Genomic DNA, 287,483 nt, shown 5'->3' on the forward strand with positions numbered 1-287,483 from the left:
ACAGTTTACAAATGCCATTGCAACATCAGGAAGTTACTCTATATGGTCTAAAAAGGGGAGGCATGAATAATCCTACCCTTGTTTGGCATATCGTCAAGAAATAACCATAAAAATGGGCAACCAGTCCATTTTGGAGTATCCATTCTTTTATTCCTTTAGAGTGGGCGTTCTTTTATTACTATAGAGTAGCCATTCTTCTAATCCTTTACTTTCCTAATAAATTTGCTTTCACTTTACGGACTTGCCTTGAATTCTTTCTTGTGAGAGATCCAAGAACCCTCTCTTGGCGTTTGGATCAGCACCTCTTTCTGATAACAGAAACAGGAAGTCTCATGCTTTGTTCGTAGGGATGAAAATTGATAAAATGTATATGGAAGGCAATTTAGCAAAATTTGAGCTCAGCCCTTGCACTTCTAGGAACCCAACAGGTATATTTCCACCCATGCAATATGTACCAGGCTATCATTACTGTACAACAAATCCCACACCAGTGGGCATAATTAACCAAATGTGGGACACTGGGCCAAGTTACTTACCTTCTCTGGGGCTCAGTTTCCTCATCTACAAAATGGAAATAACAACAGAACCTACTTCAGAGATTGTTTTGTCATATATGTATGTGAAGCTCTTAGAATAGTGGCCTGGTGTGTAGTAAATGTTTGACAAGTGTTACTGTTCATATCATTGTTATGATTAATCTTATTTTCTGGGACCCAACCAGAGACTGACCCTGACCATGTGAGCAAGGAGTTTGGGAACAGCCAAATCACTCATCATCCTCCTTTAAGGAGGAACCTCCCTGCAGCAAGACGAGATTGCAACTGTAACTGAGCAAGTAGAAACTTGCCATTGCATTGTGCCTGATGTCTACAGATATTTGGTCAGCAATGGAAACAGAAAGAATGGCTTTCCCAGAAGCAAATCTTGACAGTGCCTATCCTAGCTCTCTTATCCTGGAAGAGAGCATTTTGGCTACGGAGATTGGACTGTTCCTCCTTTCAGATCTACTCAAGTGATGAGTGAAAGCCCTGCTTAATTAAGATCTTGCTTAATTGCTACTAATAATCACAGTAAAAGCTAATATTTTATGATGTGTTTTCTAACTGTCATCCAGCATTAAGCACTTGATATACCACAGTTCATTTTACCCAACAACAGCCCTATCAGGCAGGTATCATTTTTCTTCCCATTTCACAGAAGAGAAGACTGAGGCTCCAACTTACAGAAATTTGCACAACAGGTAAGAGGCAAAGCCCATATTTAGACCTGTATCTCTGCTGTGCTACCTGGCAAGGTGGGCATTCCATCCACCTGGCAGTGACATTTCTCTGTATAAACCACAGAGTAGCCTTCTGGCTTGTGTGCATCTGCTTCTTATAGGTCTCTGTCAATGTGAATTGGCCTCAAAGGCAGGACCTATTGAATGTAAGGACAAAATTTGGTTTCTGAGCCTAGCAAGTCATGGGCCAGGTCATGGGACCCAGTCAGCCCATGTGAGGCATGCATTTCTGTCCTTACCCTATTTTGAGAGAGAGAAACAGAGGCTTCATGTGGCCCACCCAGCAATAGCAGAACCAAAGCTGCCTGTGTCCTTCCTACTGTGTCTCCCCAGGCACCTCAATGCCTAGGAAACCTCAGCAAAGGCTGTGATGGCAGGGAGGGATTTAGGAGAAGCTGTGACCCCGGGTGAAGTTGGTCTTCCTGCATGCTCCTACAATGACAAGGGGTTCCCAAGCAGAATCAGAATTCCCTTCAAGCCATTGAGCCTCATCTCCTCCCACACAGGGCAGACACATGTGGACTGCAGCTGTCCCAGCTAATTACTTAATCCCAAATAAAGGAGGGGTCTGCACTGGTGGGAGGGTGGGTAGTCAGTGCTTGACTTCCCGGAATCCTTGCAGTCCCTTTAACACAAGATAAATTGTTGCCTCTGATTCCATTTCTTCCTCCCTCTCCCCCACCCTGCTCAGTTTCCTAAAACAATAAGAAAACACATTTCTCATGCTGCATTTCATCCTTCAGACCGGGAGCGGGAGCTACACATCTGGTTCCCAGCATAAAATGAGGAGGGAGGGAGCTGGCCAGCCAGGGGCAGTGGGTGGGCCAGTGGACTCTAGGGAGGAGCTTGGAAGGGAAGGCATCTTGAGAAAAAATTCTTGGAAGACTAGGTCTCAGCTTGCTTTACTACGTCCTTAGTGAGTTAATTATTCTTTCACTAAACTAGTATCCATTGAGGCAGGCCTGCTGTACATCAGGGAGACAGAAATGAGAAAGCTACAGTCCAAGGTTCCCCATGCAGTGGGGGAGCCGTGCCTATAAACCACTAGCTGGATTACAGCATCACACAAACTCTCGAGGGAGTGTTCTGGGTTCCGAGGGAACGAGGATGTGGGAAGGCTTCGCTCTGGCTATGAAAGGTTTTGCAGTAGATTAGGCATTTGTGCTAACCCTCAGAAATCTGTCAGGCAGAAAACCTGGGGAGGAAAAATGTCATTTTAATAATGGCATTCTAACACTGCAATGGTCCTTAACAGTGAACATGTGTACAGAGCTTTACCATTTGCAAAATGCTGTTGCACACTTCATTTACACTCACGTCACCCTAATAAAGCGGGGGTTGTTCTGTCGTACCCATTCTGCAGATGAGGAAACAGAAGCCCAGGAGGTGAAATGGCTTGCCTAGGTCTCCCCAGCCAGGCAACGGCAGAGCTGGAATTCAAACACAGGTTTGTCTGGCTCCAACATCTGTGCTCCTTCTATGCCTCTAGAGATGCCAGTGTGATCCCCAGGAGAAGGGTGCTGCAGGGGAGGCAGTGAGGGTTGAGTGGGCGCAAGGTGGGGTGAAGGAGAGATGATGGACAGATGGTGCTGGCTCCCTAAAGCCAGCCAGCTGCCACCCCCGGAGACCCCATCCAACCTACACACATTGCCAGCATGATGTTCTCACCCAGCCAGCAGTCATGGTGGGTAGTGTATGTGGGTAGTTTTCTAAAAAAAGGGATGTCTGGTCTGTTGGCTTGGATTGGTCCTATAATTATGGAAGTACAGATATGTAAACAAACAGTCCTTTATTTACAATTTTTCTACTTTACGATCATGTGAAAGCAATACCCATTCAGTAGAAACCCACTTTGAATTTTGAATTTTGATCTTTTCCCAGGCTAGCAATACGCAGTACAACATTCTCCAGCACTGCTGGGAACCATTCTGTTTTTCACTTTCAGTATAGTATTCAATAAGTTACATGAGATATCTGACACTTTATTATAAAATAAGCTTTGTGTTAGATGATTGTGCTCAACTGTAGGCTACAGTAAGTGCTCTGAACATGTTTAAGGCAGGCTAAGCTCAGCTATGATGTTAGGTAGGTTAGGTGTATTAAACGCATTTCAACTTAGGACATCTTCCATTTATGATAGGTTTATCAGAGCACAGCCCCATCAAAGTTGAGGAGCCATCTGTCTATGTGTGTGTGCGTGTGTGTGCATGCATGTGCATGTGTGTGTGTAATCCACTGCTATGTTGAAAATGGATTGAAGGGAAAAGAATATGACTTTTTGCAGCACTTACAAAGTGTCAGAGGCCATGCTATGTCATCCATCTCATCAGTTGCTCTTGACAACCTGTCCAGGGATATACTAACATACTACAGTCTCCACCATACAGACAAGGAAACTGAGTCTCAGAGAGGAAAAGCTACTCGTTCAAAGTCTCTGACCTGCCCCTGAGCCAATGCTCTTTCCTCTGCACCATAAATGTCAGAAAAAACGCAACCAAAGATTCTCAGGACCCAAGGAGTCTGAGGGCCACTGTGTAGCATCCTCCTTTGTCCCCAGGGGCCTCCAGAGAGTCCCCTTCCCTTCATTTTAAGATGATCAGTGTCAACAATGGTAATTATTAGAGCTAACATTTATTTATCAGAGCATGTCCCATGTCCCTAGGAATGGTGACCACAAAGTTAAACCAAACCCCAAGGGAGAACCAGATTTCCAAAGGCTGCCATCTCTTTGTCTTGGTAAGTGTGACTCTAAAAAATAGAAAGAATATAAACAGAATTGTAGTATGCCCTCAGAGTCGACGTTTTTTGGAGCCTGGAAACAGAAGGATATTCAAATATCCCAAGAAGCCAACAAATGCAAAATCCAGTCATGTGCTCTGGTAGCCTAGGAGGGGGCTGCCAATCTCTGAGAACTGAGAATATTGGGACGTGGACTGTGTGTGAACACCACCTTTTTTAATTTATGGAGCCCCTGACAAAGAGCATCTAAAAAAGGAGCTTAGTGGGTTCCATAAATGCCACTGATAAGAATACAGCTGACATTGTGGCTGATAATTCTGATTACTATGCAATCTCAATTGTCTGAGAAGGTGACCCCCAAAACTACTTGGGAAGGTATAATTATCTCCTTAGTGGTAAGGCTCTTTCATCCTTAAATATAGAAATATTGGAGATTCTCAAACCCACAGGATGAATATTTTTAGATGTGAAAGAGTCTGAGTGTATTTGGTACCTTAAGTGTGTGTAATGTTTGAGAATTTGGCCTATTTGAATATTGGTCAGCCTTTAATTCCAGTCTAAAATATAATTTAACAATTGAGTTAGATTTGTGATTTTAAGTTAAAAAAATCATATTGACTTTATACATGCTTAAGTTTCTCTTAGATTTATAAGAATTACTTGGAAAAAAGTAGTCAGTTGGGTTAGTATAGCATTTAAAAATGAAATATATTAAATTTATAAAATGATATTTTAAATATGTGAAGGTATTTTATTAAGTTTGTAAATGGAACAGATAGCATCCAAAAGCCCCTTTAAAATTACTGCTAAAATTTGGTTAATCTTTTTTTTCTTTTTCAACAAGGTCGCACTTTGTCACCCAGGCTGGAGCACTGTAGCACGATCACGGCTCACTGCAGCCTCGCCCTCCAGGACTCAAGTGATCCTCCCATACCAGCCTTCCGAGTAGCTGGGATCACAGGTACACACTACCATGTCTGGCTAATTTCTGCATCTTTTGTACAGATGAGGCCTCACTATGTTGCCCAGGCTGATCTTGAACTCCTGGGCTCAAGCAATCCACCAGCCTCGGCCCCCCAAAGTGCTGGGATTACAACCATAAGCCATTGCACCCAGCCCAAATTTGGTAAATCATACTAGGTAAGGAAAAACTAGACTTTAATAAATTAGACATTCCTTACAAAAACCAAAGCATCTTCTGAAATTTTTTTTTTGTGCTTTAAAACTGTCTTTGAGGACTTCCTACATGCTCAGAGCCAATGCTTTAAATGAATGATCTCATTTAATCCTTACATCAACTCTAAAAGTCGGTATTGCTATTATCTCCATCTTCTGGGGACGGAACGCTGGAGCCAACGTTCTGAACTGAGACAGTAGGAATTTTAGAGGCATCTGTCTTAATCCCTGGTACTCCATGTAAGTGCTCTCGATGGGGCTGGCTTAGAACATTATTGAAACAGCCTGGTGGCTGGCCTCTTCTTCCCGTGTTCATTAGTGTTTGGGCCACAGCTCTTGTCCCCATCTCTGGACTTATCTCCACAGCTTTGCTACTCACTGTGTGGTCCAAGAACTCACCACATGGGTGTCACCTGGGAGTTTATTAGAAATGCAGAGTCTGCCAGGAATGATGGCTCACGTCTGTAATCCCAGCACTTTGGGAGGCTGAGATGGGCAGATCACTTGAGGTCAGGAGTCCGAGATGAGCTTGGCCAACATGGTGAAACCCCATCTCTATTAAAAATGCAAACATTATCCGGGTGTGGTAGTGCACACCTGTAATCCCAGCTACTCAGGAGGCTGAGGCAAGAGAATCGATTGAACCCGGAAGGCAGAGGTTGCAGTGAGCTGAGGTCACACCATTGCACTCCAGCCTGAGTGACAGAGCAAGACTGTCTCAAAACAAAAAACAAACAAAAAAAGAAACGCAGAGGCCAGGCGCAGTGGCTCACGCCTGTAATCCCAGTGCTTTGGGAGGTCGAGGTGGGTGGATCGCCTGAGGTCAGGAGTTCGAGACCGGCCTGGTCAACATGGTGAAACCCCATTTCTACTAAAAACACAAAACTTAGCCAGGTCTGGTGGCTCACTCCTGTAGTCTCAGCTACTCAGGAGAATTGCTTGAACCTGGGAGGCAGAGGTTGCAGTGAGCCAAGATTGCTCCACTGCACTCTGGCCTGGATGACAGAGTGAGACTCCATCTCAAAAAAAAAAAAAAAAATGAAATGCAGAGTCTTGGCCCTACCCCGGCCTTTCTGAATGAGAATCTGCATTCACAGGAGGCCCAAGTGATGTGGCTTCCAGCAGAGAGTGAGAAGCCCTGCTCCGCAGTGCTACTTTGGATCAATCTCACCTGACCAGGCAAAACAAGTTGCTGAACTGCTGCTCCAATGTCTTGCCTCCCAGAAGACCCTCGGCCTCCTGGGAGCAAACAGTGTCAATAAGAGGGGTGGCAGAGAACCACCTGGCCTAGCTCTTAGTGAGTATGAGGCTCTTCTACAATGAAGTTTTTCCAAAATCAGCTACTGAGAAAGGTAAATTTTGTTGAACTGCCCAAGGCCACACTAATCTTTAATTATCCCGTTAATGTCTGTCTCCCCCCAGGTAGCCATTACACAGGCAGTTACCGCGATGCCCTGGCTTTAAACAGCTTGCAGATTTCCTGACAGTATTAATGGAAGTTTTGCAAATTGATTTGGGGAGATTAGATGGAGAGAGGCTGCTGTGACTTGACGTGAAGCCCATTCTAATCGGCTCAGATCCTCCTGTCCTTGATCCCTGCCCAGGGCAAGAGGAAAGAACAGGAGTTGGGGAACCCAGGTTCCAGGCCTGGCTCTCCTGAAGGGAACTTGCGACCTTGGGCCTGCCACTTCTCACCGTGCCTCTTCCTTAAAACGACTGGGATGGACTAATGTAGATTCATTAAGTGGTCTCTCCTTTCATGATTTCTCTGATTTCTATGAATTAGAGGCTGGCAGAATGGCTCACCTCAGAGAGAACTAGCTTCCTTCCTTCTTTCCTTCACCCATTTATTCACTCACTTCTTCACTTAATACACATGATTGACGATCTATATGAGGCTCTGCAGGAGGCACCGGAAACAGAGATGAATTAGCTGCTTCTGGCTGGCAATAAAGACACGCTCAGGAAAATCAAAGGCAAGCAGTGCCCACCATGGACTGGGCTAGGTTGGCATTCTGGGTTCAGGGTATACTGTCCCTGCCTCTACCACCACCTCTTCTCCAAAAAGATCCAAAGGAGGGGAGAACCAGAAGAGGAGTGTGATGGGAGAATTGGCCTTAGTGTCAGAGGCCCGCATGCTGGAACCAACTCTAACTGAATTGCTGTGTGTTCTTGAGCCACCTTCTGTTTCTAACCATCAGTTTCCTTCCCTGGAAATGGGGAAGTGGGGATGATAATTCTTATTCTGCCTCACTGCAGGGTAGTCAAAAAGAATGTAATTAGTGACCCCCAGGGCCTTTTGTGTATGGACTAGGGGAGAAGGGCTACCATCTTTTCCATTGCCAGGGAGCTGCCCTGTCTCCAAGGAATCCAGCCACGAGACAGAGTATCCACAGGCCAGGCCCTGGGCTGAAATTTCCACCACACCCAGCCCCCGTCTCATAAGTGACAATGACCTCAAAACTTTTAAAATATTCCCAGGGAGACAGGCAGAACAAGAACAATGGGGAATGGACCTAGAGCTGAGGAAAGCAGAGTGACAGCCAGGAGAAAAGCCCCGGGTCTGTCCTGCTCCCCACAGAGGGCCCTCGGTGGGGGGACCAGACCCTTGAGCGCATCCCCATCACTAAATCATCCCATTGCTGAGAGCCAGGGGCCCATCTAGACTCTAGTATCCCAGGGAGGCGAAGTAGCTCACTTGGGGAAGTGCCCCTGGTCCCACGCCCAGTGCAGGCAGAGTTAGGATTCTGAGTTAGGGGCCCTCTGGCTCCCCCCACGCCCAAGGTGTGCTCTTCTAAGCTGGGCCCCTCTGTGTCTCTGTCCTTGTCTTTCTAGCAGCCAGCATCTACATCGCAGCTTCTCTCTCCCGCTATCCGCTGGAGGCTGGAGTGTCTTCATTCTAGCAAGCTGGCAAAAGCACATGCCTCCTGAATTCTGCCAACACCACGGTTGCCGACTCCAGAGCTTCTGCCGACTCTGGGCTCATCAGACTCACCTCTCCACCATCACCGCCAACAGCACCAAGAAGGGTTTTTGGGGCTGGGTTTTATTCTAAAAATACGTTTTCAATTAAACTTGAGAAGTATGAGAGAATGCTGCCTCGGGCAGGCAGCCCCTCTCTGAGGCTTCCTTAAACAGATGGTTTGTAGCATTTTTAATTAATGAGAGGTGGTGCAGATGGGGGCCCCTAATAGCCTGCAGCAAAATGTGGAGGCTGGGGAGGGGAGGGAGGTGGCACAAAGCAGGCTCTGGGCCAGGGAGGGAGCCCTGCCCTTCAGCCCTGTCTCCTCCACACTGGCTGTCCTGGCACACAGCACCTGGGCCGTCCTGGCGGCCTTGAGAAGACCGCGCACCCTAGATTCTCTCCCCTGCACCTGCATGCGAGAAACGAGGGAGTTGGAAACATGCCACTGTGCACAAATCAAACGGTCCTGAAGAGTCTTTGCAGACCTTGCTTTAGGTATCTCACACTCCTCTCTCCCCAGATCTCTACCTTGAGCAAGTCTCTGGGCCTTGGTATCCTCATGAGCAAGAGAGGACTGGGGAATCCTAAACCTCCAGGCTTGAAAGGATTACAAAGTCCATGTAATTCAACCCAGGTACTTGGATGGCTACCAAAACTCTCCTGCCAAGAGGTGGCTTGGCCTCCGAGGCCAGGGTCCTCATTACTTCCCAGAGTCACTCCAAAGCCTGTGGTCAACTCTTGTTAGAAAATTCATCCTTAGAATAAGGGGAACTCTGCCTCCCTGAGTTATTATATTTGTGAAGATCAAGAGAAGACAGAGTATATGGAGTTGCTTTGAACACTGATTGAAGCTATTTTTAACTGTTGCAGCAGAGGATCTGGAGCCAAGAGAGAAGAATGTAGGGGTCCGCTACGACAGGGGCTCCACACAGCCTCCCAACCTTGGCTATGGAAGCCCATCACAACCAGCCTCCCCCACCCTATCCCACCCTAGAGTCCATCTCCACCTCCTGGAGTATTTGCTCATCCCTCAAAAAGAAAGCATGGCCAGAGATGGAGTACCTAGGTCAGCCTTAACCATTTACTCAACCAGTAAAAGCCCCCAGACGTGCCAGGGACTGCTCTAGGCAGGGAGAAACCCACTAGGAACAGAGAGCATCTTCCAATTTGATTTGGGGGGAGACGAACAATGAACAAAACCAACATTTTATTTAATCTCAGATAGTGATGACTGTTCCAAAGAAAATAAAGCAGAAGATACAGAACATGGCAGGAGATGGAGCTGTTTTTTTTTTTAAAAAGAAAGGGTAACCAAGTTGAGATGGGGGTGTAAGCCCTGTAAGAGTCTGGGGAAACAGTGTTCTTGGCTATGAGAATATCTGGCTGGGCGTGGTGGCTCATGCCTGTAATTCCAGCATTTTGGGAGGTCGAGATGGGAGGATCACCTGAGGTCAGGAGTTCAAGATCAGCCTGGCCAACACGGTAAAACCCCATCTCTACCAAAAATTTAAAAATTAGCTGGGCATGGTGGTGTGCACCTGTAATCCCAGCTACTCAGGAGGCTGAGGTAGGAGAATTGCTTGAACCCCAGAGGCAGAGGTTGCAGTGTGCTGAGATGGCACCACTGCGCTCCAGCCTGGGCGACAAGAGTGAAACTCCGCCTCGGAAAAAAGAAAAAAAAAAAGGGAAAGTTCCCAAGACAGAAATAAGCTTGACAGGGGGAACAGCAGAAGGGCCAGTGTGGCTGGAGAGAGTTGGGAGGGTAAGAGATGACGAGGCTGGAGAGGCAGGTGCGGGGTCTCTTAGGCCATTGTAATGGGTGCGGATGGGGATACGGGAGACCCTTCCTGGCAGGAGCCTTCCTCCCATTCCCTGCCACAGAAACACCCACCTCCCAAGCCCATGCTCTGCTGCTGCTTAAGGTTTGGTGAGGACATGGAGGTGACAAATATTTGTCATCCACTGAAGCACCCCTAACTAAAGACTACATTTTAAAGCCTCTATTGCAATTAGGTGTAGCCATAGGTCTAAGTTCTGGCTAATGAAATGTCAGAGTAAGTCATTGTGTGGGACTTCTAGAAAAGCTTCTTAAAAGGAAGTGAATGCCAGGTGTGGTGGCTCACGCCTGTAATCCCAGCACTTTGGGAGGCCGAGGTGAGCCAGATCACCTGAAGTCAGGAGTTCGAGACCAGCCTGATCAACATGGTGAAACCCTGTCTCTTCTAAAAATACAAAAATTAGCCAAGTGTGGTGGAGCGCACCTGTAATCTCAGGTAATCAGGAGGCTGAGGCAGGAGAATCGCTTTGAACCTGGGAGGCGGAGGTTGCAGTGAGCCAAGATCACGCCACTGCACTCCAGCCTGGGTAACAAAGCAAGATTCTGTTCCCCCAGAAAAAAAAAAAAAAAGAAAGTGAGACTGCTGAGGTGGGCCCTTTCTATTCAGTTACAATGGCTGAAGGTCCAAAAGGCATTGTTGATCATAAAGGCAACTCTGAGGATAACAATTATGTGCCCAGAAGAGTGGAACAAAAAAATTAGAAGCCTGGGCCTCAGATAATAGTGAGAAACCACTATATATAAATCCTGATTTTTTTTTAATTTTTTTTTTATTTCTTTTTGAGACAGAGTCTTGTTCTGGTCGCCCAGGCTGGAGTGCAGTGGCACGATCTCAGCTCATTGCAACCTCTGCCTCCCAGGTTCAAGCAATTCTTGTGCCTCAGCCTCCTGAGTAGCTGGGATTACAGGCACACACCACTATGCCTGGGTAATTTTTTATTACCCAGAGACAGGGTTTCACCATGTTGGCCAGACTGGTCTCAAACTCCTGACCTCAAGGGATCTGCCCGCCTTGGCCTCCCAAAGTGCTGGGATTACAGGCATAAGTCACCATGCCTGGCCTGAGAAAAATAAACTTCTATGTTGCTTAAGTTAATATCATTCCTGATCTCAACTTCAGGCAGCCAAATGCATGTCTTGACTTATACAGTAGCTTTACCATCATCCCCATTTGGAAACAGGCTGACAGGTTGCCCAAACTCCAACAGCTAAGAAGTGTGATTCAAACTTGAATCTTTCTGGTTCCAAAAGCTACACTCCTCCAGTCCTTTTGGTAACAGCCCTTTGGAAAACTCACTCTCATTAACTCGTGAGAAGGCACAAACACTACAGTATGGTTTAGAACAGCTGACAACCTTTACATCCCCTGCTCTTGTCTTAGAGGTGCATATCAGAGCAGATTGTCTTACACCTTAACTATGTACTCTAGTAGGTAAGTTAACCACATGCCAGACAGAAGGAAGATTTTTAATTTCCCAGTTAACATTTCCTCTGCCTCCAAATTCCAAGTTGCCAGACTCTTTAGGGATCCCATAGAAAATCCTATAAACTCACTCTCACGCAAACTTGATAACATGCTCTTTTCTCAGGAATGCTTATATTTATGAATTCCTTAGAATTTTCTAGATACTGGATCATGTTGTCTGAAAATAATTTTCCTTTCTTGCCTAATGGCACTAGCTAAAACCTCTAGTACTACGCTGAATAAGTAAGAGTGGGCAGCCTTGCTTTGTTCCTGATCTTACGTAGAATGCATTCAGGCTTTCACCCTGAAGTATGATGTTTTCTGTAGGTTTTTTGTAGATGCCTTTTATCAGGTTAAGGAAGTTTCCTTTACTCTAAGTTTGAGTTTTTATCATAGACTTTGTAAACAATTTTTGTGTGTATATTGAGATAATTGTATAGTTTTGTCCTTTATTCTACTAATATGGTATATTATATTAATTGATTTTGGGATATTAAACCAACCTTGCATCCCTGGGATAAATCCCACTTGGTCATATTATATAATCTTTTTTATATGATGCTGGATTTAGTTTGCTCAAATTTCATTGAAGAATTTTGCTCAGATATTGTTCTGTAGTGTTCTTTTCTTTGATGTCAGGAATACTTGCTGTGTCAGAGGCCCACAAGATGACTTCTGGGTTCAATGGATCAGAACTCAGCATGTAGTTACACTCATGGCTATACTTTATTACAGAGAAGTGATACAAAGCAAAATCAGCAAATCATTCCATCTGGCACATGGGATGAGTTCAGAGGAAAGTTAAGTGCAAATTTCCAAGGTCCTCTCTCAGTGGAGTCAGGCAAGATGTTCTTAATTTTTTCAGCAACAAATTGACAATGTGTAAAATATTGCCAACCAGGAAAGCATATTAGAAACTCAGAGTCCAGGATCTTTATTAGAGGCTGATTATATAGGAAGGAACTACATGCCTACATATCCAAATATACCCAAAATTCCAGACTCCCGAAAGGAAAGCAGGTATTCAGCATAAATCACACTGACAGTCTGAACATAGGGTAGTGAAAACACTCCCAAATCCAAATTCCCAGATATCAACCAAGGACCAACCTTGAAAGCAGGCCTTTCAAAGGATAAAACCTGGGCCTGCTATAACTCTTTTCTACGTACTTGCTTTTAAAACAAAAACCCAGATCAAACAAAAAAAATACTAATGTTGGAATTTTAGCCACAGAAGGTAGGGAGTTTGAATGTTGGGACATTCTTGGTACCTTCAAACTATACTCCCTTAGCTTACCCACATATAGGTGTAAAGTTAAGCCTGTATCTCTAGAAAGTTTAATGTGATAATAATAAAGTAACAGAAAAGGGCTCTCACTTCATGTCATGCAGTGCTTAGGCAGAAATATTTTCCCTGCACTGTAGGAAAAATGGCTTTATAGGCCTTGTGGCCTTTCAGCAACATTAGGCCCCCTCAAACTGCACATCTCATCAGTCACAGTTCTGGGGCAGAGATTGAGAGAATGCCAAGGGGGAAAACAGGAAAGCACACATGTATTTGGCAAACCCCTATGGCACACTCACCAATCTGCCTCCAAGCAGCAGGATCTTGGTCTCACAGCCAAAGCAGTGTTGACACTTCTCCACTGCTAGAGGCAAAAGTTTGCAGAGTTCTTGTCATTAATTGATTTTGCTCTATTTATGTAACAAACTACATGCCCAACGCATACTGATGCATAACTATTGATGATAATAAAAAAAATAGTAGCTAAGCAGTTGTTAAGCACAAAGTATGGCTCAAGCACTGTATATAGCAATCAACACATACTGACTTATCCTCACAACAATCCTGTAAAATTTTACCTGTCTTACAGGATTCAAGCAATTCTTGTGTCTCAGCCTCCCGAGTAGCTGGGATTACAGGCACACACCACCACACCTGGGTAATTTTTTATTACCCAGAGACGGGGTTTCACCATGTTGGCCAGACTGGTCTCAAACTCCTAACCTCAAGGGATCTGCCCGCCTTGGCCTCCCAAAGTGCCGGGATTACAGGCGTGAGTCACCATGCCCGGCCTGAGAAAAATAAACTTCTATGTTGCTTAAGTTAATGTCATTCCTGATCTCAACTTCAGGCAGCCAAATGCATGTCATATAATCCATTTATAGATGAGAAAACTGAGGTTAAGTGACTAGCCCCACGTCAAACAGCTGATAGATGGTAGAGGTGGAATATGGTTCCACACACTATGGCTCCAGAGCTAACATTCTTCTTTTTAGTTGTTTTGTTTTGTTCTTGTTTTATAGACAGGGTATTGCTCTATCACCTAGGCTGGAGTGCAGTGGCAAAATCAAAGCTCAGTATGACCTTGAACTCTTGGGCTTAAGCGATCCTCCCACCTCAGCTCCCCAAGTAGCTGGAACTATAGTTGCATGCCACCATGCATGGCTAATTTTTTTTTCTAGAGATGAGGTCTTGCCATGTTACCCGGGCTGGTCTTGAACTCCTAGGCTCAAGCAATCCTCCTGCCTCAGCTTCCCAAAGTGCTGGGATTGCAGGCATGAGACACCAAGTCCAGTCCCAACATTTTTAATTGCCAACATAACCCTGTTTCACAAATACAACTGCATGACAGAAGGGTTTCCAACATCGACCTCCCCACAGGATAGTCTACCACATTCTCCAACCTAGATTGGGGCATAGGGTAGAAAAGAGTACTTTTGAGACTAAGGTTTAGTGAAGACAAAAAACCAAGTAACCAAAACGATATACTAGTAGGTAGACTCCTGAACAGTTAAAGTTTCCTTCAGTGGTACCGTCTTCCTGAGCACATCTGGAAGCACAGAGGTATTTCTGGCTGTCACAGAGAATGGAGGGTGCTACTGGCCTTTAGTGCCTGGATTCCAGGGGTGTGAAACATCCTACAATCTTTAGAAAGTTCTACAGTTGATAGAACAGTCAAACACAATGAATGGTGTGCCCCCACTAATACTGCATGACCAACTGGCCCTTATATACAGTCCAGGACTACAGAAGAAAGAGACAATAGGAAAAATCATTTTAAGCTCACTGCTCTCAAAGCCTTTCCCTATGCATTTTGAGCTTTTGTGAAGCTCCCACCAGGCAAGCATATGGCGTAGACCCGTTTCTCAACCTCTGCATCTAAATTTATCTCCAAGTTAAGGGCAGAAGCCAGATACGGGCCCACAGGATATTTGTCCAACAAGGCGCTTGGCTTCATCCTGGCCCAGGCAGCAAACAGACACAGGGATATGTCAGGTGATTCTTAGACTAAGCAACTGAGAAATGTTGAGAAAGTCTCAGAAGTCATTGTTCATTGTGACCATCATTAGCTCAATTCTTTAATGCCAAGAACTCTGCCAAGCATGGAGAAGATGGCAAGTCAGGCCCATGGGAAAACCATTCTTACCATCTGTGGGCTCTAGGGAAATACCTGCACCCTGGCACTTCCCTTTTCTCTCTGTCCTCAAACATAATATCCCTCAGTAAAGGCCCAACTCGGGGCCCCAAGTGTCCTCTTTAAAGAAGGGCTAATATTTATGAAGTAGCTAAGGAGCAGGGTACTCAGGAATCCACAATTAATTCAATACTAAAAGGCTGTCTTTATGAAATGCTTAGAGCATGTTTTTGTTTTTTTCACTAAAGCCAACCAAAACACTGATATTCCAGGTTCCCATCTCTGTCCCTTTCCTATTAGCCTAAACATCAGGCCAGAAAAAGTATGATTGAAGATTAAATCTAATTCTGGGGCACTTGATTTCCTCATTAAAGAGTTTAATCTAGAATAGAATAAGGAAAGCAAGACTATTTACAGAGTCACTGGGGATCTCCTTAATGATTATATCCTTGTTCCCCTAGATCTCTTTGACAATTATACAGGCAGCTGTAAAGAAAGAGTGAATGGATTGTTACAAGGCCTTAATACCTAGAGACATTAAACTGAATTATGTTCAAGAGCCAAAACCCTGGGATGGCAGTGGTATTGTGGGAGGCTGGGAGGGTAGTAATGTATGACTATGAGACACGATCAAAACATAAAGCAATAGTGATGGCACCAATAAAGTGATCGCAAAGAAATAGTTATTGTTACAGAAAGGACTGTAAAAAAAGATAGGTTAGAAACAAGCAGTTAGGAGAATGGCAGACGGGGGATAACGATTCTTGGCTCATGATACTTTAACTGTAGCTGGGAGATTTATGAAACAATCTTAGGATAAAGTATTTTTTATTTTTAAGGGAACTGTCATGAATTTTTTATGTACTTAAAAGTTGGATATTCTCCAACGGACAGAAAAATTAGTTAAGTAATTTGCATTGATATGGTTTGGCTGTGCCCCCACCCAATCTCAACTTGAATTTTATTTCCCAGAATTCACAAGTTTTGTGGGAGGGACCCAATGGGAGGTAACTGAATCACGGGGGTCTGTCTTTCCCCTGCTATTCTCGTGATAGTAAGCCTTACAAGATCTGAAGGGTTTATTGAGGTTTCTGCTTTTCCTTCTTCCTCATTTTTCTCTTGCTACCACCATGTAAGAAGTGCTTTATGCCTCCCACCATGATTCTGAGGCCTCCCCAACCATATGGAACTATAAGTCCAATTAAATCTCTTTTTCTTCCCAGTCTTGGGTATGTCTTTATTAGCAGTGTGAAAATGGATTAATACAGTAGATTGGTACCAGTAGGGTGGGGCATTGCTGAAAAGATACCCAAAAATGTGGAAGCAACTTTGGAACTGGGTAACAGGCAGAGTTTGGAACAGTTTGGAGGGCTCAGAAGAAGACAGTTTGGAGGGCTCAGAAGTAACAGGCAGAGGTTGGAACAGTTTGGAAGGCTCAGAAGTGGGAAAGTTTGGAACATCCTAGAGACTTGTTGAATGGCTTTGACCAAAATGCTGATAATAATATGAACAATAAGGTCCAGGCTGAGGTGGTCTCAGATTGAGATGAGGAACTTTTTGGGAACTGGATCAAAGGTGACTCTTGTTATGTTTTAGCAAAGAGACTGCCAGCATTTTGCCCTGCCCTAGAGATTTGTGGAACTCTGAACTTGAGATAGATGATTTAGGCTATCTGGCGGAAGAAATTTCTAAGCAGCAAAGTATTCAAGAGGTGACCTGGGCACTGTTAAAAGCATTCAGCTTTAAATAGGAAACACAGCATAAAAGTTCATAAAATTTGCAGCCTGGCTATGTGATAGAAAAGAAAAAAACCATTTTCTGGGGAGAAATTCAAGCTGGCTACAGAAATTTGCCTAAGTAGCAAGGAGTCTAATGTTAATCCCCAAGACCATGGGGAAAATGTCCCCAGGCCATGTCAGAGCACAGCAGCCCCTCCCATCACAGACCCAGAAGCCCAGGAGGAAAAAGTGGTTTCGTGGGCCAGGCCCAGGGTCCCCATGTTGTGTGCAGTCTAGGGACTTGGTGCCTTGTGTCCCAGCTGCTCCAGACTTGGGTCAAAGGGGCCAACATAGAGCTCAGGTTGTGGTGTTAGAGGGTGGAAGCCCCAAGGCTTGGGAGCTTCCATGAAGCATTGAGCCTACAGGTACACAGAAGTCAAGAATTGAGGTTTGGGAACCTCCACCTAGATTTCAGAAGATGTATGGAAATGCCTGGATGCCCAGGCAAAAGTTTGCTGCAGGGACAGGGCCCTCTTGGAGAACCTCTGCTAGGGCGGTGTGGAAGGGAAATGTGGGGTTGGAGCCCCCACACAGAGTCCCTAACTAGGGCACTGCCTAGTGGAGCTATGAGAAGAGCGCCACTGTCCTCTAGACCCCAGAATGGTAGAGCCACCAACAGCTTGCATAATGCACCTGCAAGAGCTGCAGACACTCAACACCAGCCCATGAAAGCAGCCAGGAGGGAGGCTGTACCCTGCAAAGTCACAGGGGTGGAGCTGCCCAAGACCATGGGAACCCACCTCTTGCATCAGCATAACCTGGATATGAGACCTGAAGTCAAAGGAGATCATTTTGGAGCTTTAAAATTTGACTGTCCCACTGGATTTCAGACTTGCATGGGCCATGTAACCCCTTCGTTTTGGCAAATTTCTCCCATTTGGAATGGCTATATTTACCCAATACCTGTATACCCATTGTATCTAGGAAGTAACTAGCTTGTTTTTGATTTTACAGGCTCATAGGTGGAAGGGACTTGCCTTGTCTCAGATGAGACTCTGGACTGTGGACTTTTGAGTTAATGCTGAAATGAGTTAAGACTTTGGGGAACTGTTGGGAAGGCATGATTGGTTTTAAAATGTGAGGACATGAAATTTGGGAGGGGCCGGGGGCAGAATGATATGGTTTGGCTGTGCCCCCACCCAAATCTCAACTTGAATTGTATTTCCCAGAATTCCTATATTTTGTGGGAGGCACCTAGTGAGAGGTAATTGAATCTTGGGGGCTGGTCTTTCCCACGCTATTCTTGTGATAGTGCGTAAGTCTCACAAGATCTGATGGGTTTATCAGGGGTTTCTGCTTTTCCTTCTTCCTCATTTTTCTCTTGCCACTGCCATGTAAGAAGTGCCTTTTGCCTCCCACCATAATTCTGAGGCATCCCCAAACATGCAGAACTGTAAGTCCAATTAAACCTCTTTTTCTTCCCAGTCTCAGGTATGTCTTTATCAGTAGTGTGAAAATGGACTAACACATGCATTAAAAATAGATGGATCTAGCAGTTCTAGCACATAGCAGTCTTAGCTAATGTGGACCACCCTCCATCTCACCCCTAATTTACAAACATAAAAATGCTAGAGGAAATGTATGGCTCGCAATCAGATACCACTTCATACCCATTAGGATGGCTGTTATCAAAAAATAACAAATACTGGTGAAGACATAAATTAGTACCCTTGTGTACTGCTGGTGAGTATAAAAATGTAAAGAAATTCCTCAAGAAATTAAAAATAGAATTACCATGTGATCCAGCAATTCCACTTCTTGGTATATATTCAAAAGAACTGAAAGTAGAGACAAACATATTTGCACACCCATGTTCATAGCAGCATTATACATAATAACCAAAAGGTAGAAATAACCCAAGTGCCCATCAATGGATGAATAAATAAATAAAATGTGGTAGGTACATATAATGGAATATTATTCAGCCTTAGAAAGAAATTCTAGCACACACTACAATATTAATGAACCTAGACAACATTATGCTAAGTGAAATAAGCCAATCACCAAAAGACCGTATGATCCCATTCACATGAGGTACATAGAGTAGTCAAATTCATAGAGACAGAAAGTAGAATGTGATTAACAGGGGCCAGGGGGAGGGGAAAATGGGGAGTTATTGTTTAATGGGTACAGAGTTTCAGGTTTGCAAGGAAAAGAAGTACTAGAGATGGATGGTGGTGATGGTTGCACAACAATACACATGTACTTAATGCCACTGAACTATACCCTTAAAAGTGGTTAAAATGGTAAATTTCATGTTATGTATATTTTACCATTAAAATAAATAAGTAAAGAGCATACAAAACAAAAACAAAAACTATATGGTTGAGCTTAAAAAAGAGAAAGGGAAATTTTCTTCCAAAGGAAGTCAAAACAGAGTGACAAACTCTGAAGGTGAACTACAGAAGCCAGAGAAAATAAGAAACTAGATTAAGATCTAGTCTAGATGTCAGGCTTTTAACACCCACACAGAAACAGGGCCACATTTGAAGGAAGGAGTTGAAGCTAAGGCCCCTAAATGAAAAAAGAGGCTTTAAAAGGCATACTTACGGAGGCCAATACAGAGGCTGGACGCACTCCACCCACCTGCCAAGTGAAGTAATGGGAAAACTTGCTCTGCTCAGGATACCTATAAGAAACTGAAGCTCTAGGCCTACACCATGCTCAGGTGTGGATTGTGAAATTATACCACTTGAGGGTTTCAAAAAAAAGGTAAAAATGGTCCCATGTTTATAACTTGCCACTGAGAGTGCAAATTGGTATAAACCCTATGGAAGGGAACTTGGAAATACGTGTCATAATGACAAAGCCTGTACAATAGCAGAAAACCATGAGATAATATTTTCAAGGTGCTGAGAGAAAACAATGGGTAACTTAGTAAATTATCATTCAATAGTAAGGAGCAATAAAGACCTTTTGAGGGAAGAAAAACTAAGAGAGTATTACTATCTGGTTTACACTAGAAGGAGAAAGAATATATAGTAGTAAGAAAGAAAGTGAATCCAGATGGAAGAAGACAGTTGCAAGAAAGAGTGGTGACCAAAGAAATGAATAAACATATGGAAAGTCTAAACATCAATTGACTTTATAAAATAATAGTGATTCTCAGCCTGACCAACATGGTGAAACCCCGTCTCTACTAAAAATACAAAAATCAGCCGGGCGTGGTGGCGCACGCCTGTAATCCCAGTTACTTGGGAGGCTGAAACAGAAGAATTGTTTGGATCTGGGAGGCAGAGGTTGTGGTGAGCTGAGATTGCATCACTGCCCTCCAGCCTGGGTGACAAAGCAAGACTCCAACTCAAAAAAAAAAAAAAAAAAGTGATTATTACTATAACTAATTTAAGAGATTTAAAAACAAGAAGGAACAAGAAGAGATTTAAAAACAAGAAGATTTAAAAACACGTTTAAACACAGGATGAATTACTGTATTTAAAATGCTTTAAGGACTTTGTATTGTTAGGGAGGGGCAGAGTTACTATGTTAAGTATGCAAGTTAAAATTTTTAAATTAACCCTACAGTAATAAAGATAGAATATATCATTTCCAAACCATCAGAGAGAAAAAATGGGGAGTAGACAAAATTGAATCAATCTAATTGAAGGTAGTAAAAAGAGAAAGTATTTTTTAAAAAGAAGGGTAAACAAAAAGTATCAAAATTATATGGTAGAAATAAATCTATCACTAATCATCAACAATAACTAAACTCACCAGTTAAAAGATACTGCCCAAGTGAATTTTTTAAAGTAATAAAACTGGCCGGATGCAGAGGCTTACTCCTGTAATCTCAGCACTTTGGGAGGCCAAGGCAGGAGGATTGGTCCAGCTCAGGAGTTCCAGACCAGAATAGGCAACATAGTGAAATCCCATCTCCACTAAAAATAAAATAAAAAATAAATGAGCTGGCTGTGGTGGTGCACACCTGTAGTCTCAACTACTTGAGAGGCTAAGGCAGAAGAATCCCTTGAGCCTAGGAGATTGAGGTTGCAGTGAGTTATTAAATTAATAAAATCTAGCAATGATGTGTTTTTAGAGACACACTTAATACCTGAAAACAGAAATTTCATAAAAGGATGCGAAAACATACTAGAAAAATAGTATCATTTCCCCATTCCCTGCACCAAAATAGAGTTGGCATTGCTAGATGAATATAAAACAAAATAAGTCTTTAAGGGAAAAAGTATCATTTTATAAAGCATTTCTATAAAAATATAAAGTATCAAAACAGCCTCGAAAGGAAATAGAAAACATGAAACCTAAAATAATAAAGAATATTGAATCAGTAGTCAAAAATCTATCCCACCCATTTAAAAAAACTACTAGGCTCAGACCAAACTGTCAAGAAATAGATAACCCTCCATTTTATCGACTCAAACTTCCACAGAAAACAAAGAGTAATAATTCCTCAACTCATTTTATGAGGCTAATATGTCACTGATCTGAAAATTAGAAAAGGAAAGTAGAACAAGTAAAATTATAGGCCAACAGTGCTTATGAACAGATGTAAAAACCTAAATAAATATTAGCATTGAGTCCAGCAGTGTATAAATAGTATCATATTTCCTTGAATCTAAAATGTCACTCATAAGATGCACCCATTACTTCACAGACTAAAAGAAAATGCTATCACTTCAACTATGACATAATACTTTGTCATTCATACATTTTTTATATTTACTGTAAGAGCTTTTTAAACTTATACATACAACTTTTTATCATATCATTCCTATGCATTAATAACAAAATAAATAAGGTAAGATACTCTTAAGACTTCATAATCAAGAGTCCAACTCTTCTAAATCACTTTTCAACTTAGAGTCTCTGACACTCATTGTCACCATCAAGAAGTGGTAATGCAACATTTCATGGAAAAGTCTCTACGACTATCTCTGGTATTTTCTTCTAAGCCATTGACACATATTCTGAAAGTTTTGATATTGAAGATTTTTTTCTTTAACTTACTGGAACATGACATTGTAGTACAGAAACATGCTGAAGGCCAGGTGGGGCGGCCTCCACCTGTAATCTCAACACTTGGGGAGGCTAAGATGGGAGGATCACTTGAGGCCAGGTACCTGTTCAAGACCAGCCTGGGCAACACAGTGAGGCCCTGTCTCTACATATATACATACATACATACATACACACACACATATATACATACAAACAAGAAATATACTTGAATATGTCCTGCTTAGATTTTATAAGTATAAGCATAGATTGCAAATCCCACTTGTTGTAAACAAAACTTTTAAAATACATTATATATATATATCACTTATTATATCAGTCCAGATTCAGAAACTTGTGGTAAGGCAGTTCCAGATAGTTTCATTTCACCTGTAAACTGTGTCACTTTGACTGATATTGTAATTTTCAAATATATAATATGTTTACAGATGTGCCCTGCATTAATGTTCCTATTTGGATTTTTGTTGAGTCTCCTGTCTGCTTGCCAAAACCTAGGATGCTTCAGGCCCATGTACAATCAAAAGCAGAGGCATCCTTGAGCGTTAAAGCATTGAACTAAGTGGAAAATGCAATATAGCACATAACTGAAGTGAAAAAAGGCTGTATTTTTGTGGTTTTTTTTTAAGTAAAAGTTTGTGTAACTTTTTTTGAAAAAAAGAAATACACTGGAATACTCCAAAACTGCTAAAATGAATGAATAGATAAATCTCAAAACTATTAAGTGCGAAATAAAAGCACAAAAGTATATCTACAGAGCGATACAATTTATACATTTTAAAAACCCAAGAAAAGGCTGGTTACTCACACCTGTAATCCCACCACTTTGAGAGGCCGAGGCAGGGGGACTGCTTGAGGCCAGGAGTTCAAGAACAGCCTAGGCAACATAACAGACCCCATCTCCACAAAAATAAATAAATAAATAAATAAATAAATAAATAAATAAATAAAAAGAAAGGAAAAAAAGAAAAAAAGAAAAATTCACCAGTTAGCTAGGTGTGGTGTCATGTGCTTATAGTCTTAGCTACTCAGGAGGCTGAGGTGAGAGGATTGCTTGAGCCCAGAAGTTTGAGGCTGCAGTGAGCTGATTATGCCACTGCATTCCAGCCTGGGTGACAGAGTGATGCCCTGTCTCTAAATAAATTAAATAAATAAATACCACAAACGAATTTTTTATGTTGTCACAGGTATGCAAAAGAATAAAGAATGGCCAGGCACAGTGGCTCACTCCTGCAATCCCAGCACTTTGGGAGGCCGAGGTGGGTGGATCATCTGAGGTCAGGAGTTCAAGACCAATCTGGCAAACATGGTGAAACTCTGTCTCTACTAAAAATACAAAAGATTAGCCAGGCGTGGTGGCAGGCACCTGTAATCCCAGCTACTCGGGAGCCTGAAGCTGGAGAATCGCTTGAACCTGGGAGGTGGAGGTTGCAATGAGCCGCGATTGTACCACTGTACTCCAGTCTGAGCAGCGAAACTGTCTCAAAAAAAAAAAATTAAAAAAAAAAAAAAAAGAGTGGGAAAAATAAAAGTACATAGGCAATAAAGATCACCCCTAAGGAGGAAGGGTGGAAAAAGCATGATGGGGAGTGGGTGGGGAAAGCGGCATCTTAACATTTTGTACTTTGGTATTTCTTTAAAGAAAATCTGGCTGGGTACAGTAGCTCAGGCCTGTAATCCCAAAACTTTGGGAGGCCGAGGCAGGCAGATCACTTAAGGTCAGGAGTTTGAGATCAGCCTGGCCAACATGGCAAAACCCCATCTCTGCCAAAAATGTAAAATTAGCCAGGCATGGTGGCGGGCTCCTGTAATCCCACCTACTCGGGAGGCTGAGGTAGGAGAATCGCTTGAATCCGGAAGGTGGAGGTTGCAGTGAGTCGAGATGGTGCCACTGCACTCCAGCCTGGGTGGCAGGAGGGAGACTCTGCCTCAAAAAAAAAAAAAAAAAAGAAAAGAAAAGAAAAGAAAATCTGAAACAAATATGGCAAAATGTTACTATTTGTTAAAGCTAGGTGGAGGGTACAAATGTGTTTATTATATTACTTTCTGTCTTTTTTGGTATATTTTAAATATTTCAAAATTTAAACAATATTACACAGAAAAGATATGGCCATATGCATGGCATGCCCATTTTAAAAGGCCTATTCTATAGGATAAAGACAAGTTTAAAAAGGAGATCTTTCTTTATAACAGCAAAAAAAATTGAAAACAGAATTGGTAAAATAAATTGTGGTATAACCATACAATGCAATGCCGTGTAAACATACATAGTGATGGTTCAGAAGTCTGAATACTGGACCAGGTGTGCTGGCTCATGCCTGTAATCCAAGTACTTTGGGAGGCTGAGGCAGGCATACTGCCAAAGCTCAGGAGTTCGAGACCTGCCTAGTCAACATGGTGAAACCCCTTCTCTACTAAAAATACAAAAATTAGTCAGGTGTGGTAGTGTGCACCTGTAATCTCAGCTACTAAGGAGGCTAAGGCAGGAGAGTCACTTGAGCCTAGGAGGCAAGAGTTGCAATGAGCCAAGATCATGCCACTGCACTCCAGCCTGGGTGACAGAGTAAGACTCCATCTCAAAAAAGAAGAAGAAGAAGAAGAAGTCTGAATACTGACTTAGAAAGATGTTGATAGCATATTAAGTGGAAAAAAACAGGCTATAAAATCATAGGTTCTCAACTAGGGCATTAAATGGTTAAAGGAACCTTCTCCTACATGCACAAACAGGCCAAAGTTCCATTAATGCACCTGCCATATTTTAGTCTCTTATCAACTAACATCCATGGAAAGAAGTTAACCACAAGAACTCTAATAACAATAAAAAGCATAATAGATTAATTCTAGAGTTTCAAACAAGAAAGATATTGCTATAATATCCACACTGAACAGTTGTATTATGAGCCAAAAACAATTATTTCCCACTGCTGGTGTCAACAATTCTCCTCTTTCCAGATGAAACCTGTTCTACCTCACCATCTAGTCAGAGAGCTACCAGAGCTAGCACAGTAGCATAAATTGTTGATCATATATACAAAAAAAAAGCCAGGTAAAATATAAGAAATGATATCCAAAATAAATTGAGTCAGACATTATAAACAATGTAACCCAAAGCTACATGCCATATTTACAAGAGGAAAGAGTGGCAGCAAGACGTCACTGAAAGAATTTTGAGAGAAAATGAAACATTTTGTCCTACTACATTTATACCCTCTGATAAACTGGAAATTTACTTGGGTATACTAAAACCTCTATTTTGTTAATTAAAACTTGCCAAAAGGTCTAAGAATCATAAAGATCCTATGCTATAACAACTGCAGTAGCATACAACAAAGGGTGGGGAGTTAGGACTCCTGGGGAAATATTTCAATTATTATTCCTTTACTGTAAAAGTATTTCTTGTGTTCTTTATACCTTGATGAAATATTTTTTGAGACTGTTAAGATCCAAAAGATATAAACTGCATTTATTGTGTAGAAATTCAGAATGGCTCAGGCTACACAATAGTAGTCAGATGTAAAGTGTACTAAATTTCATCTTCTAGAAGGGTTGATTTTGAATTCAATCATCCTTTGAGAGAAGACATCCCAGCTCGCATAATTTCATCAACCAGGAGAATGTTGGTGGCAATCACTGTGCTAAGAAAAAAGATGAGAGGGTGAGTAAAGCCTACTAACCCACTCTTAGCTTTTTTCTCCAGCAATCTTTACCTATGTGGGGTACTTTAATGATGTTTGTATGATATTTTATGAGACAAGGCTGTTATAAATACAAATACAAATGTCATCGTTTTTTGGTTTTTTTTTTTTCCAAGATGGAGTTTCACTCTTGTTGCCCAGGCTGGAGTTCAATGGCGAGACCTCAGCTCACTGCAACTTCTGACTCCCACGTTCAAGCAATTCTCCCACCTCAGCCTCCCGAGTAGCTGAGATTACAGGTACCTGCCGCCATGCCTGGCTAATTTTTGTATTTTTAGTAGAGATGGGGTTTCACCATGTTGGCCAGGCTGGTCTTGAACTCCTGACCTCAGGTGATTCACCTGCCTCAGCCTCCCAAAGTGCTGAGATTACGGGTGTGAGCCACTGCACTGGCCCAAATGTCACCCTTTGTATTATAATTTAAACTCCTTTGCTGATAAGGTGCATTCCTGATTTATATTCCAGCAAAATTGAGCTCATTTTTACAATATCATTTGATTTTCTCCATCATGCATGTGCTACTATTTCAGTAAATTTCCCCTTTTCTTTCCCCCTCAAATAGTAAGATTAATTTTTCTTATAACTTAACACTGCTAGACTTAAAATATAAAAGGGACTACGGACTATAAAATGACAGAAGCTAGTCCTAATAACAATACCATACCTTTCAAACACTTGACAATTTTTCCACTGTACAATGACAAAAATAATAGAAACATTTTCATCTTAATATTATCAGTTATAACTCTACAGGTCTTTCACTTTATGTTCACATGAACTTACCAAGAGTGAAGAAGTTGTTTTTTTACACAATAATTATCCCAAACTCCTGCATCTGCTGCTACCATTGGCTCACCTGAAAAGTAAAAACAATTTTAATACCAAAATCTTACTATTTTCTATTAATATTAATTGATATCTTCTAAAAATATTTAATACACTACACCAAAACTACTTTTGTCAAGGTCATCAATGACCTCCATATTATTAAATCCAATGGTTGATTCTCAGGCCTCATCTATCAGTATTTAACACAGTTGATCACACTCTCCGGCCTACTCTTTGTTATCTTCCAGGATACCACACTCCTCTGGTTTTCTTCTTTTGCACTAGTGGCTCCTTTTCTGATTACTTTGCTGGTTCTTCCTCTTCCTCTCTCACCTCTTAATGTTGGAGTACCCAAAAGTTCAGTCCTAGCCTCTTTTCTCTCTACCCTTAATCCCTAGGTGATCTCATCCAGACTTTTAGATTTAAACCATACATATCTGATGACTCTCAAGGTTTTTTGGGTGTTTTTGTTTTTTGTTTTCTTTTTTCTTTTTTTTTTTGGTGTTTTGTTTTTGTTTTTGAGACAGAGATCTTGCTCGGTCACTCAGGCTGGAGTGCAGTGGTGTAATCTTGGCTCCCTGCAACATCTGCCTCCTGGGTTCAGGCAATTCTCCTGCCTCAGCCTCCCAAGTAGCTGGGATTTCAGGTGCCTGCCATCATCCCTGGCTAATTTTTGCATTTTTAGTAGAGATGGAGTTTCACCATGTTGGCCAGCCTGGTCTTGAACTCCTGACCTTAAGTGATCCACCCACCTTGGCCTCCCAGAGTGCTGGAATTACAAGCGTGAGCCATTGCACCCAGCCTGACTCTCAAGTTTTAATCTCCAACCCAGATCTCTTCCTTGAATTCCAGACCCATATATCCAACTTTTTTAATTAAAAGATTACAGATGCTTCAACCTTGACTCTGCCAAACCTGAATGTTAATATCCTCTCACCCACAACCTGCTCCAGCCAGTCTTCTCCACCACAGTTGATTGCAACTCCAACCTTCTACTTATTCAGCTGACTTCTCTACAGAGTGGAGAGTGGCCAGAGTGATTCTCTTAAAACAGAATTAGGCCATGTGCCTGGCCAACATGGTGAAACCCTGTCTCCACTAAAAATACAAAAATTAGCCAGGCGTGGCAGCAGACACCTATATTCCCAGCTACTCCGGAGGCTGAGGGAGAATTGCTTGAACCCGGGAGGCAGAGGTTGCAGTGAACCGAGATCGCGCCACTGCACTCCACAGCATGGGAGACAGAATGAGACTGCCTCATAAATTAATTAATTAGGCCATGTCACACCTCTGCTCAAAATTGCTCCCTGCTCCTCTAAAGTAAAAGCCAAAGTTCTGAGCTGGGCCAAATGCCCCTGCATGATCTGATCTTCTGTCACCTCTCTCACCTCCTTCCTCAAAAACATCAGACACTGGCTTTTCCACTGGCTGTTCTCTTTCTCTAGAACACTTAACTCCAGTTGCCTACATGGCTGATTTCCTCATTTCCTTCCACTTTTTTTCAACAGACATCTTGATGATGCCTACCATGACCAACCTCTTTAAGCTGCCGTTCTCTTTCCACCCTCCTGTACTAGTGTTCATGATCATTGGTAAACCACTCTTTTTTTCATATAATTCATTTCTTTCTAAGATGCTGAAGGAGTTTATTTATTAAAGTTATTATTTACTGCCTACCTTCTCCCACTACAACATAAGCTCCCAGGGGCAGATTTTTTGTCTGTTTTGTTCTGTGTGAAGCCCAAGAGGAAAACAAGCACTCAATAACTATTTCTCAAACAAATGAACATTTTTTAAGAAGCTCAAAAATAAACTAAAGGCATCCAAAATTTAAATATTAAAGTTACCCAAATCTCTACTTCTTTACTATAAGATCTGGGTAACTAAAGAATAGCCTCTTTCTTTATTAAGCAGCTAATTTTCCTTCCCTTTCTTACCTGTATTCAAATCTATGCCCACAAGTTGTTTTGACTCGACATGCTCAGCCTGAACTTTTACTAGTGTTTCCTGTGGGTCATAACCAGCATTCTGAGCAAGAACCTTTAGGAATAAAAATAATAATAAATATATATGCATAATACCTTCACATATCTCAAATATCAAAATACTCTTTACTCTTGTAAAAACACATCTATAACATGGCAATCATCTCCTTTTGAAAAATTCCACTTTCAATCTAAATCAAATTATTATTTCATCTATCTAGTATTTTTTATATTTAAACATTGCCCCTATGCACATCACAGTAAATTCTGAGGACATCAGAGTTCCCCCATTTCCACTCTACTACATTAATTTCCCTCCTTGCAAAAGATGTTTGTGTTTTTTTTTTAGTGTGGAAGGAAGTAGAATGATATTGTTGTTTCCTCTAGTGCTGCTAGTCACATGCCCTCCAATTCTTCATAGGCACTTGCTAAGGAAACCAGAATATTTGCAGCACCTTTGTGCCCCTCATCTTCACGACCCACATGTGGTAACAGGGTTGGAGATACCCGCACTCCAAACCAGGCTCATTTCCAAGTGGTCCCAAATCACCAGCTGATGAGGAAAAAGGTACCACCAGTGTACACTGGGGTTACCACTTTCTGTCAACAACAAGATCATACTGACTTTGCTACTCTGGGGAAAGAAAAAATAGAAATCTAATTCACAAAGATTTCACAAATTATGAAAAATTCTAATAAAAATTAGCAAAGAGATTTTGCTGGCATTGTTAATAATGTTTTAATTCACGGTAATAGCATCTTTGAAGTAATTTTACTATATTTCTAAGGTGGTTTGAAACCAATTAAGGCAAGGAGAAAGGAATGGTTGCTTTCTGTTCTTAGGTTGCCACATGGAAAAATTCTGTTTTCTCTTTTTCTAGGAATTAAAATGATGATGACAAATGTAAGGTTGTATCTAGGAATGCTAAATAGCCTCAAGCCCTCACTCTCCACAATTTAAATTGATTACATTTGGATACCACTAACAAAACAAAGATGTACCATAAAATCTAACTAAATTTTAAATTCTAAACTTTTTCATTATGATTAATCATGAGTCATTTCTGAAAGAAATATTTGGAGCTGCTTTAATTTTTGGAACTGAGAGAAAGAAGCAAGGGGGTAAGTTGGCTATTTCATGAGATTGTGCAAGGATTCTGGGCTGTTATCCCAAAAGTTTCCCTGCTTTAGTTGTGAAATATCTAAGAGAAAACTGTGTAAGGAAATGAATATAAATACCTGTCTACTCCATTAACTATCAGATAATATGGGCAATTTGTAATTAAACACCTTTATGTCTAACCAGTTGTTATTTGGCCGAAAGGGTAGTTGTACCTTGGGAATAATGAGTAAGGCATCAGCAAAAGCCTGGACTCCAAGACGAGCTCTTCCTTTTATACTGTTCTTATATGTAACGAGAGCTTCAGCCATTGCCACTTCAATTGCACCAGCTCCAGGAACCATACAACCTATTGGAGAGAAAAAATATGATTGGCAAGACATGCCATAAAGACCAAAAAAGAGAGAGAGAGAGACAGAGAGAGAGAGAGAGAGAGAGAGAGAGAAAAGCAATTCACTATTTAAGTGTGTTGTATTATCTACAAAAACCAAATAAATTGCACGGCTTAGTAATTACTCAGTTATCTTATGAAACATCCTGAAGTTATATGTCATTAAATAAATAGGCATAGTACAGATAACTGGCTGCAAATAGCTTATTTCGCTGCTTATCCTCTGGTAAACAAGAATAATTTATTTTTACCTTCATCTTACTCTTTTATAACTACTTTTTTTTTTTTTTCTGAGATGGAGTTTTACTCTGTCACCTAGGTTGGAGGTGTAGTGGCACGATCTCGGCTCACTCCAACCTCTGCCTCCCAGGTTCAAGCGATCCTCCTACCTCAGCCTTCTAAGTAGCTGGAATTACAGGCGTGCACCACCACACCCAGCTAATTTTTGTATTTTTAATAGATACCGGGGGGGGGGGGGCATCATGTTGGCCAGGCTGGTCTTGAACTCCTGACCTCAAGTGATCCACCCACCTCCGTCTCCCAAAATGCTGGGATTACAGGCGTAAGCCACCACACCCGGCTTTATGACTACTTTTAAGAGGTAGTTATTTATAATTTATATTGACAGGTAACTGATTACAATATCTGACATGAAAATTTTTTAGGCCAAGATAATTTGTCCCTAGTTTTTGGTAGGGAATTCTTGGAACTCAATGAAGTATTTGTTTTTGGTGCTGGAGCATAACTTAAACTGCTATCTAAGAAAAAAATTAAGTGGTATTATTATTCTAAAGCAAGAGTTTTGGTTAAACACATCAAATTTCACATCAGTATATGACTTTTATATCTGCTACTTGTATGGTTTCATAAAGTTTATGACTCTTATTTAAATCAGCAAACTTGCTTTAAAACAAAACAATACGAAAACAATCTCCCCTTTTATCTCACATCATTTTAAAATTACTACCCCCTTTCTCGGCTTCACTTCACAATGTAACTGCTCAGAGCTGTTTACCCACCAGATTATTACATCATTACCTCCCATTCACATTTTTTAAAAGTTCCTTGTTAAATACAGAATATACTCAAAAGAATATTTATATGTGTAAGATATAAAGAATAAATGTACAAATAAACAAATATATCCATGTACCTACCACCCAGCTTAAGAAAGAGATTACTAGAACCTTTGAAAATTTCCCTTGGGCCGGGCGCGGTGGCTCAAGCCTGTAATCCCAGCACTTTGGGAGGCTGAGACGGGCGGATCACGAGGTCAGGAGATCGAGACCATCCTGGCGAACACGGTGAAACCCCGTCTCTACTAAAAAAAATACAAAAAACTAGCCGGGCGAGGTGGCGGGCGCCTGTAATCCCAGCTACAAGGGAGGCTGAGGCAGGAGAATGGCGTAAACCCGGGAGGCAGAGCTTGCAGTGAGCTGAGATCCGGCCACAGCACTCCAGCCTGGGCGACAGAGCGAGACTCCGTCTCAAAAAAAAAAAAAAAAAAAGAAAATTTCCCTGATCCCATTCCCTGTGAAAACACAACATATCAAAATTTTAGCATCCCTAAAGCAGTACTTAAAGAGAAATTTATATCACGAAACACCTATATTAGGAATGGAGAAAGTTCTCAAATGAATGACCCCAGCTTCCACCTTAAGAAACTAGAAAAGGGCAGGGTCTGGTGGCTCATTCCTATAATCCCAGCACTTTGGGAGGCCAAGGCAGATAGATCACTTGAGCCCAGAAATTCAATACCAGCCTGGGCAACACAGTGAGACTCCATCTCTATAAAAAACACAACAATTAGCCAGGTGTGGTGGCACACACCTGTAATCCCAGCTACTTAGCAGTCTAAGGTGGGAGGACTGCCTGAGCCTGGGAAGTCAAGGCTGCAGTGAGCCGTGACCATGCCACTGTACTCCAGCCTAGGCGACAGATCGAGACTCTGTTTCAAAAAGAAAAAAAAAAAAACTAGAAAAGGAAGCACAAATGAAACCTAACATAAGTAAAAGAAAGGAAATAATTAGAATGAAAGTGGAAATTAATCAAATGATAAATGTCAGAAATGAGAAAAGTTACATCACTACAGATTCTACAGATATTAAAAAGAGTAATAAATGAATATGATGATCGACTTTATGACAATGAAGTTGAAACTGTAGATCAGAAGTTAGTACTTTCTGCAAAAGGTCAGTTAATATTTTTTAGGCCATACCATTTCTTTTGCAACTATTCAACTCTGCCACTGTAACACAAAAATAGCCATAGATAATACATAGACAAATGAGTATGGCCACATTCCAATAAAACTTTATTTACCAAAATAGGCAGCAAACCAGATTTAGCTCATAGATAGTAGTTGATGATCTTAACTTAGATGAAGTGGACAAATTCTTGAAAGACTACAAACCACTAAAGCTCACTCAAAAAAAACAAAACCCTTTATAGCCCTATGTCTATTAAAAAAAATTGAATGTGTCATTAAAAGCTTTCCCACAAAGAAAACTCCAAGGATCAGATGGCTTTATTGACAGTCTACCAAACATTTAAGAAAGAAATAATACAAATAATACCAATTCTCCACAACAACTTAACATTTTCAGAAATTTGAACAAGAAAAACTTTCCAATTCACTCTATGAGTACAGCATTGTTCTAACACCAAAAAAGATAAAAGCATTACAAGAAAAAATATACACAGACCAATACTCCTTATGAATACAGATGTAAAAATTCTTAAAAAAATGTTAGCCAATTAAATCAAATAATACATTAAAAGGAGAATACACATAGTAGCATTATTCACAATAGTCAAAAGGTAAATGGAACACGTTTCCAATAACAAATAAAATGTGATATATACATACAATAGAATATTATTCAATGGTAAAAAGGAAAGAAATTCTGGCACATGCTACAACATGAATGAACTTTGATGACACTATGCAAAGTGAAATAAGCCAGACAAAGGACAAAAACTGCATGATTCCAATTATATGAGATACATAGAGTAAACTCACAGAGACAGAAAGTAGAATGTTGGTTACCCAGGGCTGGGGAGGTGGGTAGGGAATGAAGAGTTATTGTTTAATGGGTACAGAGTTTCAGTTTTGCAAGGGAAAAAAGTTCTGGAGATGGGTGGTGATAATGGTTACACAACAATGTGAATGCACTTACTAACACTGAACTGTACACTTAAAAATTGTTAAACTGCAAATTTTATGTTATGTATATTTACCACAGTTTAAAAAATAATTTTAAAAAATGTAATTCATTAATTTTTTAAAAAGTAAAATGCATTATAACTAAGTATGGTTTATCCCAAGAATGTAAGGTTTGACATTTGAACCAATCAATGTAATTTACTGCATTAAAAAACTAAATGAGGGCTGGGTGCAGTGGCTCACACTTGTAATCCCAGAACTTTGGGAGGCCAAGGCAAGCAGATCACCTGAGGTCAGGAGTTCATGACCAGCCAGGCCAACATGGTGAAACTCCATTTCTACTAAAACATACAAAAATTACCTTGGCATGGTGGTGCGTGCCTGTAATTCCACCTACTCAGGAGGCTGACACAGGAGAATCGCTTGAACCTGGGAAGCAGAGGTTGCAGTGAGCCAGGATTGCGCCATGGCACTCCAGCCTAGGCAACAAAGTGAGACTCCATCTCAAAAAAAAAAAAAAAAAAAACTGAGAAAAATCATATGATCATCTCAATAGATGCACAAAAAGCATTTGGCATTTATTCTCGTGTGTGTGTGTGTGTGTGTGTGTGTGTGTTGACAAAAAAAAAAAAAAAAAAAAAAAAAAAACAAGAAGTTTCACTCTTGTCGCCCAGACTGAAGTCCAGTGGCGTGATCTTGGCTCACTACAACCTCTGCCTCCCAGGTTCAAGCAATTCTCCTGCCTCAGCCTCACGAGACACTGAGATTGCAGGTGCCTGCCACCATGCCCAGCTAATGTTTGTATTTTTAGTAGAGACAGAGTTTCACCATGTTGGCCAAGCTGGTCTCAAACTCCTGACCTCAGGTGATCCACCCGCGTCGGCCTCCCATAGTGCTGAAATTACAGGCGTGAGCCACCGCGCCCAGCCTGGCATTTATTCTTGATTAAAAACTGTCAGCAAACTAGGTGCAGAAGGGAGAACTTCCTCAACCTAGTAAAAACCTACAGCTAACATCATACGTAATGGAGAAAGATTGAATGTTTTCCCCCTAAGATGAGGAATGAGGTAAGGATGTCCATTTTCATTATTTCTAGTCAACATTATACTGGAGGTTCTGGCCCATGAAATAAGGGAGAAAATTTTTAAATATCCATATTGGAAAGAAAAAAGTAACTGTATTAGCAGACAACGTAATCACTTATATAAACAATTCAATGAAGCCTATAAGAAAGCTAATTGTGATTTAGCAAGGTTGCAGAATTCAAGATCAATGTACAAAAATAAAATATATTTCTATATATTAGCAAACAACAATCAGAAATTGAAATTTTAAAAATAACATACACAATAGCAACAAAATAAATGAAATACATAGAGATAAATATGGAAAAAAGTGTGTGAGGCTCATATACTAAGAACTATGAAATACTGCTGAGATAAATTCAAGAAGAGTCAAATAAATAGATAAGATGACATTCATGAGTTAGAAGGCTCATTATTAAAATATCAACTATCCCCAAATCGATCTACAGATTTAATAAATTCCATTCAAGCGGGGTGTAGTGGCTCACACCTGTAATCCCAGCACTTTGGGAGGCCAAGGCAGGAGGATCGCTTGAGCCCAGGAGTTTGAGACCAGTCTGGGCAACAACATAATGAGACGTTGTCTCTACAGAAAATAAAAAATAAAAAAAAAATTAACCAGGCATGGTAGTGCATGCTTGTGGTTCCAGCTACTTGGGAAGCTAAGGTGGGAGAGTCACTTGAACTCAGTAGGTCGAGTCTGCAGTGAGCCATGATCACGCCACTGCACTCCAGCCTGAGTGACAGAGTAAGATCCTTTCGAAAAAAAAAAGTTCTGATCAAAATCCCAGCAGCAGTCTTTTTGGTAGAAACTGACAAGCTGATTCTAAAATTCATATGGAAGTCATATGGAAATGCCAAAGACTTAGAATGACCAAAATGACTTTTAAAAAAATGAGAGTTAACAATACTGATTTCAAGATTTATTATAAAGCTACAGTTGTCAGGACAATATCATATTAACATTAAAATAGACAAATGCATCAGTAGAACAGAAAAAAGAGCACAGAGATAGAACTACACAAATATGAAAAACTGATTTTTTATACATGAGAAAAGGCAATTCAGAGGTGAAAGTCTTTTCAGCAAATAAGACTAAAATAATCTGATACCTTTATATGAAAAAATGAACTTGTATCCATATTTGTACCATATACAAAAATTAACTTAAAATGAATCACAGACCTAAATGTAAAACATAAGACTACAACACTTTTAGAGAAAAATATTTCTGACCCTAGGTTAGGTAAAGATTTTTTAGATACCACACCAAAAGCATAATCCATGAGAGAATAAAAATAATAAATTAGACTTCATCAAAATTAAGAATTCCTCTTTGAAAGGCACTGTTAATAATAAAATAAGCCATAGAGGAGAAAAATTTGCCAAACATATATCTGAAAAAGCACTTGTACCCAAAATATACACAAAGAACTCTCAAACTCAACAACAGAAAACTAACACAATTTTTTTTTCTTTCCTTTTTTTTTTTTTTTTTTCTGGAAACAGGGTCTCGCTCTGTCGCACAGGCTGGAGTGCAGTGGTGTGATCATAGCTTACATTACTGTAACCTCAAACTCTTGGGGCTCAAGTGATATTCCTGCCTCAGCCTCCTAAGTAGCTGGAACTATAGGTACAGACCACCATGCCTGGCTATTTGTGTGTGTGTGTAGAGTCATGGCCTTGCTATGTTGCCCAGGCTGGTTTCTAACTCCTGGGCTCAAGCAATCCTCCCACCTTGGCCTCTCAAAGTGCTGGAATTATAGGTGGGAGACACTGTGCTTGGCCAACAATCCAATTTTTTAAAAGGGCAAAAGATTTAAACAGAAAATTCACCAAAGATATATGGAGGGCGAATAAACACATTAAAAGATGCTCAACATGGGCTGAATGTGGTGGCTCATGCCTACAAATCCCAGCACTCTGGGAGGCTGAGAGGGGAAACCTGCTTGAGGCCAGGAGTTCAAGACCAGCCTGGGCAACATAGAGGGATCTCATCTCTACAAAAAAAATTCAAAAATTAGCCAGGTGTGGTGGCATGCACCTATCGTCCAGCTGAGGTGGGAGGATCACTTGAGCACAGGAGTTTGAGGCTGCAGTGAGCCATGATTGCGCCACTGTACTCTAGCCTGGGTGACAGAGCAAGACCCTGTCTTGAGGGAAAAAAAAAAAAAAAATATATATATATATATATATATATATATATATATATGGTTTGCAGCCAGGTGCAGTGGCTCATGCCAGTAATCCCAGCACTCTGGGAGGCCAAGGCAAGTGGATTCCTTGAGCCCAGGAGTTCAGGACCAACCTTGGCAACATGGTGAAACCTCATCTCTGCCAAAAATACAAAAATTAGCCAGTTCCAAAACCTGGTCTCAAAATAAATAAATAGATTAAAATTTAAAAATAAAATTAAAAAAAAATTAAAGGCCAGGCATGGTGGCTCATACCTGTAATTTCAGCACTTTGGGAGGCCAAGGAAGGTAAACCACTTGAGCCCAGGAGTTCTAGATCAGCCTGGCCAACATGGAGGAAACCCTATCTCTACTAAAAATACAAAAAATTAGCCAGGTGTGGTGGTGCACACCTGTAATCCCAGCTACTTGGGAGGCTGAGGCAGAAGAATTGCTTGAACTTGGGAGGTGGAGGTTGCAGTGGGCTGAGATCACACCACTGCACTAAAGCCTGAGCAACAGAGGGAGACTCTGTCTAAAAATATATGTATACATACATAGGGGTGTGTGTGTGTGTGTATATATACATATATACACACATATATGTGAGGTTCATATCAATCACAAGAAAGAGCTTACCATCTTCAATGGCATTTTTGATAGCACGAAGTCCATCTCTTATGGCATCCTTGATTTGTGTGAGAGTATGCTTATTTGGTCCTCTAACCAACAAGGTAACAGAGTGAGGGTTAACACACTCCTCGATAAAAGTGAACTTTTCTTCACCCTAATGGGTGGCACAAAAATACAGAACTTTAATATTTAATGTCATTATAAAACCAACAATTTATACTAGAATACAATCTTCATTCGAATTTTTCTTATCAAGCATAACTAAAGATATGTTTAAAGGGAGTTAAGTTATATCTGAACTCTTACCAAACATTTAGGTAAATAAACTGTAAAATCTGTTCTGTGAATTAGATCTTAAAACACAAAACATGAAATAAAAGGTCAAGTAGTATCTTTCTTTTAAAAAAGGGGGCTTAGTATTCACTTTACAACCACTATTCACAGAAATACTCACTAACGTATACTCATACACAAGACCAGCATGTCCCAAGCAATCTACAGTGAGATCTTCAAAAGAATTCACAGCCATTCCACCACAAGCAAGAGAGAGTCTGAAATTACACATATGTCACCATAGCTTGATTATGGAAAATATAAATACTAATTTCTTAGAGGAAAAAAGATATTTAATGCAGAAGACTGCATTGTTACTGTATTGTATTGTTTTGGGTTTTTAATTGACAATAAAATTGTCTATATTCATCGAGTTCAACATGATGATGTTTTTAAATATGTATACACTGTGGAATGGCTAAATCAAGCTAATAAACATACTCATTGCCTATGTGAGGCTTGATTTAGCCATTTTTTGTGATAAGAACACTTAAAATCTACTCTGCATTTTTCAAGAATCCAACACATTGTGCATTCTTGGGTGGGTTTGCAAAAGATTTTTAAAAAGAACAATATATTGTTATTAACAATAGTTGCCATGTTGAACAATAGATCTCTTGAATTTATTCTTCCTAACTAACTGAAATTTTGTATCCTTCGACCCACATATCCCCAGTGCCCCTCCCCTCCCACTGCCCCAGCCCCTGGTAACTGCCATTCTACTATCTACTTCTATGAGTTCAACTTTTTTAGATTCCATATATAAAAGTGAGATCATGCTATATTATGTTGTATTGTTTTGTTTTTAAAATCTGTTTTAAAAAGATAAAAACTTTCCTTATACTTCAACAAAGTTCTGCAGTAGGTTAACAACCTTGCTTTTTGACAGTTCAATTATTTACTGAAACTAAAAACAAAATTTGGATTTTTTTATGCCACTGTTTTGTTCAACAACATTTACACATAAGCTAAAAGGAAAACACATGGGATAGTTTCCATTTACTCTGTTAAAAACTTAGGATATATAATTACCTGCAAGCTTACCTTTCCATATTTCTTCTTTTTGCTCTGCGAAGAGCTACTATTCCATGTTTTGCAAGAGTATCTAAGGAAAATGGATCAATTCCCTATAATCAAATTAACATAAAAATTATAAACAAGTTTTAAACCAGTATTTCTCAAACCTTTTGGTCTCAGCACTACTTTATTCTCTTAAAAATTATTAAGTACCCAAAGAGCTTTTGCTTATGTAAGCTCTATCTATAATATTTATCATATTACAAAAACTGATAAACTTGTAAAATATTTATTAATTCATTTAAATAATAAGCCCATTTCATGTTAATATACATAACATTTTAACTGAAAATTTACTACACTTTTGAAAACAAAAATATATATAGTGAGCTAGCAGTGGCATTACTTTACATTTTTGCAAATCTCTTCAATGTTTTTCATAGAAAACAACTGGATTCTCATATCTGATTCAGTATTCAGTTTGGAATGATATGTTATTTTGGTTTAAGTTTATGAAGAAAATCTGGCCCCACACAGATAAATATTGTAAAGGGAATAATATTTTAATAGCCTTTTCAGATAACTATGGAAATTCTTCTTTGATACTATACCAAAACTCAACAAGTAATAGTTTCTCAAAGGTTAGTTTCACTATGGAACCACAGCAACGAACTTTTCATACTATCTCACATTAAAACACGTTAGTGTAACTTGCACACTGAATGGATTATTCATCCAGGTATGATTTTATAAAAATCATGCATTTTTAGTCGAGTAGATAGATAGCATTAGTTCACTGAGTTAGGCAAAGTTTCCACATGTTGACACATTTCATGTATAACATGTTATGTTATACATGTAGAAACTGTGTCACGTTATACATGTGGAAACTTTGCCTAACTCAGTGAACAAAAACTCACTTTTGTTAATATCACCAATATTATCAGGAAAGTCTTTTAAGTATTGGAAAGCTGTCAAGTTCACATGGCAGATACAAGTTTTCCGAAATTCTAATTTTTGTTTAAAAGTTCAAATGTTATTGGCAACAAATACTGTCAGTTGTTTTAAGTCACAGAATTTCTTCATTCATTTTTGAGAGAAATCTACCAAATAGCCATATCTAGATAACGACAGTTTTTCTGTCAGTCATTCTTCCAGGTAAAAGTGGCATTCCATGAAAAAGTGTTTAGTTTACCTTGCAATTCAAACAATTACACAAGTGCTTTCCTTCAAGACAACCATCACATTTTGGTATGCAACAGAAGAGCTTTGTAGTTCCTAGCCCCATAATCCCAACACTTTAGGAGGCCAAGCCAAGAGGATCACTTGAGACCAGCCTGCACAACATGGCAACACCCAGTCTCTACGAAAAAACTTAAAAATTAGCCAGGCATGGTGATGCACATCTGTAGTCCTGGCTACTTGGGAAGCTGAGGCAGAAAGATCACTTGAGCCCAGAAGGTCAAGGCTGTAGTGAGCTGTAAGTGTGCCACTGCACTCCAGCTGGATGACAGAACAAGACCCTGTCTCAAAAAAAAAAAAAAAAAAAAAAAAAAAAAAAAAAGAGTGCTTTGTGCATACTTCATATTTTGTCACACATAATAATAAAAGGATGAATATTTAAGATAAAATTTAATAAAATTAATAAGTTTTACCATTTCATCAAGACATTCTTAAATGATACTGCCTTTTCTTTTTCACTGCAAGTGTGTGGTGGTATGGCAATAAAGAATGCAATGACTACTAATATAGCTTGGTGCTACTGCTTCGATTTGTGCTAAAGTGCCAGCAGTTTTACAGATTGCTTTTGCAGCATCATTGCAAATGTCAACACAATGTAAAAGGTGTGTTTATTATTATGAAAATAGTTTTTGACCTCACAGACTCTCTGAAAAAGTCTTAGGGATTCTTAGGGGTCCACAGACCACACTTCAAGAAATGCTTAAGAACTTTTACAAATAACTAAAATCTAAACTTTCTTTCTCACCTTTTGATTAATGATGACAAATCCTTTATTGGACTGAGCACAGACTTTGTCTTTCAGGTCTATTATTTTTTGTACTCTATCTTCAATAAATTTTCTTTCAGCTTTTACCAATTTCTCTTTCTCTTCTGCAGTCTTATAAAAGAAACCAGAGCTCACCTCTCTAAAAGATTAATAAAAACCAGCTAGTAAAGGCAGGAGAAAAAAGGAAAAAAGGTAGAAATAGTCTACACCAAATATCTGGAAGGAAAGAAAGATTTTAAAACACCTTTAGAAAAAAAATTTCAAAAGTTATAAAGAGAAAGTAACACGTACGTTTTTTCATATTCTAGTGAAACGTTGCAAATAAGGATAAATGCATCTTCTACTCGCTTCTTCATATCTGGATGACGGGCACCATGATCCAAAACTAATCCTTGGATCAACCTATTAAAAATATTAATGTTTCTTACTTTTAATATATACTCTAAAATTTGGTATAAAATTATCATTATAGTATTAAAGTTATACCAATACTTCCAGGACACACATTGTTTCCTTGTACCAATTTTAACAGTTTTTGATGTTTTTGTTTTTTGTTTTCAGAGATGAGGGTCTCGTTATGATGTCCAGGCTTGCCTCAACATCCAATCCTCCTGCCTCAGCCTCCCAAGTAGCTGGGACTAAAGGAGTGTGCCACCTCACCCACCTCCATGCATTGACTTTAAACCTAACATATAATTAGTAAAATTAGGAAAGAGAATCTACTTTAACACAGTGTGACTATAAAGTCACAATAAAATGTCAAGCCAGAATGATTTTCTAAGTTATGTGATTAAAAAATATGACACAGCTTATCAAGTAATGAAAGGTAGGTATACAATGAGTTTCTTAGGAACATTTATTCAAAATGATTATATGGAACAACTAAAAACTGTTAACCTAAATGTCCAACAATAGGGTATTATTCAGCAAATAATGACCCAACTGTTTGATGGTTATAAAAAGTATGTAATAACATGGAAAAATATGTATAGGGCTAGCTGATAAGCATAGAATGACAAATTGCATATGAAGCATGACTATAACTGTTCTTTTTAAAAACAAACAACTTGGCATTAAAAAGAAAAACAATGGGAGGGACCTAAGAGTAGGGGTTATGCATAGGTAGTAGGAATATAGATGATTTGGAAAGGAGGTGTTTCTTCCTGTTTTCCAAATAATCTTTCAAGAGTCAATATTTTTATAACTTTATAAAATTCATTTACAAAACATTTAGGGGACGGAATTTCTACTCATGAATCCTTTATAACGAATTTTTGTTATATATTTTAAAAATATTTTGTAGTAGTTCAACATAATTATAAGGAAGTCTTCAAAATTTTACTTTAACTAGATTACTCCACCTCTTAACAGAATGTAAACATATCTAGGAAGAAACAAAAACACTATGTTCAACATTCCTCACTTTTCAAGCCTTCTTCACTTTCCTCCCTCCCTACTGTCAGGAAATGACATTGTTTCTTTGAGAAAATAGAAACATTGTCCCATTACTACTTCTACCAATCCACTTGCACTTGAACCTGAACCTCCTTCTACTATGAATGAGCTGTCCATGTTCCTCTCTATGGGTAACCTCTCTACTTGTGTACTGGACTCCATTTCCTTCTCTGTTCTTGCACTGGCCCCTAATCCCCCATATCAATTCTTCTCACCTAAAGGACCATTCTTACCAGCATACAAACTTGCAGTAACAATTCCTGTCATTAATACAAAAAATCCTCCCTCAGCCCCATTCCCATATTCCCTTCTAGCTACTGCCCCATTTCTCTGTTCTCCTTTGTAGCTATACTTCTCTCAGTAACCATTCTCTCTTGAGCCCACCTTCAGTCTGACTTTTATTTCCACCTCTTTATTCAATCAGTTCTCATTAAAGCCACTAAAAAAGTAAATGTTTTCCAAATATAACAATCAACTCTCAACTCTCAGTAACAGCAATGTACTCAAACTTTCAGTAGCATATGACACAGCTGATTATTGTCTCCTTGCAATACTTTCTTCTTTTGACTTCTGGGGCACCACTCTCCCTTGGCTTTAATGCCTCATTGACTGCCCCCTTCTCAATCCCTTTTGCTGAATCCACCTCATATTCTCAAACTCTAAACATCCAACTTCCCAGGGATCATGCTTTAAACTTCCTTTACTATATTCACTTCCCAGATGGTCTCATTAACTCATGGCTTTAAGTCATTTATACACTAATGATTCTCAAATACATACTTCTAGGGCAGACCTCTATTCTGAACTCCAGACATCTCTCCAAATTCCTACTCAACATCTCCACATGGATGCCTAACAGGCATCTCAAACATAACATTCTCAAACTGAACTCTGGATTTATCTCCCCAAATCTGCTCCTCCTAGTCTTCTCCATCCCAAGAAACAGCACCTCCACTTTTCCTGCTGATCATGAAAAGGCCTAAGAGATATCCCTGACTGCTCTGTTTCTGTCATGTCCTATGTTGAACCCTCAACAAATCCTATTGCCCTTTCCTTCTAAGTACACCCTAATCCAAACCATTTTCATTTCTCACTTGTACTATACCAACATTCCTAATTGGTCTCTGGTTTCTGCCCTTGGCCCTCTTTTACCTCCCAATCAGCCATTTTGTATGTATTCCCCACACAAAATCCACAGATAACCTTCTGAAATATAAATCAAGAACTTGTTATCCTTAGCAATAGTAGGCTAACTGAGATCAATCCTACTATCAAAAACAACTAAACATGCTGGCTTAAAAGCAAAAAAACCTTAGCAACATTGAAGAGCTATGAGATAGTATATAATTACTAGGCCAAAACTGAAATAAAACAGAAACTCCAAAAGGTAAGCAGAGAACTGCAGGAACAGTAGGTTCTTTTATCTTAAAGTCATTTGACAATCCAGGCAAATCTGAAGTTTGGTTTCAATGTCTTCACAATGAGAAGAAAAAAAGCCCAGAGCTCATCCAAGGTGGAATGTCTTACAGGAGACCCTCTTCACATTAAGTTGGAACCACAAAGGCTACATACTCATGATTATCCAGAAGGAAGCCAGAAATAATCAGCCCTCACATGGACTTACGGTTGGAATTCAAGTCAAATGGATATTCCCAAAAACCTCAAACTGTGAATTTAATTTAAAGTAGTCCCTAGCTCCTTGAGGCAGCAAATGCAAATCCTCTCTGCAGAAAGGCAGCTTCATTCTAGGTCTCAAATTATTTCTACAATACCTTTTTCAAGCACAATGAATGGCACATATGAAAACAAAGCATGATGAGTGAGAACCAGTAAAATACAATAAACACCAGAAAGGGACAAGTCAAAACTTTAGATATTATAATTATCAAACATTAACTATATGTTTAAAGAAAGAAAAAAGGGCAAGTTTGGAAAGATTTGCAAGGAATAGAACACCATAAAAGTAACATGGCAGATTTAAGAAACAAATAGAACTTCTATAAATAGTAAATAAGGATATCCACACATATACACACAGATATAAAAAATTCAAGAAAACAACAGACATATATCCATATGTCTAATAAAAGAATATTGCAATTTTTATAGCAGCACTATTAATAATGGGCAAAAATTGCAAAGTACCTAAATGCCAATCAATAGCAGAATGAATAAACTGTGGTATATTAACACAAAAAAATACTAAATAGCAAAGAGAATGACCAATCTACTAATCACACAGAAATACAAATGAGTCTCACAAACAATGCTAAATGAAAAAGGTCAGAAACAAAGAATACCTACCTTATGATTCCTTATACAAGTACGAAACATATAACAATCTATGTGGTAGAAATTCAGATTACTCTAGAAGAAATATGGCTGAAAGGGAGCAAAAGAGGGGCTTTTAAGGTACTAGTAGTTCTGTTTCTTGTAAGAGTGCTGATTACACAGATATATTCAGAAAATTAATCAAGCCATGTTGTTATGATACTTGCATTTTTAGTGTGTATTACACTTCATTAGAAAGTTTATTTTTAAATCAAGGGATTTTAAAGTAGAAAAAATCAAGGGTTTTAAAGTAGAGTAGACATCGTTTAAGAGAAAATTGGGAAACAACAAAATATATCACTAGAAATTATCCAGAATGCAACACAAAAGACAACAAGACAAAAAGTACATAAAAAACTAAATTAAGAACATCAAGCATACATTTAGTTGGAGAAGGAGAAGGGATGAACAAAACAAATGCTTAAACAGATAATAGATGGAAATTTTCCAGAATCAGATAAAAACAATAACACTCAAAAACCCAGAAAATGTCAACCAGAATAAACAAAAACAAATCCATACCTAGCTACATCATAGTAAAGGTATACAATACCAAAGACAAATATCTTAAAATCACCTAGGTAAATAAAGGACTCATGGCTAATATCTGTACAGCAATAATGAAAGCTAGAAAACAATAGAACAATATCTTCAATCAGCTGAAAGAAACTAACTGCCAACCTAGTAAACACACAATGAAAGTATCAAAGAATAAAGCTAAAGGCATTTTCAGGCAAAGAAAAACTGAAAGTATACCTCCAACAAACTATCACTAAGGAAAATCTATAGGATGAACTTTAGGCAGAAGAAAAGCAATCCCAAATGGAAGGCTGAGATGCAAAAAGCTACACAGATGGTTGGGCATGGTGGCTCACACCTGTAATCCCAGCACTTTGGGAGGCCGAGGCAGGTGGATTGCTTGAAGTCAGGAGTTCAAGACCAGCCTGGCCAACATGGTGAAACCCCATCTCTACTAAAATACAAAAAATTAGCTAGGCGTGGTGGTGCATGTCTGTTGTCCCAGCCACTTGGGAGGCTGAGGGAATCACTTGAACCTGGGAGGCAGAAGTTGCAGTGAGCCAAGATCAAGCCACTGCACTCCAGCCTGGTGACAGAGTGACACTCTGTCTCAAAAAAGAAAAAAATAAATAAATAAGTAAGGATAAGTAGAAAGTATAAAACAAGATGGCAAACTTTTTAATTTGCTTTTTTAAAAATTTTAATAGCTTTTTGGGGAACACGTGGTGTTTGGTTACATAAAATAAGTTCTTTAGTGGTGATTTCTGAGATTTTGGTGCACCCATCACCCGAGCAGTGTACACTGTACCCAAAGTCAAGTCTTTTATCCCTCATCATCCTCCCACCCTTTCCCCCGGGTCCCCAAAGTCCACTGTTAAGATGGTAAATTTTAAATCAAATATATCCATAACTGTATTAAACATAAAGGATTAAATGCTCCTGTTAATAAAGATTATCAGATTTAATATTTTAATCTACCTATATGACACAAAAATCATGTAAAGAGAGAAACAGTGAAAGTAAAAACACACAAAGATATGACAGGCAAATACTAATTAAAAGAAAACTGGGCTGGGCACAGTGGCTCATGCCTATAATCCCAGCACTTTGGGAGGCCGAGGAGGGTGGATCACTTGAGGTCAAGAGTTTGAGACCAGCCTGACCAACATGGTGAAACCCCATCTCTGATAAAAATACAAAATTAGCTGAGTGTGGTGGCACATGCCTGTAATACCAGTTACTTGGGAGGCTAAGGCAGGAGAATCACTTGAACCCAGAGGAGGCAGAGATTGCAGTGAGCCAAGATCGCACCACTGCACTCCAGCCTGGGTAACAAGAGCAAAACTTCAACTCAAAAAAAAAAAAAAAAAAAAACCCAGATGGACCTGGCATGGTGGCTCATGCTGTAATCACAGCACTATGGGAGGCCGAGGCAGGTGGTGGATCCCTTGAGTTCAGGAGTTTGAGACCAGCCTGGGCAACATGGCATAATCCTGTCTTGACACAAAATACAAAAATTAGCCAGACATGGTGGCATATATCTGTGGTCCCAGCTACTCAAGAGGCTAAGATGGGAGGATCACTGGAGCCCAGGTGGTCAAGGCTGCAGTGAGCCATAATTGTGCCACTGCCCTCCAGCCTGGGTGACAGAGTAAGACCCTGTATCAGAAAAAAAAAAAGGAAAGGGAAGGAAAGGCCAAAGGCAAAAGGCAAAAGGCAAAAGGCAAAAAGGCAAAAGGCAAGGCAAAGCAAAGCAAAGCCAGGCACGGTGGCTCACGCCCACAATCCCAGCACTTTGGGAGGCAGAGGTGGGTGGATCACCTGAGGTCGGGAGTTCAAGACCAGCTGGACCAACATGGAGAAACCCCGTCTCCACTAAAAAAAAAAAAAAAAAAAATACAAAATTAGCTGGGCATGGTGGCACATGCCTATAATCCCAGCTACTTGGGAGGCTGGGGCAGAAGAATCGCTTGAACCCAGGAGGCAGAGGTTGCGGTGAGCCAAGATCACACCGTTGTACTCCAGCCTAGGCAACAAGAGCGAAACATTATCTCAAAAAAAAAGAAAGGAAAGAAAGGAAAGGGAGGGAGGGAGGGAGGAAGAGAGGGAGGGAGGGAGGAAGAAAGGAAAGAGAGAGAGAAAGGAAGGAAGGAAGGAGGGAAGGAAGGAAGGAGGGAAGGAAGGAAGGAGGGAAGGAAGGAGGGAAGGAAGGCAGGCAGGCAGGCAGGCAAGCTGGTACAACAGCTTTTAACATGTAAAGATTTTTTAAATATAATTATCAATATCAGATACATTATACTTTTAAAGATATTACTAGAAAAAAGTTGCTTCGTATCAGTACAAAAGTTCAATGCCCCAGGAAATATGTAATAGTTTAAAAACTATGCATCTAAAAAGATTGTCTCAAGATATATAAAGCAAAACTCTCAAAACTAATTTTTATTCAGTTTTATTCAGTTTACTCAAAACTAAAGTAAAATATAAACAGGTGCACAATAATATTGAAAGATATTAATACATTTCACTCGGTAATTGACAGAATAAGCAGTCAAAACATCAATAAGGATATAGAAGTTCTGAACAACAGGATTAACAGGATACCTTGATCTTAATGGACATGTATATAAAATTGTACCTACCAACTGCAGCATACATTCCTTTCAAGTACACGAAACATTAACATAACAAAAGCTGACTATACACTGAGCCATAAAGCAAGTGTCAACAAATTTCAAAGAAGCAAAAATCTCATAGAGCATATTCTCTGACCATAACGTAATTAAGCTAGGTATCAGTAATAACTAAAATTTCCCCATGTTAAGAAGCACACTTCTAGTTGAAATTAGAAAATATTTTAAACTGAATAAAAATTATGATTACATATCAAAACTTGAAGGATGCAGCTGAATAATACTTTGAGAAAAATGTAAGGTTTTAAGTACTGTATTCAAAAGCAGGAGACTGAAAATTAATAACCTAAGTAGCTATCACAATAAAACAGAAGCAGCAAAAAAGTCCCCACAAAATTCCAAAAAAGCAAATTAATAATAAAGAGAAAGACACTGTGAAACAAAAACAAACCTCTGGGAAAAAATTATCAAAAAAAGGAAAGGAAGGCATAAATAACACCAGAAATAAATGGTGATACCACTATAGATCCTGCAAACAGGATCCTTATAAAAATTGTATGCCTATAAGGATATTTATGAACATTTTATACCAAAAATTTCAGAGTTAAACAAAATGGACACATTTCTTAGAAAACGTTACTTACCAAAATGATTCAAAAAATAAGTAGAAAACCTAACTAGTCCTATAGCCATTAAGAAAATTGCATGAGTGGGGCCATGAGCGGTGGCTCACACCTGTAATCCTAGCACTTTGGACCGCAGAGGCAGGTGGATCACGAGGTCAGGAGTTCGAGACCAGCCGGACCAACATGGTGAAACCTGTCTCTACTAAAATATAAAAACATAGCCGGGTGTGGTGCCACGTACCTGTAGTCCCAGCTACTCAGGAGGCTGAGGCAGGGAAATCACTTGAACCCAATAGGTGGAGGCTGCAGTGAGCTGAGATCACGCCATTGCACTCCAGCCTGGGGGACAGAGTGAGACTCCATCTCAAAAAAAAAAATAAGAGAAGAAAAAAAGAAAATTGCATGAGTAATCAAAAATCTTTCCTTTTCCAAAATAATTATCAAGGTGAAAAACAATGAGAGAAAGAACGAACCTACAAATTAACAGAGACTTAAAAAGAGGTATCACCTAAGTGCAGTATACAGACTGTGTGTAGATCTTAATCCAAACAAAACTGAAAAAAATCTGAGACAACTCTTAGACAAATTAGACTATAAACTGGAAATGTGGTGGTATTAATGAGTTATTAATTTTTAACGTGTTATCATGTTTTGTGGATGTATTAGGTAAAAGCAGGGGGTTTATGTTTTATGAATTACATGATATTTAGAGGTGGTATATGATGTCTGAATTTGCTTCAAAATAATCCAGGGTGGCAGGGGGAAAGAGGGAGGGGTATGGTTGAAATAAGATTGCTTCATATATTGGAAATTGATAAAGATAGCTAACAGGTATGTAGAAGTTCCCTATTCTGTTCTCTCTATATATGTTCACAATTTTCTATAATACGAAGTTTTAAAACAGTAAATCCAAAATCAACAAGGTACTCCAGAATCTGGCCCCTTTTGCCTCACCTCCTCTCCCTGTGCTCCAGGCACACTGTAACAACCCAGTCACACTTCTGCCTCAGGACCTCTTCAGAGGTCATTCCTTCTGCTTAGAACCCTCCTGCTCCAGATGTGCACATGGCTAGCTGCCTTGTTTCTTCAGAGACCTCTTAGCTCTTTAGGTTCTTATCAGAGTGGCCTTCCCTGTCCACTATAAAATAACACACATGATTTTTTTTTTCTATTTAAATTAGAAACATAAGCTTCTTTGGGAAAGAAATTCTGTTCTGTTTACTCTTCATTCCCATCACCCAGAGCAGTGACTTAATATATGTTGAATGAATATATTTATGTTGAATAAAAGTAAGTAATAAATTTAACAAAAGAATATCTTTAAAAAATTCTAGAACCCATATGTTGTCAAAGCTTATGTAATTTACTTTGTATCTGTTCCTAATTTATGCTTCATCTCCATGATTTCTACCATGAAGAGATCAATAGGGTAACCTGGTCTTCTAACAGCCAAAACAGAATCCACCACAGCCTGAAAGAGAAGTGAATGAGAACAGTAAGTTATTTGGACTACTAAAATAAACCAATGGCCCAAACAATCTATCACCAGACTAAGGAGATAAAAGCCTTCAGGATTCAAAACATAGGGCAAGACCAGTATGTGCCACTTTATTATGGACACTAATAATAATCAATGCCAACAGACACTTTAGAGTCTAAAGAAACTTCAGAGATCTTTAGGTCAAAACCTTTTATTTTATACACAAGGCAACTGAGATAAGACCTTAAGAAGTTACAGTTTGTAAATAAGATCTAACAGCTAGTAACAGGGCCAGGACTAGAATTCAGGGCTCCTTAACTGCCAAGTGACTACTCTTTCTATCATACCAAGACTATCCAAACTTTTCCACCAAAGGGCACCTTAATGGAAAAGAAGGAAATATAATCTAAAGTAATAGTTCCAATTTGCTGGCTATAATAACAGGAAATTTTAAAGTATCATGTTTGATCATGAAGTTTCCATGTCATCCCATAATATGTTTATCTCAATGTAAAAATAATGTTTTCCCCAAAAATTGTAAAGTAAAATTGACACTTCAAAAAGATACATCTCATTTATTCTGACACATATGACCAGGGATATACAATTTAAGAAGCATAGCACAACACACCTTATTGCTTAGCTCAGAAAATGATATAAAAATAATAAATAACTGCAGAAATTAAGAGGTCAAGTTATAACTACCCTAAAATATACATAAAGCAGAAAAAAATGGTATATTAGAACACTTTGCCTAATATTTTAGGCAAATTTAGGTAACATAATATTTTATTTTAGAGGCAAATAACAAATAAGACAAAGGCCATTGGATAGTGAGAATATCGGTGTTTCTGTAACTCTAAAACAGAATGGGTGCCCTAGCAGCATGAAGATTTTGGGCCATTTAAGTACTCTAACAGCAAAAAACACAGCAGAGCCTTTCTTCTGACTCTGCTCATCAAGAAATTGTCTGATCTTAATCTGATTTCCCAAGTTGGTTTTTTTAATGGTAAGGAGAATCGACCAGAAACAACTCAGGTATTCCAGTACATTTGGCATTTGTAGTTCTCAAAGTAAATTATTAAGATAATATTCTGCTTTGTATGTCAATGTCTTATGAATTTGTTTCCTAAGAATTTATCATTCCTGGTAAACAAATACATTCAAGTTTCAGAAACTACAAAGCTGAGAAACAATAAGGATATCAAATCATTGCCACCTGATAAAAGCCTTCCCAAAATATACAGCCAATCTTATCTTTATATAAAATACATTTTTTTTTTGGTATTCTTTTTTTTTTTTGAGACAAAGTTTCACTCTGTCACCCAGGCTAGAGTGCAGTGGCATAATCTCGGCTCACTGCAAACTCCCCCTCCCTCCCGGAGTGAGTCTCCTGCTTTAGCCTCCCAAGTAGCTGGGATTACAGATGCCTGCTACCATGCCCAGCTAATTTATGTATTTTGAGTAGAGACAGGATTTTACCATGCTGGCCAGGTTGGTCTCAAACTCCTGACCTCAGGTGGTCTCCCCACCTTGGCCTCCTAAATTGCTGGGATTACAAGCGTGAGCCACCATGCCCGGCCTATATGGTATATATTCTATCTTTAGAAATAAACAAAACACTGGCCAGATGTGGTGGCCCATGCCTGTAATCCCAGCACTTTGGAAGCCCCAGGTGGGTGGATCATTTGAGGTCAGGAGTTCAAGACAAGCTTTGGTAACATAGTGAGACCCCCATCTCTACTAAAAATACAGAAATTAGCTGGGTGTGGTGGTACGTGCCTGTAATCCCAGCTACTTGGGAGCCTGAGGTAGGACAATCACTTGAACCTGGGAGACGGGGGTTGCAATGAGCCAAGATCATGCCACCGCACTCCGGCCTGGGTGACAGAGTAAGACTCTGTCTCAAAAAAATTAGTAAGTAAAAGAAATAAACTACACAAATATACATTTCCAAGATGTGAATATTAATATATTAATATATCACATCACTCACATTCCATTATATTGGTAACCTTATCTACAAGGTACACTGCTAAAAATACTATCTCATGCGTCACCTCACATAATAAAATATGGACCTCTAGGTTTAAAAAGACCAGTATACTATTCAAGAGCTTCCACAGGAGATCATCTGCAGGCAGCGAAACCTCTCCCAACTATCAAGTCACATTTAAAAAAAAAAAAAAAAGACCTAGTATGAGGCCGGGCGCGGTGGCTCACACCTGTAATCCCAGCACTTTGGGAGGCCAAGGTGGGCAGATCACTTGAGGTCAGGAGTTGGAGACCAGCCTGACCAACATGGTGAAACCCGCTCTCTACTAAAAATACAAACATTAGTTGGGCATGGTGGCACATGCCTGTAATCCCAGCTACAGGCATTAGCTGGGAGGCTGAGGCAGGAGAATCGCTGGAACCTGGGAGGTGGAGATTGCAGTAAGCCAAGATCATGCCACTGCACTCCAGCCTCGGCAACAGAGTGAGACTCTGTCACACACACACAAAAAAAAGGCCTAGTATGATACTTCTGAAAATTACAAATACTGTTCTCACCAGTCAAATCTAATCTACAGTTAGGCCTATACAGTAACTGTCTGTCTTCCGTATTTTATGTCCAAAAAACCACATGCAATCCTTGATTATCTTACAGAAAAAATAAAAATATCACCATGCGCTAGGCTATATTTATTCTGAATGCAAAAGTTTAATAACATACCTCTGTTAACACATCAGCCAGTTCAGCATGAACTTTAGTTCGTAATGATGTTCTAGCTACATCTAAGAGGACTTTTCTTTTCATCTCCTTTGTCACTTTAACTTCCTCCAAAACTTCAAGTGCTTTTATCTTTGCAGCTTCAAATCCTTCAGTTATTATTCTAGGGTGCAGGCCCTGTTACATCAACGTAAAATTATAAATTATAAAATAAGTCATCCAATGTAAAAGTAACCAACCTGTCTGATTAATATATTATGCCCAAAAATAGTTACTCACATTATTGCCATGATATATAAGTGTACATAATCCATAAGTCATTTTAGTGCTTCATACTTGAAATAATCTCAAACTTACAGTAAAGCTTCAAGTCTAGTACAAAAAATTACAAAAGTCCTTTTTATTTCCAAAAATTTTGACTACATTGTTGGCATGTGGTGCCCTTCTGAATGGGCACACACAAAAATATTCTTTTCAATGCAGAGGAAAAGAACCACCACTGAATTGGGGAAAAGTGGCAGACAGAACACTGTGGTGTCTACCACTTCACCAAGAGATCAAAGTTAACATCACAGTAATGAGAGAGACAGGCATTACATGCCTGCTGATATGATGCATTCAGCAGAACACAACACTTCTGTGGTATTCCTGCCAACAATCTATAACCTAAGTTTAATTGAGGAAATAGGCAAATCCACATTGAGGGACTTTCTACAAAATAACTGGCTGGTACTCCTTAAAAGTAGCAATATCATGAAGCATAAAAGGCACCTCAGGAACTAGTCTAGCTTAAAGGATACTAAAGGAACACAACAACTGAATGCAATGCATGAACTTAGATCTTTTTTTTCTATAAAGAACACTATTAATACAAATGGTGAAATTTGAATAGAATGCAGATTAGATAATACTAATGTATCAATGTGTTACTGTTATTAATTTCCTGGTTTTTATAACTATACTGCAATTATATAATTCCCTGGTTTTAAGAAACATACACTAAAATATTTAGATCACGTCTGCAACATAGAGTTTAAAAAGAATATGTACACTGATACTAAGGAAGAGAACAGGGCAGGCAGAGAATGAGAGAAAAGAAAATAAGAATCTGTGTAAAAAGTACACAGGAATTCTTTGTAGTGTGCTTGCAACTTTTCTATAGGTCTAAAATTATGACAAAATATTTTTAATAGTATTTTTTGTTCCATAAAATAATACACAAACTTGTAAAAGCTAGCACTTGGTCTAATTCATTCCCTTACTTCTTTTCTTTACATCAATCCTATAATAATCTTTAAAAGTTGACATTGAGTATTTGTGCTGGACATGACTAAGACTTTTACACGAGTTATTTAATTCTCTAGCCACACTATGAAGTGGGTATTATTATTTTTCCTGTTTCACAGATAAGAAGACCGAGGCTTAAAGGGATAATGTAATTTGCCTTAGATGACCAAGATAATAAGAAGTGAAACCAGGTTGTTTAAACCCATGAGACGTGACTCTAGAGGCTATGTTATTAACCATTTTCATAAACGTCTTCAAGCTAGGACCCCACAATCTTTCATCCAGATTACTATGAAAACCTCTGGTCTAGACTCCCTTAAAACCATCCCCCAAATATTTAAAATGCCAATCTGACCGTATCAGTCATTAGTATGTTTCTATGTTTGGTATGTAATACCACTGGATGAAGTCTAAGCTTGTTGGTTAGCATACTATATGCCCTCTGTGATCTGGCTCCCACTTCCCTCTCCAGCCTCTTCTCCACTACTGTTCACATCCCTTGAAATTCCAGCAACATCAAAATGCCTGTAGCTTCATACAACACCATGTTGTTTGTCTTCTCTGTGACTTTGCTTATGTTGTTCCTTCTGCCTGCAAAGCCATTCTCCTCAACCCTCGCTTTTTTGTCTGGTTCACTTCTCCTCATCCTGAAGATTTAGGCCAGGTCTTACTTCCTCCAGAGAGTTCTTCCTGACTGCTTCAGGCTGGTTTAGGATGTCCCTCCAGCCTCAGTGATTCTATCACATACTGTGCCCAGCTCTATCACTGTACGGTCACAGAGTTTCATAATGTCTGTTAGCATCTCACCCTTGCCAAACTCCTTTCTTCCTAACCCAACCCTAATTTGGTTTGGGTTTCCCTCTCCCACTTGTGCTTTGGAGAAAGCTGATCTTATCCCCAGCTCAAGGAGTAGATCCTGATTAGTCTAAGTCAATTCCCATAAAAACTGTTACTGGCTTGGGATGGACATAATACTAAAGTTGGCCCAATCATACCAAAGAAAAGCCTCCTGAATGGCTTTATCTTGCCCTCTGCCTACTTTCCTCTGACAGTCTTTCTTCTCTCTCCTCTGTCCTGTCCTCTCTCTTCTCTCTCTCTCTCTTTTAGAGACTGAGTCTCACTCTGTCACCCAGGCTGGAGTACACTGGTACGATCATGGCTTACTGCGGCCTGCACCTCCTGGGTTCAGGCAGTCCTCTTGCCTCAGCTCCCCAAGTAGCTAGGACCACATGCGGAATGCCATCAAGCCTAATTTTTTTTATTATTTCTAAAGACGGGGTCTCACTATGTTGCCCAGACTGGTCTCAAATTCCTGGGCTCAAGTGATCCTCCTGTCTCAGCCTCCCAAAGTGCTGGGATTACAAGCATGAGCCATTGTGCCCAGCCAGTCTTACCTTTTTTTTTTTTTTTTTTTTGAGATGGAGTTTCACTCTTATTGCCCAGGTTAGAGTGCAATGGCACAATCTCGGCTTACTGCAACCTCCGCCTGCTGGGTTCAAGCAATTTTCCTGCCTCAGCCTCCTGAGTAGCTGGGATTACAGGCATGCGCCACGACACCCGGCTAATTTTGTATTTTTAGTAGAGATGAGGTTTCTCCATGTTGGTCAGGCTGGTCTCAAACTCCTGACCTCAGGTGATCCACCCACCTCAGCCTCCAAAAGTGCTGGGATTACAGGCTTGAGCCACCGCGCCCGGCCTCTTACTTTCCAGATGGAAATACTCTTAGGATGAAACAACACTGTGAGTGGAAGAGCTAAGAGACAAAGAATCTGTGTACTTGAAGACTGAATTTTATGACCAGACAGTCTGCCTCATCTCTCCATTTTCTATTATGGGAGATAATCATTTCCTTATTGTTCAAGTGAGTTTCAGTCAAGTTGTTTACAGCCAAAAGCATCCTAAGTTGCAAGTACTGAATTAATAGAAAATTCCCAATACTAAACGAAACACAGAGAATCATTTCTGACAAGGTTATGCTTTGCTGAAATGGTCCCTGAAAGACAGAAAAAGTTCAGATACGGAGAAAAGAGATACTTAATTAGAGAAAGGTAGAAACGTACATGATATTTTCAGAGGCCAGTGAATGGTGGACTCTGGCTGAAGTAGATTATTTATAAAGAAAAATGAAACTAGAAAGGAAGGTAAATTCACAATAAAGAAAACCTTCAATAATTTTTCTCCAGTTGTTTTACAAGGGTGCATAATTTGGTTTCAACTTTATCTATGGTGTTTTACTTTCTTAATTACCCATGGATACATGGGTAATTTTTTACTTTTTTTATGTCTCTTAAATATTTCATTTTTAAAAGAGATATATAATTCCAATAAAAGGCAGTATTTTGGCCAACAAAGTTCATTATTATTTCCATTTATAATTGTCCAAGAATATCTTAATTAAAATTAACTGTCTAGGCCAGGCGTGATGGCTTATGTCTGTAATCCCAGCACTCTGGGAAGCCAAGGCTGGTGGATCACCTGAGGTCAGGAGCTCGAGACCAGGCTGGCCATGATAGTGAAACCCTGTCTCTAATAAAAAAACAAAAATTAGCCGGGCATGGTGGCTTGTAATCTCAGCTACTCGGGAAGCTGAAGCACGAGAATCGATTGAATCTGGGAGGCGCAGGTTGCAATGAGTCGAGATCCTGTCACCGCACTCTAGCCTGGGTGACACAGTGAGACTCCGTCTCAAAATAAATAGTTAATTAATTAAATAAAACAAAAATAACATCTAAAATGCAATCATTTTACTAGTTAAAAAAATAACTTGCCATTCAAAATAACATATAAACTCTGTGAAATTCTAATACCTCAGAAATGTACAGATCAGCTTGTTTTAATAACTCTCCAATAATTAGAACATTTGAAGTAGTACCATCTCCTGTGACGTCATCCTGAGCTGTTGCTACTTTTGCTATCAAGGAAGCTGTTGGATGTTGAATTTGCTGGAAAAAGCAAGCAACAGATTTAAAAAGAGAGGATGAGATAAGAAAGTAGGTCACCAAAAACAAGATAACCTAGGGGTCAGCAGTAAAATTAAAAAATGAAATAAGCTTCATTCTACAAGTTTACAAGTTTTGTAATATCAATACCTAAATGTCAAGTCCAAAATTTTAAAAGTGACAGGTAATGAGGTCTGAAGATTTCATAAGTCTTTGCTTCAGAATGCAATGACATTTCTAAAATAAGATTAAATCCTTCAATCTCAAAATGAATACATTTATTAAACTTGCAAAGGATATTTTTATTTTTCCATAATTACAAAGAACATAAGGCAGTACCCCAAAAGATATTATTAATTTATAAGTATGTCTAAGTATACAACATATGTATAAGTATACAAAGACTTGGAAAGAGCCAGAAAAAAAAACTCTTTTTTTTTTTTTTTTGAGACAGTGTTTCACTCTGTCACCCAGGCTGGAGTGCAGTGGCACGATCTCAAGTTCACTGCAGCCTTGGCCTCCTGGGCTCAAGTGATCCTCTTACCTCAGCCTCCTGAGTAGCTGGGACTACAGGCACATGCTACAACACTGAGCAAATTTCTTTTTTTTTTTTTTTTGTAGAGACGGGTTTCACCAAGCCTGGTCTTGAACTCCTGGGCTCAAGCAATTTGGCCACCTCAGCCTCCCAAAGTGTTGGGATTACAGGAGTGAGTTACCACACCCGGCCAAAAAAAATTTTTTTATTGAAGTCTAATTCAACAAGCATATCTCAAGACTCAAGACTGCAGTATTTAGCTGACAGCCTTGGCTTACAGATACACAAGTTCTACTATGCTCCTAATTAAGGCTTATTAAGGTTTATTAAAGTCAGCAGCATCAGCTCACCATCTCTTGGAGCAGCACATTGCCATCTTTGGTGAGTTTGATGTCACCTGCACCAGAAACAAGCCTGTTCAGAGAACAACGATATTAACTTCATGTGGTAGGAAGACACTCCCAGTGCTTGCCATCCCATTATCCTCAACAGAGGGAACTGGGCTTGGAAAACTACTGTACCATGGGAATATGCCATGGTAATTACCACCATTTGCAGCTCACAGAATCATTTCTCCCCAGATGGACAGCTTATGGCGATTTCATTCCAAATGGACCATTTACAGATTTAAAGATAAAAGCAGTTGATGAGTTATGAAAAGTGGTTTGGTCAAAGAATACTTGAAAGTCTACAAAGCACAAATCTGCAAATTTCCTGCAGGTTTTTATTTTGGTGAACGTTTTCATTCAGTCAGTCACTCTAGTTTCCCTCATCCCTGCATTTATTAGATCACCAAGTTCTATCAATTCTACTACCTAAATATCTCTTGAATCTGCCCCCTTCTCTCCATCTCCACTGTTATCATCTCTACCTTGGATAGCATCCAGTTATCTCCAAACTAAAATACACCCTCCACACATTTTTCTTTCTAAAAGGCAACGTGATTCAGTCAGTTCCCTGATCAAAAGTCCTCCAATGATTTTTATGTTTTTCATCATTTTCAAGTTAAAATCCAAACACAGCAGACACTTGACCTTTCTCAATCTGGTTTATGTCTCTCTTCCCTGACTCATCTACTTTCCCACAAGCAAATCTTCTGGTTCCCTTAATACACCATGTTTTGTTTTTTCTATTGGATTTGCACCATTGGTCTTTCTTATTCCTGAAATTACTCTGCCCAGAAGGCCTTTACTCCCTCTTCCAACCCAAGACTCTGATCAAACATCATTTAAGATGCTTGTCCTTCTGCCATCAGTAATTATTCCCTTTCCTCAGCATAATCATATGCATCTATATATAATTAGCACATCCTACTCTACCACATCCGTCTCTACCACATCTCCTTAAGAACAGAAACTGTATCTTGATCATTTCTGTGTCCCAGCAACTAGTACCTAAGTGACTTATTTTACCATTAATATTAATTTATTTTGTTCATTACTATGAGGATGTGTCTCTCCTCTTATACCCTTTTTTCCTCACTGGTCTCTTTTCCTCACTCTTGTCTAGAGAAAACGGTGCTTAATATATACTGAAAAGATGAATAGATATGAAGAACCACAGACACAGGGTATTAAGTAGAAATTGGATTTGACCTCATGCCCTCCTGGCTCCAAAGCCTGTGCCCTCTCCACTACAATACATTGCCACACAAAATACAAAACTAACTACTTGTTGAATTTATGGACTAAAGGTATACAGTCTTAAAGAGCAGAGAAGTTAAATGCTTTATGTTTCCAATAAGACACTAAATTAACTGACTTTCTAACTGCATATGAACCTTGACGAAAAGTAGGGTGTCGGGGGAGCGTCACAATTTCACTCCTGGGGCCTTCTAGGGGAGGCTTTTCTCCTCCACCTGCACCAGGCGAGAAATACCCTCAGGACAGGGATGAGAATGAGGGAAATCAAGCTCGCAAGAACATCCACAGCGCTCCACGGACGCCTGCCTCAGAGGGCTCCAGGACACCCAACAAGCCCCCGGCCGCCTAACGGCCGCTCCAACCGCCGTCTCACATTTTCATGGTGCCTTTAGGACCCAAGTTGGTCCGCAGCACATCCTGCAACCCTCGGGCGGCGCATATATTGACAGACAAAGCTGCCTGGGCCCGCGCCACCTCAGCCTTGGAGTTTACGGCCTTTATCGCAGCCATAGCCTAATCGTTCACAGGAAAAAAAAAAAAAGCCTTAGTCGCGCTTCTGAGCAAAAACGCCAACGCTACGCCACGCTCTCTTGAACCTCGGCCAATCATCGCCCTTACAGGAAGTGACATTATCAAGCCTCGCCGGACGGAAACCAGAATCGCTTTGGGTCTGGTCGCCAAGATGGCGTCCTCCGCCTCCGCCAGGACTCCGGCCGGGAAGCGAGTGGTAAATCAGGAAGAATTGCGGCGGTTAATGAAGGAGAAGCAGCGTCTGAGCACCAATCGGAAACGGATAGAATCTCCATTCGCGAAGTACAACCGTTTGGGGCAGCTGAGTTGTGCCCTGTGTAACACCCCGGTTAAGAGCGAGCTCCTGTGGCAGACTCACGTCCTGGGAAAGCAGCACCGAGAGAAAGTGGCCGAGCTGAAAGGCGCGAAGGAAGCCAGCCAGGGTTCGTCCGCCAGCTCAGCGCCTCAGACCGTCAAGAGGAAAGCGCCGGACGCAGACGGCCAAGACGCCAAGAGAGCGAAGGCCACCTTGGTGCCTCAGGTACAGCCCTCCACATCTGCGTTGCCCACCAACTTTGACAAAATAGGAAAGGAGTTCATTAGAACGACTTCCAGTAAGCCTTCAGGACTCAGTTTACTCCCCGATTATGAAGATGAGGAGGAGGAGGAAGAGGAGGAGGAAGGAGATGGAGAAAGAAAAAGGGGGGACGCCAGCAAGCCGCTGTCCGACGCACAGGGCAAGGAGCACTCAGTTTCTTCTTCGCGGGAGGTAACAAGTAGTGTGCTGCCAGACGATTTCTTTAGTACTAATCCTCCCAAGGCCCCCATAATTCCTCATTCAGGGTCAATTGAGAAAGCAGAAATACATGAAAAAGTGGTGGAAAGGAGAGAAAACACCGCGGAAGCGTTACCGGAAGGTTTTTTTGACGACCCTGAGGTAGATGCAAGGGTGCGAAAGGTTGATGCCCCAAAAGATCAGATGGACAAAGAGTGGGACGAATTCCAAAAAGCCATGAGGCAGGTCAACACTATTTCCGAAGCCATAGTTGCCGAAGAGGATGAGGAGGGACGGTTGGACCGCCAGATTGGGGAGATCGATGAGCAGATAGAGTGTTATCGACGGGTGGAAAAGCTACGGAATCGCCAGGATGAAATAAAAAATAAACTTAAAGAAATCCTGACCATAAAAGAACTGCAGAAAAAGGAAGAAGAGAATGCTGACAGCGATGATGAGGGGGAACTACAGGATTTGTTGTCTCAGGATTGGAGAGTGAAAGGGGCATTGTTATAAGGTTTTAAAGACCCAAGGTTTCTAACAGCCTCTGCTATTGTATAAAAGTGCTGTCTCTCAGTAGTATATCGGTTACTTCATGCCTAGAGATTTGGGTACCTGGATTGCTAAACTGGATTGTTAAGATAAAATGAGCCAGTGAGCTACAGCACTTTGGAAAATTTGTGTAAAATGTTTTTGAGGTAAAGTTGTTTTTGAAATTTCTGAAGTGTTATATACCAAAATGCCAACTGTTCCACAACAGACTTAACTGTATACTTTCGTTGTAAATATTGTACATAGTTAAATCTATATTAAGTAATTCTGTTTTGAATTTTTTTAAATTAATAGACCAACCGGCAAACTTTTAGATGAATGCTCACTGTGGTATTTGTAATGTATTTATCTTCTGAACCCTACATCAAGTTGAAAAGGTTTGTTTTCTTGTTTCTTTGGTTTTTTAAGAACACTTCATGAACACATAAGTCATTATAGGTTAATCAGTTCTCTTAGTATGCTTCATTTTAAAAACAGAAAAATATATGCCAAACACGATCAGCCTCCCTAAACCAGTTTCCCTGGACTAGACCAATGCTGCTCAGATGTGGTTGCACGTGAGAATCACCTATGAAGTATTAAAATAAATTCAAGTGTCTGAGGCCTTCCCCTTCAATAAATCTGGGATGAGGTCCAGGCAACTGTGTTTTTTAAAGCTCCCAGGTTATTCCAATATATGCCAGGATTTAAAGAGTAACTGCCCTAAATCCAGAACCCATTTATGTTTTTCTTTAAATAACATTCCATAAATTTGCTGTTTCTTGAATGAAGGAAATATTATCTTTTATTTATTTCATCCAGCCTTAAATTTTGTTATTTGGTGGTAAATTAGAGTTCCTTGTTTGCAGGTCCTATCTATTGTAGAAAGAATATTTAAGTTGTCTTTCCAGCAGTAACAGTTGGCTCTTGCTGGTCATTGATAGTTTAAATCACTCCTTCCTTTAGAGATTGAGGTACTCAAATAGGAAAAGGGACTTAGCAGTGTTCTGGAGTAGAAATGCATACAGCATATTCAAATAAAAGTGAGCAATAATAATAATAGCTAAGACCTATATAGTTCTTAGTATGGGCCAGGTATGGTTGTAAGTGCTTTACATATATTAACTCAATCTAGTTTCCCTAAATTCCTTTTTTATGGAGAGGAGTACCAAGAGATAAGGTTTGAAAAGCTTTGAATGCTAAGTGAAAACTTTTTATGAAGTTCATATGAAAATGGAGGTTTTGAGCGAAGAATGACATCTGCAAAGAAATATCATGGAACATTAACAGTATATAGAATGGAATGAACACAGGGTAGAAGGAAACTAGGAGCTATTTGAAAACTATATTTTCAAAAGCGAGGTGACAAGACTGATTAGCTGTGGATTGGGAGAAAAGGAATAGAAGTGAAAGATTTTCAAAGGAATAGCTAAATTTTAGTGACTAGAAGTGGAAGAAGAAAAACAGGAGGGATAAGTACAGAATTCAAGATTTTGTATTTAGTGTCACTGCCTAAAAGGATTTATCTAACACTTATTGAACAGTTGCTGTGTACCACAAATTATTATTAATAATTGTCCTGCTGCCTTTGGCAGTCTTCTTCCTTGAGCTGCTAGCTGATCAGTGATAGCAGCTTCCATTTGATGAGACATGGCTTGCTTGCCTCAAATGTGTGAACCCACTGTTACTCAGAATTTTCCCTTCATTCATCACTATTACGCCAGGAAGAAAGTACAAATATAGGTTTGAATGGTGGGCCCAGTATTGCCTTGGCTAACAATCTAGTGGAGTACTGTCCACTAAAGATATAATGCCGCTGGGTGTGGTGGCTCATGCCTATAATCCTAGCACTTTGGGAATCCGAGGCGGGTGGATCACTTGACCTCAGAAGTTCAAGACCAGCCTGGGCAACATGGCAAAACCCCATCTCTACAAAAAATACAAAAAAAAAAAAATTATCTGGGTGTGGTGGCATGCACCTGTAGTCCCAGCTACTTGGGATGCTGAGGTGGGAGGATCACCTGTGCCAGGGGAGGTGGAGGCTGCAGTGAACTGTGATTGTGCCACTGCACTCCCGCATGGGTAACAGTATGACCCTGTCTCAGAAAGTCAAAAAATATAATGCAAGCCATAAATTTTACATTTTCTAGTAGCCAAAGTAAAAAGAAGTAAAAGTAGTTTTAATGTGTTTTATGCCCAGAATATTAATGTTCCAATATGTAGTTAATATTTAAAATCAATTATTTTTACTACATTTTTGAAATCTAGGTGTATCTAACAGCACATCTCAGTTTAGACTGGCCACACTTCAAGTACTGAATAGCCATATGTGACTAGTGACTACTATAAAAAACAGCATAGATCTAAAGAGTAAGGTATCCAGGTGAAAAGATAAACATGCTCAGGAGGTAGCCAGCATCCAATTTAACTAGAGCAGAGGGTTCACTCCTGGCAACAGTGGGAATTATGATTGAAAATACAGATTAGGAACATGTGGAGGACCTTAAATACCAAGCTCTAAGGAATGTGAACTTTCTAAGTTAACAATTTACCCTTGTAGATTGAGTCCTTAATTGTAACACTGCTTAATAAGTGCCAGGTGTGTGTTACTAATGTGAACCCCCCCATTGGGCTTTTAGGAAGCCCTCAAAATCTGATTCTCAAAGCTCCATTCCAGAGCAGTAGAAATGGGGCCCTGACCATAATCAGTGCCCAATGAGTCCTTGTTGAATTTGAGGTCAGTGTAAACAGCTACAGGAGCTAGTGCATCTTTCCTGATCCACTTATACATTGGAAAGCTCCATTATTATACCTTCTCTGAGCTAAGTCAAACAGGTTTTGGCATTTGACTGAATACCATCATTGTTCCTAAATTGTAAGAATTGTTCCCAAGGACTCCTTCCAGTCACTTCTCATTTTAGAAAGCCCCCTAATTCAGCCATCATCACAATATAGAAGTGTAAATGCTATAAAGGTATCCTCTCACCCAGCTTCACTTACCAATTTAAATCAATACACCTAACTTGGAAGAAGGAAAAAATGCTGATCCAACTAGCCTTCAAATGTATATGTGTCCAGTGCCTTAAAATTTGCTATTTAATGATGGAAGTAATTACTGCTTTTTACACACCAGGGGACAAAATAGGCTATGGAATTAAAATTGCAGGAGAAAATGTAATTTAGGCCTAAAATCTTTAATAGTAACAATCACTAGATTAGTGTGTAGTAATGGAAAGAACCATGGAATTGGAACAGAAGACCTGCATTCAAGTTTCCACTCTACTTTTTAATGGTTAATGAGCTTGGCCAAGTCACGTCTCTGAGCCTTAATTTGCTCCACTATAACATGAAGATATGTAATTCCTCACAGGGGTATGGTGAGAGTCCAGCAAGACATGGACTCATTCTGATGAACACAGAATGGAAGATCTTAATGGAAATAGTGTGTTTCCTGTCAAGTACCAATTGGCTAGCTGTTTGGCTAGATGTTGTGCCGGGGGTTTGAGTAAATATTCATAGGAATGATGACTAGATAGATAACCTTAGATTGCTTTTTCAAACTAATAGTCTTAGCCTATATAATACCAGGAGTATAGAAGATTTAAATTTGAACAAGGGCCGGGCTGTGTGGCTCACACCTATAATCCCAGCACTTTGGGAGACCGAGGCAGGCAGATCACCTGAGGTCAGGAGTTTGAGACCAGCCTGGCCAACATATAGTGAAACCCCATCTCTACTAAAAAATAAATAAATAAACACAAAAATTAGCTGGGCCTGGCAGTGCATGCCTGTAATCCCAGCTACTTGGGAAGCCAAGGTGGGAGAATCACTTGAACCCGGGAGGCAGAGGTTGCAGTGAGCTGAGATCGCACCAGTGCACCCCAGCCTGGGTGACAAAGCAAGACTCCATCTCTCAAAAAAAAAAAAAAAAAAAAAAAGTTTGAACAGGGGGAAAAAAAAATGCCAAAACTCCCCACATTCAGTTTTACATCTACATTTCCTCCCTCAGTGATCTCATCCATTCCTATGGGTTTAAATATCACCTATGTATTGAAGATTCCCACTTTATATCTCCAACCTTGTCCTTCCTCCTAAGCTTCTGGCTTGGCTAAGTACCTACCTAACATTCCACTTCAAGATTTAATAGGTGTTCAAAATAGAATAACTCTCAAACAGAGCTTTGATTTTCTTCTCAAACCTGTTCTCAGGTTTACTGAGAACTTGTCTCAATAAATTTTACTGAGTAAATTTTACTGAGACTTGTCTCAGTAAATGGCACCACTACCCACCCAGATGCTCAAGGCAAACCCTGGGGGCCATCATTCATTGTCATTCCTTTCCCTCAAATCTAATGCACTAGTTAAGTCCTGTCCATTCTACCTCTAAAATATGCCTAAAATCTGTCCACTTCTTTCTCACTGGCCCTAGCCACCAACATCTCATTCATTGTTGCCTATCCCCTCACCCTCATCACAATCTATTCTCACAGAGTAGTCAGAATGATCTTAAAATTTTAGATTAAGACACTTCATCATTTAAAACCATTATATGCTTCCATCACACTGGGGGGTGGTGGGGGTAAGAAATCCAAGCCCTTATTAAGTCCACATGGTATTCAGGGGTTGCTAATTCAAATGTCTACTACTTACAAACTGATGACACTAAGCCCCATTAAAGTGGTGTGGAAGGGGACAGGAGAGCATAACTGTTCTACGTTGAATGCAACTGTTATTCAGGAATAACGGCCTGGCATAGTGGCATGGACAATTTGTTTTTTGGTTTTGGTGGTTTTTTTTTTTTTTTGGTTTTTGGTTTTTGTTTTTGAGACGGAGTGTCGCTCTGTCGTGCAGTGGCGCAATCTCGGCTCACTGCAACCTCTGCCTCCCAGGTTCACGCCATTCTGCCTCAGCCTTCTGAGTAGCTGGGACTACAGGTGCCCGCCACCATGCCTGGCTAATTTTTTTGTATTTTTAGTAGAGACGGAGTTTCACCATGTTAACTGGGATGGTCTCGATCTCCTGACCTTGTGATCCGCTTGCCTTGGCCTCCCAAAGTGCTTGGATTACAGGCACGAGCCACCACACCCGGCCCAAATTTTTTTTTTTTGACTTAAGATAAATTGCAAGTCAGGATTGTTTTTCAGTGAAATATCAAAAACACTGTGGGCTGAGTGTGATCTGTGGACCCGCACCTTGTGACATACCTCTCTGACTTCATCTGCTACACATTTCCCCTTAATTCTCTATTTCCCAGTTCACTAGCTAGCTTTCTAGCCCTCGGATGTGACATCTTAGGGCTCACACCCTTGTGGTTTTCTCTGCTTGGAATGTGACTTCAGATAGCATGGCAGTCTTCTCAATCATTCAGTTCTCAGCTCTAAAGTCCCTTTCTCAGATGGCATAAACAGCCACCTGTCACTCAAAACACTTTATGAATTCACTAAACATCACTATCTTAAGTTAGCTTGTTTATTTGTATCTAACTCTCCCCACTAAAATGTAAACTCCATGAGAGCAGGGATCTTGTCTGTCTTAGCTGCAACCTAAAATAATGTCAGACACATAATAGGACTCGATAAACACCTGTTGAATGAATATCCCCCACATAGCTGGAAGTTGCTTGGGAAAGTGGCAGAAAGATCAAGCTGACTACAGAAATCAGAACCAGAGTAAGTCAGTCAGCAGCTTGGACTCAGTGGCTGAGGTACTTTTTTCCTACTATGCGTCTTCCTTACTTCTCTGGCACACGAAGCCCTTACCTATTCTGAGCACACAACAGGGCAAGGAGGTATACACAACAGCCTCTAGGGTGCAATGGGCCACCTTCACAGTTAGCCAACAGGAATTCCTCATAGCACCAAATAGGCAAAGAGGGACCTCCACATGTCAGCGGGAGCTCTTGGGCAACCTTGATACCAGGAGGAAGAAAGTGGCAGGGCAAGATCACAGAGCCAGCAAGCACTCACTATTCCCCAGCCACGCTCACCCCTTGTCTCTTGGCAGTCAAAGCCTTTCAGAGTGCATCTATGCACTTAGCCATCCTTCACTGTAAGTACCCCCAGTCTCTCAGAGGAGGAAACCAGCTCCATCTGGCTGCACCTCCATTTTGCTAGCAGCATTTGGTGAGCTTCAAGCACACTGGGAAGCCAAGAGTCATCTTTAGGGGAATGAGGAGGACCACACGAAGCGGTTGATGATGTGGTGTTCGTTGTTTTCATTGTTGTGTATTGTTTGTTTGCTTGTTGTTTTGCCAAGTGTAGTTACAAGGTGGTATCAATCAAGCCAGCTGATCAGGTTATTAATAATAGCTACTATTGACTGGATACCTACCATATGGGTGGCCCTATGCTAGGGCTTGGTATACACCACATCACATCCTCACAACCCTGTGAAGTATATGAAATCTTCATTTTACAGATGAGGAAGCTGAGGTTCTGAAGTGAAACAACTGACTCAAGGCAACAATCCCAAAGCCCTTGTTCATTATTATTTAATATTAATATATACTTGCATAGAGTATTTTTTACTCACCAACTGATATGGTTTGGCCGTGTCCCCACCGAAATCTCATCTTGAATTCCCACGTGTTGTGGGAGGGACTCAGTGGGAGGTAACTGAATCATGGGGACAAGTCTTTCCTGTGCTGTTCTCATGATACTGAGTCAGTCTCAGGAGATCTGATGGTTTTAAAGAGAGGAGTTCCTCTACACAAGTTCTCTCTTTGCCTGCTGCCATTTATGTAAGACGTGACTTGCTCCTCTTTGTCTTCCACCATGATTGCCAGGCCTCCCCAGCCATGTGGAACTGTAAGTCCATTAAACCTCTTTCTTTTGTAAATTGCCCAGTCTCAGGTATGGTTTTATCAGCACCATGAGAACAGACTAATACACCAACTTTTACATCGGTTTTCTTCATCTCACCACCCCCCACCAAGAGTGAAACAACTATTATCACTCCATTTTAGATGTTTAATGACTCGTCCAAGGTCACTCAGTAAGTTAATCACTAAGACCAGATGTAACTTGATTTCCCAGTCCAATATATTTTCTATATTTAATAATAAAATGTGCAAAACATGACAGGATCCCCAAAATAGCAATAATTTAAGATGAGGGAAGTTTGCTGTCAAGGTTAAAGCAGTTCAGTGCTTTTCACAATCCCTTGCTAGGCTGGGAAGTCCTCTTTGTTGCAGGGCGTTATCCTCAGATTTTCTCCACACACTCCCAAATGCTCTGCCTTACCTCATTTCGCCAGCAATAAAGTGTGTACTCCTTAGTGGTCTCTGATGGGAGGAAGAACGATGATTTCAGTTCTCAGAAATCCTAATGGGAAACAACAGCTACAAAGTACCCTGTGATCCACCGCTTTTTGACAAGGTGACCTTGGGCGAGTTACTTCACTTAGTTTCCTCAACCATTAATATAATCCAAGGAGAGTAATAGTTCCTGTCTCCTAAGATTAAATGAGTTAAACGCATGTCAATGTTTTTAATATAGCATCTGAGCCATATAGTAAGCACTCACTAAATGTTGCCTGTTATTACTGTACTGTATGGTTTCTGTATTCTAGGAGACTGCCCTCCTCCACATGACCATCCACAGAGGGTATCTGAGGGAAAATGCTTTTGCTCTTTTTGGGATAATTTAGAAGTAGAAGAGGCACTAGATTAAGTACAGTTATTTCCCAAGGTGGCTTAGACCCACTTGCTTCCATTCATTCCCTCTCATTTGTATATTTGACATTTATTAAGAACCTACTCTATGAGAGTTCCTAGGGATTCAAAGATGAATAAAATGTAGCCCTGAACAAATGGATCTCAGTCTAGATCAGAGCTTTTCAACCCCATCGCTATTTTTGTTTGTTTGGTTGGTTGGTTGGTTGTTTTTCTGAGATAAGGTCTCGCTCTGACGCCCAGGCTGGAGTGCAGTGGTGTGATCATAGCTCACCTCAGCCCTGAACTCCCAGGCTCAAGTGATCCTCCTGCTTTAGCTTCCTGAGTAGCTAGGGCTACAGGCACGAGCCACCATACTCATCTATTTTTCCCCCTTTTTTTGGTAGGGACAGTGTCTCCCTGTTACCAAGGCTGGTCTTGAGCTTCTGTACTCAAGTGATCCTCCTGTCTCAGCCTCCCAAAGTGCTGGGATTGCAGGCATAAGCCACCACACCAGGCTTCCCTCTACACTATTGACATTTGGGACTGGATAATTCTTTGGGCTGGGGGTCTGTCCTTTGCATCGTAGGATGTTTGGCAGTATCCCTGACCTCTGCCCACTAAATGTCAGTGGCACCGTCACAACCCCCCACCTCATCGTGTTAGCTAAGAGTAGCCCCCAGTTGAGATCTACTGGTCTGTTTACAACTAACTATAATATAATATGATAAAATATGTTTGTGCAAAGTGTTGAGTGGGCAGTGTGTTGGAGGAGCAACTGACTGCGGGGAGGAGGGCTCAGAAAGCTTCTGAGGAGGGAAAATTTGCACTCAGCATTGAAGGACGAGAAAGACTGTGCCAAGCAGTGAAGGAGGGAATGAGTATTGTGGACTAAGGTAATAGTGGCACAGAGACATGGAAAGTATGCAGTGCAGGGGAAACTGTCACCTCAAGTACATGGAAGGATGTGGTGGAAATAGGACAGGAAGTCCACTGGGACTAGATTTACAAAGAACCTTGCGTGTGACCCTAAGCAATTTAGACTCCAGCCCAAAGGCAGAAATCCAGCATGGGAAGGAAGAGAAAAAAGCACATTCATTTCTTGGAAAGACTTAACATCCTCAACTGGGAAAAGACAGAGAAGATGGACAAAAATGACTAATTCCTTCTTTTAATCTGGATTTTCTTTCCAGTTATGGATTGGCTCTTCAGCCCACAGCCTCTACACTCCTCCAAATGAGAAGGAAGAAAAACTAGAGAAGCCCTCCTATTTTAGAACACAAGATTCACTCGAGAAAAAGACTCAATTTTACTCCTCCAAATAGTCCTTGAAGCTACTTGAAAACCTCTCATAGTAGAAACTGATATATTCCTTTGGTTGATGTCTTTTTATTTTAATTTTCAAAAAGTTTAGGAAATAGAAGCACACGGGGAAGTACAGAAAATAATATAACAAACATCTTGTACCCATTATCCAAAAATTCCTTTGAGAAATAGAAAAGTACAGAACACAGCTAAAACCCAAGTTAAAGAGAGTTTAGGTTTTAGATAGATGCTTGGGCAGGAGGAACCTGGCTAACATTCACAGCATCAGACATCAGTGTGCAGCTTCTGGATGAAGGGCTGTCTCACCTAGTCTGTGCAAATGGGCCCATTTCAAAGACAATGGTTCCCTAACCCAACTATATCCAATGCCCTATGCTGACCTACTCAAGGAGATTCTAGGTCAGTTTAACATTGGAAACAGCATGTTAAACAAGTTCTTCACGTAGTTCTGCAGTGGCAAAAACCAATGCTTAAAGCAATAACGTAACCTGTTGACCTATTCATCTGTTGATAACAGATCCTGCCTCACAAGTTTACTCTGACGATTAAATACATACACACATGTTGCTTAGCACTGGCATATAAGAAGCACTCAATAATACTTATTAACAATAATCAGTGTTCACTGAGTACTTCTTTAGTGTACACTATGGTACAAGGGTCTGCAAGGAATTCAAAGGTATATATCAACCTCTTCCTAAAGGCAGAGTCTGAGTTTATCTTATTCACTCAATGCCCTGCACAAAGCAGACACTCAAATAATACTTATTGAATAAATGAGTGAAAAAGTGGCCCTGACCTTCAAGGAAATTACAATCTGGTTGTATTATAAATAGTATATAAGAAACTGGGCAGGGGCCAGGTGCGGTGGTTCAAGCCTGTAATATCAGCACTTTGGGAGGCTGAGGTGGGAGAATCACTTGAAGCCAGGAGGTCAAGACCAGCCTGGGCAACATGGCGAGATGCCATCTCTACATAAAAATTAGCTGGGAGTGGTGCAATCCCAGCACTTTGAGAGGCCGAGGCAGATGGATCACCTGAGCTCAGGAGTTCCAGACTAGCCTGGGCAATATGGTGAAACTGTGTCTCTACGGAAAATACAAAAAATTAGCCAGTTTTGGTGGCGTGCACCTGTGGGTCTCAGGTACTTGGGAGGCTGAGGTGGCAGGATTGCTTGAGCCTGGGAAGTGGAGGTTGCAGTAAGTCAAGATTGCACCACTGCACTCCAGCAAGACTGCATCTCTGAAAAAAAAAAAAAAAAAGGAAATTGGGCAGGACCAAAATATTAAACTACTGGTTATATGCAGTGTAAAGAGGGCTAATCAAAAGTCTAGGGTCTGAGTCCCACTTTGCCGCCCATTAGCTGTGATATTTACCTGGTCAGTTTACTCCCTGAGCCTTAGTTTTATCCTCTTGGAGTATTAGGCTATGTCTGGGTACTAAGGACCCTCCCAAGAGGATCTATCACCAAGACCAAGATAGGAGCTGCAGGCAGGGGAGGTGGCAGCATGGGTGGTCAGGAATGCTTCAAGAGGGCCAAAGTGGCACTTCCCAGAGAAGGAAAGAAAAGGGGTAGAGGCTCTCCCAATGTACAGGAATGGCAGGAGGAACAAGAGAGGTAAAGTGTTCAGCTCAGTCTTCAACCTCTGCCACTGCACCAAAGCTAAAAAACCAGCTATCATCAAAACTACCTTAGCAACCAGCCCCAGAGCCCTGTAAAGGAAAACTTAGGTCTACCTCTCAAATAGGCTTATCTCTTCAAAAAACATATTTCCCTCTGAAAATTATTAACTTGTCTCCTGAAAAACATAACCACCAGGACTTCACGCTAGAAAACCCAACCCAGGAGTTCAAGGAAGATGGTGGCAACTTTTGAGTTTTCCTCACACCACATCTGTGACCTCATCTTCTTAACCCCGTCCCATAACCTCATCCCAGAACCTCTCTGTCATGGATCAGCTACTCCCAAAGGCAAGTATGACTCCTCTCAGCTCTGCCCTTCCTCAACCTGACAGCCGTAGCACAACATATTCAAAGGAGAGGCCAAGAAACCCCCCTGGTTAAGAACCAACCTCCGCAGCCTTTATTGAGAATGAAGAACAATGAGCTGATGTGAATTATTATATCTTTCTACAGCTGTTCCCTTTTAAATATTTATCCTGGCAAATACCACCACCGTTTTTTACAACTTATTTTAATTGTGTGACTATTAAGCAAACCAACCCATAAAATCAGCTCTTGCTGCTGGGATTTATGTGATTCATAGACCACAGCTTATTAAAAAAGGGAATCCACCGAGAACAGACTAGCCTTACAAGTGCCCCTCACTGTCTCTAGGAAGGTGTCAAGCCTTTTCCCAATTCTTGCCTGTGGCTCCCAAGCTACCAGTTAGTAGCATAGAACGTGAACAGAATCTACCCATTTCCTTACGGCTCTTTTTCTTCGTAACAATCCTGATGAGTCTTAACTGGAAGTCAGGGATAGAACAGTCTTAAAGGAGGTAGTTGAAACTTTTAAGAGGCTCACAAACAGGATAGATGCCCTAGAGGATTTACAGTCAAGGTCTGTGGAAAGAACTTAATTGAGGACTTTGAATAGCTAGGAACAAGCATGAGGTATCTGGATTATTCACCACCAACTTAGTTCTTGTTTGGATCATAAAACTGCTTTGAGACTCCATAAAAGCTCTTCACCAAAACTGCGCATGCACACAAATGTTTATATAACATTTCAGGAAATTCAAGGACACCCCTGAGCCCATCCACAGTTCCCCTAGGGGTCTATACGCCTCAGTTATTTCTTACTATCATTGTTACCACCCAAGCTGCCTTCATCTCTCCCCTAGATTATTACCATAGCTACCTGACTCATCTCCCAACTTTTCTACACAACAACCAGAGTGATAGTGATCCTGTTAAAGCCTAAGTTAGATGACACGATTTCCCTGCTCAGTACAATCCACTAGCTTCCCTCCTCACCTGGAATAAAAGCCAATGTCTTTGCAATGTCTTACAAGACCCTACAGGATCTGTCTCCTTGCTTTTCTCAACCTTAACTCCAGCTGCTCTACCACATGGATCTCCTTGCTATCGTCCCAAATGACAGTCACATTTTTGGCCTCCATGCCTTTATCTAATGCTCCCTCTATCCTCAATCTGCATGGGGCTGACTCATTTCTTCAAATCTTTTCTGTTGTTACTTGTCAGTGAGGCCTTCCTGACCTCTATTTAAAACTGCCGCCCTGCCCCTGCTCTGCATGTTCCACCCTCCTCTGCTTTCTTCTTCTCCATGGCACCCACTCACTTCTTACACCTTATGCATTTTACTTCCCTGTTTGTAATTTATCTCCCACACTAGTTTGCTCCATGAGGGCTGGATTTTTGTCTGCTTTGTTTCGCTACTGTATTACACTCCTGGAATTGTGCCTGACACAGAGTAGGCACTCAATAAATACTTGACTGACCAATCAATGACTGAGTGATTACACTCTGTAGTGGTATGAATGAATCCAGGTTGGATAGTGCAGGAGAATGTACATTTATTGAAATGCCTCTAAGTGCCAAGCAGTTTGCAAGCTGATATCAGTCATCTCATTAATTGGTACCCACAATCCCAAGAGTTATTTTTATCCTCATTTCACCACCACCCCAAAAATGAAATACTTAAGCATAAATCTAATACAATATGTACAAGAAGTGTATGAGGAAAACTACAAAGCCCTAATAAAAGAAATCAAAGACAAACTAATCAATAAATATTCCATGTTCATGGATACAAATACTCAATATTGTCAAGATGTCAGTTCTTTCCAATGTGATCTGTATATTCGATACAATCCCAATCAAAATTCCAGTAAGTTAGTTTGTGGATATTGGCTTTAGAAACTGATTCTAAAGTTTATGCGAAAAAGCAAAAGATTCAGAATAGCCAACACAATATTGGAGGAAGAGAACAAAGTTGGAGGACTGACATTATCTAAGTTAAGACTTGCTATAAAGCTACAGGAATCAAGACAGTGTGGTACTGGTCAAAGAACACACAAATAGACCAATGGACCGAATACACAGCCCACAGACAGACTCACATAGTCAGTGATCTTTGACAAATGACCAAAAGCAATACAAATAAGAAAACAGTCTTTTCAAAAATGGTGTTAGATCAACAAGGGATCCACATGGCAATCATTGAATCTAGACAGATCTTACACCCTTCACAGAAATAAACTCAAAATGGATCACAGACCTAAATGTAAAACTATCCCCATTTCATGGTGAAAACTGAGACCCAGAAAGTTAAGAAAATAGATAAAAGTTACAGACAGCTGGTAGTGGAACATAATTCAAACCTGTCTGTGCAAATCCAAAGCCCTGCTCTTCCCACCACACTTTGCCTCATTCTCCTTGGTACAGCAGTTCCCACTTTTCTTTTTTCTGAGACAGAGTCTCGCTCTGTCTCCCAGACTGGAGTGCAGTGGCGCGATCTCAGCTCATTGCAACCTCCACCTCCCAGGTACAAGTCATTCTTCTGCCTCAGCCTCCTGAGTAGCTGGGATTACAGGCGCATGCCACCATGCCTGGCTAATTTTTGTATTTTTAGTAGAGATGGGCTTTCACCATGTTGGTCAGACTGGTGTCGAACTCCTGACCTTATGATCCACCCACCTCGGCTTCCCAAAGTGCTGGGATTACAGGCATGAGCCACCACACCCAGCCAGTTCCCACTTTTCTAAAGAAATGCAACTGCCAGCTTTTGTACCTAGTTCCATTTCTTTTGTACCTAGTTCCATTTCACAGCAGGGGACCTGAATCAGAGATAATCAGGGGGTCCAGGGAGCTCTCGTCAAGCAAAAATCAACATTTAGAGCCTGAGTCTTTGCAAGTTTATATCAAATATTGTTACGATATAATAAACATCCTTCTAGGGGATCTTATCACTTCCAGAGTTTTATTCATTCATTCCATTCACTCATGAGTTTCATTCATTATTCACAAATATTTGTTGAGTATCTACTGTGTGCCCAGCACTGTTCTAGGCACTGAGCATATGGCACAGATGCCGCCCTCCACATGTAGGTTTGAAATCTAAGGCACTGCACTCTAACAGAAATATAGTGTAAGCCAAACATGCAGTTTTATATTTTCTAGTCGCCACATTTTCAAAAAAGTAAAAATAAACAGGTGAGATGATCTTTAATAATATATTTTATTTAACACAACATATCCAAAAAATCACTTCAATAAATAATTAACATAAAGATAGGACAGTCTTGAGTCATTTAACAACAGGATACGTTCTGCGAAATGCATTGGAAAGTGATTTGGTAATGGGAATATCGTAGAGTGTACTTACAAAACCTAGATGGTATGGCCAACTACATACCTAAGCTATATGGTATAGCCTATTGCTCCTAGGTTATAAACCCATACAGCATGCTACTATACTGAATACTGTAGGCAACTGTAACACAATGGTAAGTATTTGTGTCTCTAAACATAGGCAAAGTACAGCACACACACACACACACACACACACACAAAGGTATAAAAGAAAATGGTCCAAGGTGGGTGGATCACCTGAGGTTGGGAGTTTGAGACCAGCCTGACCAACATGGAGAACCCCGTCTCTACTAAAAATACAAAATTAGCCGGCCGTGGTGGTGCATGTCTGTAATCCCAGCTACTCGGGAGGCTGAGGCAGGAGAATCGCTTGAACCTGGGAAGCGGAGGTTGCAGTGAGCTGTGATCACGTCATTGCACTCCAGCCTGGGCAAGAAGAGTGAAACTCCATCTCGAAAAAAAAAGAAAAAAAAAAAAGAGTGCACCACATAGGGCACTTACCATGAACGAAGCTTACAGGACTAGAAGTTGCTCTGGGTGGGTCAGTGAGTGAGTGGTGTGGGAATATGAAGGCCTAGCACATTATTCTGCCTTACTCTGGACTTTATAAACTGTATACTTAGGCAACACTAAATTTACTTTAAAACTGTCTTCTTTTTTCAATAATAAATTAACCTTAGCTTACTGTTAACTTTTTTACTTTATAAGCTTTTTAATTTTTCTTTCTTTCTTTTTTTTTTTTTTTTTTTTTTTTGAGATAGTCTCACTCTGTTGCCCAGGCTGCAGTGCAGTGGCACAATCTCAGCTCACTGCAACCTCTGCCTCCCAGGTTCAAGAGATTCTCCTGCCTCAGCCTCCCAAGTAGCTAGGATTACAGGTGCATGCCACCATGCCCGACTAATTTTTGTATTTTTAGTAGAGATGGGGTTTCGCCATGTTGGCCAAAGTGTCTTCCAAAGTGCTGGGATTACAGGTGTGAGCCACCGCGATGGGCCCTGTTTGTGTTTTAAACTAAGAGTTATTACAAAAGAATCAAGTATTTTAAAATTAAAATAGCTTAGCTGGGCACAGTGGCTCACGCCTGTAATCCCAGCACTTTGGGAGGTTGAGGCGGGCAGATCACCTGAGGTCAGGAGTTCGAGACCAGCCTGGCCAACAAGGCGAAACCCATCTCTACTAACAATATAAAAAAATTATCCAGGTGTGGTGGTGGGCACCTGTCATCCCAGCTACTTGGGAGGCTGAGGCAGGAGAATCTCTTGAACCTGAGAGGCAGAGGATGCAGTGGACTGAGATCGTGCCATTGCACTCCAGCCTGGGTGACAAGAGCAAAACCCTATGTCAAACACACACACAGACACATACTCACAAACAGCACAGTCGTATAAAAATATTTTTCTTTTTTAAATAAATTTTTTTCTTATAAATATGTTGCCCAGGCTGGTTTTGAACTCCTCCTGCCTCAGCCTCCTAAAGTGCTAGGATTAGAGATGTGAGCCACTGTGCCCAGCCAATATTTTTGCTTTATATCCTTATACTATAAGCTTTTTCCTATTAAAAAAAAAATCCTTTTACTTTTAAAACTTTTTTGTTAACAATTAAGACACAAACACACACATTAGCCTAGTAAGCCTACACAGGGTCAGAATCATCAATATCACCATCCTCCACCTCTATATCTTGTCCTACTGGAAGGCCTTCAGGGGCAATATCATGCATGGAGCTGTCATCTCCTACGGTAACAATGTCTTCTTCTGGAATACCTCCTAAAGGACCTACCTGATGCTGTTTTACAGTTAGCTATTTTTTTAAGTAAGTAGTAGTATACTCTAAAATAACAATAAGGCTGGGCATGGTGGCTCATGCCTGTCATCCCAGCACTTTGAGAGGCTGAGGCAGGCAGATCACTTGAGGTCAGGAGTTCGAGACCAGCCTGGTCAACATTGTGAAACCCCGTCTCTACTAAAAATACAAAAATTAGCCGGGCGTGGTGGCGGGTGCCTGTAATTCCAGCTACTCAGGAGGCTGAGAGAGGAGAATTGCTTGAACCTAGGAGGCAGAGGTTGCAATGAGCCGAAATCCTGCCATTGCACTCCAGCCTGGGAGACAAGAACAAAACTCTGTCGCGCAAAAAAAAAAAAAAAAAAAAAAAAAAAATTATTAGCCCATCGCGGTGGCAAGTGCCTGTAGTCCCAGCTACTCGGGAGGCTGAGGCAGGAGAATCACTTGAACCTGGGAGGCGGAGGTTGCAGTCAGCTGGGATCGCGCCACCACACTCCAGCCTGATCAACACAGCAAGACTGTCTCAAAAATTAATTAATTAATTTAATGACAATAAAAGGTATAGTATACTAAATATATAAACCAGCAACATTGTCCCTTATTATCAAGTATTATATACTGTACATAATTGTGTGTATTATGCTTTTATACAACTGGCAATGCAGTAGGTTCATTTCCACCAGCATCTCCACAAACACATGAGTAATGTGCTGTCACTATATGACAGGGATTTTTCAGTTCCATTATAATCTTATGGGACCACCCTATTATATTTGGTCCATTGTCGGCCTAAATGTCATTATGTGGTACATATTATTAATGAGATATTTTACTTTTTTTAGTATGAATTTTTTGGTTTGTATTTTCTTCACTTATAGCACATCTCAATTCCATGCAACATTCAAGTGCTCAATAGTCACCTGTGGCTGTGATTACAGCACTGGAAAAAGACAGATACCATTGAGGAAACTTAAAAAAAATGTAGCAAATGTAGAGATGTGCTCAAGATCACTCAATTATCATAGCTAGGACGTAAGTCTCCAGTGACCTTCCAATTCCAAAGCCCTGGTTCATTCTGCTGCGCATTAAAAACAGGTTTTACTCCCCTCCGAACATTAGAATCGCAGTTAAACTTACTCAACCAAACTTAATGTATCCAATACAAAACTCATCCTTCTGCCCCTAACACCTCCTCTGCCTCTCTATTTTCTATTTCAGTTGATGGTACCCTTATCTTTCTGCTCACTCAGATTATTATTATTTTATCCATAAATGAGCACTTTATTTAGATCATTTAAATTCTAAATGATCTTCAAAACCACACTTTACTCTCCACCCCAACTAGCTGAATTTCATCTCCCACATGGGTCACTATGAGAACCTTCTGATTTGTTCCCTTGCCTCAGTCTCTCCCCACCCAGCTTCAACAGTATTCCCTAAGACTCTTCATGGCTCTCCACCCTCTACAGAGTAAAGACGAAACTCTTCATCACACAGCACAGAATTCTCTCGGGAATCTGTTCCTTGCTTACCTAACAAGGCCCAAATGTTTGCTGTTCCTAGACTCTGAAGAGGTCCTTTACCCTCAGGCTGCTACACTTGTAAAAATCGCCATCCCCAACTCTCATGGAGCTGGCTTCAGATTTAAGATAATACACTTTGAACGATATACAATCAAGGAGTTTCTCCTCCATCACTCCTTTACATTTTATATCTACCTGCTATTTAGTGCCTCGTCTCAATTCCATGAAAGTTACTGACTACTATTTACTAGGCAGTCTGCAGGACACAAAGAGAGGGATTATATTTAAAAAATAGATTGACGCAATCTTTGCCTTCCCCGACCTCATTACAGTATCTTTAAAAACTAGATCCTCTCTAACAGTATGAGAAAATCAAGGGGATCCTCGGAAGTTCAGGCCAGGCTGCGTTCCGAGGAGCCACCACGTCCCCTCACCTCCGCTTCCCGGGCGGCGATTGCAGGTTGAAAACTACTTCCAAACATCACAGGGCAGGCAGACTGTGACTATGACCCACGTGGCAGACGGGGGCGGGGACAGGTAGCGCGGCCGCGGCCTCGGTTCTTGCGCCTGCGTGCTGCCTCCAGCTCAAGGACCCGGATTTAAAGAGACAGGAACTCCAACCGTCGTGGGCTGCCGGCGGCCTGTAGTGAGCTAGTCCCGAGGCCTGCGGTGAGCGCCGGAGCTGGAGAGGCAGGTGAGGAGCGGCGCGGCGGGGCCCGGCATGGGGAAGGCAGCGGGCCGGGGCGGGGAGCTCGGCGCGGCCGAGGAGCCAACCCCCCGGCTCCTCCCCCGCCCGCCTGCAGAGCCCCGGGGCACACCCTCCGTGACGTGGCGGCCCTCCCGGGAGCCCATGGGGAGGCTCGCGGCTCCCCGGGACCCCCACGGTGCCGCGTGAGGCGGGGAAGCCGGCGCCTGGCTGTGCGCCCTGGGGAACCCACGGGGCCTTCTCGTATCCCGGCCCGGCGTGCGTCCTCCTGCGCTGAAGCGGGCGCGCTCGGGTGGGGCTCTGGGAGCCTTGATCACTTCCCGCCTGCGTCCCGGACCCGGTGGAGGAGCGATCTTTTCTACCTCGCCGGGGGTCGCGGCCTACTCCGCCCGCCCCACTGTCCCCGCCATTCTCCGAGAGCGGCGCGGGAAGCCCTTCGAGAAAAGCGGCGGCGGCCAGGCCTCAGCGATTTCCCTCTCTGGCCCCTGGGCTGCGGCCGTTGTGAGGGTGCGGAACGAGGGACAGACGGGTTTCCTCAAAGCTGCATTGTGCCTCCTCGTGGCCCAGCGCCTCCCGAGCCTCCCTCAAGTCCACTCCTTTCATAATTGGGGCCCTAGAGGTTGCTCTGCAAATTGATCTTCCAGGGAAAGTGTTGAAACTCACTTGTTCTGACCTCCTTTTATGGGTCTGCCGTACTTCCACCCACCTCACCTCTGTGGTTCTTAAACTTTGAGCGTTATATAGCCCTTTGTGAATGTCACGAAAGTGATAGACCTCCAAAAATCCGTGCATTTTCGAATGTGCATTTTGTATACATTTTTAGAGAGTTCAGAACCGCCTCCCTCCCCCACAACCAGCGCATTCATGGATTCCTTGTAATTTTCCCAACTACCCTGTGATGTAGGTATTTTTTACCCTATTTTAGAAATAAGAAAACAGATGCAGATAAATTAAGTTTTCTCCGAGGTAACAGTCGGTAAACTGTACCGTCAGACTTGCACTCCCATCCCTTATTCCAGGTCCACCAGCTTTCCTTCACACCATGTTGCACTACAGTAAGCAAAGCCTGCTTTTTAACATGATAGCAATTTTGCTTCACAGCTTCTTCAGACAACATAATTCCAGTATACTTAAAACTAGGACTATAAAATGCTTTAGAAAACATGAATATAAGAAGATGCTGATATAATCTGTTTCCATTTGGATTGATTTATGAGTTCCTGTGAGTCTTGCTGCCCAGTTACTTCAGCACTCTCTGATTCAAGTTGCTGAATTATAAACAGGTTAATTGCACATCGGGAGCCTCTTCTTGAAACATAACGACTTCACCGATCATGATAGGAGCTGACGTTAATCAGTGAGAGCTCTTGCTGTGTGCCCAGCTGTTTTAAGGGTTTTACTCTTAGAATAGCTATTTGAGTTAGGTCCCATAATTAGTCACATTTTACAGATGGGGAAGCTCAGAAACAGAGGTAAGTAACCCATCAAAGTTATACAGCTGGTACGTGGCGGAGTTAGGATTTGAACTCAGGCAGTCTGATTCCAGGCTCTGCTTAGTTGTCTCTCAATGTAGGGATTCTAACTCAATTCCAAATCTGTATAGTGGCTTGATTTCTGAGGATGGTGTATGTGTTAAACTTCACAATAAAAACTTTATGAACATAATGTAATTTTTACTGGTGATTAAAAAGAAACTTCAGGACCGGGCGCAGTGGCTCATGCCTGTAATCCCAGCACTTTGGGAGGCCAAGGCAGGCGGATCACCTGAGATCAGGAGTTGTAGACCAGCCTGACCAACATGGAGAAACCCCGTCTCTACTAAAAATACAAAAAAAATTAGCTGGGCATGGTGATGCATGCCTGTAATCCCAACTATCTGGGAGGCTGGGGCAGGAGTATCATCTGAACCCTGGAGGAGGAGGTTGCGGTAAGCTGAGATTGCCCCATTGTACTCCAGCCTGGGCAACAAGAGTGAAACTCCACCTCAAAAAAAAAAAAAGAAACTTCAGGATCTTGTAATACTTAAAGGTCATCATCTATTATGAGTATCATATGTTGCTGATGACCTAAAAAGAGCTTTTATGTTATTTGGATTTTCTTCATTGTGATTTACTAGATGTACATGTGTGCATTAGATAATTGAACACCCTTTTGTGAGCTGGCTTTTCCTGTATCAGAACTCTTTCATGCTGTAGAGTAGACAATAAATGTAATACTTTGGAAAGTGTTTGATTAGTCGTCATGGATTATATAAGAGGCTGGCCTTTGGAAAATTGGAAGCCTATCTCCTTATTTATATCTTTTTTTTTTTTTTGGCCTCCTACCCTTTCATGCAGCTATATGTCTTTGGCTTTCAAGATCCCCTTTCCACAAACCCTCCGTGCACTCAGCCGAAAAGAACTGTACCTATTCCGAGAACATCACAGGCCTGATGTAAGACAATTCAGCCAGTGGTCAGAAACAGATCTGCTTCATGGACACCCTGTCTTCCTGAGAAGAAAGCCTGTTCTGTCATTCCAGGGAAGCCATCTAAGATCACGTGCCACCTGCCTTGTTTTCTTGCCAGGGTTGCATGTGGGACTCTGCAGTGGCCCCTGTGAGATGGCTGAGCAACGGTTCTGTGTGGACTATGCCAAGCGTGGCACAGCTGGCTGCAAAAAATGCAAGGAAAAGATTGTGAAGGGCATATGCCGAATTGGCAAAGTGGTGCCCAATCCCTTCTCAGAGTCTGGGGGTGATATGAAAGAGTGGTACCACATTAAATGCATGTTTGAGAAACTAGAGCGGGCCCGGGCCACCACAAAAAAAATCGAGGACCTCACAGAGCTGGAAGGCTGGGAAGAGCTGGAAGATAATGAGAAGGAACAGATAACCCAGCACATTGCAGGTAAGGTAGAGAACACTGCTTTCCCATCTTACTGGTGCTGACAGAAAGAGGGATAAGGAGTTCAATTGCTTGCTTTCTCTTTTTTTTAACTTTGTTAAAGAAATGGGGTCTCACTCTGTTGCCCAGGCCAGTATGTAATGTCGCAGTCATAGCTCACTGCAGTCTTGCACTACCAGACTCAGGTCATCCTGACTCAGCTTCCCAAGCAGTTGGGATTACAGGCACAAGCCACCATGCCCGGCCTTTAACGTTTTATTTGGAAATAATTTTAAACTCACTGAAGTGTTGCAAGATTAAAAAGAGTACAAAGAACGTTCATATTCCTTTTACCCATATTTACCAATTAACATTTTACTCTATTTGCTTTATCATATTTGTTCATGTGCTCTCTCTCTTTACACACACACACACACCTGCGTGCACTCACTTTAAACCATTTAAGAATAAGTTGCATACATCATGGCCCTTTAAAATTCTTTAGTGTATATACCTTGAGAATAGGATATATGACCATTATGTGACTATAATACAGCTATCATCTTCAGAAAATTTGTCCTTGATACAATACTTTACCATCTGTATACTGTTTTGTCAATGGATTGAGTCATACCTTCAATAGCTTTTTTTCCTGCAGTTTAGAATCCCAGTTTAGGATCATATCGGATATTGCATTTAGTTGTATTTCTTTGGCATCCTTTAATCTGAAAAATTTCCATAGTCTCTCTTTTAGACATTGATATTTTGGAAGAATAGAGTACTGATTACTATCCTTTTACCTTTTTTCCTGTAGCATATAATTCATTACTGTACTTAACTAATTTGATACTTAATTGTCTCATATTTGGCCAATTAGGAACCCCTTTACACTGTCCTCTGTGTCCTGTATACCCTCATTACTTTTTTAAATATACTTCTTTACTTTGGGTATAGCAGGATGCTTTTAGTCTTATCCTATGTGCATCCTTCCCCAGCCCTGAAATTCACAATTTCTCTGGGCAGTACAGATTTCTGTTAGTGGGAAATGGTATTAAAGAATAAAACCTGGATGCTATGTGTCCACATTGTCATGGGCTATCTGTTTCTTTCTTTTTTTATTTTTTTTTTGAGACAGAGTCTCACTCTGTGGCCCAGACTGGAGTGCAGTGGCACTATCTTACTGCAACCTCTGCCTTCCAGGTTCAAGTGATTCTCCTGTCTCAGCCTCCCAAGTAGCTGGGACTACAGGCACATAACACCACACCCGGCTAATTTTTGTGTTTTTAGTAGAGACAGGGTTTTACCATGTTGGTCCGGCTGATCTTGAACTCCTGACCTCAAATGATCCGCCCACCTTGGCCTCCCAAAGTGCTGGGATTACAGGCGTGAGCACCCAGCCATGGCGTGTCTGTTTCTAAGCCCTTTCAGCAGACAGAGCTAGAAAATATATGCATGTAAAATTCATACCTATATATGGCTATATAACATGTTTGCATGTACACGCATATTTACATATGTATATTTTAGAATTTATGCCAATACCTCCAAATCCAATTAGTCCTCTTTGACCTTCAGCGTCTGTAAAATAATGTTCATATCTTCAATTTTGTTCTGGTCACTATAGGAAGACAGTTAACAATGGCGCTAAAAATGGGTATCTGTCCTTGTTCTTTGAAAGGAAAAAAGACTTCCAGGAAGGAAAACTTTACTTCCCATATCCTTTATTCTCAGGGTCCCCATCCCACCTTGCACTGCCTTAGCTATTGGCCTCAGCCTTTGTTACTTCTTGACCCATCTTTCATTTGGAGGAAGAGAAATACAGGTAGAGCTCATGACTCAGATAATTAAGCAGCTGGAAATTTTCCTTCCTATGCTAGATTGACATGCTCCGTGATCCTCATTTACTTTTTGTTCATCTCTAAATTGAAGCTAATTCTGTGGGGTTGGCGTTCCCTAAGTTTCATCCATCAAACTATGATTTCTGATTTCCCCAAATTGTTATTTCTGGAGACTTATGTATGGGATAAGAAGTGGAGAATGTTGATGAAAATTTAAGTTACTAATAGAGGTAAATCGTAACTGGATCTTTTGTCTCCAGAATATCCTTCCCTCCTCTCCCCGTAATACCCTATTACCTATTACCCCCACTCAAAAACTACCAGCCACCAGCCAGCCTTGGGCTAGTGCTAGGGTAGTGACTTAACAGGCAAGGCTCTAGAAGCCGTTGATAGATTCTTTGGATGTTTTCTCAGAGATCTTTCACTGAAGGATATTTTATCTTCTTTTGTGATCCTACAGATCTGTCTTCTAAGGCAGCAAGTACACCAAAGAAGAAAGCTGTTGTCCAAGCTAAGTTGACAACCACTGGCCAGGTGACTTCTCCAGTGAAAAGCGCCTCATTTGTCACCAATAACAATCCCCGGAAATTTTCTGGCTTTTCAGGTAAGATAGGTTAGGGCTACTTTAGCTGTTATAGTGCTGCTTTTATTTTGTATTCTACTTAGGATTCTGGCTAAGAGTGAAAATTCTGTGCTATCTCATCTCATAAATAATTTGCTTCTGTCTGAGCAGAAACAGGTAATGGCTAATGCTAAGCCTTCTACTTGATTTTTATGTTTGTTTGTTGGTTGGTTTTTGGGTTTTTTTGAGATGAAGTCTTGCTCTGTCATCCAAGCTGGAGTGCAGTGGTACATTCTCGGCTCACTGCAACCTCCACCTCCTGGGTTCAAGCGATTCTCCCACCTCAGCCTCCCAAGTAGCTGAGATTACAGGCACCTGCCACCATGCCTGGCTAATTTTTGTATTTTTAGTAGAGATGGGGTTTCACCACGTTGGCCAGCTTGGTCTCGAACTCCTGACCTCAGGTGATCCACCTGCCCTAGCTTCCCAAAGTGCTGGGATTGCAGGCGTGAGCTACTGTGCCTGGCCAGCATTCCACTTGTATAGCGTTTCTTTCTGTACTTTAACCTCTATTGCAGCAGAAAGATTTGTTTTGTCAAGACTTTTTCCCCTTGAAATAGTTACCTGGGTCAGACAGAGATTATTAGAACCTGTCTTTTACTTCCTTGTGTTTTGATAATGAAGGAATTTTGAGAAATTGTACCCCTGAATATGCCTAGAGATGAAAATATGGAAGAAGGGAGATGTCATGCATGGATCTCCCTTCTTGATTCTTACAACTGTTTGTTCAAAACACTGGAACTTTATGGAACACAAAGGAAGGAAAAAAAGATCTGAAGGATATTGCTGTTTGTTGGGAGGCAGTACAGCCTAGGGATGAAGCTTGCAGACTTTGGAATCAGTGAGCTCTGGGTTCAAATCCCATCTCCTAAAGGGGAGGACTGTGGCTATTATTTGTATATTCTTTGTAGGACAGATGAACAATAAAGTGTTGTTTCCTTTTCTCTTCACTATAATACACACATGCACACACGTGTATACACACATATATAGTTTCTTTTATATAAAATATGGAATTGCTGTTTCATAGACAGGGATTCAGGAAGACTTTGCTGGGGCATGTGGTGTAGATGGGAGTTGAGAAGGTCAGGATCATTTATTGGCCTTACGTAAACAGCGTTGGACTAGGGGCTTTTACATGTGTAGTTTCATTTGTTCTTCAGTTAACCCTAGACAGTACTTTTATTTAGGAAGTACTTTTTATTAGGCCTTTTTTATGACTGAGAAAGTTGAAGTTCAGGGTTATCATGGAGTTAGTATTTGCACTGAAGTCTGACTCCAGTATCTGTGCTCTTTTATACTACACTGTGTTGCTACGTTTATTGTTTGGAGACATTCTTGTGATTGACTCAGTTGAAGAAAATAAATGAAGCCAAACCACCTGGCCTTATTTTAGAAGTCATTTGGAGATTGAAAGACATTTTATGTGATTGAAAGAAGCCTAGACCTGAGGTCAGAAGACTTGGGTTCTGATCCTTGACAGCTCAGATCCCTGAGCATGTCCTTACTTCTCTTCAGCCTCTGTCTGTGAAGCAGCAGTGGCCTCTCCTACCATAGTGTTATGTACAGGGTGCTATGGGAGCATAGGCAGCAATATATAAATTACTTTCCCCTCTGCTTCCTTGAGGTTGTGTATTTATTTGTTTAAGCTTCATCATATCTCCGTGCCTCATCTACCCCATAGTGTTCTCATGAGGACTATAAGAGATAACGTTGCAAAAACGGTGCCTGGCTCTATAGGATTTTTATTATTTTAAAATTCTGAGGTTGGTTTGTTTGTTGTTTGCTGGTAGGCCAAAGATAGAGAAGAGTCCAGGTGATGAGAAGGACGGCATGTTTCTGGAAGGGCTCCGGTGTTGGGGATGGAATTTGAGAGGAGTTGAGAGAAACAGTATTTTAGTTCTTGCAACCTGGTTGAACATTGACACTTTGGAGATTTTGTCCCTTAAAATCGTATTTAGATTCCGTATCAGAGATGAGGATGGATTTATAATTTACAAAGCCCAGACAAGAAGCAGCGTACAACAGCAGTTAGCTTAGTAATGGCTCTGCCACAAGCTTGGGAATAAAATTTGGTTTGTAAATGGTCACGAAGTGATCGATGAGTGGCGCATAGTTATTTTTAAGCGTCTGGAGGAAAGCCCTGCCCCTTGACCACCTTTTGTAAAAATGTATTTTTTTTTTATAACTGCTCCTTGGGGAGCAGGGTTTTATTTTGACAATAAGAAAAGAAAGGTTGAAGTGGCAAGGGGTGGGGATGTTGAGTGTACTAGTGGGATCTGACTTTCTTAGTAGTGTCTTTGTCCTGGCTCTTTCAACAAGGAAGTGGGCCAGGAAGTCATTTGCTCTTGTCAGACCTCAATCGCCTTATCAGTAAGAGACCATTGAACTAGATAATCTTTAAGGCTTCTTCCAGCTCTGACAACCTGTGATAGCAGTAATTTCACATTGACTAACATGTGCCTTGATTTCTTACTCCTTTTTCATGCCAACTTTTCTGGGGTCAGCTTTACAATTGCTCTGAGAATCTTCTGACCGCTTTATTTATTTATTTATTTATTTATTTATTTATTTATTTATTTTTTAGAGACAGAATCTTCCTATGTTGCCCAGGCTGGTCTCAAACTCCTGGGGTCAAGCGGTCCTCCCACGCTGGCCTCCCATAGTGTTAGGGTTACAGGTGTGAGCCACGGTGCCCAGCCAGTCCTGATCATTCTTGGCATGACTTCGGTCTTTATTCTTTTGTGAAGTGCTCACATAAAGAGATGCACATCAGTCTGATGTTTTGCTTGGTCTAAGGAGGCCATTGCTCCTTTACCATTAATTAATAGCTGTAAGATTTGAGAAAATTACTTGGCCTCCATTTCTTTATCTGTAAGATGGGTGTAATGACATCTACCCCAAAGGTCTATTCGGGGAGAGTAAATAAAGCTAAAGTACCAGCAGAATATCTGTTAACTTCCTTCCTTCCCTTTCTTTCTTCTCAGAAAGGCAGAATGAATTCATCTCTGTTGTTTCTCCAACAGCCAAGCCCAACAACTCTGGGGAAGCCCCCTCAAGCCCCACCCCTAAGAGAAGTCTGTCTTCAAGCAAATGTGACCCCAAGCATAAGGACTGTCTGCTACGGGAGTTTCGAAAGTTATGCGCCATGGTGGCCGATAATCCTAGCTACAACACGAAGACGCAGATCATCCAGGACTTCCTGCGGAAAGGCTCAGCAGGAGGTGTGGCATGAGCATCCTGAATAGGCCTTTCCTCCAGAGAGCTCAAGGCCATGACTGCCTTCCAGGGCATGTGAGCTGTGTAGTTGCCCAGGGTCCCATGTTTGGTTTAATGCTTTACTGTAGTCTGTCTTGAAATTCTTAATAATTTTGAACAAAGGGCCTCGCATTTGCATTTTGCACTGTACTCCTCAAATTATGTAACCAGTTTTTTTCAGAGCACTTTGGCATCTTTCTTCCTCTCCCATTATTCTGCTCCTAGGAGGCCAGAAGAACCCATCCTATTTGACTAGTTAGAAAATTTACTGTCCTACATATTTAATTAGGTTTTTGTGAACCATATACACAGCTTGGAATAGAATCTTCCAACTCTGTTTCTTTAATTTATCTAACAAATTGTCAATGAGCATCTGTAATGCCCTTGTCACTGGGCACCTGAAGTGAAAGTAACCACTCTGTCCAACGAGAGTTCATCTGTAGGCTAAAGGCAAGGCAGTCACACAGTCCACCAGCCTCTGAACTCCATGCTGCTCCTACTGTAGCAATATGCACAGGGCACTATAGGAGCGTGGGCAGTGATATATAGATATGTTTTGGGCTCTGCTTCTTTGAGTTGTTTGTTTATTTATTGAGACAAAAAAATGTGGCTGTGTTGCCCAGGCTGGAGTGCACTGGTGCAATCTCAGTTCACTGCAACCTCCACCTCTTGGGCTCAAACAGTCCTCCTGCCTCAGCCTCCCAAAGTGCTGAGATTACAGGTGTGAGCCACCTTGCCCAGTCTTCTTTGGGTTTATATATTTATGTGTTTAAGCTCTATTTCTCAAGAAGGGTTCCTTTCTTCTATCTCCAGATGGTTTCCACGGTGATGTGTACCTAACGGTGAAGCTGCTGCTGCCAGGAGTCGTTAAGACTGTTTACAACTTGAATGATAAGCAGATTGTGAAGCTTTTCAGTCGCATTTTTAACTGCAACCCAGATGATATGGCACGGGACCTAGAGCAGGTCAGAGGAAGGGGAGGGAGGGTAGGCTACATTCCAGGTAGGGTTTTGCCAAGCCAGGCACCTGCAGCCTCTTTTTTTTTTTTTCTGGTTGGGACACATACTGTTTTAGGAAACTGAAACCCATTTGAGCAAGCCTTTATTACTGGGGGAGCTGAATGTGAGGCTATAGCTGTTAATTTCGTAAGTTTCTGAGGGCGGAAACCATACCACTGCTGAACCACAGAGGCCTGGTTCTCAAAAGTCAGGATTTCAGACTTGCCCCCTCTGTCTCTCCTGGGGCTCTTATTCTGTACTCTTTTTTCTCGCTTGTTTTCTCCTGTAACTTGGGTTTACCAAGCTTTGGTTTGTTCGTGACTCTTATCCCCGGTACCATGGCAAGTTTCCATCCCCTTCTAGGAATTGTGGATGGGCTAGTGTCTCTAAGAAGTAGGCTAGATATGTTGAGTTGGGATAGGAGCTATGATTGAAATTTCTTGATTCATGTTCAGTCCTGGGTCTTGGGGGATACACGTGGCCACCCTAGGGTTGCAGCAGTGGCATTTTGGTTTTTGGAGACAGGGTGACGTGTCAGAGACAATCAGAGTCTTCTTTGAGCAGAGCAAGTCTTTCCCCCCAGCTGCCAAGAGCCTCCTTACCATCCAGGAGGTGGATGAGTTCCTTCTGCGGCTGTCCAGGCTCACCAAGGAAGATGAGCAGCAACAGGCCCTGCAGGACATTGCCTCCAGGTGGGGGAGCTGCCTCCGTCAAACCATGCCCAATGGGGATTGGGCATAAAGAGATGAACTCTCTTGGGAAGGGAAGGTTCCCTTGGGGTTCCAGAGCTCTTCAAGACCAAGTTAAATGTGCCTCATTCCTCTAGGTGTACAGCCAATGATCTTAAATGCATCATCAGGTTGATCAAACATGATCTGAAGATGAACTCAGGTGCAAAACATGTGTAAGTAGCAGCTCCTCTGACAGCCCGAGCTGTCATTTTTTAGCTTCATTTGTTCCCAACTGGTATCAGGACTTCTGAGTCCCAATCAGGATCTGAATCCCCATTCAACTTTCTTTCTTTCTGTGGGACCCTGATCTGTCACTTGACCTGTCTCTGCCTCCGTTTTCTCCTATATAAAATGGAGATAACAGTACCTTTCTCACAGAGTTGTTACAGTTGAAGTGTGGAATCCATTCATGAGTCTCTTGCCTACTCCAGCCCCTTGCTAAGGCATCATGCACACAGGCACAGTATCTCAAAAGAGCTGAATTTTCCAAGAGTTTTCTCTCCTCTTGTAAAAATCTTTAGACAGTAGAACACAACCCCTTCACTACAGATGAGGATTTCTCCTGTGAGGACAGATTGCTGTCCAAAGCCATGGAGTCAAACAAAGGCAGTGGTTTTGTTTCCTTGTTCCTGTACCCCTCGGCAGGTTAGACGCCCTTGACCCCAATGCCTATGAAGCCTTCAAAGCCTCGCGCAACCTGCAGGATGTGGTGGAACGGGTCCTTCACAATGCGCAGGAGGTGGAGAAGGAGCCGGGCCAGAGACGAGCTCTGAGCGTCCAGGCCTCGCTGATGACACCCGTGCAGCCCATGCTGGTGAGGAGTGCTGCCCTGCCTCTGCTCTCCAGCCTCTCCAAGCTCCACATCCTTCGGGCTGAGATCCGATAGGGTATGAGTGTTGAGAGTGCTTGCAAATTGACTGGAGGAGTTTGGGGAAGGAAGAGGGAGGTGCAAGAGGGTATTTCTCAGTAGGAAGCGAAGGCAAAGGAGAACACAGAAGATCTAGTGGAAAGACCTGAGCCGTAGGCCCAGCTGTGCCATCAAGAAGCTGTAGAATCTTAGATGAGTGATTTCGTTTCTCTTGTCCTTCAGTCTCCTGTGTGGATGACGTCTGAGACTGCCTGAGGCATCTCCCTAGAATGGTTTATCTGTTATCTTACCTGAAGACAGATGGATGTATTAAGTAACCCCTGAGATTCTGTGACCTACTGCAAAGTAGATCTGAGAGTTGGTGGCAGAGCCAGGCTTCCTGTGACAGGGTGACTTGGGAAGAGGGAGGACGCATAAGGAATGAAGGCTGATTTTGGCAGACATCATCTTGGGCCTCTGCTCATTTCATAAGAAATGGGGTTTCCTTTCCAGCATCAGTTTTCCTGTGTGACAGGGCCCACCACATATGGTGCCATGCCTACTGTGAGATTCTTTGGATTTTTGAGTGATGTACAGTGCTTTTTTTGAAACTGTCTTGTGTGTCATGCTAACGCCTTGGTTTAGGGTTTTATGTTTGAGATAAGGAAGTGTTCTCTCTCTGCTAGGAATGTGGGATAGCCAGCATCAAAACAGTGAGATCTCCATCCCAGAGATGGGACTATGGCCACCTGCAGTAGTGGCCTTTCTGACTTTTATAAAAATGCCTCCTGGCGTCTGTTCTTTAGTTTGTCATTTAAAGACTGGCATGGATTATATAGCTTAGTGGTTAACCACACAGGTTTTATAGGTGGGCCTAGATTCAAATCTCATTCTTGCCATTCGTTAGTGTAACTTAAGCAAGCACCTAATCTCTCTAACCTTCAGTTTTGTTATCCAAAGATGAAAACAATATTTGTCACATAGGATGTCACAGCAGGGATGAAATGAGATTATGTGTGTGAAGTACTCCCAAAATGGTAGCTATTGTTGTTGGAGTTAGGCTAGCACAGGTAGGCATGTAAGTAAGCGCTCCAGTATCTGGAAACCCTGTTGTAGGGACCCCCGATCACTCACCCTGCCAGCCTCACTGTCACCGGCACTCTTTAACCTTAGCTTCACATAGACCTTTTTTTTTTTTTTTTTTTGAGACGGAGTCTCGCTCTGTCGCCCAGGCTGGAGTGCAATGGCGCAATCTCGGCTCACTGCAAGCTCCGCTTCCCGGGTTCACGCCATTCTCCGGCCTCAGCCTCCCGAGTAGCTGGGACTACAGGTGCCCGCCACTGCGCCCGGCTAATTTTTTTTCTATTTTTAGTAGAGACGGGGTTTCACCATGGTCTCAATCTCCTGACCTTGTGATCCGCCCGCCTCGGCCTTCCAAAGTGCTGGGATTACAGGCGTGAGCTACCACGCCCGGCCACATAGACCTTTTTTACTGGGAGAACTGATGTGTTTAGTAAGAAGCCAGAGGCCCTGCAAGAGCCTGAATTATTGAGAAAAAAATTAAATCTTGTTTCACTGGGCTTTTGCTTGTTGTACAATGAATAGCGTTCATATTCCTCAAAAGGCGAGCTCCTGTGTCAGCTCTGGTGATTATTTTATAGGCAGAATACAACATTGTCCAGCCCTTTCCGTTCCCATCACCTCTTCAACAGCCTTCCCTGAGCATTAATTATGGGCAGTCAGTCCCCAAGACCCAGGTCCTGCCCTCACTAACCCAATTACAAGGTCTTTGGCTGTTGCTGCTTAGCAGCCCCTCATTGAAAGTCTCCAGGCTTTGCTTTCCACACCCCAAGGCGGAGGCCTGCAAGTCCATTGAGTACGCAATGAAGAAATGTCCCAATGGCATGTTCTCTGAGATCAAGTACGATGGAGAGCGAGTCCAAGTGCATAAGAATGGAGACCACTTCAGCTACTTCAGCCGCAGTCTCAAGCCCGTCCTGCCTCACAAGGTATGAGTCCCTTCCTTTCCGCCAGGACCGTCTTTCCCCTTTGTGCCTCTAACAAGTTCAGGCCCAGAGTCCCATAGCCATTCCAGCTGTGGTACACAATAAGGGTTTCTTTTTTATTTGTTGAATGAATTAATTGATTTATTCATTTTTGGAGTCTTCCAGTAACGAAGGGCTGCTCAGCAGGGAGAGCCAAAGAGCCCTGACTTGGGTTAGTGAGGATAGAGCTCCCTGGAACAGTGATACTTCTTTTGCCCACAGTGATGTTGGTTGGGACAGTGAGCTCACTTGGTGAGTTGCTGTGTATCTTTTGTGTTTCCATGTCCCAGATGCTTCCCGTGAGCTAGACTAAGGCTTATATACCACAGGCTATTGGGCTGTCATTCATTAATTTGTTCAAGAATTATTTATCAGATGCTTCCCCATTGTTATAGCTAGTGGGGATATAGCAGTGGGAAAACTGGACAAAAGTTCTGGCCATCATGAAGTTTACATTCTGATATAAACACAGTCTTATGGGGACATCTGAGAGCCAAATTCCTGCTCTAATCGGGGTGGCATTTGGAACCTTACTCCTTAGCCCTTCTCCACTCCCAAGGCTACTGTGAACCTTTGGGGGTGTCTTCAGGAAAAAGCAGCTGGAACATCTGGCTCCGGTAGCTTGTGAGCAGATGGAATTCCTATCCTTGCTATCCTTTTCTTTCCTAGCCCAGATTCAGTTTTTCAGAGCCCCAGGGGGTTCAGGGGAACGTGTTGTGTGGCCCCTATGCTTACCTCAGCCTTGCCTTCCTGCTGGAGCACTGGGAACAAAGCAGGCCATTTGTTTCATATGTTCAAGAGGAGGGCTAAGCAGTGGCCTCATTGTGGAGCTTTAGTGCAGGTTCACATGTTCTGTGAAGCACTGTAAATCACTGAGGAGCTGCTTCTGGTGAGGTTGGTGTTAAATAGACACCATCTGTGACCCAGGAAGAAGTCTAAGCACACTTTTCCAGATTTAGTCCTTTCCTTAATTTTCCCTTACCCAGTGTTCACTCATCCTTTGCCTCTCCTGTGATTTGGGTTCTTAAAGGGCTAGGTTAGGGATTGAAGGGGAATGGCATGGATGTGCTGGCCTTTCCTGTTCCTGCTCTAAGCATCCTGGGTAGTGATGGCTGTGGGTTCAGGGCTCCCGCTCAGAGAAGACACTGCTCAAGTTTCCTTGTTGCACCTGAGGGGGTTCATTTCTACCTTTCTGTTTTCAAGCAGTCTGTTCTCCCCTAATCCAATCCCCAGCCTGACAGTCACACATGTTCCACAGTAGGCACTAATCTCTGCCCACCCACCCTCCTCCTCCTCCCCCAACAGGTTTAATCTCTCTGTTTCTTCCATTTGCCTCAAAAATTGTACCTTCTCTACAGCCCATAGAAAGTGACTCAGCATGGGCTGACCTCTTCCTGGGGCTGGACAGAAGTACTGAAACAGATGGCCTCTCCCTCTTGTCCAGGTGGCTCGCAAGGCCTAGCTATATGTTTTGCGCATTAGCTGGGCCTTCCACATGTTGTTCTGTATCCCATCTGGGGCCCAGGCTTTGCCCTATATGGCATGGTTTGGGGTCCCTGCTGCCATGTCATCCCTCACCAAAGCTCCCCTTCTGCTTTCAGGTAGCCCACTTTAAGGACTACATCCCCCAGGCTTTTCCTGGGGGACACAGCATGATCTTGGATTCTGAGGTGCTTCTGATTGACAACAAGACAGGCAGACCACTGCCCTTTGGGACTCTGGGAGTGCACAAGGTACTGCCTCAGGGCTATATGTGCACGAATGAATGAGTATGTACATGTGGATGCACGCTGCAGTCTGAAAAGGAAGGAAATATCACTTAGTGTGGGCCTTATTCTTCGCTTCTGACCTGTTTCTGGTTTGGTTTTTTGTCTTTTGCTTTTCTCCTCAAAAGGGACTGGTATTGGGAGCCAAGTTATAATTGGGTTGGTTTCCATTTAGCACTATCTGCTCAGTGCCCTTATGGCCCAGGGGCTTCAGAGCAGAAATAGGACTTTTTCATTCGGTGCCTTAGGGGGCCTCCAGAAGTGGACTGGTACTCCTTATTTTGTCATGCTCTGTGACTTTTGTTCTTTGTATACCTACTACCTCATTTTCCCTTACAGAAAGCAGCCTTCCAGGATGCTAATGTCTGCCTGTTTGTTTTTGATTGTATCTACTTTAATGATGTCAGCTTGATGGACAGGTGAGTTGGCTAGCATCTTTAAACCCAGAAACTGCCAGGAATCTGTTTTCATTTCCTCGATGAGGAAGATGGGGGCTTCAGGTTGGAAAGGAGGGTATGGGGAACCAGCTGGCACATACGTTTGCACTCAGGAGCTTGCCAAAGGCAATGGCAAGAGGGAGCTGAGAGGAAGCACAATTGCTACATGGTCCGCTCCCCGTTCAGTGTAAGAAAGAGCCCACATGTTGACTCCATCTCGTCTCTGAGAGCTTAAGTCACAGAAGAAACCCAAACCCCCAAAGAAGTTTCTCTACTAAAGCAAAATGGACTATTGCAGAGAAATAGACTGTGAGCATATGGGGTTTCAGTTTATTTCTCCAATGACACCCCTGGGGGCATAAGGCAGATGGTTTTCAGCTCAAACGTTTTGATTTCAGAAGAGACTGACAACAGGAAGCTCCTGATTATAGGGGAGGCTATGGGTGGGACCATCTTGGAGAGAATGAGCAGTCTTGACTTAGCTGCATCCATATGCTTGTGCCTGAGAAACCAATATCAGCCCTTTCCTCACTTAGAAATGTATCTCTACCCTGTTCCTCCTGCAGCAGCCACATCCTTGATCGGGGAAGGAGAAAGAAGTAGAGAGGGAAGGAATTGGTGGGGGTAGGATTTGGGGTTTGGGTCCCGAGGCTTGTCTCAGCCTGCCTACCCAGGGGTTGGCCTTGGGCCTGGGGCAAAGCAGGGTGCGGGGGATAAAAAATGAGAGTTGGAGTCACTTTTCAAGTGGTACCAGAATTTATACAATCTGGGCTAGAGGCCAGTTCTCCCTTGGCTCGCTTGATGAAGTAGAAATAGGAACTACAACTATGAACTGGCTCTATGCCACAGCTCACAATTGTCCATCTTCGGTCACGATGGAGCCCTTGCAGCCCTTGACAGCAGAGCTGTTACACATGAGGTCTTTGATCCATGGCAAACCCTTTCTTAAAGTAGCAGCTTTATCCTTGTGGCCCTTCCTTCCTCAGAATTCCTAATAAGGGTGGGAGGATCCCGGCCTAACCTCAGCTCTCCTGTTCTCCTCAGGCCTCTGTGTGAGCGGCGGAAGTTTCTTCATGACAACATGGTTGAAATTCCAAACCGGATCATGTTCTCAGAAATGAAGCGAGTCACAGTAAGTGAAGACCCTACGCTAGGCAGTGTCCTAGAAGTTTGAAAGCAGGGCAGAGAACTCCTTGGGTCAACTGCAACTGGAAGAATAAATCTTAATGTCTTATGCAGCCTCCTGATAATGTTTGCATTTGACTGTTGTATATGTTGTCTGCTAGTCTTCACCCAGAAGGGTAGGGCATGGAAATCCTTCCTAGGTAAGCCCCCTGTGTTTCAAAGCCACAGCAGCCCTCTCGTTGGAATGAGAAGCAACCTGCTTTCTAACCCTTTGTCCCTTATATTCAAGTAAGGGTGTTTCCATTGGGCACTTAAGTAGTGTTTGAAAAGGAACAACCCCCTCACCACCTTCTCCACTCTCACACCAACTTCAGCATCTCTCTTGTCCCTCAGAAAGCTTCGGACTTGGCTGACATGATAACCCGGGTGATCCGGGAGGGATTGGAGGGGCTGGTGCTGAAGGATGTGAAGGTAAGGTGGCCCTGCTTGCTTTCTCCTGTCGACTCACTCACAGCCCTCTCCCCTGAGCCTTTCCAGCCCTGACCAGGAGATGGCGGTGGCAGCCTGCAGTGGTTGGGGTGGCTGCTGGGGAAGCCTTTCCAGGGTGTGGGCAGATATGTCCTGGATCTGGAGGGCTGGTTTGTGTGTCTCCTGTAGTGCCTGGAGCCTGAGGGCTCTTCCCCTGAGGGAGGGGCACTGGGCTAGATCTGGTGTGTAGCAGTGAAGGGGTGAACCCATCCTCATGGAGTTGCCTTTCTACTCTGTGGTCTCTCTTTTGCTTCACCTCAGGGTACATATGAGCCTGGGAAGCGGCACTGGCTGAAAGTGAAGAAGGACTATTTGAATGAGGGGGCCATGGCCGACACAGCTGACCTGGTGGTCCTTGGGGCCTTCTATGGGCAAGGGAGCAAAGGTCAGGGTGGCTTCTGCCCACTGGGGTGGTACTGTTTTAGAAGGCATCGCTTGAGGTACAGGCTGGCCTTGTTACTGGCTTGATCTGCCAGCATGGCCAGTCATGACTTCCGAAGTCCTAGGATCTGGGGCCCCAAGCTGGCCTGTTTACTTGGTTAGGGAGAAGTCACTGAGTACCCTATGCTAGCCTAGCAGAAGGACGCTTACCACCAATTATTTTGTCAGGACCTGACAGCTTTCTCCTCAGGGAAAATCTCTTTCCTGACTGGAGAGGAAGCTGGAGTCTGAGGAACTAATACTTCTAAACAATCTGTCATGTGTCCAACACAATTCAACGCCCCACAGCCCAACACGCTGGGTGTGATTATCCCTAATTTACAAAAGAGGAAATCGGGGCTTACAAAGGTTAAAATTACGCAGCCAGTAAGAGGTAGCTCCAAGAGGTAAACTCTGGCACTCTGACGGCTGGGACCCAGGTCTTCTCCCTGGCCCCGGGCTCCCTCTCCTGGGCTCTTGGGGCTGGCAGAGATGGCTCCTCCAACCCACACTCATCTCACACTCCCCTCCCAGGTGGCATGATGTCAATCTTCCTCATGGGCTGCTACGACCCTGGGAGCCAGAAGTGGTGCACAGTCACCAAGTGTGCAGGAGGCCATGATGACGCCACGCTTGCCCGCCTGCAGAATGAACTAGACATGGTGAAGATCAGCAAGGTGAGGAAGGGACTTGGTTGACCCTGGCCTCTGGACTGGCCATGATCACTGAGACAGAGGCTGTGCTTTGGGGATTACGGGTATTGTTTATCTGTCTCCCCAGAAAGAAGGGTTGCAGCTTGCTCAGGGGAGCAGGATTAGGCCTTAAAATCTCTGAATGCCGCCTTGTGGAAAATGGCTTGCATGCCTCTAGGTCGTACCCACTCTGGCCTGGGAGGATCACATTGCTCAAGAGTCAGCTGTTTAAGTGGCTTCTTATAATCTCATTACCAGGAGAAGGGATTTAAGCCTTGATCCAGGTTGGGAACAGCCCAAAATACCATCTTTTCTCCTGTAGGACCCCAGCAAAATACCTAGCTGGCTGAAAGTCAACAAGATCTACTATCCTGACTTCATCGTCCCAGACCCAAAGGTATCAACCCAATGGCTTGGGGTCCTCCAGCCCATAGAATTAGCTTGCAGGTTCTCTAGTGCCATAGAGAATCCATCTCACCTTGCTGAAAGTCCACCCAGGGGTGGGGATCTGGATTTCCAGCCAAGTGATAGGCACAGGGACAGCCGGACAACTCTGAGGAATTTTGAATAGAATTCTTTCTGCAATACAATTGCTTTTTAAAAAGAGAGAGAGAAGAAGAAGAGAGTACCTATCCACTCAGCGCGAAGGGTGTGTTCTAGAAGTAATCTGGCCCAATCCCTTCTTGTACTGACCAAGAAAGAGACCTAGAGAACAAACAGGACTTCCCTAAGGTTATTCAGCAGCAGCAGCAGAACTGGGACCCAAGTTTCCCAGCTGCTAGCCAAAGCCTTCTTTGGTTTTTTGTTTGTTTGTTTTGTTTTTTGTTTTGTTTTGAGACGGAGTTTCACTCTTGTTGCCCAGGCTGGAGTGCAATAGCACGATCTTGGCTCACAACAACCTCCATCTCCCGGGTTCAAGCGATTCTCCTGCTTCAGCCTCCCAAGTAGCTGGGATTACAGGCATGTGCCACCACGGCCAACTAATTTTGTATTTTTAGTGGAGACGTGGTTTCTCCATGTTGGTCAGGCTGGTCTTGAACTCTTGACCTCAGGTGACCTGCCCGCCTCAGCCTCCCAAAGTGCTGGGATTACAGGCGTGAGCCACTGCACACGGCCACCTTTGTGGTTTTAACTGTTCTGTATTGCTTCTAGCTGGTTGGGAGATCTTTTTGTTTTGTTTTGTTTTGTTTTGTTTTTTTGAGACAGGGTCTCACTCTGTTGTCCAGGCTGGAGTGCAGTGGCAAGATCTCTGCTCACTGCAGCCTCCGCCTCCCAGGTTCAAGCAGTTCTCCCACCTCAGTCTCCCAAGTAGCTGGGATTACAGGGGCGCGCCACCATGCCCAGCTAATTTTTGCATTTTTAGTAGAGATAGGGTTTTACCATGTTGGCCAGGCTGGTCTCAAACTTCTGACCTCAGGTGATCCACCCGCCTCGGCCTCCCAAAGTGCTGGGATTACAGGCATGAGCCACCACGCCCGGCCACTGATACTATCTTCTTAACCAGTGATGACCTGCTGACTTACTCCTGACAGAAAGCTGCCGTGTGGGAGATCACAGGGGCTGAATTCTCCAAATCGGAGGCTCACACAGCTGATGGGATCTCCATCCGATTCCCTCGCTGCACCCGAATCCGAGATGATAAGGACTGGAAATCTGCCACTAACCTTCCCCAACTCAAGGTAGCAGCTCTTAGGCTGTATGTGTATTCTCCACCCCACTGTCCAGGCCTTGGAGCCTTGGGCATCTGGACCATTGACATGTCCTCTGTCTTCTCTTTTCCCCCATTCTCCTGTGGCAGAGCAAGGAGGGCAATTAGAGAGGGAAACAAACTGCTGCTGGGCCAGGGGCACAGCACTAGACCTCCTTCTCCCTCCATCTCTGAGCAGAGAACCTTGCATTTGCGAGGCCCCACTGAGCAGCCCTTGGTCTGGGGAGTAAGAGTTTGCTCCTGTTGCCCCAGCCTTCAGTCCCTGCTTTGCTGTACCGAGAACAATGATTTGTACCCTGATTACTCAGGCTATAGGGCCACACTTTGGAATGGTACCAAGGAAGCCAACTCCTTTTCCTTGCTCTTTATCTTTCTCACATCTTTGTTCTCACATGCGCCTAAAACACACCACACACATCACCTCTGAGGCCAGTCTGGGAAGGCAATGAAACCCTCTGACATTGTCCCTCCCCGCCTCAGGAACTGTACCAGTTGTCCAAGGAGAAGGCAGACTTCACTGTAGTGGCTGGAGATGAGGGGAGCTCCACTACAGGGGGTAGCAGTGAAGAGAATAAGGGTCCCTCAGGGTCTGCTGTGTCCCGCAAGGCCCCCAGCAAGCCCTCTGCCAGTACCAAGAAAGCAGAAGGGAAGCTGAGTAACTCCAACAGCAAAGGCGGTAAGGATAGGGAGGGGCTGGGATGGTGAAGAGGGTGGTGTGAGGGGCGGAGATTCGAGGGCAGGGACGCAGTCTCACATTCCAGCCCTGAGATCTCATGATTATCTATGTCCACTGCAGTGGACATGGACTGCATTCCTGGTGTGTGTCCAGCCATGGGCCAGAGACCCTTCTGCTGGGCACCCTGTATCTGCTCAGCAAACCTGAATGGAGCAGTACCCTGGCGACAGCCAGTCTGACCAGGGAATAAGCTACCTTTGAGCTAAAGGGCTTAGCTGATAACTCTTCACTCCCCTCTCACCTGTGCGCATAGCAGAGAAAGGCCCTGGTCCTTCCCCTTACTGCCCCTGACTGCAGGGAGCATTATCAGCAATCCCTACCCTCTTAGTTCTTTTGTATCTTATGTTTTTTTAGAGACAGGGTCTCACTCTGTCATCCAGGCTGGAGTGCAGTGGCACGACCATAGCTCACTGCAGCCTCGAACTCCTGGGTTCAATTGATCCTCCCGAGTAGCTGGGACTGTAGGTGTGCACCACCACGCCCAACTTCCTCTCTGTCCTTCAGGCAACATGCTGACTGCAAAGCCTTCTGCTGTGAAGGTGGGAGAGAAGCTGGCCATGAAGTCTTCTCCAGTGAAAGTAGGGGAGAAGCGGAAAGCTGCTGATGAGACCCTGTGCCAAACAAAGGTGAGGGTAAAAACAGCAACACACCACGTGGGCCAGTTTAGCCCAGGTTGTGTTCCTAACCCTCTGCACAAGAAGTTTGAAAGAGGATGAGCAAAGGTGTTTGGGGAACATTGGCTAAACCTCTTCCCTGCCTGCCGCCGCTCCTGTCGTGGGCAGGGTCAGCAGTGCTGCTGCTCACCCTGTGTCCTCTTGTTGCCTTGCAGAGGCGGCGAGCCAGTGAGCAGAGAGGAAGGAGAACTGTGCCAGCAGGCAGGAGATAGAACAGCCCGGCCTAGCCAGGAGAGACTGCAGGGACTCACTCAGCTGCTGGCCCCAAGTCAAAATTTACATTAAATGGGAAAGCCCAGTCTGGGTGTGGGAATGCAGCATTGTGAGTTTGTGGTCAGGCTGGAAGCAGGTCCAGCGAGCAATAAGAAGGGGAGAGGGCACTGGCTTGGTGACTCTCCTCCCACCTGAGGAACCTTTTCCCTTTTACACTCACTTGTCAGTCTTGGGTTTGGCAACATCTCCTGAGCACTTTTTTTTTTTTCCCCCTCAAGTCTGGCTCTGTCTGACAGGCTGGAGTGAAGTGGTGCAATCTCAGCTCACTGCAACCTCCACCTCCCAGGTTCAAGCGATTCTTCTGCTTCAGCCTCCCGAGTAGCTGGGAGTATAGGCAAGTGCCACCATGCCCAGCTAATTTTTGTATTTTTAGTAGAGACGGGGTTTCACCATGTTGGTCAGGCTGGTCTCGAAGTCCTGACCTCAAGTGATCCGCCTGCCTCGGCCTCCCAGAGTGCTGGGATTACAGGCATAAGCCACCGCACCTGGCCTCTTTTGAGCACTTTCTGATGCCAAGAACTAGGTTTAGTACTGGCTCAACTCTGGGGGAGCTGATGGCTCAAAGGACAGATAGAGAAGTAAACATAATTTACACCCATGTCATTGCACCCCCACTCTCCCCACCGCCATCCAGGAGTAAGCATAGAAGTCTGACAACTCAGGTCCTGAACTCGGTCCCCAACAGACCTGTAGAAACCTTTCCCCTCTCTCTTCCCAGCCTGAAGTCCTTGAACCCATTGAGAGTAGTAAGCAGGACTCCTGACCCTTCAGTCTAGCAGGTTGTACAGAGTAGACTGCTTGGTCTCAGGGGACATCACTGAATCTGGGGGCACTGAGTCAGAGCCAGCTCTGCCTGCCCACCATGACTGAGTGGCTCTTACACACATATGCTCTTCCCATCTCCAGGTCCCAGATGTCAAGGCCCATCTCCTCTCCTTTTCCCCTAGGCAGGGATGGAGGGGCATGTCAGTCTTGTATAACTTGGAGTGACTGGAGGGCTGGGGTTATTGATGCATAGTATTCCAGTAAACTCCTCTGCTTGTGTCCTAACTCTAGGCTCCCTCATTCTGTCCTGGGCTTATCTGGGTGAAGACCCATCTGTACCCAGTGTAGGTCTGACCCCACCGTGACCTCTCTGCATTTGCAGGTTCTGTTGGACATCTTCACTGGAGTGCGGCTTTACTTGCCACCCTCCACACCAGACTTCAGCCGTCTCAGACGCTACTTTGTGGCATTCGACGGGGACCTGGTACAGGAATTTGATATGACCTCAGCCACGCACGTGCTGGGTAGCAGGGACAAGAACCCTGCGGCCCAGCAGGTCTCCCCAGAGTGGATTTGGGCATGTATCCGGAAACGGAGACTGGTAGCTCCCTGCTAGGTTTGCTGTCTTCCCTCTCCCTCAGGCCATACTCTCCTTTACCATACTACTGGACTGGACTCAGGCTGGAGGCAGGTAGACACAGTATAGGGGGAATGGGCTTGCTTCTCCCAAACCCACCAGTTCTCCACGGTCTCTTCTGGACCAGGAATGAGTTGCTGTGGGTGCCACAACTGAAGTCAGTTTCTCTTGCTGGGTTTAAATAGATCTTTCAGATCTGGGTGCTGGGTTTACCATCTTTTTGTTTTCTTTGAAAAGCAGCTTAGTTACCTTTTTTATAAATAAAATATCTTGCAGTTGTCTTTGTCCTTTCCCCACCTACACCCCTAATAATTTCCCTAGAGATTAAGGAGTAAAGGCTGGGTTATGGCAGCTCTGTCCGCAAAGCCTTCTCTCCCGTCCTTGCCTGTTCCTTTGTACTTCCAGGCTCATTTTAAAGTCGTATTTAAAGGACTGCCCTCAGAAATGCTTCCATTTAGCAGAACTTGTGTTCGGCCGGACACCCTTTGCCAGCAACAAAGCCTCATGTGAAAGAAAACAAAATGAACTTTTTTGACTTTCTTCTCTGTGTTCTCCTATTACAGAGTGAGGATTCCCAGTTTGAAGGGAGGGGACTAGGGTCAGGTAGGACAATGGGGCCTTTATGAAGAAAGGGAAGTTACTTGGGTCACTCCTCTGGAGGGATAGAGGGCTCCAGGAAGATCTGCCTCCCCAAAACCTGGAAACAAGACTGTTCTTTAAGAATAAAAATCCACGTGGGGCTTGAGGCCAAGAACAGCCCTTGTTGCCACCAACGTGGAGACTTTGTACCGTGTCCCGTTCTTAGTGCTTGAGTGTCCCAACCTGAAGCTAAGTCACCCTGGCTGCACCTGCCAGCAGCCATGACTGTGTATGCTCTGGTGGTGGTGTCTTCCTCATGACTGGAGGAATAATTCTGTGATATTGTTGACCCCCCAAGTATTGGCTGATGAACGTGGGCATCAAAGGCCAGTAGCTTTCTTGGCCTACAGAGTAAATGGACAGTATATTATGGAAGGACTTGCATCCAGCTTCCTGTTCACAATGGGAGGTTTAGGTTTCATAATCCTGGACCAATCGAACGCACCAAATATCCCAAAACTCAATCGATTTTTTTTCTTCTATTCATTGGATTCGTCTGTGTCCTACTGAGTTTTCTCATGGCTGGAGTATTCATGTGAATGAAACTGCCGGGCTATCTGATGGGTTAGAGTGCCTTTGAGAAGACATCAGTGCATACTGGATTTGTTCCTGTCAATGAAGTTTTACAGGCTGTACCAATCCTCCAATATGAAATGTGGGAAAGAATGAAGAGCGGCAGTAAAAGAAATACCTAGCGAAAAACACAGGAAGCATATTGAAGCTTGGACTAGAATTTCTTCTTGGTATCAGAGAGACAAGTTTATCACAGTATTTTTTTTTCCCTGCTGACCTATTGATAATACCAACAATGTTGAGTGGCATTTTTTTCTTAGTTTTTAATTTCTTAAAGAAAATATACTCCATATCTTCAAGAAAAAAAAAAAAAAGAATAAAAATCCACACCTGAAAACAGATCCATACAACCTGCTTACAAAGAACAGCTCCTGTGCTACCTGAGGCTGATTTATTTGAAGAACAAAAGGAAGACAATTTAGTGTAAACAAGTGCTATTCAATGGAACTTTTTGCAGCAGTGGCAATATCCATAAATCTGCACTGTCCAACCAAACTAGCCACAGATAGCTGCTGAGCAATTGAAATGAAGCTAGCACAACTAAGGAACTGAAGTTCTTAGTTTAATTCAACTTCAGATGGTCACATGTCACTAGTGACTACCACACTGGACAGTGCAGGTATAGATGGAGCTCAAATCAGAGTCTTGAAACTTAATGGCTCTAACTTTAGGCAAGTTATGTAACATCTAAGCCTCAATCCCTCCAAGTAGAATGGGGATAGCCACTGCACCTAAATCATAGGGTTGTCCTATTGTCCCGAGCAACATTATGTAAAGCACTTAGCCCACAGCCTACCACATAGTTATCTAGAGTTGGGAACGTCACCGCTGGTTTGCATGTCCAGACCCTACCTGGGAGAAGGGCCTAGCCTATGATTTTAGAACCCTCAGTTGCAGGTTTGCATGTTTCAGCTAACACTCCACTCTGAGTGCAGGCTCAACAGGACACCATACGGTTGTAAATTGGCTTCCATGTCCCAGTCCTGGCTTTTGAGGGTCAGTTCTCTCCTTATGAACAAATTAGCAGGCTCTGGGCTTGTAAGATCAAGGAGTACTGCACGACCGCCCCCGCCCCCGCCCGGCCCAGATTTGATCTGATTGACTTTGGCTTCCACCTACTGTTTAAAATGTGTATGTTGGAGTAGGGACAGCACAGGGGAGGGGGTTACTTTCCTGACTGTAGCCCAGGACATTTGGTGTTTTTGAATAGGCACCGTTCAGCCTGGCTTCAGTATTAGGAATAAGGTACTCTCTTTATTCCATCCTCTATAGAGACAAAAAGCTGCTCCTCTTTTGAGTACTGACCTACATAGATTTCCATTTCTTCAGCCTCGGGCCAAACAACTGGACAGGGCAGCAGAACAAGACTGTCTCCTCAGGATCCTGCCAAAGGCACTGTCCTCTCCAACCTGGACCCAGCCCCACTTGCCCTTACTGGTTGCTTACACCCAGAGTGCACACTCACAGGAAAGGGGCTCTGCTGGCTGCAGGTGATCATCTTGTCCCTTCTCTGCCTTAGTGTGTGTTATTGCCATTTCAATGTCAGTGGTTTTTTATGTATTTTCTTCCAGTCTTTGCTGCTGAGATCTGACTGTATATACTATTTTGTATCCTTTCATGTATTTCTTTCATATATTTCAATGCAACCCTCAACATCATCATCATAAATCTCTCCAGCAAAATGCTGGAGGCCTCCCTCTTCTGAACCTTTACATGCTGCTGGCTGGCATCAAGCAGAGGTCATCACTGGGCGCTGAACAGGTCACCTCCCTAGGGCAATGTGAGCAAAGTGTTGGGGCTCATCCTTGATCCTTTATGCCCTTTTGGCAAGATTCCTTTCTCAGTCACAGAGCAGATGGACACATAATCTTGTTCTCCCAGGGGCTGCATTCTTGGGAGTCTTTTCCCTGCGCCTTGGGCGCCTGGTCAGGGAGGTTTGTACAAGCCTGTGCACAACACAGCAGTCTGTCACGAGGCTGGGCCAACCTTTTTTTTTTTTTTTTTAACAGACTCTTGCTCTGTCATTCAGGCTGGAGTGCAGTGGTGCAATCTCAGCTCACTGCAACCTCTGCTTCCTGGGTTCACAAGCAATTCTCATGCCTCAGCCTCCCGAGTGGCTGAGACTTAACAGGCACACACCATCACTCCCAGCTAAGTTTTTGTATTTTTAGTAGAGACCGCGTTTCGCCACGTTATCCCGACTGGTCTCAAACTCCTGGCCTCAAGTCATCCACCCACCCCAGCCACTCAAAGTGTTGGGATTACAGGCATGAGCCATGGCGCCCAGCCTGAGCCAACCTTTTCTGAGCCACAGTCCAACTGTACTACAGCTGTATCCAAAAGGTACCATGTATCTCCCAGGGTAACCTGAAGACCTAACTGGGCACACTAGCTCCATTTCAGATCTTTAAGGCCCATCTCTTCTAGATCAGTGTAAATACCTGAACTTGGTGCTTCAACCCAATTGGTCTTGGGATTCATCCTTTTCCTACCCAGCTCTCATTCTCTTCTAGGCTATTCCATGGCCTCTTCCACATATTACATTTGTGGTCCTGGGCAAGTTACAACAACACTGAGCATCTTGTCACTTCACCCAACCACAGGCTAATCCCAGGCCATGTGCACATCCCAGGATTAGCTTGTGGTTTATCAGTTATTTTGTCAATTTTTTGTTTGTTTGTTTGTTTAATACAGGGTCTCACTCTGTTGCCCCGGCTGGAGTGTGGTGGCAATCAGAGCTCACTGCAGCTTCAATCTCCTGGCTCAAGCGATCCTCCCACCTCAGCCTTCCAAGTAGTTGGGACTACCCACATGCACCACCATGCATGGCTAATTTTTTGTTTTTTTGGCTTTTGTGTTTTTTTAAGTAGACACGAGGTCTGACTACATTGCCCAGACTGGTCTCAAACTCCAAGCAGTCTTCCCACCTTGGCTTCCTCAAGTGTTGAAATTATAGCGTGAACCACTGTCAGGCTCTTTTGTCAGTGCTATCAACCTCTAACATCCTCACACCAGACAAGACAGGTGTCTGTATTACAACTTTATTACAAAATTATAAAGCAGAGCTCTGTAACAAAATAATACACATTTGGGTTTGCTTTAACCTCCAAGTAAGTCTGAGAAAATCTTAATGTAAGCCACTTGAAGTAACAATTCACATCCAAGAAATTTCCACAAATTTATACAATGTATATTGAGCACTAGTTCCTGTACAGCTTACTCTTATTAGTTTGGATCCAACTATTCCAATGTATTATGAACCAGTCAGCTATCTGTCTTTTGAAACAAGTCTTAACTGAAATTTCAGAGCAATCAGCAAAAGCTACGGAATAACTGTAAGAATTAGATGTTTCCATGATAATTAAAACCAAGGATCCATGAGGGGCAGGAGGGAAGATTCAAAGATTTTAAAAAATTAAATTTTAGATCTTGGTTAAATATGAACTGGAATGGGAACCTGGAACTCCCAACTTTTATTTGGTGTAATAAAAATGATGCAAAAAAAAAAAATCAGGGTTGTTTGACACCTTTTTTCCTAAAGGGAAACTTTCACCAAAAGGGGATAAAAGACTTAAAAGGCAAAATGAGTAAACGACCTCAGTTTTAATTCTTACTGAGGTTACTAACCAGCTATCAGTGTATTATTTTCGGGTTGGAGGAAGAGGTAAGGCTTCAGCAGAGAAAGCAGGTTGTAAGTAGAGGGCCAGCTTCTGCCCTTAAGTTACTGCTAGATCTTAACTGAATTGCACATACATAGATCTGTTTTACAGAGGAACTGAGCAGCTGAATGAATGATCCTTTGCTAAATTGGTAGGCATTGTAAACGATAGTATTTACTGCCCATGAGAAAAGCGGAAAGGGATGTCTTCATGAGCAAATCTGATTCCCCCAACTCCTGCAAAGGCTGTGGTTCAGAATCAAATCATCCAGGACTTTGTATAATGTTGAGGTAAGTGGCCCAGTGTTCAGCTGACAACTACTTTATGCAGTTATTTCATTCCTCCAAAGGGGTTTAGTGGTTGGTGATGGAAGGAAAGCATAAATATGTCTGTACCAATGTAATAAGTCCCTTTAGAGGTTTCCCTCTGCCATCCAGTGTCATGATTGGCTCTAGTCTCAGATTTTTCAGCTGCATGGGAGGGATAAGGGGTGGGAGTTGTCTGCCAAGGCATTTAGGGTTTGCATAGTTTATCCATTGGTAATGGGAAAACACTGCTCTCCTGATAATGTGTTTTGTGCTTGGCCACGCTTCTCCAGCAAACTCTTAAGCCCTCCAGCTCCTCTAGGGGTGTAAAGACTGTGAGGGCTCAAAAAAATCACTTACTCATTGTATGGTCCTTCCTAAAGAGCCTAGAATAAATGCTTTCTCCTCCTGGGTGTGGTGGCTCACGCTTGTAATCCCAGCACTTTGGGAAGCCAAGGTGGGCAGATCACAAGGTCAGGAGTTGGAGATCAGCCTGGTCAACATGGTGAAACCCCATCTCTACTAAAAATACAAAAATTAACCAGGCGTGGTGGCGGGCACCTATAATCCCAGCTACTCCGGAGGCTAGGCTTGAACCTGGGAGATGGAGGTTGCAGTAAGCCAAGACTGCACCACTGCACTCCAACCTGGGCAACAGAGACTCTCAAAAAAAAAAGAAAATGCTTTCTCCCTGACCTGCCCCCAAAAATCAGTAGGCTAGGAAAGGAAATGAAAGTAGGGTCTCCTTACTCCCCACCAACCTGGGAAATAAAGACTTGAACTGTCGGCTCACAACAGAATCCAGTCTCATTCAGTACCTCCTGAAAGCTCTTAAGTGCTGTCTTAACGTTTGCTCTCCAGGAACTTTAAGAGAAGTCTGGCCAGAGAAGAGCACAGGCTCTTTGCCTAAATCTATTTCTTCAATGAGACCAAATTTAAAACTACCATGGATTAGGGAGGGATTTCATTCTCAGGGGAAAATAGCTTAAGACTCCTTCGAGTTAGGAAAAGGATCAGAAGCCAAGTCAATATTAAGCAGAAGGCCACTGCCTCCACCCATTGCATCCCCTTTCCACATAAACTAAGGATGGTGCAAATCAGGTCCCAAGAGAAGCAGCAGCAGGGATTATGCACGCACTCTCCCTTGCAGACAGAAACAAATTTCCCAGCAGTTTGGGAGCCTGATGTTTTGTTGGCTCCCAGAGTTGGGTCAGGAGACCAACAGCTTCCAATCCCAGCATTTAAGGAAGCAACTCCAAATAACTTTGAAATTTTTCTATAGCATTTGTGTTTCATTTCTCACAAAAGATAAGTTTACTGGTCTAAAATCTGTCCTAAGGACCACTATCGGTCTGGTAAACTAACATTTTTGGTCCAAAGAAATAAATGGATTTAGGCAGTGTAGCAAGAGACTTTAGCAAAGAGTTAAAGCACAGAAAGCTGGAGACCAGAAATTTAAATCCAAATGTGCTGGGCAGGAGGACTTCTGATTGATGAAACACATGGGCAAGCATTTCCCATGTGGGGAGGGGATGGGCTGGGTACAGGAGAGGGGGTGAAACTGTGTCTAGGTTCAGGGAGAAAGACAGGACCCAAGTTCTGGAAAGTTCTCTGTTCATCAGTTACCATCATCACTCCAAGATCACTGAACCAAGAACATACCCATGTGATTTATACAAGTTCCCACTGGCCTTGGGCTTTGTCAGCCAAGAGGTACACCCCTGTGGCAAGACAGGCATGCTCAGGGGTGACATGCATCTTGCTTGCCCTGGTCTTGGGAACACTGCAGTATTTCTACTAGCTTGCTCTTCTGCAAGCTGGCCAACCCTGAGCCCAGACACCCCAGGCTATTTCCCTGTAAGGCACTGAAGAAACCGATGCAAGCTCTCAGGACCGGAAGACATGCACAGCTCGGATTACATACTGCCGGCAGATGGGACATTCATTCATGCGCTTGCCACACTTGGTACAGGTTACCATGTGGCCACACTCCAGCAGAACACAGTCAATGGGTGAGTCCATGCAGATCTTACACAGGTTCTCCTCCAAGCCTGATGGTACTGCTCCCCCTGTACAAACACACAGGGCAGAAAAAAAGGGGCAGAGGAGTAAGTGAGGAGACTGTCTTAAGTATATAGGAGTAACTGGGGGAGGGAGGTGGGAGATAACAGGTACACTGTGAACAAACTCCCAATGCACAGGCTTCCCTCAAATACAGCTCCTCCAAGGAAGCATTTCCTCAGTAACCAACTCGGGTTACTTGTTTGATCCACACTTCCTCCCCTCCAACAGGTATAGATTTGAAAAGTACAGTACTTGTGGATCAGATACATCCCAGAACATGAGAACTAAGACAAAGTTCTCAAAGCTTAAAAGAAATAATTTTCAGACAGCTAAGGCTATAATACAGTGAGTGTGTGAGTGGCACTTAGGGACTCATTATCCCCTGAGGCAGAACAGGCTAAAAAGATAAAACTGGTTCAGAAAAGTTTAGATAGAAATGGAACTGTGGTGAATGGTTCATTAAGGATCACATGGCTTATCTATAAACATATCCTCCATGTAATAAAGTCAAGGTTCATGGGGGACCCCTCTGCTATCTCACGAACTACTCCCAGGCTTCCTAAGGAAACTTCCTGGTGGAGAAGCCTGGCAGAGATTATTGCTCCCTCTTTCTACCCCCACAAAACTTTTTTATACCCCCATGACTGTTTATCACATTGGATTAAAATTTTGAGTTTACCTACTTACTGCCCCAGTAGACTGTGAGCTCTTTAATTCTACATATTCAATCAATTTTTACAATTATATGCTTAGCATTTATTCCATGCTCCGAGGTTAGATACTCGTCTTTGAAGCCCCCAGTGCCAGTCATATGGTAGGTACTCTAAATGTCTGATGAATGAACATCTTCCCAAGGGAATGACAACATCCCACATTTACTGAATGCTTACCGTGTGCTAGGCAGGGTCCTGAAAGCTTTGCATGTATTAACTCACTGAAACCTCACAAAAACTATGAAGTAGGACCTCTTGTTATTTTCATTTTATAGATGAGGCCAACCGGGGCAAAAAAATAAGTGGCTTACCCAAGGGCACACAGCTGCTAAGTCGAGGAGCCAGGATGCAAACCCAGGCAGGCTGGCCCCACAGCTCCTGCTCTAGAATGGCCTTCTGCCTAACTGCCCTAAGAGTATAAACTATCCACAGAGATCAACTGCCAAGTGCACAGAGTTCTCAATAAATGCTAACTGGCCTGTGTCACTAGCAGAATATAGTGGGCATGACTAGTATCCTAGTAGAGCTGACCCAAACAGAAAACAGTCATGTTCAAAAGCCCAGCCATCTCCAACATGTCTTAAATTGTAGCCTGAAGTAGGTACCCATAAAAAGGAACTGATCTCACACAAGTCACCTCTACCATCTGGGGGTTGGCCACCCCATAGAGGAATTCTCCCTTATTGCATCTATACTTTCTCTTTTCTGGACTATTCAAAAGTTAAAAAATACTTCCCCTTAGCAGGTAGGCTGGATGTGAAAGGGAGTGAAACCTATTTGCCTCTTTTGAGGTGCTGTTGGCCCTAACAGAAGTTTAGAGACTACAAATACCTAAGATGAGTGGGAATAATTTATAATTTTCAATTACTCATTCTCTGAGGAGTAACAACAAACGCATTAACTCAGCTGTCAGCATTCTCCCAGGGAATCAGACAAAGAAAGGAAGCACCAAGTAGATCAGCCTGATCTTGGTAGCAGGTGATGCTGGGGGGCGGGATGGTGGGGGTAGGTCTAGAACTCCAAATGGTTTTGGGGAATTGAGAAAAGCTCAGCTGTTTTTTATGTCTGATGCCCATTCTGAGCAAAAGGCCATTTTACTAAATAAATTTGGGAAGTCTTCTGAAATAGTTTTAAAATGCTTGCAGGCTAGTCCAAGACTACTCTAAGAACGTTCTCTCTTGGGAGGGAGTTCACAACCACATACCCTTGAGGCTTTTTGAAAACACATAGCAGATTTCAGAATGTCCCCACAGATGGTCAGGAGTTCTGCAGTGTGTTCTGGGAGTACCTGAGGGCCCAGCGTGGTCTTTAAGTGAATGGCAGCTGAGCTGAGATATATAGCTTATGCCCAGAGAGTAGCACATGTGTTAGCTCCAGAGTAGCTCTAACCATTACCGGCCCTGTACAAACAGGGCTGTCTTAGGTCACCACCCTTTCTTTTTGGTTAGTACCAGAAGCTGCCAAACACCCTGATTCCCCAGAAGGTGCACACAGAGACCCTCCCTACTCAGACCAGAACTGAACACACCAGGATTTTTTAAAAATGAGCTGAGTGTGATACATGCCACCCCTTCTCTGTTTTAGTGGAGACATACACATCAGTCAGGCTACCCCTGATATGCTCCATGCTGCTTCCTACACAGGGAGCACAGAGAACTTCTTTTTTTTTTTTTTTTTGAGACGGAACCTCACTCTGTCGCCCAGGCTGGAGTGCAGTGGCGCGATCTCGGTTCTCCGCAAGCTCTGCCTCCCGGGTTCACGCCATTCTCCTGTCTCAGCCTCCAGAGTAGCTGGGACTACAGGCACCCACCACCACGCCTGGCTAATTTTTTTGTATTTTCAGTAGAAACGGGGTTTCACCGTGTTAGCCAGGATGGTCTCAATCTCCTGACCTTGTGATCCACCCACCTCAGCCTCCCAAAGTGCTGAGATTACAGGCGTGAGCCACCACGGCTGGCCTCAGAGAGAATTTCTAAAGATGGTGAGAGGCCCCCTGGGTCTCTGTGAGTTTCCAACACACCCTCTCTCTGGAGGCTGAAATGCTCAGAATTCTTAAGACTACTAAAGGGATTGGGGTTGAAGAGGACAAAAGAGCCTAAACCCATTCCCAAACAGAAACAACTACATACCGTTTTGGTCTTCAGCACCACTGACTGAAAAGGAAAGAGAAGGAAGTCTGAATAGGTGATGGCATGATGGTACAAACAAAGTCTCTTACTGCCCTGACATCGTTTCTGAACTCTTACCACTCCCTGCTGGGAACCAGGCCTGCCAAGAGCCTAAATGGACATCAGCCCTCTTTACTCACTATACATGCTCAGAACTCACACAAAGCATCTGATTTTTTTTTTTTTTTTTTTTTTTTTTTTTTTTTTTTTTGAGATGGAGCCTCACTCTGTTGCCTAGGCTGGAGTGCAGTGGCATGATCTTGGCTCACTGCAACCTCTTTCTCCTGGGTTCAAGTGATTCTCCTGCCTCGGCCTCCCAAGTACCTGGGGACTACAGGCACATGCCACCACTCCCAGCTAATTTTTTGTTTTTGGTGGAGACGGGGTTTCACCATGTTACCTAGGCTAGTCTTGAACTCCTGATCTCAAGTGATCCACCTGCCTCAGCTTCCCAGAGTGCTGGGATTACAGGCATGAGCCATTGCACCCTGGTCTACTCTTAGAAAAATGTATTCCATCAGTTTGCACAAACTGCCAAGTAGAAGGATACTTTATATGCGCAATATGCTTTTCTATTTTGAAGCCAGCAATAAAGTCAAGAAAGAATGAACTATCTAGCTGTTTCAGTCAGTCAGGGAATCTGGATAAAATTCCCACGTGGAGTCATCTGTTCTGTTCCCCAGGTCCTGACAACTCAAGAGAAGACTCTTGAAACAATCCCAAAGGGAAAACAGACAGTAGTCCTCAGTCTGTAATCAGGTGAAGAGTCAGTCAGATGTCCCCTAACACTGATAAATTTGAGCTACTGGTAGAAGACAGCCTGAAATCTGACTTCGACCACTCTTACCAAGTAAGGAATCAGTATGTTGCTCTGTAGGAACTGAATCAATTGGGGATGGGAGGAAAGGAGAAGATTCTGTGGTGAAATAATTTCAGGAAATGCTAAGTTCAAAAGAGCCAAAACACATTTCTCTTCTGCAGGACTTCACTGCCTTTAATATAAAAATCTACCATAAATCAGTAATGAAGATACAGTATGAGGTATTTTTCCCCAAACTCATTTAACCACAGACCCAGATATTTTCCTGGGCATCTGCTAAATGATACAGTGTAAAATGCCCTGGGAAATGAACAAAAGGAAAAGCCCAAGTGCGGACAGAACATATACCTTCTCCTACTATGTATGTAGATTCATTTTCTACCTCCCAAATCTTCAGAACAAGCATTCTTATGCTAAGGTAAGAAAACTTACAAGGTGGTGGTGAGTAGGGAGGGGATAGCATATGGTGAGAAAGGCTATGGACTTAGACCAGAAAATTCTCAGTTAAAACTGGGCTCTATGGTAAAAGGGTGATGCTAATAATGTCTATTTCATAGGTTGCTCTAAGGAATAAATATATGCAATGCCTAATCTAGTTTTGACACTCAACCACAAATGACAGCTATTATTAGATGGTGCAGATATGTAAGGTGTCTCCTTCCATGGCTAAAAGTGTGGAAATTGAGTCAAGTCAGTGCCATCAGGCTTTGGAGTGACAGCAAACACTTCTGAGCTCTGTATAGCTACCATGCAGATAGCCCCTCACCCAGGTGCTGGAGTCCTTTCTGATCCTTGTATAGCCGAGTCACTCTCTCCATCAGCTCCCACTTCTCACAGCAGCCCTTGTAGTTGACAAAGTTGCGAGCCAAGATCTCTTTCAGCTGCCGCACTGTCAGGCCTTCAATGTCCTCCAGGTCAGTCAGGTCAGACAGAGAGGCCCTTCGGCCTGGGACGAAGCTGTCCTCTGAGTCAATAGACTGCAATGGCAAAGAAGAGATCAGTGTGCTCAGCTCTTACCTCCTCAAGCTGTTTCTCCAAGGACCCCAAAGCACTCACCACATCATAATTTTGGTGACTGACCTCATGAAAGGTAGGAACAGAGACAGGATGAGTACCTGGCATGGGGCTCTGCACTGCAAAATTTACTAGAATCTCTTCCTGACCCGTGATTCTGTGCTTAGGAGCAAACAGACACAGACCAACCAATCAGTGTGACACAGTACTAGATAGAAGTATGGTAGAAGGAGCACTGGTTTGAGTCATATGACCCTAATTTTGAATCTTGACTGCTCTGCTGGTTAATGCTAAATAATATCCAGCAAGTTGCTTACCACTCTGAGCCTGTTTGCCCCTCCATAAAGGGGAGAGAGCAGTCATACCCCACAGGGTCCTGTAGAGGTTAAATATGGCTGCACATGAAACCCAGCATGGTGCTGGCCCTTCTCCCCTGGAGACTTCTACTTGCCCACAAGAGGCACATTTCCCTGGCAAGTACTCCTCTGTACACAATCTTGGCCACAGCTCCCTGGTCTGTGCTCTGGACTGGCCCTGCCTGGTTAATTGTCTGACCTCCTTCCCTTGACAATGGCTACAGTGTGCTAGAAGCAGGAGAAAAGAACAAGATTTTCACAGCAGCAGCACAAGCCTGCCCTCTGGCAGCTCTTGGAAAGTCAAGAGACTGGAAATATAATTGGCCATGAGGCTTCTCAGTCTCCACTAATGACCTCACAACTCCTTATAAACACACTGACAGCTTCACAAGTTAACCTGGAACACTAACACTAAACCCTATCCCAAAAATATAATTTCGGAAGCACTATCATCACACATTTATTCTCTCTCCACCCGAAGAGGTTCCTAAGACCACCAGTGAAAGAGCAAAGGTGAAGACACAGACCCGAGCAGAGGCCCCACCTGGGTCTCATCCTCAGCAGGTGCTCTGGCCACGCTCTCCAGGTAGACGGGTTCCTCTTGATCCTGAGACACATGGCCATTGGCCTGTGGGAAGAGAAAAGTAACATCACATCTAGAGATGTCCCAGAGATCTGCATAGCATGGGCCTCTTTTCAACTCACACAATGTCCACAATGTATTCCCATCACGCCCAGAAATCCGGAGCCTCTTAGAGCATCATTACAAAAGCCTGCTCTCTCATACCAACTTTGTCAAGCAGAGAAACAACACAAATACATTTCAATAGACAAAGCTGCCCTCTAGAACAAAATTGCATTAATTCTACACACACCAGGATGGCAGTAGCCACCACTCACCATCAATTTAATCTCAGCTTGAGCAACACAGGTGAAGGGAAGGTCACTGTGTCCATTCCGCTGCTGGACTGCTCTCTATCTGGCATCAAGGTTTTTCTTGACACTGATCCAAAATTGCCATCCCTATCCCTGGTTCTGCTCCTCAAACCATAGTCTGCTGGGTTTTGTTTTGTTTTGTTTTTTCCCCAAACTGTTTATACCATGTTTTCCCCTCCTTCACACTAAATCTCCCTGGCTTCCTTATCTGACAGTGATGGGACAAAGTTTCCAGACCATCACCACCCTAGTCTCTTTTCTGCCTAGTAACTACTCTCACATTCTGGAAATGTGTTTCCATGTTGAGCACACTATTATTAAGTGCTATGTCTAGACCTAGTCAAAGAATATTTTAATGTATCTAAGAATCTATTAGCCTAATACTATAAAACACTGCCTATGCTTATGGAATTTCATTATGCTTAGAATTTTCACTTCTCAAAAGGTTCCTCCTGAGTACTCCTTTAGGAGGTTTGGCCAAAGAGTAGGCAGAACTGTAAGCCTCCTAATTCCATCACCATTTAAGCTACAAACCCCTCAAGTAGATCCTCCTCACCCACTACTCCCTGCATGCAAAGGGCCTGCTGTGAGCTCAGAGCAAAGAGGTGTCTGAGCTCACAGGCCTTTTCCACCAGATTCTGGGGATGCCAGTGAAGGGACAATCTGGGAAACCAAAGTCACCCACTGACCCCAGCCACTCATCCCACACTAGGATGCATAATATGGAGCTAATCAAGAGGAGGCAACCAACTGCAATGGAAATGAAAAGTAGAAATAACAAAATGCCAAGTGAAGGCAAGATCAAATGCATAGTACACATGTATAGGGATGGATCCAAATCAGTGTCTTCATCAACAATGTTTTCTCTTAGCTTACTGTAGGTCCTCACTAGTCTCTCAGGCAGTGTCACCTTGGAATTACCCTGGAATCCTTCAGAGCCTAACCTGTTCCTAAGTAGATATCTTTCAGATGTCCTGTTTCCTAGAAAGAGAAACGACCTCATGCTGCAAAGCATGCTCTTGTCTTTCCAGTTTGCCCACTGGTTAAATAAAAATCCGAAACTAGTATCTGTCCACAGTTGTGCTTATTGTATACCTTCCTTGCCTAGCAACTATTGATTGCTAGAGCACTAAAGGTAGAAGAAAGAACTCTGGTTGAGCAAGTATTATAAGGAAATTTACATTCTAGGTGCAGCTCACTTGTGAACTTGTCAGACAGCACTACATAAGTTACTTAATTCTTCCATGCCTGTTTTTCCTGCTTGCAAAGTGCAGCTCTCACCAGAACAGGGGATGTAAGCAGACATTAAGGTGTCCTGAAAATCTCAGAGGAAAAGTACCCACTTAGATCTTGTATGTAGGGTCACCTTTAGGTGCAATCTGGAAATTTCTGGTTAATGACAGGAAGCTTATAATCTTTCACTGAAAAATCTACCTGAAGGTTTGGTTGGTTTTTTGTTTTTGTTTTCTGAGACAGGATCTCACTCTGTTGCCCAAGCTGAAGTGTGGTGGCACGATCACAGCTCACTGCAGCCTCGACCTCCCAGGCTTAAATGATCCTCCCACCTGAGCCTCTTGAGTAGCTACAGGTGCTCACCACCACGCCCAGCTAATTTTTGTATTTTTTTGTAGAGACAGGGTTTTGCCATGTTGCCAGGCTAGTCTCAAATTCCTAGGCTCAAACGATCCGCCTGCCTCAGCTTCCCAAAGTGCTGGGATTACAGGCATGAACCACCATGCCCAGCCAAGGTTCTTTACAGAAAAAGAATTCCTCAAGTTCTTTTCCTAGCTCCTTATACACAGAGTGCTCACAAAACACACACACACACACACACACACACACACACACACGCAAAGGGAAGAATGTATAGCAGGAGTTAAAATCTGTCTAGCAGACCAAGAGTCAGAGCTTAGGAAAGAGTTAAAGTACAGCTGTGGAGAAAAACATGCTCAGGCCAAAAAGGGAGTTAAATGATTTTACTGCAGTTAAATTATGCTATCACATTGGCCTTTATGCCTCAGTGCTTGTCCAGAGCTGAATCAGGGGGCCCAGTCCTGGCAAAGGAAGTGATCATAAACAAGCAGCAGCAGCCATCCACATCATGTGTAGGAACTAACAGCACTAGCACTATACCAGCTGTAAGTAGCTCAGAGCTCTTTCAGACATGGTATCACACATTCAGGTCTCTCAAGATCCTGGCAAGATCAAAAGTGGTCTGTGATTACTAACCCCATTTCATTGTTGTAGGCTCAACGTTTGCCCAAGGGGACAAAGAAGTCAGTGACAAAAGGGGATGTGGAAATTAGATCTCGTAGTTCCTAATTCCCCCATATTGCCCAAGCCCTATATCAAGGGTCCCCAACCCCTGGGCCACAGACTGGTACTGGTCCATGGCTTGTTAGGAACCCAGATGCACAGCAGGAGGTGAGTGGCTGGCAAGTGAGCATTACTGCTTGAGCTTCGCCTCCTGTCAGATAAGTGGTGGCATTAGATTGTCCTAGGAGTGTGAACCCTGTTGTGAACTGCGCATGCGAGGGATCTAGGATGCATGCTCCTTATGAAAATCTAACTAATGCCTGATGATCTGGGTGGAACAGTTTCATCCTGAAACCAACGCACCCCAGTCTGTGGAAAAATGGTCTTCCAAAACCAGTCCTTGGTGCTAAAAAGGTTAGGGACTGCTGCTATAAATAACAGAGTCACTAAGGCACTTCTGCAACATCACCACTTCTTATACAACAGTTATGTCCACTGGCCTCACTCTAATCCAGGAGTTAGCTGGTCTACGTGTCCACCTTCCCTCTTCTGGGGGCTTTTTGAGAGAGTATATTACTCATTTCTGTACTCCCCAGGCCTGGGTCATGATTCAGTTGATGTGCTGCTCTTAGCTTCCAAGCCCCCCGGGATAATGAAGCAGCAGCATACAAGTACAGCATGCCAGCTACTCCTGCTTCCAGTCAGTGACTGGTAAGAGAAGCAGTGTCTTTGTCTGTTTCCCCACCCTTCCTTGCCTCCATATAGCCCTTTGCTTTCCTATATTCCTTGTGATGGTTACTAAGGAACTAAGTTCCCAATCCAGCCAATGAAGACCAGAACAAAGGAATTAAGTTGGAAGACAAATTGGACCAGAACTAAATCTGATGGCTTAATGGTTATTTTTCTCAAAATATTTCTGGAATGATGAACTTTAAAAAAATGTCTAACTAGGATATGTGTGTATTAAAAACAAAAAGCAAACAAAAAAATTTGGTACTGTGCATATCATCTCTGAAGAAAGCCAAAACAGGAGTCTGATACCCAGAAAACAGTTGGTGCACCAGTAGTCAGAAAGGCTTCACATAATCAAGACACTTAGCCTTATACCCCATTCTCACAACACAGGCAGGAGAGGAAAATGAAAATGAGCCCTCAAACTGGCACGGACTGGCAAAGACTACAAATGGGCCCTTACCTGCTGATTCTCCTGAACCTGGGCTGGGGGAACAGAGGTGGCTTGTGCAGATGAAGAGGAGAGGCTGGGTGAGGTAGGTGGAACCATGCTGGAGTGAGGCTGGGTCAGGAAGGCCTGCTGCTCAGGAAAGTCTGGGGACAAGGTGGAGGCATGAGTCCTGCCCTCCTGGGAGATTATAGGCTGCTGGCCAAGGACCAAGAGCACCAGCTCTTCTTTCTCCCGGCACATTTCGGTAGAGATGTCATGGAGGCTGAGATAGTCCCTCAAGTCCTTCACCTTCATCTTCATGAGCTCCTCTCGCTGAAAGGCTGTAGCTCGAAACCGTTGGCAGAGAAGGCAGAGGCGGGGCCCATTCCCCACTTGGCTCGAACAGGTCATGCAGAAATGTTTCTTACAGTCCAAGCAGGTCTGCTGCTTAGAGGAAGAGACACAGGAAACCATGTCAGATTGAGAGAACAAGACAGAGAGTGAGATGGGAGCTTCAGAGCTGCCAAGCCCAGCAGGATCTCCTCCAGTCATTCTTACTTTTACTAAGCTCTCTCACATAACTAAGGGTGCAAGCCACTTTCAGATTTTAGATTAAAAGCCACCCAGGGGTGGCAGACCTCCAGTGTGTATTGTGTATATCCATGTACAGGACACTTCACGTTTATTATTTAATTTGAGGATTACTTTATTTATTCACGAAGCACCTGAGGTATTAATCAAGACTACCAGCTTTAGAATCAAAAAGTTCTGCATTTTTATTAAGCCTCCCTCCCTTATTTCTTGCAATGTCACCTTGGGTGTGTAATTTAGCCTCTCTGGTGCTCAGTTTCCACATCTGTGAAATGGGGTTGATAACAGTATCTACCTCATGGGGTGGTTGTGAAGATTAAGAGAGAATTCATTTAGCATATCTAACACAAAATGAGTCCTCAACAAGTGTTAGCTGTTTTATTATAGCTAGGAAATATTAGCTAACGGTGAGAGCCAGGATTCAAATCCTAAACTATAATTATTTCTGCATGAAGGTTATGGTGGTTGTTACAATTAATATTAATTTACTGAAGTGCTTCTATATGCTAGCTTGTCATTTAATTCTCAAAGCTACGCTGCAAAGTAGGTATTAGTGTTCTTCCCTGATCCACAGACAAAGCAACCGAGGCTTAGGGAGATCAACTACTGTATTCAAGGTCAGGCAGTAAACAGGAGAGCTGGGATTCACACTCAAGGTCTGTCGGAGGCTAATGCTCATGATCACATTCTTCCCACCAGGCCATGCTGCAGAGCTTAGTTCCGTTCAAGCACGGAACAGTTCTGAGTCAAGGGCCTGGCTTCCCATCTCCAAATTCCCCACCCACTGCCCCATCGACATAGGCTCCCCACTCCAGGAAGGTCCACTCAGAGTGCTGGGAACCCAGTGGTGCTTACGACCATATCCAAGACAAATATTTAGATAGCAACGGGAGACCGTCTGGACATCAGGGTACTCTCATTACTGAAAGCACAGAGTGTCTCAGTTAGGCTACGGGCGCCTGATGGGCAAGCTGGTACTGCCTGGCAGCAGCTACTCTGGCAGTCACTGACAACACACGAAGGCTTACTCAGCCCACAGGAAGCAATCCTCAGCCTCTCACCCCACAGGCTGAGCAAGCACAGTGACATCTGGCTGAGCTCTGTTCTGGCCAAGAGCATGTCACACCCCCAAAAAGAGAGGTAATTCCTGAGCACAATGGGATTGGCCTCGAGGGCACCCTCACTAATCCTTTAAAGAAGTTAAAAACTTTTCATCCTGTGTTGACTTAAGTAGTAACTTAAATATTTCTGGTCCATCTTTTCAAAATATAGAAAGCTGTTCAAGCTAAAAAAATGCTTAAGAGACAAGATTCTCATAGTCAAGATCACAGGCACTCTGGACTGAAGTAAATGTCTGCATAGTTAAGATAGTTATATGTTTTGTCTAAGTATCATTCATATAGTAAAAGGAAAAGAAAATAATATTTACCACCCAGTTTTGGCTATTAAGACTTAGAAGGCATTGCAAAGGGACATATATCAAGCTCCCTAATTCTCCACACAGTTATAACCAAACAATACACTGTTCAGAGACAGACTTAAAAGGATGCATGGCTGCACTAGCAGTGTAACGGTGTTGGCACCAGTAGCCACGCAGGCAGAAAATGGATGTTTTCAGGTATTTGGGGTTCATTCACATCTAAAGCTTTTCTCTTGGGAAATGAAGTGTGCTTAGGATGACTGAGACTGAAACAAACAGGCTTCAATGTCATAAACCTGTGGGCCTGACATGGAATATTACTTAAGTCAATGCAGTTTGACAAGACCTAGCTTGACACAATTATAAAGCCTGCATTGCTCAATCAGCCGATCCAAACAACTCTCTATTCTTTCTTCAAATGTGTGTGGCTTGTTGGATGCAAGATCAGAATGCAGACAGCAACCTAGCTTCTATACACCCACTGGCTCACAGGGGACTCTGAAATAAGCTGGCATCTGAAACACACCCTACAGGAACAGGATAGGGCTTGAGGCTAAAACCCCAGTTTGCAGTGGAAGGAGAGAACAAGAGGAAAGGAAAAAAGGGCTGTCAACAAATGCAGGCAGAATGAGCAAAGGACACGCTTATGTATAAATTCTACCAAATGGTTCAAAACAACTGAGTAACCAGGTAGTATGAAAGATGAATTAGTGGAGGCAACCAACGTGCCTGCAGAAATGCCCAGAGTGCACTGAGATATCCAGCATCACAGAACTGGCCATGGCACCTCAGGTGGGCACCATCCTTCAAGGATGCTGTGTGCAGGGCTCTGCTGGCTCCCGTTTGCCAACTGCCCTTCCCTTGCTCCTACTCCCTCCCACCCCTATTCCCTGGAATATGGGAAATATTACATGAGAGAATGTATATAAAACCTTAGCACAAGGTAGATGCTCCAGAAAAGGTAAAACAGTCACCTTTAATTTCTTTTCCCCTTACCGGCACCTAAGACCCAGTCCTCTCTTAACACTCTGAGATCTGAGTATCACTTCCATGGCTCCAAGCATAACCTCCTCCTCCAACTGGTCCAACTAAAGAGGCTGGGTGCCAGACTCCCTCCAAAACTGTCGGTCACAGCTAAACCACAGAGAGGTATTACCAATAGAGGTGGGGTATTTGGCTTGTGGCAAAATTACAGTCTGCCATTTCTCTTTAGGACTGAAAACTCAGGGAATGCAAGGGCCACATCTTCCTTATGTTCTCTCTATAAAGTCCTGAATGTTATCTGTGCTTTGCACCCAGAAAGCAATCAGAAAATACTGACCATAATGAAGAAAAAGGAAAAGAAAAAGACAGTAGGATCCATGTAATCATTTCAATTCAAGCACTTCTAGAAAAAGACATTTTGAAAGCCCCTGGCTGTTAAATGCCAAACCCTTAAGATAAGAATGCTGATCCACTTAAGCATGAAATTACAAATGAAAAATTCTCATAGATGAAAACACCCTTAATATTCACAAAATTCACTGTAAATTGCACAAAATTAATTCATACTTTTGTGGCAAGAAAATATTGTACCAATAATCATCTTTTACCATCCAAACTGGAATTTTTCTTCCCCTCACAGAAGCTCTTCTTGTTACACACACTTTTCTTTTGTCACATTGTATGGTGTGCACTGTCCTCACCTCCCTGTGCGACTGCAAGCTCCCTGTTAAGCAGGAATGACCTTCATCTCTGCCTCCCTAGCCCAGGCAATTCCTGATACACAGTAGATATTCAGTAATTCATTTTCCAATAAATAAGAAAAAAAGCACCTTATTTTAATCATTGCCTTGCTTCTGTAGGCACCCAGGCCTATAACTGTCATCTTCTACTCGACATGCCGAACGTCTTCTGGAGGGGGCTTTGGAATCAAGGACCTGGGTTTGAATCTCGGCTCTGTCATTTAATAACTATGTGATCTTGAGCGCTACTGAAGTCAAGGGAAAAGAATGAGTATTTTAATATCTCTCATGCTATTTGTCAGGAATTTAACACATTCAATGTTCTTCTTAAATTTTAAACCCTGAGCCCTAGTTTCTCATATGTAAAATGGGATTTGGGAGATTCTAAAATGTATATCATAGCTATTGTGCGGATTAAATGAAATAAAAAAAATTTAAATTCCTTAAACAGTCCTTTGCACATAGCAGATGGTTTAAAAGTATGATTTCCTCTCAAATTTCGCATGATCACCATTTTAACATCATATCCTATCACTTATTCTGGGCTGCAAACTTCCCATTCTGCAGAAAAATGCAGAATGCAGGAGTTCTTTATCCAGGTGAGGGTTTACCTTCTGCCCTAGTCCTGCTTGATCACAGATAACTCACTGTCTCTGGAAGAGGGAGGGTGCACACCTAGACGCCATAATCCAGCCAGTAATTTTACTTCCAGTTCACTCATTTGGGAAGCATGGCTCCCAAGCATTTCAAATGAAATCTGCTACAGTAAATAAGCTCCAGTCTTTGTTATGGTCCTAATGTATCTGAGGCATCCTTAACATTGTTTTTGATAAAAAGAACAAGTTAATCTGCAATCAGGTCTTTTGTGATGGTGGCTAATGAAGTAAATAACATCAAGTGCCTACGACATTCTAAGCATCGTGCTAGGCACCCTTCATGGCTTTCTTGTCTCACTTTATTCCCACAACACTGAAAGATGAGGACAACAATCATCCCATTTTATGACAGGGAAACTGAATCTCAAGAGAGGTTAAATCATATAGCTAGTAAGCAGCAAAGCTGATAACTGAATTCAGGTCTACTGACTCCAAATCTATGCTGACATGCTTTGCTTTTGCTTTTACTTGGTTAGTTCTTCTTGAACATTTTTGTGACAGGGACAGGTCTCGGTCACCAGCATTACACAGGGAAAGGCAAGGTTGCAGGCACTCAGAGGGGTCAGCAGTGCTTGCCCATGGTCCATAGGCTGCAGTGGCAGAGCAGGCCAAGAAGTCAGCACTCACCTTCCTGGCTGTGCTTGCAAAGTGAGCCCCACAGGACTTGCAGCTTGGTTCCAGGCCTGTTGGGGAAGGGAAGGAGCTGTACCCAGGATTGGAATAGGCCTGCATCCTGGCTCCCTGGGGTGGTGGGACCTCTTCAGGCTGTCCATCCAGGCAGAACCAGTTGCAACAGGTTGCCCACATGATAAAATCTGGTGCAAGGGAGGAAAGGGGAAAAGGTCAGAGTTAAGATACACCTCTACTGTCCTTTTGATGTCCGAGAGCACAGGTGAGCAGTGATACTCAATCCACACATGCCACCAAGGTAGAGGGGTGGATGTGTTTTCAAGGATCACAGATTTCTTTTTTTTTTTTTTTCCTCCCGAGACAGAGTTTCGCTCTTGTTGCCCAGGCTGGAGTGCAGTGGTGTGATCTTGGCTCACCGCAACCTCTGTCTCCTGGGTTCAAGCAATTCTCCAGCCTCAGCCTCCCGAACAGCTTGGATTACAGGTGCCCGCCACCATGCCTGGCTAAATTTTTTGTATTTTTAATAGAGACAGGGTTTCACCACATTGGCCAGGCTGGTCTCAAACTCCTGATGTTGTGATGGGCCCACTTTGGCTTCCCAAAGTGCTAGGATTAAGGCGTGAGCCATGGCACTGGGCTGGGGAAGACTATTGTTAATTGCTTTATATAAACAATGCAACCCAGACTCAAAGAAATAAAATATATAGCTAATATATAGAGAGTTAATATACAGAGTTGAGATTCTACAAACCCAGGTTTTCTGACTCCAAACCTAACATCCTTTTCCCCATACTATGTTGTCCATTCATTGATTTCTCCTCCTGCCAGCCAGTAAAACTACTCTTACATTTGTACCCCCAATCCTAGATAAACTTCTATCACAGCACCTATTATACTTTCTTGCCCAGGTATATCTTGCTCTTTATTTTCTATTACTAAGCCATAAATTCCTCCAAGGGCAGGGAATATTCTTTCATTATGTACCGTACTGTTCCCTAGCACTATTGTCCACGTAGCAGAAGCTCAACAAATATTTGCTTCCTTCCTGAATCAGAGCCTCTGTAGGTTTATTAAGAAGTGTTCAGAGCCAGGTGTGGTGGCTCACGCCTGTTAATCTCAGCACTTTGGGAGACTGAGGCGAGCGGATAACCTGAGGTCAGGAGTTTGAGACCAGCCTGACCAACATGGAGAAACTCCATCTCTACTAAAAATACAAAATTAGCCAGGTGTGGTGGCACATGTCTGAAATCCCGGTTACTCAGAAGGCTGAGGGAGGAGAATGGCTTGAACCCAGGAGGCGGAGGTTGCAGTGACGGGAGATTACGCCACTGCACTCCAGCCTGGGTGACAAGAGTGAAACTCCATCTCAAAAAAAAAAAAAAAGAAGTGTTGGCCAGGTATGGTGGCTTACGCCTATAATCCCAGCACTTTGAGAAGCCAAGGTGGGAGGATCGCTCGATCTCAGGAGTTCAAGACCAGTCTGGCCAACATGGCAAAATCCCATCTCTACAAAAAAATACAAAAATTAGCCAGGGGTAGTGGCACACACCTGTAATCCAGCAACTCAGGAGGCTGAGATATGAGGATCACTTAAGCCTGAGAGGCGGAGGTGGCAGTGAGCTGAGATTGTGCCACTGCACCACTACACTCCAGCCTGGGTGACAAAGTGAGACCCTGTCTCAAAAAAAAAAAAAAGAAGTGTTGGTTTATTACTCCCATTTTACATATCAAATGCAGGTACTGGGGACAAAGGGGTGATGATTTCTATGATCAGAAAACAAAGAAGATCTGGATTGAATCCCTCAAATGTCAGAATAACCCAACAATTGTAAGAGGGCCCACTGAAATGCCAAGCATTGATGTGAGATATGAGTGTTTTTCTCAGTCGACTAAAGCAGCCAATGTAGACACATTGAGCCTGAACTCTTTGCTTACAGAGATAATAAACGAAACATTTAGTGTTATTATTCGATAATCAGTTCACACAATAGAATGCTCTGCTGCCTCCTGACTCATTGTTTTAACAAAGGCACTTTCATAAAGTGGAAGGAACTAAGAAGCCAACTGATTCAACCTGGGTCATTTTATAGAGGAAAAAAGAATGAGAACCAGCAAGGGGAAGTAACTTCCTAGGTCAAATAGCTCATAACCTTAGACCTCTTCACTTCTCTAGGTCCTTTTTAGCTTTCCAACACTGCCTCCACTGCACCTGTGATATAATTCTCTCCCCTGCAGGGGTCCCTGGTTAACACCTGTCTCCCCAACTTGCCTCTGACCCCGACCACAACAGGGATTGTGATAGTCTAACAGTGCCCAGTTAGACAGGTAGCTCAACAAGAACCAGCAAATGAATGAATCATATCCAATATCTAAGTCTTAACTAATCACACATTTGTTCAGTCTTCAGCACATCAAGAACATTTCTCTCTTGACTCGATATAACCTGTTTGAGGGTTCTAAGTTCCCAGAAGAGGAACTTAGTTCCCAGGAACTTAAGTTCCCAGAAGAAGAATTGCAAGTAATCTGGTCTTTACTTGCAATTAACAGTTCACATGGAATAATGAAGTAAAGAGTTCTTCACAGAGTGTGTGTATGATAAAGTAAATGAGCTCTTTGTTGGCAAGAGAATGGAGATAACAGAGGAGGAATAGCCCTCTGAAATAGATATTTTGTAATTTTTTTTTTTTTTTTTTTTTTTTTTTTTTTTTTTTTGAGACAGGGGTCTCACTCAGTCACCCAGGCTGGAGTGGAGTGGTATGATCTCAGCTCACTGCAACTGCCGCCTCCCAGGTTCAAGTGATACTCCTGCCTCAGCTTCCTGAATAGCTGGGATTACAGGCGTGTGTCATCATGCCCAGCTAATTTTTTTTTTTTTTTTTGAGATGGAGTCTTGCTCTGTCGCCCAGCCTTCAGTGCAGTGGTGCAATCTCGGCTCACTGCAAGCTCCACCTCCCGGGTTCACATCATTCTCCTGCCTCAGCCTCCCAAGTAGCTGGGACTACAGGCGCCCGCCACCATGCCTGGCTAATTTTTTGTATTTTTAGTAGAGATGGGGGTTTCACCATGTTAGCCAGGATGGTCTCGATCTCCTGACCTCATGATCCACCCAACTTGGCCTCCTAAAGTGCTGGGATTACAGTTGTGAGCCACCGCACCTGGCCAATTTTTGTATTTTTAGTAGAGACTGGGTTTTGTCATACTGCCCAGGCTGGTCTCAAGCTCCTGACCTCAAGTGATCCACCTGCCTCGGCCTCCCAAAGTGCTGGCATTACAGGTGTGAGTCACCATGCCCGGCCAAATTTTGTAATTCTTTAAATCACATGTTGATAGACAAATCTGAGACAGTGTGTAATAATAAAAAGAATATAGAATCTGGAATAAGAAGGCCTCAGTCCTAAGTCCTGCTCTACTACTTAAAGGCTGTGTTATCTACCTCTAACAAGTAATAGACTTTCTGTACTTCATTTTTCTCATCTGGACAGTCTGTATGCTATAAAGCACTATATAAACATTAGTTGTTGTTATCTGCATTATAACAATGCTTTTAACTACAATTTTTCTGGGAAGGCAAAGGTACAAAATAAACCTAATAAACCTACAGATTTCACAACAATTACCATCTGGCTTTCCAGGCTTGTCCCCTGCAAAGAGGACAAGGTTGTAGACAATTCACTAACTTTTTTTTGGGATGGCGTCTCATTCTGTCGCCCAGGCTGGAGTGCAGAGGCGGGAGCTCAGCTCACTGTAACCTCTGCCTCCCAGGTTCAAGTGATTCTCCTGCCTCAGCCTCCCGAGTAGCTGGGATTACAGGCGCCTGCTACCATGCCTGGCTAATTTTTGTATTTAGCCAGGGGTAAATACAATACATGTTTGGGCTGAAGATAAAGGTTTGGGAACACGTGGCCCACCCGAAGTACGTAAAGCCAGAGTGGGGCCGGAGACTGATTAGATGGTCTGGGTCAGAAGAGAAGAAGGCACGGGAAAACCACATCTACAAGGCAGCAGGGGAAAGCCCACAGCAGCACAGAGGAAAAAAGAATGCTCAGAGAAGGTGGAACTGGAGAGTGTTTTTAGTTTCAAGAAGAAATTATCAACGCTGTCAAATGTCTCAGAGAACAGAATACAAGGAAGAATGCAAAATGCCCAATGGACTAAGGTTTAGGAAAGTGTCCATATGTGTTCTCTGCCTAAGCAGTTTAGGAAGAAAGAAGCTGATAATCATAGGTTGGAAAGTGAGAGTAAGAATTCACACAATTCCAAGGATAAATTATTATTTCAAGAAACTTGACTATAAAGTGAAAGGAAAAGAGAAGGCAATTGCTAAAGAAGATCCAGTGTCACCAGGATAAATGTAGACATATTCACAAACTGCTGAGAAGTCCCCAAAAGATTAAGAGACTGTAGAGGAAGTGAAGCTGGCAATAAATGGGAGTAGGAGTAAAGGCTGGAGTAGAAAAAGAAGTGATCCGGCTGGGCGCGGTGGCTCATGCCTGTAATCCCAGCACTTTGGGAGGCCGAGGTGGGCAGATCACCTGAGGTCAGGAGTTCGAGACCAGCCTGGCCAGCATGGTGAAACCCCATCTCCACTAAAAATACAAAATTACCCGGGTGTGGTGGCACGCACCTGTAATCCAAGCTACTCAGGAAGCTGAGACAGGAGAATCACTTGAACCCGGGAGGTGAAGTTGCAGTGAGCCACTGCACTTCAGCCTGGGCATTTTGAGCAAAATGCCGTCTCAAAAATAAATAAATAAATAGGAAAAAGAAGTCATCATGTGATCAGGATTAGGGGGTAGGTCTATTCCCAGGCAGGATAAAAGTCACTTCATTCACCAGACAGTGGGACAGAGGTGAAGGCAGGTGTAACCAAATATACGTTTATAGTATTAGCAATAGAAAAGTGGAAGTACGAAATAAACAGGAAAGGGGCTAGGCACAGTGGCTCACATCTATAATCCCAGCATGTTGGGAGGCCAAGGCAGGAGGATCGCTTGAGGCCAGGAATTCATGATCAACCTGGGCAAGACACTGAGACTCCATCTCTATAAAAAACAATAATAATAGGCCGGCCGTGGTGGCTCACACCTGTAATCCCAGCACTTTGGGAGGCCAAGGCGGGCGGATCATGAAGTCAGGAGATAGAGACCATCCTGGCTAACACAGTGAAACCCCGTCTCTACTAAAAAAATACAAAAAATTAGCCGGGTGTGGTGGCGGGCACCTGTAGTCCTAACTACTCAGGAGGCTGAGGCAGGAGAATGGCGTGAACCCAGGAAGCAGAGCTTGCAGTGAGCCGAGATCATGTCACTGCACTGCAGCCTGGGTGACAGAGCAAGATTCTGTCTCAAAAAAATAAAAAATAATAATAAAAATTAGCTGGGCATGGTGGCACGCACCTGTAGTCCCAGCTATGTGAGAGGACAGAGGATCACTTGAGTCCAGGAGGATGTAGTGAGCTATGATTGTGCCATAGCACACTCCAGTCTAGGCACCACAGTCTAGGCAAGTTTCTGTCTCAAAAATTAAAAAAATTAAAAAGGAAAGGGGAGATAGATTTAGCCACAAGAAAAAAGTAAACTTTTGTTCCACACAAGGAATCTACAGGTTGTAAATTTTTCCTACAAGGACTTTGCACAAAATGGGCAGACCCACCTGGTAAGGCACAATCAGTAGGAAAAACTAGAAAGTTGTATATTGTTTAAATCCATGTACTTTTTTTTTCTTTCTTTTTTTTCTTGAGACAGAGTTTCACTCTGTCACCCAGGCTGGAGTGCAATGGCACGATCTTGGCTCACTGCAACCGCCACCTCCCATGTTGAAGTGATTCTCCTGCCTCAGCCTCCCGAGTAGCTGGGACAACAGGGAGCTACCACACCCAGCTAATTTTTGTATTTTTAGTAGAGATGGGGTTTCGCCATGTTGGCCAGCCTTATCTCGCACTCCTGACTTCAGGTGATCCACCTGCCTTGGCCTCCCAAAGTGCTGAGATTACAAGCGTGAGCCACCATGCCCGGCAAAAATCCATGTACTTTAACAAGCGCTTAGGAAGCACCAGCTATATTGTGGATACTGGAAACACCAAAAGTGATTTCGACTAGGTCCTTGTCCCGAGGGGATCTGGGGCCTTGAAAGGCATATAACTCAACCTGAACATCTTGATACAAGACAGAAGAAAACTCTTCTTTAGCTGGAGTCAAGAGAACCCATCTTCCTCCATACTATTTTTATTCTCTTAACTTTGGTTCTAACCTTAAGTGCCTCTTCTGAACATCTCTGAAAGAAGAGCTATCAGCCTATTCAAGTATTTGGCTAATTTTAAAAAGGAGGCTGGCTGGTGTGGTGGCTCAGGCCTGTAATCTCAGCACTTTGTGAGGCCAAGGTGGGCGAATCACATGGTCAGGAGAGCAAGACCAATCCCGGCTAACATGGTGAAACCTCGTCTCTACTAAAAATACAAAAATTAGAGGCTGGGCGTGGTGGCTCAAGCCTGTAATCCCAGCACTTTGGGAGGCCGAGACGGGCAGATCACGAGGTCAGGAGATCGAGACCATCCTGGCTAACACAGTGAAACCCTGTCTCTACTAAAAAATACAAAAAAAAAACTAGCCGGGTGAGGTGGCGGGCGCCTATAGTCCCAGCTACTCAGGAGGCTGAGGCAGGAGAATGGTGTAAACCCGGGAGGCGGAGCTTGCAGTGAGCTGAGACCCAGCCACTGCACTCCAGCCTGGGCGACAGAGCGAGACTCCGTCTCAAAAAAAAAAAAAATTAACTGGGCGTGGTGGCGGGCGCCTGTAGTCCCGCTACTTAGGAGGCTGAGGCAGGAGAATCACTTGAACCCGACAGGCGGAGGTTGCAGTGAGCCAAGATTGCACCACTGCACTCCAGCCTGGGCAACAGAGCGAGACTCCATCTCAAAAAAAAAAAAAAAAAAAAAGTTGCCATTCTGTTATCCCATAGTCTCCAAGTTTAGATGGAGAATGAAGTCTTATGCTAGGAATATACATATGTGGGGAAGGGGGTTATTACAGGAAAGAGCAGGTAGTGGCAAAATTCTCCAATGCTAACATACCTTAGACCTGCTCAGTCTAACAGAACAGGTTTGCCAAAGTCAGCCGACTAGGCTTTTACTCTCTCTCTCTCTCTCTCTCTCTCTCTCTCTCTCTCTCTATATATATATATATATATATATATATAATTACTTTTTTCTTTTTTATTATTATTTTTTTTTGAGATGGAGTTTCACTCTTATCACCCAGGCTAGTGTTGGGACTACAGGTGTGCATCACTACACCTGGCTAATTTTGTATTTTTAGTAGAGATGCGGTTTCACCATGTTGGCCAGGCTGGTCTCGAACTCCTGACCTCAGGTGAGATATGCCTGCCTCAGCCTCCCGAAGTGCTGGAATTATAGGCATAAGCCACCACGCCTGGCCACTCTGACAGGTATTGAAACAAACAAACAAAAAAAAACATGTCCTAATGTGGTCAGTTAGAAGTACTCTCCTGCCAAACTGGAAAGCCCTAACCCTAAATAACAACTACGTTCAGGGTTATATCAGAGGGTGGAAGGAAAGAGTTTGTAACAACGCTATACAAGCTAAAATACTTTTCTCTTGGGAATACATTTTTCATTCCTCATCCCTAAATAGATAGATATACATACATGGCATTTGATATTGCTATTAAAGGACTGAAAGTGGAACTAATTGTGAGGTGTAGAAAGAATTCTCCCTAAGGTGAAAACTGAAAAAAATTCTCTCTTATCTACAAACCTCCTTCTGATGTTGAAAGAAAATGATCAGATCTTCACTCAGGGCTTGAACATTCCTTCCCAAACTCCCCTCACCCTCTTCTTAAAAGACAGACTTGGCAATTTAATCCTCAAAAACAGTGTCTAACTGCTGTCCTACAGAGCTTGCTTGAAGCCTACTAGGGTCTCCTCTTCCACTTTCCCTAAAGGGGAGAAAAATGGGAGATGTAGGGCCAGTAGTGAGTAAGAACATTTACTATTCCCTGTGGAAGAACCCTGTGATATGAGGCAAGAATGGCTAGCTAGCATGTAGGATTTTGTCAGCTTGATAGGTATGCTAGTATTTCTTGGGAGACTTAGCCCTGCTGAACAGGAAAATAACAGTGTTAATAACAGAATAAAACAAATTACCTATTCCAGGTAGGCTTGGTACAGTCATAGTTAGAGGCAAGAGAGTAGATAATGTGATTTCAACCTACAAAGTCCTAGATTCCTAAGTAATTTTAAAACACTTCTCCGCTTGTTCACCTGCCCAAGGCAAATAATTTAAAGTAGATCAGTGGTTGTCATGAGTCTTCCCAAGAAGGGGAGAGAGGAGTAAAAGGGCCATGCTGGTTTGCAATGTAACTCCAAAACCAGCAAAAAACTAAGGCAGTAAAAAAATCCCCAAGGTTCTCATCCAATCTATTCTGATTTTAATTAACTGCTCTGTGCACCAAGGTAGTTCTGCAACAACAGGCTTTACACAAAAGCACAGACAGCTACATCTTGGAATCAACACACTTATGGTGCACCCATTGTATAACAGTTTACAAAAATCCTTTTAAAATACCTAAATAAAATGCCCCCAAACCTTAAAGAAATGCCTTTCTGACATGGCAAATCAGAAAAGGGCTGGAAAGCAAGCCTTACAGAATCATGTCCGGTTTGTTGAGGGTGGTACATCTACTGTCACTAACATATTTCTGGAATGGTTAAAAGCATCTATCTATGTTGTTAGTGCATAAAGAAAAGTATCCCACGTTACAAATCATTAGTACAGAATGGACTTAGCTTCATCTTGTATATTATCATTAAAAAGCAATTAAAGTACAATTGCAATGGTTTTGAAAGGAAATTCTGTGAAAAGCCTATCATTAGGGCTTAGGCTAAGTCTCTAAAATAACTGATAAGTAATTACATATTTTGAGAAGTAAAGAAGAAAGTAGCTACTCTCTGCTGGAAGAATGTTTATTTGCCAGGCACCGAGACAGGTACTTTTACCTAGTGTTATCGCATGTGATCCTCATAGTTCTGGCAAGGTAGATTAGTTCTTCCCATTTTCAGGTGAGAAAAAAGGGTTCGGAGAAGTAAAGTAACTTGTTAAAGGTCACAGCTAGAGGATAGCAAAGCCAAGATTTGAACCTTGGTCACTTAGACCTTGAAGCCCACCCTCTTGAAATGTAGTCCCGATTTAATTTAAAAAATCAATCTGTCTACCCTGTGGCCCATCCCCTCTGGCTTTTGCTTTCCATCTCTACAGGAACTTTCCTATCATCATACAGGTATGCTCCAGAATCTCCCAGATGTTAAAAACTCTTGTCATAATGGAAGTACAAATTACGACCACCAAGTGTTACCACCACTGGAATAGCTAAAATGGAAAAGAGATACTAGCAAATGTTGTAAAGAGCAACTGGAGCAGCCGGGCGCGGTGGCTCACACCTGTAATCCCAGGCAGGCAGATCACCTAAGGTCGGGAGTTCGAGACCAGCCTGGACAACATGGTGAAACCCCGTCTCTACTAAAAATACAAAAACTTAGCCAGGCGTGGTGGCACACGCCTGTAATCCCAGCTATTCAGGAAGCTGAGGCAGGACAATCACTTGAACTTGGGAGGCAGAGGTTGCAGTGAGCCCAGATCGTACCATCGCACTCCTGCCTAGATGACAGAGCGAAACTCTGTCTCAAAAAAAAAAAAAAGGAAAAAGAGCAACTGGAACTCTAATATTGGTGGTGGAAGTGTAAATCACTGCAACCAATTTGGAAATTGTGTGTGTGTGTGTGTGTATGTGTGTACATGCACACACACATCTCTTTCCACGGCTTTGCAATTCTACATCTAGGCATATACCCAAGAGAAATTTATATTCACCGAAACAGTTTACAGGAATATCCATGGAAGCCCTACTGTAATAGCCTCAAGCTGAAAACAACTGAAGTGTCCATCAACAGTAGAATTATGATATGTTTACAGAGCAATGAGAAAAAACAAACAACTGATACATGCAATAGTACAGACGAATCTTAAGTTGAACAAAAGAAGCAGGCACAAATGAATACATGGGAAATGATTTGTTTTACATAAAATTCAAAAACAGGCAAACTATGGTGTTCAAAATCAGGATAGTGGTCATCCTGTGAGGCAGGATTATAGATGGAAGGCAGCCCAAGGGGCTTCTGATAACATTCTGTTTCCTAATCTGAATGCTGATTATGTAGATATGTTGGCTTTGTAAAAATTCATCGAACTGTATACTTATAATTTGTATGCTTCTCTAGTTACACTTGAATTAAAAGTTTTTATGTTTTTGTTTTTTTTTTTGTTTTTTTGAGACAGGGTCTCTCACTCTGTTGCTCAGGCTGGACTACAGTGATGCGACCATGGCTCACTGTAGCCTGGACCTCCCAGGCTTACCTGATCCTCCTGCCACAGCATGCCGAGTCACTGGGACTACAGGCGTTCGCACCACCACACCTAATTTTTTGTATTTTTTTGTCGAGACAGGGTTTCATCAAGCTGCCCAGGCTGATCTCGAACTCCTGGGCTCAAGCAATTCACCCACCTCAGCCTCCCAAAGTGCTAGGATTACAGGCGTCGGCCCCTGCACCTGGTCTATATGACAGATTTTTTCTTTTTTTTTTTTCTTTTTTTGAGACGCAGTCTCGCTCCATCACCAGGCTGGAGTGCAGTGGCGTGATCTTGGCTCACTGCAAACTCCGCCTGCTGGGTTCAAGCAGTTCTCGTGCCTTAGCCTCCTGAGTAGCTGGGATTACAGGCACGCACCACCACGCCCAGCTAATTTTTGTATTTTTAGTAGAGATGGGGTTTCACCATGTTGGGCAGGATGGTCTCGATCTCCTGACCTCGTGATCCACCCACTTCGGCCTCCCAAAGTGCTGGAATTACAGGCGCGAGCCACCGCGCCCAGCCAATGACAGATTTTTTTAAAGCACCTAGTCAAATATTTGTAATTTGTAAAAAAAAAACCCAAAAAATTTAAAAAAAACCATTTTGACCACGCATTCTCTCCCTCCCCAGTAAAGCTCTTTTTCTGTGATCTCCTCTAAAATCAAATTCCTCCAAATATTTGACTCCACTTTTTTTTTTTTTTTTTTTTTGAGACGGAGTTTCACTCTTGTTGCCCAGGCTGGAGTGCAATGGCACGATCTCGGCTCACCAAAACTTCTGCCTCCCGGGTTCAAGCAATTCTCCTGCCTCAGCCTCCCGAGTCGCTGGGATTACAGGCATACACCACCATGCCCGGCTAATTTTGCATTTTTAGTAGAGAGGGGGTTTCTCCATGTTGGTCAGACTGGTCTCAAACTCTCGACCTCAGGTGATCCGCCCACCTCGGCCTCCCAAAGTGCTGGGATTATAGGTGTGAGCCACCACGCCCGGCCGACTCCACTTTCTTAACCTCTAATTCACTCTTAAACTTTCTCCAATCTATCTTGAGCCAACCACTATTCCTAATCTCTTCAAGATCACCAAGGAATTCCAAGTGGCCAGATCTAATTGACACTTCTCTATCCTCATCTTAATCTTTCAGCAATGCTGGACACAAGCGACTCTCCCCCTTTAAACATCTCTTAGCTTCCAGCACTCTGCACCCGTGGCTTTCCTCCTACCTCAAAGCCTTTTTGCTGCTTCTTAACCCTCCCTTTGTTCTTAAATGTTGTGAGTGTCCAGGCTGTCTTGGGCCTCCCTCTCCACCCATACCTCAGGTTGCTTTAAATACCTTTCTTGGCGGGGCGCAGTGGCTCAGGCCTGTAATCCCAGCACTTTGGGAGGCCAAGGCGGGTGGATCACTTGAGGTCAGGAATTCAAGACCAGCCTAGCCAACATGGTGAAACCCCATCTCTACTAAAAATACAAAAAATTTGCCAGGCATGGTGACAGGCACCTGTAGTCCCAGCTACTTGGGAGGCTGAGATAGGAGAATCACTTGAACCTGGAATGCAGAGGTTGCAGTGAGCTGAGATCATGCCACTGCACTCCAGCCTGGGTGACAGAGCAAGACTCTCTCTCAAAAACAAAAGCAAAAAAAAAAAAATTAAAAACACTTTTCTTAAATCAAAGATTCACAAATTCCTACCTTCATCTTCCCTGCCCCTGCTGATGGGCTAAATCATCGTCTTTCATATATTAATCACATTTCCCTCCTTAGGCCTTTTAGATTTGTTGTTTGTTCCTTCTGCCTGGACTGGTCTCCCTAGAACTTCCTATGTTTAGCTCCTTCTTGTCATCCAAACGTCAGCTTTAATGTAATTTTCTTTTTTCTTTTTTCTTTTTTTTTTTGGTGAGAGATAGGGTCTCTTTCCACACTGGAGTGCAGTGGTTTGATCACAGCTCACTGTAAGCTCGAACTCCTGGACTCTTAAGGATCCTCCTGCCTCAGCCTCCCAAAGCTCTGGGATTACAGGCGTAAGCTACCAGACCCAGCCTTTTAATGTCATTTTCTAATTTCACCATAACATTTGGTATTAGCTGACATTATTTGCTTACTTATTAACTGCTTTACCTAACTGGAATAGAAATCCCATGACGGCAGGGACTTTGTGCTCCACTGAATTTCCAGAGTCTAGAATGGCTTCTTGGGTAAAAGAACAGCCTCTTAACAGGTTTCCTAGCTTTAATTCTTGCCTCTATCCAACTATTTCTCCACAAGGCATCACCCACTCCCCTCCTCCCCTCAAAACACACACTTAAAGCTCTTTAACGTTGCTTGTCCCTAGAAGTGATCTTCCTTGGATGGATTATCCAAGGCATCTACCCACTGAAAGAAACCATGTTAACTCTTTGTACATAAAAATGTTTAAAAACTCTTCAAAAAAAAAAAGTTCTTTCATGGACTCTTATTGCATTTTAGAATAAAAATAATCACTTCTTACATGGTTAAAGACCCTGACCACTTCTCCAATTCATACCGTGCTACTTTTCTCACTTGCTAACTTCAAGCCATAGTGGGCTGGTGTGTGAAGAACCGAAAGGTCACTACCTGATACCTGAGATGAGACCTGAAGGCTGAGAAAGGATTCTCTTTTACTGCACCCAGCTAAAAAGTATAATTCTAAAATGATGGCTGGGGATGGTGGCTCACTCCTACAATCCCAGCACTCTGGGAAGCCAAGGCAGGCGGATCACGTGAGGTCAGGAGTTCAAGACCAGCCTAGACAACATGGTGAAACCCCGTCTCTACTAAAAACACAAAAATTAGTGGTGTGGTGGCCAGCACCTGTGGTCCCAGCTACTCGGGAGGCTGAGGGAGAAGTATCGCTTGAACCCGCGAGGCAGAGGTTGCAGTGAGCCAAGATCGCGCCACTGCACTCCAGCCTGGGCAAAAGAGCGATACTCCCTCTCAAAAAAATAAATAAAATAAAATGCCAATGACCTACATGTTTCATAGGCCCTGCTGGCTGGAAAGCCCAAGGTCTCTCTCCTCTCTCTGGTCACCCAAAGCTTGGGTTTCTTACCATCCAAGGCCCTTGGTGGGACAGGCCCTGACACAGCTGATGTATACCAACAACATAATTTTAAAAATCACAATGTCCTGAGAACTCACCTGAAATTTAAAATCATCTCTTAGCTTGGAAGGCTGCTTACTTTTAAAATAAATTAGTCTGGCAAGCAACTTGAAATCCTTTGAAACTGTTTACTGGAATTTTGCAGTAAACCTGCCTGAGGTATCCAGCTTGACTTGTAAAGATTTAAAATGCTGGTGACAACACAATGAGCATAAAATAGGGCAACTGTTGCATTTGTAAGTAAGCAGCCTGCTGAGTAAACCATACTACTAACTGGTCTCATGTGCTGGGGGTAGGACAATGAAGCATGTTCTCTGTGATAGTGAGATTATTTCTGAGATATTTATTTTAAAATAAATAATTCAGTGGACAGGTGCAGTGGCTCACACCTGTAATCCCAGCACTTTGGGAGGCCAAGGTGGGCGGATCACCTGAGACCAGGAGTTCGAGACCAGTCTGACCAACATGGTGAAACCCCATCTCTATTAAAAATACAAAAAATTAGCTGGGTGTAGTGGTGTGCACCCATAGTCCCAGCTACTCAGGAGGCTAAGGCAGGATAACTGCTTGAACCCAGGAGGCAGAGGTTGCAGTGAGCCAAGATCACATCACTGTACTCCAGCCTGGTGACACGACGAGACTCCATCTCAAAAGAAAAAAAAAGAAAAGAAAAAAGAATTCAGAATACCTAAGTCACAGAGAAGACATGTATATGGTAGAACTTTAGAACCCAAGGTCTGAATTAGGAAAAACAGCCCTGCTGAAATGGTACATGGGCTGGACATAAACAAGGAATATTTCACAGGCCAGAACTCAGGGGAGGAAAACACTTCCAGAGCTTTAAATACTAACAGACATTTTCTATCCTCCAAGGCAGTCCTTTGGATATGGGTAATGGATACATGCATATTTCCTAGGTAAGAATTTTATTTTAGGGCTAAAGTTTAAGAAGACAGAACAGTTGGAGAGAAAGGTGGGGGGGAAAAGGCTGTTCCCAAATATGTTTTACTCTGGCTTTAAAATCAGTCAGACCAACCTTAAATCCTGGCTCTAACATTGAATAAATGAATGAGCTTGAGTAAGTTGCCACTATGAGCTTCAGAGTAACAGGAACAAATTTCCTACACCTCACAGGCTGGACATAGAGGTGATGCTCAGTATAAAGGGGGATCATAACTTCACTGGACTTTTCAATCTTACATCAAGAGCAGAGGGCAGTAATAGACATTCAGTAAATAGCCATCATTATAATAAGGCACGGGTTCATGAGGATTAAATGTTTGCCTTTGCCTCTCTCCAAACCAGCTTCCAGAGCCTCCATTCACACTGAGATGTCAGTAACATCAAAGACAACAAGCACTGGAGTCTCCTCTTTCCTTCAGTCCCCAAGTCATACTTTAATAAAGGATTGAAGCTTTAGACATGACATAATCTTCTGTGCTATTATTTCAGATGGCAGACAAGGGGAAAATTGGGGGAGTTATTCAGAACTTGGGGTTCCTGAAGTCCTTTCTCAGAAGATAACAAAGTATAAACATTACAAGACACCTAAAATGTGCCAAGTTAGTTGTTATGTTTGCATCTGTTGTCTTATTTAACACAATAATCCTACAAAACTCAGAATTAAAATGGTCTGATTTTTGCAGGATTCAAAAGTACCTTAAGCACCTTGTACAAAGTATAATACATAGAAAAGCCATTCCTGGGACTATAGAACTTTAATTTATACATCCCATAAATCATCTGCATTTCTGGTTTCTACAAGTTCAGGGTACCAGTGATATAGACCCCCAACTTTCTAAAGATAAAGCCTTTGATATTTAAGGTATATTTCAGTTTCTCTTCTTACTCACCTTTGCTCCAGTTGAGGAGGGGTTTCTGACTTGTCTCAACTGCAACTAATGCTCTATTTCAGTCATTCATTTATTGAGACAAGTCTCTGTCACCCAGCCTGGAGTGCAGTGGCACCATCATAGCAAACCAGCATTGAGCGATCGTCCCACCTCAGCATCCTGAGTAGCTAGGACTATAAGTGCCCACCACCTTGCCCAGCTAATTTTTTTTTTTTTTTTTTTTTGGTAGAGACAGGATCTCACTATGTTACCCAGACTGGTCTTTGAACTCCTAGCCTCAAGCAATCCTCCTACCTGGGCCTCCCAAAGTGCTGGGATTACAGGCAATGAGCCAGTGCACCTGGCCTACCTTCCTTTTAATAAGTGTTGTCAGCCGGGTGTGGTGGCTCATGCCTTTAATCCCAGTGAAACCTCGTCACCACTAAAAAGACAAAAATTAGCCAGGCATGGTGATGGGTGCGGGGCTGAGGCAGGAGAATTGCTTGAACCTGGGAGGCGGAGGTTGCAGTGACCCGAGATCGCACCACTGCACTCCAGCCTGAGAGACAGAGTGAGACTCCATCTCAAAAAAAAATAAAATAAGTATTGTCACTGGGTAACTAGTAAATAATAATGAAAGCAAATCCTTAGTGCTCAGGGCCTTACTCCTTACTCTACCCTATTCTTTCAGTTCTTCCAATGCCAAGGTTATTTTGGCTTTAGGAATCTCTCTCCCTCAAGCTATTCAGCTATTCAGCTATTCTCTCAGCGTGGAGCACTCTTGCCACCTCACCTCCCTTACCTATCATTTATTTACATCATTTATTTCCTCAGGGAAACCTTTCCTGATCCTGTCTGTGCTCTCATATCTTTTTTTTTTTTTTTTTTTTTTGAGACAGGTCTCACTCTGTCACCCAGGCTGGTGACATAGTGGTGCGATCACAGCTCACTGCAGCCTCAATCTCCCAGGCTCAAGTGATCCTCCCACCTCAGCCTCCCAAAGGATTGGAATTATAGGTGTGAGCCACCATGCCTTGCTTCATAGAATCTTATACACTTCCTTATAACCAGAATTGATTTATCAGACTATTTAGCATGAATCTCCAGTACCTCTGGGGAACGTAAGAGGAACAACAGGCAAGGTCCTTGAATCTCATGATGATTACATTCTGGGGGAAAGAGCATTCTAGCAGCACTGTATCTAATCAACTGGCTAACAATTTGTATAATTCTTTTTTTTTTTCTTTTTTTGAGACAGAGTCTCGCTCTGTCGCCCAGGTTGAAGTACAGTAGCACGATCTCAGCTCACTGCAACCTCCACCTCCCAAGTTCAAGCAATTCTCATGCTTCAGCCTCCTGAGTAGCTGGGATTATAGGCACGTGCCACCATGCCTGGCTAATTTTTTGTATTTTTAGTAGAGATGGGGTTTTACTATGTTGGCCAAGCTGGTCTTGAACTCCTGACCTCAAGTGATCTGCCCGCCTCAGCCTCCCAAAGTCCTAGGATTACAGGCATAAGCCACCATGCCCAGCCTGTATAATTCTTTTTAAACTATTTTTCTTCTATATTTAGGGTGTGGAAAGTGAAACAGGAAACAAGAGTGAGTCTATTTCACAGCTTTATTCTCAGCCTTAATGCCAGGTAATCAACACATACTTGTTGAATTATTAACTAATAATAACAGCAATAGAGTGCTTTTTTAAAAAAATAGGACAGAAATTCATGCTTAAAATCGCACAATTGGCAAGGCATGGTGGCTCACGCCTGTAATCGCTGAGCCTGTAAACGCCTGTAATGCACTTTGGGAGGCTGAGGCCAGCGGATCACCTGAGGTCAGGAGTTTGAGACCAGCCTGGCCAACATGGCGAAACCCCATCTCTACTACAAATACAAAAAATTAGCTGGATGTGGTGGTGCACGCCTGTAGTCCCAGCTACTCGGGAGGCTGAAGCAGGAGTATCGCTTGAACCCGCGAGGTCGAGGTTGCGGTGAGCCAATATTGTACCACGGCACTCCACCCTGGGTGACAGAGTGAGACTCTGTCTCAAAAAAAAAAAAAAAAAAAAAGCCAGAAACTGCACAATTATGATTCCAGGATGATCAGTAAATTAAGGATTTTAAACACATATAACCACAGCAATACCTTGAAGGGAAGACCGAAGAGAATTATTTGTCTGCTGAGATTACTTGAAAAACAAAAGAAAATAAAAATGGTTTAAATTGTTATTATAGAAGGACAAAACCAGAAAAGGAGAGCCTGGAAGAGGAATAAGACTGTCACTTCCATCTCTTACTAAAAAGACACAGAAGGCTTCAATGCCTTGACTGTTGTTTTGGATTGGAATGGTGCTGCAATGCGAACTGTAAATACAAATAAACATGAAAACAACAAATGCAGACGTAAAATAAAGACACGCTAGAAATCAAAGAAACCGACCTCTACCAGACACACCCAGGTCTGGGTGTACCTTTGCCTGCTGTTCCTGACTTACATAGCCCAAGCAAGGTAGAAGGAGAAACATAACAAAATGATAACAGGAAACGAGAGAGCAGAGGGTCTTGGAACATAAACTGTTAAAATAATAATATGAATAAGGGGGAAAGGAGAGAGATTTCACTTCCTAATAGCAATAAGTGAGCTCTTTTTCTTAAGCGGTAACTGTTAACAACTGAAAAACATACATAATAATCACAAGTTATAAATGTTCTCAGAAACTCCCTGGTTTCAACTATTCTATGACAAATATCTGCAGAGGGACCTCAGCATCTGCTATGAAGTTCAGGGAAAAGTAATTCTAACCAACGGAGCTGTGCCAAAATATCACCCCCGGGGTCTGACCAATTAAATGGCTGCTTCTTAGTGTGGAGTTTAGGAGAGATGACAGATTGAACACTGCAGCAGAGAAACCTACACTTTCATTTCAACCCAGGCATTCTGCCCCAAAGGGCGAGTCAATCAGGAAACAAAGCAGTTCAGAGTAAAGTCTTCTAACAACGCCGAAAACAGAATAAATGGACCTGCAGTTTAATTACAGCAGGATCCTTCTTCCATCGAAACTGATGACAAAGCTCATCAAGAATAAAGAGACTCTGATCCCCCTACTACTCTGGTGCAGGAAACAGGATTTACCAGATAAGCTCTTCTGTACCTTCTACTGAAGAAGCTGCTTTCACAAGATATTATCACAATGACTGACTAATGGGTAACCAGGATTTTATTTATTTATTTTTTTTTTTTTTTTTGAGACGGAGTCTCATGCTGTTGCCCAGGCTGGAGTGCAGTGGCACGATCTCGGCTCACTGCAAGCTCCGCCTCCCGGGTTCCCGCCATTCTCCTGCCTCAGCCTCCTGAGTAGCTGGGACTACAGGCGCCCGCCACCGCGCCCGGCTAATTTTTTTGTATTTTTAGTAGAGACGGGGTTTCACTGTGGTCTCGATCTCCTGACCTTGTGATCCGCCCGCCTCGGCCTCCCAAAGTGCTGGGATTACATAGGTGAAGGGGTTTCTGGCACTCCAATGCACTGAGAAAATACAGCACTTCAGGACAGGAATTCTGTCTAGGCTCAAAATTATGCAATTTATCTTTCCAAAGTGGACTGCAGAAAAATAGCTGCAGCCAAATGTACCATGGTATAGAATGAATTCTGGTGTTAACTCCTTTAATTTCCTCAAAACAATAAAACCTGCTACATTGAAAAGATCATTGAAAGGATTAAAATAATGCACGTCAAAGCATTTACCCCAGAGCCCAGCAAACAATGGGTGTTCAACAGAAATTGGCTGTAAATAATTTAAACAAAGTATTTTTTAAGGTTATTTTTGTTGTTGTTGTTGTTGTTGTTGTTTTAACACAGAAAGGCCCAGTAAGGTTCCCAACTTTTTTATTTATTTTTGAGACAGGGTCTCCCTCTGTCACCCAGACTGGAGTGCAGTGACATGGTCTCACTCACTGCAACTTCTGCCTCCTGGGCTCAAGTGCTCTCCAACCTCAGCCTGCTGGGTAGCTGGGATTACAGGCACAAACCACCATGCCCAGCTTTTTTTTTTTTTTTTTTAAAGACAGTCTCACTCTGTCACCCAGGCTGGAAAGCAGTGGCGTGATCTTGGCTCACTGCAGCCTCTGCCTCCCAGGCTCAAGCGATTCTCATGCCTCAGCCTTCCAAGTAGCTGGGATTACAGGCGCTCACCATCACGCCTGGCTAATTTTTGTGGTTTTAGTAGAGACGGGGTTTCACCACATTGCCCAGGCTGGTCTCAAACTCCCGACCTCAAGCAATCCACTACCTTGGCCTTCCACAGTGCTGGGATTATAGGGGTGAACCACTGCGCCCAGTCCATTAAGTTTCTTTAAAAAGACAATGTTTATCAGCTCTATTCCTCTATCTGCTTTTTAAAAATTTAGGGGCCAGGCACTGTGGCTCATACCTGTAATCCCAGCACTTTGGGAGGCTGAGGCAGGTGGATCACAAGGTCAGGAGATTGAGACCATCCTGGCTAACATGGTGAAACCCCATCTCTACTAAAGATACAAAAAATTAGCCAGGCGTGGCAGCATGCACCTGTAGTCCCAGCTATTCGGGAGGCTGAAGCAGGAGAATGGCATGAACCCAGGAGACAGAGCTTGCAGTGAGCCGAGATGGCGCCACTGCACTCCAGCCTGGGTGACAGAGCGAGAATCCGTCTCAAAAATTAATTAATTAATTAAGCAGGTATGCCAATACCTCTAATCAGGCTCAATTTAGTTTTTAAACCACTCCTCTAAGAATTAAATGACTATACTTCTTCCACCAGTTCTTAATTATATAATCCCCTGAAAAACTTCTCAGAGGTGGTCAGAGTGGTTTATCCTCTTTGCAGCCCCAGGCTGTTAAATCTCTTCCCAATTCCACCCCATTGCTAATGAGTTTGTTACTACCCACAACTCTGCAGTCCAGCCAGTTTAGAATTTCTCCCTTAGCTCCTCAACCCTTCTCTGCCAAATTCAAAGAATGAACATACACCTCTGGTCTCCACGTGGTGCACTGTAATTGCTTGCACTGCACTGAAGTCAGATAGGATTTGGTGATAAATCCGGGATGAATTAAGACTAAGCACCCCCTTCTTCCCACAGACCTTTAGCTTGGTTTGATGTTTGATCTCAATCTGAAAATTATGCTGACTTTCTGAAATGTTTTCTGCTCCTGCCAGGAGGATGTGATCTACCCGGTATCTATGCCAAGCAGCATAAATGAATAGACATTTCTAGTTTTCCTGGTGTCATAAAAACCTTTGTATCGTCTCCAAATTCTCTCCTTGCCAGGAACACCTGTGCTCAACCTGATCTTCAGGTTTTACTATTGGCCTATATCCCACAACAAAGTGCAAAATGCCTCATCTTCGCCACTCTTTGATAGAGTCAAGAAAAAAGACACCTGAGCTGATAGCAGAAAGGAATGTTGTTCTCACTGCTTTCACACACAGTCACTACAACATCCACATTGAGATATGCTGCTACTTTACCCTTTTGCTCCTGGAATTACAAAGTGGAAAGACAGACGATTTTCTTTGCAATATGGCAAGAGTACAGAATGCACACACACACACACACACACACACACCCCACATTATCAAAACCTTCATCTGTCCCATTATAGTATCAGACCAGCAGAATGGACCTGGTTCAAGTGGTTGTGATGATCCACAAAGATCCCCAGATGACTTGAGCAGATGGTTATCCTATAACCAATCCAGTCCTCTAATGAACGTAATAAAGCACATTTCACAGTAGGAAGCAATGGGAAATGGGAGGTGGGTTCAGAAAATAGGGGCTGCTGAGATTGTTTACCAGCTGAGTGACCCCAAGCAAATTACTTACTTAATCTCTTCTCCAGAGACTTGTCAAGGGGTGAAGCAATTCAGCAGCTAGCATTAGATGCAGCCTCCATTACTCAAGGAAAGTTTGAATTCAAAGACTTAAAAAAAGTTCACAAACACCCGGTAGTCATTTGTAAACCACGCTCAGAAAACACTCAAAAGTTAGGCTAAAAATTCTGGAAACCAACAAAAGCAAACTGTTATTTAAAAGAATGGGCCAGGTGTGGTGGCTCACGCCTATAATCCCAGCACTTTCGGAGGCCGAGGTGGACTGATCACTTGAGGTCAGGAGTTCAAGACCAGCCTGGCCAACATGGCGAAACGCTGTCTCTACTAAAAATACAAAAATTAGCCAGGGCTGGTAGTGGGCACCTATAATCTCAGCTACTCAGGAGGCTGAGGCAGGAGAATCGCTTGAGCCATGGAGGCGGAGGTTGCATAGAGCTGAGATCGCACCATTGCACTCCAGCCTAGGTGACAGAGTGAGATTCCATCTCCAAAAAAAAAACAACAACAACAACAACAAAAAAACAATGGGCCTGTTGTAGTGGCTCACACTCGTAATCCCAGCTACTAGGTGGCTGAGGTGGGAGGATCACTTGAGCCCGGGAGACCAAGGCTGCAGTGAACTGTGATCGCACCACTGCACTCCAGCCACTGTACTCTAGCCTGGGTGACAGAGGGAGCCTCAGTCTCAAAAAATAAAAATTAAAAAATAGAAGGCGGTAGCCAGATGTGGTAGCTCACACCTGTAATCCCAGCACTGTGGGAGGCCAAGGAAGGAGAATCACCTGAGGCCAGGACTTTGAGACCAGCTCGCAGCCTGGGCAACACAGCAAGACCTCACTCTGGTGCCAAGGCTGGATGTGATGTACTCTTGGTCACTGCTGCCTTGACCTGGGCTCAGGTGATCCACCCACTTCAACCTCCTGAATAGCTGGGACTATATGCACATGCCACCATACTCAGCTATTTTTATTTTTGTAGAGACAGGTGTCTCACTATATTGCCCAGACTGGTCTCAAACTCCAGGGCTTAAGCAATCCTCCCGCCTCAGCTTCCCAAACTGTTGGGATTACAGGCATGAGCCACTCCCCAGGCTCTACCAAAAAAAAAATATATATATATATATGTGTGTGTGTGTGTGTGTGTGTGTGTGTGTGTGTGTGTGTGTGTATAAATAAAAGGATGGAGGCCAGGCACAATGGCTCATGTCTGTAATCCCAGCACTTTGGGAGGCCAAGGCAGGTAGATCACCTGAGGTCCGGAGGTCGAGACCAGCCTGATCAACATGGAGAAACCCCATCTGTACTAAAAATACAAAATTAGCCAGGTGTGGTGGCACATACCTATAATCCCAGCTACTCTGGAGGCTGAGGCAGGAGAATCGTTTCAATCTGGGAGGCGGAAGTTGTGGTGAGCTGAGATCACGCCATTGCACTCCAGCCTGGGCAACAAGAGTGAAACTCTGTCTCAAAACAATAAAAAATAAATAAAAAATAAAAGGATGGTGAATTATAGGCTAAAATTTCCCACTGTTATTTTAAAAAATAGCCAAACACAGACTGAATCCCATATCTACCAAAAGTAACATCAGCAGTCAATTCAGTGGCTTCATTTTATAAATCATATGGATGCAGTATGTTATAAACTAGGAAAAACAACCATGCCCAGGAAGAAAGAATGGTCCCTAGAAGAAAGACATGCATATGGATAAAGGCAAGGGCTGTAAAGACTAGTTATGTTAGCTTCTTTTCAAACCCAAAATGGAGACTTCTTCAGCCAAGCTCAAATATTAGAAGTCTTAACTTTTTAACAGCACCAAGTTTCAAAACACAGGCATACAAGTTACAGTAGACAAACACATCCTGTTTGCACTTGACTTCCCGTTTTGGGCTATCTGATCTCTTTCCATTGCTGTACCCTAGACCTTCAACAAATAGGTAACCTTTCATATCTGCCACCAACTGGTTCACTAGACAGTATTTCAGTGACAATAAAGTACATTATTGTATGAGTCAGGTAAAAGATCCACCTAACAAGCACCAAAAACCAATCATGAGTGTCTAAGACACTTTCTGGATTTCCCATGCTTTGTACTGACATCTGACTTAAGCAATAAAAACTTAACACAAATAGTGCTGAGATAAAGAAATTAACCCTGAAACAAAACTTGGAATATGAGGGCTGGAAAAAAGAGCAAGAAAAATTGAAAATGTCTTAATAATTTAATGTTAGCCCCCTTTTCAAATGCAGAATGAACGGATTCCAAGAAGGGAGTGACTGAGACAGCTAAACCGCCCTTTGGTGAAAACTGCCTCAAATCCAACCGGCTACCAACTGGACAGTCTACTTTTCAGCATTGCAAAAGCCTTCAATTTTAGACACCTAAAGCCTCCATTTCAAGTGCAACTTTCCACTACTTTCAAAGATTTGGTGGTTTCCTAGGCCACATTCAGTTCTAGAAGTAAACACTGGGCAACAAATACCCCAGTTTAATGAACAAGTCATTTAGCCTCTTTGGGTCTGTTTTCTCATCTGGAAAACAGGAAGGTTGAACTACACTCATCTCTAATGTTTTCTCCAGCTATAGAAAAAAATTGAGGATTCAATATTAACGGTTAGCAGAAGTTTCTATGGCTTCCTGCATTATTTCTTAGGTCAAATAAGATGCCTCTAACATCCCACATCCCACACTGTGAATAAAATGCCCTGATCTACCTCCCCAGTACCCAAAGATTTTTTTTCCCTTTCCCTTTCACTTGAAACATGCATCGGAAAATTCCCCTCTTGAAAGCAATACACTGACAAATTTTAAGTCCTGTTCTTTATACAAGGTCTTTTATTAAGATCTTAATGTAATCACCAGTCAATTCTTATGCTGCTCATCCGATTCATGAAGGAACTTGAGCCACAAAAGGATGGAGAAAATCCGACCAGCAGCATATGGCACACCCACACAGTAACTGCTAATGGGGAAAGAATGAGGCAAAATCTGGGTAAAAAAAAAAGGAGTGGTAAAGAGAAGTTCAGTGAGTCAGTGCAAGGGAAAACACAGGTTAATAGAAAAGAAAGAAAAGGAAATGTGAAAGGAAGAAGAAAAGCAAAAAGGGAGGGAATCTATAAACCATGATCAGAAACTTAAAAATCTGAAATTCTGTTCAGTTTTTCATTCATTCACCCAATAGATATCGAATGCCCACTATGTGAAGGAACTGAACTAGACACTAGGGGAAAGACAAAGGTCAACCAGACAGATCTGCTCAGTGAGGCCATGGTCTAGTAGGAGATAGGTACGTACACAAACAACTATAATAGATGGCAGAAAGTGTAATGTGCCACAAATGAGACATAAAAGAGAATTCTCTGCTATGAGACTCAGGAAGAAGTGATTACTCCCAGTGAGGGATCAGACTAGGGAGCCTTCATGAGAAGAATGCCATTCCAAGCCAAAAGCACAACAGAAACAAGGATACTCAAGTAGGAAATCAAGGACATACAGGAGCAGTGAGTAACTGGCAATAGCTAGTGATCCAGAGAGCCATGTCTAAATTGGATAGCTGGACTGGAGCCAGACTGAGTATTCAGAAACTAGCTTTAGTATCTGAATTTAAGTCTAGTGGAAGAGGAAGGGGACAGGGAGGAGTTGATAGACTAGGAGCCAGAGGAAACTCAAAAACTTAACCCATAAAATTAAGATAATAAAATCAACACAAAATCAGTGAGAACAGATATGTAAAGTTCCTCCAAAGAGAGAATATCTTCCAAACCAAAAGGAAGAAGAGAACAAAAAGGCTTGGATGACTATATGAATACACAGGTATTTAAACAAAGAATGTGACCACATCTAAGATAGATTAGCAAAGAAATCTGGAAAAATCTAGAAAAAACAAGGAGGGGCATTTTGACTCCAGAACTGCCCAAGGCCGAGAAATACTAGAGGGAGGTGACACAACATCTCCGCAGTGGAACAAGGTGGTTATTTCATGAAGCTTAGATGGGAACAGCATATAAAGTAGCACATAGGGGTATGGGCTCTTAGAGGCAGAGGGACTTGGTTCAAATCTCAGTTCAGCATCTTATCAGCTTAAAGAGAGTCTTGGTTTCCTCATTTGTAAATTGAAGATAATTGTGGCTACTTTGCAGGAGGATCACTGGGAGAATAAAATGCCCTACTGTATGCAAAGTACTTAATATAATACCAGGTATTATGGGAAACAATCAATAATCTTTTTTGTAACTGTATTCTGCCCTAAAAGCCATTCTATCTTATAAATCCATGCTCACCAAGCAAGCTTGATATTATTAAATTTGATTGCCAGATCTCTTGACACTGAAAAGCAATTATCCTAACAAATTCCAGAATCCTCTTAACAGAAAAGGAATCCTTCATTCTAAAATAATAAATTGGCATTCCATTCTGAGCTCAATCACTCAAGTCTGAATACAATCCTGTCTTCAAGACTAATTATTTCCAGGTTCTCAACAAAATACATTTTCTGACCCAAGACTAGACTGACGACACAGTGACCAAAATCCTGAGGGGTCATCCTGAGAAGCTAGATTGGCATCACCCTGGCCAGCCCTACCTAACTTGTATAATACTTTCCCATACTTCTCCTCCACCTTCCTCTCATACCCTTCAATCACGCACTATAGTGAAGCACTTTACCTTCCTCTCTAACCGTATAGAGGTCCAATATCCCATCTTATCCATTTTTGCATTTTCCTCCATATCCCAATATAACTTGCATCAAAAGAACCACAATAAATATTTACTGTAAAACACAATTTTGCTTAACAACATAAGCCATTGCATTCCACCATTCCCACAAGCTGAGGCCTCTTTCTGATTTATTTTTCCCACATCAGATGGGTAATGCACTGACTTTGTAGTAACAAAGCTTGAGGGAGGCATATCTCATACATGTGCATGAAAATCCAGTCATTACACTTATGAACAACAAAATAATCCCCTTTCTAATTTACCGAACTCTTATTCTATCCTTTTCTTCCCCCCTTCCTTCCCCTCCCCCACCTCTCCATTCCTAAACTGCCAGATTATTATAGAAAAATAAGAAGACTTTATTTAACTGGGTTGCTAACAAATTCATACAGCTGGAGCTAAGCCATCACTGGGCTCTAAAAACCTTTCATTTATCTCTAGCTGATGTCCTGATAGGACTTTCCAAAAAAACAGTGTCATGCAAGGTTTAGGAGCATGGGGCCTGGGTCAGACAGAACTCATAGTCTTCTTTCTGTGTGACCTGTCAAGGTGATTAATTCCCTAAGCATCATTTTTCTCATCTGTAAAATGAAGTACCTAAATGAGGTCATTCACACAAATCCTTAACACTAGAACAGTGACCGGCTTAGAGTAGGTGCTTAGTAAATACCGATACAACAGCTTTTAAAATCTTGCCTTTACACACATGCTCCTCTATGGAAGTTTGTACAAGGCAAACTCTTTGTGATCTTCCTTTTTCTTCAATTCCCAACTTCCCTAAGAAAGTAGCTGGTACTCTGCCTTCACTTCTCCATCACATACTCATTCATAAACTCAATTTCATTCTGCAGAAAGCCCTTTCTCCATGGTCACCAATGATCTACTAATGGATAAATGTGTGGCTCTTTCCTACATCCTCAACCTTCATGATCTCCCTGCAGCCCCATACACCCACAACCTACCCATATTCTTCCTTATGAAGCTGTCCTCAGAGGGTTACCAAGAATTATGGACAGAAATATAACTTTAATTAAGCATTAGGTCAGGTGCAGTGGCTCACCTGTAATCCCAGCACTTTGGGAGGCTGAGGTGGGTGGATCACCTGAGGTCAGGAGTTCAAGACCAGCCTGGCCAAAACGATAAAAACCCATCTCTACTAAAAATACAAAATTAGCTGAGTGTGGTGGCACACACCTGTAGTCCCAGCTACTCAGGAGGCTGAGGCAGGAGAATCACTTGAACCCGGGAGGCGGAAGTTGCAGTGAGCCAAGATCATGCCATTGCCCTCCAGCCTGGGCCACAGAGCAAAACTCCATCTCAAAGCAAAACAAAACAAATCAAAAAACACATTAATCAGGCTGGATTTTGACGCATTTCCTTGTAATGGTAAGTCACACAGCACTAGATACTGACCATTTGCATCCCTACTGTTTCTAAAGATAGGATCTCTGACTTTAGAAGCATAAGGCTTTTTTTTAAGAATTGCTTGACATATTTTTCAGATCCCGAATTCTGGTAAAACAGCTTATGTCAACCAGTTTGAAGACCCTCAGAGAGAAACGAAATCAGCATAATACAGTTTTTTCATCTCCTGGTCCCATTACGTCACCTTTCTCTCTCTGGTCAACCAACAATCACCACACTCCAGCCCACTCCAAAATCCTTAAAAACCCTAGCTTCAAACTCCTCAGGGGGATGTATTTGCAGTTCTCTCTCATCTCCTCATTCTGCAGCCCTACAATTAAACCCCACCCCCATGTCTTGGGTATTGACTTACCACACATCAGGCAGCACACTTACTCCCAATACACTTGAATTCTCCTTATAGGCTCCTTTTCCCACATTGGCTCCCACTGCAGGCGCAGTAGCTTGACTCACCTTTGACATCAATGACCACTCTTGCTCCCTTATTTTCCTTCCCTGGTTCCTCCTTGTGCCCCCTACATAGGCCCCAGGGCTCTGTACTCCTTACTCTTCCCTCTTCCTTTCCTTCTCTAGTGAATTTTACTTCCACTTTTTTTTCTTTTTTTTTGAGACGAAGTTTTGCCTGTTGCCCAGGCTGGAGTGCAGTGGCACGATCTCGGCTCACCACAACCTTCGCCTCCCAGGTTCAAGTGATTCTCCTGCCTCAGCCTCCCCAGTAGCTGGGATTACAGGCATGTACCACCACACCCAGCTAATTTTGTATTTTTAGTAGAGACAGGGTTTCTCCGTGTTGGTCAGGCTGGTCTCGAACTCCCAACCTCAGGTGATCTGTCCGCTTCAGCCTCCTAAAATGCTGGGGTTACAGGCGTAAGCCACCACGCCCAGGCTGGTTCTACTTTTTAAATGCATCCTGCAAGTATCCCGTTCTATGTCCACTGCCATAACCTGCCCTATCTGCCATGATCCTTCTCAAGAAGGGAGACAAACACTTCCTTACTGGTCCCTTTTTTGTGACTCTCTATTCTCTACAGAGTAGCCAGGGTATCCTTTTATTTAGAAAAAGAATCTCTGCTTGTCACTTTCTGTTTTAAGCCTTCAATGGTGTCCCACCACCTTTTTTTTTTTTTGAGACAGAGTTTTCGCTCTTGTTACCCAGGCTGGAGTACAATGGTGCAATCTCGGCTCACTGCAACATCCACCTCCCGAATTCCAGCAATTCTCCTGCCTCAGCCTCCTGAGTAGCTGGGATTACAGGCATGAGCCACCATGCCTGGCTAAAATTTTTTGTATTTTTAGTAGAGACGGGATTTTATCACGTTGGCCAGGCTGTTCTCGAACTCCTGACCTCAGGTGATCCACCTACCTCAGCCACCCAAAGTGCTAGGATTACAGGTGTGAGCCACCATGCCCAGCACCACCACACTTTTGAGTGAAGGCTAAACTCACTATCTAGCCCACAAAGTCCCCATGTGATGTGGGCTCTGCCTGCCTCTCCCACTTTACCTCATGCAGCTCTCCCTCTTCACTCACCTCGCTCTGTCCTCAGTCACCTTCTTTCAATTCCTCAAAAATTATAAATTATTTATTGCCCCAGGGCCTACAAACTTGGGGTTCCTTTTCTGGCCGAAACATTCTCCTTAGCTCTTTTCACAAGACTGGCTCCTTCTCAGACTGCAGTTCACCTTCCCTATAACATAGCTGTCTGGCACACAGTAGGAGCTTACCAGGTATTTGTGAAAGGAACAGATTTCATATTCTTCAGTCAGGTAACTCCCAAAAGTGAATATCTGGAATCAGTCTCACCCTTCAGATTTCTAGATGCCTGCTAAACCTCCATATCTCAAATTTAGTATAGAAATGTCTCATTTCTAAATGCCTGCTAAACCTCCATACCTCAAATTTAGCATACTAGATACAAAAAACCAAGCTTTCATCTTTTCCCAAACCAGTTTCTCCAGTTTTCTGAAATTACATGAGCAATATGACCCACAGTTTCCACTTCAGAACAATAAATTTCCCTTTCATTTGCTTCACTTGTCCAAAATTACAATCACCTTTAAAACTAAATTCGGCCAGGCGCAGTGGCTCAAGCCTGTAATCCCAGCACTTTGGGAGGCCGAGACGGGTGGATCATGAAGTCAGGAGATCGAGACCCTCCTGGCTAACCCAGTGAAACCCTGTCTCTACTAAGAAAATACAAAAAACTAGCCGGGCGAGGTGGTGGGCGCCTGTAGTCCCAGCTACTCGGGAGGCTAAAGCAGGAGAATGGCGTGAACCCGGGAGGCGGAGCTTGCAGTGAGCTGAGATCCGGCCACTGCACTCCAGCCTGGGCGACAGAGCCAGACTCCGTCTCAAAAAAAAAAAATAAAAATAAAAATAACTAAATTCAAATATCACTTCATTCATTCATGCATTCAACCACTTATTCAACAAGTACTGAGTGCCTTTTATGAGGCAGACACTATGTTAGATACTCGAAAGCAAAGCAGATATATTTTTGTCTATTATACATCAAACAATCATATAAATATTGAATTATAAACTAAAAAAAAGCAATGAAGGAAAAATGCCAGAAACCATGAGAAAAAAAATGAGAGGCATCAAGAAACACTGTTCTAATGATGGGTTGATTTAATGAAATATAATTTACCCTAGGCAGACTGCAAGGAAGAGCATACTAGACAAATGATTCAAACAAGTCCTAGAAGCAGGAGAGATAAGATCCATCTCAACGTACATACCATCTTGCCTTACGTATTATACCTATCTGTCCCCCGCACCACACTCATTTTACTGATAGCTACCTGAAAGAAAGGACATAGAGTGTCTCTTATGTGCCAACACAACACCCCCAGGAGATACTGAGTCACTGGTCTGGTACCTAGGAGCTTATGCTTGTAAAAAGCTCCCAGATGACTCTATATGCAGCCAAATTTGTAAATCATATGCCCAAACTACCCATTTAATAAACATGTATTGATTATTCTCTCATGAAAAATCTCTATGGTCAGTGTGGTAAACTGTATCTAAAATTGGTGGTAGGCCAGGGGCGGTGGCTCACGCCTGTAATCCCAGAACTTTGGGAGGCCAAGGCGGGCAGATCATGAGGTCAGGAGTTCAGGACCAGCCTGACCAACATGGTAAAACCCCATATCTAATAAAAATACAGAAGTTAGCCAGGCGTGGTGGCACGCAACTGTAATCCCAGCTACTCATGAGGCTGTGGCAAGAGACTCACTTGAAACCGGGAGGCAGAGGTTGCAGTGAGCTGAGATCGCACCACTGCACTCCAGCCTGGGCGACAGAGTGAGACTCTGTTTCAAAAAATAAAATAAAATAAAATAAAATTGGTAGTAATAATCCAAACCACACTGCAAGCTCTTTTGCAATGTGATTTTTACCCTCTATCCTTTAGAGGTGAAGTCAATGTCCCCGCCTCTTGTATCTGGGCAAAAGTGATGATGTATGACTGCCAGGCCTAGGTCTTAAGAGATCCTGCAGCTTCTGTTATGGCCCAGCCACCATGAAAAGGAGTTCGAGCTAGAATTTTTTTTTTTTTTTTTTTTTTTTGAGATGGTCTCAATCTGTCGCCCAGGTTGGAGTGCAATGGCACAATCTTGGCTCACTGCAACCTCTGCCTCCCGGGTTCAAGCGATTGTCCTGCCTCAGCCTCCCAAGCAGGTAGGATTACAGGTGCCCGCCACCACGCCTAGCAAATTTTTGTATTTTCAGTAGAGATGGGGTTTCACCATGTTGGTCAGGCTGGTCTGGAACTCCTGACCTCAGGTGATCCACCCACCTTGGCCTCCCAAAGTGCTGAGATTACAGGCATGAGCCACCATGCCTGGCCATTCTATATAGGTTTATGAGTGATGAGAGACCAAGAAAAAGAACTCACAGAGAACCAGGATATCCCAGCCAACAGCTAGCTCCAGAGGTATAGACCTGTGCAGCCATCTTGGATCCTACAGCTCAATCAGCATCATATGGGGCAAAAAAAAATATGTCCTCCTTTCCCGAATTACTAACCCACAAAATCATAGGCAATAAAATGGTTGTCATGTTATGCCACCAAAAGTCTTTGGGTAATTTGTCACACAATAGACAACTGAAACAGTCAGAAATTCAACACTCTCTTGGGCAGTCATTCAAACATTTCCCCACTTTGATGATCAAAAAACTCTTTCTCGTACTCATCAAAATTGCTCCTCCTTCAATTTAAGACCATTTCCTCTTAAATCTTTGAAGTTCATGAAGAATAATTAATAAAAATCCCCCTGGCAAAAACTATTCTTGTATTCGAAGATGATAATCAAGCTCTCCCTTAGCTTTTCCTTCTCCAGGCTAAAATCTTTCCCCCCTTTTTTAAACTTAAAATGATAAGACCTATTTTTCAACCTTTTAATCATTTTAATTATCCTCTCAAGTATGAGGGGACCAAAAGTGAATGTCACATGCCAATATCTAACAGAGATTATTTCCTAGCTCTAATGGTTCATCTTTCTATAATGAAATTTCTCATAGTCCCAAATATGGCATTTTAGCACTCCAAAAATTGTGAAGTGATCTACAAAGTTAATTACTTACTATAACTATAAAAGGTTTTCTGCTCTTAACACTCAGCTTACTCCATTTTGGGATGACTGCTTTCACTCACCAGCCTGGTTTGACGCTCCACCAGGGCAGCAGGTTTTCACAACTTCCAGATATTTGAAGTATAATAGAAAAACTTGAGAGGTTGGAGTGGGTGCACCATTAATTTCAGTCAAGGTCTCTAACCACAACCAGGGCCTTCCCATAGGTCAGGCAGGTTCTGAGCACCTCCTCCTCCTACCTTGATGATAAAGTGGCCTTGTAAAAGGCAAGACCGTTAGCACTTGCCTATCGAGCAAAAGCACCATTTCTGTGGAACCTGATAGAGTATATTTAACTACTATATTAAGAGACAAACCAGTTGCTTAATGCAGTGTAAGAACCATGTTTTCTCTCTGAGTCTTACCTGAAAGTAAGTATGCTTTGGTATCAGACTAGCTTTATAATCACTGGTAAAATAGGGATAATAAATAAAGCCTACCCAACACAAATAAAACCATATGAGGGAAATAATTTTGTAAAACACCATGAAAATGTTGTAATATTGTCGGACTAGATCTCAGCAAGCCCTTTAAATCTTCAAATTAACTTTGAATGATTACTTGACGGTTGCAGGTAACATACAAAGTAAGCAGCCAAGGGCTCATGTTCATCAAATAGGAATAAAAAACCATGCCATCTAACAAAAAAGCTTGTGGATTTTCTAATATTGCACAGAATAACGGTTTGACCCTGGAGATCCAGGTCAGCCACTCTCTCTGATGGTGTCAAGCTCTAGTCCAGGGATACCAAGTTCAGTCAAGGAACTCAACAGTCTAGTGGAAGAGACAGACAGTGCTGTCTGTCAGAAAAGACAGAGAAGTCAGAGAAGAGGCATATATGAACTAAGTGTCCTGAGGGATGAGTATCTTGCCAGCTGGAGAAGGGAGAGGCCATTGGGAAAAGGCAGAGTCCTAAAAGACATGGTATATCCAGGGAATGTTAAAATGAGAAGTTCAGTGAAGCTGGAGAGGAGAGAAATGGCCAGGGGAGAGGGAGATAAGATGGTTAACAGCAACATGTAGGAAAGAATCCAACTGTGAAAGGTTTTAGAAGTCAAGCTAAGTGGAAAACAGAACAAATGGCACCTTAAATGAAAAGATTAGATGTTGACTTTTAAAAGATAACTTAGGGGCCGGGCGCGGTGGCTCAAGCCTGTAATCCCAGCACTTTGGGAGGCCGAGACGGGCGGATCACAAGGTCAGAAGATCGAGACCATCCTGGCTAACACAGTGAAACCCCGTCTCTACTAAAAAAAATACAAAAAACTAGCCGGGCGAGGTGGCGGGCGTCTGTAGTCCCAGCTACTCAGGAGGCTGAGGCAGGAGAATGGCGTAAACCCAGGAGGCGGAGCTTGCAGTGAGCTGAGATCGCGCCACTGCACTCCAGCCTGGGCGACAGAGCGAGACTCCGTCTCAAAAAAAATAAAATAATAATAATAAAAAAAAAAGATAACTTAGGCAATAATATGGAGAAGATAGGAGCAAGGTAAGACTTATGGTGGAGTGGCCATTTGATAAGGGTCTGAACTAGGAGTTACAAACTCAAATTCCTAGAGGCAATGCAGACAAAATGCTAAGTCTTCAGTGTGTAAGATGTCAGAAGATGGTGGTATCTGTACTGTTTGAAGAGTACAGGCCCTCTCTCTGATGGTGCCTAAAAGTATTCACACACAAAATTTTAAGCCCTTAGGCTGATTGACAGATTTTTGAGATGGAGTCTCCTGTGCCTTGGCTGGAATTCAGCAGCACAATCTCGGCTCACTGACACCTCCGCCTCCTGGGTTCAAGCAATTCTCTTTCCTCAGCCTGCCGAGTAGCTGGTACCACAGGCACTGGCCACCATGCCTGGCATGCCTTTTTTTTTTTTTTTTTTTTTTAGAGACAGGGTTTCAACATGTTGGCCAGGATGGTCTCAAACTCTCTCTCCTTTTTTTTCTTTTTTTTTTTTTTTTGATATAGAGTCTCACTGTTGCCCAGGCTGGAGTACAGTGGTGTGATCCTCACTCACTGCAACCTCCACCTCCTGGGTTCAAGCAATTCTCCTGCTTCAGCATCCTGAGTAGCTGGGATTACAGGTGCCACCACGCCCAGCTAATTTTTGTTGTTAGTAGAGATGGGTTTTCACCATGTTTGCCAGGCTGGTCTCAAACTCCTGACCTCAGGTTATTCACCCACCTCGGCCTCCCAAAGTGCTGTGATTACAGGTATGAGCCACCATGCCCAGCCTGATTTTAATTGTCCAGTTTTGACCTCTAGTAAATTAAGGCAATGACAGTGTGAATGAAGAAAAGCCACACATCAAACAGTACTCCAATAAAATCAACAGGGTTTAGCACATTTAAAGATGTGAAACTAAAAAGAATGAATAGGGCTGGGCACAGTGGCTCATGCCTGTAATCCCAGCACTTTGGGAGGCCAAGGCAGGTGGATCACGAGGTCAAGAGATCAAGTCCATCCTGGCCAACATGGTGAAACCCTGTCTCTACTAAAAATACAAAAATTAGCTGGGCGTGGTGCCACATGACTGTAGTCCCAGCTACTCAGGAGGCTAAGGCAGGAGAATCACTTGAACCCGGGAAGCAGAGGTTGCAGTGAGTTGAGATCGTGCCACTGCACTGCAGCCTGGGCGACAGAGCAAAACTCCGTCTCGGGGAAAAAAAAAAACAAGAGTCGATAAGAGGATCGGAGTTGAGAAAGTACAGTACAGGCTCTTGCTCATTCTACCCTTACTGAGAACCTACTATGTGCAACGTACCATGGATACAATTCTAACAAAGCAGACTGATTCTCAATACATACTATGATTGGAGTAAATACCAGGTTCTCCTGAGTACTCACCTAGCCCTGGCAAGTAAGAAGAGGCTTTGTGGAAGAGGTGACTTCTAGGCTGAAACCAGCTGGCCAGATTAAGCTTGGGGAAGGTGTGTAAAAGAAGGCTTATATGTGCTACAGTCTGAGGTGAAAGAGAACATGGGCATTTGTTGGAATTATAAGGAGCAGAAACGTAATTTTGAAGGTGACGACCACCTAGAGATATCATAGTCTGATTAGGTGAAGGGTTCAAAAGTTTGGAGATGAAAAGCAGGAAGGAGACAGGGTAGCAGCCTAGTAGAATTAGAAATGAGGAGGTTCTTCCTATTAATTCAGAAAGGAATACAGGAACAAACTCACTGGTAAGACAGTGTTCTCTACAACTCAATATTTAGTTATTAGAAAGGCAACCAAATGCCTTCGCTTCTTTTCCTTTAACAATGGCTTAGTTTGACTAAAGTGTTTCTCATAAGACACACACAAAAAAAACAAAATACAAGAGCAAACGATGGATAAAGCTGTAAACCTAACGTTTTACTTTTCTAAGATTTATATAATCAGTGGTTTAATTGGACCTAACGCCACATCCAGAACCCAAATGAAAGAAAACTTCTGGCTGGGCGCAGTGGCTCATGCCTGTAATTCCAGCACTTTGGGAGGCTGAGGAGGGTGGGTCACCTGAGCTCCGGAGTTCGAGACCAGCCTGACCAACACGGCGAAAGCCTATCTCTACTAAAAATACAAAATTAGCTGGGCATGGTGGCACACACCTATAAATCCCAGCTACTTGGGAGGCCAAGGCAGGAGAATCACAACCCAGGAGGTGGAGGTTGCAGTGAGCTGAGATCGCGCCACTGCACTCCAGCCTGGGCAACAAGAGTGAAACTCTGTCTCAAAAAAAAAAAAAAAAAACCTGACTCACTTCTGAAGACAGGATTTTCCCAGTTTCTAATGCAGCTTCATCTAGCTAATGAAATTTAAGAAAACAGTCTGAGGCTACCCGATTTTGCCAGTTTCAAAACATTGCCATGAGAGAAAGCAAGCTGTCTCTAGTTCCTGTGGCTGAGGTCGTTGGAGCCATGTTCAGATGAGATCATCGCAGGAACCAAGAGCAGTGGCTTTCATGCGAAGTGAATGGTGCCGCCTGGGGATGTATCTTTGGTAAGCAAGATTGCAACAGAGCAGGGAGTTTACTCAGGACAGTGCTGACTCATGCTGGGCAAAACTTGTATTTCCCAAACTCAGCCTGAACCAACCGCAATCAACTGCAACCTAGGAAAGAAGAGGCACCCCACTGATTGTTTTAAATCAAGTGCTGATTACTGGGGGCAGGTAAACCTCATTCCCCCACTGCTGATAATTTGGCCACCTCCAGAGCCCTTACCCAAAAAGTTCCAGTGGCCAGTTTCTAAAATTCCATCTGAGAACAGGCTGAGGCTGGGGTCAGCAAGATTACTGAACATAGCAGGTTCACAGCTCTGAAGATTTCCCCAGGAGGCTGATAAAGAAGTCACTTTGCATTTACAAATTAGAACATCTGGGTCAGTGGATTCAGAGAACTTGCCCAGTCATCATTAGCCAGTCAAATCATTAGGGTGAATTTTTGTCAGTTCTAACCAGGCTCATTGTTCTTTTTTCCCACTAGGCCTCCTCTGACCTCTCTATTTCTTTAGACAACTCAAGTTCTCTCATTAATATAGACATACTGGAATTTTTTTTTTAATCATTCTCTATGCTAAAGCCAAATCATCCACCATCACACCTACTGGATGGATGCATAGCGAATATAGAAGTCTATGAAAATCACCTTAATACTTGCTCTGAAAAGAGAAATCCCTAAATTTATATCAATTCTCATTTATTAGCCTGCTTATTTAAAAAAATTAATTCTAGAATAACTGGCTCATCATCAGCTATTAATTACTGAATTTGCCCTGACAGGCTAGAATTGACATTGGTGTCATAAAAAAAAAAAAAAAAAAGACAAAGTCCTTCCTTTCTGTGTGCTTTAATTTGACAAGAGAGAAACTAAAGTTCCTATTAGATCCTTCTGTTTCCTGCTTAAAATGTATGACAGTTCCCCACGACCATCAGCTATTTCTTGGCAGGGCATTTGAGGTAGGTCTCACACGGCATGAACTCTGGATGTAGCTGCCAACTCAGCTTGTCATTCAATAACAGAATTTGGGTTTAAAAACTATACTACTTAATACTATTCCTTTTCAAGGGGCTAGTTTTAAAAAGTTATTTATCCAACTCACTTAATTCTCCTTAATTACATTATTCCAGTAGGATAGCCATGCTGAGCTTTTATAAGGTATTATAAAATGTTTCCTGTTTTATTTCCTCCCCTTCAGTGTTTTCCTTTCAGAAAACGGCTTTGTTTAAAGAAGTTTCCTTATAGTACATGTTAATTAGTCCTTTCCAAATGATAAACACATCTTTACAGAAGCTGACAACCATTATCTCTTCAACCACACTTTAAAAAAATATTTCTGCAGTTGATGATAAGTTACAAATTCTAGTATGAAACAACTCTCAAGGTACAGACAAACATGGAACCTCCTTCAGAAAAAAAAATGATTAGAAAAGGTCCTGATCTGTTCTATATTTGTGAACTTTAAATAAAAAAGAGGGCTGGGCACGGTGGTTCACACCTATAATTGCAGCACTTTGGGAGGCCGAGGTGGGCGGATCACCTGAGGTCAGGAGTTCAAGACCAGCCTGACCAACATGGAGAAATCCCCACCTCTACTAAAAATACAAAATTAGCTGGGTGTGGTGGCACATGCCTGTAATCCCAGCTACTTGGGAGGCTGAGGCAGGAGAATCGTTTGAACCCAGGAGGCAGAGTTTGCAGTCAAGGAAGGAAGGAAGGAAGGAAGGAAGGAAGGAAGGAAGGAAGGGAGGGAGGGAGGGAGGGAGGGAGGGAGAAAATCCAGACAGTACTATACCCAGGAGACAGATACAAACTATATGAAGAGCAGACTGAAGGCCAAAGGCATGGAACTCCTAACTTGACTAAGAGAAACACCATTGAGCAAGTGAGCAGAGCTGCTGCAGCTTATCATTCCCCTCTTTAGGATTCTGATACAGTTTTAACCAACTTCCCCAAATTATGGCCACACTCCAGCCTAGTTCCTCCTTTTAAACTGGAAAGGTTGAGGATTACATTTTAGAGCTTAAAAAGGTACTTAAATGAACTAGTGGTTTCAGGCACTGGAGGTTTTATGAGGTTATCTGAAAATTATGAGAATATGAGGCTATGGAAGAAATAATAACTGTGACTTTCTGATTTTTTTCAATACATTATTTTAAAATTAGCCAGGCATGGTGGCATACACCTCTAACCCCAACTACAAGGGAGGCTGGGGCAGGAGAATTGCTTGAACCCAGGAGACGGAGGTTGCAGAGTCGAGATTGCGCCTCTGCACTTCAGCCCAGGCGACAGAAGGAGACTCTATCTCAAAACAAAAAACAACAGAAACAAAAAATACGTTATTTTAAAACTCAAGTAACTTAGCACCCAAAACTATTTATACTTTTTTTAATAGGGTGGTCCCAACAGATATTTAATGATTGTGCATATGTGTGCCTGCCCACTGTTTCACTTGAACAGAAATATGTGATGTCATTGACATCCTAGATTTACTTTCTTTTCTGCAATAGATCTTGACATTATAAACAATAAGCAGGTTTCAAAAGAGAAATTAAAATATCCATTTCTCAGGGTTCTGTAATCTTCCAAATCCATAGAAAATTACCAAATACATACGGAAGATCTGGGAGGATGCACATGGCGGGGAAAGAACTGTAATGGGAATAAAGATCAAAGAGCTATGTTTAGCTTTGTCCAAATTACCCCCAAAAATTCAGTATATAAATTTTTTTTACAACAAGCATATATTCAAATATGATTTGGTAGTTTAAAATTCAGTTAAAATTTTAAACTTTGTATTGCTTACAAACTACTTTACTCTCACTTCACACTCTTTCCTCTCAACATCTCCCTTTTATTTACTTCCCTACCCCCAGCATCCTAAATGATACTGCACATTTCTTGTTTTTAACAAAATTAATCTTACTTGTGTCCACATCCTTTTCCTAACTGAGAAGTCGGTGAATGGATAAACGCACATTTCCAGGAACCAGTGCCTGTCTCACCTTGTTGATAATTAATGACTGCCAAATTCTAATCTTTGGTGTTCAGGGACCTTACAACCTTTTTTTCCTTTTTTTTTTTTTTAACTATAGAATATACTATTTAAGAAAAACAATATGATGGCAACCAAACATTTATCATCTAATAAATCACAGAAGTTAAGCATGAAAAATGAAGTAAACTTTATGATACTCAACAATTAATTCTAGGGGTACTTAAGAATCAACAGGGGTGCTTACTGAAAATGAACATTTCCCATCCCAGTCCCTCAGACACTCTGAATTAGCAGACATGGAGGGAGGCCGCAGAAACTGAATTTTTTTTTTTTTGAGACAGAATCTCGCTCTCATCGCGCAGGCTGGAGAGTAGTGGCACAATCTCAGCTCTCTGCAACCTCCACCTCCCAGCTTCAAGCAATTCTCCTTCCTCAGCCTCCCGAGTAGCTAGGATTATAGGCGTGTGCCACCATGTCTGGCTAATTTTTGTATTTTAAGTAGAGACAGGGTTTCGCCATGTTGGCCGGGCTGGTCTCAAACTCCAGACCTCAGCTGATCCACCTGCTTCAGCCTCCCAAAGTGCTAGGATTACAGGCTTGAGTCATCATGCCCGGTCAAAACTGAATTTTTAATCAGTACCTCTCTCTTCCAAGCCTTTTTTTTTTTTTTTTGAGACAAGAGTCTTATTCTGTCGCCCAGGTTGGAGCTCAATGTGGCACAATCTCTCGGCTCACTGCAACCTTCGCCTCCGGGTTCAAGCAATTCTCCTGCCTCAGCCTCTCAAGTAGGTGGGATTACTATGCACCACCACGCCAGGCTAATTTTTGTATTTTTAGTAGAGACGGAGTTTCGTCATGTTGGCCAGGCTGGTCTTGAACTCCCGGCGTCAAGTGATCTGCCTGTCTCAGCCTCCCAAAGTGCTGGGATTATAGGTGTGAGCCACTGTGCCCGGCCTTCCAAGCAATTCTGACACAGATGGGTCTTGAATCATGTTTTGAGAAAAAGGACACAGCTATGTTCCCTAAGCACTGTTTAGAGTAAAATGAAAAACAGTTTTTTCAAAGACTGAACAGTAGTCACACTGAGCAGGTCCTACACATAAGTCCCCTCACCCACAAGAACCACAAAAAATGTAACAAACTATATTTACTTTGTTGGTTGGACCATTATTTTCTTCAAACCTTCAGAGACAATTATCCTAACTACCATTAAGGATTTCACCTGTCACCCACAGTCTTGTTATACTGAGACATTTTCACACCTGGATGCAATACAAGGGGCTTAATGGAATTTTTATGGCTAAAAATTTAAGTTCACTTGACTCAACAGAATAGTCAAATAAAACAAAGGAGAAAACCTCCCCCAAGGAACAGGTTGAAAGTAGAGGCTTTTGACTTCCTGATGAGCCAATTTTGTCCAGAAATTCAAACCATGGGATGCTATAAAGCTCATATGTCTTGAGAGTGCCCAAATGTCAACTTATCGCCAGAGCATCAGCCAGTGCAGGCTTACTGTAACATTTGGAAGCACAAACCTGCTGTATACAATGGACTCTCCTGGGAGATGGAGGCTGTCACCATGGCAGAGATCATTCCGTCTTGGGGCCAGAAGGACCAGGCAGTCCCTTTAATCTTTAACAAGCCACTTTCACATTTAGATACAGGAACTGGCACTGCATGAGGCTCAACCTGCTTCACAGCACTTTGCTGCAAAACAACCCCCCAGTTGCATGAGGGCATGCTAACCCAGTCTGTCCCCACTGGTCCAGTTACCAGAATCTATTCTATAATGCAATTGTGAGTACTTTATTATCCACTATGGTATAATACTTCATAGCTCAGAAAAGGTATCCAATATCAAGAGGCTAGCAACTGCCTACCTCAGGCACAATGAAATACTAGGTTCCTGCATTAGTAATTGAAAAAGTAGCAAGCATGCAGGAAAGAATCCAGAGGGGTCAGGACCCAGCCTGAGGACCTGATGACAAGACTGGGAGAAAGGAAGTCAGCAAGAAGTTAGCAACATGACCAAACTGCTATCTTGGGCAGCTCATTTCAGAAACCCAGCAACAGAAATCTTCGAACCATTTGATAGGTATATAATTTTCTATATAAGGCTATTTCTTAGGTTTTTTTTGTTTTGCTTTTGTTTTTTTCCTTGAGCAGCCAATACAGAAGAAGGGCAGGGAAAAGACCCCTGTCATCAAATTCCATCACCTAAACTCTAATAGCCTCATAATGTAAGTGACTTAGCAGGCTCATGTCCTATTACTACCTCGCCCCAGTAACCATACTCTCAGAAAAAAGATTCTGTAATTCAACTCTGCAGATTACCTGAATTCAAAATATACCTCTGAATTCGTCTCTTCTCCTAATACACACACTCACATGCTCTGTCTCCCTGACACACATGCCCTGCCTCCAATAAGTCAAACTTCCTAAATGTCTACCCTGGTTTCCACTAATAATGCCCCAAGATTAACTTACCTTTGTTCATGTCCCCAAGTCTAGGGGGCCTTTGTCAACACGTGTTTCATCTTGAAGAGTGATTTCTAGCCAAGTAGATAAGATTACCTGTTCACCTACAGTTAATATTCAACCTGGTTTCTGCAGGCTATAGAAATAAAAGGATACAACTGCACAGCTTGAATGTCCCATCAACGTAATCAAAGTAATGGAAGAAGGAAAGAAGGCAGAAGGAGAGATTTCAAAATAAAGACTGAACTGTGCACTTCAGTAGTACTTAGGAAAACACTCCATCTGACTAAGCAGCTGATGAGTAGACAAATACCCAAAGGACTGTGCATTCTCTGAAGATTATTGTGCTCACAGTTCCCACTTCTCCCAAGGTTCTGCAAGAGATCACATCATAAAATCAGCCTTCCATTATTTATAATAAAGTGCATAGATGCATCCTAACATCCAGTATTCTACTGATTTACTCACAAACAAAGCTAAAACCTTATTTCAACTCAAACCCCTGTAACAAGGAAGAAAACGTATTTTCTTTAGGTCTTTCAAAGGTACCTCTCTCATCCCTTTTATAACAGAACAGACAAGGGTTGGAGAAAGGAACCCAAAGCTCCATCCCAGGTCCTAAATGCTTAAAAAAACTCACATTAAAAAAATGTCCCATAATACACTACCCATTTGAAAAAAAGCACTGTGAACAGCAGGGGGGAATATATATTTAGATATATATGATAGATACGCACATACACACCGAGAGAGGGAGAGAGATAACACGCATGTGCAAAAGAGCGAGCAAGCATGCACACATATACTTAACAAGTCTAAAACCATTTAATAACAGTTATTCCTAGTAGGAATGGGGATCTAACTTCTGCTTTATGCTACTTCAGCTGGTTTTGTTTTGTTTTGTTTTTCTGAGACGGTTCTCACTCTGTTGCCCAGGCTGGGGTGCAGTGGTGTGATCACAGCTCACTGCAGCCTTGACCACCCTGGCTCAAGTAATCTCCCACCTCAGCCTCGCGAGTAGCTGAGATCACTGGTGCATGCCACCATGCCTGGCTAATTCTTTCATTATTTGTAGAGATGGGGTCTCAATATCTTTCCCAGACTGATCTCAAACACCTAGGCTCAAGCAATCCTCCTGTCTCGACCTCCCAAAGTGCTGAGATTATAGGTGTGAGCAGTTTAAGTTAATCGTATTAGAAATAAAGTACCTAAGACCATTTGATAATATAAACCAAAACAATTTGAAAAAGGTTTTAGGGCCTTTGGAAGCCAAATTTTGAGTACATTTAAAGCTACAGTCATGGAGGCAAATGTATAAAAAATTAACAAGAAATTCAGAGTTTTGAAATTGTATTATTTGTCTATGGGCAATACTGTACTAGGAGTGCTATGCTATCTATTGCTGGATAAAAAGAGTTCATCTAGGGCCTTGCTGTCAAGGAAACCATGGCAGGGGTGCTAAAAAGCCAGTCAGCAGACCATTGTGACACTGTATGGAGGCAGATTCATCCAGAGAGCTAAAAATACAACTCAAAAATCATCTATCTTGGTACCAGTACCATGCTGTTTTGGTTACTGTAGCCTTGTAGTATAGTTTGAAGTCAGGTAGCATGATGCCTCCAGCTTTGTTCTTTTGGCTTAGGATTGTCTTGACAACGCGGGGTCTTTTTTGGTTCCATATGAACTTTAAAGCAGTTTTTTCCAATTCTGTGAAGAAAGTCATTGGTAGCTTAATGGGGATGGCATTGAATCTATAAATTACCTTGGGCAGTATGGCCATTTTCACAATATTGATTCCTCCTATCCATGAGCATGGTATGTTCTTCCATTTGTTTGTGTCCTCTTTTATTTCACTGAGCAGTGGTTTGTAGTTCTCCTTGAAGAGGTCCTTTACATCTCCGGTAAGTTGGATTTCTAGGTATTTTATTCTCTTTGAAGCTATTGTGAATGGGAGTTCATTCATGATTTGGCTCTCTGTTTGTCTGTTACTGGTGTATAAGAATGCTTGTGATTTTTGCACATTGATTTTGTATCCTGAAGGCTACAGTAACCAAAATAGCATGGTACTGGTACCAAAACAGAGATATAGACCAATGGAGCAGAACAGAGCCCTCAGAAATAATACCACACATCTACAGCCACCTGATCTTTGACACACCTGACAAAAACAAGAAACGCAGAAAGGATTCCCTGTTTAATAAATGGTGCTGGGAAAATTGGCTAGCCATAAGTAGAAAGCTGAAACTGGATCCTTTCCTTACTCCTTATACGAAAATTAATTCAAGATGGATTAGAGACTTAAATGTTAGACCTAAAACCATAAAAACCCTAGAAGAAAACCTAGGTAATACCATTCAGGACATAGGCATGGGCAAGGACTTCATGTCTAAAACACCAAAAGCAATGGCAACAAAAGCCAAAACTGACAAATGGGATCTAATTAAACTTAAGAGCTTCTGCACAGCAAAAGAAACTACCATCAGAGTGAACAGGCAACATACAGAATGGGAGAAAATTCTTGCAATCTACTCATCTGACAAAGGGCTAATATCCAGAACCTATAAAGAACTCAATCAAATTTACAAGAAAAAAACAAACAACCCCATCAAAAAGTGGGCAAAGGATATGAACAAACACTTCTCAAAAGAAGACATTCAAACAGCCAACAGACACATGAAAAAATGCTCATCATCACCCACTATCAGAGAAATGCAAATCAAAACCACAATGAGATACCATCTCACACCAGTTAGAATGGCAATCATTAAAAAATCAGGAAACGACAGGTGCTAGAGAGGATGTGGAGAAATAGGAACACTTTTACACTGTTGGTGGGACTGTAAACTAGTTCAACCATTGTAGAAAACAGTGTGGCGATTCCTCAAGGATCTAGAACTAGAAATACCATTTGACCCAGCCATCCCATTACTGGGGATATACCCAAAGGATTATAAATCATGCTGCTATAAAGACACATGCACACATATGTTTATTGCGGCACTATTCACAATAGCAAAGACTTGGAATCAACCCAAATGTCCATCAGTGACAGACTGGATTAAGAAAATGTGGCACATACACACCATGGAATACTATGCAGCCATAAAAAAGGATGAGTTCGTGTCCTTTGTAGGGACATGGATGCAGCTGGAAACCATCATTCTCAGCAAACTATCACAAGAACAGAAAACCAAATACCACATGTTCTCACTCATAGGTGGGAACTGAACAATGAGATCACTTGGACACAGGAAGGGGAAGATCACACACCGGGTCCTATTGTGGGGAGGGGGGAGAGGGGAGGGATAGCATTAGGAGATATACCTAATGTAAATGACGAGTTAATGGGTGCAGCACACCAACATGGCACATGTATACATATGTAACAAACCTGCATGTTGTACACATGTACCCTAGAACTTAAAGTATAATAATTTAAATAAATAAATAAATAAATAAATAAATAAAAACCTCCTATCTTTGTCAGTCAAATCAGTTTTACTAAGTAATCTGATGAACTTAAAAACCAGATATAACACCTATTAGAATGGCTAAAATTAAAAATGGTGGCCAGGCACAGTGGCCCATGCCTGTATTCACAGCACTTTGGGAGGCCACGGCAGGTGAATTGCCTGAGGCCAGGAGTTTGAGACCAGCCTGGCCAACAGCGTGAAACCCAGTCTCTACTAAAAATACAAAAAATTAGCCAGGTATGGTGGCACGTGCCTGTAGTCCCAGCTACTCGGGAGGGTGAGGCAGGAGAATGGCTTGAACCTGGGAGGCAGAGGCTGCAGTGAGTCAAGATTATGCCACTGCACTCCAGCCTGGGCTATAGAGCAAGACTCCATCTAAAAAAAAAAAAAAAAAAATTTAAAAATGATGACAATATCAAATGCTGGTGAGGATGCAAAGAAACTGGCTCTCATATACTGCTGGTGAGACTGTAAAATGGTACAGCAACTCTGGGAAAGAATTTAGCAATTTTGGCCTGGTGCAGTGGCTCACACCTGTCATCCCAGCACTTTGGGAGGCTATCATGGGCAGATCACTTAAGGTCAGGAGTTCAAGACCAGCCTGGCCAACATGGTGAAACTCCGTCTCTACCAAAAATACAAAATTTGGTTGGTAGTGGTGGTGCACACCTGTAGTCCCAGCTACTTGGGAGGCCGAGGTAGGAGAATTGCTTGAACCCAGGAGGCAGAGGTTGCAGTGAGCTGAGATCACACCACTGCACTCCAGCCTGGGTAAAGGAGTCAGTGAGACTCTGTCTCAAAAAAAAAAAATAGTTTAGCAATTTCTTTGGAAAACTGAACATACACTTACCTTAAGAACCAGCAGTTTCATTCCTGGATGCTTAGCCCAAAGAAATTAAAACTTGGGTCCATACAAACACCTGTACACAAATGTTCATTATGGCTTCATCTGTAACAGCCCCAAACTGCTAACAACTAAAATGCCCTTCAGGTGAATAAACAGCCTGTGGTACATACACACCATGGAATACTACTCAGCGATAAAAGGAACAAACTATTGCTGCCACACAATAACTTGGATGGAGGGTGTGACGCTAAGTGAAAAATGCTGGGTTCAAGACCAGCCTGGGAAACACAGTGAGACCCATCTCTACAAAAAATACATTCGAGGCTGGGCGCAGTGGCTCACACCTGTAATACCAGCATTTTGGGAGGCCAAGGCGGACAAATCACTTGAGCTCAGGAGTTCAAGACCAGCCTGGGCAACATGGTGAAACTGTCTCTACAAAAAATACAAAAATTAGGTGGGTGTGGTGGCGTGCACCTGTAGTCCCAGCTACTCAGGAGGCTGAAGTGGGAGGATGGCTTGAGCTAGGGAAGCAGAGGTTGCAGTAAGCTGAGATCACGCCACTGCACTCCAGCCTGGGCGGCAGAGTCAGACACTGTCTCAAAAAAATAAATAAAAATAAATAAATAAATAAATAAATAAATAAATAAATAACAAGTTCCAATTGTTCTATGCGTATAAAAGTAAAAAACAAAAAACCCAGTCTTAAAAGGTCACATACTGGGTCACATATTGTTATGATTCCATTTCCATCATATTTCTAAAATGACAAAATTATAGAGATACCGAACAGATTACTGTTTGCCAGAGATTAGAACAGTAGGGAAAAAGGATATGCGTGATAATAAAGGAGTAGCACAAGGGGGATCTTTGTGGTGGTAGAAGAGTTACACAAATTCATACATGTGATAAAATGGCACAAAACTACACACACACACACACAAGCATACACACACAGAGCACTGTGTCAGTTTCCTGGTTTTGATATTGTACTATGGTTAAATGAGACATAACCACTGGGAGAAAAATGGGTGAAGGGTACATGGGAACTGTGTAGTGTATTTGCAACTTCCTGTGAATCTTTAATTACCTAAAAATAAAGTATAAAAAAAAAAAAGTGGCCGGGCGTGGTGGCTCACGCCTGTAATCCCAGCACTTTGGGAGGCCGAGGCAGGTGGATCACCTGAGGTTGAGAGTTCAAGACCAGCCTCACCAATATGGAGAAACCTCGTCTCTACTAAAAATACAAAATTAGCCAGGCGTGGTAGTGTGCATCTGTAATCCCAGCTACTCAGGAGGCTGAGGCAGGAGAATCGCTTGAACCCGGGAGGCAGAGGTTGCAGTGAGCCGGGATTGTGCCATTTCACTCCAGCTTGAGCAACAAGAGTGAAACTCCATCTCAAAAAAAAAAAAGTGCAATTATTCAGTCAACTGTCCAGCCCCTATGGGGAACTAAAAAAGGTAAAAAGTTTATAATAAAGTATAGCATGTTTCGTACTCTTTTGCAGTCTCTACTATGCAGGAGAGATGATTATTTAAGCATAGATTGGTTGTTGGCCCAACTACCTGAAATATATTTAGGCACTACCTGTGCCCCATTCATCACAATTTTTTTATCAAGCCTCACCAAAGCCATGAGTAATGGGCCAGAAGGCTGCAGAAGTAACCAGTCCAGAATGAATGAACTCTCACTACAATTTCAGCTCAGCAGACAGTGCCTGCTATCAGAAACATCAAAAAACCACAGCAGTTAGACAAATAAGTTGTGAAAGATATGGTTTCCAGGTAAGATATGTGACAGGCTTCTTACTGCAAATAGTTTTTCTTACAAAAGAAGAAAGACTGGTGGGAGAGATGGTGGAAAAATGAAAATAATCCTTCTTCTATGATTCTCTGGGCCCATCTTCACAGGACTTCATATGTAGTGAAGGCAGAATATTTGTCTCAAGCACAGATAACCAGCTTTTACTTTCTACACTGACTCAGGCTTCTTACTGAAAATGGTATATCACCATTTATTCCACTAACATCGCTTACAAGATGAGGCCCTATGGGGCACTAACATCTATGTATCATATGGAGAATTCAATTCATTGGGAAGGCCTATTGACAAACAGGAAGACCCCCACCCCCAACACACACACACACACACACAAAAATAAAAATAAAAAATAACCACCAGTGAACTCTTCTCTAACCCAATGCTTTATTTATTTAGCCAAATGTGCTTTTAAGGGAAACTGACTTAAATATCAAAAACATTTACAATTTTAGAATAAACTATAAAACATCCTTCAGCACTAGCAAAACTAAAACTAATAAACCAATTAACAAGTACTGCTAATATCATTTTTAAATCATATTCCACACAAGTAGGCCCATTAAAAAAGAATAGTTTTATGAATAAAAAACTATTTAAGAATTAAAAAGTGATGTTAGTGGAATAATGGTGAAACACCATTTTCAGTAAGAAGCCTGAGTCAGTGTAGAAAGTAAAAGCTGGTTATCTGGGCTTGAAGCAAATATTCTGCCTTCATTACATATGAAGTCCTGTGAAGATGGGCCCAGAGAATCATAGAAGAAGGATTGTTTTCATTTTTCCACCATCTCTCCCACCAGTCTTCTTCTTTTGTAAGAAAAACTATTTGCAGTAAGAAGCCTGTCACATATCTTACCTGGAAACCATATCTTTCACAACTTATTTGTCTAACTGCTGTGGTTTTTGGATGTTTCTGAGAGCAGGCACTGCTTGCTGAGCTAAAATTGTAGTGAGAGTTCATTCATTCTGGACTGGTTACTTCTGCAGCCCACATATTTGTAAAGACTTATTCAAAAGGTAATCATCCTGATGGAGTGTGAGGCAGCTACCACCCAGTAGTTGACAGCTCAACATTTAAAGCTGGAATGCTTCAGTTTCAACACTGTGGCTTTGGGCCCCCTTTAATTTCTCTGTGCGGCATTTTCACATCTGTGGAACAGAGATAACACCTACACACCTCATAGGATGGTTCGGAGGATTAAACATGTTAATACAGCAAAGTCCCTGGCACCTGGAGAGCACATAATAACTGTTGGTAATTTTCATAAAGGTAAACTATGGCACAAAGAGAAGTATCACACAGCAAAAGAAGTGCCAGTCTTTTGATAAGTCTTACACAAATTCTCCCATACTTTTAGACAAGAAGAAGCCTTCCCCTAACTGCCACTGAAGAATGCATACAATTTCATTCAGAAAAAGCATCATCTGACACAGTGGAATGAGGGAAACAAATCCTGCTGAGCATGCCCATTGCTTCCCTAGCTCCTGTGGCCAACACACAATTTTAATAGGAAACGGGATTGTTTGTAAAGACAGTTTTATAACATCTGTCACCAAACAACAGTGAAGTTCAAAGTGAAAATTCAAGATTTCACATAGCAGGCAGAGGGACTTTCAAAAACATCTATCCTCTCGCTCCTGTTCCCCATCCCTCTTTCCTAATCAAGGTTATAATAACCCAAGCCCTCTGTAAGCTGGCACACAAGCTAACAACATGTTACCCTGCTGAATAGTCATCAAGGAGGAAAGAAAGGCCCAGGGGGCTGCTACATTTCCATAAACCTCTCATCCTTAGTTAAAAAGGTAAATTTGTTCTAGAGATGCTTAAAGAAAAAACACTTGACTGTCATAACCTAGACACGTGCAATAGCTTTCTCCCATTTCTAGTTTTGTCAACTATTCAGGGAACCACCATCCACATTTTTGGAAACAGAAACAAATTGTTTCCAAAAGTGTTAAGCAGTGCTTGTCCAAAGGCCCCCATATAGCTAGTAATTTAGACAGCTGTGTTAGGAGCCACAGAAGCTGCATTTTCTAACCAGTATTGCTTGTGAACAATTGAAACTTTCTCCAGTGCAAAGTCCATACACAGGAAGCAGTGTTCTCCAAAAACATTCAAACAGTTTCATTATTGTTTAACTACCAAAATAACAGCTCCAATAATCTATCAAGTTTGACATTTCACCCAGCTAAGCAATTAAACCAGAACGAAAAGCATGCATGGAGAGATTTGCCCGCCTGCTCCAAATCAACACTAATTTTGACATTATAACCACAAAAACTAATAATGCATCCTCGTAGACTATTCACAAAAGGCTTCTAAAAAGCAAACAAAAGTGTCTCAAAGAAATTGCACACCCCTAAATTTTATTTTCTGTCTCCCATCTTTAAGCATCTCAACTCTGAGTTAAGTTACAGGCCAAGAAGTTAGAAACTCCTTTGCAGTATTTAGTCAAAAGAGGGGAATATGCCTCCCAATACAACTACCCAATGCAAATTCTATCATTTATCCTTTTTTTTTTTTTTTTTTTTGGAGACAGGTCTCCCAGGTTGGAGTGCAGCGGCACGATCTTGGCTCACTGCAATCTCTGCCCCCTATGTTGAAGGGATTCTCCTGCCTCAGCCTCTGGAGTAGCTGGGACTACAGGCGCGTGCCACCACACCGGCTAATTTTTGTATTTTTAGTAGAGATGGAGTTTCACCATGTTGGCCAGGCTGGTCTTGAATTCCTGACCTCAAGTGATCCACCCACCTCAGGCTTCCCAAAGTGTTGGGATTATAGGCATGAGCCACCACGCCTGGCCTCAATTTACTCTTAAATATACTAAAGCTTGGCTACTGTGGACACATTGCCTATAGGGTAGCCCTGCTCTGCAAGGAGCAGTAATTTTAAAAATAATAGTAAAAAGGCCAAGCGTGGTGACTCATGCCTGTAACTGCAGCACTCTGGGAGGCCAAGGCGGGTGGATCACCTGAGTTCGGGAGTTCAGGACCAGCCTGACCAACATGAAGAAACCCCATCTACTAAAAATACAAAATTAGCCGGGTATGGTGGCGCATGCCTATAATCCCAGCTACTCAGGAGGCTGAGGCAGGAGAATTGCTTGAACTCGGGAGGTGGAGGTTGTGGTGAGCCAAAATGGCACCATTGCACTCTACCCTGGGCAACAAGAATGAAACTCCATCTCAAATAATAATAATCATAAAAACAGTAACAGAAACAAGATGATGAATGGAACATCATCATTTGGAAAGTGTCACAATAAGACACAACAAGGCCTAACACCTTCAGAAGTCAACCTGTGGCAAATGTGGCTATGCTGCCAAGCGCAAGAGGAAGTATAACTGGAGTGCCAAGGCTAAAAGACAAAATACCACTGGAACTGGTCAAATGAGGCACTTAAAAGTTGTATGCAGCAGATTCAGGCATGGATTCTGTGAAAGAACACCACCTAAACCCAAGAGGGTAGCTGCTGCGGCATCCAGTTTATCTTCAGAATTTCAACAAACAGTCATGCAATAAATGTTCTAGTTTAAAAAAAAATTAATTAAATATATTAAAGGTAAATGTTCCTTAACTAATCCCTAAGTATTATCAACTTTGGTTCTGACCTAGGAAATCACTAAGTCATGAAACTTCTCTCCCCAGGTAGGAATGGGAGTTATCAGATGGTAGCTTGAGTTACAGGTGGGATGAGGAAGAAAATGATCAAGGACCTCTGATATCAAGTTCCTAAGATGTCCTAAGAACCACCTAGAATAATGCTATTCAAAGTGTGTATGTGTCAGACTGCAGGAGGCCCATTCATATCAAGGTAAACACAGAAAATCACAGTAAGCATTTAGAAACTTTTCCAGCACTTGACATTGCTGTGACATCCAAGCGCATGATTTTTCTGGTGATTCATTTTTCTTGTACTTTACAAAATTATTGGTTGGCAACAGATTAGGAGTGGAGGGAAACCCTTATAAAGCTGGTCCTTCGCCACAGATAGTTTAAGAAGCACAATCTTCTCACACTATGAAGTGCCAATTCAGTCATTATTGTTCTGAAGGAATCAAAGTACTTTTGCCCTCATTATCTTATAGCTTCTGATTTAAAGGCAATTAGATAAACCAGCAAGGAGGCACCATGGTATAATCCAAGCTTGATCAACCCATGGCCTCTGGGCCCAACACAAATTCATAAACTTTCATCAGCTATCATTACTGTCAGTGTATTTTATGTGTGGCCCAAGACAATTCTTCTTTCAGTGTGGCCCAGGGAGGCCAAAAGATTGCACACTCCGGACTATAATCTAATGGAAAGAGCGCCAATCCACAGTAGTCAGCCAACCTAACTTCTGGTTTGCAAGAGCCAAATAACTAACTGAATATCCTAGGTAAGTCTGAGTCTCTTGACTGTTCTGCACTTTAAATTCCTCCTCTGCAAAATAATAGCAATTCTCAATCTTTTTTTTTTTTTTTAATGTGTGGTTCTTTCTCACAGAAATTCTTTCTCCAAGTGGGGTCTGCAGATAAGCTACATCAGAATCCCACATCTCTATCCCAAACACTTTGATTCTGTAGGACTGGGCTAGGAACCAGGAATCTAATTTTTACAAGCACCTAGGAGATTTTTGATCCATACTAAAATTTAAGATCTATTGCAGTAAGCATATAACCTTACCAAAGACTTTAGGAAAAAAAAAGTCACAATTTGTATGTAATCTCCAATAAAGAAGTTATTTGATTTTTATTATTTTTTTCTGGAGACAGGGTCTCACTCTGTTGCCCACGCTAGAGTACAGTTGTGCAACCAAAGTTCATAACCTCAAACTCCTGGACTCAAGCAATCCTCCCAGCTCAGACTCCTGAGTAGCTGAGACTGCAGGCACACACCACCACATCTGGCTAATTGTATGTATTTTTTTGGAGACAAGGTTTTGCTATGTTGCCCAGGCTGGCCTTGATCTCCTGGACTCAAGTGATCTGCCTGCCTTGGCCTCCCAAAGTGCCAGAATTACAGGCATGAGCCACCACGCCCGGCCCAGAAAACACATTTTAATATGCTTTCATAATATGTGTAATATACATAACAGCAAATTTCCATTTTTCCCCATCTTAAAAAGTGATAGGCCAGGTGCAGAGGCTCACACCTGTAATCCCAGCACTTATCCCAACACTTTGGGAGGCCGAGGCAGACAGATCGCTTTAGGTCAGGAGTTCGACACCAGCCTGGCCAACATGATGAAACTCCATCTCTACAAAAATTACAAAAATTAGCTGGATGTGGTGGCGTGCATCTGTGGTCCCAGCTACTCGGGAGGCTGAGATGGGAGAATCACATGAATCCAGGAGGCAGAGGTTGCAGTGAGCCAAGATGGCACCACTGCATTCCAGCCTGGGTGACAGACTCTCAAAAAAAAAAAAAAAAAAAGTGATGTTTGATAGGGAAGGATCAACTGTATATCAAAACGCACAAACATTTAACCAGTGGCATCAAAAACTGCTTTCCTGACATGATATTCAGAACTCGAATATGGTATATCGATCCCTCCCAAATAAAACTAGAGGCTTATTTTTATGTTTGTGTTCCTGGGATTACAGGCATGCACTACCATGCCATGCCTGGCAAATTTTTGTATTTTTAGTAGAGATGAGGGTTTCACCCTGCTGGCCAGGCTGATCTCAAACTCCTGAACCCAAGTGATCCACCCACCTTAGCCTCCCAAAGTGCTGGGATTACAGGCGTGAGCCATCGCCCGACCTGTTTGTGTTGCTTCTAAAATGACAATAAAAGGAGAAAGATTTCAGTCTGCTTTGTGCTAGCATTTCCACAAATAACAATGCAGTTATAGATAGCCTGTATCTCAAATAAAAACCAAATTAGTTAGTAATTGCCAACATATTTTCCTTTTTAATACTGCTTTTGGGTAGTGCAAGAGACATGTTGATGTGCTGTGGAGAAGATTTTATCAAGTAAATGCAATTCAGGAATCTGATGAAGATCATCTAGAGGTGGAGCTGCAGAACTACTATCATTTTAATGTCCCCCATTAATTGGTGGGTTCACAGTCACTATTCCTCAAGCTGCTGGTCTCTAACTGTGTCAACATTTCAGAGTTGGGAAACACTGAACTAGATCAATGGGAGTGGTGGCGATGATTCAGAATCATCTGAAGTGCTAGATTCAACCATATGGCCAAGGGTACACAGGAAGGTGGAATGCCCTTTGACAAGCTGAGAATATTCTAACATCCCTCTTCCCACCCTCTCAGTAAACAATGGCTAAGGTATACTTTAGCTCTGGCATAGAATGATTATGCAAACTCTTCCATCAGTATATGGTAAGTAGACAAACATAAGAGAATGTGAAAGATTAGGAATTTTCCACTGTGGACTGGGAAAGTCCTCATCTCCTAAATTATTCCTTCCCACTCCTGCTTGCACATAATTTTAGCCCCTAACTGTTCCTCTCCACCCCTTGATAAAAATCCAGATTCCTCAAACTAGCTGAATTTCAGCGGACCTACTCCTGCTAAGGCTAGAAAACACTCCTTCCTCTCTCCCCAAATTAGAACATTCCTTTGCCCAGCATTTTAGAATAAAGCATATGCTCTGGTTGATCTTCCACACCATATAAAATAATAATTAGCATAGTGAAGACGGTACAATCCAACCCAACTGCAATTGGTTATGCATCTACTGACGCAAGACCTAGAAGAGGGTTGGAAGTCGATAGAGGATGAAGTTTGGTTATTTCTCAGGCAGATATCTTAATCATTACGAAAGTAAAAAAGCATGGGAGGATTAGCAGAAAATGCAGATGCAGAGGGTAGGGCACATAGTTTCTTGTATGTTTTAGGATAAAATACACTGATTCAATTGCCCTAAGACCATACACATGTGATCAGTACCAAGACTGGAAAGATTTTCCAAAGCAAATGCACAGTAAAACAAGAAGAGGGTGAGGTGGGAGACGAGGATGCACGATTTACTTAAGTAAAGCTTTTTTTTCCTTTCAAATCTTTTAACATAATCCAGCAGCTGCAAATAAACAACGGTGTTGATTACTAATAAGTTGCATTTAACCACTCAGAAGCCAGCAGAGCCTCCACTTGGCCTAACTTCCTGTAAGTTTCAAGATGACTAGGCATCATTTCTTTAAAAAGGATCAAGACAGTTAAAACGTTTCAGCAGATCATACTGGCTGGAAGTAGTTCAGATCCATGTGGATTTCCCCTACTCTTAGAACTAGCCACTGGTAGAAACAAGTGATTGTCCCAGGGAACACTCCACAACCCGGAGATAATGAAAACATATTTTTATCTGCAATTCTAGAAAAGGCATGTGAACATGAAAACAGAAGATGTAGGTTTAACTGTAGCATTGCAGAGCAGCAGCTTTAAAAAGTCAGATAACATTAGCTCAACAAAATCATATACCGAAGTGTGCTCAAATTCAAATTCAGCACATGGCAGTAGTAGCAGCTGAAAAACGCTGCTGAGAGAGCAAGAAGGTTTTGCTGTCTTTTTAGAGGAGAGGACAATGAAGAAATTACCAGACCAAGGTCACTTTTCAACCTAAAACAAAGGGGGGTTAGTAGCTTTAACAGAGATAAAAACTGTGTAGGTCATAACTCCATGAAATCAGCAGCCTAGTGAATGTCTCTCCAAGAACCTTGTAGGAAATTAAGTGTGGATTTGAGTAATTAAACATAAAGTCTTCTTGAGAGTAACTTCAATTCCTGAAGGCTAAAGCCATTTCTGTGAAACATACAGAAAAATTATGAGGCGGATTTACCAGGCATCACATCACAGCCTTTCTACTTTCACATCAGGTTAGAAATACAATGATCTAAAAAGAACAGAACGATTTGGGAGTTGTTCATTCTCTAGTCTTTGCAAAAATTCACGTGCTAGTGTAACTGTAATACACTTAGGAGTTTCCAAAAATAACACACATTTCCTCAAAAGAGAGGTAGAAAAAAATAATCTCTGGGTAAAAGGTCAAACATTGTCTCTTCTGAATGCTTAAACAGCCAATTATGTGTCTAATACATTAATTCTATAAAGAGAGAGAGACTATTACGGGAAAGTTGAATAAGACATCTTGAAAAATGTACCCTGGGGCCTAAGTCCATTCAACTGACAGTAAAATCACCCCTCAAAAAATCAGTTTTATGGAACATCTAGTACTTTAATTTTCCAGCTGCCAACAGAAATATATAAGGAACAGAAATTAAACTAGTTATGGCAGCAGTGCAGTGAACAAAACTTTAATTGTATTACACACTAGTTAGACATTTGCCAAACAATACAAAGGCCCCTAAGGGTAGAAACTTCTTTAGAATATAAATGATTCCCAATCAATGTGACAGAAATTAGTCTGTTTAGGCAGTAAACAGATTCATGATTTAGATGTAAAAATTCAACTGACATCATATTTCAATATAGAAAATAAATATATAAGAAATTCATCTCTAAAATGGCTTTAAATCACTGTGATTTACATATGCTGTATCATTAATAGGCCCTTTAAGCTGGTATTGTACTAATCAGCTTTTTTAACATCCTGTCCACAAAAGAGCTTATTCATTTAGCTAGGAGACAGGTGTTAGCAACCAGAAACCTCTTTTAGCCTCGAGTTCCAGGGACTGGGCCTGTGTCTATGATGATGATTGGCAAGTCGAAAGGAAGGGCAGCTTTAAAGAGGGAAAAGGAGGAGAGAGGGAACGACAAACAAAGACCAAAAGGGAGAAAAGAAGATAATGAAAGAAATGGATGTCAGGTGCTACTTAATGGGGCCACCCTCAAAGGCTCCTAGCCTAATCTGGGCTACCGTCCAAATACAGATGGCAGAATTTGGGTAATGTTATTCATTTATTCCTGTAGATAGTAACTCTGGGCACATGCCAACACTCCACTCATTCTAAAAAATTGTTTAAAGTGTTGCTAATTGTCCTGTGACTCATTCTTCTTACCCATATTCTCTGGTTCTTAACTTTAGTCCTCACTCTTTCATACATTTTCTAAAAGAGCTGACTGAGTAAATATTCCTGGAAAAAGATACAGAGAAAGCTGGATTTAGAAAAGCATCTTAAGTCTACAGAATAAAAATTGTGTGAGGAAGTGAGAGAAGGGACGTTTATTGAGTTGCCTACAATGTACAAAAAACATATTTTTCTCTCTTTTAATCCTCCTATGCATATTTTCCCCCTTTTAATCCACATAACAATCCTACCAGGTATTTTCATCTTGCAGATGAAAAAAATGAAGCTCACAGACGTTAAGTAATTTGCCTATGGTAGCACAGCCAGGAAGTGGGGGAGTCAGAGTTCAAAACCAGGCTTGTCTATTCCCTAACGTATCTAGTGCCTGAATCTGTTTTAAATCAGATGGTTCTATATTTCAGCAATTATTCTTCCTCCCATGAACTCAACACACAGCTGACGACTAAATTTTATTAACTATTTGTTAAGCACCTATTATTTTCAATAAAGGCTTCAGCTGTATAGAAATAAAACAGGCAAACTGACTTCATTCTAAAATTCGACATACAGAGAATTCCCAGGCATCTCTCCCATCCAACACTGATTATCATAACTAGATTCAACTACCTATTCAGACTTCTAGTTGTTTCCACATTATCATTCATTTTTCCACTCATAAGATAAAGGAAGCTACTTTCACCAAAAACCCTCCCTCATGACTCCTGATAATACAGCAGAGGGGGCCTCACTGTAAAGTAATTTACATAAAAGTTATAAAAGCTCTTTGTTATCTGTCATGACTAGGAAATGGGCTATTCTAGCAAATCAAACATCCTGGATAGCATAATGATTCTATTAGAGGGACTACCAATTTATAAGGAATTTCAATGTGCATAATAATTTCAATCTAAAAATTAAAAAAAGGGGGACCAGGCACGGTGGCTCACACCTGTAATCCCAACACTTTGGGAGGCTGAGGTGGGCAGATCACTTGAGGTCAGTAGTGTGAGACCGGCACATCCCTACTAAAAATACAAAAATCAGCTGGATGTGGTGGCACACATCTGTAGTCCCAGCTACTTGGGAGGCTGAGGCAGGAGAACTGCTTGAATGCAGGAGGCAGAGGTTGCAGTGAGCCGAGATCACACCACTGCACTCCAGCCTGAGTGACAGAGCTGTCACAAAAAAAAGAAAGAAAGAAAGAAAAGGGAAGAAAAGTGAACCCCAAGTTTCAAAGTTCCATGGGGCTTGATGTACAGGAGATAATGCCCCCCCAACCTTAAAAAGACTATCAATGCAAAAAACAGTGGTTCCCAAACTTGACTGCACATTAAAAGCACTTGAGAACCCAGGCGCAGTGGCTCAATGGCTCAAGTCTGTAATCCCAGCACTTTGGGAGGTCGAGGCAGGCAGACCACCTGAGGTCAGGAGTTTGACACCAGCCTGGCCAACAGGGTGAAACTTCACCTCTGCTAAAAATACAAAAATTAGCCAGGCACAGTGGCACGTGCCTGTAATCCCAGCTACTCGGGAGACGGAGGCAGGAGAATCACTTGAACCCAGGAGGCAGAGGTTGCGGTGAGCCGAGATCATGCCACGCACTCTAGCCTGGGTGACAGAGCGAGACTCCATCTCAAAAAAATAAATAAATAAAAAGCACTTGGGGAGCTCTCTGAAAATACTAGATGCAAGGGAGATTTATTTATTTAAGCTAGCTTCCAGCCGGATGCAGTGGCTCACGCCTGTAATCCCAACACTTTGGGAGGCCAAGGCGGGCAGATCACCTGAGGTCAAGAGTTTGAGACCAGCCTGGTCAACACAGTAAAATCCCATCTCTACAAAAAATACAAAAATTAGCCAGGTGTGGTGACACGCATCTGTGGTCCCAGCTACTTGGGTGGCTGAGGCAAGCGAATCACTTGAACCTGGGAGGCGGAGGTTACAGTGAGCCGAGATCATATCACTGCACTCCAGCCTGGATGACAGAGCTGAGACCGTCTCAAAAATAAACACATTGCTGGGCATAGTGATTCACATCTATAATCCCAGCACTTTGGGAGGCTGAGGTGGGCGGATCGCATGAGGTCAGGAGTTCAAGATCAGCCTGGCCAATGTGGTAAAACCCCTCTCTACTAAAAATGCAAAAATTAGCTGGGTGTGGTGGTGGGCGCCTGTAATCCCAGCTACTCCGGAGGCTGAGGTAGGAGAATTGCTTGAACCAGGAGACACAGGTTGCAGTGGGCCGAGATTGTGCCACTGCACTCCAGCCTGAGTGACAGAGCAAGACTCCGTCTCAAAATAAAATAAAATAAAATAAAATAAAATAAAAATAACAAAAATAAAAGGTCCATGGGGTATGGCCTCATACTAGTAATAATAAATTATAAAATTGAAAAAATAAAAGGTAGTTCCCTGGTCATCACTTACCCACCCGATCAAAATCTCCAGGAAGTGGGGCTGGGAAAACTGCATTTTTAAAGAATCTCGGTCAGTGACTCAGCAGTAAATCACCAGGTACCTCATCTTTCAAGGAGTGGCTGGCTTTTAGGAATTCCTTACAATAAAACATGCTCAAAAGGCTAAAGCTGCACTGAACACAATGTGACCTGTCTTTGATGATTCAGGAGACTTCAGGATCTCCCATTACCACTAAGTTATCATTCACTACCAGTTCTAGTGCCTGCACTAACAAAATCAGTACGGTAAAGTTAATAAAGACTTTCTATTAGTAGAAAGCAGGAAAAAACAGTTTTTGTTTTATTACCAGATTCAAAAATCTGGTTTTACTCCAGAGGAAATGCAGGGTGTTTTTGTTGTTGTTGTTTTTGAGATGGAGTTTCGCTCTTGTTGCCCAGGTTGTAGCACAGTGGTGCGATCTCAGTTCACTGCAACCTCCGTCTCCCAGGTTCAAGTGATTCTCCTGCCTCAGTCTCTCAAGTAGCTGGAATTACAGGCATGCACCACCATGCCCGGCTAATTTTGTGTTTTAATAGAAAAGGGGTTTCACCATATTGGTCAGGCTGGTCTCTAACTCCTGATCTCAGGTGATCACCCGCCTCTGCCTCCCAAAGTGCTGAGATTACAGGAGTGAGCCACCACGCCCAGCCAAAATGCAGATTTTATGCTTTAAAAATTAAACTGTTTAAAAACATGCAGGACTCTTTTAACCAACTGCTGAGCTTCACTTCAGAATGTTAACAGGTCCAAATACAATACAAATGTGGAATATTCACCCTGCATACGAAAAGCAAAGGAGGAACTTCATGACAGTCTTAATGAAGAGAAAGGATAATGGGTTTACACTAAGACTGGCATAACAGGATTAGATATGACCGCTGTCCTCACCATGGCAGCTGTTAAATCTTGGAAACAGGGAGGGCACAGGTCTTTAAATACATGAAGCCAATTCCTACCTACCTGAGATGACTTTTATGTGAGATATAATAGGATACCCTACTAAGAGCCAAATTAGTTTTACTATTTTAAAACTGCATAACTAAAACCAAACACCGCATGTTCTCACTCATAGGTGGGAACTGAACAATGAGATCACTTGGACTCGGGAAGGGGAACATCACACACTGGGGCCTATCACGGGGAGGGGGGAGGGGGGAGGGATTGCATTGGGAGTTATACCTGATGTAAATGACGAGTTGATGGGTGCTGACGAGTTGATTGGTGCAGCACACCAACATGGCACAAGTATACATATGTAACAAACCTGCACGTTATGCACATGTACCCTAGAACTTAAAGTATAATAATAATAAAAAAAATTTTTTTTTAAACTGCATAACTAATATAAAGTCACAAAATAAAAAGTTGATCAGATACTTCCCTATGAAAGAACCAGGAGTCTGTTTGTATATGAAAAGATTTAGGCTGGGCATGGTGGCTCACACCCATAATCCCAGCACTTTGGGATGCCGAGGCTGGAGGATCGCTTGAGTTCAAGGAGTTTGAGACCAGCCTGGGCAACATGGCAAAACCCTGTCTCCACCAAAAACACAGAAATTAGCTGGGCATAGTGACGCACACCTGTGGTCCCAGGTACTTGGGAGGCTAAGGTAAGAGGATTGCTTGAGCCCAGGTGGCGAGGCTGCATTGAGCTGAGATCATTCCATGGCACTCCAGCATGGGTGACAAGAGTGAGACCCCATCTCAATTAAAAAAAAAAAAAAAAAAAAAAAAAGGCTGTATTTACAATTGGGAAAATCTTTCTTACACAAACACCAAATAACCATTACCAATAACCAAAAGTGAAACAAAAATAACGAGTAATCGTCATCAAACCAGTACCATTACCAAACAACAATAATGAAGCAGCTCCTCGCTTGAGACTTCACCAACAGCAATTTAAACTATGTGTTCTCATTAAACTCTAATACCTTAATTCTGTTATTGTATTAACAAGTTACGAGATTCTAAGGTATAGAGGTTAAATCTTTCCTCCAAAAAAATAAACACTATGGCTAGTACAAGTTTGATATAAAAGTCTCTATCATTAAAACAGTGGCAGTATTAAAGGTTCTATGACAAGAATAAAAAATCAAGGTGGAATTAGTCCCCCTAACAACTACTTAGGTTTAAGAGGTGTTTTCAGAAAGTCTTAGGCTTGACACTCATAGAGATGGGTGTGACTGTATTTAAATCACAACGCACATGTAATTAGAAAAGAAATTGTGCCCTTTTTTGTTATTGTTGCTGTTTGTCTTCTTAAGTGCTGGTCACTAAAAATGCCTTTTCCACAACCCTTAAGAGGTGTTCCAGCCTGGCGAGGTGGCTCATATCTGTAATCTCAGAACTTGGGGAAGCCGAGGCAGGAGGATCGCTTGAGCCCAGCTCATGACCAACCACACGGCAAAACCTCGTCTCTACAGAAAATACAGAAACTAGCTGGGTGTGGTTGCCCGTGCCTGAGATCCCAGCTACTCAAGAGGCTGAGAAGGGAGAGTCACCTAAGCCTAGGAGGTCAAGGCTGCAGTAAGCCATGATTACCCCACTGCACGCCAGTCTGAGTGACAGAGTGAGACTCTGCCTCCAAAAAAAAAAGGTGTTCCTATTAGATGGTACCAAGCAGAGATATGTCAACTGGGTTGGTCATGAGAGAAGGTTTGAAAGAAATTGATTTTTAAGGTTTCTGAGAAGAGCTTTCTTTTTTTGTGTATGTTATTTTGGCAGCTAAACTGGTCAACTTAGATAGTTACAACCCTTGATCCCAATGAAAACAAGATATCACAACTGTCTACCTGATCAATATGAAAGTTTTTGATGGGCATTAAAATCACTGTGAGATTACATGAACATTTTCTTCAATCACAATCAAGATATTAGCCCTGCCACATCAATCTGAAATTGTTATGAAAATATACCCAAATATTTTCAAACTTAAGAATACCTCTAAATAAACTGTTAACTTATGAACTGTACTCTAAAATTCAGAATTAAGAAATATACAATAAAAGTTCAGAAACCTTTGCCATCATCTACTTCCTTGAATGTGAAAGAGAATGCAATCAGGGAAAAGGATAAAGAAGTTGTCAAACCTGAAATCCCCTGAACAGAAAGGAATTGTCACCGCTAGGCTGCAGCCCTAGAACTCTGTACACGAATTCAGCCCAGTACCTTGTCTCCTGCCTACTCCTATTTCTAGAAGAATGGTATAATAAATGGGCAGCCCAGCCCACATTTCAGTAAATTGAACTGTCACTGGGAGAATAAGGCACCCCAAACAGTTGCAGCGACAGTGGTAACAGGAAGTCTCTCTGTCCTCCAAACCAATAATCAAAGGGATACATAAGGAACTTACTGCTTTCTTAGAAGGCCACATGCACCCCAGGATGTTTGCTCATCACGTCACTTTGGCCTTTAACCAGGGAGCAAAGTGACAGTTGTGGGTAAAACCCTATTTCCAAGCTAACCATTATCCTTCCTTATGGTAGACTAGGGGGTGCACAGGACACTCTTGATTACACAAGCACTTTTTTTTCTCCCTAGAACAAATGACAGACCAACAAAAAGGAGAAAATATGCTGTTGTTTATCTCTTCTGCCAGCCTGAACTCAAGCTCTGAGCAGACGTGCCAGCGGAGGCTCTGGCTCCCCTGGTTCGCCAGACTTCCCCATGTCTGGTCAAATGTCTCCTGGGCAGCCGGCTGAAGAGAGGCCCCATTTCCCTCTCGGTCTTGACCGCTGCCGCACAGTGGCGACCTCACACACATCGCGAACAGAGGACAACTCCCAAGCGAGGGAACAGTGGACCCTGGGGGGAGAGCCGCATTCCCAAACTTCATCAAACCTCCAAACTCCAAACCTCCCTCCTCCAGCCACCTCCGTCTAAGACGGAGGTAGGGACGAGCTGGTTCCTTCAAAGGGGTAAGCAGGCCGCCGCGGACATGCCTCAGTTTCCTTTGCCGTACAAAGAGAGATCTTTTCCCCACAAGCCAACTAGACCTGCCGGTCTGCAGGGCACCTGGGGATAATCGAGGACGCACGTCTCCTGTTACTGCCCCCACAGGTGAAACGCTTTCTTTGAGGGGACTTTTCAAAGGACAGGTGTGGGCTGCCCTGAAGGCGGGGACTTGCAGCCAGGAAAGGGCTTCCCCCCACCCCTGTAGGGCAGAGAGAGTCCCAGGCCGCGCCCCACACAGAGGAGGGGCCCCCAGACTACAGCCTGACGGCACCCAAGCCTACCCCTTCCCGTCCTTCCCCAGCCGGGCGCCCTGCGGCCCCCAGCGCCGCCGCCGCCGCAGCCTCCTCACCTGCTGCGGCCGCCGGCCCGGCCGGCACCTGGGAGAGGAGGCGAGGGGAGGGGCCGGATCTCGGCCGCGGACGCCTCAGGCAGGGAGGCTGCGGACTCCGCCGCGGCGGCGTCTCTGGGGCTGAGGGGCACCCGGGGGCGGTCGCGACATCCTCACGGGCGGCCCCAGGAAGTCGGCCCCCCCACCCATCCCCAGTCGGCCCGGCCCGGCCGCTCCCGCCCCTCGCGCGGCCCCGCCCCTGACTCGGCCCCGCCCCCTCTCGGGAGCGCGCCTCCGCTCCCGCCGCGCCCGATCCACCATAGAGAAGAGCCAGGCGCGCAGCGGCCTCGAGCGCGGCCTCCTCTCGCGCCCCCTGGCGGAGCTGAGGCTCCCGGAGGCGGGGCCGGGCTGGCCGGAGCCGTGGGACCATAGGAGGCGTGGTTTCCCCGAAGTCATGGTGTCGGCCGCTGCTGGTTACCTGGGTCACACAACTCTGCGGGAGGCGCCCAAGGGTCCAGGTCCACGTCTTAGCTGGGTCAAGACCCGGCTTGGTGACCTTGAGCGAGTCCCTCAACACCTCTGAACGCAGTTCATAAAACTTTGAAAGGTGCCTGACTTTCATGTCTTATTGACTCTCGTCAGTGCTATGAGCAGGCGATGGTTTCCCCTACTTCATGATTGGAGAAACCCAGGCCCACTAGGGGTTACGAGCTTATTCAGCGTCCCACAACTGGGAGGTATTAGAAGCCGGGTCTGTGGGACCTAAAAGCCCACGCTTGTCCCACTGACTCCAGCACTGCCCAGTCTAAACCCCTAGGACTAGCTACTTCCCCTCAGGAAGCTGAGGAAGCTGCTGAGGAAGGCTGTGGTAGAGTAAGAATGACTCAGCAAAGATCCACCCCTGCCCTTCACCCGTGCACCTTTCAGCAAGGTACCTAACCTTTACGAACTCTGGTTTTCTCACCCCAGAAACACAGGTTGGCGTGAGGATTTAGTGAGCACATGCATGTAGCTGTGCTTATTACTAAGTACAAACAGCAGGGCGGCCCAGGGGATGGTTAGCCAGCGTGGGCTACGATGCCTAGTCATGAACATAATATTAAGTTCTAATCCTTCTTTTAAATGGTGTCTAGTGACACAATTTTCTTAGGCTTTAGGTTCCATTGAGAACCCCCAGAGTTTTTCTGAGCAATTTGTATTTTCAAACAAGTAATATCGTAAGGAAAAGTGAAGTAAAAAATAAGATCATGAGCCAGGCGTGGTGGCTCATGCCTGTAATCCCAGCACTTTGGAAGGCTGAGGTGGGTGGATCACCTGACGTCAGGAGTTCGAGACCAGCCTGGCCAACATGGTGAAACCCCATCTCTATCAAAAACACAAAAATTAGCCAGGAATGGTGGCGGATGCCTGTAATCTCAGCTACTTGGAAGGCAGAGGTTGCAGTGAGTCAAGGTCACGCCATTGCACTCCAGCCTGGGCAACAAGGGTGAGACGGTGTCTCAATAATAATAACAATAATCTTACATATACATACCAGACTCTGTCACTTTACAAGTATTATTTCCAATCCTCACAACGCAGCAAACTACTATTATTCCCATGTTATCAATGAGGATCTACATATTAAGTAATTTACCCAAAGCCACATGGTTAGAAAAAGATGGAGCTGGAATGTATTGCTTTTTTTTTTTTTCTTTTTTCTTTCAACCAGAAGTGTCTTGAATACACGGAGCTGCAATTTATTTATTTTTATTTTTTGAGACGGGGTCTCACTGTCACCCAGGCTGGAATGCAGTGGTGTGATCTCGGCTCATTGCAACCTCCGCCTCCCAGGTTCAAAGGATCCTCCCACCCTATAGGTGGGTCTACAGTCATCCGCTACCACGCCCGGCTAATTTGTTTATTTGTTTGCCTGTTTTTGGTAGAGACAGTTTCACCATGTTGGCCAGGCTGGTCTTAAACTCCTAACCTCAAGCGATCTGCCGCCTCGGCCTCCCAAAGTGCTGGGATTACAGGGATGAGCCACTGCACCCCAACAAGCTGGAATTTAAAACCGATTTTTTCAATCACCTGGAATGCATGGAAAGACTGACCTGCTAAAGGCCTCCCACATCCGAATTAAATGTACCCATCGTTTTCCTTCCTGGCTGTTTTTGTAACTTACCCTGATGCAATTCTGTCTTGTCTGCTTCTCTCCAAGTCTCTATTTCCACCCCTACCCTCCAAAGGCATTTATTATCTCCTCCTTTCCCTCTAATTCCTTTTCCCTAGATATGCCAGGACCTTGTCCATCCTCTCAATTCTGAAATAGATTCCTAGCTGTGATGAAGGCACAGCATTTTCCACCACATCACTCTTTCTCTTGATAGAAATCATAGTTATAGAAAGTTAATAGGTCCAGGCCAGTCGCAGTGGCTCATGCCTCTAATCCCAGCACTTTGGAAGACCTGATCACTTGAGGTCAGGAGTTTGAGACCAGCCTGGCCAATGTAGTGAAACCCCGTCTCTACTAAAAATAACAATAATTGGGCCAGGTGCGGTGGCTCACGCCTGTAATCCCAGCACTTTGGGAGGCCAAGGCGGGCGGATCACGAGGTCAGGAGATCGAGACCATCCTGGCTAACACGGTGAAACCCCGTCTACACTAAAAATACAAAAAATTAGCCGGTTGTGGTGGCAGGCACTTGTAGTCCCAGCTACTTGGGAGGCTAAGGCAGGAGAATGGTGTGAACCCGGGAGGCGGACCTTGCAGTGAGCCGAGATCGCGCCATTGCACTCCAGCCTGGGTGACAGAGCGAGACTCTGTCTCAAAAATAAATAAATAAATAAATAATAAAATAACAAAAATTAACCAGGCATGGTGGCATACACCTATAATCCCAGCTACTCGGGAGGCTGAGGCAGGAGAACCACTTGAACTCAGGAGATGGAGGCTGCAGTGAACCGAGATCATGCCACTGCACTCCAGCCTGGGTGACAGAGTAAGGCTCTATCTCAAAAAAAAAAAAAAAAAAGTTAATAGGTCCAGAACAAGGGTGGGGTGAGACCTGGAGATGTCCTTTTGTAAACTTAGTTTACAACCTGAAGGTTCAGTTCTGAAAGGGGGTGCACATAATCCACCAATCGGATCCAATAATTGAAGTCTAGATTCATGACATCCTGTGGAAATCATTTTTTTCTGGGCCTTCTGGTCCATATTACAAGCAAATCATTGGAATGCTACTAAATAATGTGCATATCACTGCAGCACAGAGGCCTCCGAGCTGCGTTTACCCACGCTCCTCCTTTCTGCACCTTAGGCATTACCACCATCACTATTTTTCATCTTTATCATGCCCTTCCACAGAGGCATTCAATAATGTACCCATTGTGCAAGTAATCTGAAATCCTTTTCGGCAAGCAATAGTATTTAATACTGATAAAACACTAATTTGTCTACCAAGTGACATATTTATAGGAGCTGTTTATTTGGATATATTTTTATTATTTCTCCTCATTTGCTAAGTACTTTCCAATACATATTTATGAAGCACAGGCCTTTCCCTAAACAGTAGTGAAAAAATAAATCATACTATTTCTTTTATTAGTAGCAGCATGGCTTGGAAGTCCTAGTGCCCTGATTTTAGTTACTTCTAGCAAGAGCTGGAAGAATTAATAGTGACTGACCACCTACTATGTGCCAGATTCTCTGTGAAAGGCACTTTACATAAATTATCTGTTTAATTCCCCCGAGACATATATTTTACCAACAAAGAAAATGTAATTCCCCTGCAACATACACTTTACCAGTAGGACGGAGACATTACCTTGTCTAAGTAATTCGGCCAGAAAGGGACTAGCAGGGTTTTGAACTTAGATCTTTTTCCTGATTCCAAAATCCCAAATCACCATTCACCATTTCACCATTCCATTTCGCCCTACCGACTTCTCTGGACCTAATAGCTTCTGTTTTTGAGAGAGGATGCGTAGGTTACTGAGAATGGAACAGTTAGAGATAAACATACACAGGGTGCTAACCCTAGTTTTTCTAAGAGAGGTTACCCTTCAAGGAATTTACTCCCTAAGAAATCAATGGAAGGATGTTGCCCAAAGAGAAGAGCCAGTACTAGCGCTTGATCCATTCCTGAAGACAGAACTGGCTTCATTGTTTGCAAGAAACAGTGCAAAATATGGGACCCTTGTTTAAAAATTAAGAATTTCAAGATGGCAACAGCAGAGCATTAAACTAAGTGCAGGGCCCTGCTAAGCATGGGGCCCTGTGTGACTGCACTGGTCATATCACCATGTAGCTGGGCCTGCCTGGACAGAAGAAAGCTGTCATCAGTACCTCCCATGTATCATAAGCTTCATAATATGAGATTGAGTGCCTATGTCATGCCTGGAAAACTATCCAGTGTTTTACATAAGCTACATGATCCTAAAACAACTCTATGAAACAGATGTTATTTTTCCCATTTCACAGTGGATGAAACTAAGATTTAAAGAGACTGTTATTCATCCAATGTTATACGGCAAGTAAATGTCAAAGCTAGGACCAAGTTAGTTGAGATCTAAAAAATCCTGTTCCTTGACTTTGTATCTTTGTCAGCACAGGCCCATTATTTTCCTACAAAACTCAAACTTAAGCTGAGGCTATTAGGCCAAAAACTACAGAGAGGCCAAGGAAGACCAGAGATTCAAGGGCTACTCAAAAAGTCAAACTTGTGCAGCAGCTGAAGCGCAGCCGTACAGATCCAGGGCATGAGGACCTGGCAGAGAGAACTCCATCATTCATGGTAAATGTCATGGCCAATACCCAGACTCCTCCAAGACTGAAGGGAAACCCAGTGAGGTGCTTGATAAAGAGCGGCTACATGGAACCTGAGGCATCTAACTCAGTAAAATATTGTAAATAGTCCACTACAGTTAGAAACAAGACAAGGATGATTGTTACTGTTGCTTCTATTCCGTGTAGTACTAAAAGTCAGTTTATACAGTGCAATAGGACAAGAAAAAATGATAGAAAGCATTCAGGATCACTTTGGATTAATAATATACCTAACTCTAAGTTAAGGCCTATGCATCGCAGAGCCTTCTCCAATGCCAACCAGAATTCGACAGTTTAAACCTTACCCAGTGCTTGCTTCAGCAGCACATACACTAAAGTTGGAACAATACAAAGAAGATTAGCATGGCCCCTGAAATAAATTAAAAAATAAATCCTACCCAGACAACTGCATGACAGAACACAGCAAAAACCTAGTAGGATATACATCTAAATCCCTTATCTCCTCCTTCTTCACATCTCAGGGCTGCAGAGGCCCTGTTGTTTTGTTTTGTTTTTTTGAGACAGTCTCGTTCCGTCGCCCAGACTGGAGTGCAGTAGCCTGATCTCGGCTCACTGCAACTTCCGCCACCCGGGTTCAAGCGATTCTCCTGCCTCAGCCTTCTGAGTAGCTGGAACTATAGGCACCCGCCACCACGCCTAGCTAAATTTTGTATTTTTAATAGAAATGGGGTTTCGCCATGTTGGCCAAGCTGGTCTCGAACTCCTGATTTCAAATGATCCACCCGAATCAGCCTCCCAGAGTGCTGAGAAGACAGGCGTGAGCCTCCACACTCAGCCGGTCCTGTTGTTTTTTATTCAGCTTTATTTCCCCCTAAACCTCCAGTTCTCTTTAATACTAATGGTATCTGCCTTCTCCAAGTGTTTGTCATTCTCTTGTAACTTCTCTGGGGGAAATCAGAAAGAGCTGAGAAAGTAGATCTGTGATCCAGCTTTTTATGCAGAGCTAAGCTGAAAAGAGGTTGGGATGTGCAGCCCTTGCTGCTATCAGGGCAAAGTATGAAAAAGAATTTTGTGGAAACATTTACATATTTACAGCAGAAGGCAGCATGCAGATGGGACAAAATGGGTTTGGTATCAGGCAGACATGTGTCTGGATTCCCGTGCTGCCACTTATTAGCTTTATGTCCTTAACCTCACTGAGCTCCCATTTACTGTCTATTAAGTGGAATGAGTCCCTCTGCCACAAGGCAGTCCTAAGGTCATAATGAGACATGCATCAGGGGCCTAAGAATACATAATAGAGACTTGATTAACTCGTCTTGGGGACTACGGTAGGTACTAGTGAGAGGCTGCCCACCCAGCATCCAGTTCATCCACACACTCTCCTTTCTAGTAGAAAGCAGAACTCCCATTTTTCTTTCAGTGGCTCCAGCATGTGCTTCAGGAAAACCTGTCCCCAGCCTCAGCTCCAGGGCTATTTCCTAGTTGGTTTGAGTCAATCACAGCAGTCCCTTTTTCTTACCAGTTACTGTATTACACGTGGGTGTATGAAGCAATTCTGCACCAGTGAGATTTGAGGTGAGTCAGCTTTGGTTGGAAGTTAGTTCTGAGTTAGTCCTTTGTTAAATTAAATTTGGGGTCGGGTGCAGTGGCTCATGCCTGTAATCCAGGCACTTTGGGAGGCAGAGGCATGTGAATCACCTGAGGTCAGGAGTTTGAGACCAATCTGGCCAACATGGTGAAACCCCGTCTCTACTAAAAATACAAAAAGAGCCGGGGATGGGGGTGCATGCTTGTAATCCCAGCTACTCTGGAGGCTGAGGCAGGAGAATTGCTTGAACCCAGGAGGCGGAGGTTGCAGTGAGCCAAGACCGTGCCACTGCACTCCAGCCTGGTGACAAAGTGAGACTCTGTCTCAAACAAACAAACAAGCAACAAACAAACAAAAGCTACATTTAGCCTGAGGGCTAGTCACAGTGGCTCATGCCTATAATCCCAGCCCTTAGGGAGGCCGAGGCAGGCAGATCATCTGAGGTCAGGAGTTCGAGACCAGCCACAGCCAACATGGTGAAACCCCGTCTCTACTAAAAATACAAAAAAAGTTGACCGTGGTAGCATGTGCCTATAATCCCAGCTACTCAGGGGGCTGAGGCAGGAGAATCACTTGAACCCGAGAGGCGGGGGTGCAGTGAGCCGAGATCATGCCACTGCACTCCAGCCTGGGCAACAGAGCAAGACTCCATCTCAAAAAGAAAAAAAAAAATTGACCTGAGGAGGCTTCCGTACTTGGGCCCTTAACAAACTGCAGCCTTAGTATGCAAACTACCTGAAAACCTAACTTAGGAGTATACTTTTGTAACAGATTGCTGAGTCTCAGCCAATCATAGCATCAGCTTCAGTGGGTTCCAGGCAGCCAACTATTCAAACCATTTTCAAATAAGGCAAAGGCAGAGCTGTAACCAATTAGCTGTCTCTGTATCTCATTTCTGTTTTCTGACCATAAATGCTTTCAGACTATGTTGCAGTTCTGGAATTCTCTGAACCTGTCCTGGTTCTGAGGGCAGCCCAATTCTAGAATTGCAAATAAAAGTCAATTACAATCTGCAAAACTATATTTGCTTTAATTTTGTCTTTTAACACCTTGTTTTCTTAATTTTTATTATTATTTTATTTTATAGAGATAGGGTCTTGCTATGTTGCCCAGGCTGGTCTGGAACTTCTGGCCTCAAGCGATCCTCCTACTTTGGCCTCCCAAGGTACTGGGATTACAGGCAGGAGTCATAGTTCCTGGCATGTTAACACCTTGTTCTTTAAAGGACACACAGGAGATGACCCTTCTCCTGCCTGTAGATATTGTCATGTCTGGATTGATGCTCAGAATGGCTGCAGCCAGGCTTTCATAAGGGGAACAAGCTTGAAGACAAAACCAACATAAAAGAACAGAGCAGAAGGATGCAAAGGCCCTATGCCATTTGACAATGAGCCACTAAATTAATGAACCTTGGGCTTCATGTTATCAGAGATAATAAGTGTCCCTGCCAGGAATGGTGGCTCTTGACTGTAATCCCTAGCACTTTGGGAGGTCAAGGTGGCTAGATCACCTGAGCCCAGGAGTTCAAGACCAGCCTAGACAACGTAGAGAGACTCCATCTCTACAAAAAATACAAAACTTAGATGGGTGTGGTGGCGCACACCTGTAGTCCCAGCTACTTGGGAGACTGAGGTGGAAGGATCACTTAAGCCTGGGAGGTAGAGGGTAGAGTGAGCCGTGATTGTGCTACTGCACTCCAACCTGGGTGACAGAGCAAGAATCTGTCTTGAAACATAAAACAAATATATATAAATAAGTGTCCCTATTATTTACACTTCTTTAAGTTAGGTTTTGTTACTTGCAGCCTTAATGATACATGGACCTTTTGCCTGAGTCCCTGGGAATTCAAACGTCAGATTTTTAATTAAGGCCATCAAGCGCTAGCACATAGTAGGATCTCAACATTAATTTTGTCTGATGTCAGACAAAGGGCATACAATAGTCCCCTGTAAAAAATCTGTAAGAAGACACTCTGGGGACTCAGTGATTAGATCAAGAGAAAAATGTTCCTGCATTCCTCCCTTGCCATCTTTAAAATGTATTAAAGCCCACTCATTCATTCATATATATATATATGTGTGTGAATATATGTGTGTGTGTATATATATATTTTAGATGGAGTCTCACTCTGTTGCCCAGGCTGGAGTGCAGTGGCACAATCTCGGCTCACTGAAACCTCCATCTCCCAGGTTCAAGCAATTCTCATGCCTCAGTCTCCCAAGTAGCTGGGATTACAGGTGCGAGCCACCACACCCAGCTAATTTTTGTATTTTTAGTAGAGTCAGGGTTTCACCATGTTGGCCAGGCTGGTCTTGAACTCCTGACCTCAAGTGATCTGCCTGCCTCAGCCTCCCAAAGTGCTGGGATTACAGGCATGAGCCACTGCACCTGGCTCATATATATAATGTGTGTGTGTATATATATGTATGTGCGTGTATATATATGTGTGTGTGTGTGTGTGTGTGTATATATATATATATATATATATTTTTTTTTTCCTAAGAACTAGAGAGTACCCTCAGGTCTCAAACCACTCCCATAGGGGAAACTGAAAGCTGACACTTTATGGAAGGAACCCCTGAGATAGAGCCAGTCCTTTGCTTTTTTAAAAATATATTTTTAAAACATCATTCATCTATTTAATAATTACTGAGCTTCCATAATGTGTAAAGAGAAAAACTGACAAAAAGTGGGAGCCTGTAGGCAGACACATGAACAGTGAATAAATAATACAGGGGAGTTACTGTAAGCATCGATCTAGATCACAGCTGAGGCATAAAAAAGGATGTCAGGGTGGGTGTGCACCAGATACTGGGAGCTGGGCAGAGACAGACACATAAGCAAAAGGAGCAAAAGGCACTTGGACAGGAGAGCCAGCCCAGCCCAAGTCCTACCAGGGGACTGCACAGTGTGATGTGACCAGAACAGAGTGCAGTGGCAGCAGGCAGGCAAGACAAAGCCCTGGTCTAGGAGGATCCAAAGGATAAAGGTGGCTGTGAGGGACACAGCCTGCAGGAATGTCACATGGTGGTCTGAAGTAGCAGTGAATGGAACACCTTCCCATGGTCACAGCAGCAACTTGAGTGAGAGCTATGGTGCCTTCAGATGGAGTTACAGCCCTAGCAGGAATAGACCTGTATGGACTGGAAATTAAATAAATAAAATGCAGGGATTCGTTTTGTTTTTTCTTTTTGAAACAGAGTCTCTGTTGCCCAGGCTGGAGTGCAGTGGCATGATCTCGGGTCATTGCAACCTCTGCCTCCTGGGCTCAAGCGATCCTCCCCACTCGGCCTCCTGAGTAGCTGGCATTACAGGCATGCGCCACGACGCCTGGCTAATTTTTGTATTTTTAATAGAGATGGGGTTTCACCATGTTGGTCAGGCTGGTCTGGAACTCCTGACCTTAGGTGACCCACCCACCTCGGCCTCCCAAAGTGCTGAGATTACAGGCATGAGCCACCACGCCTGGCCAATGTGGAGATTTAAAAAAAAAAAAAAGTGTCCTGGCCTAGGAATCAAGTTCTGGGTTCCAGATCACACCTCCATTCTGCCACTAGGACTGTCAATCATCCTTTTTGAGCCTCAGGTACCTTCTCTGTTAAGTAACAGGATGGGCCAGATGATTTTTTTTTTTTTTTCTTGAGACAGGGTCTTGCTCTGTTACCCAGGCTAGGGTATAGTGGTGCGATCAGGGCTCATTGTAGCCTCAGCCTCCCAGGTTCAAGAGATTCTTCTGGCTCAGGCTCCCAAGTAGTAGGGACCACAGGTGCACCATGCCTAGCTAATTTAAAATTTTTTTTTGTAGAAACGAGGTCTTATCATGTTGCCCAGGCTGGTCTTAAACTCTTAAACTCCTGGGCTCAAGTGATCCTCCTGCCTCAGGCTCCCAAAGTGCTACCCTTATAGGTGTGAGTCACTGTGCCTGGCCCCAGATGATCTCAAACTGCAGTCCTAGGGTCCTCAGTTAGGTATTAAGTACCTGAACTCACTACATACAGGGAATAGGGCAGAGATGCCAACCAGACACCACCTTGAATACCAACTCCAACTGACTGGTAGTGGCTCCCTGGAGTGCTGTATTGAGAAAAACTTCAAAAACACTGAATTCCACAAAAAAGAGTGCTTGTGCCCAATTGGTGATGTCTGCTATGGGCTTAAGATGTCCAAATAGTACCTCGAGTGGCAGGAATTTGCAATTTCCAGCTTCATGTATTGCTTCTTACTGTGGTTGCAGGAATGTGCCAATCACCCATGGTATAAAGATACTGAAGATTAATTTCTCCTGGGGTCTTCTGTAAAAGCAAGCCTGGGGGAACCCAGGCTTAGGCTTACCAACCCTGTCCTCAATCCAACCCTGGTGCCAGTTTGCCACTCCTTCCCAATCCTCCATGGTTCTATCCCTGCTGCATTCATCGCCTCTAAATGTCATTACTTTCTGAGTGTAACTCTGACCCTCCTTTCCTGCAGCCAAGACATAACTGATTAATTACACAACAGGCTCTCTAACCAAGAAAGATGACCTTCCTTTAAAAGATGTGGCCAGTAAACAATCCTGATCAGTTCTCTACTTTTCCTTTTATTTTCCATTCCCTGGTGTCCTCCTCCCCTCCCAGCCAGGGTCATGGCTCTCAGATGGATGGCCACAGTGCTGGTAAAAGTACTAGGGTACTAGCTGTGGTACAGCTGGCAGGAAGAGAGGTGTAATTATATTGCATCTTGGAGCCACCAGCAATGAATTTCTGCATAAAGGACTAGATTTGCCATGTATTATTTACGTCAGCATCAATTTTCCCAGCTGGCTGTATTTACTGTGCAAATTCTCCTCTGCCTGTTTATGGGCAAGGCACCTCTGAACCCCATGGTTCAGCACTTCTGGTTACACTATACTGTGAAGGGGCCCCACAGGGCACCATGCATATTAAACGAGTGGCCAGATTCACCAGGGAGTGGTGCAGGTCATATCCTCCCTTTCTGTTAAATTATATCCCTGGGACTGCAGCAAGCCCACACGTTCTCACCTAGTTACAGTGATGCATGCAGGTCTGAAACCAAATCAGCAAGAGGAAAGGAGGAATAAACTGTTCTTTGGGCCTCACTGGGGGGAAACTGAAAAACCACCTTCTAAGGGGAAATCAGGTGGCTCTGGGGCTTGGGGAATTGCCTTTTTATATTTTTAAGAGCAAAACAGAGATAAGGAAGAGTATTTCATTTATAAGCTTATTTGAACTCAGTAACTCAGAGACAGAGCTAAGGAAGAGTGGGCCCCCATTTAACAAATGGAAAGGCAGAGACAAAAAAAAAAAAAAAAAAGCAGCAGCAGCAAAGGCAAGTTAGAGGCTTTCCCGGCTTCGCCACTGTGCTAGGAGGGAGCACAGGACACAATGGGGATGCACAGGGTTATCCATCCAGTCGCCAGCATGCCTCTTCCGAGATGCTCCCAGCCAGGGTGAACTTGGTTTCCACTGGAAACATACATATTAGAAATAAGGGAAGGAAACGTGGCACCAGTATGAATTTCTGGGTCCTCACACTGCAGCATCCTCTTTCGCCTGTGGTTTATATGCTTACAGAGAGTGAGGCCAAGGAACCCAAGATGTCTTTTCTGGCCAGCCTGAGAACTTCTGTAGTCACCAGTGCCAGGTGGCAGTAAACAGCAGGCACTGGGAAGAAAAGTTGGGAGGGGTCCCCAATGCTTCCCTGTTTCCCAAACAACAGCACGGGTCATGTCTGATCACCCTGTAATGTGGCGCTCTGCTCTGAGGTCCCCCAGGTCCCAATGTCTACCATCTCCTGGAAACCTGTTGGCTGGAAGAAGAAATAGGAAGGAGTAAGTGGAGTTAAGCAACCCAAGTGGGTAGCTTCTTTAGTTGCAAGGTTTCAGCCTCTAAAGAGTTCTTCTTGAAGACATCTGTGGGTATGGAAACCACCACCCTCCAGGGCCCAAGGTTACTGGTATCTTCCTGGGGTTGGCTCACCTGTCGGGGAGATTTGGTCAGACACGCCATGCGCCGGCCAGCTGATGCTCCTGCTCCCTCGATGGTGTCCAGGAGAATCCGAGTGCTGGGCACAAAGCTCCAGGAGCGTCCGAGGGCAGGTTTTAGCCTCCCGCTGTCCCTGTCTCGAGTTATGTGGTTGGTCACCTGCAGCAGAAACAGACTTACAGATCCATAATGCTAGTATATCTGTTACTACTGCTTCATTTTACAGTGAGGAAAACAGAGGCCTAGCACAGAGAAATAACTTCCCCAAAGTTACAAAGCCTAATGGCAGGTCTGGAACTAGAACCTGGGCCTCCTGACTTGTGCCCTGCTCTTTCCACTAAATCTCGATGCCTCAGGTTCGACCCAAACCAGAAGGCAATGGGGCACATGTCGCCATGTTGTCCAGGCTGGTCTCAAACTCTTGAGCTCATGCAGTCCACCAGCCTCAGCCTCCCAAAGTGCTAGGATTACAAGCGTGGGCCACCACGCCCGGCCACTCAGTCTTTAAAAGGAAGGAAATTCTGACACATGCTACCAAGTGGATGAACCTTCAGGATATTATGCTAAGTGAAATACGCCAGTCACAAAAAGTAAATACCATATGATTCCATGTATATGAGGTTCCTAGAGTAGTCAAAAAGCATAGATACAGAAAGTAGACTGGTGGTTGTCAGGGGCTGGGAAAGGGAGAAATGAGTTATTTTTAATGGGTACAGAGTTTCAGTTTTATAAGGTGAAGAGTTATAGAGATGGATGGTAGCGATGGTTGTATAACGTCATGAATGTATTTAACACCACCGAACTGTATACCTTAAAATAGTTAAGGTAGTAAATTTTATGTTATATGTATTTTACCACAATAAGAGAAGTTGGAAAAAAATATATAGCTGCTAAAAATTACATTTGTAAAAAATATATTTTAAAACATAGGAAATGGACTCAGATGGTATTTTTTGTGTTGTTGTTTTGGTTTGTTTTTGAGATGAGGTTTTGCTCTGTTGCCCAGGCTGGAGTGCAGTGGCATTATCACAGCTCACTGCAGCCTCGACCTCCCAGGCTCAAGCAATTTTCCTGCCACCGAGGCCACCTAGTTTTTCTATTTTTTGTAGAGGTGGGGTTTTTCCATGTTGCCCAGGCTAGTCTCGAACTCCTGGGCTCAAGTGATCCACCAGCCTTGGCTTCTTAAAGTGCTGGGATTACAGGCATAAACCACTGCACCTGGCCCATTTTTTTTTTTTCTCATGAGGTTAGTTTAGTTAGAAAGCTGGTTAAGAGTGGGCTCACACGTGTAATACCAGCACTTTGGGAGGCTGAGGCGGGTGGATTGCTTGAGCCCGGGAGGTCGAGCTGCAGCGAGCTGTGATTGTGCCCCCGCACTCCAGCTTGGGCAACAGAATAAAACCCTATCTCAAAAAAAAAAAAAAAAAAAAGAAAGTTGACTAAAAGTATAAGTAAATATGTAGAAAAAGTATTGTATGGAGATATGTAAAAATATCAATATGGTTTCTGTGGATATGGAGATTGATGACAAATTTGAATCTTATATTTATTTTTTATCTTTTCTATGAGAAGCATGCAGACTTTAAAAAAACTACCTCATAAGCAGAAAAAGTTACTTCAATAGCAAAAAGATCCATTTATATGAAGTTCTGGAAAAGGCCAAACTATTGGGATGGAAAACAGATCAGTGGTTGCCTGGGCCTGGGGGACCTTTTGGTGGGGTCACAAGACTGGATACAACTATATCCATTAGTCAAACTTCAGACAAGGAGAAAGGTACTCTATGTAAATTATACCTCAATAAACCTTTCTAAAAAGAAAAAATGTAGGAAAACAAAACAAAACAAAACAACAAAAAAACAACAAGACAATTCCTGATTCCCGTAGCTATTTATGGTGCAAAGCTGTAGCTGACCCAGGGAAGCTGGAATATGTCCCTTTCCTAAAGGGCCACTTTGGGGTTCAGAAGCTGACATTTAAGGGAAATAAAGAGCTAGCAATAACTAGAAATCAAGTTCATTGGCCAAGTCTGCTTCCTCACCACCACTGCCATGCCAAGGTCCCGGGCCAGGGTCTTCAGCTCTCGGGCCAGCTGCATCATCAAGGCCAAGCCTGCAGGACGAGGAGAAGCAGAGAGGCAGGGCAGTGGAAAACCAGGGACGGGACTGGCCAGAGACCAGACTCCAGAGCTGGGAGGCGAGGTCACGTTCCACTGGCCCCAGGCTCTGCCACATCACTCACCTTCCCTCTGCTGACCTCCCAGAAGTGGGGAGACCACCGCAGTGACCGAGTCCACCACCACCACCTTCATAGTCCCTGAAGAACCAGTCACCTAAAGGAATGTGGGGGAAGCACTCATGAACCTGTTGGCCTCTAGGACACATTACAGGACAAGCTTGCTTTTCTATCTAAAACTAGTAAGAAATAGCCCCCCTCATCCCAAATACAGCAGGCTGCACGGGCATCACAGAATGTCATCAGCAGCAATGTCTCCCTCGTCCCATTGGTATGTATAACAGACTTCAGTGAAGACTTGGGTAGAAAGAAAGGGTTTAAATCACAGGACATCAAAACTACACTAAAGTGGCCAGGAACAGTGGTTCACGCCTGTAATCCCAGCACTTTGGGAGGCCAAGGCGGCGGATCACTTGAGGTCAGGAGTTCGAGACCAGCCTGGCCAACATGGTGAAACCTCATCTCCACTAAACATACAAAAATTAGCCGGGCGTGGTGGTGCACACCTGTAATCCCAGCTACTTAGGAGGGTGAGGCATGACAGTCACTTGAACCTAGAAGGCAGAGGTTGCAGTTAGCTGAGATCATGCCATTGCACTCTAGCCTGGGTGACAGAGCAAGACTTAAGGAATTTATTTGGAGGCATTTTAGATATGGAAGATGAGGACTGGAGGCATGATCTAGAAGGAGACAGTGAAGTAAAGAGAAGGCTAAACTCTTCAGCCAAGGAAGTTAGGAATTTGAGGTTAGTAGTTAGCAGGACAGGGGAAAGAAAGGAGGGAGTTGGGCCGGGTGCGGTGGCTTAAGCCTGTAATCCCAGCACTTTGGGAGGCCGAGACGGGCAGATCACGAGGTCAAGAGATCGAGACCATCCTGGCTAACACGGTGAAACCCCGTCTCTACTAAAAAATACAAAAAAAACTAGCCGGGCGAGGTGGCGGGCGCCTGTAGTCCCAGCTACTCGGGAGGCTGAGGCAGGAGAATGGCGTGAACCCGGGAGGCGGAGCTTGCAGTGAGCTGAGATCCAGCCACTGCACTCCAGCCTGGGCAACAGAGCGACACTCCGTCTCAAAAAAAAAAAAAAAAAAAAAAGGAGGGGGTCGGAAAAGAAGGGCCTTACCACCACGGTGGGAGGCTGGACACAGGAGAGAGATGGCTGCTGAGAGATCCATGACCAGAGGTCTCAGTACTCTACATGGGGCTTTCTGAAATTTGATGACTTTAGGGTAGTGTAGTTTTCAGTTAATTTTTTTTTTTTTTTTTGAGACAGTCTTGCTCTGTCGCCCAGGCTGGAGTGCAGTGGTGCCATCTCAGTTCACTGCAACCCCCGCCTCCCAAGTTCAAGCGATTCTCCTGCCTCAGCCTCCTGAGTAGCTGTGATTACAGGTGTGCACTACCACACCCGGCTAATTTTTGTAATTTTAGCAGAGATGGGGTTTTACCATGTTGGCCAGGCTGGTCTCGAAATCCTGGCTTCAAGTGATCTGGCCACCTTGGCCTCCCAAAATGCCGGAATTACAGGCATGAGCCACCATGCCTGGCCTGGTGCCATCTTTCTAACCATAATTTTCTGTCTTTACACAAGAAGGAGCATCCTCCTGGTTTCCCTGGACTTAAACTGTTTTTGATGCTTCTTTTGTCTTCTCCCTTACTTCTTATATCCTGATTCTGGTTCTTTTTCTTTTCTTTTCTTCCTGTCTTTCTTTCTCTCTCTCTCTTTCTTTCCTTTCTTTATTTCTTTCTTTCCTCTCTTTTCTTTTCTTTCTTTCCCTCCCTCCCTTCCTTCCTTCCTTCCTTTTCTTTTTTCAGGGTCTTGTTATGTTGCCCAGGCTGGTCTTGAACTCCTGGGCTCAAGCGATCCTCCTGCCTTGGCCTTCCAAAACATTGGGATTATAGGCGTGAGCCACCGCTCCCAGCCTCAGATTCTTAACCCCTAGAAACTGTGAGATAAAAAATCCAAGTCTTAAGCCACCAAGGTTTTGGTAACTTATTATGCAGTAATAGAAGATATACCATCTAATGGTCCTACAGTAAAAAAATACAGTCTTCTGATCTGGAATTGAGAGATTTGGGCTATACGGTTAGTTCTTGTCCTAAATATGTGGTCAATTTTGGTCAACTCACTTCACTTCTCTGGCCTTCACTCTTCTCATCTCTAAAAGTGAGATCAGCACTACTCAGCATCATGTCTCAACAAACTGGTGGGTCATAACCAGCTATGACTTCTGAGAAAAGTATTTGTTCAACTTTTTTTTTTTTTTTTTTTAAAAGACGGGGTCTAGCTGTGCTGCCCAGGGTAAGGTACAGTGGCATGATCATAGCTCACTGCAACCTCCAACTCCTGGGCTCAAGCAATCCTCCCGTCTCAGCCTCTGGAGTCATTAGGATTACAGGTGTGGGCCACCACTTCCAGCTTGTTCAACTATTATATGTTCTAAAGTTTGTAAAAATCGTTGACTTTATATATAGTTGCGGGGATGCCTGTGCGAACATGTCGTGCTTTGGGGTGAGAGGAAAAGTTTGAGATGAACTATTCTATCTTTAAGGTATCCTCCACATCTAGTCATTTATAAATCAGTGCACCAAATCTTGTCTAAGCATCCAACATGAATAGCAAAGTACCAACCCAAATGCCATTCTAAATCCTCCCCATTAACACGACTCTGAATGTGTTTGGGCACTGGGCAGAAATCTGACTTCAGGGATAGTGGGCCCAGGCCTTAGTCCAAGATACACACATAACTCCATTTTGGCCAACTAGATGTAAGGGGAAGAGGGACATATTAGTGGGCTCTGGAGAAAGATTCTTCATCCCTGATAAAAGGGAGGAGGTACAGAAAAGAACCATCTATCTTTTACTGCTTTGAATATGGATGTGGATGTGTGAAGACAAGATACTTGGAGCTTCGGCAGCCTCTTTGCAACCGTGAGGGGAAGAACAAGAAAATCAGACACACCAACTGTTGCCCCGATAGCATGGACCTGCTAACCTCCAACTCATGTGACATAATTAAATGTCCTCAAGGTTCAAGTCTCTGTCAGACAACCTCTATTACTTGGCAGCTAAAAGTATTCCTCACTCACCTAGTGGGGAATGCAGAGATAAATATGACATGATACTTCCATTCAGGGGGCTTTACTGTTCAGCAGGGAAGATGAACATGTAAACAATGAGGTATGTGATTTAGGCGCTTGGGAATTCCATCCTGGGAGTAGCAAGCATAGTTGGAGTCACCAAATTGCACATCTGCATTTCTAAACAGTCTGTAGTAGGACACCGGCCCACAGAGATAGCACCTGGCAAGCTGAGTTAAGCAAGGAGGGGCAGAACAGCAGGCTCACCTGCTGGGCCACAGTGCCTCGGAGCTCCTGCAGCACATCCAGCATCTGGAAGATGTCAAACGCATGCACCACCTGGATCCTCTGGAGAGCTTCTGCCTGAAGGGGTGGAAAAGAGAAGCAAGGGCTTTGGATAAGAGGGAGTAGGGGGTCGAGGTAAGGCTGAGAAGGAAGAGGCACCTGGATTCAAGGATTCAGGTCCAGGGTGGCAAATGAGCTTTGTCTAATGGGCCAGTTGTCATGGTGGTGGCTGCCTGGGTGCTGAGCTGTAAAGTACTCAAACTCAGGAGGAAAGAGGGATATGACTGATTAGTGATGCTTCTCATGGGCGAGAAATGGACTGGAAACACAAAGCTCGGTGTTTACCAGCCCTGGTTTAGGGCATGCACAGAGCTGGGAGGGTTTTCTGGAAGAATCGGTGCGAGTAGCATCCCAAATAGGATGATGGTATCAACAGGGGTGGCTTAAGGAATACGGGATGTATTAACAGAACAGCAAGTTTGAAGGCAAGGAATGACTATTCAACCCAAATTCTTACAATGTTAAGGGGTAATGGGGTTTTCTTGTGTCAGAATCTCAATGGAACCCAGCATCCTGCCCCTTACCTGTTCCTCCTCATCCTGGGTTTTAGTCTGAAGCAGCTGGAGGAGGCGGGAAGCTGTCAGCCCTCCATTAGAATCTACATACAGGATGTTTTGCTGCAGGCCATGGGCCACATTTGCTGCCACACATAGACATACCTGGGGGTGGGGGCATTGGATGAACTTGACACTTCAGAGAGGGTCCAGAATGGGAGCTCCCCACCAAACCTTGCCCAGATTCCAGCAACACAAATGCGCTGAGTCCAAGCCCCATTCCTCATCACCCATCTTCTCTCTGTTGGGCTCTGAACTCATCAGTATGCTGAAGCTCCCCCAGGGATCCTGGGCTATGCACCTACCACCCTCACCCTCAAATCCTCCTGACTGCGGGCCTCACGTGTACCTGAGTTTTGCCGCTACCTGGGCCTCCTACAATTTCAGTCACTTCTCCAGTATAAAGACCAGCATCAAGCAGTTTGTCCAGGCTGATGGCAAAAAAGAAGAAAATCAACACAAGAGGTTAGTAGGAAGAGAGGGGAAAAGGTACCAAGAAGAAAAGTAAGACATTCCTTTCTTTTTTTTTTCTTTTTTTTTTTTTTTTTTTTTGAGACGGAGTCTCGCGCTGCGTCACCCAGGCTGGAGTGCAGTGGCGCGATCTCGGCTCACTGCAAGCTCCGCCTCCCAGGTTCACGCCATTCTCCTGCCTCAGCCTCCGAGTAGCTGGGACTACAGGCGCCCGCCACCACGCCCGGCTAGTTTTTTGTATTTTTAGTAGAGACGGGGTTTCACCATGTTAGCCAGGATGGTCTTGATCTCCTGACCTCGTGATCCACCCGCCTCGGCCTCCCAAAGTGCTGGGATTACAGGCTTGAGCCACCGCGCCCGGCCAAGACATTCCTTTCAAGCACTGGTTCTGTCTTTGAACATCACTGGCCAGGAGGCTTCTCCTGATGTTTTCTTCTGGGAAAGAGGGAATGCCCCAATGTTCCTTCTCTGGTCTCTCTTCATCCCTCCATTCTTAAAGATCAGCTTTCCAGAGAGGCCTCTTCACCCCATCAGAAGGTCCTCCTTTCATTTTTTTTCATCTCAGGCCCTGTGGGTTTCCTTTTATTTATTATTATTTTTTTTGAAATGGAGTCTCTCTCTGTTGTCCAGGCTGGAGTGCTGGAGAGCAGTGGCATGATCTCTACTCACTGCAACCTCCACCTCCCAGGCTCAAGTGATTCTCCTGCCTCAGCCTCCCAAGTAGCTGGGATTACAGACGCCCGCCACTATCCCTGACTAATTTTTTTTTTTTTTTTTTTTTTTTTGAGACAGAGTCTGGCTTAGTCGCCCAGGCTGGAGTGCAGTGGCGCGATCTCGGCTCACTGCAAGCTCCGCCTCCCGGGTTCACGCCATTCTCCTGCCTCAGCCTCCCGAGTAGCTGGGACTACAGGCGCCCGCCGCCTCGCCCGGCTAATTTTTTGCATTTTTAATAGAGACGGGGTTTCACAGTGTTAGCCAGGATGGTCTCGATCTCCTGACCTTGTGATCCGCCCGCCTCGGCCTCCCAAAGTGCTGGGATTACAGGCGTGAGCCACCGCGCCCGGCCTCCTGACTAATTTTTTTAATTAGAGATGGGGTTTCACCATGTTGGCCAGGCTGGTCTCAAACTCCTGACCTCAAGTGATCCACCTGCCTCGGCCTCCCACAGTGCTACAATTACAGGCGTGAGCCACCAGGCCCAGCCGTTTGTGGGTTTCCTTGATAGCATTTCCCAAAATTTGTGTTTTTGTTTTGTTTTGTTTTTAAAAAAACTTTGATGGTGGCATGCACCTGTAGTCCTAGCTACTTGAGACGCAGAGGCAGGAGAATCGCTTGAACCCAGGAGGCGGAGGTTGCAGTGAGCCAAGATCGCGCCACTGCACTCCAGCCTGTTGACAGAGCAAGACTCCGTCTCAAAAAACAAAACAAAACCAAACAACAAAAAAAAAACAACTTTGAGATAATTATAGATTCCCAGGAAGTTGCAAAAAGTCCATGAACCTTTCACCTGGTTTCCCTTAATAATAACAATTGTACTACAAAATGTATTGTACTAGTCAGGGGCCTATAGTCCCAGTTACTTGGGAAGCTAAGGTGAGAGGATCACTTGAGTCCAGGAGTTCAAGTCTAGACCAGGCAACATAGCAAGACCCTTTTCTCCTTAAAAAAAGAAAGAAAGTACTATAGTATATCACAAGTAGCAAACTGATGTTGGTACTATCCACAGAGCTTATTCAGATTTCACCAATGTTCCTAGCATTCAAGCACGTACGATGTGTCTAGTTCTGTGCCATTTTATCACATATGTAGATTTACACAACCGCTATAATCAAGATACAGAACATTTCCATCACTATAAGTCATCCTCCTGCTACTCTTTTATAGCTACATTCCTCCCAGTCACCCCAATCCCCAACCCCTGACAACCACTAATCTCTATTATGTTATTTCAAGAACAAAGTTATGTACATAGAATTATACACTATGTAACCTTTGTGATTGGCTTTTTTTTTCCTTTTTCTTTTTTTTTTTTTTTTTTTTTGAGACGGAGTTTCGGAGTTTTACTCTGTTGCCCAGGCTGGAGTGCAGTGGTGCAATCTCAGCTCACTGCAACCTCCACCTCCCAGGTTCAAGCAATTCTCCTCTCTCAGCCTCCCGAGTACCTGGGATTACAGGTGCCCACCAAAACACCTGGCTAATTTTTGTATTTTTTAGTAGAGACGGGGTTTCGCCATGTTAGGCAGACTGGTCTTGAACCCCTGACCTCAAGTGATCTGCCCAATACAACCTCCCAAAGTGCTGGGATTACAGACATGAGCCACTGTGCCCGGCCCTGCAATTGGCTTTTGTCACTCAGCATCATTCCCTTGAGATCCATCCCAGTTGTTGCATATATGGATAGTTCATTCCTTTTTATTGCTAAAAAGTATTCCATGGTATGGATGTACCACACTTTATTTAACCATTCATCCACTGAAGGCCATTTGGTTGTTTCCACTTTGGGGCTATTGTGAATAAAACTGCTATAAAGCATTTTTTACAGGTTTTTGTATAAACCCAAGTTTTCACATCGTTGGGATAAATGCCCAAGAATACAATTGCTGGGTGGTATGGTAAAGGCATTATTAATTTTATAAGAAACTACCAAACTATTTTCCAGAGTGACTATGCCATTTTACATTTCCAGTAGCAATGTATATATGAGTAGTCCAGTGTTTCCACATCCTCATCATTTGGTATTATCACTATTTTTTTATTTTAGTCTTTCTGATAGGTATGTAATAATAGCTCATTGTGTTTTTAATTTGTATTTCCCTAATAGTTAATAGTGTTGATTTTTTTTTTTTTTTTTGAGACGGAGCGTTGCCTAGGATGGAGTGCAATGGCATGATCTCGGCTCACCGCAACCTCCACCTCCCGGGTTCAAGCAATTCTCCTGCCTCAGCCTCCCGAGTAGCTGGGATTACAGGCATACGCCACCATATCCAGCTAATTTTGTATTTTTAATAGAGACGAGGTTTCTCCATATTGGTCAGGCTGGTCTCGAACTCCCAACCTCAGGTGATCAACCCACCTTGGCCCCCCAAAGTGCTGGGATTACAGGCATAAGCCACTGCACCTGGCATTTTTTTTTTTTTTTTTTTGAGATAGGGTCTCACGTCTCACTGTGTCACCCAGGCTAGAATTCAGTGGCATGATCACAGCTCACTGCAACCTTGACCTCCCAGGCTGAGGTGATCCTCCCACATCAGCTCCCCCAAGTAGCTGGGACTACAGGCATGTGCCACCACACCCAGCCAACTTTTGTATTTTTTTGGTAGAGACAGGGTTTTTGCCACGTTGCCCAGGCCAGTTTTGAACTCCTGGGCTCAAGCAATCCAACCACCTCAGCCTCTCAAAGTGCTGGGACTACAGGTGTGAGGCAGCCCTTGCCCATTTTCTAATTGAATTGTTTGATTTTTTACTGTTGGGTTTTAGGAATTCTTTCTCCATTCTAGATACAAGTCCTTTGTTGAATACATGGCTTGCAACTATTATTCTCATTCTGTACTTCTCTTTTCATTCTGTTTTGTGCAGCAAAAGTTTTTAATTTTGATTAGGCCCAATTAATCAAAAATTTTTTCATGGATCATACTTTTGGTGTCAAATCTAAGAACACTTTGCCTAGACTTTCTCCTGTTTTGTTCTAAAAAATTACACAATTTGGTTTTACATTAAAGTCCACGATCCATTTTCAGTCAATTTTTATATAAGGTATAAGGTTTAGGTTTATTATTACATATTTTTAACCTACGATGTCCAATAGCCCCAGCACCCTTTGTTCAAAGGCTGTCTTTCCTCCATCACGTTGTTTTTGTACCTTTGTCAAAAATCAATTGTGTGTAATCCCAGCATTTTGGGAGGCTGAGGCGAGAGGATTGCTTGAGCCCAGGAGTTCGAGGCCAGCCTGGGCAACATAGTGAAACCCTGTCTCTACAAAAAAATACAAATAGGCTGGGCGCGGTGGCTCATGCCTGTAATCCCAGCACTTTGGGAGGCCAAGGCGGTCGGGTTACCTGAAGTCAGGAGTTCGAGACCAGCCTGGCCAACATGGTGAAACCCCATCTCTACTAAAATACAGAATTAGCTGGGCGTGGTGGCATGCACCTGTAATCCTAGCTACTCGAGAGGTAGAGGCAGATGAATCAAACCCGGGAGGCGGGGGTTGCAGTGAGCTGAGATCATGCCATTGCACTCCAGCCTGGGCAAAAAGAGAGAAACTCCAGCCGGGCACGTTGACTCATGCCTGTAATCCCAGCACTTTGGGAGGCCAAGGCGGGCGGATCACCTGAGGTCAGGAGTTCAAGACCAGCCTGACCAATATGGAGAAACCCCGTCTCTACTAAAAATACAAAAAAAATTAGCTAGGCCTGGTGGTGTGTGCCTGTAGGAGAATTGCTTGAACCCGGGGGGGCGGAGGTTGCGGTGAGCCGAGATCACGCCATTGCACTCCAGGTCAGGCAACAAGAGTGAAACTCCATCTCAAAACAAAAAAAGAGAGAGAGAAACTCCGTCTAAAAAAAAAAAAAAAAAATACAAATACAAATAACCAGGCATGGTGTCCCATACCTGTAGTCCCAGCTACTTGGGAGGCTTGGGGTGGAAGGATTGCCTGAGCCCAGGGAGGTCAAGGCTGCAGTGAGCTGTAATAGCACCAGCACCCTCCATCCTGGGTGACAGAGCAAGACCCTGTCTCAAAAAAAAAAAAAAATTAGTTGTATATACTTGTGGAGGTCTATTTCTGGGTTCTCTACTCTGTTCCATTGATCTGTGTCCATCTGTCCCTTGGCCAATACCACACTAGGCTTAACTGTGTAGCTATATAGCAAGTCTTAACCCTGGGTAGACTGATTCCTCCAACTGTCCTTTTTCCAAATTGTTTTAGCTAATCTAGGTAAAATTGGTCTTTCCGTAATTATTAGAATAAGCTTGCCTATGTCTATTAAAAAAAAAAAAAAACCCTTGCTGGGATTTTAATAGAAATGGCATTAAATTACAGATCAACTTGGGGACAATTGAAATCTTCATTATGTTCAGTTTCCCAATCCATGAACAAAGTACATGTCATCCATTTATCTGAGTCATCTTTGATCTCCTTCATCAGCAATTTAAAATTTTTCAGCAGGCAGATTCTACACATGCTTTGTTAGACTTATACCCAAGTATTTCATTTTCTGCGAAGCAACTATAAATGGTATTGTGTTTTTGTTTGTTTGTTTTGGTTTTTTTTGAGACAGTTTAACTCTGTCACCTAGGCTGAAGTGCAGTGGCACAATATCCGCTCACTGCAACTTTCGCCTCCCAGATTCAAGTGATTCTCCTGTCTCAGCCTCCCGAGTAGCTGGGATTACAGCCACCCACCACCACACCCAGCTAATTTTTGTATTTTTAGTAGACACCAGGTTTCACCATGTTGGCCAGGCTGGTCTCAAACTCCTGACATCCGGTGATCCACTTGCCTCTGCCTCCCAAAGTGCTGGGATTACAAGCATGAGCCACTGCAGCTGGCCAATAAATGGTAGTGTTTTTTATTTTAGTTTCAACATGTTCATTGTGAGTATAGAGAAATGCAGTTGATTTGTATGTGTTGATCTTGTATCCTCACTAGTCCTAGGGGTTTGTCATTATTTTTTATTTGCTTGTTTTTGTTTCTCTTGGTCATCTAGCTGAGAGCACCATGGGGCAAGGACTGGGTCCTATCCCTATTGCATCCCCAGCACTAGCACAGTGCCTGAAATACAGGAGGTGCCCAATAATCATTCCAGAAAAATGAGTAATAGAAAGGTGCTATCACTTTTATTTAGCTTCTGATCATCAACACTGGCTGTGAAAGACTTGGGATAAACCTCATGACATGCCAATTCCTAATCCAGGTTCTGTCCTTCAACCACATGAAACAGGTCACCACCTGCCCTCCACACCCTGCCCTATCTCTAGGCTGAAGCTTCTTCCCCACAGCCTGTACCAATGCCTGACCACATGCGTCCCTTTCCTAGCCCTACAATCACCTTCCCAGGTTCCCGTCCTTGAGATGGTTCTTGAAGACCTCCCATGACCTCTCTGTATATGTCAAGCAGCACTTCAGTAAGCACCCCATCCATTTTTTCTTTCTTCTTGAGATAGAGTCTCACTCTGTCACCAGGCTGGAGTGCAGTGGTGTGCTCTTGGCTCACTGCAACCTCCGCCTGGTTCGAACAATTATCCTGCCTCAGCTTCCCGAGTAGCTGGGATTACAGTACCCACCACCACACCCGGCTAATTTTTGTATTTTTAGTAGAGATGGGGTTTCGCCCTTTTGGCCAGGCGGGTCTCGAACTCCTGACCTCAGGTGATACGCCCATCTCGGCCTCCCAAAGTGCCGGAATTAGAGGCATGAGCCACAGAGCCTGGCCCCCATCCATTTTAATTCCAGGGACCCCCACGATTATACCCACAGGTTCCTACCAGTCAAAACATTCTGGTTACCACTCTAGCCCTGTGGCTTCTTGAGATAATTGTGCTCACCCCGTCTCTGTTTAATAAGCATCCAGCCTCTGCCACTCCTGATTCCATTCTTCCCATTGAGATCAAGGGAACCCCAGTGTGGTCCCCAGACTAGGTACATCAGCAACCTTTAAGGAATAGCTAGAAATGCAAATTCACAGCTCCCCTCCCCGAGACCTACTGAATCAGAAACTCTGGGAATGCAGCCCACACTTGAAACTTGGGTTTCAACAAGGCCTCCAGGTGATTTTGATGCACGCTTAAGTTTCAGAACCATTAGACTAGAGTAGTTAGTCTTAATCCTGCCTGCACATTAAAATCAGGGGAGTTTTTTAAAAAAATGCCTATATCAGCAGTACCCAAAGTTGTCTGCACATTGGATTCACCTGGGAGCTTCAAAAAAAATACTGATGCCTGGCCAGGCATGGTGGCTCATACCTGTCATCTCAGCACTTTGGGAGGCCGAGGTAGGAGGATTGCTTGAGCCCAGGAATTTGAGATCAGTCTGGACAACATAGCAAGACCCCTGTCTCTACCAAAACAAAAAAAAAAATCTTTTCAATTAGCCAGGCATGATGGTGAGCACCTGTAGTCCCTGCTACTTGGAAGGCTGAGGCAGGAGGACTGCTTGAGTCCAGGAGTTCAAGGCTGCAGTGAGCTATGATTGTGCACCCCTGCACTCCTGCCTGGGGAACACAGCAAGACCCTGTCTCTAAAAAACAAATTAAAAAATTAAAAAATACTGATGCCTGTGTCCCACTCACAGTGAATGAGATTAATTAGTCTGGGGGAGTCTTGGACTTTATAATATTTAAAAGAGTCCTTAGGTGATTCCAATGGGCACACAAGTTTGGGAACCACTGGCCTAGACTAATTAAGTTAGAATTTCTAGAGTTGGGACCAGAGCATGAATCTCTCTCTTGAAGTTTCCCAGATGAATTCCAACATGCAGCTGGGGTTGAACAACTGGTGCTGACTCTAGTCAAGAATCAACCACATCCTTGGCTGTGAAGATCAGTCTGTATAAGTTATTCCCAAATCCCCTTCTAGCCAGCTTCTCACCTGAGTTTCCATTCCATGCCTCTCCTACTGCCCAGAGGAACTTCCTACCAATATGTCCCTATCACCTCTAACTCGGCATGTCAATAGGGAGAGACCCCTGTCTTGCCCTGTAAAGGAGAAGTGCACCTGGGTTTTACCACTGACTAGAATACAGGTTTTCTGGGACTTATCCTCTGCCTTTCCCTCTGAACTGCCTTTTAGCCATTCTTTCAGTCATCCATTCACACACCACCTCAATGCCTCATACTTCCTGAGTCTTATTCTAAAATGAAGGGACTCTGGGATGAACAGACCTAGCTCTGGCCTGTAAGGAATAATCAATCTCCCTCATCAACATAGCTTTTCCCAAGGTACATTACACGCTATAACACCCTGTAAGGAATCACTGCACCTCAGCACTAAAGGCTCTGAGGCAGCCTACAACAGAGAAACCTTTTTAATTTGGATTAGTCAGGCATTTCTCAAACTTTTGACTACAGAACTCCCCTCCTCCCAAGTTTTAAAGTTACACCATTAACTGTCCATAGCACATCGTTAGAAAGGCTAGAGACCGGGCACGGTAGCTCACGCCTGTAATCCTAGCACTTTGAGAGGCCAAGGCGGACAGATCACGAGGTCAGAAGATCGAGACCATCCTGGCCAACATGGCGAAAGCCAATCACTACTAAAAATACAAAAAATTAGCTGGGTGTGGTGGCATGCACCTGTCGTCCCAGCTACTCGGGAGGCTGAGGCAGGAGAATCACTTGAACCTGGGAGGTGGAGGTTGCAGTAAGCTGAGATCGCGTCACTGTACTCCAGCCTGGTGACAGAGTGAAACTCAGTCAGGAAGGAAAGAGAGGGGAGGGGAGGGGAGCGGAGGGGAGGGGAGGGGAGGGGCTAGAAACCTGGTGAGTCAGCTTTGATTCTTCATAATATATTCCTCCTGGTAGTAGGCCTTGTCACAGTTCCTCTTCAACAGGTCTCCCACTAGGACCAACAGGTCCTAGATTGGACTCACACACCCCGGGCCAGCACTGCCAGGGCCCTGCTTGGCCTCTGCCACCCTTCCACCCTGCACACCTCTACCCCACTGCCTATAACCCTGCTTTCACAATGGCCTCCCGCCTCCAGGGAGGCAGCCCGGCAGATGAGTTAAGAGCCGCATTCTTAGACTTAGGAGTGTGACAGGCATGACCTTAAATAACTGGTCTGCCGTTTGCTAACTGCACGATCTTGAGCAAGTCATTTAACCTGAGTCCCAATTTCTTTGCCTTTAGAATGATGATTTATTTATTAATTTTTTTTTTTTTTTGAGACAGAGTCTTGCTCTGTTACCCAGGCTGGAGTGCCGTGGTGCAATCTCGGCTCACTGCAAGCTCCACCTCCAGGGTTCATGACATTCTCCTGCCTCAGCCTCCCGAGTAGCTGGGACTACACGCGCCCGCCACCACGCCCGGCTAATTTTTTGTATTTTTAATAGAGACGGGGTTTCACTATGTTAGCCAGGATGGTCTCGATCTCCTGACCTCGTCATCCGCCCGCCTCTGCCTCCCAAAGCGCTGGGATTAAAGGCGTGAGCCACCTCGCCCAGCTTAGAATGATGATTTAAACAGTAACATGTTCATTGGTGGTTATGATGAATAAATGAAATAATGTACCGTGAAGTGCTCAGTGCAGTGCCTTGTTCATAGAAAGCATTCAGCAAAAGTCCATCTGTTCCTCCATGCCCAAGTTCTGCCTTCTTCAGAGCATTCCTGAACCCACTCCACAATCACCCTGCAGGGACCTGAGGCAGCTGCAATCCTCCCAGCTTACCATTTGAGTGCACCCTCCATATCTGTTGGATTTATAAACTCCCTAAGCCCAAGGCCAATCGGCTTCCTGTTCACCACTTCCTCCTCACTGCTGCCTCCCTCGGTGCTTACACCTCTCTTGTATTCACTTGCTTTTCCCCTACACCCAACTAGAGGCCTTAAGGGCAGGGGCCTTGCCTCATTCGTGTGTATCATCTGCCCGTACCAAGCACCCAGCAGGCCCTTAGCCAGTGCTGGATGGATCACAGACTCAGACCCCCAACCAGGGAAAGCAAGCACCATGCTGCATGAACCCTGCCAAGAGAATGTGTTAAGGAAACAGAAAGGGCCAAACCAATCCAAAGACGTTTGTGGTGGCAATTATTCATCAATTTCTGAACAAATGGACCAGGAAAAAGGTCAAGACTCACTTGGTCAGCAAACGTCTGTCGTCTTTGCAACTCTTCCCCAACCCACCAAACAACGTGGCAGAATATAACTGCTCCTTTTTTTTGAGACAGAGTCTCGCTCTGTCACCAAGGCTGGAGTGCAGTGGTGTGATCTCAGCTTTCTGCAACCTCCACCTCCCAGATTCAAGCGATTCTCCTGCCGCAGCCTCCCAAGTAGCTGGGACTACAGGTGCCTGCCACCACGCCTGACTAATTTTTGTATTTTTAGTAGAGACAGGATTTCATCATTTTGGGCAGGCAGGCAGGCCAGGCAGGTCTCAAACTCCTGGCCTCCAGTGATCTGCCACCTCAGCCTCCCAAAGTGCTGGGATTACAGGCATGAGCACTGCACCCAGCCTGCAACTCCTCCTTTATCTGAACTCTCCTGTTCCCTACTGCTGCAGATGTGGTGAAGGAACCAAGGTCTGGGCCACATACTCCCGGGCTTGAGCCTCACCTTTGCCACTTGCTCCTCTTAGGTTAAAGTCAACTAAGGTTAATAATCTCTAACTGGCAGAGTCACTGAAGAGATTACCTAGAACATACGGGCAATGCCTGCACATAGTAGGCACTCAATAAATGTTCTCTCTTGCCATATCCTTAAGTAAAACAAGAATTAGGGCCAGAGAAGATGGTGAAAATAATGAGATACTGACATCTTGTGTGATAGGAAAGTGCTTCTCAACCAGAGGTAGTTGTGCCTCCCAGGGGACATTTAGCCATGTCGGGAGACATTTTTGATGGTCACAACTGGAGCAAGGGTGGTGCTACTAGCATCTAGTGGGCAGAGGCCAGGGATGCTGCTACACATCCTACAATGCACAGGACAGCCTCCAACCCCCAACAAATAATTACCTGTCCCTAAATATCAAGTGCCAAGGCTGAGAAACCCATAACCCTGTTATAGGATAAGAACTCAGAAGTCCTGACCCCTTTCCTTCCCATCCATTATTGCTTAAAAAAAAAAAACTCCTGTCTACTCAAGCATCAAAAGCAGAGCTGAGAGGCAGCCCCATCTTCCTGCCTCTCTCCTTCTTCCCCAAGTACACATACAAACCTGCCAATGCCGGTGGACAGGATGGCAGTGGAGGTCTTCAGTTCCTCATAGAGATCAGCGCCATTCAAGGGGAAAGCTGAGAACTGAGCCAGCAGCACCCGCCTCAGGGCAACCAGGGCCTGCCAAAGGGGCCCAGACTGCTCAGCAACGAATTGCCCATAGAAGCTGGCATCCCAGGGTCTCATTCACCCCACTTCTCAATATCTGAGACCCCTCTGCTCCCTTTGGCGTGGGATAGACTTTTGTTGTTGTTGTTTTAGACAGAGTCTCACTCTGTCGCCCAGACTGGAGTGCAGTAGCACGATCTCGGCTCACTGCAACCTCTGCCTCCTGGGCTCAAACCATTCTCTTTCCTCAGCCTCCCGAGTAGCTGGGATTGTAGGCGCCCGCCACCACACCCAGCTAATTTTTGTATTTTTAGTAGAGACGGGGTTTCACCATGTTGGCCAGGATGGTCTGAAGCTTCTGACTTCTGACTTCCAGTGGCCCGCCCGCCTCGGCCTCCCAAAATGCTGGGATTACAGGCGTGAGCCACCGCGCCCAGCTGGCTTGCGATGGACTTTTAAAGACACTCAGGTTTGGAGTGTGGAGATAGATACGGAGCTCACCTTGTAAGACAAGCCGCATTTCTGAGCTACCTCCTCCAGGTCTGCAGAAACCAGGTCCACCACTGAAAACAAAACACGTATAGCGGATTGGCAGAGAGGCCGGGGCCCTCCCACACTTGGTTCTTCCTCATCTGTCAAATGGGGTGTCAATTCTACCTCTCAGCAGGCCTTCTCAGGAGGCCACTGTGAAATCACAAAGCTGCCAAGAGCCGGCGCGGTGCCCTGCACACAATAGGAATCCTCCACCCTGCTTTAGAGCTTGGCTCCCCACGCCCACCATTCCTGAGCCTCTCCAGAAGCGTGGCCCTCTAGGAATGGAGGAGAAGCTCCCTGCAAATATGCCAGGGCAGGGTGCCAGCCCTCGGGGCCTGCCCAGGCTGTGCGCGGCCCGCGCGGCTCTCTGGCACGCGCACACCCGGTCACCTGTCTTGATCCTGCGGCTCCTGAGAAGTTGGATCATCTCCTGGGTGAGGCCAGGGCACAGTCCGACTCTGAGTACGCCCATGTTCCCTGCAGGCTGGAAGAGCCCCAAGGAGGACTGCCAGTCACGTGGGCATTCGCGGGGTCCTCTCCAGACGCCCCTCTTCCACCCCTTCCTAGAGGGGACACAGGCGCGCTGGCTGCAGGAGGAGGAAGGAGGGAGGAGGAGGCGGCACCAAGGGTAGGGCTGGGGGTTATCGGCCCTCCCGGGATCCGCCGGGATTCCCGCTTCCAGAGCCCGCCAGCCCGGTCGCGCCGCGCTGCCGCTTCCGGGTTCCAGGCTGGCGCCCGGCGAGGACCTGGCCTGCAGCGCCATCTGCGGGCCGCGTGGGGCAGAGCCGCTGCGCCCCCTACACCCAGCCCGCGGCGCGCCACTCTCCACCGCCCACGACCCGCTCTGCGCTCAACACGCCACCCACGGCCGCATCCGGCCTCTACTTTCTAACGCAGCACACACACCGGCCTTCTAAAGAGCCTTCTGTTCCAAACGCTGGGGACAAAATGCGACCCAAGACGACCCGCCTTTACCCCCAGGGAGCTTACCTGTGAGCGAGGGACAGACAATGAAAAGGAATCACAGAAATCACATCATTACAGATTATACGACAGGTGCCAAGAAGCAGCAAAGCACCCAGGGACACCTGCGTCTGTTTTTCAAAAGTTTGTTTTGTTTTGGTTGATACAGGGTCTTGGTCGGCCGCCCAGGCTGGAGTGCCCTGGTGAGATCTCAGTTCATTGCAGCCTCGACCTCCTGGGTTCAAGCGATCCTCTTGTCTCAGCCTCCTGAGTAGCTGGGACTACAGTCAGGCGCCACATTGCCCAGCTAATTTTTGTATTTTTTTTGTAGAGGTTTCACCTCCACAAAATGGGGTTTCACCGTGTTGCCCAGGCAGGTCTCGAACTCCTGGGCTCAAACAGTCCTCCTGCGTTCGTCTCCGAAAGTGCAGGGATTACAGGTGTAAGCCACCGTGCCTGGCCTTTATTTATTATTTTTTTTTTTTTTTAAGGCAGAAAACCTTAGTTATATAGAACACACACAAAAATACATAATTTGGCTTTTTTTTTTTTTTTTTTTTTTTTTTTTTTTTTTTTTGAGACGGAGTCTCGCTCTGTCGCCTAGGCTGGAGTGCAGTGGCCGGATCTCAGCTCACTGCAAGCTCCGTCTCCCGGGTTTACGCCATTCTCCTGCCTCAGCCTCCCGAGTAGTTGGGACTACAGGCGCCCCACCTCAAGCGGCTAGTTTTTTGTATTTTTTTAGTGGAGACGGGGTTTCACCATGTTAGCCAGGATGGTCTCCATCTCCTGACCTCGTGATCCGCCCGTCTTGGCCTCCCAAAGTGCTGGGATTACAGGCTTGAGCCACCGCGCCCGGCATAATTTGGCATTTTTAAATGTTCTTTGCCTCATCCACAGGAAGAAATAAAACTGTACATGGTTATCTCATCACAAACCTGTGAGGGAGGCGCTATTTTTTATCCCTGTTTCACCAATGAAGAAACTGAGGTTCGGTGAGGTTAAGTCACTTGCCCAAGGTCACCCAGCTAGGCAGCACAGGGCTGGACTTCACATCCACCTCTGACTGCAGAGCCAGTGCTTTCTAACAGCTCCCCTCCCCACCCATGAAGCTGTGTACATGTTTTCCTACTGTAAGGTGGTTTCTCTGAGAGCAGAGATCAGGTGTGGCCTATCTCTGTATTCTGCTGCAACAACCACCATTGTCCCTCCACACAGGAAGGTATTGGGAGTGTCGGTGTAGCACATTTAGAATTCTAGCAGTGAAGTCTGATCATATGTGAGCCATGAACCCCTATAAACCGTCTGGGCTTTCCCTTTCCCCAACCTACTGGGCACAGTGGAATCTGCCGCCTGTGGTTTCAGGATAGAGAGCCTTGGCATCTACGGACAAAGTTTCCCTCCCCAACAGACACTTTCTAATACTGCCTATCTCTCAGGGCCACACCGCCATCCTCTACATGCCCGTCTGTCACCATCCTTCTTCTCCTTCGCAGGGCAGTGCTGAAGGGCACAGGTGTCAGGCATTTTGAGATCTTCAGAGAAGGGCAGGGCTGCTCTCACCATGGAGTATTAGAGCTGGAAGGGGCCCAAGGGCTCATGCAGTCTGTTCCTTGGTTTTACCCCTCTCATGATGCTGCTTCTCAGTCACACTGGCCCTTGGTCTGGCCAGCCACATAGCTAGCGGGACAGCAGTGGCCTCAAATCAAGGGGGGAGGCTGGCCCATAATTGTTACACTCTGTGATGATTATGAAGTCAGCTCGTTGCACCCGCATCCTGCCCAGACTAAAGGTGGGCCATTGCCACCACAGTTTCTCTCTGCTTCTGGTCAGCTGGGTTGTCCTGCACAGTGACGGCTGTCATCCCAAACAAACCAGATGGCATCAGAGGCACTCCATCAAGTGGGAGATGGGGAGGAGGCTGTACTGAAGAAAGAAAACTTCAACATGATGAATGCCCTCGACCAACTGCCAAAACCCTTTCCAAACCCCAAGTCTATGAACCGGACCGTCACTACCAAAGGACTCCCACTTTCCTCAAAGGGCAATTTGGTCAACTTCTTGGAGGATGATACCATCAACCTACCGTAAGACACAAATCTGGTCCTTTCCTCTCTCTCTCTCTCTCTCTTTCTTTTTCTTTTCTTCTTTTTTTTTTACAGGGTCTTTGTCACCCAGGCTGGAGTGCAGCAGTGCAATCTCAGCTCACTGCAGCCTTGACTTCTTGAGCTCAAGTGATCCTCCCACCTCAGCCTCCCAAGTAACTGGGACTATTTATGCGCCACCACCACACCTGGCTAATTTTCATTTTCTTTTCTTTTTTTTTTTTTTTTTTATTGTGGAAACAGGGTTTCACCATGTTGCCCAGGCTGGTCTTGAACTTCTGGGCTCAAGCAATCCTCCCGCCTCAGCTTCCCACAGTGTTGTAGGTGTGAGCCACCGTGCCTATAGTTTCTAAGAAAGGCTGGAGCTGGGGGCTGGGCAGAGAGACTTAAAGAAGCTGTACTTCCATGACTTGTCACAATCCAGTTCCTTGACTCCCAGAGAAGAGTGTGTGAGCAGGTTGGATCTATTTATGTATTCCTAAGCCCCAAATCACTTCTTGGAGGCATATGGCGCTCCCACTCCAGGAGGCCTTCCTGGATTAGTCAGTTTTATTGACAGTGCTCGTTGTCCTGCCTTGTCTGGCTGTGGTCCTCACCATCACCAAACCCCCAACACCCCCATGGCTCCTCTTCCTCAACCCTCCCTGTTTGGTAACTTCATCTACCTGACTGTTCCCCAGTAGCCTGCCTTCCTTCGGATTGGGTTTTGCTGTTCCTCCTCACCAAGTCTGGGTTTCCTCTACTTCATTCCACAAAACTCTTTGAGCACCTGCAAGGTGTCTGGCCCAGTGTTGAAGTTCTGGGAACGTACAGCTGGAAAGCACAGTCCCTGTCTTTAAGGAGCTCCCAGACTGGTATATGGAGGTCAGGGTTGAAAGGACGGGGATCATGCAATAACGAGAATGATACAGCATAGTCTGGTAAGTACCAGGACAGGATGCCTTGAGGGACCAGAGGCGCTTAGTATAGCTTGAGACTGGGTGCAGTTGAGGGAGGCTTCTTGAAGGAAGTGATATTTGAGCTGAGTCTCCAAGGAAAGAAAGGAGTTAGCCAGTGAAGGGGTGGTGGTGCAGGGTGATATGGGCTGGGGGAATTACATGCAGGGTATTTTTTTTTTTTTCAACACGGAGTCTCGCTCTGTCGCCCAGGCTGGAGTGCAGTGGCGCGATCTCAGCTCACTGCAAGCTCCGTCTCCTAGGTTCACGCCATTCTCCAGCCTCAGCCTCCCGAGCAGCTGGGATTACAGGCGCCCACCACACGCCTGGCTAATTTTTTGTATTTTTAGTAGAGACGAGGTTTCACCGTGTTAGCCAGGATGGTCTCGATCTCCTGACCTCATGATCCACCCGCCTCGGCCTCCCAAAGTGCTGGGATTACAGGCGTGAGCCATCGCGCCTGGCCTCATGCAGGGTATTTTTATGGGTGGGTGACCTGTGCAGACCTATGCACACATGGCCCTGCACTTACAAGGGGCTTGTGCTTAGTTTAACGCTTTGCTGTTACTATCTTCAAATTCATAATCTTTGAATAAGGGGCTCAATGTACTTCAGTTTGCACTGGGCCCCACAAACTGCATAGCTGGTCTTGATTCTATGAGAGGGCTGTGGTGTCCATTCCTGAAAGTGCCCATAAGCGAGCAGGTGTGGCTAAAGTGATGGATACTTGTAGGAAACTTCATGGTATACTGGGAATCTTGGGCTGGAAGCCCAAATTCAAATCCAAGTTCTGCCACTTAGAGATTTATGGTCTTAGACAAGTTAGTTAAGATCAGAGGCCAGATGGGGTGGCTCACACCTGTAAACCCAGCACTTTGAGAGGCTGAGGCGGGTGGTGAAGTCAGGCGTTTGAGACCAGCCTGGCCAACGTGATGAAACCTCGTCTCTACTAAAAATACAAAAATTAGCTGGGCGTGGTGGCACGCGCCTGTAGTCCCAGCTACTCGAGAGGCTGAGGCAGGAGAATCCTTTGAACCTGGGAGGTAGAGGTTGCAGTGAGCCAAGACTGTGCCATTGCACTCCAGCCACGGGTTTGGGAGACAGAGCAAGACTCTGTATTTAAAAAAAAAAAAAAAAAAAAAAAATCGATCAGGGACCTTCAACCTCTCGTTTGCCAAATGGGGCTAACACCCATCCAGCAGAGCTATTGTGAACATCAGGAGGAGGAGATGTTCAGCATGTAGCCAGTGCCTAGCAGCCTAATACCCAGACTCTTCAGTCTACAAAAGACCTTGGTGGGGGAATCATTTATTCCAAATGTCCACCAAGGGCTAGCATAGGATTGTCCTGTGCTATCCCTTGTCCAAATGTCCATCTGGGCTAATCAGGATTTCCCAGAAGGAGGCTGATGAGGCTGGAACTTGGGGAGTAAAAACTTGGCCCATTCATCAACCAAGACATGGGAGGCTGGCTGGGAGTAAGGGATCCACAAACTGGATTGTGACCTATTAATGGGTCAAGAAGTCCTTCTAGTTGGTGAAGACCACTATGATAAAACTAAACTGGCCAGGTGCAGTGGCTCACGCCTGTAATCCCAGCACTTTCGAAGCCCAAGGCAGGTGGACCACGAGATCAAGAGATCAAGACCATCCTGGCCAACATGATGAAACCCCTTCTCTACTAAAAATACAAAAATTAGCTGGGCATGGTGGTCGCACCTGTAGTCCCAGCTACCTGAGAGGCTGAGGCAGAAGAATCGCTCAAACCCAGGAGGGGAGGTTGCAGTGAGCTGAGATCACACCACTGCACTCCAGCCTGGCCGACAGAGTGAGACTCCGTCCCAAAAACAAACAAATAAATAAATAAACTATAATATAATTGGAAATTCCAGAGCCCATTGCACACAGAGTAAGTATTGGTCTGCAAAATGTTTGTTTTAGTTATAGATGTATATATACCCATACTAAGTTACCATGGAAAGTGTATTTTACTCTGGGTAAAGGTAAAAAAAAAAGATTTGAAAGCCAAACTTTTTGGCTTGGTATTCTTCATCAGTTAAAAAAATATTGTTTTTTTTTATTTGTCTGGGGGCTGTGGCTCATGCCTGTAATCCCAGCACTTTGGGAGGCTGAGGTGGGCAAATCACCTGAGGTCAGTAGTTTGAGACCAGCCTAGCCAACATGGTAAAACCCATCTCTACTAAAAATACAAAAGTTGGCCAGATGTGGCAGCATGGGCCTGTAATCCCAGATACTCGGAAGGCTGAGGCAGGAGAATCGCTTAAGCCAGGGAGGCAGAGGTTGCAGTGAGTCGAGGTCACACCAGCGCACTCCAGCCTGGGCAACAGAGCAAGAATCCGACTCAAAAACAAACAAACAAACAAACAAACAAACAAAGAGAGTAAAAACAGAAAAAAAATATTAAGTGATGGGGATCATGTACAAGGTTTTTCTTTGTAATAGCAAAAAATTGATAACAAAACAAATATCCATATAGGCCAGGCAAAGTGGCTGATACCTATAATCCAAGCACTTTGGGAGGATCACTTGAACCCAGGAGTTCGAAATCAGCCTGGGCAACATGGCAAAACCCTGCGTCTACAGAAAAGTACGAAAACTAGCTAGACATGGTGATGTGCACCTGTAGTCCCAGCTACTCAGGATAAGGTGGGTGGATGGCTTGAGCCTAGGAGTTTGCGCCACTGCACTCCAGCCTGGGCAGCAGAGGGAGACCCTGTCTCAAAAAAACAAAACTAAAACAAGTATCCGTGTAATGGCAAATCATATAACAGTAAAAATGACTGAACCAGAGCTACATGTATCACTATAGATGAATGTCAGCACAAAGTCGAGTGAAAAAAGCAAGTTGCAGATGGATATGTGCTGAATAATATCTTTTATTTATACGACGTCTACAAACGTGAAAAATAATAGATCTTATCTAGAGATAACAAATGTGTAAGAAACCTATAGAGTCGCACATTGACTAATAAATACACAATTTAAAATAAAGCTAGATGAGGAGTAAATGGAGGTTTAATATAATATTCTTGATATTTTTGTATAAGTTTAAAATACTTCATAATTTTTAAAAATTCAGAATGGAAGAAACAAGTTTTTGAGCATCCACCCCAACATATGTACATTTGTTTTATTTTATTTATTTCTGAGACAGGGTCTTGCTCTATTGCCCAGGCTGGAGTGCAGTGGCACGATCTCGGCTCACTGCACCCTCCACCTAGCGGGCTCAAGCGATCCTCCTGCCTCAGCCTTCCAAGTAGCTGGAATTACAGGCACCCACCACCATGCCCAGCTAATTTTTTGTATTTTTAGTAGAGACAAGGTTTCACCATGTTGGCCAGGCTGGTCTTGAACTCCTGACGTCAGGTAATACACCCGCCATGGCCTCCCAAAGTGCTGAGATTTTGCACCTGGCCCATATGTGTATTTGTATTCCTGTTAATTTTACATGCTAGATATTAATAGATATTATTAAATGCTACTAAAATGTAAGTAAATATTAGTAATTCCATTAAAATTTAAACAATAGTAAATAGATATTAATGAAATTGAATGTATTACTTCCATAGGCCAGTACATCTTTGTGGTTATTCCCTGGGGCATTTGCACCGCATTTGGAGGGAGGACTTGCCATTTTAGCATGTTTTTTAAATTGTGATTTTCTAAGGAATTTTTTTTTTTTTTTTTTTTTTTTTTGAGACGGAGTTTCCCTCCGTCGCCCAGGCTGGAGTGCAGTGGTGCGATCTCGGCTCACTGCAACTTCCGCCCCCCGGGTTCAAGCAATTCTCCTGCCTCAGACTCCCAAGTAGCTGGGATTACAGGCGTCCACCACCACACTCAGCTAATTTTTGTTATTGGAGACAGGGTTTCACCACGTTGGCCAGGCTGGTCTCTAACTCCTGACCTCAAGTAATCCGCCCGCCTTGGCCTCCCAAAGTGCTGAGATTATAGGCGTGAGCCGGCGTGCCCAGTCAGAATCTTATTAAAGATGCAGATTCCCTAGTCCCATGCTAACTGGGGACCAGAGACTAAAAGTCCGCATTTTTAGTAAGTGCCCTGGTGACTCTAATGCAATGCTATAGAGCAATGAGGCTGTTCCAAGCTGTTTGCAAGTGGCTGGACATGCTGGTAAGTCAGGCCCAAGGCCTGTCCTCAGGAGCCCTCAGGTGGAACGGGCTGGGGTGGCCTCCTTCATCTGACTCACCTGTCTCCCCTCTTGCTCCAGGAAGCCGATGCCAGTGGATGATTCAGATTGCAGCTCTGATGATACCAGCATCTCTGCCTTCTCATCCACCTTGCTGAACCCCATCAAATTAGCTGTGACCCAGCCCAACAGCAGCTTCTTTGCAGGGATGCTGGAGGGGGAGCTGAACAAACTCAGCTTCTCTCCGATGGCCAAGAATACAGAAAAGGAGGACCTGGCCCTCGGCCCCTGCCCATGCCCATCTAAGTGCCAAATGGCCACGAGGGGCCTGCTGGACCTTGACAACCCTGAGCTGGAGACAGAAACCTCCTCAACGCACTCGGAATCTTCTGTGGTTGTGGACCTGCCGGACACCCCCTTCATCTTCGAGCACACTGTCAGCAATTCCACAGCTGTGGTGCGTTTCCCTTGCTCATGCGTTCAGCAGAGGCTTATTGTGCCAGGCACTGAGCTGAGCTCCATAGGTAGTGAGAAGGTGCCTGCCACCTGCATCTCGACCTCAAGTTCATGGTTTAGGAAGGGAGAGGACGTGTCTGTAAAAACTCCAGTGCAAGACAGAAAGCGTTCAGTGCTGTAGGAAAAGTTCAGGCGAAGTGCCACTAGGATTTCAGAGGAAAGATATATTACTTCCAGATGCAGAAATAAGCCTGGTGGCTTTTGGTAACATCTGAACTGGGAAGCAGAGGTAGCATGTAAACATCTAGAGGTGGAGGAGGGAAAGCATTCCCTGGAGGGGCGGACCCTAGCAAAAGCTCCTAGGAAAGTATGGGAGGAAATCTCAATTTGAACAAGATGGCAGGTGATCTGTAGGAATAGGAAAGCATGAGAAGCCCTGGATGAGGACCTGGTTCAAGTGAGGCTCCTCGGGATTCCTAGGCCTCCTCCCTAGAGGGTCTGGGGTGAAGCCTGATAATTTGCATTAGTAACAGATTCGCAGAGGATGCTGGTGCTGCCAGTCCGCAGGCCACACGCCGAACAACACCGTCCTACACTATGGGAAGTGAAGACAGGGGTCAGGACGGGGAATGTTAGTCTGGGGTCATCTTCCAGAGTACTCCATTGTTAGGATACTGTATAGATTTTTCTGTAACTAACAGGGAACAGCTTTGTACAAAGCTTCACATCAGATGATGAAAGCAATTCGAGCTGTATCTTGGGAAGATGCCTGGAATTCCACTGTTGGATGGCCCAGAGCAGTGTTTCTCAAAGGGCTCTCCAGATGGACAGTGTCAGCATCGCTCAGCAAATTGTTAGAAATTTAAATTCTCGTCTCCCTCCATCACATTTGGGCCTCCTGACTCAGAAACTTTTGGGGCGGAGGCCAGCAATCTCTTTTAATAAGTCCTCCAAGGTATTCTAATGCACACCAAGTTTGACAATCACTGGCCTAGATGGAGGAGAAACCAGACAGGAGGCAGCAGGCCCAGAAATCTGCAGTTACAAAACCTCCCTGAGATGCTTAACCAGGCTTAGCAACCATTGTAGTACAAAGTGTATGGGCTCTGGAGCTATGGGTTTGAACCCTGGCTGTCACTTAATTGCTGTGTGATGATGGACCAGTCACTTGCCCTCTCTGGACCTAGTTGTTAAGAAGATTTCTAAGGTCCTTCTCAGCTGACAGAGTCTAGAACAGGGGTTCCCAACCTTTTTGGCACCAGGGACTGGTTTCATGGAAGATCATTTTTCCATGGATCAGGTTGGGGGGATGGTTTCAGGATGATTCAGCATATTACATTTATTGTGTATTTTATTTCTATTATTATTACATTGTAATATATAATGAAATAATTATACAACTCACCATAATGTAGAAACTGTGGGAGCCCTGAGCTTGTTTTCCTGCAACAAGAGGGTCCCATTTGGGGGTGATGGGAGACAGTCACAGATCATCAGGTATTAGATTCTCATGAGGAGCATTCAGCTTAGATCCCTCCCATACAATTCACAATAGGTTCACTCGCCTGTGAGAATCTAATGCCGCTGCTGATCTGACAGGAGGCGGAGCTCAGGTGGTACTGTGAGCCGTGGGAAGCAGCTGTAAATGTAGATGAAGCTTCGCTTGCTCGCCCACCGATCTCCTCCCGCTGTGCTATCCAGTTCTGCACAGGATATCTGCTATCAGTCCATGACCCAAGGGTTGGGAACCCCGGTGTAGAAGAAATATGGAACGAGGGTGCACCCTAAAGTGGGCGGGGCTGCCCAGGAGAGTAGCACATGCTGTGGGGCAGGGCTTCCACACTCAGTGCTGCAGTACCTCGCACCTTCCATCTGACCTGCCTGGGTCGCAGCAGGAGCAGGGGATGGGCGTGGGACATCCTGACCCCAGTTGGGAGGGTGAGGGGACAGGAAGGACAGGACAGATATGAGGAAGCCTTGGGGCTCTCTCTTACCCTAGATTTCCTGGACCTACGCCTTGGGCAAGCAGCCGGTCAGTTTCTACCAGGTCCTGTTGCAGGAGGCGGCCGAGACACAGGAGAATGAGTTGCCCAAGGCAAAGAATCGTCCATGGATCTTCAACAAGATCTTGGGCACCACTGTCAAGCTGATGGAGCTGAAGCCTAACACATGTTACTGCCTCACTGTCCGTGCAGCCAACACAGCTGGGGTGGGGAAGTGGTGCAAGCCCTACAAAGTGAGCCCTGGGAAAAGAGGGGTCTTGGGGGTGGAGAGAAGTCCCAAACCAGGGAACCAGGGCTTTGGAGGTTGGGAACACCCCTATACCCACATGTCTCATCTGGCTAGCTTTCCTTCCGCCTGGGTCAAGAAGCATCAATTCCAGGATGCATGCTTCTGGAAGGTTTACGGATTAAGCCACTCTGGGGCCCACTAGGAATGCATTTTTCAACATCCTATTTTTCAACGAACGTATTTTTCAACATCACTATAATGTTCCCCTTCCAAAGCCATTGGTTTTTAGACTCTGCAACTCAGTGCCAATAATTGTGAGTAGGCTGGGAAGTCAACGGCATTGAAAGAAACAGGCAAGACAAGAGGCTAAAGGGGGATGAAGAAGGGAACAGCCGGGTATGGGTAGGGGTACAGGGGTGTAGAGGCCTGAGTAGAGACAGCCCTTTGGTTGGAAACATCCCATAACTGAGGAGGCACAGGCTTGAGTCATGCATCTTTGTACCTGTTTCCTGCACCAATGGCTAGGTTGGATAAGGCTGTTTAAAACAGGTCTGAGTTAGCAGACAGAAAAAAAAGGAGGTAATAGAGAGCCAGGCTCAGATCTCGGAAGGACTTCTGAAGGGTTTTCTTGTTTCACTTCAGTTTGCAACCCTGGCCACTGACTTCAGCAGCTTTCCTGAGAACAACCCCATCCAGATCACCGTGCGGCGCAAGGAACCCCAGCGAAAGATCGTGTCCATCGGGCTGGAGGAGATGCGGAGGCTGGAGGATCTGGAATACCTATTTCCCTATTAACAGGGAGGGCCCCAGGACACCCCTCACCAACTTTCAGCTTTGGCCCCGGGCCCTTAGGAACCAGAACTGTGAGACTTACCGTACCACCAGCACCATGCAGGCCCAAGGGCCTGGCAGAGTGGTATGGGAACCCCACCCCTGGGCTGGGGCCAAGGCTAGATAGATAGGGGCCCCATTCACCCGGAGACATCCCAGGCCAGGCCATGCTAGGCTCAGCCACTGCCCACAGCTGCTAGACTCCGTCCTCCCACAAATCTGGGCTGGGTCCAGGTCCCTCATTAAAGAACTGCAGGCCATCTAGCACCCTAAAATCTGCTTTATGCTGCAGACAGCCTCAGATGGGCTGTCACCCACCTCTTAGCTTCCACCAGGACGGACTCTACATGAGTAGGGAGATGGAAAACAGGCAGCTAGGCAATAGGATGCTGCCATCACCCCTTCCCCAGTGGGGCGGGGGACAGGGGCAGGGAGACTGGTGCTGTAAGACTAAAAGCCTCTTACACCAGAAAAACACAGAAATAGCTGTCATGGACAGAAGTGGTGGCCCATGAGCTGTCAAACTAGCTTGAGCTCTGGAGGAAGGGATGTGGTACAAAGTGCACAATAAGCTTTGGGGAAGGGTCTGGTTTAATCCCAGCTCTTCCTCTTACTGGATGTGGGGGCGCGGGCTAATCATTTAAGCTTCTTGTGGTGTTTCCTCATCAAAAGTTTGGGGGCTTGAGAACTTTCCAGGCCTGGTACAGTCTGAGGGCACAGCAGACAAGCACCTGACACCAAGGAGCTCAGTGGCTGATAGCTTTGTTCGCTTCTCATGTAGCCTCACTGCAGAGATGTGCAAGGTGGAGGCCAAGCACCACAGCTAGGTGACGCGCAAAACCCAAAAGCACGAAGGGTGGAGGAGGGTAAGAAGGAGCCATATGCTAGTTCTGAGCAGTTTATACAAGGATGGTTTGGAAATCCAATCTGAGTAGTTCATACCATGACCCAGCTTAGCATGGGATGCAGGAGAAAGCGGAGGCAGGGTGCATGCAGGGCAAGATCTCGGCCTGCGGTCTGAGTCCTGATGGGAATTCCTTTCATTACTTGAAAGTTCTCATGTGGCAGAGAACTATCCTCTGTTATCAACCATACCCACTTGGGCTCAGAGCTTACTGCTGCCTCCCCATCTGAGGGAATCCTCTGGAAGAACCATCACCTTCCCCGCTCTATCCTGAGGGCCCAGGGAAGTGCTTGGTGCCTGGCAGGGCCTCAGGCAGTGTGCTACGGGAAGGCAGAGGTGTCCCCTAGAGCAGGGCTAGCCAGCAGAACCCTCTGAATGACGAAAACCTTTCTGTGCGCTGTCCAATACTGGAGGCCTTATCCCGTGTGGCAGAGGAACTGCACTTCTATTTCATGCTAGCAGCCACATATGGCCGGTGCCTACTGCAGTGGACAACAATACAGCCCTAGATTCTCCTTGGCCACTATCACGACTGGCCTCTCTCTTACCGACACGGGGGAAGACGGGGAAGGCAAGTGCCTGGTCAGTGTGGTTTTGGCGTAGTCCAGTGCAAGGGAGGGGGCTGGACAATCTGATTTAGCACAGTCCTTGATTGAGTTCTGGGGATTCTAGGACAAGGAATTAGAACCCAACACACAAAACATAAGTTATTTATTTGGTCATAGAACCTGGGGTCTGACCCTGTACAGAGTTGACACTAGCGGCCCACTCACAGAGCCTGGCCGCCCACCACCCCCGTCTGTACCAGTAAGGTATAGAGTAGCAGACACAGGCCAAGTTCGGTGACAACTTCCTGTGACCTTCGATTTCTGGCTCTGGGGTGTGCCACAAGCAGGGGATCTGTGGGAAGACCCCACTCGGGTCTGTCGAGGACAGCAGGCCACGCGCATTCTCAGGTCCCCACTGGTGGGAAGGGTGTGTGCGCTGCCACCCGAGTCTTTGTTCTCTGGCAGGAAAGGCGGCTGGCAGAGGCCGAGTCCAGGTGGGGGTCAGAGAGAACTGCAGGCCTTCTCATCTCCTCCATCTGTGGAGAAGGGAAGGGTGTCAGGATGGAGATGCCACCTCAGGAAAGGGAGGCTGTCATATAATCCCAGTGTCAACTGACAGACGGCCTGTGGTCCACCCTCAGAGTCACCAAGAGCCAGGCGACCGTCTCTGCTCTGGCTACCCAAACTCAGGCTGCCCACCCACTGTCTGCTGCCGCCAGGACCTCCACCCAGGGCCTGGCCCCTGGGATGCCCACCACCAAATAGTCACAATCCCTTATAAGCACACGACACTTTAGCTTCCAGAGTGCTTACCCTCCTATTTTTGATCCTGTCTACGATGGTTTGATAATTCCCAAGAGACTGATTAACCAAGTTCTCTGTAATTACTCATTGGCAGAACTAGGATTTGAACTCGTGTCTTGGGACTCTGAAGTCCAGTGACAGAAAGACCTGGACGCGTCCTCTAAGAGGGTATCCTATTGCCTCTGTTATTCTGGTTGCCCTCCCACCTGCCCACTGAGAACCTGGCTCCACACACCTCCTCAGGACAGTCTGAGCACCTGGAGGACCCTGTGGAATTCTATGCCATAAGGGAAAGTGTGCAAAGAGGGACTGGCTTAGGGTCAGGAGGGCCAAGCACGCCAACCACCACCTCCCCCACACTCACATCCGGAGGCATTTGTCCTTCCCACCACTTGCCACTCTCTGGCCATCTGGACTCCAGTCAACAGCATATACCTAAAGGGAGGCAGAGGAGGGAGGCAGAGGAGGAAGGCAGGTGAGGTGGTGAGAGGGAGACAGCCAGGCTCCAATCCCAATCCCGCCTCTGCCCGAGGGTTGACCCTACCTCATCCGCGTGGCCGGGCAGGTCCATGGCCAGCTTCTGGGCCTTCACATCCCACACCTTCAGTGTGCTGTCACTGCTGCCGCTGACCAGGAGCCGGCTGTCAGCTGACCATGCAATCTGGTACACGGCAGCCACGTGGCCGCGTAGGGAACCCAGGTACCTGGTCCAGAAGACAATGATGGATCTTAGTCTGAGTTAGATCTTCCAACACGTCTGAAGGGTCCCCTATGCTCATGGTCATGGTTCTCAACCTTGGCTGTTTGTTAGAAATACCTGGGAACTTTTACAAAATCATACTGCCTGGTCCCCATCCGAGGCCATTTTAATCATTACCAGTCATTACAATTTGTAAAACTTCTGCAAATGAGTAGCTTCTAGCATGCCTCTTGCTTGCCCTCCATACCTGCACAACTTTGCATGCCTTAGACTCCAACGTGGCCATCTGCTTAGCCCATCTGCCTGACATCCCCCCAAGCAGCAGGTGCCTGCTGACAGGTGGCATGGAGTAACAGTGGGCCAGGCCGACCTGAACTTTCACATCAACACAGTTGAGCTGTTTCTCTTTGGACAAACCATCAGGCCTCTCTGAGACTCAGTTTCCTTATTTTAAAAAGGAACCCAATTACCTATGTTAAAGGGTTGCTGTGTGAAAACACAGTGACTGATGCAGAGGTACCCCTTCAACCCCAACAAGGTATTCCTGGCTCTTTTTCTCCCCTTGCCTCTGCCTTTGCCTCTCCTCTGATCCGATTAACCCCAAGGGCATTGTGCCTCATCACACCAAGGGTTCCCACACTAGAATGCGTAGCAGAGTCACCTGGTAACTTTATTAAAATGAAGAATCAGATCCACAGGGTCTGAGTGGGGGCCAGGACTCTGCATTTCTATCAAGCTCCCATGTGATGCTGATGCCACTGGTCTGTGGCCCACACTTTGAGGAGGTCCAAGTAACATTTGTACCACAAGCCTACCTACCACCACTTCACCTTCTCCAGGGCTACAGCCCTACCACTTCAGCTAGCTCTAAGATCACTTCTCTCCTAAGACATAAACTAGCTTTTTCTTGAGACAGAGTCTCACTCTGTTGCCCAGGCTGGAGTGCAGTGGTGTGATCTCGGCTCACTGCAACCTCCGTGTCCCAGGTTCAAACGATTCTCCTGCCTCAGCCTCAGGGGTAGCTGGGATTATAGGAATGTACCACCATGCCTGGTTAATTTTTGTATTGTGGTAGAGACAGGGTTTTGCCATGTTGGTCAGCCTGGTCTCAAACTCCTGAACTCAGGTGATCCGCCTGCCTCGGCCTCCCAAAGTCCTGGGATTACAAGCATGAGCCACCGCACCTGGCCTGAACTAGCATTTTTAGTGACCATTTAGTGTGGGTCCTAAACATACTGTCTCATTAAATCCTTGTAACTAGGCCAGGCGTGGTGGCTTACACCTATAATCCCAGCACTTTGGGAGGCCAAAGCATTTGGATCACTTGAGCCCAGGAGTTCAAGACCAGCCTGGTCAACATGGTGAAACCCCGTCTCAACTAAAAATACAAAAATTAGCCAGGCACGGTGGCAGAGGCCTGTAATCCCAGCTACTTGGGAGGCTGAGGCAGGAGAATCACTTGAACCCAGGAAGCAGAGGTTGTAATGAGCCAAGATCGTGCCACTGCACTCCAGCCACTTGAACACCAGGCGAGAGTGAAACTCATTTCTAAAACAAACAAACAAACCCTTGTAACAAAGCTGAGAGGTAGGGGGTCTGCATATTACCAAAGAGGAAACATTGGCTTAGAAAATCCAAATACCTGCCAAGGCCACATAGCTAGTAAGTGGCAGTGCCAAGCCACTCCCACTATTCACTCCTTACAGAGGGGCAGTACCCACCCCCACTCACTTGCCCGTCCTGCCATCCCACAGCTTGATGGACTTGTCGAAGGAGGCACTAGCCACGATGCGGGAGTCAGGAGAGAAGAGCACCTGGTTGATGAGAGCTTGGTGTCCTGTCATCCGAGTGAGAGGCTTTTTGTCCTCTGCTGGGGACCATAGGAATAAGGTGAAGTCATCTGAGCCAGACACCAGCCTCTCTGGACCGTGGCCCTAGGGGAGGCAGAAAGCACACTGTGTTGGGTGTGGTCTCAGAAAGAAGGAGGGCCCAACTTTGGCAGCAAACATACATCCTGATTACTCAATGCCAGGGACAGAGAGAGGCCAGCACTAGAAGCAATGAGGACTGGGTTGGCCACTCACTCGCACGTGATCCCAGGCAAGTCACTTCATCCAAAAGGCAAAAGAAACTCTACGTGCATGTAGAAAAATATTTTTAAGATACACAATTACAGAAAAAGCAAGGCACAAAATAATGTGTTAAAAGGAGTAGGATTTTATGTATGTACGTATGTGTGTGTGCTTATACATACATACTGTATATAGACATGTGTATGTGTGTATATTAAATCTCTGGAAGGTGATTCAGGATATTGGTAGCACTGGATGCTACAATAGAGATGGGAGACTCCGTGATCTACCTTTTTGTATTTTTTGAACGTGAATGTGTAAACAATCTTAAATAAAACAATAAACTAAAATAAAAAAGAAGCATGTCGGAAATATAATAAATAGGTAAGCAAATAAACTAAACAAAAAATGAAATAAAATGATCTCTAGCACATTAATATTTTAGGACTGCAAACTAGGATTATGAAGAACAACTTTTTGGAACAGGTACATCTGAGCTGGGTCTAAAGGGGAGAAGGGTCTGAGAGGGTTTTAGTGATTGGCTAAGGACTGGCAGAGCTGGGGGTGCATGTGGCTGGCACACACTCACCCGCACGAGGTTGTATCGGCTCAGAGCCCTCTCCTTCAACTCCTGCACTGTGTCCAGGTACCAGAGGGGAGAAGAGGAGATGAGGAAGAAGGCTGATTAGAAAATCTGATACAAAGAGCAAACACTCCCCATTAAGCTAGAGAACTGGCTCCTTCCCAAGCAGCCCCAGCTCTTCCTTCTCCCAATCACTCACAGGATCCTTGGAGGTCTTGGGCATTAACTGAGGCCTCAGCAGGTTCAAAGGCCCCGGTGCGCAGGGCATAGTCAGTACTGAGGGCCATGGTGTTCACCCAGTGGCCGTGGCCTTGCAGAGTCCGGCACAGCACACCCTAGGGCAGAGCGAGTCAGGTCAGACACACACACTCCTCCCCATCCCTGGGAGATTAGCCCCAGGAGATGGGTGGTACAGGACTAAGAATCATCTTCACTCATGCATTGTGATCTTAATCAAACCACCCCTCTGGGGTCAAGTCTGTCCCCACTTGTAAAATGGAGTTCAGATCATGAAAATGTTTCACGGAAGAGGAGTTAGGTATGGCAGAGTAAACAGCTCCAGTCCAATACGTTTGGGATATGGTAGATCTGACAAAGCTCAACAGGTGTCCTACAGGAGGAATTTCCGGAGTGTGACGATCTCATGGGGACTCTGCAATCTCCACTATGATGCAGCACCAACCACAGAACTCCTCATTCCCAAAACACCTTCCTTGACCAGGGCTGCCAGCACACATCTGGGAAACACTGAACTCGCAGATGTCAAGGTTGTTCTGAGTGCCAGCATCTTGTGACGTGAGATTTTCTGGACTGGTTACTGAACCCTCCCAGTGCTTACGTCATGAGCCCTCCAGACTTTGATGGTGCGGTCCTGGGAGGCAGAGTAGAGAAGCCCGTCCCCTCCCCACCGGAGACAGGTGACTGACTGGGTGTGCCCGGTGAGGATGCGCTCACAGCGGCCTGCAGTTGTGTCCCAGATCCGCACACTGCCATCCTTGGAGCTGCTGGCCACATAGCGGCACTCAGGGTTCCTGCAAAGAAGGGAGATGTGACCTCATCTGTGACCTGGCAACATCTGTCTGCCCATGGCACCTCCCCATTCCCAACTCAAAGGCCATGGACAATCTCTTGACAGCTTTCTGACACCAAGACCTGGCTGCACTGCAAGGTGGTTGCAACGAGCAGATCCTGTGATGAGCAGCCTCTCCCAAGCAGCAACGCAGGTCCGCACCTGGAATACGCTTCTCCCATGCCTGACAGGCCGTCATGGTCATTCAGCTCATGCCCATCTCGTCCTCTCACGTAAAACTTCTATGCATTGGGCAGGGAAAGGGGATGTCTCTGATCCCCTGACTCATTTGTCCCAGCTCCATCAGTGTCACTTACGCATGAAGGGGCTCCCAGCTCAGGCCTGTGATCCACTTGCTGTGGCCAGCGAGGGTCCTGCCCACCTGCTTCCCTGTGCTTGGGTCCCAGAGGAGAATCTGAAGGATAGAAGTTCACTGAATAATCCTCCCCAACAGGTCTCTGGCTCCACCAAAAATCCCTGCCTACCACTTCCAACCCAACCCTCCCCGAAGACTCCTGAACCTGATTCTGAACTGTCCCCTAGGGAAGCTGCCCTTGAGTCTCTGCCTAGTTAACCTGAGCACCACCTACCTGGCCATTCTTGCAGCCTGAGGCCAGCTTCTTGCCATCTGGAGACCACGATATACTAAGGACCCAGTGTCTGTGTCCTAAGAAAGCAGAGAAGGGAGAAATAAGGGACTACATCTGTCTTTATTCCCAGTGCCCAGCGGTGCCTGGCAGGTGCCAGGTACTCCTTAGTCATTTGAATAAATGAATGATCGAACAAAAGGAGCGATGAGGCTTTCTGGGGATGGAGAGAATGCAACCCAAGTGTTAGAGCTCTGCATCTTGCTGCATGGATAACACCATCACTCTCTAATGATTCCTTATGTGACACATACTATGAAGTGTTTTCGTACATGTCATCCCTTGTTATTCTCACAAGGGTTCTAAGGTATGGAGCAAAGCAAGAAGTATCATCCCCATTTTCCAGACCAGAAGACTGAAGCTTAGAAAGGGCACATGCCCTACACACACAAGTTCACTCAACCAATCTGGTATAGCAGTGGTTCTTCAAGTGTGGTCCCGAGAGCAGCATTATCAGCATCTCCTGGGAACTTGTTAGAAACACAAATTCCCAGGCCCTAACCCAGGCCCAGTAGAACCAAAACTCTGGGGGTGGGACCCGGCAATCTGTATTTTTTTTGTTTTCTTCTTTTTTTTTTTTTAACGGAGTCGCACTCTGTCGCCCAGGCTGGTGTGCAGTGGTGTCATCTCGGCTCACTGCAACCTCCACCTCCTAGATTCAAGCAATTCTTCTGCCTCAGCCTCCCGAGTAGCTGGGATTACAAGCACATGCCACCATGCCCGGCTAATTTTTGTAGTTTTAGTAGAAATGGGGTTTCACTGTCAGGCTGGTCTCAAACTCCTGACCTCAAGTGATCTGCCTGCCTTGGCCTCCCAAAGTGCTGGGATTACAGATATGAGCCACCACGCCTGGCCAGCAATCTGTATTTTTTGTTTTTTTGAGACGGAGTCTCACACTCTCACCCAGGCTGCAGTGCACTGGCGCCATCTCGGCTCACTGCAAACTCCGCCTCCCAGGATCACGACATTCTGCCTCAGCCTCCCAAGTAGCTGGGACTACAGGCGCCCGACACCGTACCCGGCTCATTTTTTGTATTTTTAGTAGAGACAGCGTTTCACCGTGTGAGCCAGGATGGTCTCAATCTCCTGACCTTGTGATCTGCACGACTCAGCCTCCCAAAGTGCTGGGATTACAGGCGTGAGCCACTGTGCCCGGCCAGCAATCTGTATTTTAACAAGCCCCTAAGGTGAGGCAATTCTGATTTGTGCTCAAGTTTGAAAACCACTGTGGCAGAGGCAGGATTTAAATTAGGTTCTCCTTGCTACCAGTCAGTCAGCCTTTCCCCACGTCCCATATCGACTCCTTGGTGCAGTTTCTGCTTGTGTCTAAGTGGCTGGCTGCGCTCAAGGACATGGTCTCTACCTAGGAACAGACAGCCACCAACTGGATATTAAGGGGTTGTAATCTGCAAAGTGAGACCCTCATCTCTATGAAAACAAAAAACGAGCCAGGTGTGGTGGCAAGTGCCTGTCGTCCCAGCTACTCTGGAGCCTGAAGTAGGGGGACTGCTTGAGCCCAGGAGTTCGAAGCTTGAGCCCAGGAGTTCAAGTTAGCTATGACTGCACCACTGTACTCCATCCTGGTCGACAGAGCAAGACCCTGTCTCAAAAAAGAAAGAAGATCCCCTAAATGGCTAATTGCATACTGACCCTTGCATGTGAAATGTGGTGTCTCCGTGCTGAGATCCCAGAAGCGCACGGTGGTGTCACCAGAGCCACTGGCCAGGTACCTGGGGGAAGAACAGAGGATGCTTGATACTGCATATGTGCATTCCTGCCACCTATTCAATCACTTTCTGTGAACAGAATATGGAACTGGACTCTTTCCTCGACCCTGAAAAGGAGAAAGACAATAATGATGCCGCCCTCTGGGAGAATACCCCAGGAGGCCATTTCTGTCCTCTCCACAGCTATAACCAGCTTTTGAAGTTCTCATTGCCTTCCTAAGTTTGAGATAAGCAACTAATCCCGGTTTCACAGATGAAAAATTAACTCAGAAAGGTTAAGTGATTTATACAAGTCACACAGCTCAGATCTTGAGAAATCAAGTCCAGGAAAGGTTTGTCCAAGGCAGGGGTCCTTAGCCTTTGGGGACCACGCCCTACTGAGGAAGTCCCTTAATGGCAAGCTGAGTCCAGAGCTTGGGTCAATGGTAAGCAGCCCTTAGGCCCCATCAGTTACAACTCTGGGGGACCCTCCCCACACCAGGCAGAGGCTGCACCCCCACATACCCCCTCCATGAGTCTGCAGCTGTCCTTACTTTCCCGTGGGGCTGAAGGCCACAGAAATGACTGCCTCACTGTGACCATCCAAGGAGCTGGTGCAGCGAGTCACGGCCCGGACTCTGAAGACAGCCTGTGGCTGGTAGATGATGTCTAGGACCTTCTCAGTCTCCACTGCCTGGGACTCCAACGTCTTCCCCAGTGAGGAGACGATCTCAGCATCGTGGACAAAGAAAGCCAGTGGCAGGGGATCCTCCTGAAGGACAATGGTAAAGGGCAACCCTTCATCAAAGGATGTGCAGGGGCACCCTCTGCCGGGGATGCTCCCTGCTGAGCTGTGGGAGGTGAAGCTTATTCTTTTCAGCCACTGTGCTAGGGACACCCCCATCATTGCCCATTGAGCAAGACCTTTTATTTATTTATTTTTGAGACAAGAGTCTCACTCCGTCACCCAGGCTGGAGTGCAGTGGTGCAATCTCTACTCACTGCAACCTCTGCCTCCTGGGTTTAAGAGTCTCCTGCCTCAGCCTCCCGAGTAGCTGGGATTACAAGCGCCCGTCACCACGCCCGGCTGTTTTACATTTTTAGTAGATACAGGGTTTCACTATGTTGGCCAGGCTGGTCTCAAACTCGTGACTTCAGGTGATCCACCTGCCTCGGCCTCCCAAAGTGCTGGGATTACAGGTGTAAGCCACTGTGCCCAGCCGAGCAAGACCTTTTAAATCACTAAACAGCAGTTGTAGGACACTTACACAGCACTCCGAAACTCTTTTTTCTTTTTGTGTTTGAGATGGAGTCTCGCTCTGTTGCCCAGGCTGGAGTGCAGTGGTGAAATCTCAGCTCACTGCAACCTCCACCTCCTGGGTTCAAGCAATTCTCCTGCTTCAGTCTCCTGAGGAACTGGGACTACAGGCGCCTGCCACCACGCCCGGCTAAGTTTTGTATTTTCAGTAGAGACTGTTTTCGCTATATTGGCTAAGCTGGTCTCGAACTCCTGACCTCTAGTGATCTGCCGACCTTAGCTTCCCAAAGTGCTGGGATTATAGGCATGAGCCACCGCACCCCGCCTGAAATTCTTTATCTGCATCTCATAACAACCCTGGGAAGTAGATACTAATATTCCTACTGACAGTTTCAAAAGCAGAGGCTCAGAACAACTAAGTAATTTGTTCGATGTCCCATTGCCAATGATTAATTCAGGTTCTTTAGGTCCAAGATAGGATTAACATATAGCATTATGCAGTGTTTCCCAAACTACCACACCACACTGTATTTCTGTAAAAAGCACCCAAAAAGCCTGTTAAAAAAATGTAGACTTTCTACTTCATCCTAGAGTTTGGTTTAGTAAGCCTGGGACGGGGTCCAGGAACTGCAATTTTAAGGACCTTTTCTGTCCCCAGGGCAGCTCTTCAGTAAACACACTGGCTTAAAGTTTAAAAGCAAAGGCCTGGCGCGGCGGCTTACGCCAGTAATCCCCAGCACTTTGGAGGCCAAGGCGGGCAGATCACGAGGTCAAAAGATCGAGACCATCCTGGCCAACGTGGTGAAACCCCCGTCTCTACCAATTAGCTGGGCGTGGTGGCGCGCACCTGTGGTCCCAGCTACTTGGGAGGCTGAGGCAGGAGAATCGCTTGAACCCGGAAGGCAGAGATTGCAGTGAGCCGAGATCACACCACTGCACTCCAGCTTGCCAGCCTAGCAACAGAGCGAGACTCCGTCTCAAAAAAAAAAAAAAAAAAAAAAAGGCAGGGGTACTCAGATAGTTTTGGGTTCCAATTCCAACTCTGCTACCTACTACATAGTATCGTGCAAATAATTGAGTCCCTCCAGGCCACGCTGTAAAATGGAGATATTAACGTGCCCCATCTTGGGGGACTGTGACAAGGAATCAATGAAATACAGTATCCAATGCGTTCAAAGCTAGGCCCGTCTCCACAGGTGGACGCCGATGGTTGGCGTGTAAAGCGCTTTGCCACAGATTCCATCTCTGACATAGGTGGGAACTCACGCCGGGTGGGTCACCACAGACCGTTAGCGGGGGGACCGTGAACCGCAGACCCTCGGTCATCTGATTCCCCCACCGCACCCGCCCGGGGGTGGAGATGCGAGACCGCCCTGGCAGCCGCTCACCTGGGCCAGTAGCGCGTTGCACACGAGCTGCAGCCTGTCCGGGGTGATGTCCACGGGCACGTCGAACGGGGAGCCCAGCAGCTGCCCGCCCTCATCCTGGAACTGCACTAGCAACCGCTGCACATCGCGCGCCACCGACTCGTCCTGCGCGAGAAAGCGGGGCGGGAGTCAGTCTCGTCGCCCGCCCGGAAGAGCCCCACTTCGTTTCCCTCCGGCCTCAGGGACCCGGGCCCTAGCGCCGCGACGCCCCCCGCCCCCATCCACGCACACCCACCGCCACTGCCGCCGCCATCCTGCGTACCCACGTGGAGGAGAAAGAGCCCGGCAGACAGAGCGCCATCTCCGTGGTCGGGCGGGGTAGCCGCCGGCCACATCGCCCTCTGCTGTTGGGGAGGAGAAGCGTCCCGCTGCGCACGCCTCAGGGATTAGAAATGGGTTTACCTGGTGCTCCTCCCGCCCCTCAGCAGCCTTCACATTTATTTTTTCCCAGGGTCTTAGAGGACACAGTCAACTTTTGACTCTTCACAACAGGGATTCTAGTCCCATTTTAATTTTATTTTATTTTGAAACAAAGTTTCACTCCTTTGCCCAGACTGGAGGGCAGTGGCGCCATCATGGCTCACTGCAGTCTCGAACTTTCGGACCCAGGGATCCTCCCACCTCAGCCTCCCGCGTAGCCTGGAGTACAGGCACACGACACCCTGCCCGGTTATTTTTCTTCATTTTTTTAGAGACGAGTTCTCACTACGTTGCCCGGGCTGGTCTCAAACTCCTGAACTCAGGCAGAGACTCCCCAACTCCCCAGCCTCAGCATCCCAAGGTGCTGGGATTACAAGTGTGAGCCACCACGCCTGGCCTAGAAATTAGTATCCTTTTAAAAAATGGGTCAAGTTAAGGCTGGGCGTGGTGGCTCACGCCTGTAATCCCGGCACTTTGAGAGGCCGTGGGGAGCCGATCACTTGAGTCCAGGAGTTCGAAACCAGCCTGGCCAACATGGTGAAACCAGGTCTCTACTAAAAATACAAAAAGATTAACCAGGCGTGGTGGCATGCGCCTATGGTCCTAGCTACTTGAGAGGCTGAGGTGGTAGATCCGCTTGAACCCAGGTGGCAGAAGTTGCAGTAAGCCAAACTCTTACCACTGCATTCCAGCCTGGATGACAGAGCAAGACTCTGTCTCAGTAAATAAATAAATAAATAAATAAATAAATAAATAAATAAATAAAATGGATCAACTCAATTAATACTTGAGTACAAAAGCAAACCATTTCTACAGTCATCAACCCTGTCAAGCAATAACAGTGATAATGACATCAACGAATCAGGAATTGTTCTAAGTGCTTTTTCCACATAGCTCATTTAATTCTTGTAACCCTTTTCTCCCTATATTACAGATAAAGAACTTATCTGTAATGAACTTATCAGCAATGAACTTGAGCTCTCTTGCCTGAAACGAAGGATCTCCCTTGCCAACTCTCCTCTCTCTCCCTCTACTGCTCGGAAGTCTCAAGCTCTGCCAAGTCATCCTCATGAACACAGCTTGGATCTGCTCTCCCCATCTCCACCGCCCCACTCTGGTCCGAGTCCCCATCATCACCTGCCTGGACCACTATAACAGCCTCCCGATGAACCCTCCTGTCTCCATTCCTGCCTCTTTCCACCCATTCTCCACGATGCAGCCAGGGTTATCTTTTCAGATAAAAAATCTGGCCTGTTGCTCTTCACCCTCAAACCCCGCAATGGCTCCCTTACGTGCAGGAAAAAAGAAAACTCCTTATAATGGTCCATTCAGCCTTGCTACATCCAGCCACCCCTCTCTTTAGGTTACATCTTGCTGGCTTTTTCTGAGTTCTTACAAGGCACAGCTCTTCCTGCATCAGTGATTTTGCACGTGCAGTTTTTTCTGTCTGGAACGGTGATGGAGTGAATTGTGCCCTTTCCCTAATTCAAGCTTATCCAACCCCTGGCCCACAGGCTGCATGCAGCCCAGGACGGCTCTGAATGTAGCCCAACACAAATTCATAAGCTTTCATAAAACATGATGAGATTTTCTTTCGATTTTTTTTTCAGCTCATCAGCTTTCATTAGTGTATTTTATGTGTGGCCCAAGGCAATTCTTTTTCCGATGTGACCCAGGAAAGCCAAAAGATTGGACACCTCTGCCCTAATTTATATCCTGAAGCCCTAGCTCCGAATGTGGCTGTATTTGGATATAGGCTCTATTATTATTATTATTATTATTATTATTATTTATTTTTTAGAGACAGGGTCTCACTCTGTTGCTCAGACTAGAGTGTAGTAGTGTGATCATAGCTCACACAGCTTCAAACTCCCAGGCTCAAGTACTCTTCTTACCTCAGTGTTCTGAGTAGCTAGGACAACAGGTGTGTGCCACTGTACCTGACACTCGGTTAACTTTTTAAAATTTTTGTAGAGACAAGACTGTCACTATGTTGCCTAAGCTGGTCTCGAACTCTTGGCCTCAAATGATCTTCCTGTCTTAGGCCTTCCAAAGTGCTGGGATTACAGGCGTGAGCCACCATGCCTGGCCTGGAGATGGGTCCTGTAAGGACATAATAAAGGCTAATAAGTGAGTTTGTATGGGTAGGACCCTAATCAAATAGAACTGGTGCCCTTGTGAAAAGAGGAAGAGACTCCAGAGTGCTCTCTCTCTGTCCCTCCCACCCCCACTGCCTCCCTGAGCACACACAAAGATGAGGCCACAGGAGGACACAGGGAGAAGGTGGCTGTTTGCATCCAGGAAGAGAGGCCTCATCAGAAACCAACCCTTATGGTACCTTGACCTTGGATTTCTTTACTCCAGAGCTGTGAGAAAATAAATTTCTGTTGTTGAAGCCTCCTGGTCTGTGCTATTTTATTATGGCAGCCAGAGCAGACTAATACAGGAACAGTTCCTCGTTATTTAGGTCTTGCCTTGAATATTTATTCATTCATCCAATAAATGTATTGAGCATCTACTCTCTGCCAGACATTTTTATAGGAGTTCTGTGTATACTAACTCATTTATCACTTACACAGGGAAACCTTTGAAATGATGTCATACTTCCCTGTTGTATGTTTTCAAAACATCCTGGTATCCCTCATATTTAGAAAGCACAGATCCAGCTGGGCACAGTGGCTCACGCCTGTAATCTCAGTACTTTGGGAGGCCGAAGTGGGAGTATCACTTGAGCCCAGGAGTTTCAGACCAGACTGGACAACATAGTGAGATCTTGTCTCTACAAAAAAATTTTAAAAATAGTCAGGTGGCATGCACCTGTAGTCCCAGCTACTCAGGAGGCTCAGATGGGTGAATTGCTTGAACCTAACCTGGCAGGTCAAGACTGCAGTCATCCATGATCATGCCACTGCATCCCACTTGTGACAGTGAGACCCTGTCTCAAAAAAAAAAAAAAAGAAATCACAGAATCACAGATCCATGGAATTATTTCATTCATTCATTCAACAAATAACATTGAGCACCTTCTTTTTCTTTTTTTATTCTTTTTTGAGCCGGAATCTTGCTCTGTCGCCAAGATCTCGGCTCACTGCAACCTCCATCTCTGGGGTTCAAGCATGAGCCACTGTGCCCCACACCATTACAAATGCTTGGAATATGTGAGGGAACAACATAGACACAAATCCTTGCCCTCATGAGTGTTCTATGCTTCACAATTCCTTGCACATAATAAATGTTTAAGAAATGCGGGCCAGGTGCGGTGGCTCACGCCTGTAATCCCAGCACTTTGAGAGGCCTAGGCAGACAGATCACGAGGTCAGGAGTTCAAGACCAGCCTGGACAACATGGCGAAACCCTGTCTCTACTAAAAATACAAAAATTAGCTGGGCGTGGTGGCACGCACCTGTAGTCCCAGCTTCTTGGGAGGCTGAGGCAGGAGAATTGCTTGAACCCGGGAGGTGGAGGTTGCAGTGAGCTGAGATTGTGCCACGCACTCCAGCCTGGGCAACAGAGGAAGACTCCGTCAAAAAAAAAAAAAAAAAAAAAAAGGAAAAAGGAAAAAAAAAAAGAAATGAGACTGGGAGGTATGTTGGCTCACGCCTGTAATCCCAACACTTTGGGAGGCCAAGGTGGGCAGATCACAAGGTCAGGAGTTTGAGACCAGCCTGCCCAACATGGTGAAAACCTGTCTCTACTAAAAATACAAAAATTGGCTGGGTGTGGTGGCACGTGCCTGTAATCCCAGCTACTCGGGAGGCTGAGGCAGGAGAATTGCTTGAACCCAGGAGGCGGAGGTTGCAGTGAGCCGAGATTGTGCCATGCATTCCAGCCTGGGTGACAGAGGAAGACTCCGTCTCAAAAAAAAAAAAAAAAAAAGAAAAAGAAAAAGAAAAAAAAAAAAAGAAATGAGACTAGGAGGTATGGTGGCTCACGCCTGTAATCCCAGCACTTTGGGAGGCCAAGGCGGGCAGATCACTTGAGGTCAGGAGTTTGAGAGCAGCCTGCCCAACATGGTGAAATCCTATCTCTACTAAAAATACAGAAATTAGTTAGGCGTGGTGGTGGATGCCTGTAATCCCAGCTACTCATGAGGCTGAGGCAGGAGAATCTCTTGAACCCGGAAGGTGGAGGTTGCAGTGAGTCGAGATCACGCCACTGCACTCCAGCCTGGGCAACAGAGCAAGACTCTGTCTCAAACAACAGCAACAACAACAAAAAAGATGTTAAGAAATGCTTGTGGAATGAATTTCTGAATCAGTATTTGAATATAAGTTCCCTTGGACCTAAAGTCACAGAACTGCAGGTCTCTGCCAATGTCAGGATCCCTTATCCTATTACCTCATTGCTGCAGAGAGCTTGCCCCACGAAGGGGCCCAGGGCTTGCCGTAACATGAAGGCAGGAAATTCATCCATCTATTCATTCATTTATTTGCTCATTCAACAAACATGTGTTAGGGCTGGGCTTTGTGTCCAGCAGGGCAGTAGAACTTGTCCAAGGTCACAAAGCTGTGTGTCCAAGGTCGCAGGTCTGGGAATAGAATCTAGTGTCAGTGATTCCACCTGGGATTTTCTTCAGACCAGTCTTTCTCAGCTCTGGTCAGGTAAGTTTGAAGATATGTGTGGGGTGGAGGGGAGAGGGACGAGAGATGAGTGCAGGAAATCATCAGCATGAAGACACCACTCGTTCATTCATTCATCCATTCGTTCCATTCAGGAAACACACTTTGGACACCAACTGTGCCAGAACCTGTGCAGGAAGGGGGTTGGGGGACAAGCTACATGGGATGCTGTATTTACCTTCCAGGAGGGAGCTCACAGCCCAGGCTTGGGGGCACTGAAAGGCAGAAGAGTTCTGGGTCCAAGTAGGGACAATGTCATAAATTTGCTTCAGGAACTCCCAGTTAGCTAAGGAGAAACATTCCCGCCTCAGGAGAGACCCCTCTGTAATGGTGAATACATAGTTCTTGTCCCAGGAAGACCCCCTTCTGAGGAGGGAGCCTCAGTGTGTCCCAGGAGGGGGACCTTTGGTCTCAGGGGAATTCACAGTCTGACCCAGCCCTTGCCCTAAGAGATCTCAGCCTGATGGGGGACACACCAAACCCACTCTCTGGGAGTTCCCAGTTGGATGGGAGAGGTAGGCTGAATATATCCACTCCATACACAGGGGGAGGAACAGGAGACCACATGAGGAACCAAACTAATGAACCACTCACTCACACTAAACTGAGTTAGCAAGTCCTGCCGGTCTTTCTGAAAAGCAAAGACATTTGGAACACGTGGAAGCAGCGTGGGTTGAGGTGTTGCACAGAAGTGGAAAAGGGAAGGAACTTTCTTCCTCTGTTCCTTCCCCCTCCCTCCAGAAAGGTATTTCTGGAAGTCTCCAGTTGGTCTGGGATCTGGGCACCTGCTGTGTGTCCCAGTCTGTCAGCCCCTCAGCTGTCACTCTGCTCCCAAAAATAGCAGTGGTTGAGGGGAGGGAGAGGGCGCTGTTTATCTGAGAGAGGTGGAAAGGGGCTTTAGAGCTGTGCCCAGGGAGGGAGTCTGCTGGGGGCTTCCTGTCCCTTCTGGATCTTTCTGCCACTCTCTTGGGTGCGAGTGCCTGAGCCCCCCCAGGATACCCCAGAGTGGGGTGCTTGGGTATAGGCTGGTCAGCACCTCCACGTGGTCATGACTGACCAGTCTGGGGAGGGGGAGGGCCCTGAGTATCAGTGACAGACTCCAGGGGCACTGCCCCTGTGGCCAAATATGGTCCAGAGCCACTGGCTGAGGCAAGAAAATCTCTTGGGTGGGGGCTGGGAGGGGCAGACTGAGGCTGGCTGGCTGGAGGTTGACGCAGGAGTGCTCAGGGGAGCAGCATCACAGGAGGGCAGATCGAAAGCATTGTCCTCACTGAGAAAGTGAGCAGGGGCCTGGGGTGTGCCTCGGACTGGGGAGGGAGACGCGGACTTCTAAGACCTGCGACGAGAGTTCAGGCCTTTGGCACCAACTGAGTGGCTTCACCTGCTCAGGCTGGGAGGGACAGAGAGTGAGGCACAGGGACTTTCAACTTGGGCCAAGCTCTGAGCAGATGCTTTAATGCCTTCATGGGGCAATAAATTTGGGGGTTCTAGGGGTGGACCCCTTCCAGGCAGAATCCCCACCATCCTCTCTGGTGTGAGGGGACCCTGGAGCTCCGGACCTCAGACCAGGAGCCCAGCCCTGGGTCTGGAGTAAGGGGCTGACCAGACAGAGCTGCTCCTGTCCCGGCAGATGGCAGAGGTGGAAGCGGTACAGCTGAAGGAGGAAGGGAACCGGCATTTCCAGCTCCAGGACTACAAGGCCGCCACAAAGAGCTACAGCCAGGCCCTGAAGCTGACCAAGGACAAGGCCCTGCTGGCCACACTTTATCGGAACCGGGCAGCCTGTGGTCTGAAAACGGTCTGGGGCAGGGCAGGGCACGGGGCGGGAGTGAGGCAGAGGGGCCTTGGGGCTGAGTGGCAGCCCCTTCACCCTGATAGGAATTGCCCTTCATCGCAGCCAGCTCCACTGGGTGCCTGGGGTTAGAGAAGGGTGTCTCCCCTGACCCATGCCCTGGAAAGGCAGAAATTCATCCAGAGCAGAATCAGCCCAACGCCAGGTGCTTTCATATGTTATTCATGGCATCTTACTAATGGCTATGAGATAGCTGTTGCTGTCCTCCCCCTACTGCAGATAAGAAACTCGGATCCAGAGGGCTTCATTAACTTGCTCAAGCTCTCCCAAGTAGTAGCAGAGCCGAGATTCAAACCTGGGTTTGCCTGATGTCAAAGCCTGTCCTCTTTGCCATGCCTACGAGGAGCATGCCCTGGGCCTCTGACAGCCTGCAGCTCCCCCAGCAAACCCTCTCCACTCACAGTGGGGACACTCTCTGGCCATCTCTGCATTGGGCCCACATTAACCGAGTCTCCTTCTCCTTCCCCTTTCCTCAGGAGAGCTATGTCCAGGCAGCTTCAGATGCCTCCAGAGGTGAGTCCCTCCCACCCCCGAGCTTGCCCTGTCACCTTCTCCTCTGCATGGCCTGGGTTTTAATCTAGTTACCATTTTGGGGGAAGAAACAGTGAGTATGGAGTGACTTCAGAAGGGAGAGAACAAGCTGGAAAAGGGACTGGAAACATATCCTCTGAAGAGCCGTTCAGGGAAGCTGCAATATTTAGCCCAGAAAAGGCAACTCCCAGGTGGGACAGAGCTGCCTTCAAATTCCTAAAAGGCTGTCACAAGGAAGAAGGATTGGATTTCATCTCAGGGGCTCCAGGGCTGGGCAATGTTACAGGGAACGCATTTCAGGTGTGGAGAGGGCAAGGTTTTCTGATTAAGCTGCCTGGCTGTCTTTTTCTTTTTTTTTCTTTTGAGATGGAGCCTTGTTCTGTTGCCCAGACTACAGTGCAATGGCACGATCTCAGCTCACGGAAACCTCTGCCTCCCAGGTTCAAGCAATTGTCCTGTCTCAGCCTCCCAAGTAGCTGGGATTACAGGTGCCTGCCACCACGCCTGGCTAGTTTTTGTATTTTTAGTACAGACAGTTTCACCATGTTGGCCAGGCTGGTCTCGAACTCCTGACCTCGTGATCTGCCCACCTTGGCCTCCCAAACTGTTGGAATTACAGGCGTGAGTCACTGCACCAGGCCTACCTGGCTGTCTTGAGAAGGAGGGAGCTCTCCATTGCTGGAGGTATGCAAGCACCGATTGGTTAAGCCCCTGGCAGGGATCCTGTAGCAGAGACTGGAGCATTAGGAATTGGATGACATGACCCTCAAGCTCTCTTTCCACCTTGAAACTCTGTGGCTCTTACTGTCTGTCTAATAAAGGGGAGGTATGGGCCAGAGAGTCCACATGGGTGGGTAATCTCCAAGGAAGACACAGAAGCCCAGCAAGAGCATGCTTCCTGGGGTTGGGGCAGTGGGGCTGGTGGTCTATAGTCTGGTTCCCTAAGGCCCTCATCCTCCGACTTGCCTCGATAGCCATTGACATCAACTCCTCGGACATCAAGGCTCTGTATCGGCGATGCCAGGCACTGGAGCACCTGGGGAAGCTGGACCAGGCCTTCAAGGACGTGCAGCGTTGTGCCACCCTCGAGCCACGGAACCAGAACTTCCAGGAGACGCTGAGGAGACTCAACACCAGCATTCAGGAGAAGGTGAGCTGGGCCTCTTCCCACAACCCTTGGCTGCCCAGTCCCTCTCTTCATTCCTAGTAGGAATGGGTTAGGGAGGTGGGTCATCAGAGCAGGGCTAGCCCTACCTCCACACTCTGAGATAGAGACAGCAAGTGGCATGGGCAGGCTGCACAGAACAGCTAAGCAGGTGCTTCTATCTGTGATGCCTGTTTGAGGGCACAAGCCAGCCAAGGCTAGAACACAGGTCTTTTAAATTCCAGATGGGGCCTGGTGCAGTGGCTCATGCCTATAATCTCAACACTTTGGGAGGCCAAGGCAGGCAGATCACCTGACGTCAGGCAGTTTGAGACCAGCCTGGACAACATGGTGAAACCCGTCTCTATCACAAATACAAAAAATAGCCGTATGGGTGGGGGTGCCTGTAATCCCAGCTACTCAAGAGGCTGAGGCAGGATAATTGCTTCAATGTGGGAGGCGGAGGTTGCAGTGAGCTGAGATCATGTGCCATTGCACTTCAGCCTGGATGGCACAGAAAGACTCCGTCCCTCACACCCCCCACAAAAAAAAAAAAAATTCCAGATGGAGACTTAGAAATATTATTATAACTTAGTATGTCTGCAACATGATCTATCCCTCTTTCTAAGTATTATAAAATACCTGGGAACTGAGCACATGGATGAGGGATAGAGGAGAGCCAGGCCCCATTAGGAGCGTGATTGTTTTTTTGGAGACAGACTCTCACTTTGTTGCCCAGGCTGGAGTACAGTGGCCCATGATCTCAGCTGCTCACTCCAACCTCTGCCTCCTGGGTTTAAGCAATTCTTGTGCTTCAGCCTCCCGAGTACCTGGAATTACAGATGTGCACCACCACACCTGGCTAATTTTTGTGTTTTTGATAGAGATGGGGTTTCACTATGTTGCCCAGACTGGTCTCGAACTCCTGGCCTTATGTGGTCCACCCACCTCAGCCTCCCAAAGTGCTGGGATTACAATGTGAGCCAGGAGCATAAAATATTTTTTAGGAAATGGAGTAGGGTAGGGAGAACCTGGACAAGAGGTGAGAAATCCTGAACTCTAGTCCTGGCTCAGCTGCTAGTTTTGTGGGGCATCTGTTGGGGTGTTGGTTTCCTCTCTGTAAGAATGGTAAGGTAATCGATCACAAAATAGGCTGGGTGGGGTGGCTCACGCCTGTGATCCCAACACTTTGGGAGGCCAAGGTGGGTGAATCACTTGGCATGAGGAGTTCAAAACCAGCCTGGCCAGCATGGTGAAACCCCGTTTCTATTAAAAATATAAAAATTAGCTGGACATGGTGGCACATGCCTGTAATTTCAACTACTCAGGAGGCTGAGACAGGAGAATCACTTGAACCTGGGAGGCAGAGGTTACAGTGAGCCGAGATCGTGCCATTGCACTCCAGCCTGGGTGACAGAGTGAGACTCCATGTCAAAAAAAAAAAATTAAAAAATGAGCTCAGAAGTAGGTGGGAGTACTGTGGACCCCCAGAACAAAGTAGCAGGAGGTTCAAAACAGGCTGGCGAGGTGGAGGATGTTGATCAGTTCGGTCACTTTATGAAACACCCAGAGCAGTGGGGTTGGACTGGGGACTGCGAGGGACTAGATATCCCAACAAAATGAGTTTGATTTGCCTGAAACAGAGCTTGAAAGCTGCTTCATCTACACTTCAGGTGTGTTAAAAAGAAAAGAAAGAAAGCTGCTTCAGGATTCTGAGCATGGAGACATATTTCTGTTTTATCCCTATTTAAATGTCTAATAGCAAATGGTTTACTAGACTCTAAAACTGGGCTGAAGACCCTTTAGGCCTTCCCAGACTGTTGCGATGTCTCAGTGGGATAACGAATGTAACCAGATGGTAAGCCTTCAGGGGCAAGGACTTGATTTTGTCCACAATTCGACTGTATTTATTCATTCATCGTAGTTATCCGGTAAGTGTTTGTCGAATGAATACATGAATGAATGTACGTGTGAGAGCCCAGAGTAGACGCCCTGATATTTACTGAGATGAACTGAATGTGGAGCTGAAATGACGTGGACCCCACCTGCCTCCTTCCCTACTCCTTCCTCTCTCCTCAGCTCCGAGTGCAGTTCTCCACAGACTTGAGGGTACAGAAGATGTTTGAAATCCTCTTGGACGAAAACAGTGAGGCTGACAAGCGGGAAAAGGTAAGTGCTGGCCAATATCATCCAGCCAGCAGAAGGACCCACTAGTCTGGACAGTGACATCATTCTGAGGGGGAAGGGGGACCGGAGGCCTGTCTTTGCAGCCCAGGAAGGAAAATTGGCCAAAGATTAATCACATTGGAACACAGTGTAAACCGTAAGAAAGACTGAGATTTGGGTGAATCCAGTGAGGACGGTCATGCAGCAGGGTTGGATCCTGTCTTTATTTGAAATTTTGATGTTTTGTTCATCGTGGATTTTTTTTGGCATTGATTTTGATTTTTAAAAATATAGCATTGATTATTATTTGATTATTGAGTTCGTTGGTGTCCCTTTAAATTTTGCACCCAAGGCAAGTACCTCATTTGCCTCACTGTAACTTCAGCCCTAAGAAATAACAGCCCGTTAAAATCATGTTTTATTTTATTAAAAAATATTGTAAAGAAGTCTTTCTGAAAAATTTAAATATTTACAGACATAATCATCCTCATAACCAAACTTGTTATCTTGTTTTTTTTTTATGTTCCCTTCTAGTGCTTCTGCAAAGGAAAAAAATTGAACATTTGAGTGTTTTACATCTGTAAGAACTTGAGAAACAATGTCCACGGAATTTTTGTTAGTTTTATGGTCAACAAATCCATAAACTAGGCAAATATCTTTCCTAACAAACTCTTGTGAGAACATAATGACTTGTTACAGATAAAACAAGTTTTTTGTTTTTTTTTTTTTAAAGTGCAAAGCCCTTAGCTGATAGTGATGGTTCTGGGCATGCTTGCCTGAAATTCTCTATTAAGCCCTCTCCCCAGCACCCAACTCAACATCTCTTTGCCCACCTCCTCACCTTCTTCTACCTCCTGTGTTTCTCAGCCCTGGGTTCTCAGGTCCTGCTTGAGACCTGGAGCCTTTTAAGGTTCGTGCATCCTTAAGTTGGAAGGCTTTCGGTGGGAAGAGACTTGGGAACCTGCTTGCTCAACTGCTGAAATTTACAGATGAGGAGTCTGGGGTCCAGAGAAGTGCCGTGACTCACCTGAGCTCATACAGCTACCAGGGAGCAGAATCAGAACTCAAACCCAGGGTTTTCAGGTCTCATCTAGTGTTTTTGCTGCTTACTTCCTGGGAACTTCAGATTCCTCTGAACAGGAAAATCAACAAAATGTTTAAGGACATGATTCTCCGTGTAAAAACACTACATTTCTCCACCTTTTTTCTAGTCCTTCTCTATAAGCATTATACACATCTTTATTTTAGCATAAGTGCAATTGGAGTAAACATATGATTCTGATTCTGCATACCAGTGCTTTTTCCATTGCTCTTAGTCTTTTTATTCATGACTTTAATGACTGCAATATATTTCATCCAGTTGGTCTTGATGCAAGTTACTTGGCTTTTTTTCTTGAATTATGTTCTTGGGCTGTGTTTCCAGGAGGGGGATTACAAGGTGAGATAACAGAACAATGTTCTGAGGATCCAGTCTTTGCACTGGCTCTTGTACTTGGCCCACGGTACAGGCCTGGGTGGCCATACCTCCCTCGTAACCCTCATTACCTCTTCCTCCTTCAGGCTGCCAACAATCTCATTGTCCTAGGCCGTGAGGAAGCAGGAGCTGAGAAGATCTTCCAGAACAATGGGGTAGCCTTACTACTGCAGCTTCTGGACACTAAGAAGCCTGAGCTGGTGCTGGCTGCAGTGCGGACCCTGTCGGGCATGTGCAGCAGCCACCGAGCCAGGGTGAGCCCCTGGCTGTAGGGCATGTGGAGCAGATGGCTACTGGTCCAAGGATCTGGAGGGTGATGCGTGGTCAGGGCTGTGGCTGGCATCAATGGAACCTCATAAAAAGTCAAAGCGTGTTCCAGTCTCTTTTTCCCTTTGAGTTAGAAATGGGTTTGACTAAGCAAAGACAAGTTATTGAAAGTGCTTAATGCAGAAGTGGTGAATGCAAAGGCTATGATAGTTTACATTTTCTCATGCTAAGTCTTTGAAACCCAGTGTGTATTTTACACTACAGCACATCTCCATATGGTCTTGCCACAGTGCAAGAGCTCAACAGCCCCATGTGGCCAGTGGCCACTGTATTGGATGGCACAGCTCTGACCTCTGGGGACAGGCATGGCTTGTGTCAAGAGGTTTCCAGGACCGGGGAGCCCCATGAGGCAATGGCTGCCTGGGCTGATTTCTCTACTGCATGGGATGGGGTGGGGAGGATTATCGCACCCTCTCTAACCTGCATGGCAGCTGGAATGGAAGGGCAAGGCAGCTGACCATGGTTCTTGCTGGGGTTCTAGGCCACAGTGATTCTGCATGCAGTGCGGATAGACCGAATCTGTAGCCTCATGGCGGTGGAGGATGAGGAGATGTCTCTGGCTGTCTGCAATCTGCTCCAAGCCATCATTGACTCCCTGTCTGGGGAGGACAAGCGGGAGCATCGAGGGAAGGAGGAGGCCCTGGTTCTAGGTAGGAAATATTCTTCAGTTTTAGTTCAAGGGGATGGGGAAAGAAAGAGTCAGTTGCCACCTCAGACTGGGCATTACCTGTATGTGGGGATGGCTTGGTTTGATGTCTTTTCTTTTCCTTTTTTGAGATGGAATCTTACTCTGTCACCCAGGCTGGAGTGCAGCGGGGCGATCTAGACTCACTGCAACCTCCGCCTCCTGGGTTCAAGCACCTCTCCTGCCTCAGCCTCCTGAGTATCTGGTACTACAGGCACACACCACCATGCCCGCCTAATTTTTGTATTTTTAATAGAGACAGGGTTTCATCATGTTCGCCAGGCTGGTCTCAAACTCCTGACCTCAGGTAATCTGTCCACCTTGGCCTCCCAAAGTGCTGGGATTACAGGCATGAGCCACTGCACCTGGCCTGTCATATGTATTTTCTGATTATAAAAGCAACAGGCATAGCTGCAGTATTCACAATAGCTAAAAGATGGATACAACTCGAATGTCCATTGGCAGGTTACTGGATGAGAAAAATATGGTATATACATACAATGGAGTATTAGTCTTAAAAAGACAAGAAAATTTGACACATGCTACAGTGTCTATGAACATTGAGGACATTATGCTAGTGAAATAAGCCAGCCACAAAAGGACAAATACTGCATGGATCTACTCATATGAGATACTTGAGTAGTCAAATTCATGGAGATAGAAAGTAGAACAGTGTTTGGCAGGGGTTGGAGGAGGAGAAATGGGGGGTTATTGTCTAATGGGGATGGAGTTTCAGTTTTGCAAGATGAAAATAATTCTGTGAATAGATTGTGGTGTTTGCACAATGGTATGAATATACTTAATGCCGTTGAACTGTACACTTAAAAATTGTTACAATGGTAAATTTTACGTTATGTAAATTTTACCACAACTTAGAAAAAGTAACAGAGACTTATTGAAGACATTTGGGAAAATATAGAACTATGTAAAAATGAGAATAAATGCCTATAATTACCCATTCAGATAATCACTATTACCATTACCACATGTATCTTTCCTGTCTTTTTTTTTTAAACCATCCACATCAATATCTAACAAAATTGGAATTCTGCTATGAATAGTTGCATGTTCTTTTCTTCATTGAGCATTATATTAATATTGCATACCATTTAATATTCTTAAAAAGGATTCCTTTGATTTTAATAATTAATTTTACATTTGTTTCCTGCACATGCATATACAGACTCATGCTTCTCCCTGCACATCCAGGTCCTAGGCATCAACTTAGAAAATGTTGCTCTGGGCCGGGCGCGGTGGCTCACGCCTGTAATCCCAGCACTTTGGGAGGCCGAGGCGGGCGGATCACAAGGTCAGGAGATCGAGACCACGGTGAAACCCCGTCTCTACTAAAAATTACAAAAAATTAGCCGGGCGCGGTTGTGGGCGCCTGTAGTCCCAGCTACTCGGGAGGCTGAGGCAGGAGAATGGCGTGAACCCTTGAGGCGGAGCTTGCAGTGAGCCGAGATCGCGCCACTGCACTCCAGCCTGGGCTGGGCGACAGAGCGAGACTCCGTCTCAAAAAAAAATAAATAAAAATAAAAATAAAGAAAATGTTGCTCTGGCCAGGAAGGTCAAAGAGGAAGGTTCGCTCAGAAAACTTTATTTTCAAGAACATCATAATCTTCCCTTGTATGGATAATTCATCAATCAGCTCTATATTATTGGAGATTTCAATTATTTCCAATTTGTATGTTTATACAAAACTCTCCAGGAGCCATTTTTGCATCTGTGCTTGCATTTATAATTTTTATTTATTTATTTATTTATTTATTTATTTATTTATTTATTTATTATTATTTTTGAGACAGAGTCTTGCTCTGTTGCCCAGGCTGGAGTGCAGTGGCATGATCTCGGCTCATTGCAACCTCCACCTCCCAGGTTTAAGCAATTCTCCTGCCTCAGCCTCCTGAGTAACTGGGCTTACAGGAGCACACTACCATGCCTGGCTAATTTTTGTATTTTTAGTAGAGATGGAGTTTCGCCATGTTGTCCTGGCTGGTCTCAAACTCCTAAGTTCAGGTGATCTGCCCGCCTCTGCCTCCCAAAGTACTGGGATTACAGGCATGAACTACCATGCCTGGCCACATTTATAATTATTTCCTGGGGTCAAATTCCTAGAAATGGAGCATAACTAATGTTCTTTCTATATCTTGCTCTCTAATTTCTTTCTGAGAGGCTGCATCAATTTATACTCTCACCAAGCAATGATGACAGTCCGCATTTCAACACATTCTCATCAGATTTGAATGCTATCCTTCTTAAGGATATTTGCCTTGGATGTAGATTAAAATTATCTTGTTTGATTCAAAATGAAGTACTCATGAGATTGATCATTTTTCTGTATCTTTGTTAGCCATTTGGATTCCTTTATCTGGATGGTTTGTTCATGTTGTTACCTATTTTTTAATGTTTTCCTTATTTGTTTATAAGAGGCTTTTTTCTTTTTCTTTTCTTTTTTTTTTTTTTTTTTTGTTAGACAGAGTCTTGTCTATCACTCAGGCTAGACAGTAGTAATGCAGTCACAGCTCACTGCAGCCTCAAACCTCTGGGCTCAATCCTCCCACCTCAGCTTCTGGAGTCACTAGGACTACAGGCTCATGCCACCACGCCTGGCTAATTTTTAAATTTTTCATAGAGACAGGGTCTCACTTTCTTGCCCAGGCTGGTCTCAAACCCCTGACCTCAAGTGATCTTCCTGCTGTGGCCTCCCAAAATGTTGGGATTACAGGTCACTGCACCCAGCCCTGAAGTCCCGGATTCTAGATGTGACTCTGACTTACTATTATTATAATGGTCAACTAGTCACTTTCCTTTTCTGAGCTAGAATCTTTGGAAGATCCAAGATGGCCCTGCTTGTGTGGCTGGCAGTTAACTGGAAATGTTGACCTTATGGCCTTGCTAGTGGCCAGCTTGGGTTTCTATAGAACATGGTGGCTGGATTCTAAATGGACAAGCCCCAACGTGCAAGTGCCATGTAAGTCTCTGGTTATGCCACAGGTCACGTAAGCAGCCCAAGGCCAGTGTGGGAGGAGATTACCCAAGAGCATTTATACTGAGAGTCGTGTTTCCCAGGGAGACACCAATTCACAATCTTCCATGACTTCCTTGGGTTGAGCATCTCTGCTACAAAATTCTTCCACATATTGATTTCCACTCTATCCCCTTGTAGCTTCCATCTGCCTCTGACCCAAAGTCTGCCCTCTGGAGTCTCACAGAAGGAGTCTATTATCTCACTCTCATGACTTGCCTTTGTCTGAAGATGAGCTGTCACATCGACTTACATCTTTCCTTCTTTAGGCGATGGAGCTGTATTCCTTCATCAGTTATTTATCTGACGTGGTTTGGAGAGCTTTGCTTTTCAGTTTGCCTGCCTTTGGGCTCCATCCTAGGATGAGAACAAAAATCTCTAAGTCTCAGGGAGGGCAAAATCAGAAAAAGGCATTTGTCTTTTAAGATCTACCAGTGGGCAGGAAGTTCTGGCGTCACAGGCAAAAGCTTGAATTCAGGTACCCAGCATGCCTGAATCTGTGGGGAGTGAAATGTCTCTAAAGAGTATAAATTCCCTTTCTGAAAAGCATTTTATTAAATCAGTTTATTAAAAACCACATAAAGCATCCCTGGAGCTCTGCCGCTCACTGCTAGGAGTGAAGAACTTTCTAAGAATCCAAACTGCTCAAGGATGGAATGAGCTGTTGTAAAAGTCAGTGTTCAGGGTGGCTGGAGGACCGCTTGCGGGTGTTGTCTAGGGATTTCTCTCCCTTTTTTCAGGTGAGATGGGCAATACTATACTCTCCTGGGAATTCACATATTCAGGAAGTAGTGGATTCAGTATTTCCAGAGTCTAGAAGCTGCTGCCCTTCCTGGTCATATATATGTGAGATTTCCTACCCCTTTCTACTTACCCCTGTCCTCTTGTTTTCAGACACCAAGAAGGACCTGAAGCAGATCACCAGCCACCTGCTGGACATGCTAGTCAGCAAGAAGGTATCTGGCCAGGGCAGGGATCAGGCGCTGAACCTGCTCAATAAGAACGTCCCCAGGAAGGACCTTGCCATTCACGACAACTCACGCACCATCTATGTGGTGGATAACGGTGAGAAGAGGGGAGGGTTTGGGGCTTGCTCAAGCCTTTTAAGTGGGCACCAGGGCACTAAACAGAAAATGGAAGATGTGAGGCTCTTGAAGAGGTCTTTAGTCCTAACTGAAAAGGTGAGAAAACGCGTTGGCACATCAGGATCACCAGTGGGCTTGTGAAGGTGCAGGTCAAGGCTCTGAATTCAGAGCCTGAACACGCCCAGGAAGTGCCCAAACACATCCCCAAAACATGTGGGTGGAGCTACCTAGCAAATGGGGACAAGGACTCCACCAACCGCAGGGTAAAATTCCGGAAGTCTCATGGTTGGTAAAATACTTCACAGGCCTTTCAAAAGGGAGGAAATTGTATCAAGTATACTTTACATAAAGCACAGTGAGAATGTTTGTAAACCCAAAAGTATCTGAGACAGTTCTCAATCAATTTAGAAATTTATTTTGCCAAGGTTACAGACACGCCCCGCAGAGAGGAAACACAGAATCACAGAAACAGTCTGTGGTCTGAGCCTTTCTCCAAAGATGATTTTAAGGGCTTCAATATTTCAAGGGGAAAAGCAGCCTGGAGGGGAAAGAGGAAGGGTACGTTCACATTATATGAATGCACACGTTGGAAGAGAAAGGAGGAGGCAGGGAAATAGTCAATTACATATTTGTCTCCTGCTCAGTAAATGACCACTTTACACAAGATAAGGTGAACATAGAGTGGACATATTTAAGCACTAATTTACTAAACCTGTGGAGATATTTAATTTTTTATCTGTAGCTACCTGCTTAGGAATAAAAGGAAAGGCAGTCTCTTGCATGACTCAGCTTTCAGCTTAATTTTTTTTCCTTTGGTTTAGGGAATCGGGGGGGATCCCAAGATTTTATTTTAGTTTTTAAATTTATTTTTATTTATTTTTTTAGAGATAAGGTCTCACTGTGTTGCTCAGGCTAGAGTGCAGTGGCGTGATCATAGTCACTGCAACCTCAAATTCCTGGGCTGCAGCGATCCTCCTCCCCCTCAGCCTCCCAAGTAGCTGGGACCACAGGCACACACCATCATGCCCGGCTAATTTTTTTTATGTTTTGTGGAGATGTGGTTTTGCTATGCTGCCCAGGCTGGTCTCAGACTCCTGGATTCAAATGATCCTCCTGCCTTGGCCTCCCAAAGTGCTGAAATTACAGGCACAAACCACGGCACCAGGCCAAGATTTTATTTTCCTTTCACATGTTCTGGCAGTCACTCAATTTGTCAGCTCCGAGATGTTACCCCTCTCCTCAGTCAACTTCTTTGATTGTTAAGGAATCATACCTGTGGTTTTATGATCTGCTATGGTAAATTCTTCCAAAGATTTTATGACACACAGACTATCCCTTGTTCTAAAAGACTCAGATCAGCTTTTCCCAGCTTAAAAAATATCTTTTGATATTGCACTTCCCTTGTTTGGTTTTTACAGACCTCAACAAAGTACATGTGCAAGTGCTTAGACTTCAGCACATTACTCTACTGCTAAACGCCCAAACCCCACTTCCTCCCTGCCTCATTCTGGTCTTCTCCGCATGTATCATGAAACGTGAGCGTTAACAACAGACCTTCTCTCTCTGCACCAGGATCTAGGCTCATCCACGTGTTACGGGTTGGGACAGGTGGAGAGCACTATTTTTTATTCTGTTCTTTTTGCAAAGGGCACCAACATGGATAGCACTTGGGTAAAAATAATGTGGATTTAAAAATTCCAATATTCGAATACAAAGCTGCAATGTTGAGGTGTTACGTGTTGTGCAGACTGGGCTGGGAGACACGGTAAAGGAGCCGTCAGGATGTCAAACCTGAAGTGAGCTTTTGGGTGAGGGAAGGGGCAAAGATTAACAGGAAGAAGGTCTGGAGTGTTTGAACAGAAGAGAAACGAGATGCTCAAGGCGTGGGCAAGAATGGAAGGGGAGAGTGGGAGATGGGATTGGAGAGGTGCATTTGAGGGAGGCTTTTGGGACCCAGGCTGGGGACTCTGGGTTGGCTCATCAGGCACTTCCTGTTACTCCCCAGCCCTGTTGAGCACTTTTTAAATGTGTGGTTGTGACATAATAAGAAATATACATATTTGGTCTCTGCTGCTGTTTCCTGGCACACAGCTAACCTCTGAAGTGATAAGTATCTTTTTGTATGCTCATGTAATAACTGGTGGCTGGAATCCCCTAGGTAACCTCAGAATGTCAGAATGGGGGCCAGTTGCCAGGGGAAACAACCATGCAATCACAGGATTGGAACTTTCAGCCCCTTACCCTTTACCTCCAGGGAGGGGAGAGGGGCTGGAGGTGGGATTCATCACTAATAACCGATGATTTAATCAACCGTGCCTACGTAATGAAGCCTCTGTTTTAAAAAAATCCCTAACCAAAGGGGCTTAAAGTGCTCCCAAGTTGGTGAACCCATGGAGGTGCTGGTGAGGTGGCTACCTGGAGAGGGCATGGAAGCGCCATGCCCCTTGCCAATACCTTGCCCTCTGCATCTCTTCCATCTGGCTGTTCCTGAGTTTTTGTTTTTGTTGTTGTTGTTTTTTAAATAATAAATTGGTAATCAAGTAACTAAACTGGTTTTCTGAGTTCTGTGAGCCATTCTAGCAAATTATCAAACCCGAGGGAGAGGGTCATGGGAATCTCTGATTTATACTTGGCCAGTCAGAAGCACAGGTGGCAACTGGGACTGCTGGCATCTGAAGGAGGGTAGTCTTGTGGGACTGAGCCCTTAACCTGTGGGGTCTGTGCTAACCCCAAATAGATAGTGTCAGAGTTGAATTGTAGGATACCCATCTGGTGTCAGAAGTAAGCTCTGAGAGTAGAAGCAGTTTAGGGAGGAAACAGAAGTTTTCCTTTAAGTGGTGAAATGTAGGTTGCACAAAATTTACTGCCAGGCACTTTCTTTTTCTTTTTCTTTCATGTGTGGAGATGGGCTATGTTGCCCGGGCTGGTCTCAAACTCCTGGGCTCAAGTGATCCTCCCACCTCGACCTAACCAAAGTGCTGGAATTATAGGCATGAACCACTAAGCCACTTCCAGGCACTATTTTTTTTTTTTTTTTTGAGACGGAGTTTTGCCCTTGTTGCCCAGGCTGGAGTGCAATGGCGTGATCTTGGCTCACTGCAACCTCCACCTCCCGAATTCAAGCGATTCTCCGGCCTCAGCCTCCCAAGTAGCTGGGACTACAGGCACCCGCCACTGCGCCCAGCTAATTTTTTTGTATTTTTAGTAGAGGCGGGGTTTTGCCATGTTGGCCAGGCTGGTTCCAGGCACTTTTAATTCCCTCCTAACATCTAGAGTTACATGCCTCCCAGCTTTTACCCGGAATGTTCTTCCTCCCACTTCCTTGTACTACCCAAGGTCTGACCAGCCCCAAGCCACCTCTAAAACCTGGCTCTGAAATCCACCTGTCTGTTGCCCCAGAGGCAATATAGTGTGACGGCTTACATCACAGGCTTTGAAATCAGACGTGATTGGGAGTGTGTCCTTGCTATGTCACTGGGCAACTTACTTGACTTCTCTAAGGCTTGTTTTTCTTCTCTGAAAGATGGGAATAATGATATCTAACCAGTAGGGGTATTGTTAGGATTACATGAAGTTAATGTGTATAAAGCTCTTGGCATGTAATAAGTGTTCAGAATAAATTGCAGATATTATTTTGTTGAAGTGAATGACCCCATTTTCAGTGCTACCCTTCTATACTTATCACATCTCATTGTAATCTTCATATGTCAGTTTTCCCTATTGTATTGTGAGCTTTTGGAGGTCAGAATCGTATCGTTTATTTTGGTAGCCAGTACCCCAAAGGTGCTCATTTATTCAACAAAGACATGACTGTTGAATTTGCCCGATGGTAATAGGAAGCCATTGAAGATTTTTCAACAGAAGAGATGAGAAGACATCATCGTAATAAATGTAAATATGGCATTTACTAAATACATAATAATTACACACTCAATAATGAACATTTATTGAGTGATAGTGATGTGTCTGGATTGACAGCAGGGTTTCCATACGTTATCTCATTGAGCCCTCAAACTTTATGAGGTAGGTAGTATTGTTCTCATTTTATAAATGAAGAAGCCGAGGCTTGAGGAAGAGAATATGAAATAGTATTTGGAGAAGTCTATACATCAACCTGTGGAATGTCAGCATTGGTAGAGTTCCCTGAGATCAACTAGTCCTGATTTTGTACATATGAAAATAGAGGCCCCTAGAGGGAGGTGAATTGGTCAAGGTGGGGGCAGTGTCAGGTGTAGAACCTGGGTCCCTTGACCCCATTCTAGGTCCCTTCATTCTGGATGAACTACATGTGTTCTACAGACAGGGCTGGAGAGAAGCTGGTGATAACACGTCACTGAGTGAGGGGTGTTTGTGAGGATGGAGCCCAGCAGGAATCTTAGGCTTGCCACTGTCTACCCTGCAGGTCTGAGGAAGATCCTGAAGGTCGTGGGGCAGGTTCCAGATCTGCCATCCTGCCTGCCCCTGACTGACAACACCCGCATGCTGGCCTCTATCCTCATCAACAAGCTCTACGATGACCTGCGCTGTGACCCGGAGCGCGATCACTTCCGCAAGATCTGCGAGGAATACATCACGTAAGTTTCCTGGAGGACTCACAGGGTCAGGCTCTGTCTTAGTTATCTACGGCTGTGTAACAAATTATCTCAAAATTTAGCAGCTAAAAACAATAATGTTTTTTTTATCTCACACCAGAACAGAAATTTGGGAGTGGTTTGGCTGGGTGGCTCTGGCTTATGATCTTTCATGAAGTTACAGTCATGTGCTGGCTGGGGCTGCAGCCATCTGAAGGCTTGATGGGGGCTGGAAAATGCTTCCAAGATGATGGACTTATACAGCTGGCACATTGGTGCCGGCTGTTGGTGGGAGGCCTCGGTTCCCCCCGCTGCAGACCTCTCCAGAGGCTGCTGAAGCGTCTTCACTGCATGCCATTGGCTTGTCCCACAGTAAGAGATCCAAGAGGGAGCAAGGCCGCAGGGAGATGTCTTCTCTATCTAGCCTCAGAAGACACATGTCATCACTTCCGCCACATTCTATTCATTAGAAGCAAGTCAGTAAGTTTGGCCTACATTTAAGGGGAAAAAATTAGGTTTCACTTTTTGCAGGGAGGAGTGTCAACATATTTTTGAACATATTTTATTTATTTGTTGAGACAGGGTCTCACTCTGTCCCCCAGGCTGGAGTGCAGTGACACAATCATAGCTCACTGCAGCCCCAAACTTTTGGGCTCAAGTGAGCCTCCTTCCTCTGCCTCAGCCTCCCGAGTAGCTGAGACTACAAGCGTGCACTACCATGCCTGGCTAATTTTTGTATTTTTTGTTTCACTGTGTTTCCCAGGCTGGTCTTGAACTCCAAAGCTCAAGCAATCTTCCTGCCTCAACCTCCCAAAGTGCTGGGATTACAGGCATCAACTACCTTGCCCAGCCATGGACATTTTAAACCTACCACTGGCTTCTGTGGTTGAAAGGAACAAATGCCAGCTTGTCAAGGAGGGAGGCCCCGTTCTTTCAAGACTAAGAACTGTGTGGCTTTGCAGAGTTAGACAGGGGTTAGGGCCCTCAGCAGCTGCAGTTCCTGGGTCTCCTTACTGGCACTCCAGCATCAGTGTGACTCCAGTGCATGACCTTTTAATTCTTTATTGCAGTGATTCTAAGACTTGTAAATTATTCAGATTTCTGAGATATCCCCTCTTGACTCAGTAGTTTGCGATGTGGCTCAGGAAGCTGCATGCTTAAAAACACTCCAGGTGAGTCTTAGGTGGGTGAAGACGTTGCCTTTACTCTGCTTTTCCTTTCTATGTTCCAGGGGTCAACAAACCTTTTCTACGAAGGGCCAGAGAGTAAATATTTTAGTCTTTGTGGGACATAAAAGTCTCTGTCAACATATTTTTAAAAATCCTTTAAAATGCAAAAAACTGGCTGGGTGCAGTGGCTCATGCCTGTAATCCCAGCACTTTGGGAGGCTGAGGCATGCAGATTATCTGAGGTCAGAAGTTCAAGATCAGCCTGACCAATATGGTGAAACCCCATCTCTACTAAAAATATCAAAAATTAGCCGGGTATGGTGGCGCATGCCTGTAATCCCAGCTACTAGGGAGGCTGAGGCAGAAGAATCACTTGAACCCAGGAGGTGGAGGTTGTAGTGAGCCAAGATCGTACCACTGCACTCCAGCCTGGGTGACAGAGCAAAACTCCATCTTAAAAAGAAAAAAAAAATGCAAAAAGCTGCTGGCCAGGTGTGGTGGCTTATGCCTGTAATCCTAGCACTTTGGGAGGCCGATGTGGGAGAGTCACCTGAGGCCAGGAGTTCGAGACCAGCCCAGGCAACGTAGAGACCCCATCTCTAAAAATAAAAAAAAATTAAAAATTAGCTAAGTGTGATGGTGCACCCCTGTAGTTCCAGTTACTTGAGAGGCCGAGGTAGGAGGATCACTTGAGCCCAGGAGGTCAAGGCTGCAATGAGCCGTGAATGCACTACTGCACTCCAGCCTCGGTAACAGAGTGAGGCCCTGTCTCAAATAAAATAAAATCATGTGAAAGCTATTCTCAACTCCCTGGATTTGCCAACTCCTTCTCTACCCCATGGCTTCTACTCACCCTGACTTTGGTTCACTGATCTCTTCTTAAGGCTTCTCTCTTTCTCTATCTCAGTTTCAACTTTTCCTGCTGACTTCTTGAGTCCCTCATGAGGTCCCCAATTGACTTCCATTACTTGTCATCCAGCTAGTTCTTTTTTGGGCTTGTTGATTGAACCCCCCCTCCTGTCAGCCTGTGGAATGCTGAGAGGAGGGATCACTGCCTTCATCAAATGGTACCCCAGCCTGCCCCTAGCAAGAGTGGAATACACCCTGCTTCATCAGGGGCGGGGGCTGTGTGGGGACCCAGTGCCAGCTCAAAGGTCAGACCCCAACTAATTATGAAGGATGCTGGTTCCCTGGCACTGAGTGGAGAGATGAGGCACAGGACATGCGATGCTGAAGCTGGAGGGGCTCTCAGAGCTTCCAAAGCTGACTCCTCTTCCCCAGGGGAACTTACCCGAGATCCTCCAACAATCAGAGGCAGACATGGGACCAGAGCCCAGGTCTTGGACTCTCGGTGTGAAGTTCTCCTGACCAGTCCACACTACCTTCTTGCATTTATACACAGCTGCATGTCCACTGTGCACATCTGCCCTGTTTCCCACAATGCACCAATCTGGGCAGATGAGAAGCATCAGAAGGCATGTCACCTCTGACATTCCCAGGTAGAGATTCTCCCCTAGAGTAGATGGTAATAGATTCTGAAAGCAAGGCAGAACATTCCTGGATATCTAACCCACATGCTCACTGACAGGGGACGGACTGAGACCAGATCACCAGAGGGGAGTGACCGGCCCAGGCCATGTCACAGTGAGATAGTGTGAAGGGCATCATGCTAGGCCTTTTTGTGTTGTCGATGCTGTACTGTCTTCTCCGACACAGCAGCTTCTGGAAAGGCTGTCAATTGACAGCTCTCAGCTGTTCTCTCTCTCTGGGACTTGCCTCAGTTGGGGAGAGCTGTTTCACCCTCTCCAGGGAAGCCAGTGTGCAAAGACTCGCCCCAGGCTAGCTGAGGTGACTCAGACCTATAATAGCAGTGCTTTGGGAGGCCAGGTGAAAAGATCACCTGAGGCCAGGGGTTTCAGATCAGCTTGGGCAACAAAGCAAGATCCCGTCTCTACCAAAAATTTAAACAATTATCTGAGCATGACGGTGTGCACCTGTAGTCCCAACTGCTCAGGAGGCTGAGGTGGGAGGATTGCTTGAGCTTAGGGGTTTGAGGTCACAATGAGCTATGATGGCACCAGTGCACTCCAGCAACAGAGCAAGACTCAGTCTCAAAAAAAAAAAAAAAAAACTCACTCCAACTTGGAACAACTGTGAAGGATGTTCCAGCTCCAGAACTTCTTGGAGGCTGAGGCTTTGTGGTGACTGCAAAGTGCCTCCCTCTTCCCCAGTCCTGCTTCCTTCTCTTCCCAAGAGCTCTCTCAAATAAAGTTCCTGCATGCCAATCCCTGAGTCACAGTGTATTTCCCAGAGGCACACCCTGTGACACATCTGTTATGTCATTTATCCTCACCACAACTCTGAGAACTAGTAGTACTCTCCTCAGTTTACAGGAGCTGAGGCTCAGAGAGGTTCGCTGAATTGCCCAGTATCACACAGCACATGAGTGGTGGAGCCAGGATGCAAATCCAAATCCGTCTGCCTCCAAATCTCACACTCTTTCCACTCTCTTGGACCAGTTCTCTTGACCACCCTTGACTTTGTTTTAGGGGCAAGTTTGACCCCCAGGACATGGACAAGAATTTGAATGCCATCCAGACGGTGTCAGGGATCCTGCAGGGCCCCTTTGACCTGGGCAACCAACTGCTGGGACTGAAAGGTGTGATGGAGATGATGGTGGCACTATGTGGCTCAGAGCGTGAGACGGACCAGCTGGTGGCCGTGGAGGCCCTCATCCATGCCTCCACCAAGCTCAGCCGTGCCACCTTCATCATCACCAATGGAGTGTCACTGCTCAAACAGATCTACAAGACCACCAAAAATGAGAAGATCAAGATCCGCACACTGGTGGTGAGTGGGCTCGGTACCACCCTCCTACTCGGTACCAGGAGCCATGCCAGGCACCAGTGACACCGAAATGAATGAGTTGAGGCCGCTGTCCTTGGGGAGACCAGGTTCAAGGGGGCACCAGACCCAGCCACAGACCCCTGCAGAACAGGGCATATCCAGGGGGTTTGTGAGGTTGTAGATTCAGAATGGTGAACTCTGCTGCTTAACCCTGAGGACGTTCATCTCCCTGCTTACGAATAACACGAACACTGATGAGCTTGCGATGCATTTTCAGAGCAAATTCTGAAAAGCCAGTTTCCTTAATCAGTTTCTATAAGATATTTTTTTCCACTTTCATTTTATTTATTTATTTATTTTTTGAGATGAAGTCTCACTCTGTCACCTAGGCTGGAGTGTAGTGGCGTAATCTCAGCTCACTGCAACCTCCACCTCCCAGGCTCAACTGACTCTCGTGTCTCAGCGCCCAGAGTGGTTGGAATTATAGATGTGTGCCACCACACCCGGCTAATTTTTGTATTTTTAGTAGAGACGAGATTTTGCCATGTTGGCCAGTCTGGTCTTGAACTCCTGACCTCAGGTGATCCAACCCCTGGGCCTCCCAAAGTGCTGGGATTACAGGCGTGAGCCACTGTGCCTGGCCTGAAGTTATTATTATTGTTGTTGTTATTTTTTGAGACAGAGTCTCCCTCTGTCACCCAGGCTGGAGTCCAGTGGCACGATATTGACTCACTGCAACCCCCATGATCTTGGCTCACTGCAACCTCCACCTCCTGGGTTCAAATGATTCTCCTGCCTCAGTCTCCCAAGTAGCTGGGATTACAGGTGTCTACCAGCACATCTGGCTAATTTTTGTATTTTTAGTAGAGATGGGTTTCACCATGTTGGCCAGGCTGGTCTCAAACTCCTGGGCTAAGTGATCCACCCGCCTTGACCTCCCAAAGTGCTGGGATTACAGGCGTGAGCCACTGCACCCAGCATCAATTTTTTAAAAACAAATTTTAGCTTCTGACAAAAGTGAATTTTCTCTTATGAAATGGCCCCCCTAAGAAAAGTCCATTTTTCTCTGGGTAGAATTTTGCACATCTGAATCTGTTATCCAGAAGATAGGATTTCTCTGCCAGTTTCTGTGCCATAATAAGGTTCCTCATGGAAGCTTCAGATGTGGTTAACTTGGTCTTGCTGTTTTTTTCAAAATGGCAGGCACAATACATCTGTGGGGTCAAAATGGTGGGGGTCAAAATGGAGGGCAAGAACTTGCAACTTGATGGGCCTCTAACCCAGAGCATCAGGGAAAGTGTCTCAGCAGAGATGATACCTGAGCTGACTTTTACAGTCTGCACAGAGGTGGATCCAAGCAAAGAAAGAGGGGCGAAGTGTTCTGGCCATAGAAACCAGTTGGAGCAGGGCTTCATCCGCAAGCCTTGGTGTCTCTGATCCTGCATGCGTCCGCTGTCTCCTCTCCTCCACAGGGGCTCTGTAAGCTTGGCTCCGCAGGCGGCACAGACTACGGTCTCAGGCAGTTTGCGGAAGGGTCGACAGAAAAGCTGGCCAAACAGTGTCGCAAGTAAGGGGGGTGTGTTTCCCAGGCCCTCCACCTCCTCACGCGCCTTCCGGGCAGGAGTCTCTGGGGTGTGCTCCAGTGGAGTGTGAAAGGGACCTTATCATCGGTTCACCACCCTGAAATCGCCTCACCCTCTTGACCTGAGCCCTGGGCCCCTTCCCACGTGTGCTCCCTCCTCACTTCCAGGTGGCTGTGCAATACGTCCATAGACACCCGGACCCGGCGCTGGGCAGTGGAGGGCCTGGCCTACCTCACGCTGGACGCCGATGTGAAGGACGACTTTGTCCAGGACATCCCTGCCCTGCAGGCCATGTTTGAGCTGGCCAAGGCAAGTGTGGAGGAGTCTGGCCTGACCACAAACCTCAGGAAAGGTCTGTTGGGTCCAGACCCACAGGGATTGGATCCCAGTCTTCCTCCTGACTCTACTCCTTACCCCTGTGTAAACCTGATCGGTTATTTCCCCTTTTCTGGCCCTCATTTTACCTGACTGTAAAATGGACTCCCAACTCCTAATGCCTTCCAGAGTGGGAAGATGCACAGGAGGGCAGTTTGTTTTCCTGGGGTCCTCAGGAGGTAAGGTCTTGAAGGACCTGAGGCAGCTAAAAAAAAAAAAAAAAAAAAAAGCAGGGGGGCATCCTAGCATGCGCCTGTAATCCCAGCACTTTGGGAGGCTGAGGCGGGCAGATGGCTTGAGCTCAGGGGAGTTCGGGACCAGCCTAGGCAACATGGTGAAACCCCATCTCTACAAAAAATAAAAAAATTAGCTGGGCGTGGTGGCACATACCTGTAATCCCAGCTACTCGGGAGGCTGAGGTGGGAGGATTGCTTGAGCCTTGGGAGGTCCAGGCTGCAGTGAGCCAGAATTGCACCTCTGCACTACAGCCTGGGTGACAGAGAGAGAGACCTTGCCTCAAGAAAATAAATAAATAAAAGAGGCTGTGCCTGGCCTTTCTGGGAACCTGCCCTCCCTCCGAGACCCTCCCAGACTCCTTTCCTTGTCTGCCGGGCCAACTCCCTGGCTCTTTTCTACCAGTAAAGGAAGAAAGTTTGGGAGAGATTTTCGCCAGGACCTGAGAATGTTCAGCTCCCGCCCCATCTCCAGTTGGATGGGAAAGTGTTAGACTGGGCTTTTGGAATAGGCACAAACTGAGGATCTTTGTGAGACAGCTCCTATTCATACTGCCAGAGCTGCTGTTGGAGGGTACAGGAGACACTGCTGCCCGCCTTTATGGACAGAGCCTCTCCTGCACTGCTGTCTTTCCTCAGAATGGGCCCTACCAGCTGCACTCCTCCCACACCAACCTGCCGGCCACGTGAGGGAGCATCCTGGAAGCAGGGATTTGTCCTAAAGTTTCCTTTCTGCTTTCCTTCTCCCCGACCCTGTGCCTTCCAGACCAGTGACAAGACCATCCTCTACTCGGTGGCCACCACCCTGGTGAACTGCACCAACAGCTACGATGTCAAGGAGGTCATCCCGGAGCTTGTCCAGCTCGCCAAGTTCTCCAAGCAGCATGTGCCCGAGGAGCACCCCAAGGTAGGGTCAGGCGCGACGTGGGAGGGATCTGGTCTGTGCCACCAGGCCTCCAAAGGAGGCGGAATGGCAAAAGGAGTGGTGTCAGGAGCAGCGTGGTGTGTGTCTGGGTGGTTGGGGGTAGGATACACATACACCGAAGATGTCAATGGTAAACTTTCCCACCAGATGGTGCTCATGCTTTTTCTTTGTTTTTATTTTCTATTTTGAAAAAAATCCAACAATTTGTAATCTGAGAAAACAAACGGAGCTATGATGGACACTTTGCAATTTGTGTTGTTGATTTTATGGATTAAAGACAGTTTTATTTCATGTCTCCAACAGATAACAATTTGATTTTCTCAGATTTCTGGGTTTTGTGACATGGGTGCTAAGTAGGAATCATGAGTGGAGAGGCATGCTCAGCATTAACCCAGAAGTCACGGATCCCCTGGACCCCTCTCCAACAATTCCCTACACATGAAGATATGATTTGTGTGTGATTTGCATATGAATATATGCAAGGTATAGCCAGCCAATAAAATCATTTAGATTTTGTAAATAATCAAAGTAAAATAATCATGCTGCAAAACAAGTTAAAATGTGGAGAAAAGGGAATAACCACTCATGATTACGTCATCTCCACATGACTGCTGTTGGCATTTTGACGCTATGTTACCTACCAGGGGCTTTTTTTCTATGTATCTTTTTTCTTTTCACAGTTACAATCAGAATATATTTATCATTTTGTGCCCGATTTTGGAAAAATATGTTTTCCACATTGCCATCTCATTCTCTGAATCATTTTTATTGTATTTATTTTTTGAGGCAGAGTCTGGCTCTGTCACCCAGGCTGGATTGCAGTAGTGAGATCTAGGCTCACTGCAACCTCTGCCTCCCAGGTTCAAGTGATTATCCTGCCTCAGCCTCCTGAGTTGCTGGAATTACAGGCATGCACCACGACTCCCAGCTAATTTTTGTATTTTTAGTAGAGACAGGGTTTCACCATGTTGGCCAGGCTGGTCTTGAACTCCTGACCTCAAGTGTCCCATCCACCTCGGCCTCCTAAAGTGCTGGGAATCCAGGCATGAGTCACTGCACCCGGCCTCTGAATCATTTTTGAAAGCTGAATGATGTTTCATCCAGGCAAGGGTGCAGAGCACGTGCTGTGGCTGTGAAGTTCCAAGGTGGCTTCCAGGGCTTGCCCAGGGTTGTCATCCCCTTCCCCACCACTCCCCACTCTGAGGATTGTCTGTAGGGACTCTTTAACCCTGGGTTGACTTTGGGTTTCCAGCAAACCCAATCTATTGTTATGGTGGCTTCATCCGCTGTGTCCTTTCTCTCCTGCTTATACTCTCTACCTCCCCTCCCACCCCAGCCTTTTCCAAGAAAAACAATATAAGCATCATTTAGTCTTTTGGATTATCTTTCTTTTATTTCGTTCCTCTGTGAGTGAGAGAACCTTTGGGACTGGTTTTCTACGGTATCAGCTCCTCAGGCTCTGTCTTGGGATTAGGGAAGGCAAGGAAGAAAAGACACAGTGACACACGACAGCAGAGCGTGCTATATACCCCTTGGCAGTTGTTTGGGAAGAGGGAATCTGGAGAAGTGTCTTAGTTTCCTATTGTTTCTAGAACACATTGCCACAAGCACTGTGACCTAAAACAACACAATTTTTACTTTTTTTTTTTTTTTTTTTTTTGAGACTGAGTCTCCCTCTGTTACCCAGGTGGAGTGCAGTGGTGCAATCTTGGCTCACTGCAACCTCCACTTCCTGGGCTCAAGCAATTCTCCTGCTTCAACCTCCTGAGTGACTGGGGTTACAGACATGTTCCACCATGCCCAGCTAATTTTTGTATTTTTAGTAGAGACGGGGTTTCGCCATGTTGCCCAGGCTGGTCTCGAACCCCCGGGCTCAAGTGATCCACCCACCTCAGCCTCCCAAAGTGCTGGGATTACAGACGTGAGCCACTGCGCCTGGCCCAGTTTTAAAAATCTTATCGTTCTGGAGGCCAAGAGTCCTAAAATGAGTCTCACTTGGCTAAAGTCAAGGTGTTAGCAGAGCTGGTTTCTTCGGGTGGCTCTAAGGGAGAATCATTTTGTTGCCTTTTTCAGCTTCTAGAGGCCACCTACATGCTTTGGCTGGTGACCTTGAACCACTCCGACCTCACTTCCATTCCATTGTCACATCTCCTAGTGCTATCTCTGATCTTCCTGCCTCCCTCTGATAAAGATCCTGGTGATTATATTGGGCCCACGGAGAAATCTAGGCTTACCTCCCCATCTCAAAATCCTTGACTTAATTGTGTCTACAAAATCTCTTTTACCATGTAAGGTCCCACATTCACAGGTTCCAGAGATTAGGCCGTGGACATCTTTGGAGGCCATTATTCAACCGACCCCAAGAATTCAGAAATGCACCATCTTTGGTTCCAATTCAGATTGGCCTAGCACCCAGGACCCTCTCACACTGCCATCTTTTCATCTCCCCAGGACAAAAAGGACTTTATAGATATGCGGGTGAAGCGGCTTCTGAAGGCGGGTGTCATCTCTGCTCTGGCTTGCATGGTGAAAGCAGATAGTGCCATCCTCACCGACCAGACCAAGGAGCTGCTGGCCAGGTGGGGCTGCAGTGGACCAAGGCTTGGAACTAGGGCTGAGGGCTGAGGGGCCTGGAGTGTAGCATGCTGGGCAGGGAGATAGAAATGCTGGGGGCCTAAATGAGATAAGATATTGGGAAAGCCTGGAGAAAGGTCTGAGGGGATCAGCTTTGAAAAGTGACATGGGACCAGGGGTGGTGGCTCATGCCTATAATCCCAGGGCTTTGGGAGGCCGAGGTGGGAGGCCTGCTTGAGTCCAGGAATTCAAGACTAGCTTGGGAAACATATTGAGACCCCATCTGTACAAAAAATTTTAAAATTAGCCTGGCCTGGTGGTGTGCACCTGTACTCCCAGCTACTTGGGAGGCTAAGGCAGGAGGATCACTTGAGCCCAGGAATTCAAGGCTGCAGTGAATGATGATGGTACCACTGCACTCCAGCCTGGGCAACAGAGCAAGGTCCTGTCTCTGTACAACAGAGGAAAGAAAGAAAGACAAACAGAAAGAAAGAAAGAAAGAAAGAAAGAAAGAAAGAAAGAAAGAAAGAAAGAAAGAAAGAAAGAAAGAAAGAAAGAGAGAGAGAGAGAGAGAGAGGGAGGGAGGGAGGGAAGAAAAGAAAGAGAGAGAGGAAGGAAGGAAGGGAGGAAGGAAAAAAGGAAGGAGGGAAGGGAAAAGAAGAAGAAGGGAAGGAGAAAGAAGAAATAAAAAAGAAAGAGAGAGAGAAAGAAAGAAAAAAGAGAAATAAAGAAAGAGGTAGAAAGGAGGGAAGGAAGGAAGGAGAGAGAGAGAAAGGAAAGAAAGAAGGAAAGAAAGAAAGAAAAGAAAGAAAGAGGGGAAAGAAAGAAGAAAGAAAGGAAGGAAGAAGGAAAGAAAGAGGGAAAGAAGGAAAGGAAGGAAGAGAAGTGACATGGTGGGCAGGTGATCACAGGTGGAAGTTTGCATCAGGAGAAAGGAGGCCACTGTTCCTTCTTGTTACCTTGTTCCCAGAGGTTAAAGGCACAGTCTCTGTGCAGTCTGGCCAGGGAGGCAGGCAAGATCACAGCTACAGTCCAATACAATGGGTGCCATGATGTGGGAGGCACAAAGGGCTGGCTGGAGCACAAGCAGTGTCCCCCAACCAGCCAGACTGGAGGGGAAGTGGGTGGGCAGCTGGTAAGGCCTCCTGGGGGATGTGACAACTCAATCAAGCTCTGAAGGAAGGAAAGGAGCCACCTAAATGCAGGAGAGGGAAGGTTCCAGGCAGAGAGAATAGCATCTGCAATGACACCGAGGATGGAGAGAGAATGAGTGAATTTGGGGTTCTCCTGCAATATGTCTGGGGCAGGGAATGCACAGGAGGGACTGGTGCTAGATGAGACAAGAGAGGAGGCCAGAGCCAGATCATGGAGGCCCTGGGGCACATCCATGTTGAAAAGTTTCTCCTGGGTGATTGTGTCCCTAAATAGGGATAGCGAGGGCGCTCTTTGCAACCTCACTTGGCCTTAATTCCTTCCCAGACAATTATTTCCATGAGGTCATCTTCCCAAGGTGGCTAATTCTGGGGCACAGGCACACAAGTGGCACTTTCCATGGTCTCCCTCTTCATCCCAGGATTTCACTGGCTCCGACTAACTGGCCTGCTGCTGCTGCTGCTGCTGCTGCTGCTGCTGCTGCTGCTGCTGCTGCCTGGGAAGGTGTTCCGGTGCATTAAATGTTTTCCTTTCTTCTCGGTCCCACAGGGTATTCCTGGCACTGTGTGACAACCCAAAGGACCGAGGCACCATTGTGGCTCAAGGTGGTGGCAAGGTAACTGGGCAGGACATGGTCCTTGCCATCCTAGAAGGTGCCTTTGTGCATGCTCTTTGCCCAGCCCAAGAATAATGTACCCTCTGCCCCAACTCAACTTCCTGGAATATGGCCACCACTTATCTGTGCTGTCTGTGCTCATAGCCCCAAGCCAATTTCTGCTTGACTTTATGCTATGATGGTATGTACTTTGGAATCCCATCTATCCTCCTTGCTATTGGAAGGAAGCACCGTGCAAAGATAGAGACCCTGGACTTTGATGTAGAAGACTTGTAGTTGAGTTCTTGCTCTGCCCCTTTTTGTCTGCATAACCTCAGGCAAAATACTTAATCTCTCAGCCACAGCTTCTTCATCTGTAAAATAGGGGAAAAATCACACTTTCACTTTGCAGACTGTCACAAGAATTAGAGAAAATATAGAAAGTATTGGTTCATGGTAGGTGCTCAATAGATGTCTGATGTTAAGATTGGGTTTGGCTGAAACTCCATCTCTATTAAAAATACAAAAATTAGGCCGGGCGCGGTGGCTCAAGCCTGTAATCCCAGCACTTTGGGAGGCCGAGACGGGCGGATCACGAGGTCAGGAGATCGAGACCATCCTGGCTAATATGGTGAAACCCCGTCTCTACTAAAAAATACAAAAAACTAGCCGGGCGAGGTGGTGGGCGCCTGTAGTCCCAGCTACTCGGGAGGCTGAGGCAGGAGAATGGCGTAAACCCGGGAGGCGGAGCTTGCAGTGAGCTGAGATCCGGCCACTGCACTCCAGCCTGGGCGACAAAGCGAGACTCCATCTCAAAAAAAAAAAAAAAAAAAAAAAAATACAAAAATTAGCTGGGCGTGGTAGCGTGCGCCTGTAATCTCAGCTACTCAGGAACCTGAGGCAAGAGACTTGCTTGAACCCAGGAGGCAGAGGTTGCAACAAGCTGAGATCATACCATTGCAGTCCAGCCTGGGCAGCAAGAGTGAAACTCTGTCTCAAAAAAAAAAACAAAAACAAACAAACAAAAAGATTGGGTTTGGCTTGGGCAGAAAGTAAAAAATTTGTTGATTGAATTATTTATTTTTCCAAAAGCTGAAGGAACATTTCGGTGGGTGGGAGGAAGTTGGGCAAAGACCTGGATGTGCACTGGGAACGAAGGGGAGTGAATATGTGATTAAGGATTTAATTGTTTTCCATGATGTGCAAGGGCTGATTATATGGCAGAGTTTTCCCGGACCGGGACAGACAGACACCACCTGGAGCAGGAGGATAGGAGGGAAGCCTCTGGATGTCTGTGACTAAGTAGTGACCTTGCCCTTTCTTACAGGCCCTGATTCCCCTGGCTTTGGAGGGCACAGATGTGGGCAAGGTGAAGGCAGCCCACGCTCTAGCAAAGATCGCTGCTGTCTCCAATCCGGACATTGCTTTCCCTGGGGAGCGGGTAGGTGCTTGGGTAGATGGGATAGGGCGATGGGAGGGGTCTCCTCTGCTCTTAGAGGCCTTTCCCTTCGTCACTATACCTCCAGCCTGGGAGAGGAGCATGGTACTGTCACAGGAAGGGTGCTGCATTGGAGGCACCTGGATTCCAGGCCTGGTTCTACCCCTGACAAACAGGATTGCCCTTTCCAAAATTCCGTTATCCTGTCTATAAAGAAAATAATCCTGCCTGTCAGGATCATTGCGAGGATTAAATCAGACAATGTACGAGAAAGTGTTTTGGAAACTTTGCAGCTGGGCACCTATAAATGTAAGGCACTCAGGGAACAAAGTCCTCACCTGACCAAACCCTTGACCCCTCCCCAACAGGTGTATGAGGTGGTGCGGCCCCTCGTAAGCCTCTTGGACACACAGAGGGATGGGCTTCAGAACTATGAGGCTCTCCTAGGCCTCACCAACCTGTCTGGGCGGAGTGACAAACTCCGGTGAGTGTGGTGAGTGTGGCAGGGGTGGAGAGGGTGGCTCAAAAAGTGTTTGTTTGAAATTTCACATAATGTGCTGAGAATGCTCTTCTCAGAAGACAACATCAAAGGCAAGGTGTGGGATTTGAGTTAGCACTTAGTAAACCACACAGTGAATATACCAAAGCCAAAAGATGCTGTAAGGCTTTTTTTTCTTTTTTTGTCTGAGTCTCACTCTGTTGCCCAGGCTGGAGTGCAGTGGTGCCATCTCAGCTCACCGCACCCTCCACCTCCAGGGCTCAAACTATTTTTCTGCCTCAGCCTCTCGGGTAGCTAGGACTACAGGAGTGTGCCACCATACCCAGCTAATTTTTGTATTTTTAGTAGAGACAGGGTTTCCCCATGTTGGCCAAACTGGTCTCAAACTCGTGACCTCAGGTGATCTGCCCGCCTTGGTCTCCCAAAGTGTGGGATTACAGGTGTGAGCCACTGCACCCAGCCAGCACTTCTTTCTAAAGTAGTAATGATCACCCTTCTAACTGGCGTGAGATGGTATCTCATTGTGGTTTTGATTTGCATTTCTCTGATAACCAGTGAAGATGAGCATTTTTTCACGTGTCTGTTGGCTGCATAAATGTCTTCTTTTGAGAAGTGTCTGTTCATATCCTTTACCCACTTTTTGATGGGGTTGTTTTTATCTTGTAAATTTGTTTAAGTTCTTTGTAGATTCTGGATCTTAGCCGTTTGTCAGATGGGTAGATTGCAAAATTTTTCTCCCATTCTGTAGGTTGCCTGTTCACTCTGATGATAGTTTCTTTTGCTGTGCAGAAGCTCTTTGGTTTAATTAGATCTCATTTGTCTATTTTGGCTTTTGTTGCCATTGCTTTTGGTGTTTTAGTCATGAAGTCTTTGCCCATGCCTATTTCCTGAATGGTATTGCCTAGGTTTTCTTCTAGGGTTTTTATGGTTTTAGGTCTTACATTTAAGTCTTTAATCCATCTTGAGTTAATTTTTGTATAAGGTGTAAGGAAGGGATCCAGTTTCAGCTTTCTACATATGGCTAGCCAGTTTTGCCAGCACTATTTATTAAATAGGGAATCCTTTCCTCATTTCTTGTTTTTGTCAGGTTTGTCAAACGTTACAGATGTGTGGTGTTGTTTCTGAGGCCTCTGTTCTGTTTCATTGGTCTGTGTATCTGTTTCAGTACCAGTATCATGCTGTTTTGGTTACTGTAGACTTGTAGTATAGTTTGAAGTCTGATAGGGTGATGTCTCCAGCTTTGTTCTTTTTGCTTAGGATTGTCTTGGCTATGCCTGCTCTTTTTTGGTTCCATATGAACTTTAGAGTAGTTTCTTCCAATTCTCTGAAGAATTGGGGATGGCACTGAGTCTATAAATTATCTTGGACAGTATGGCCATTTTCACGATATTGATTCTTCCTAGCCATGAGCATGGAGTGTTCTTCCATTTGTTTGTGTCCTCTTTTATTTTGTTGAGCGGTGGTTTGTAGTTCTCCTTGAAGAGGTCCTTCACATCCCTTGTAAGTTGGATTCCTAGGTATTTTATTCTCTTTGTAGCAATTGTGAATGGGAGTGCACTAATGATTTGGCTCTCAAGGATCCAGAACTAGAAATACCATTTGACCCAGCAATCCCATTACCGGATATATACCCGAAGGATTATAAATCATGCTACTATAAAGACACATGCATGGCTGGGAGTGGTGGCTCACACCTGTAATCCCAGCACTTCGGGAGGCCAAGGCAGGTGGATCACGAAGTCAGGAGATCGAGACCACCCTGGCTAACATGGTGAAACCCTGTCTCTACTAAAAATACAAAAAAATTAGCTGGGCGTGGTGGTTGGTGCCTGTAGTTCCAGCTACTCAGGAGGCTGAGGCAGGAGAATGGCGTGAACCCAGGAGGCAGAGCTTGCAGTGAGCCAAGATTGCACCACTGCACTCCAGCCTGGGCAACAGAATGAGACTCCGTCTCAAAAAAAAAAAAAAAAAAAAAAAAAAGACACATGCACACGTATGTTTATTGCAGCACCATTCACAATAGCAAAGACTTGGAACCAACCCAAATGTCCATCAATGATAGACTGGATTAAGAAAATGTGGCACATATACACTGTGGAATACTATGCAGCCATAAAAAAGGATGAGTTCATGTCCTTTGCAGGGACATAGATGAAGCTGGAAACCATCATTCTGAGCAAACTATCATAAGGACAGAAAACCAAACACTGCATGTTCTCACTGATAGGTGGGAGTTGAACACATGGACACAGGGAAGGGAACATCACACACTGGGGCCTGTTGTGGGGTGGGGAGCTGGGGGAGGGATAGCATTAGGAGAAATACCCTAATGTAAATGATGAGTTGATGGGTGCAGCAAACCAACATGGCACATGTATACCTATGTAACAAACCTGCACGTTGTGCACATGTACCCTAGAATTTAAAGTATTAAAAAAAAAAAAAAAGATATCCAGGTGGATAGTGGGATGAAACGTATTCCTCTGTGGAAGCAGGAGTATGTCAGCATGTACTGGGTTGGGATTCTTTTGGTTGCCAGTAGCAGAAAACTCAACTATAATAGGCCTAAGCATAAAGGAAATTTATTGGCTCATGTAGATAAGAAGTCTGGGGTAGCAAGATTCAGGTGTGGCTTGATGCAGGGCTTACAAAGCTGTCTTAGGTTCCTGTTCTCTCTGTCTCTCCTCTCCTTTCTGTATTGTTTTAATTCTCAATGGGCTTTTCTGCTCTCTCATGGTTGTGAGGGCAGCTCTGGCCCTTACATCTTCTTGGATCTACATCCAGGATGAGAGAGAGAGAGAGAGAGAGAGAGAATTTCTTTACTGCAATAATACAGAGGCTTTCCAGTTGGGTGACATCCAGAACCCACTGCTGTGGCCAGGACGCCATGCTATATCATTTAGTTTAGGCCCATGGTGCCCCTCCTAGAGCTGGGGGCTGTTTGATGCCACATAAACCATGCTGGCTGAGGATGTGGGAAGGATAGCACCAGAATGGAAGAATGGCCCCTAGATGGCCAGAAAACCCCCATGATCACTGCAGGAGACTCAAGGGTTTGTCTTCCTCCACCCTCCTACCCTAGGCAGAAGATCTTTAAGGAGAGGGCCTTGCCGGACATCGAGAACTACATGTTTGAGAATCATGATCAGCTGCGGCAGGCAGCCACCGAGTGCATGTGCAACATGGTGCTCCACAAGGAGGTGAGGCAGGGGCTCAGGACGGAGACCTGGGCATGATCAAGGCACGGAGAGACAGGCCAGGGTCAGACCCTGGGGTGAGATCGGGGGCTGTTATGATGGCATTAAGGTAACGCTTTGGGCAGAAAATCCAGGAATCCCTAAATCTTTCCTAGATAACAGTCCCCCTCCCTGTAGGGGCCCTGAGAGACAGATATGCATAAAAGAAAAAATACAAAGCTAGGGCTTTGAATCCAAACCCTGGGCTAGATGAGGTGGAAGACACCATTTCCCTAAGTTACTTAGGCCTAAATAAACTTAAAACAAAGCAGGATATGAGACCAGGGCCTCTCAGAGGTCAAGGAAGGCTAGACCGCTTGCATTTATTGAAACTCCACATACATAAAAAAATGAAGAAATGCCAAATACAGTTATCAACCATTTCGGGATGTCTTAAATGTCAGCATTTAATGAACTACCACTGTTCCCATAGAAATTGCAATGCAATATAACTGTACTCATCACAGAATAATTATAGGGTTTATAAAAATAAAATGAATTCAGAACATGCTATAGGCCTCATGGTCCAGTCATGGGACAAATGATACCCATCTGGTGAATGTCTTCTTCTTCCCATCCTGTCAGAGTACTGCTGTGCCTGTAGGTATAATCTTATCAGATATAACAGCAGGGTCTAAATTTGAGGCCCTTCATTAACATGAGGGCCAAGCTGAATGACCCTCCTGGGCCCCCATGTAGGGACTAGCGAGAGACCCAGTCTGTTTACCCCCAACACCTGAACCTTAGATCTTCTCACTGTTTTAGGGGGAAAACCTAACCCATTAAAGCCTATTAAAGGCCGAGTGCAGTGGCTCATACCTGTAATCCCAACACTTTGGGAGGCCGAGGTGGGTGGGTCACTTGAAGTCAGGAATTCGAGACCAGCCTGGCCAATATGGTGAAACTCTGTCTTTACTAAAAGTACAAACGTTAGCCAGGCATGGTGGTGGGTGCTTGTAGTCCCAGATACTCTGGAGGCTGAGACATGAGAATTGCTTGAACTTGGGAGGCAGAGGTTACAGTGAGCCGAGATCATGCCACTGCACTCCAGCCTGGGTGACAAAGCAAGGCTTCATCTCAAAAAAAAAAAAAAAAAAAAGCATATTAAAGTCAGGGGGAATGAAGCTACCAGGGTCTACCAGGGAGCTGGCCTAAGGCTAGGCTGGGGGCCTGGAAGCCATGGGGGAGACAGAGAGTGTGTCCAGGGAGATGGGGTTGAGAGGCTGAGAGGTTGAGGGAGGTAATGGGAGGAGGGAGGCAACCTTTCCTATGGGAGTACCGGCTGCTACAACAACTCAAGTCAAAATGTTCAGTGGTCCCAATAGGATAGAAGTTCATTTCTTGCTCACCATGTCAAAGTCGTATTTGGATTTGGATTTGATGGCTCACTTTTTTTTTTTTCTGAGATGGAGTCTGGCTCTGTCACCCAGGCTGGAGTGTAGTGGTGTGGTCTCGAATTACAGCAACCTCCGCCTCCTGGGCTCAAGCGATTGTCCTGCCTCAGCCTCCCGAGTAACTGGGACTACAGCGCGTGTCACCACCCCTGGCTAATTTTTTGTATTTTTAGTAGATACAGGGTTTCACCGTGTTAGCCAGGATGGTCTTGATCTCCTGACCTCATGATCTGCCCGCCTTGGCCTCCCAAAGTGCTGGGATTACAGGCGTGAGCCACTGCGCCCAGCCGGGTGGCTCACTTTCAAGCTGACTCAGGGATCCAGGCTTCTTTGATCATCAAGAACTGCCTTCTCCTCTGCCACACTGGGAGTGGATTCCACTCTGATGGTGAATGGGGAGACAGACCGAGGGAGAGGTGCCTAAAAGTGACACACATCACTTCCGCTCATGTTCCATCTATGAGAACTAGGCCACCACCACATCGAGATGTGAGAAATGGGGGAATGTAGTCCATGTAAGGGCAGCTGCTTCCCAGAAACAACTGTATCCCATGAGAAGGGGCCATGCTGACCCGTCTGATATATGGTGACCTCTGCCATGCTCTCACCTCCGATGACCACTACTCCAGTTTCAGGGAGACGAAGATAGAGGGTCACACCTGGGAAGCTGTGATCTTGGTCCCCTTTTGGAGTTCCACTTCTAAGAAACCTGGCCCAGTAGAATGCTCTGAGACTTGACCACCTAGATTTTACAGTAGTGCAGAGGGTTGAGGATGAGATGCTGTGAGGGGTTAATACCTCTCTGAGACATGTCAGGGTACTGGTCCCCTGGAAGCTCTTCTCCTGGTTTTCAGATCCTTGGGAAGCCTCATCTCTCACCTGGTGGAGACGGCACTGTAGCTTTCTAATACCGAGCAAACCACCTAATTGTTCCCTGCTTCTGCCCCAGTCCCTGCAAAATCTTTTTATGGAAGACCCTGAAGGCCCATCCACTGTGGGAGAAACCTTCCAAGCTTCCCCAAAGCGATGGGAAATACAGTTCCTCAGGCATCATCTACCCTGCAGGAGTCTGTGCCTGCCTCCTTCCCCTGCTGTGGAGGCTGAATGCAAACAGAGGTGGTGAAGCACACTAGATGGGGAATTCTTTGTTTTCTTTATTTGGAAGAATTTGTAGCCCCTTCATTCAACCAATCGGGGAAGGCTTCTTGGGGGAGGTAGCATGAGTGAGCTGCTCAGAGGGAAACGCTAAGGGATCTTGGGTTGGAGAACTTCAGATGTATCTTACCCTCTTCAGGCTGGGCAGATTGGGGACAGTTTTCTCTGAGCCATGTTCCTGCCTCCCACAGGTACAGGAAAGGTTCTTGGCTGATGGGAACGACCGGCTGAAGCTGGTGGTGCTGCTCTGCGGGGAGGATGATGATAAGGTGCAGAATGCGGCTGCAGGGGCTCTGGCCATGCTGACAGCAGCACACAAGAAACTGTGCCTCAAGATGACTCAAGTGGTAAGAGCTGGCCCTGGGGATAGGAAGGGTTGGATGGGCTCCAGGGAATCTCCCCACTCACAGACCACACTGGATGATCCTCTGGGGAGACCAGCTCCTAAAGAAACCTCTCACAGCCGCCAGGCATCTGTTCTTACTGCCTAAGGAAAGGAGTGTCTATTCCCTTCAGTGCCTTACATTCATTATTTGGTCTTCCCAAGTGTGCTAGCTCAACCCCTCCCACTGGAGTTTCACCCATTGCCTTTAGAGGTGCATGTACCTCATTGCTTAAGAACAACAGCAATGCTAATCACTGCCGTGGAGCTCCAGAGCTTCCCACGAGAAGCACGGTTGTGGTTGGGATGCCATAAGGAACTTACGGTTTGGCAAAAAAGCTGCAGATTCTCTTAAGTGGACACAATGACCAGCTCCTATGAGACTGTTTCCATTGCAGCAGGTGTAATGGAAATGATCTCTGTATAGTCACAAACGTGGGAGTGCACAATGAAACTTTCCTTATTTTACCACACTGAAGAGTTTGTGGGCACTCATCTCTCCCCATGGTGAAAAATGTGGACATCTCAATTCAAAGGTGTTCATGTCTGGTTTAAAGGCAGGCTCTTTTAGATAGTCAGTGTAAGGTGTGTATGTATCAGCGGGTGTGTTCTCTAAGTTCCAAGGGGGGTTATGTTGTCCTGGCATCTGACAAGGGTGTATCTGTTGAATGTAGTTCATCCTGCATGGTCTTTGGACTTCAACCTCTTTCCCTAAGGCAAGCTTCTCAAAACTGTAATGTGTTTAAGAATCACCTAGGCAACTTGTTAAAACAGTTTCCCCACATGTTCTGATTTAGTAGATTGGGGGTGGGATGCTAACAGCTTGGGGACCACACTTTGAAACCACTGCCCTAAAGCAGCCTCTTCTGGTGTTACTGGGCACATAACTCTTGTAAGTCCTCACAGGACCCTCTGTGACTTCTTGCACTTACTGAGTGCCAGGTGTTGCCCTAAGTGTTTACATTTATTAAGTCATTTAATCATCCAAACCACCCTGTGAGGTGGATATTATTATTATCATCATCCCTATTTAACAAATGAGGAAACTGAAGTGCAGAAAAGCAACTAGACCAAGGCCACACAGCCTGTTAGTTGGGAAGGGATTGGAACCCTTCAGGATTGCCAACCCACTCCTGTCCACTTCTTCGTTCTTCCTTGCGGTGCTCAGAAATCTTGGCTGCATTTTTGTTCTGACACGGGGCTTCCTGGGGACTCTGTGAAGCTGCTCAGACTCATCTTTTGTGCCACCCCATGGCCATGTTGGATGCTGGACATCTCTACAGTCTCATGTCATCTGGGCTATGCCCTGGGCTATGCTTCCTGCCCTGGAATCCTATCCTTGTTGAGTTTCTATCACTGCTTCCTTTGACCCTCGGTGACTCATCCCAGGGACTGATGGGCCCGGGACCCATTATCAGTTACACCTCAGCATAGAAACTTTCCAGCCTAGAACCATGCCACAACTAGCTGAGTTTTCATGTTCTTTCCTTGGAAGGACATTCAGTGCAGAGGTTACAAAAGTTGGGTTAGATGCTCAAAAGCCAAGAATTTGCCTTTTCTTCCCCCTGCATCTGTCTCCCCATGTGCTTGTGGAAAGCGAGCCCTGCTGACAAATGCCAGGTGAGGGTAACAGGTGCAAAGAAGCTCAAGGGAAAACCTTTGCATTGGTGTTTTTTTTTTAAATTTATTTTTATTTTTATTTATTTATTGTTTGAGACGGAGTCTTGCTCTTTTGCCGAGGTTGGAGTGCAGTGGTACAATCTTGGCTCACTGCAACTTCCACCTCCTGGGTTCAAGCGATTCTCCTGCCTCAGCTTTCCTAGTAGCTGGGATTACAGGCGTGTGCCACCACGCCTGGCAAATTTTTGTATTTTTAGTAGAGAGGGGGTTTCCCCATGTTGGCCAGGCTGGTCTTGAATTCATGACCTCATGCTCCACCTGCCTTAGCCTCCCAAAGTGCTGGGATTACAGGCATAAGCCACCGCACCCGGCCTGGGTTGGTGTCTTAAATCATCACCTACTTGCCCTGTATCCACTTCTACTTGTTGAGCACTTACTGTGCTCCAGCCCCCATGCTAAGCTCTTTCCATGTATTATCTCATTAAATCACCACAATGTTAGAGGTAGGTGTAGAAGATGACCCTGAGGCTTACAGAGGTTAAATAACTTAGCTGAGGCCATGTAGTTGGTAAGTGGCTGAGCTGGGACCTGAACACTTGCCTCTCTGATTCCAAATCCCCATGCTGATGACCATTCTACTCTGCTGCCCCAAGTATATCTGTTGAATGATACAGGAGTAAAGCCTCCTGGTTCTATTCTCAGCATTATCTCTGTCTCCTGGGATGATCAGAAGGGTCTAGAGTCCTACCTTCCCAAGAATAGTAGTTGGGTTGCTTCATAGCTGGGAATGGAGAAGAATGGAAGTGAGGATACATTTGACTCTTGTGTTGATTCCAGTTAAAGACAGGGCTGGGGGAGAGCATGTCTGAATGTCTAGAGCTGATGTCTCAAAGGGCACCTGGTTTGGCAGAAGCAGGCATTGCCCATGTGCCCAGGGTGAGAATCCTCCTTTTGAACACTCTGCATCCCTGTTCTTCTCAGGTTTGCAGTGGGTCTGGCCCTTTGCTTCTTAAGCTGCTTAAGAAATAAATGGATTTGGAATATGAATCCTCTACTATTTCCAGATGCGTGACCATAGCTAAGTTATGCTGATTCCTTTAATTATTTTGTTTTAGTTCATTTTCTGTTGCTATAACAGAATACCTGAGACTAGGTAAAAGAAAAGAGGTTTATTTTGGCTCACAGCTCAGAAGGCTAGGAAGTCCAAGATCAGACAGCATCATCTGATTTGCTTTTGGTGAAGGTCTTATGCTGTGTCATAGCATGATTTAGAAGCAGAAGGGGAAATGTGTGTGTGTGAAAAGGATAAAACACAAGAGGTGGCAACTGGGGCCATGACTGGCTATCATGGTTACTAATCTAGTCTCTTGAGAGCGAGAACTCACTGCTGCAAGAATTGACACATTCCTGTGACGCAGCATTAATTCCTCTTAATGACCTAATCACCTCTTAAAGGCCCCACCTCCCAACATTGCCACACCAGGGACCCACATTTCCAACACATGAACTCTGGGGACACTCTCAAACTTAGCACCCTCCTTACCTTTTTTCCTGCCTCCAGACAACCCAGTGGTTGGAGATCCTCCAGCGGCTTTGCCTGCACGACCAGCTGTCTGTCCAACACCGGGGCCTGGTCATCGCCTACAACCTACTGGCAGCCGATGCTGAGCTGGCCAAAAAGCTGGTGGAGAGTGAGCTGCTGGAGATCCTGACTGTGGTGGGCAAACAGGAGCCAGATGAGAAGAAGGCAGAAGTGGTTCAGACAGCCCGAGAATGTCTCATCAAGTGCATGGATTATGGCTTCATTAAACCAGTGTCTTAGACAGGGACCCTCAGGGATGCTGGGAGTGGTCCTGTACTGTGCAGAGTCCTGGGTTGGGTTCTCCTGGAGTGTCAGGTCATCTAGGGATCATAGCAGTGACAAGGAAGTCTCAATATAAAGGAAAGACTTGACCGTTCCCTGAGTTGTGAATCTTCTCCTTTGTCCTGACAGAGTTTGGATGTTTCATTCTCTCTCTTGCTTCCTATCTCCTTACATCTGTCAAGTTTCAGAAATTCCAAGAATAATTTTCATCCATGATTAGAACATAGGTTGGATCATTCTTTTTGTACCCATTTTGAAGGCCAGGATAATAGGCTGAAGTTCTTTATATTTTGGAAAATGGATTTTGTGGTAAGGTAGGAACTAACGAGTGTGTGCATATAAAGGTTAATGGTGTTGTATTTGGATGCTGATCTGTGCTGTTTTCATGACCTCTCTCCCACACTATTTGAATCAGTCTGTTCAGAACGATGTGTTTCACCTTCAGTGCTCTGTCCCAGCCCTATGCCCATTCCCATCACTTCACTGTGATGGAAATAGAGTTTATGTTCAACAGTGAGACATGACTTCTGCAATTTGCTTGGGAAAGTCTTCCAAGCAAGACGGACGTGATGAATACAAATAAGATCATCTTCAAACAAAAAATAAATAATTCATTGGCTCATGTATCTTGGCCATCCAGGGAAGGTCTGACATTGTTAGATCCAGAGTTTCAAATGTCATCACCATGGATGTGTCTTTTTCTCTCTCTCATTTTCTCTCCCCATATCTTGTCTTTTATTTATTATAGGTTGATCTCATTCCCTGGCGGGCTCTCTCCCTGTGATAGGAAAGAGAGTCCCCAGCAGCCCCAGGCTTACATAGCTATTATAGTTCATTATGGAAGAGAAGAGAGAAGAGCATTCTCAATAACTCAGCCAAGTTCCCAGGAATGACTCTGATATGTCTATGTCTCAGGTCACATTTCCATCTATGAACCAATCATATTCAGAGGTGGAATGCTAATTGGCCAGGCCTGGGTCATATATACAAGTCAAAGTTAAGAAGGAGCTTCATCCCTGTCCAATTGACATGGACTGATTAGGGGTATTAATGGAAGAGGTGTGCCACCACAAGAGAATGTACCCTGGGCAGATCAAAGAACATGTTCTGTATGTCAGGCTTGGCCACAAAAGAATGACACAAGTACTATGCCGTAGATCAGAACCTCTCTTTTAATACTGCCTTTTTAGCATGGTTGAGATAGCTAAGATCTAGTACTGTCACTCAGGTATGTCCCAATTCTACCTACATTTATTGAAGGGTCAACAGTTCTGATCTCAGCATTGGGTAAAGGGTGGGACATTTAGATTTATGGTCCTTGGTGAAAACAATTTACAACGTTCTGTTGTGTAGTAAGTGTAAGTGTACATATGCCTGGAAAAGAGACAAACTATCAGAAAGTTGCACTGTTGCGGTATGGGCCAAATCCAACATAATACCCGTTATACCTCTAGAGAACTAAAACCTTAGTTTCTCAGATCTTTACATATAGCCTACATTTTACTAACTCTTGCATGGGCTTGTTTCACAGCAGGAAACTATACTCATCATATCCTTATGATAGAGAATGACAACATTCAAAAAGGTGTGGCCCTTCTGAAGATATATACAACATTCATCATCAATAAATGGCATGATTTGACCCCTGTCAAATTCTTTCCTTCTTTCTTCATATGTGGGCTTGAGTGGGTGTATTTAGCTCCTTTAAACAAAACTCTTTCAGAGATAGGGCCATACTCTTACTCATTTTGACTCTCATGAGGTTACATCTGCCAGTGGCATTCAGGGCTAGTTAGATAAAGCTCATCTTGTTTGGATTGCAGGGATTTTTTTTTTTTTTTTTTTTTTTTTAACAGGGCCTTGCTCTGTAACCTAGGCTCAAGGGCAGTGGTGCAGTCATGGCTCACTGCAACCTTGGTCTCCACGGCTCAAGTGATCTTTCTACCTCAGTCTCCAGAATAACTGGGACTACAGGCACACACCACCACCCCCAGCTAATTAAAAACTTTTTTTTTTTTAGAGACAGGGTCTCACTATGTTGCCCAGTCTGGGCAACCACATTCTTTAACATGAATATTTTATAAATAGTCCAACAAGATCCAGAGGAAAGCTGAATTCCATCATCTGATTTTTGCCACTGGTCTACTATCTGGCTAGGTCTTCGTGGGAGGCCTTTAAGAAAAGCTGTGACAAATACCTTTGTTTCCCACTGCCTAGATTACATAAGTGGTTGGCTTTTCCAGCCTAGACTCTTAGTCACCATTGCTTGTAAGAGGACCCTTCTTTGCAGATTCCTATTT

General features: G+C 44.4%; 8 protein-coding genes, 1 non-coding gene and 2 pseudogenes across 44 annotated transcripts; 6 read left to right on the top strand and 5 right to left on the bottom strand.

The window, feature by feature from the left end:
- Positions 1-25,062: 25,062 nt before the first annotated feature.
- Positions 25,063-78,175, bottom strand: CCT6B (chaperonin containing TCP1 subunit 6B). Of its 4 annotated transcripts, XM_015119055.3 has the most exons (14): positions 58,593-58,844; positions 56,927-56,990; positions 55,910-56,044; positions 51,819-51,992; positions 48,990-49,093; positions 40,353-40,463; positions 40,041-40,200; positions 38,081-38,163; positions 37,158-37,254; positions 36,710-36,857; positions 29,470-29,603; positions 28,087-28,189; positions 26,105-26,177; positions 25,063-25,261 (listed from the first exon to the last, which is right to left on the bottom strand). In XM_015119055.3, exons 1-14 carry the CDS (start codon positions 58,727-58,729, stop codon positions 25,189-25,191), a joined length of 1,596 nt encoding a protein of 531 aa, XP_014974541.2. In that variant the 5' UTR covers positions 58,730-58,844; the 3' UTR covers positions 25,063-25,188. The 4 variants fall into 4 exon arrangements, with proteins under 4 accessions (XP_014974541.2, XP_014974542.2, XP_077826921.1 ...); XM_015119056.3 differs by lacking the exons at positions 56,927-56,990; positions 58,593-58,844 and adding an exon at positions 78,087-78,175; XM_077970795.1 differs by lacking the exon at positions 55,910-56,044 and having other exon boundaries at positions 58,593-58,817.
- ZNF830 (zinc finger protein 830) lies at positions 58,875-60,435 on the top strand. The gene has a single exon (XM_001113549.5). It carries the CDS (start codon positions 58,902-58,904, stop codon positions 60,018-60,020), a length of 1,119 nt encoding a protein of 372 aa, XP_001113549.4. The 5' UTR covers positions 58,875-58,901; the 3' UTR covers positions 60,021-60,435.
- A 59-nt stretch (positions 78,176-78,234) lies between the features above and the next one.
- On the top strand, positions 78,235-106,043 carry LIG3 (DNA ligase 3). Of its 6 annotated transcripts, none has more exons than XM_015119030.3 (20): positions 78,235-78,346; positions 80,695-81,245; positions 83,520-83,663; positions 86,708-86,905; positions 87,753-87,904; positions 88,463-88,629; positions 88,764-88,841; positions 89,314-89,482; positions 91,369-91,524; positions 93,162-93,293; positions 93,666-93,745; positions 94,808-94,895; positions 95,282-95,359; positions 95,678-95,801; positions 96,371-96,513; positions 96,851-96,925; positions 98,061-98,207; positions 98,717-98,912; positions 99,477-99,598; positions 99,802-102,114. In XM_015119030.3, exons 2-20 carry the CDS (start codon positions 80,699-80,701, stop codon positions 99,856-99,858), a joined length of 2,853 nt encoding a protein of 950 aa, XP_014974516.3. In that variant the 5' UTR covers positions 78,235-78,346; positions 80,695-80,698; the 3' UTR covers positions 99,859-102,114.
- LOC106993972 (oligosaccharyltransferase complex subunit OSTC pseudogene) lies at positions 102,048-102,662 on the top strand (annotated as a pseudogene).
- On the bottom strand, positions 105,559-186,456 carry RFFL (ring finger and FYVE like domain containing E3 ubiquitin protein ligase). 24 transcript variants are annotated; one of them, XM_077970782.1, is made up of 8 exons: positions 186,335-186,456; positions 145,580-145,698; positions 123,005-123,192; positions 118,020-118,430; positions 114,177-114,260; positions 113,029-113,239; positions 111,404-111,427; positions 105,559-108,566 (listed from the first exon to the last, which is right to left on the bottom strand). In XM_077970782.1, the coding sequence occupies exons 3-8, from the start codon at positions 123,182-123,184 to the stop codon at positions 108,385-108,387; spliced, it is 1,092 nt and encodes a 363-aa protein (XP_077826908.1). In that variant the 5' UTR covers positions 123,185-123,192; positions 145,580-145,698; positions 186,335-186,456; the 3' UTR covers positions 105,559-108,384. The 24 variants fall into 24 exon arrangements, with proteins under 24 accessions (XP_077826908.1, XP_077826901.1, XP_014974549.1 ...); XM_077970775.1 differs by having other exon boundaries at positions 118,020-118,433; XM_015119063.3 differs by lacking the exon at positions 145,580-145,698.
- LOC114673332 (small nucleolar RNA U13) lies at positions 149,097-149,203 on the bottom strand. Its single transcript, XR_003724048.1, has one exon. It is a non-coding gene; the product is annotated as a small nucleolar RNA U13 (small nucleolar RNA).
- A 4,972-nt stretch (positions 186,457-191,428) lies between the features above and the next one.
- On the top strand, positions 191,429-191,493 carry LOC114673267 (U6 spliceosomal RNA; annotated as a pseudogene).
- A 5,735-nt stretch (positions 191,494-197,228) lies between these two features.
- On the bottom strand, positions 197,229-218,111 carry RAD51D (RAD51 paralog D). 4 transcript variants are annotated; one of them, XM_077970796.1, is made up of 10 exons: positions 217,230-218,111; positions 216,807-216,868; positions 216,199-216,317; positions 205,212-205,293; positions 204,833-204,967; positions 204,231-204,326; positions 200,895-200,985; positions 200,695-200,765; positions 198,648-198,812; positions 197,229-198,134 (listed from the first exon to the last, which is right to left on the bottom strand). In XM_077970796.1, the coding sequence occupies exons 1-10, from the start codon at positions 217,600-217,602 to the stop codon at positions 198,003-198,005; spliced, it is 1,326 nt and encodes a 441-aa protein (XP_077826922.1). In that variant the 5' UTR covers positions 217,603-218,111; the 3' UTR covers positions 197,229-198,002. The 4 variants fall into 4 exon arrangements, with proteins under 4 accessions (XP_077826922.1, XP_014974558.3, XP_077826923.1 ...); XM_015119072.3 differs by having other exon boundaries at positions 197,229-198,477; XM_077970797.1 differs by lacking the exon at positions 204,833-204,967 and having other exon boundaries at positions 217,230-217,577.
- A 1,452-nt stretch (positions 218,112-219,563) lies between these two features.
- Positions 219,564-228,783, top strand: FNDC8 (fibronectin type III domain containing 8). Its single transcript, NM_001194617.2, is given in 4 exon segments — positions 219,564-219,886; positions 225,085-225,460; positions 227,459-227,695; positions 228,334-228,783. Coding segments are annotated over 4 exon segments (975 nt in total). The 5' UTR covers positions 219,564-219,677; the 3' UTR covers positions 228,487-228,783.
- A 1,337-nt stretch (positions 228,784-230,120) lies between these two features.
- On the bottom strand, positions 230,121-240,515 carry NLE1 (notchless homolog 1). Of its 2 annotated transcripts, none has more exons than XM_028835701.2 (13): positions 240,476-240,515; positions 240,202-240,345; positions 238,081-238,327; positions 237,500-237,579; positions 235,793-235,869; positions 235,520-235,617; positions 234,972-235,164; positions 234,333-234,468; positions 234,140-234,186; positions 233,210-233,412; positions 231,323-231,482; positions 231,143-231,213; positions 230,121-230,510 (listed from the first exon to the last, which is right to left on the bottom strand). In XM_028835701.2, the coding sequence occupies exons 8-13, from the start codon at positions 234,418-234,420 to the stop codon at positions 230,498-230,500; spliced, it is 582 nt and encodes a 193-aa protein (XP_028691534.1). In that variant the 5' UTR covers positions 234,421-234,468; positions 234,972-235,164; positions 235,520-235,617; positions 235,793-235,869; positions 237,500-237,579; positions 238,081-238,327; positions 240,202-240,345; positions 240,476-240,515; the 3' UTR covers positions 230,121-230,497.
- Positions 240,516-246,051: 5,536 nt separating this feature from the next.
- UNC45B (unc-45 myosin chaperone B) lies at positions 246,052-285,542 on the top strand. The gene is made up of 20 exons (XM_028836202.2): positions 246,052-246,557; positions 246,910-247,077; positions 247,608-247,644; positions 248,637-248,812; positions 250,886-250,975; positions 252,533-252,700; positions 253,255-253,423; positions 257,381-257,551; positions 261,974-262,145; positions 265,861-266,161; positions 267,631-267,725; positions 267,909-268,050; positions 269,116-269,256; positions 271,726-271,853; positions 273,550-273,616; positions 274,923-275,036; positions 275,402-275,517; positions 278,615-278,732; positions 281,509-281,664; positions 284,881-285,542. The coding sequence occupies exons 2-20, from the start codon at positions 246,910-246,912 to the stop codon at positions 285,139-285,141; spliced, it is 2,790 nt and encodes a 929-aa protein (XP_028692035.2). The 5' UTR covers positions 246,052-246,557; the 3' UTR covers positions 285,142-285,542.
- Positions 285,543-287,483: the final 1,941 nt, after the last annotated feature.

This window comes from Macaca mulatta, chromosome 16, assembly GCF_049350105.2.
Source record: "Macaca mulatta isolate MMU2019108-1 chromosome 16, T2T-MMU8v2.0, whole genome shotgun sequence".
Taxonomy (NCBI): Eukaryota; Metazoa; Chordata; class Mammalia; order Primates; family Cercopithecidae; genus Macaca; species Macaca mulatta.

Excerpts from the sequence above, each read along its gene's own strand:
- ZNF830 (XM_001113549.5), top strand. The coding sequence starts at position 58,902 with ATGGCGTCCTCCGCCTCCGCCAGGACTCCGGCCGGGAAGCGAGTGGTA.
- NLE1 (XM_028835701.2), bottom strand. The coding sequence starts at position 234,420 with ATGGCCCTCAGTACTGACTATGCCCTGCGCACCGGGGCCTTTGAACCT. Across the intron at positions 234,187-234,332 it reads CCAAGACCTCCAAGGATCCT|TGCAGGAGTTGAAGGAGAGG; the intron begins GTGAGTGATTGG and ends ACCTGGACACAG. Across the intron at positions 231,214-231,322 it reads TGCCCGGCCACGCGGATGAG|GTATATGCTGTTGACTGGAG; the intron begins GTAGGGTCAACC and ends GCCTCCCTTTAG.
- RFFL (XM_077970773.1), bottom strand. Across the intron at positions 118,434-123,004 it reads TTGCAAGCACAGCCAGGAAG|CAGCAGACCTGCTTGGACTG; the intron begins GTGAGTGCTGAC and ends TCTTCCTCTAAG. Across the intron at positions 114,261-118,019 it reads AGGTTCAGGAGAATCAGCAG|GCCAATGGCCATGTGTCTCA; the intron begins GTAAGGGCCCAT and ends CTCTTCCCACAG.
- LIG3 (XM_015119029.3), top strand. The coding sequence starts at position 80,699 with ATGTCTTTGGCTTTCAAGATCCCCTTTCCACAAACCCTCCGTGCACTC. Across the intron at positions 81,246-83,519 it reads GATAACCCAGCACATTGCAG|ATCTGTCTTCTAAGGCAGCA; the intron begins GTAAGGTAGAGA and ends GTGATCCTACAG. Across the intron at positions 88,630-88,763 it reads CTGCAGGACATTGCCTCCAG|GTGTACAGCCAATGATCTTA; the intron begins GTGGGGGAGCTG and ends TCATTCCTCTAG.
- RAD51D (XM_077970796.1), bottom strand. The coding sequence starts at position 217,602 with ATGGCGCTGCAGGCCAGGTCCTCGCCGGGCGCCAGCCTGGAACCCGGA. Across the intron at positions 204,968-205,211 it reads CAGGTAGCGGCAAAACTCAG|GTATGTCTATGTGTGGCAGC; the intron begins GTACACGTGAGG and ends CCCCACCCCCAG. Across the intron at positions 198,813-200,694 it reads ACCTTGGCATGGCAGTGGTG|GTGACCAACCACATAACTCG; the intron begins GTGAGGAAGCAG and ends TTTCTGCTGCAG.
- UNC45B (XM_028836202.2), top strand. The coding sequence starts at position 246,910 with ATGGCAGAGGTGGAAGCGGTACAGCTGAAGGAGGAAGGGAACCGGCAT. Across the intron at positions 275,518-278,614 it reads GGGCGGAGTGACAAACTCCG|GCAGAAGATCTTTAAGGAGA; the intron begins GTGAGTGTGGTG and ends CTCCTACCCTAG. Across the intron at positions 281,665-284,880 it reads GCCTCAAGATGACTCAAGTG|ACAACCCAGTGGTTGGAGAT; the intron begins GTAAGAGCTGGC and ends TCCTGCCTCCAG.
- CCT6B (XM_015119055.3), bottom strand. The coding sequence starts at position 58,729 with ATGGCTGCGATAAAGGCCGTAAACTCCAAGGCTGAGGTGGCGCGGGCC. Across the intron at positions 56,991-58,592 it reads CCTAAAGGCACCATGAAAAT|GCTTGTTTCTGGTGCAGGTG; the intron begins GTGAGACGGCGG and ends TTCTCTGAACAG. Across the intron at positions 26,178-28,086 it reads GGGCATAGATTTGAATACAG|GTGAGCCAATGGTAGCAGCA; the intron begins GTAAGAAAGGGA and ends TTTACTTTTCAG.